We start from the raw sequence: 288,358 nt of genomic DNA, 5'->3' as shown, positions 1-288,358 counted from the left end.
CCCATGTAGGCCCTTTACTGTTATTATTATGTGGTTCTATTTATCAACATTTTCTTCTATGACATTTGCATCTCTTACCTTTTTACAGTGTCATTCTGTACACCCTTAGCTCATTTGCCTCAAAGGGTAGCATCTTGCAAAATTACAGTACAATGTCTCAAACAGAAATTTGACATTGATACAATTTAGCAAGTTCAATCAGATTTCTTCAGCTCTCATGATGTTCTCAGTCTGTGTTGTGTTCTGTGCATTATCAAGTAGAGGTGTGTGTCTTCAGAATAATACAGTGCTATGGTTTGGAGGCCTTCCTCCAGTGGTCTACATGTAAAAACTTGTTCCTCAGGGAGAGACTGTTGGAAGGTGCTGTGGACTTTAAAGAGATGGGGTCTGATAGTGGAAGGTCCTTAGGTCATGGGGGGGTGTGTCTCCAAAGGGAACTGTGAAAACCTGGTCTGTTTCTCTCTCTGTCTCTCTGTTTCCAGGCTTGTGATATGATCACTCAGTCCAACATGTGTTTCTATCATTGCTATCCACCCCCATCATCAGAGGTCAAGCCAGTAGGCTGTTTAATCTTGGATTTAAACCTATAATCTTTTTCTCCTTACAAGTTAATTACCTCAGGTATTTTGTTGTAATAATGTGAAGCTGGCTAATACGTAGAGTAGGTAAAACCTCATGGGATGAGCTCTTTTTATTCAGTGTAATTCCCTTGAGAGTCATCCAATTTGTTGCATACTGATAGCCTGTTCCTTTTTATTGCTGAGCAGTATTTTATGATATGACCGTGATACTACTTAAACATGCATCATTGAGAGGCATTTTCTTTTTCAGACTTTGGAGTTTTATGAGTCAAACTGTCATGAACATTCATGTCCATGGACCTAAGTTCTCATTTCTCTGGGATAAATGTCCAGGACTGCAATGGCTGGGTCATGCAGCAATTGTATATTTACTTCTATAAGAAACTGCCGAGAGGAGCTATCCCATTCAACCTTCCCAGTATCAATGTTGGCATGATCTCATTTCTCTGCATCCTCATCTGCCTCTAGTGTTGTCTCTGTTCTTTATGTTACCTATTCTGTTGTGAGTGTAGTGATGTCTCATTGTCGTTTCCAATTGCATTTCCCTCATAGCTAATGATGTTGAAACAGTTCATGTGCCTATTTGCCTTCTGTATATTCCACCTCACAGAAATGCTTGTTTATGTCTTTTGCTTCCTTTTTAGTCAGATTATTCTTTAGTGTTGGGTTTTGAGTGTTCTTTATATATTTTAGATACTGGTATTTTGTCAGACACATACTTTGTTAATATCTTCTTCCAATCTATAGCTTTTCATTTTATTCTCTTAATAGTTGCTTGCAAAGAGCAAAAGTTAATTTTTATAAAATCCAATGTATGGCAGGCTTTTAGACAAAAGGCAATAAATGTAATATATGTATATATGGATATTACTTAAGTGTGGCAGTTGAAAATGCACACCCTTAACATATTCTATCCATAGCAAAATTGCCTATGGAAAGAGATAATACCAGAACTAGAATTTTCTACCCATTTTACAGATTAAGGATTTTGAAACTTATACTAGGAACATTAAATGGTTTACTTAAATAAGGTGAAGGATCCAGGTAAAAATCTCTTGACTTTTTAGGTCAAGGACCTTTCTACTACTCTGAAATGAATGAATTTCTCTGTGTGCATTTAGATAGCATGTTAAAATCTGGCATAATGCAATTCTTCTGGTTATTTTTATTACTTAGAAGATGCATGGATAGGTTTCCTAACTCCCCAACAAATGGCATCTTTCCCTCCTTGGAATGCACCCATCATTTTCAATCCCCTTTTTACATGTACTGAAAATCTGCCCTTACAGTTTATGTGAGATGATGTGGCAGGCATTGACATGGAAGCCACCCTGGTGACCTAGCTCGGCTTCAGCAGCTATAGATCTTGGAAGGCATCATGTTTTGAGATCCACAAATTGGACACAGAACATTTTAAATTGAGATAAATGGCATTCAATTATACATTGAAAGAAGGGTCATTATTGAAGAGAGAACATTATATGGAATAAGGATGGTCTTAGATCCTTTGTGATGTCTAGATCCCCCACCTAGATCTAGTCTGAGCCTGTCTGCTGCTCTCCAGAAGAACTGGAATCCTGTGATCCAAGTCCAGAAGGGCTCTTTTTGTTTCTAGACTGGCCTGAGCTGGCTCTTGCCTTGGAAAGAAGCTGAGCCTTTGGCGTCCCTCCTTCTCCATGCCTGGGATCTGGAGGCTGTGCAGGAGATTTCCTCTCGGAGTAGAGTTCTCCCCATCGTTATGCCCTGTGATTATCAAGTTAGTTCAGACAGCAGCAGCCTGCCTACTTGGCAGATGCTGAAAGGAAGGCTGGGTGGGGGGATGGCAGCTGCCCCTGGTGAGCCATCTCAGGCTGTTTCCTCTCCATTATCAACAGCAATTGTGCAGGAGCCTTGTTAAGAAGCGGGAGGTGCGCCCTCATGCCTGGTGCCAAGAGAAGATTTTGCAGGGGCTGGCTGTTGGCACAACCACCCTACCAAGCTGGGGTGCTCAGTTCACAGGCCTTGAATTGAATGGTAGAAGGTCCCCAAAATGGAAATGTCCAAAATGCTTGTCCTGGGGAAGGTGCAAGGAGGATGGTACTGTCCGAGACTCAGCCATGGATACCTGTAGCAACTTGTTCCAGGAAGAGGAAGGGTGAGGGAAGTGAGTGATGCCTGGGGACATCCTTGCCCCAGTAGACAGAAAACACCACAAAGGTCAGTGGTCACTCCATCTCTCCTTTGTGATAAAAGGGAGATCCCAAGCACCTGGAAGCATTTGCCCCAAAGACCCACCAGTATGTTTCCTGGTCCTGAGTGATGGGAGGTCCAGCAGTGAGAACCTGAGAACCTTGGCTGACAGGGAGAGGGGCAGGGGTCATCACTGCTGAGAGCTCCCATCCTAACCACCTGTGGGGTTTCCTTCTCTGATTCTGACACCTCACCTGCAGAATGTGAGCACAGGTCCATGACAAGTTAAGATGGAGTGAATCACAGGCCCCTCTAAAAGTGTGATCTAGGATAACCATAGGAGATCAAATCAGACAGAAACTTCCAGGGCTTGAGGGTCAGATCAGTTCCCCTGGAACCCGATAGAGCCATTCCCTCCCACACTGCCCTTCCTCCCTGCCCTCCTGCCCTTCTTCCCGCCCCCCACCTCTCTCTTTCTCTTCAAGGAATAAGACACCCTGCCAAGGCTGGCTCAGAGTATTCCTAAACTAAAAAAGACATTCTTGGGGCCAATATGGTGAGATGGCAGACCTCTCCCTATCACAATTCAGGTTTTTTTCAGAGGAAATAAAGTGTCTTTGTTGTCTAGAGTTTCTCTGTCCTTCCTCCTGTATCTTGAGCATGGCCAAAGGAGTGCCACAACTGTATCTTGTCCAAGCAATTTGAAAATTCAGTCCAACCCATTGGGAGTTTCTGTAGATTTTTCAAAGAGTCTCTTAGAGATTACAGCTGCTGGGTCTTTGAAGTTCCTATCCTTGTCCCCTTGTTCCTCTCCCAGTAGTGTCCTCCTGGATGGGGGCTCAGGAGACCTTCTAGATAAGAGGCTGGGAGCCTCAGCCTCTGGCTGCCTCTGCTCAGGTGTGCATGAAGTGCACCCATGTGGATTAGTGCGCATGATCCTGCCACTGGATGCCCTATAGATATTGATGCTGATACCCATGGTTTTTACTCTTTTTCTTCTTGGCTTGACCACAGCCAGGACCTGTCCCACTATTGGCTTGGCCTCCTCTCCACTCTTGCTGGTGCCCACCTTCTAACAGTGTCTTTGCTATGTTGTCTATCTGGCCCCTGACCCAGGCTGTCCAGCTCTTTGCCTATGCTGCATGATCACAGTACCCTCCTTCCAGAGTGGTCCAAGGGCAGCTCATGGGGGCAGGTCAGAATTGCACGAGGCCCAACCGAAGTCCCCTCTTTCTTAACTCTGAAGGGATACTTAGAGATACTACATTGTTATACTATACCTTGTATATCATGTATAAATTTATACTGTAGCATGTATATACATATGCATGTGGATACATACATCATACACAAATATATATATATATATATATATATATATATATATATATATATATATAGTGTGTGTGTGTGTGTACATAGACAGCATTAATGAAAAATAAACACCAGACCTGAAGATTATCCCAGACATGACCTAAACCTTGCTTGATTTGCAAACATAAGCAAAGCTTATCTTGAACTGCTTCTCATAACTGTTTAAAGAACTTAAGCTCAACCAATCAGAAAAAGCCAGTAAACTTAACAGTGTAAAACTATGGCCTTTCTATTGGCGCTGACCAAGGACAGCAAGTATATAACTATATCCAATCAAATAATGTCTTTATCGTGCCTCCATTTCCCCAAAAATAATTAGCCTGTAATGCTTTTTCATTGCAACATTAAACTTCTGTTGGTCCAGTGTTTTCCATTTCATAAATTGCTTCTTATTCAATTAAGTTCCCCAAAGTTTTATCGAGCCTCAATTTACCCTTTAAGCCATAGTGTTATAGTTAAAGCTCCGTCCTGGGGTTTCATATACTGACTTCTAGAACACTCACATATAATCGAATCAAGCCTTTATTGAAGCACACCGGTGGCGGCTGACCAGAACATAAAGCTGTTCCCCTGATCAGCCCCGAACAATTGCAAGGGCACTCCTTATAAGCCTGAAAAACACAAAAGGGATGTTTGGGGGTCTAGCCAATGCAAGCAAGCCAGGTTACACAAGCAGGACAGTGCAGTCAAGCCAAGAGAAGCCTAAACAATCACAGTTAGCTCAGTCACCCCAGTTACAGAAACAGAGCCCCGTTACCCTAGTTACAGAAACAATGCCCCATTAGGTAGTTCCGTGTTTCTATAGATTTCTAAAACAAAAAGAAAAGAACATCTTGCCCCAGTCATGACCCTTCTACTTGGCATGGTTGTTTTACAGGATGAAGTCATAAAACAAAATGGAGTCACATTTGTTTCTACTATCACAATAGATAGATCAATAGACATTAACATTCTAGAAGGGAAAAAAGTGTTGCTTGTCTAACATTCTCTAATTTCTCCTCCATTTCCTCTTTTCTCTCTGCCTTCCACTACCCCACATTCACTCAGGTCAGAAAGCATGAGATTTTCTCTTTCTGCTCAGACCTCCTGTACTTAAAGCTCTCTGAGCTTGTTGGCTGGCCTTCCCCTGGATATGTGAAGTGGGAGCTAGGGATTTCAACCATTGGTTCTTACCCGGTGATGCCTGGTTCTCTACCCTGTTTACTTTACACAGCACACGATTTTGAAGGTCACAGGTTTCCTTCTCTTTGCTTCTTTTCCAAAACAGTCTTTATGGATTTGCTCCCTATCAAATCAGTCCCCTCCCCTCCTTGGAAGAGGGAGAGTGTAGAAGGGAGAAAGTCATGTACATAAAAGGAAAAATGAGATAAGCACACTCTTGCTTTTTAAAATCTCCCTCTCTTCCAGGAAAAGCAGAGCTACCTCAACTGGCCAAGAGCACACAAACTTGCCGCTTTCTCCTGCCTGCTGAGTCATCTTGATTTTTGAGATCTCCAAAAAAAAAAAAAAAAAAAAAAAATACATGAATAGGGTTGCCAAGAAGAACTTCAAGTCTTTTAAGGATATTTGAGGTAGCTTCTGTGTTGCTGGTGACATGATGCTTCTTGATCTGAGTACTTTTCATGAGAGTTTAACAGAAAATCCATGGCAAGAAGCTGTGGACATAGCAAACCACTCCCTGAGGAGCGGATGCCCTTTTGCCCTTGACCGTGACCTATTCTACTGTGGGTTTGCTGGCCTGGTCTTGCTCTCTGGGGTCCTACATGGGCTGAGAACCATGATCATCCTTGAGCATGTCTCCATCCCTGCTCAGATCTCTTCCTCCAATTTTAAGCTCCCCTCCCCATGGCTTTTCTTGGTGATATTTGCTTCTTTCTTATTTCCCACATTCTGTTCCCTTGACCTGGTCTCTCCTGGATTAATTAATGAGGACTTCTGCATGCCTTCGCCAACCCTGGACTATCTCTCCAGCTCTAATTATTCCATTTCAACAGGAGCCATCTTGGCTCATCCACATTCCGGGCACTGCCTGGAGTTTTATCACCGACTCGGGCTAAGTGACAGGGGAATGAGAATGGAAGGAGAAGGCAGAGACAAGGCAGTGAGTGTCAGCTGTGATGTTTTGCATTACACAGCCCTGAAGTTCAGCATCTACTTTTTAATATACTTTTTTATCTAAGAAGATAGAAAAACCCTCAAAACAACATTTGCCTCAGTCTGTGGAAAGGAGAAGGCATGGATGGATTTGAGGTAGAAAGTCAGGAACAGTGTGACCATTAAAGGGAACTTTGGCTTCACTTGTCATATTTTAAGTTTTTTAAAAAAATTATTTAAAGAAGAATGCAAGCCAGATGTAGTGGTGTAGACCTGCAATCCCATTGGCTCAGGAGGCTGAGGCAGAAGGATTGCAAGTTCAAAGCCAATCTCAGCAACTTAGCAAGACCCTAAGCAACTTAGAAAGATCCTGTCTCAAATAAATAAATAAACAAACAAACAAACAAATAAATAAATAAATAAATAAAAATAAAAAGGGGACTACAGATGTGATTCAGTGGTTAAGCAGCCCTGGGTACCAAAAAGCCTCCATTTATATATTGTTTGTGAAATTAAGAGGTAATAAGTAGGTATACACATCTAGAAGCAAAAGATACATTATTAAAAAATTAAAAAGTGAATAAAAGTCTCAGAGTCTATGTACATAACATAATAGACAAATGCTAGTCTGCACATTGATAATAATGCATAGTTGGATGTTATTTCTGCACTGGATCGAGAAGCCTATCTTTTTTCTTCTCCCCTTCTTTGGGGATTGAGCCCCTGGGCACTCTATCATTGAGCTACATCCCAGACCCTTTTTTTTTTTTAAATTTATTCTTTATTTTGAGACAGGGTCTCACTCAGTGGCTCAGGCTGGCTTCAAACTTGCGATATGCTTGCCTCAGTCTCCGGAGAGACTTGGATTGCAGATGTGCACCACCATGCAAAATGAGAAGGGTATTTTGCCCCTCTTTGTATCTCTGGTGTTAACCACAGATATTGGCAGGCATTTGGCCTTCGGGAAATACTGTTGGAGCCAAATTTAAAGGAAACCATCTGACTTTCCTAGGGGTGGCAGAGCAGTAATAATCCAAAGGAGTGACAAGGGACAACTGAGTTGAAGTAGAACAGAGGGAGGGGGCTCTGTCTTTTGAAGTCTGTTCTGTCTACAAATGAATAGCAGGATATTGGGAGCAGGACATTGTTCTGCTTATTTTTTTTTTTTTTTTATCCCTGTACTACCTGTAATCTCATCCTGTGTGTGATTGCAGGGAACTCATCAGAAAAGAGTCTTCTTCAAAGACTCCCAGCATGATGGCAAATAAAAATCAGCTGCCAGTCACAGAGGAAATATGTTCCTACAGCAATCAAGTTCCAACCTCTGGACTTGCCACAATCCTGAGGCTCTGCATATGACTCCCGAATTCCTCCAGAGGGTACCCAGGTTGGAGGTGGGGTGCTGTTCCTTTCTATTTGCTTTTGCAGATGCCAACACAATGCTGTTGCATTAATGTGTCTGGGAAAGGGAAAAAATGGTGGTGGCATTCATTAAAAATAATATGACACTCCATAATTTGAGCTTCGGTCTTCTCTTAATATCCGCTGTATCCCTTTCTTTGAGTGTCAGTGGAAACAGAAAAGGAAAATATAGAGAAGGGTTCCAAATGGGTTGAAGAGCTTCAATCTTAGATGTGTCTGTCAGGTGGCTCTTGAAGGCCCCAAAGAGATTACTAAAGAATCAGGAGGAAACAATTGGGTTCCTAAGTTTATGGTGACATAAGGGGATAAAGAAAGCAGAAAAAATGGACACTTTAAAAAAAAAAAACAACATGGGGCTGGGGATGTGGCTCAAGCAGTAGTGCGCTCGCCTGGCATGCGTGCGGCGCTGGGTTCCATCCTCAGCACCACATAAAAATAAAATAAAGATGTTGTGTCCACCGAAAACTAAAAAATAAATATTAAAAAATTCTCTCTCTCCCTCTCTCTTAAAAAAAAAACAGAGAAATACTACCATTCTTTGATAAAAAGGAACTTGTATTTCTTGGGAAAATGACAAGAGTCCTCGGCTGAGCAGGAAACTTACAAGATGAGCCTTGGAAATCTTACAGTTCTGGGAAGTACAGATGTGCACAAATGAATAAATAAATAAGTAGTCAAAACAACAACAAACAATTCCTGGGTTATATCAAATGGACAAAAGGACTAGCTGACAGAGCTCCCAATGGACAGAGTCACAAGAATTTGATTGAGAAAATGAATAATGTAATGTTGAACTACAGCCCAAAGAATAAATATCCATGAGTTCATACTGATATAAAAAAATGATTGAATACATTAAAAAGTGAAAGAAGAGAATCATCTGGGATACAAAGGAATTCTAAATATTTTGCATAGATGCATACCCTTCAAGAGGTGGAGAGTAACTCTTGGCTCCTTACATGTGGGCTGCATGTGGTGACTTCCAAACAGCGCAGTTTGAAAGGTAGAGAAAGAATACAGTGCAGATAGCCCTCAAACACTGCTTCACCAGAGCTGCTGCAGTTAATGTCATTATTGACAAGTCATGAATCATGTGTAGCCTTGATCTGAATGGAACGTCACCTTGATGGTCTTCCTCCTCAGACCCCAACAGTCCCTGTTCAAAATGAAAGCAAACATCAGACAAACTCAAACTGAAGGACAGTCTACAAAATACCTGACCAGCAATCCTGAAATCTGTCAAGATCGTTAAAAAACAGGGAAAGTCTGAGACGGTGTCACAGTCTAGAGGAATCTAAGGGGTCATAACAATTAAAAGTAATGAGGTGTTCTGGATGGAATTGTGAAACAGAAAAGGGATATTAGGGGAAAATCTAAGAACTCAGAATAAATTAGGGGCTTTCATTGATAATGATGTGTCAATTTCATTTCTTGCCACCATAAACAATCAGGAATTGGGTCTAGTTTGAACAGGAGAATCTAAACAGCTACCATCAGAGCCCAGAAGTTCACAGCTGCCCCAACAGCTATGCTTAGATTGTAAAAAAATTATAACCAACTTAGTTGAACTTTAAAAATTTAACACTGTTCTAAATGCCTATAATTCCACGTATTCTACTTTAGAAGTGAAAGCAATATTTTTAGCTCTCAAATTTATTTTGTTCTAGCCTTGTTGACAGAGTTAGGATAACTGAGTCAAAGAAGGGAAAAATAATTGGGGAAAAGATCTATGCAGCTGACATACGTATTTTTTGAAATTAAGTGGTCAATTCACAAACCCATGTCTATCATTCATATCCTGAGAAGTGGGGATTTTCTTTCCTTGACATTCCATAAGACTGAAGTTTTCCTCTTAATAATGAACCAGTACAGTTATTTTCATTTAACTAGACATGCTTTTAAGGAGACTTTCTAATAAATTTAGCTCTCATCAGTTCCAAGCCTCCTTCGGTTTCACATGTTCTTTTATCATCTTCCAGTGAGGCACCTTTGTTTCTTAATCAGAATCACAGTTTCCAAATTAAGTGAGAAAAGGATTTTGTTTTCCCCAACCCATTTAATGTGTGAGCAAATCAGAAGCCAGCTCCGGAAGGCTGCCACCTCTTTATTTGTTGTGTTAACGAATTAAAAGGTGTTACTCTCTTGGTAATAAAGTGTGACCTCTTTCCTCTGGCTCACTGTTTAATTTGCTAGCTGGGATCACACAGGACTTAGATTCCAGAGTCATCTGGGGTTCCACTTAGGTCAAAGCCATTTTCTGTTGGAGCAAAAATATTGAACTCTTCCTTCCTTGGAGCTGGCTATCACTGGAGCTGGTAACAAAGTCAATGGCAAAACAGAGCTAATTGCAGAAACCTCTTAGGACAGTTGTTCACAGAAGGACTGTATCCTCAGTCATGTCTGCATGCCAAAAGAGAGTGTAGCATCCAGATAGAAAGAGTGAAACAAGAACTGATCATTGCATTTGTCCAAAATATCCGGATATTTAATTTAATTAAACTGGAGAGGTTTCATGATGCTTCTGTGTTCTTTGCATTTGTACATGAAGCTAATGAGGGACGGGGCAAGATATTAATATTACAGAAGACGTGTACTGTGCTTTTAAAACAGCATGTCTCTTGCTGCCGGAACTGGTTTGGTTTGACTTTTGATCCAGCCCTTCTGTTTTGATGTAATTGAGAGATCTGGCAGAATAAGAAACACTAACACTTCCATTGAACTTTTGCATTCCAATTGCTTTGCCATTCATGATCTCATTTGATCTTCACAAGCCAATGTTGTAGGAAAGGTCAGTATCACCTTCTCTACTTTACAACAAAAGAAACTGAGCCACAGGATGTCATGGCTAAGTTACTAAAACTAGTAAACGGTAACCTTAGGACTGAAATTCAGGTGTTCTCCATTTATTTCTGAGGGTTTTCATTCTCTTGAAAGTTTATATGTCTTTTCTTAAGAGGTTCCATTCATTTGATTGTCTCTTGAAATGCCTGCTAAGCATTTCATGTGTATGTGTGCACGCGTACACACACACACACACACACACACACACAAACATACACGTGTGCATATGTTTGCTCATAACTTCAAAGAGTTCACCCTCAACCCCAAGTTAAGAACCACTGTCCTATCCTAGGAAATTTCTACAGAGGTGGTAGAGCGAGCAAGAAAGACATTCTGAGATGGGACATTGAAAACTAAAGATGAGAATTAAGACCAATTTCTTTTATTCCTTTGCCAAATTTTCTCTCTTCTCCTGGAATATATTCTCTCTCAGAGAGAATGGCAAATCCTGAAATTTAATGTGTTAAAAAATGCCCCAGGGTGATATATGCAAAAATGGAATCATGTAGATGGAAATTAAAAAAAAAGGCCGAGAAGATATCAAACCCAACAAATGGTAGGAAGGGTATGGTGAAAGGCAATGTCAATAATAGTCAACTAGACATTTTTAGTCACTGCCCTTGTGCGATCAGAATATCATTCCATGTAAGAAGTCCATTCAGGGATGGGTGAAGTGTGAAGTGGGGCTTGGGATGGAGATGATGTTGGGATGTATATGGCCAACCCAACAGGCAAGGAGTGACCATATCGTCACAGACTCTCCTTGCACTTGGCTTTGTGGGATTTGGTCTGCACTGCAATTGAATCTTGGGTTCTTTCTACCTGCAAGCCTTGGAGAACCCATGCTTTGCAATAAGTATCTGCTCATGCTGACAGCTTGTAAGCCATTTCTTAGCCAGGGTCCCTGTCACTGTAACTAGACCCAGTGACAAGGCCTTGCCCTGCCTGTCAGTTCTCATGAATGCCCTGATTCCCGACTGCTGGGTGGACATTGAATCATCATCTCTCCTGCTCTGAGGTCTTCCTGTCTGCTGGGTTTAATTTGCTGTCCTGCCTTGACCTCCTTCTCCTGTGTAAACAGTCTGGGCTGACTGCCTGGTTCCCAATGAGTCTTCTGCTTCACACACCACACATACATCTGCTGAGTTTGTGCCTGCTCTAAATGGTTCCGAGCTCGACTCTAGTGTGTTAAGTCTGAGGATAATTTCAGTCCCAATTTCTTTCTTTCATCTATGATTGTCCATAACCCTATAGCTGCCCCTGTTATCACCCCAATATGACCATGACCTTCTCTTTTGGCCTCTCGTATTCACATGTCTCCTGGTTTGGAAACAGAGTTCATCTCCTTTCCCTAAGACTGGGCTGCTTGGTGATAAGTTGAGGCAGGGTTTGGAGAATATAGCAGGGGTATAAAATGAGCAGGTCCCAACAGATGTCGAGTGAGGATTTGCAAAAGAAATTAGAAAGCTAGACCCTCAAAAGTTGAAAAATTGTCCCCAGGTCCTTCAGAAATCCCCTTGCCAAGCACCTGTGGGTTAGTCATCCTCTTTTTAATTGGTACCTACCTGGCTCCCATAAGTCCTACCTCAGCACTGTGATGCTGTGATCCAGTGTCTTGATCAGGGCAGAGGATGTCAGCTCGGATGCCTGCCCGCTGAAGTAATCCTGGGAACTAATTAGCAATTTTGAAATTTGATGATAGGTAACAATAACAAAGTCAGTCTTTTTTCAGCGCAGTTACCTGGGTTATTTTAATGATGGCATTTGTCATTTCAGTGATTCACCCTTATCTGGGCACTCAACCAACTGATGGTCTCAGTTAGACAGCCTCTACTTCCTGACACAGAATCAAGAATTGCTGTTGATTCACTTGACTATATTAATGGCTAATTTGTGCCCAGTCAATTGGATTAGATCCGTAGGTTAGATCCAATTAGTCAACTCAATTATTTTTTTTCTTTAAAGGCCAAATTAAGAAAAAAAAAGATTTTAAAAAATCATTTGTACATTTTCTACCAAAGATACTACTGTCTATGATGTGTTCCATGGAATTCAAAAACAGAGTTCAAGGTGACCTGAAGGACAACAGATGTCAAAGTCACATTCTAGAGGTAGGGCACAAAGAGATTTTTCAGTTTATGATGGAGAATATTGTTTAGAACAACCCCAACCCACAAAAATATATACAATGTGCTCACAGCAGGCCTCCTATTTTTTATAGAGAAGTATATTCTTGTAGGTTAACTCATGATCATTTTGAATGAAATATCAATCAATTACAACCAAAGAGAGAATGTGACGGTGATGTGCAGACTGTGCACGTGCGTATCGGGGAGCGGCTGCACGGTGATCGGCTTTGGCATTCATTTGGCACCGGCCTCATTATCACTTTTCTCAGGAAGAGCTAATCCCAGTGAGTATTTCCTCTAGCTGTCAATCAGTGATGTCTTTCAGTAAAACGCACTTAATAACCGATGATATTAATGCCACTTGCAGACTCACCCCCTTCCTTTCATAAATGTTTTAGTTTGGGGCAATAAAGCTGTATAATTGGAGCAGAATCCTAAAAACCATGTGGACATAAAGTCATAGAAGCATACTTGAACCATTCTGACTGTTCTCTCTCCCTGAGCTGTTAGGCAAATAGGATTTATTCCTTGTGCTAACTCCAACTCTAGTTAATGCCTGCTGACTCTTTGGAGCTTTGTGTGTTGGAGGGCTTTCTGGGGCTGTGACTGATCTCAGCAGGAGAGGATTCCATAACTGATTAGCAAAGTCTGCAATGGGCACAGGAGGAGGGAGTTATAGTATATAATAGGAGTGACTGCAATATTATGGACAGAAATCTCATTACATAGACCCAGCTAAATGGTTCAGTACAAGCTGGCCCAGGAAACACATAACTATAACTAGCTGTTTGTGCCCCAATACACCTGTGGATGCACAACTGCTTTATATGTTAGGAGACTAAAAGCTAGACCCTCAAAAGTTGAAAAATTTGAAATTGAAGGAAGGTATTTCCATAACTTTTAAGATAATCAAATCAATTCTAACTAGTAGGGTTCTCAATTTTTAAGTTCAAAGTATAAAGGTGCACACATCCTCAACAGTCATTGTTATTGATGTTGCATCAAATGTGAGGAAAATCACATCGAATAGTTCTAGAGGATCACAATAGGAAAGCAACCCCTTATGGAGAAAAATTTCTCAACAAACTTCTAAGACATTGAGTTAACATGTGGCCCACACAGTAGACTCTTTGATTGTGTTTCCCACAATGTCTCCTGAGGTGGTTTGAACCTTCAAAGGCCATGTGAGTAGTGTAGCTCATGACCTAAGGGAAAGAATCTGTGTGCTATGGAACAGCTGGACATTTAGCCAGAAAGAAAAAAAAAACCTATTTTTGAAGTGTTATCAAGGAAATATTTCTTCCCAAACTCTGGTATGTGACTAAAGGAAGGTATTTCCATGAAGTCCCAAACAGAATACCAGATTTCAAATTAAATAGCATAATTTATTTAAGTTTGCATTTGGGGGTCTGCATAATAACTAGCACGTAGCAGAGGCTGGTTCAATATCTACTGAATGACTAATTGTCAGTATAAATAATAAAGAATGAATAAATGAATACAGAAACGAGTTAATCCTAAACCAGCATAGCTGTAGAGATAATTTCAAGTCATCTTTACATTGGCATATCTGGCTGACTAGATCTAGGCTTAGATAAAATGAGTCCAGAGGATGTGAATTCTTGTGTGCTCATCCAACTCTGAAATGCCACAGTTCCAGAGTGTTAATTGTGCATGGTGCATACTTCTAGTTACTCTGTCACTAGGTGGGGAATGCCAGGGGAAGCCCTTTTCTGCATTTCCTATTTGGAATCTTGCTTGTTTCCCAACAGTGATTGTGTTGAATTTTGGAAAGAGCATGGGAAAAAAATAACCATTAACGTGATGACCTAAGTTGGCATTCTCTAACATCCCTCCAGTAAGAAATAGTGACAAATGTGACCTCCTTTCTTCTTCAGTGACATATAAATTTGCATAATGCTTTGCATAAGTCATTCTGTCATTCCTACTTTGCAGGTGTCATAAGTTGAATCATGTCCCTAAACCCCAAAATTTAATATGTTGAAGTTTTAACACCTGGTGTCTCAGAAGGTGACCTTATTTATAGATATGATATTCACAGAAATAATCAAGTTGAAATGAAATCAGTAGGGTGGACCCTAATCTAATATGACTGTGTTTTTATAAAAAGAGGGGGAATTTGGGGACAGACACATATACAGAAAGAACACCATGTGATCATAAATTCAGGTATCTTCAAGACTGGTTACAAAGGAGAGAGACCTGAAACACATTTTATCCTACCACCCTCAGAAGGAACCAACCTTGATAGCACCTTGATTTTGGATTTCCAGTACCTAGAACCATGAGACAATAAATTACAGTTGTTGAGGACTCCCAGTCTGTGATATTTTGCTATGCATTCCTAGGAAAATAATATAGCACCTAACCAAAAATGGTCTCAGACATCTTTGTGTCCAGAAGTTACTTTTCATACATTTCTTCTTACGATCTGTTCTCTGCTATGTGATTTGTTTTAACTGCCTATTGTGTTCTAATAAACCAGTAGGATGCTTAGAGGTTGAAAACACTTAAAACAAAAATGATCTTTTGCTTCTAGTGATTCAGGGTTGACTGAGACTCAGTTGGATGGTTGTTCTTCTGGTTTTACTTGGGCCTAATCCTGGGCTGCTGAGTTGGGGATAAAGTGCCCAAGCTGGTGTCTCAAATTCCAGCATTTCTTTTCATGTGGCCTCTGCTCATTCAGTGGTGTAGGTAACCCAAGCTTCTTGCAGGGTGCCTAGTCCCCAAAGAATGCAGAAGTGGATGTCTCTAGGCTTCTACAGGGGTAAACCTGGAGTTGCGACAGTGTCTCTCCTGCCACATTCCATTTGTCAAAGCAAGTCATGAAGATAGCCTATATTCAAAGGGAGAATGGCTAGGCTCTAGCACATGTTGGGAAGAGTGGGACAAAAATGTGTGGCCATCAGTAAGCTACCACAAGGATGCTATGTGTCCCTTTACCCTTCATCTGTGTCTTAGCCCCTCTTAAAGCTTTCTTTATACTTTATGACAGATCCATCTATAGGATCTGCCTAAGACAGAAAGCAGAGGAGCGGCTTGAGCTGGCTTACTCTCAATTGACAATATATAATTAAGAACTAGCACGGTGTCCATCCCCCATGTTGCTGCCCCACTGTCCACTGCTGTCAGTCACAGAAGGGAACAAATATCAACTGATCTAACTATGAGTTGAAGTTCTCCAGGCCCTCCCTGACATTGAGTCAGTTGGCTAAATATTTGACCAGTGCTGCAGTTTAGGTCCCTGATATCAGCTCCATATTATCATACTGTCAAACTCCATGCCACCACCAGAACTGGGGACCTGCTCTGTCATGCTTGTTGGCAGAGGACAACTGTCTGTCCCTAACGAATGCACTGTGCTGGCTCTATTGATAATACCCTAGATGCCCAGATCTTGTCTATTTAGAGTATTATATCTATCAGAATAGATGCCATGTTTCTGACACTTTCAAAACTATCATTGAGACCAGTGCGTTCCTTGAACACTGTTATCTAGTAAGACTGATTATGTCTTTAAAGCAATCTTAAACAGCTGGACATTCTTCCCCGACCTTGTCTTACCCTCATGTGAGTTTTCATGCCATGAAAATATTTACCTATATCTGTTCTTTCTTCCAATTGCTTCAGGAAACTAGAGGTCCTCAGCCTAAATCTCACATTTAGAGGCACCTTGAAGACATCAGTTATGAACGGCCATTTGTCATATCTCCCACATATTGACCTGTACTGCTGCTCTCATCCTCAGCCCCCAGTGCTCTCCTTTTATTAGACAGAGCAGAGGACATATCAGGTCATTCACAGGAAGGATAAGCTGCTTCTTCCGGTCTCAATATTTTTGTTGATCAATTTGTGAGATGGAATTGTCAGCTAGGACCTTTTGGGTGGCAAACAGAAAACTCAGTGAATAGGAACTTCATTTGCTCTGGACACATAAAAGTACAGGCGTACACAGACTTCAGATAAAGTTATGTTCAAGGTTCGACGAATGCTAACAGGACTGTTTCTCTCCATCTCCTGGCTCAGCCTAGGATCATGCTGCCTCCTTTCTTAGACTCCCTGGGAGGACCCAGAGAGCCCTAGGCTCTTCCTTCACAGGATCAGATATATCTGTGCCATTCCAGAGGAAAGAGTGAACATCCTTCTCAGTTCTGCCCACACAGGTCCTCTAGTTTTTCATCTAACTGGATGGATTTCTGCCACTGGCTTACTCTGTCTGAATATATCCGGATTAAGGAGTTATGATGGGTGGTTTGCTTCAGTCTGGGAAATATAGAACCAAATTCTATGGAGTGAAAATGGTAGGAGACACATCTCCAAATAAAGATTAGGAACTGTGGCTAGAGAAAGAGGGTAAAGCATATTAGGAGGCATGGGATAAAATAGAATATTCAATGAAAAATTCTTAAAATGCTTAAAAGGCTGGAATAACGGGTTCAATATTTTTTAAATGAACAAAAATATGTATGAAGTATTTCACATGGCTACAAAAAAAAGTCATCCTGATGTGAAAAACACTCTAGCCAACTATAAGCTCCATATGAGCCAATAAATTGATTTGCCTATCAGCTACATTAGCAAAAGCTAATGTACTCTAATTTTCTAACTATTAGAACTATTTAACATTGAAATTAGTGGCCTTAGGAGATAGTTCCTAACTTATCACCAGATTACTAGGATAAAGCAAAAAACATATAATCATTTATAGGGATACCATTAATGGAAATTGGGACTCATAAACTCATTCATTCATTCGCTTATGAATTCAACACATTTATTGGATGGCGAAGGTGCAGGCTCAGATCTCCTGAAGCAGATGCTGAAACCAAATTTGTCATGTAGGCTACTTTTCAGAGATCAACATGAGTGGAAGCCGGAGGAAATGGGATCTGGCTAATGGGATACAGGTCCAACAAAACCTTGGCTCCAGGGAATTCTGAGATGTTAGAGAAAAATACCAGCTAACCAGAGTTCTTGCATTGGGATGAAATGGCTAGGCTTTGGCACTTCTAACTTTATCAGTCACTAAATGTGGGCCTCTTGGGGAAGACAGGCTCTATTTCCAGAGGAGACAGCTTTCTGCAGCTGAGGTCCACCCCAGGGGAGCTGACAGCTGAATAGGTATCCTTGGGTATCCAGGAGGACAGCCTACTGTGTGCCAAACACAATTGTAGCAGTTGAGAGTCAACAAAGTGCAAACAAGGACAGGCATCCCACTGGAAGGTCAGAAACAAATTTTTCAGAAATACTCGAATATTTTTAAAAGCAAGGAAAGGGTTAGGGTTAGGGTTAGGGTCAGAATATTAGTTAGTGGTAAATGCTGTGCTGGAAAATGTATCATGTTGAAGATAAGCACAATGGAAGGAGCAGCTTTGGGCAGTGGTATGGTGGTTGCACTATTTCTGCTAGTAATGTTTAAGCAGAAACCATAGAGGGTATGAGAAAGGACCCTATACACTTCTAGGGGAGGTAGAGAGAGCATAGCAATTAGAAAGGCTTTGAGAAGAGCAAGGGCACCAGTGTGACTGGAATTAGGGAGCAAGAGAAGAGAGCTTAGAACAATAGCCAGAGACCAAATCATACTGGGACTTGTGGCCAAGTTCATACTTGGAGACTAAGGTGAACACTCCTAATGAGAGGCTACATTCAATAGAGATGGCTTCTTAGAGACACACCCCCCCCCCCGCCCGCCCCATAGGAACGTTATACCTTGATCTCCATTTTCTAATAGAATCATTGCCCTTTGGGGTTGGCCAGGTTGCTGACCACCTCCAACTAGGCATCCCTCAATAATAAGAAAAAACTGAATCTCAAAGTGCTGATAATGATTAGTACAAAGTTGCATGGCTTGGTAGATACCCTAGAGAAAGTCAGAATTGAGACAGAAAATATATTATGCATCCATTAAATATGCAGTTGGCTACATGCAAGAGAAACTCTGGATTCAGACAGACTTCATCACAAGGAAATTTAATTATCTCACATTACTAGGAAATCAGAGTTGGGAGGGCCCTGAGCAGCATAGTTTCATAATTGACTCCATCATTCTGTCTGCTATCCTCAGTATATAAGCCAGTATGAGTTAGGATGTGCTTCTATAACAGACTTTAACTCTAGTGTCTTAAAAAATTTTTATATATATATATATATATATATATATATATATATATATATATATCTCCATCCATCTATGGTGGGGCACTATTTTTACAAGCTCTCAGGAACTCCTTAGTTAAGGTTTTGTCCAGGCTGACAAAACCACTCCCATGCAGAACATTGCTGATCACCATGCCAGAAGGAAATGAGAACTCTAGAGTATCTTATAAAGGCAATTATGTGCTCTGCTTCAGAAATAACACACATACTTCCTACTTACAACTCATTGACTAGTACTAGTCACTTGCCACTTCCACTCACAAGTGAACCAAGAATAGCAATCCAACTGTATGTCTGAAAGGCAAAGCTATTTAGTGAACAGCAGTAATGGTTATCAAACTGAATGTCAACTTTCAATTACAGCCCTCCCCCCAGGTCATATATTCCAGAGAAAATTAAAAAGAATAATAATTGTCACTATTTTTAAAAGCAAGGAAATTTCCCCAGACTCCCCAATCAGACTTCCCTCATTTAGTGTCGGCCAGAACTGAATCACATGACTATTCTTAAAAATCACTGCTGATGATTAAGTAGGATTATTATGCTCTGCTCAATCCAGTTGGGATCTACCTTTTAGAGGCAGGGATTGGAACACTTTTCTCTGAATCTCAGGGCTGTCTGTTGTTGGCATAGGTGTTGAAAAGATAATTCTTCTCTGGCACTTTTTAATGAACAAATCTACAAAGGAAGGATGCTTTGATACTGTCAACAATTCAGATTTAGAAAATAGAAGAGGAAAAGAGAGGAATGCCTGGTTGGGGGTGCTCAGCAATCTGGCCAACCCCAAAGGGCAAACCAGGAGGGCTGAAGGTATTAATTTTTAAAAAATGCACATCAAAATGGGTTGAGACACTATTATCATCGGTAAGTCTATTCATGCCACCAATTGTAAGGATGGGGTTTCAAAACAGATTTGATTCGTTTTGGTGGGGCAGGGGGGGTGGGGGTCTGAGAAACCAAATCAATTTCAAATCTTATTTGACTCCTTTCTTCTGCCTACTCCTAGGAGATCTTAGATATAGAAAAGCAAATTCTGGAATAATTAAGGGGATGTGAAAACTCAGGGAAAAAGACAGGAATGAAAATGGTTAAAAATTACACATAGGCAGGGCATGGTGGTGCATCCCAGGGGCCTGGGAGGTGGAGGAGGCAGGAGTATCACAAGTTCAAAGCCAGCCTCAGCAATTTAGCGAGGCGCTAAGCATCTCAGTGAGACCCTGTCTCTAATAAAGTACAAAATAGGGCTGGGGATGTGCCTCAGTGGTAAAGTGCCTCTGAGTTTCATCCCCAGTGCACCCCGCCTCAAAGAAAAAGAAATTACACACAGTATGGGGCTGTTATTTTTCAAGTATGTTCTTAAGATTACTTATATACCTATATTCTCTCCTGAGATTTCAGTTTTTGCCCTGGACAGTTCCACACATCTCCCAAAGGTACTTGAATAAGAGTTATGTTAACTTTATCCTGAACTTCCACCTTTGACCTTGCTTACCAGCTTCACTATGGTGCCAATTACCAGACAATTATTTCACACTCTTCCTATTTCTTACCTGGATTATTAGGACAGCTGTCCAAATTGCTTCTCCGGTATCCAGTCTAGTGTTTCCTTATTCCCTTGACTTAGAAATCCAGCAAACATGAAATTCTGATAGTGTCTTCCCCTAATTAAGACCCACCAACAGTTTCCCATCAATTGTGGAATAAATTCAAGTTCTTTGTCAGGGACACAATAGCCTCCTGTTGGCCTTATTTGGAAGAGTCCCTCAGGGTTTATGCTAAACTGTATTGGAGCTCATACACCCACTGATTTGCCTATCAGCTACATTAACACTTTATAACTTCTGGACTTTCCTGTTCTTTTTGTTGGTAGTGTCCTTCCCTTCTTGTTTTATTAACTCTGTGTGTGTGTGTGTGTGTGTGTGTGTGTGTGTATAGGCGCGCGCATGCCCAGCAAGTGCACACCAGGGATTGAACTCAGGGGCACCTGACCACTGAGCCATGACACCAGACCTATTTTGTATTTTATTAAGAGACAGCATCTCACTGAGTTGCTTAGTGCCTCACTTGTGCTGAGGCTGGCTTTAAATTCGAGATCCTCCTGCCTCTGCCTCCTGAGCCGCTAGGATTACAGGCGTGTGCCACCCCACCAGGCAACTCTTAAATCTTTCTTCAAGATGCTTGCTGTTCCTTACCTCACTGAGAAAGTTGCCTTTGACGCACCCCTGCATCTCTGCCTTCTAAGGTGGGGCTAGGTGCCTGTCATCTGTTCTCAGAATACTCTGTGCCCCCCTTTGTCTGGAACATTAACCATGCCAAGTGGAATCTTTTGATTTTCAGCCTCCCCAGTGGACAAGTTCACTGTCCCAGAGAAATGGTAGTGTCCTATTTATTCTTCATCTTAGCACTTACCACAGTGCCTGTCAGAGAGTGGGCACTGAACAAACGTTTGTTGATCAGAACATTCAGAAGAAATGGCATTGAGGGAATAAAAGTAAGTGCAGAGGAGAAGGGAGGGAAATGGAGAGGTAGTGCATGCATCCCTTCCTCCTAGGATGAGAATCTCCCCCTTGTCTTGGAATCTGGTTCCCAGCTTCAATGTGTCAATCCCTCAGTTGAGAAGATACCCTCTGTTTTTCCTGAATGGGGATCCCTGGGTCACACATGACTGGGACAGAAAGGAGAATTTCAGGAAAAATTCCCCATTGCCATCACCCTGACAGTCTGTCCACTGCCTTTAAGCAAATCAAGCAGGTCATGCAGGCAGAATTTGGCCTTAGCTACTGTTTTTTTTTTTTTTTTCCCCTTATTTCCCCCCATCTCTTCCAAAGACACTAAACAAAAACTGTCCTTGTGACTCCCTTTTGGAGTGGCCTCATAGTTTTGAAACTTAGATGGGTCTCCACAGACCTGGCCATGCAAAAGAGTGTACCCCTCTGGACACAAATCAGCTTCAATATAGGAATTTCAACACACGGATACAGGAATTTCAAAGATGAGACTTAGAAACTTAGACAGTTTTTCTTACTTGGCCTCAACGCTGGAAAAAATAAAGGTGGGGAAAGAGAGACTAAGAGGTGCCACTCAGCACGGGAGCTATCTTGCACCCATGTGAGAGCTGGAGGAGGATTCTCAAGGGGAAGAGTATGGGTTCCGCGGGCTGATTGGTTGGTGTGTAATAATCTAGGGCAAGTCACTAGACCCCTGGCCTCAGTTTCGAAACCTGTAGCAATGGGTTTGACCTCTTTTCTTGGCTGCAAATATTACCACTAGGGAGAGGCAAAGACTTGCAGAAACCCCAACTCCCTTACTGGTAGCACGCGCTGGGGGCTCCGGTAGAATAGGAACCCTCTGGGAGGGCTGGAGGGGCCATGGCAAGAGCGGGAGTCTAGCCCTGCTGCGGGCCACTCCACAGGGGACACTCTCGCCTTGTTCCTGGTCCTCTCAGCACTCCTGGTTCGCGGTGTTGATTTACCGGTGTCCGGGGGTTTTTGTGACGCGGAGCTTCTCCTGCCGAGAGCCAGGAAAAGCAAACAAGAGTCTTACCCTCCCATCCCCTCCAACCCGGGCGCCCAGGCGTGTAAACGTGGGCGGCGGCGAGCTGCTGTCCTCTCCTCCCTTCCCCTCCCCTCGCGGCGCTCCCGTGTGTGCGGGTGTGTGAGTGCGTGTGTCTCCCTCGCTCCTCTCGCACACGCTCTGGCACTAGTGCAGGCGGCGAGCCGGCGGCTCTCGGCTCGGCTCGCTCTCTCCGTCCGCTGCGCTCCCGCCTCACTGCTGCCGCCGCCGCCGCCTCTGCAGTCGCAGCCGGGCATGGTGAGTGAGGTCCAGCTGCCGCGCGCTCCCCTGGCTGCCGGCCAGAACCCAACCTCAGCGGGCTCCGTCCCGGGAAGCCAGCCTGCCGCGGAAGCACGCTGCGGGGCTGAACGGTTGGGGACCGGGGCGGCTGCGAGGTGCTTGGAAAGACTGCCGGTGCGCCCTCGGTTCCCGGCGCGCAGGGCCACTGAGCCCCGTCTTGGAAACGGGTTCCGCGCCCCTCCCGGCCCTAAGCTAGCTCCTCGAGGGCTACGCGCTGCGCTCCCTCCCTGCCCGCCGTTCCCCTCCTGCCTCCGGGAGCGCCCGTCGCCCCACCCCGTGACTGGTTCCCCGTCTTGTCCCGCAGGACCCGCCCGGAGGAGACCACGCCGCTGCTGCCGCTTGGAGCCGCGCTTCGGGTCCTGCCTGAACCCAGCCGCTCGGGGCCGCCGCCACCGCCGCCGGCGGGGGATGGGGCTGCCCCGGAAGCGCGCCGATCCCGCAGGGGAAGTGCCGAGCCGGCGCGCAGCGTGAGAGCCCAGAGCAACCGGCGCCGAGCCGGTCCGTGCGCAGGTGCGCCGCCGCCGCCGCCAGCCGACGCCGCCGCCGCCGCCGCCGCCGCCAGCCGACGCCGCCGACGCCAGCCGACGCCGCCGACGCCAGCCGCTCGCGCCTAGAAGGCGACATCGCCCCGGCGTCGCTGACCGCCCCGCGCCGCCACCCCAGCCCGCGTGGCCGTCCTCGGAGCCCGGCCGGCCAGGGTAGAGGCCTGCCGCCCTGCCCCTCCATGGAGCTGCGGAGCCGCCTGCTGCTGCTGCTGCTGCTTTCGCTGGAGTCCCTGGAACTGCTGTCCGGCGCTCCCTGGCCCCGGGCGGCTGCGAGCTGAACGGCACCGCCAGGGCGCCTGGAGTCTCAGAGGCAGGGAGCCGGCGGGGACAACCCGCGGCGGCAGTAGCGGCGGCGGCGGCGGCCAGCGCGACCGTCACCTAAGAGACGTGCTGGGGCTACTACGACGTGAGCGGCCAGTATGACAAGGAGTTCCAATGTAACAGCGAGAGCGGTTACCTGTACTGCTGTGGCACCTGCTATTACCGCTTCTGCTGCAGGAAGCGCCAGGAGAAGCTGGGCCAGTGCCAGTGCACCAACTACCAGAGCCTCGTGTGGGTACAGACGCCCAGCACCAAGGTAGTGTCGCCAGGGCCCCAGAACAAGTACGACCCCGAGAAGGACGAGACCAACTTCACCGTCTACATCACTTGCGGGGTGATTGCATTCCTCATTGTGGCTGGCGTCTTCGCTAAGGTCTCCTATGATAAGGCCCACCGCCCTCCGCGGGAGATGAACATCCACAGGTGAGAGCCACTGCCTGGTGCCTTCCCCGACTCTCCTTTGACCTCACTTACTCTTAATATATCTCCCTTGTTCTCTGCACTCACACCTCCCTTGATCCTAAGTCACTCTGACCAAGTGTTTGTTTCACATGCACTAGATTTTGTATCTCTTCTCCATGTCCTAGGAACCAGAATGCATGCTTTGGAGGTAGGGGGGGTTTGCAAGGCAAAGTGAGAATAGCTGAAGTCTGTAAAGTTCAAGTATAAGAATTTTACGAATTCTGTAATCCTGAATGGGGATCCAGGGTTCTATTTTGTTGGCATGTGGGCACTTTGGTGTAGGTTCTTATGGCAGTTAGTTTTTTTCCTCTCAAAACAGAGTGTCAGCTTCAGTCCAGGTAATGAACCAATGTTGGGACTCACTGAAAAGAATACCAAGTGATTTAGTGCAAACTGGGATGCTCTGGGATGCTAGAGACGGGGTGACATGGGAAGGCTGCCTCCCATGGGTGGAAGGAACAAAGGTTTCTCCATTCCATGTTGACCATGCACAGATGGCTGTTTTAGAGCTCCAAAGGACAAGTTTGTAGGCAGAACTCTATAACAGTTCTTGCACGTTCATTCTGGTGGGGTATCTTTCACAGCATTCATGGGGTTGCCTCCTACTAAAACTTATGCCAGGAGTTCAGAACATGATAGTCCATAATTCCACTCTGAACATCTCCCATCCCACCACTCTGGCTTCCAGCCTAATGGAAAGTCAAAACTAAGGGGACAACTAGAACTCATCCCTTCCTTTGGGAACCACAGACACAAAGTTAGCTCTGTTTCCAGTGCCCTCAAGATAAATGACTAGATGTGGTTCAACAGAGACCTTTCAGGGAACCTGAAAATCCTGCCAGGGAAATTCTCCATTTCTGGCACATGGTATGAGCACTGTCTTAGTAAGCATGACCACTCCCCAGACCACTGCTTCTGAGTTGGCTCATCAAACTCCATCCTCACCCATCCACCTTTAGTTTATTTCTGCACTCTGCTCACTATCTTTGTGCACTGAAAACCTCCGCTCAGTATTGTGGACATTAATCACCTTATTTTGCTGAAGACAGGGGGAAGGCAGATAGAAATTTTTATGTCATGCTTAAAGAGCTGATCTATTATTGTTGTTGTTATTTGTTATTATTACTGTGGGTATGAGAAAAGATGATAACTCCCTGGCAGGTTTTATGGAGTCAAATCCACTGAATGTGGGTATGTGAAACTTGAGTGCTGGAATTGGGGGTTGGGGTCTCTGAAGGGTCATACGTTGGTAACTCTCTTTGATCGTCCCCAGATTGCCCCTGCCCTTTCTTCCTCACGCACCTTATCTCTCAGGTAGTGCAAATTTACTCAGCATCCTCTCTGTGCCTGGACTGCATGACACTAAACGGAGATTTGTGCAATGGTCTGTGGTCAGTCCCAACTTTCAAATGCAGAGGATCCTTGGGATAGTGAGCAAAATGAAGGCAAGACACTTCTTCCTTTGCCTTTCATCTGGTAAAGAATTCTCTCTCTTGGCTCTGCTTGGAAAGCCAAGAAGGAATTGCCCACAGGCGGGTGCCTTCCCGAAGCAGATGTTCTGCCTTCCCGAAGCAGATGTTCTTCTCATCCATCCGCCTCTGCCTCAGGACTCAGAAACTTGTCTCTTCTCTCTTCTTCCTGTGCTCATCTCATCAGACCCTCTGCCCTGGCTCTGGCCTCTTCCTGGTTTATTGCCACAAACCTTTCTTTGGTTTTCCCCTCTTCCTTGAGTTATTGTTCTCTGCACTCTTAGAGAAAGCTGGCCCCTTCCCTGACCCTGCCCCTTCATACAGTTTGTTCATCACAGCTTGTGATGATATGCTGTTGGTGTCCCCAGATGCGGGAAGCATCTTTGAATGCCGGCATTGGCATGCAATCCTGGAGAGGTCACTGTCTCACTTAATGTTCCTCCTCTTCTCACCATACAGATATCTCTTATCTCAAACTAGGGTAATTACTGGGACCCCTTGGGGGCGGGTTTTCTCTGGGGTTGAGGAAGAGAGGTAACCATGGGAGGGGCCATAAATTTTAGTTCCCAGACCATTGCATAACTATGGAATGTTTCCATCTCAAGTTCACTCCTGATTTTATTCAGTTCACAACAATTATTCCAGCAGCTGCAGTCCCACCCCATTAGTGCTTTGGAAACCGGTGCTTGCTGGGTGGCGGGGGGCAATGTCTGTCTGTTTATGTGTTGGCAGTGGGCAAGTAGGAGGACAGGACATAAGAGATCTATCTAGGACACTCCATGGGTGACCTTGGGCAGGCCAAAGAAACTTATTTTTCAGTTCTGGGTAGCTCAGGCACAGCAGTATCCCAGCCCCACCACTTCCTTCCAGCCATGCCAGGGTGAGTGCTCCATTACTCTGGGTGAGAGTGTGGGGTTCCTTTTACTCTGCTTGTATCACAGAGGTCACTGCTTGCCATTCAAGGGTGTGTGTGTTTGTATTTGTGTGTGTGTGTGTGTGTGTGTGTGTGTGTGTGAACAGGCATGGGAGTTCAGATTGTCTTGTTGGAGAATGGAGATAGGGAAATGGTTTGAGAGAGGAAAAGGAGATAAATACTGACACCATAATGAGTTTTCCCCAAGGAAAATGAGATGTTGGCGGGGGGGGGGTGAGGGGGATGTACAATGTCAGAGACCCAGGGGAAAAGTGGGATGTACGTTCAATTGCATATTTGAAATAATTCTACAAAGACATTTCCTTACTGCAAGGAAAAGAAGAGTAATTCTGGTGTGTGATCCTCCCTGAAGATGGTACATGGGTAAGCAAATCTAAGTCTAAATGAGGGAGTTTCAATGAGAATAGCCTGATTGAAAGGGATTTTTGTTGGGAGTTTAGAGGGGGTGAGAGAAGAGATCAGCATCTGCCTCAGCCTAGGTGTTCTGGGTGCTCCTTGGCACATGTATTCCTTAGAGCAGGACTTTCTTATATCTCTCTGGCCCCTGCAGGGAAGAACAGATTTTGTCTTTTCCAGAAGTGATTAGACCTTGCAATCATATTTCTGTGTGAGAAGTCAGTGTCTGCAGGGGAAACTACTGAGTACCAAATCAGATCCAGCTAGCTGGACCCTGGGGCAGAGAAAGGGACTGAATGGGAACCAGAGACAGAGCCCAGCTCTGGATGTAGACAGCCTACCTTTCCCAATTGGAGCTCTGTTTTCCTCCAGGATCTCTACTCCTACCTTCCCCCTTTAAAAAACTTCCCAGGCTAGGGCTGGAGCTGATGGACAGCAGGTACCCACTGATTTCGGGGAGGGGTTAGGGTGGGGGTCAGTCTGCTCAGAGGGGGCTGCCAGTATTCTCCAGGGGCACAGGCTCTGCCCAAGACATGGTCTAAGAAGGCTGGCCCCCTTTTGACATTCTGTTCCTTGTTACTTGTCTCTCATCCAAACTTGTTCCTTCCTCCTCACCCCAAGTAGATTCATTAGTGTCTTGGAGATGAGGACCATTCTGAGGGAGGGACTGTGTGGCTTCTTTTTTTTTTAAGATGGCTAATTAACAGATGGGCAAGGAAGCTATTAGGATGCTGTAGATGCAGTTGGTAAAGTCAGAGATGCTCAGGGCCCTCCCACTGCCGCACAGGGATGGAAGAGAGGAAGGGAAGTGGGCAGGGGAGGGATGCTTAGGGCGGTGGGAAGACAAGCTGCAGTGGATATCATCAGGAAACAGTGAAAGTATTAGGAGTCCACTCGTCAACAGAGTCCTTCATCTTTGATTTCCCTGCTTATTTCTAGAGGAAGTCAAGGGAATACTTTGTTTTACTCTTTCTCCCTCCAGAAATTAAATACAAACCCCAAAGAGCTGTTTTCCCTTGTAGGTCACATAACTGCAGAAACAGTATCATAGTGCTGGCTGATTTGTGAGGAAACTCTTCCTGGGTGCTTGGGCGATGAATTGTCAAATCCACGCCAACACTTGATTTTTGGAGGTACTGTGGGCTCCCTATCGTGAATTGATCTAAACAGTCAGTTTTTTTCTTTTTTTTACTTCAAATATAGTAATCGGAAGGAAAGGATAAAAAAAAGTGTATTGCCTTGGACTGAAGGTCTTAGCCTTGTGTGTTTTTCTTGAGTTTTTTTTTTTTTTTTTTAAATGCACGTAGGGAAAGCTGGGAAATTGTGGAAGGATTTGAGAAGGCTTAGAGAGGAGGGATTAGGGGAAGGATTGCAGGAAGACAGAAAGATGCAAAGATAGCAGAGAGAGGAAAGCCATTGAGGGAGCAGTTGATGGCCAACACTGATGGAACCAAGCGGCATTGCCCAGACTTACCCACGGGCTTGATTTTGTACTGATTCTTGCATATACACGGACATGGATGCATTAGTTCAACAAATGAGCTCTGCTCACCTGGCACAGGCAAGATGAGTTTCAAACTGTAACATGTAACACATACCATGCACACACTGTTCAAAAACCTCCAGACTTTGACAATCCTCGCTTGTCACCTTGCCCACTGTCTTCATATTAATTTCTCACCCTGTCCCAAGCCAAGAAGGCCTCCACATCTGTCCCTTTTCACCCTCCTCCAACCCTACCCAAGACTCAGATGCACATTCATTTTGGGGAATCTGCTGCTAAGATACCAAGAGCTTACCCACAGTTCCAGTCTGCAAAGACACAGGTAGCAAAAAAAAAAAAAAAAAAAAAAAAGGAAAAAAAAAGAATATTCGAATTCATTGTTTTCAATCAATTTTAATGAGACATTGCAGTGACTGTGCAGTTGATTCAAATCAATTGTGCAGGAAGCAGTGGTTAAGACGGCTGCAAAAGTGAGCTGACTGAAAGAGGTTAATTCACTAGCCTCAGACAGACATGCCTACGGATTTGGAATAAAAGGAAACTACACCCAAAGAAGCTTCATCCTTCGAGTTCTACTGCATGATTTCTCCATGGCTGGAAGGATTGCATTCAGAACTTAACTTCTTGGTTTCTTTCTAGAGCCAGGGAGAAACCCCTCCCACATGTTCGAACTAGCACCCCATGCTGGGGTTTGGGGGACCACCAACCTCTCTTCTTCCCTGCCATCCTTCACCCAGTCAAAATTCTGCATAATCTATGTTTGAAATGATCATGGACTCCAGTGAATTTTGCTTTACAATTTCAGTTAGATTCCTTTCTATATATATCCTGCAGAACCACAAAATTATGGCTTGAACTTATGAATGTATAGGTGTCTCAGATTGGTGGCGGAGCGGGGGGCTCTGATGGCATCTAGGAGGGCCTAGGTTATGTTCATTTTGTACATACATTCTGTTTTTGATTTTCTTTTCTCTTTTCTCTACCTTAAGGAAATCCAACCCATTAGTTTTTTTTCCTGAGTCATGTTTATGACCTCACATTGCTAGTGTTTTTCTTTGCAGATACTGTAGATAGAGAAAGAGATAAATAGGAGGTTTTACCAGCAAATCTTATCCAGGACAGGTTGTTAACTTTCTCTATTCCTTTTTTTTTTTTTTTTAAGTTCTAGAAGCAAAATCAAAATCTTATGGAAAAGCAGGGTAGGACCTTCTATAATTCTGTCATTCATTACAGAATTGTGGAATAATTATTGCAGGCAATTCATTTAAATTAACTTGCTAATTTTATAAGTTAGGCAAGTGAAAACCAGAGAGTCTAGGTTCCAATGCCAAGTAATGCCTTGGACTGAAGGTCTTAGCCTTCTCGCCATCCTATGGCAGTGTGTGTGTGTGTGTGTGTGTGTGTGTGTGTGTGTATGTCTAAGTGAGACTTCAGGGTCATCCTGCAGAATGGTTCCCTATATGCATAAATAGCTCTGTGAGCCACAGGAGCACAATTCCTGATGCTGATTGCTCCCTTCTGAGCTCTGGACTAAGAAACCTCACACTAAAGAAGGTTCCCCAGCCAGTGAATAAGTGATCTTAGACTCAAAGCCAGAGCTCCTATGTCTGAGGCCCATGCTCAACCTCAGGTTCTCCAGTGAAAATCTATTTTGCTTTACTTTGTACATGATTCTTAGTCATCACCAAATTACTTTAGGATACTTGAAGATGTGGGTGACAACCTTCTCCTTCCTCCCATTTCCCACTCCCATGTCTTTAGCTCTGCCTAGTACAGTGTTCCATCCACTAAAATGATTTCCACTGATCCTCCCTGGTCGTTGGCAGTTTCTTTGCATTCTTTTCCAAAGGGCAATAACCTGATCTAAGCATAAGCCTTTAATAAGATCTGAGTAATGCAAACCATTGAAGAAGGAAAATACAATACCAGCCAAGGGTGGGTAGGGGTGGGTGGACCAGGGCAGGGAGTTACTCAATAACACTGTGGGTACAAATCTATATTTTAAAATGCAAGCTGTGGATGCTTCTGCTATCTCTGAGAGAGAAGTAGAAATGTTGAGACCTACAGATCAATGAGGTTCAACTTTATCAATGGTAAGGGATTTCTCACTGTCCTATGGCAGCTTGTGTGTGTGTGTGTGTGTGTGTGTGTGTGTGTGTGTGTATAAGTGAGACTTCAGGGTCATCCTCCAGAATGGTTCCCTATATGCATAAGTAGCTCTGTGAGCACAATTCCGGTGCTGATTGTTCCCTTCTGAGCCTTGGACTAAGAAACCCACACTAAAGAACCTAGTAGCCATTTGGGCCCCATCATTACATGAAATGAATCTTGGTGGTATTTAGTTTGGGGATTTGGCCTGTGATGTGCCCGAATCTTCCTTTGAAAGAACTAGGATGTCTGAAATATGATATGTCAAGAGTTTTGTAATGTTTTGAATAACCAATAAAAAAAAAGAACTAGGATGCCCATATCCTAATGTGTTGTCTTTCCAAGAAATCACCTTGGGAGACCACACGCTGATTCTTCTCCTGAAAATGGTTCTACAGAACCTCCCTTGGAAGTACTTGGAGAGTCCACAGTGTGTCATTTTGACTTTCTGTAATTGTAGCATATTTTTTATCCTCCTGGGGGTAGATTCGATTCTCGTAAGAAGTAATAAGTCATGGGCTGAGGTTGATGAATGAAAGAGGTGATCAGAAAATCAAGAGTGCCTCTGGTAATGAGACCTGTTCTGTGAGGCACTGTCTCAGCTGGGACTGAAGACAGGAGCCCAGAAGAGGCATTCGGAGCGTAATGAAAGGCAGCCTCCCACACGGGAGGGCCCAGCATCCCAGTGACCACATTGAAGGGGCTGCTCGCTATGCGGAAAGATAATTATTGCCCTGTTAGAAAACTGCTTCATGTTATATCAATGTGTTGGACAAGCAGTGGGGTAGTTGGGAAGAGAGGACAAAAGGAAAGATGTAGATATGCATCAAACATTTCAAATAACTGCCCAGAAAGAGTGAAAAAAAAAAGACTGTCCCACATTTCTGCATAAGATATAGGCAGATGGCTCAATTTAGCTTCTTACTTTGATTCTGAGGGTAAAGGGACCCAGATTCGTTGGGATGCATGCAGAGAGCAGGCATGGAGTCAGAGCCCCTGTTCGCTGTACCCCTCCCTCTCTCCATCCCAGAACCATTGCCTCTGTAATTCTGCATTTAGATGGGGGTCACTGCTTGGACCAGACAACCACAGACAAAGTGGAAAGGATTGTAACCCAGGGAGATGAGGCTGTCAGCGAGCATTGCTGATAGATTCCTAAAGTGCATTGATCATACCTTCCTCTTCCCACAACCTCCAAATGTACATCCATAGAATGGGATTGATCCCAGAAATGGAGCTAGAAGAGGTAGGCTGAGTACAGGGCAGGTGACAAGGGATCACTGGATTTAGCATTTGCAGGTGGGGGGACCATCTTTGCAGCCTTTGCCACCTCTGTGAGTTGCTGGTATCCCCTCATCTCTGGGGTTAGGTCTGGGGTTAGGGGATGGCGAGGGTACTTGCATTACTCCTATGGTCCCACTGCACCCCCCCCCCCCGCACTCCCCAGATGTCTCTTTTGGATGCTCTGGAGAGAGTCAGTCTTGCTGTGAATCTGGAAAGCCCCCCTCAACTATGCTTGAGTGTCTGGAATGTGGGAGTTCAGTCTCCAAGGAGCTTACACAACCCCATCGTCTCTGCCACCCCCCAAAACTGAAGGACTTGAGGTCTCAGTCGGATGAGGTATCTAGGAAGTGGGAACACTTCTGAGAGCCGTTCTTAAGGACTCACTCTGTACCAGGCACCCTGTCCCATACTCAACCTATACAATCTCACTTCATTCTTCCACCACCCCTCTGAGTAGAGAGACCCATTTCATAGGTGAGTAAAGGGACTCAGAGAGGCTTAGTAACTTGCCTAGATCACAGAGTACCTTTCCTATATCTGTCTTCCTTTGTCATCTGACGGGCAGCTGGCTCTCATCTTCCTGGATGGAAAGGGGTTAGTGATGCCCAGATTACTTAAGAAAGTAAAGTCCCATCTGTCTGTGCCCTGGGAGATAGGTTGTCACAGTAAAGGACAAAAGCATCAATGACCTCCCTTCCAGCATACTGCAGACAGGGTTAGTGATATCTACATACTGCTTACAGGGCACCAGGCTGCCCAGGGGAGTGCTCAGGCTCTTCTTTCAAGGATGGATTATATTGACTCAGAATGGTGAAGCCGTACCCAGATACATAAAACCCCCCAAATAAACCTTGATGTTAATTGGGTGGAGGAGTAAAAACCCCTTTATGCTGTTGAAAGAAACCCTGGGCAATTCCGCGTGAGTTCTAGCTCCTGAGAATAGTGAGTGGTGTTCAGGGAAGGGAGAAAAGATGCTATTTGGGGAGAGAGGATGGACCTCAGGCCATTCCCAGTTTTAATTACTAAGGCATACAGCTCACAAACAAGTCCATTTAACACAATCTCTCCCCTTCCCGCCCCATTAATAGCATCTCATGCTGTACATAGAAGATGTAGCATTTAAGCCAGCCTACTTCTAGTGACTCACTCTTGCCCTGTGTCTCTGTGTATTTTGTTCTCAAGTCCTGTGTCCTAATGGACTGGAGACAAAGAAGGAATCTGGACATACTAGAATGGCCCTGTGTTTTCTCTCCAGTAGTCAAAGTCCACTCCAGTTATCATAGGGCAGTGGCCAGAGCTGGGCCCACATTGCATCTCGACCCCAGAGGCACCTGAGCAGAGGGCTCACCTCTGCTGGGACCCGTTTTGCTAGCCTTCCTGTCCCAGGAGCCCAGGGTTCCTGAGCAGCAGGCTCAGGCTCCTCTCCTGCTTCCTGCCTCATGCCTGTTTCTAACCGGAGGAACAGCGCAGCCTTGGATCCTCTTTGCCCTGTGCCCCTGTCCCCAATCTTCAGACCCACAGGAGCTGGAGTTCCAGAGAGGCTCTGGTTGGCCAGAGCCTTGGCTCTGTGCCCTGATATTTGGGAGAGGAGTCGAGTTGTTGCTTTCAGGCTTCACAAATACTCATTATTCCTTGCTTTGTTGGCATTTGGTCTCATATACTGTTCCCATTAGCTTCGGCATTAAAGTCTCATTACTTAGGACACCTGTCCTCTGGACATATTCCTTGTCCCTCGGCCAGCTGTCCTCTTCTGGGAAGTATGTTTGCTACCCAGGCACTTCCTCCCCTCGCTGCTCCAGTGAGGAGGAATTTGAAAGCCGGACTGGGCTGTTAATTTTCAGTGACATCTGACAGCTTGTGCCAGAACCCAGGCATCCTCTTCTTTTTGAGGTCCTGAGAATCTGGCTAGGGGGTCCGACAGGTTAAGGCTAAACCTCAAAGAAGCTGAGAAAGGAATTGTCATGAGAATTGTTTTCTGCCCCAGTCCTACATCAGGCTGGGTGCTGTCAGTCTGGGATTTTTGGGCAGCTTGGTTGGAGCATGCGAGAGGCTCATGTTAACTTGCCTCCCTGAGACCCTGATCCTATTCCAGAACAAGGGGAAGAATGTGGATTCCCGCTTCCTCTCTGGACCAAGAGTTGGCTTTCTCTGACCTTTTTTACGGCATCCCGAGAAAGGTAGCTGAAGTTTTCCAAGAATAAAATCCCACAGGTTTGGAAAAGTGTCTACACATTGGGAAGTAACCCAGCTTTTCTGTGCTCCTTTAAGCCACCACCAGCTTCTGCCCCACATCCATACCAGTACCTCCTTCCCCAACCACAGCATTTGCAAAGAAGAATGTTGGGTCTTTGAGCAAAGGATCTGTCGCCTCTCTCTCTTTTAAGTCACATCATTAAAATGTTTCTCCTTGTTACTCCCAGTGTTGCATCCACTGCTGCTTCTTCTCCATCTGTCCTTCTTTTGATTCCTGTTCACTTCTGACTTCTTTTTCTCCGTCTCCCTTCGGCTCTCCTTCTTAAACTTTTCCAGCTGTAACTTCATTAAACTGCATCCATTCAGATGTTACAAATTCAGAATTTATCCAAATTGAACCTGGACGAAGTGGCTCTTGTCTTTTCTCACTCTGATGAGAAACAGTGATGAACAGATTAATAGCTGAGACAAGACTGGAAAAAAAATGTGCAGGGGACATACACCATGGAGAGGGACAGATTGTTTCCAAGCAGACTAGGTAGACAGTTGGCATGCTGATGACAGTGCATTCCTATCTATTCAATGAAGTAGCCCTCCCTCCAAAGATCTGCTTTTATTTTATTTTGTTTTAGTCTGTGAAATCCTGCAACAGCTCAAAGAACAATGAAAATGCATTTCCTTTCAATGTTTTATAATTTCGATGCCTGTTTCATTGGCTGGGATTAGCCTACCCCCATTTCTATAGAATTGGTGATGCTTGACTATAAGGCTGCTTTAAGTTCCCTTTTGAATTCCCTCTGGGGGCTCCCTCTAATTTTCCCCTCTTCTTGTTTCTTTTCTTGTTTTATATCCCTGTTGTTTGAGAATCCAACAACCCTCTCTTTAGGTTTTGAGAATTAATATTGTGAATCACTGCCACAACCTCAGGGGTCTCTTAATTTGACCGCAAGAATGGTCAGCTGTGCCTGAGAAGACAGAGGTCTAGAGTCAGACTTGGGACAACTTGCCTGGCTTCTGGGTGATAAGAAGATGAGAAGATTTGTTTTCTTTTTTTCCTTTTTTTGGTACTTCCTCAATAGCCTCAGCAGCCTGAATTAAGTCACTGCCCCCAACCCCAGTGTTGGGGCCAGTGGCACTTAGCTAGCTCCCTTACCCCTTTCTCTCCCTTCATCTGCTTCTGTGCCTTTGAGGGTCATCTCCAGAGACATTTAGCAATATCTCACTTTTGGAGGTTGCCATGCATCTTCTCCTGCCATAGTCCACTTCCTGTAAGCTGAGATAGGAAGCCGTCTGATCTCAACTGTGTCACTTTTTCTCCTCATGAGCTTGGTGAATTGCCCAGGACCTTTGGGTCTGACATAGGCCATGAGATGTGGCTGTGTGTTCTTCTCTGGTCCATTCTGATCTTTGCACCCCCTAGAGATCCTGGAAGAGAGTCCACCTCTGCACTTACAGGGGCAACAGCCCAAGTGTGGGAGAAAATACACTTTCCTTGCATGCTCCAGTGGGTTAAGAATGTTATCTGCAAATGGCCTCATGAGGGTGCCTGGTTCTAACATGCTAAACTCTTAGAATCTCTATGGAAAGAGAATTGTGAGGCCTTTCAGTGCATCTTCCTCTGGGCACCCTTCCTCTTGCGTACAGCAACATCCATGCCCCTACCCCGGAGAGAGGGTCTTGTCTATTATTGGAAGCAATTCTAGTTGATTTTTACCAGGTGCCCAAACTGACTCCTTTGGCATAGGATCCACTCAACAGAATCATCCAGAGGGATGTATCTTCTCTTCTGCAAGCCAGCAGACCATCTTGACAATCGCAGTCAACGCCCCTTCAGCATTCCCTTCTTCTAAATCAATGTTCCTATGTTTGTGTCTGTCTTCAGGAGACATGATTTGAAGTCTTCCTATCTATGCAGAGGCCATTCACCTAGAAATTGGGTTGCCCAGAAGATGTGGGCCTCGGAAACTCAAATTCAAGGATCTGGAAATTTCTTCTGGGAAACTGCTTGGTGTCCCCCCCCCCCCCCCCGTGGAAACAACTCTTCTTGGTGGCAGGGATCCCTCTCTCCCACCACTAGGACTAGAGGAGAAGAGCATCGGCCTATTTAGTTCACACCTGTGTTCTAGTGTCCAGATCAGTGCCTGGTGTAATAAATATGAGTGAAGTGACTAAATGAATTAAAGTGGCTAGAATTTGGGGTGGCTATTTTTTTATGCCACACCCTTCTGATGGGGTGGTGTAAACGTGAACTTTGGAGACCATGGAAATGACAGTAATGCTTATACTTACATTAAAGAAGGAAGAAAGAAAAGGAGAGTGGTGGGGGGAGGAAAGAAGGAAAGAAAGAAGAAAAGCTAGAAAAGGGAATGAAGGAAAAAATAAATAACTGAATCCTTTACCAAAGAGGTTTGACGTGGTTGCTCTCCTGCATTGTAGCAGAATCCTGATTTGTTTCACTGACAATATGTTATTTTATTTGCTTTTCAGTAGATCTTCATCTTGATGCTTCCTTGCATACTCTTGGAAGCACCATCCATGATGCCCTGGGTGAAAGACCCACAGAGACACTCTTTTTACTCCTGGCAGTCCAAGTCCAAGTTCAGGGTACGGCGAAAACTGGTGTGTGACCATATGGAGTCACATCCTTCGCCTGAGTGGAACATGTGGGCTGTGGGTGGTCCCTTCCAAGATGACCATGGCCACAGACTTGTGCCACATGGCTCAAGACTTTTGCCAACTTGGCATCATCAAGTTGGTCCCCAAGACTTCTCTCTTCCTCCGCTTTGTTTGTGGTCCCAAAGGCCGAGGCTGTGTAGACGTTGAGAGGTTGTATTGGGATTTATTTATTAGTCAAATATTTATATAGTGCTTCCTCGATGCCAGGCTCTGTTCTAAGTGCTTTACAAATATTAACTCATTTCATCTTCATGATAACCCTATGACATTATTTTTTTCCTTATTATTTTTGCCTTAATTTTTTTTTTCAACGAGAAAACAGAGCCATGGGGCTCCTTCGGTAGCTAATGGTCACTAATGTATTAAGTGGCCCGTGTTCCAACTTTGGCACTGCAGCCTCCAGAATCCCAGTGCTTAGACTTCAGGTTTTTCTGCCTCGTGTTTTACTTCTCTGTAGATTTAAGGTCTGTGCACCTAGCCAAACAAAACAAAACAAAACTAAAGACAGAACCAATAATACAAAAGTAGCAGCAGCGACCCATTTGTACCTCACATGCAGGTGCATTTATTAACTCATCCATCACCTGCCCAGTCATGTGGCTCCACTAACAAATCTTGGTAGCATTTTTTTTTTTTTTTTTATTTGCTCACTTTTAAATGGTAGGCTACCGTCGACACATTCAGAGGTTTGATTCATTCTCAAACAATCCAAATATTTCTAAAAAATTGTGGTTCTGGGTACACTTTCATCTGATTCCTGAAGTCAGGAATGCTACTTGGAAGGAACGGCAGTCACAGGGGATTCATGTGGATTCTCTACTGAGCTCGTGGCTGATCATCTCTCTACAGCCCCAGGATAGACAGTCACCGGGATGGAGCAAGTAGTCCTGCTTGCTTGAAAAAGCAAAATGAGCAGGCCGTGGCTTCCCTCCCTGAGTCCTGTGATGTTTATTGGCTGTGATGAATTCTGATTGTGCTGGGGACAACTCAGACCTGCAGAACAGCTCAGTGCAGATGCATAGACATTGTTAACACAACAAATGAGATCTCCACATCCATTCTGAGCCTCTGTATGAGGAGAGCTGTCTTGTGCACACACAAAGCCAGCAGCTGTGTTTTTCAAGTGGACTGTGAGAGAACTGGGAATAGGGGGAACTAAATTAAGCCATTCTCCTTGGTCCGTGTTTATTAAAAATATATTCATTTCAATTGTCAGGAGTGCATATTTTAGAGAATAAAAGCACTCTGACTGTCCAGTAGATAATCTTGAAGATGAGGTCAAAGAAAACCCCAGCTGTTCCTCAACTTCAATGTCAAGTAAGAACTCAATTATCTAGGACTCAAATAACTAGAATCCTTTTTTTTAAAAAAACTGGAATAAAATGTTCAAGCTCTACTTCTAAGAAAAATACAAAAGAAGCCCCTATCAGAGATTTACTTAAGGAAAAAAAATCCAGAATCAACTTCCATGATCTGTCCTGCAGCTATTAAATTAATAGTTCAATTTCCTAGTCGGTCTACATTTTATTTAGCTGTTCTCTGTAAAGGGTGCAAAAAATTAGACTGATGGTCCTCTCATGAAGAACTCTTTATTCTTAAAAAAAGAATTAATTATATTCAGTATACACTACTTAATTAGACACGAATGTTTTTAGAAAATTCTTCAAAGCCAAGAGAGTTCTCATTAGTCCTTAGGAGTAGGAGCATAAGCCAGAATAACTTATTCATGTAATAGTTCATCTGTTTGGCTTTTTATTGTACCTATCCAGCAACATAAATTTCTTCCTTCTTCCCCTGAAAAAGAGGAAGGGTACGATTAGGGGTCTAAAGTATCCAGTTTGCCTTGCTCTTGGCACAGAACAAGTTACCGAACAATAGCTGAGCTTATTTTTCTCCCTTCTGCAGCATTAATATAGCTCAGAAATCCAGCAACATGGCAGAAGCCAAAGTCTGGTTTCCATGTGCTCCACTTGAGTGAGCAGCAGTATTCATGGGGTCCTCAAGGACAGCATTCTAATTGAAGCAAAAAAAGACTGACCAGGTGAACTCAGGGGCTCCAGGATCCTCATTTGTTCTTTGGAGACCTAAATTTTTCCTAGCTACATGGTGAGTCAAGACTGGGACAAAAAAATTCCAAGTTTTTAATTTGGTGCTCCTTGGTCCCATTTCTTTTCAAATCTGGAAACTCCACGAAGGCCAGGAACTATGGGGTGGAGGGGGAGAGGTGGGAAGATCATGGTTCTAGCTCCTCATTCAGGCCTCATGCAGAGCAAGGGTCTAGTGAACTCTATTGGCGTTCTATTCAGAATATCATTTGACAAAAAGGTTGACTGCTAAAATAGTGTAAAACGTTTCAAATCTGTTGATGTTAGTGACTCACAAAGATGAATAGAACTGAACAGTTGAGCTGTGGCTGAGTTCTTAGATCTGGGTAGGTTTTTCCACTAAAGATTGAACACTCTCTAAAATCTTGTTCAGAGACCGTTACAGGAACACAGGAGTTGAAAAAACAAAGGTGGTTAAGTGGATGGAAGGATGGATGGATGGATGGATGGATGGGTAAATAGGTGGGTGGGAAGATGGGTGGATGGGTGGATGGATGAAAGGATAGAGGATGGATAGGTGGGTGGGCAGATGAGTGGGTGGCTGGCTGGATGTATGAGTAGATAGATGGATGGATAAGTGGGTGGGTGGGTGAGTGGATTGGAGGATGGATGGGTGGATGAATAAATGGATGTATGGATGTGTGGGTGGATGAATTTGTAAATGGATAGATGGATGAATGGTTGGATAGATGAATGGATGGATGGGTGGGTGGGTGGTGGATAAGTAAGAAGATGTATGGGTGGATGTATAGGTAAGTAGGTAGATGGATGGATAGATGAGTGGATGGATAGGTAAGTAGATGGATGGGTGGATGAATAGGTAAGTAGGTGGATGGGTGGATAGATGGATGCATAATCTACTGGTAAATAGTCCCTGGACTTTTAGCTATCTATATTTGAAATCTGGTGACACCTTTTACTAGCTATGTTACCTTGGGCAAGATGTCAAACCTCTCAGAGTCTTAGTTTTTCCATCAGTGAAGTGGGGAAATGGCATCTATCATATAAAAATGTACTGAGGATTACAGGATATAGTGCATGTTAGACTTTGGTCCAGTAGCTGGCACATAGTGATCCATCAGTAAATAATAGTCTTTAATTTCCCAAGCAGGAAAGACTATGAAGGAAAGTGATGAGCGAAGTTTTGTTGATTTTCCTGTTAAAGAAATTCATTTCCCATTTTGAGCAAGATTTCCTGTCTTGAGTGCAGGGCACAGCATGTCAGAATGCCAACAGAGTTTGATCCTTACAGGAGACAACTAGGCACTTAAGGAAATCTAAACACGTTTTCCTTTCTTTGGGACCATGGACAACATTACACAAGGCTTTAAGCAAATAAACAACGGATCTTGCCTTGAACCGCTCATCTGTTAATTGTTTCTCCATGTTCAAATATTAGTTGGCATTTGCTAAATGATCAGGCCCAGCTGGAGAGACAGGGAGAAATCATTAAAGCCGAGGCTTCTTGGGAAAGTGAGATGTATGTAAGAGGCAGTCCCAAATGCACACAAGGGTGTCTGGCTCAAGTCGGAAGCCCTGTATTTAAATTTCTGTTCCATCATGTTTGAGTTCTGAAATTAGTCTGAACCTCAGTTCCTTGTTAAAAATTGAGAATGATATTCGCTCCAAAGGTCGCAGGGTTAGAAGGAATCACATGGGGCAAGGCAGGTGGACACATTTAGAAATTGCTAAGTGCTATTCAAAGGTAAGATGGTCTTTCCATGATCCAGATGATTAATGCACAATACTGCGAATGAAAAAAGGAAGAAAAACGAAAATCCTCAGGCCTGAACGACCAGAATGACTTTATTTTTTTCCCCCTTGGTCAGGTTTGCTGCCCAATTCATTTACTCTCCCCTGCTCACTACACATCAGAGAGAGCCAAGGAAGACATATGCAGGAGGGAACAGCAGACCCAGGCAAGCATTCAGATGATTCAGGCAAAAGAATTCGTTTGTTTGATAAATTAGATATTGCAGTAAAAGTGGCCTACAGGGGAGGGGCTTAGCTCAAATTGCTAAATTGGGCACATCTGTAATCATCATGGGAGGGTAACAGGCGGTTCCTGGGTGGGGTGGGGTGGCTCACTGCTTGCTGCTTTGCTGGAGCACATGGCTGACAGCCTTGTCCCCATTCCCTCCCATGGCCATCTCTGTATATGTCTCTCTCTGAATTTCTTTTCCTCCGAACATCTCTCTCTAGCCTCCTCTTCCAACTCTGAATGTCTCTCTTGAATTGTTTATCCATCTCTGATTTTCCCTTTGACTTTCTGCTTTCTATTTTCTCTTCTGTTATATTTCTACCTGGTCATTTCTCTCTCTCTCTCTCTCTGACTTAACTTTAAGGTTTCTGGTCTCTTTCCTCTTCCTCTCCCTTTTTCTTGCTGCAAGTTTCTGACTGTCTCTTTCTCTCTCCATCTGTTGGGCTCCCCCTCCCATGTCCCTTGTTTCTCCCCGCACCTGTTTCCTTTCCTGTCTTTTTGTCTGTCTCTGTCTGTCTGTCACTGCCTACCCGCCCCCCGCCCCCCACCAGAAAGCTGCTTGCCCACTCACAAAATCTGCTTCATTGTTCCTCCGTGACCAATTTTTCTTTCCTCTGGTGAGGAAAGTAGCTCAGGCCTTAACCCATTTCCTCCAGCGTATCCCAATTAATTAGGTGAGACCCGGGATCGCACATTTCAGAATTAGAAGAATATTTATTGAGTACCCTGGAGAGAATTGGATGGAAGATGGCAAGGAACCAGAGCAAGCAGGGAGGTCACTGAGCTCAGGGGATGGGACCGGGAAGTGCTGTCAGAGGGGCCATGTGATCTGGGCATGAGGACTGCCTTTCTAATTGCCAGAGGGCACTGGGAAAGGTCAGATCTTGGAGGACTATTTAGCAGTAGGTAAGGAACCAGGATCATTTCCTTGGTCACCATGCTAGTCCTTGGAACCACACACGATAGGGTCCCTGGCTTCAGACAGCCTTCCTAGCCGCCTTAAGAAGCACATTTTTTTTTTCCAGAACCTACCCTTGGCTCTGCTGCCCAGCTCAGCCTCAGCCCACGGGGCATCCAAAGTCTTCTCTCAAGTTTTTTGCTTCCGTGGTATGGTCAAGAGACATTTAGAAACAGCCTAACTACAACCCAGAGTTTTGACTCATTGTCTGCTAAACATACCAGATCTAAATCCACTTGGGATGCACCTCGCCTGCTGGTCTTCAGGAAAGTACTGGAGGCCTGAATGGTGCCTATATCCTGCAGATGGTTTCCCAGAATTTCCCCATGTTGGGAAAAGGAACCTCAGGTTGACAAATATCTTCTCTGGTGGTTCCTCTTTGGCCAGTGAGCCCTGGACCCACTCCTATGAAACTGCCATTTAAATTGTCCCTGTGGATGAAAGTATGCTGGGCAGAAAGCCCTTCAAGGCTGGGAATAGGGACCCCCTTCTTCCTTTCTTTACGTTATGGCTGTGTGGGTACCAAGACTTGAGGGATAGTGATGATCCAAACAGACAGGGCTGCCCTTCTTCAGGACACTTAGGTTAGTGTCTCTTGACACTCTGTGTCCCCTGGAGCCCACCCTGGTGTTCATTCTTTTTATGGGCTGCTCAGTAGATGTTTGTGGACCTGAATTGCATTAATGATAAACACCCATTTCACAGAGTACTGAGTGGATGTTAATCAGAGTTTCTCAACTTCACCACTAATGACATTTCAGACTTGATAATTCTTTGTCATGAGGCCCGACCTGTGCATTGTAGGATATTGAACAGCCATCACTGGCCTCCACCCATCAGAAGCCAGTAGCACTTCCCTCCTCAGTCATGACTATCCAAAATGTTTCCAGACATGGCTGAATGTCCCTGCAGGAGGTGGAAAATCACCCTGATTGAGAACCACTGGTGCAGGTTCACCGTGACTGCCCAAAGGGAATGGGTCCAACCCCATGATTCCATTCTCCTTCATCGCACCAGAGAAGTAGGAGTCTTTCTAAGAACTCGGGAGGCCAGAAAAAGAAGAAGACTTTTGCGGGGGAAATGTCTTTATTGAGATATCATTTACCTACCATAAAAGTCATGCTTCAATTTTAAAGTGTAGAGCAAAAAAGCCAGATAATGCCAAGTGTTGACAGGATGGAGAGCAATAGGAATCTTCATACTCGGCTGCTGGAAATGTAAAATTATGCAGACCCTTCAACTGCATTATCTGGGCTTCTTGGTTGAATTTGAATGGGTATCACGGTGCGACTTTGATTTGCATTTCCCTAGTGATCAATGCTGCTGAGTTACTTCTTATATTTACTTTCTTTGAAGAAATGCCTGTTTAAATACTTTGCCCATTTTAAATTTGAGGTATTTGGGTCTTTTTTTTAAATCATTAAGTGTAAGATTTCTTTGTGGATTCTGAACACAAGTCTCTTATCAGATATGTTTTGCAAATGCTTTCTCCTGTTGTATGATTTACCTTTCATCTTCTTGATGGTCTCTTCTGATGCACAAATATTTTAAATTCATCTATTTATTCTTTGGCTGCTTGTACTTTCAGTGTCATATCTAAGAAGTCATTGCCAAGTTTGAGAAGTAGCAAAGATATACTCCTATATTTTTTTCTAAGAATTTATAAGTTTAAGACTAATATTTAGGTGTATGATCTATTTCCAAATGACTTTTGCATATCGTGTGATATAATGGTCAACTTAATTCTTTTGTGGGTGGAAATCTACTTGTCCCAGGACCATATTTTGAAAAAAAAGCTGTTCTTTCTCCACCGAATGATCCTGTCACTCTAACTGAAAATGAATCAACCGTAGATATATAAGTTTACTTTTACCCTTTCAATTTTATTCCATTGGCCTGTATGCCTATCATAACTTAAAGTTCACTGATGTTTTTAATGACCAAAAGGTGGTAGGAATAATTAATTCAATAATTAGAAGAGTGAAGGAACCAAGTCTTCTTGCATAGATGTGTGATTTAAAAAGATAAAGTTGTCAAATTTTAGAATCCAGAGGGAAAAAGTAGTTAAAATTCAGTTTGGTATTTGCCTCAAGGTTCATGACTGATCAGGGGCAGAGCTGGGATTGGAACCCAAACCTCTTGACCATCCAGGGCAATAATTGTTCTCATTCCTGGGCACGGAAGGTCAGCTCTCTAGGTGTGAACCCTGGGTTTGCTTGATTTCCTTTCCCAGAGCAGTGAGATTCTGCGTTCTCCCTGACTACTTGGTCCACAATAGTGAATGGGGGGTGGTGGCATGTGTCTGCTCTTTCCTTGACAGGCTGAGAGAAAAGAAAGCCAGCAAGGGGAAAGCATTTGGAAAATCCCAAATTGCTATATAAATGCCACTAAATGATAAGATTGCCACCTGGATGCTCTTTGAGGAAGGTTCAGCATGTCACAGGCATCATAATAGAAGGAAACAATTCACTCCCAGACGTGTCTTTCAACGGCTGTGGCTGTCACTCCCTGAGAGCGCAGAGTGTGGGAGCTGGACTCAGGTGCAAAGGGAAACTTGGGGTGGTCTGGGCACCCAGTTGGGGGAGCAATTTCCCCTAAATCCTTTCTGTAGAAGGCAATAATGGAGTCCTATCTACTTCTGTCTCTGCAGCGACTGGGGCATGCTGAGTCCTCAATAAATGCATGTTTGGTTGTTGATGTCAGATGCTGTGTAAACAGAACCTGCTTTCTCTGGTTACTGAGACTTCTGCAGAAGGGTGGTCTCTCCCTCTCTGGCAGAGTCTGTGTGTGTGTGTCTCTTTCTCCCTGTATGTTTTTTTCCTATGTTTGTAATTTCTCCCTTCCTTAAACTCCATTCGCCTTTGCTGTCTACACCATCATGTATTCTGATATTTACCTTTTTATCTTTGCATTCTGGCTTTGCTATTAAATTGCACCTTTTTTTTTTTTTTTTTTTGACTCCAGGGGTTGTGTGTTGTACTTATTTGGGTCACCAGTATTTAGTACGGGCTACTCGGTGTGTGTGTGTTTTTTTAGATGGGGAGGTTGGTCCCTCGATAACTAGTAACCTGCTGCTGAATTTGAGGCCAGGGGTGTCAGCCCTTCCCTGTAGGGCTTTCCGCCGACCAACTGCTGTGTGTGATGTAGGTGGGTATCGGGGGAACCAGGATTTTGAAAAGTCTGAGTTCACAGATGTGAAATGAATGAGAGAGAGAGAGAGAGAGAGAGAGAGAGAGAGAGAGAAACAAACTATAATCATAGCCTGTTAGTGTCTGTACCCACAGGCATGGCAACCTCTGCCCTGTGTCCCCACTGAGACCAACACCAGATAAAGCTATGACTATTGAGAACTGAATGCCATATCTCTGTCTGTTCCTCCTACAGGTCCGTGAATCAAAAGGCCTATGGAAGGAAGCCAGCGACCTTTGGGGTTGTGCACACCTGCTCAGAGAATCTCATTGTGTGATCTCTTCCTTGTTTAGGGCTCTGGCTGACATCTTAAGACAACAGGGACCAATCCCCATAGCACACTGTGAAAGAGAAACTATCTCGGCTATCGATACCTCTCCCAAAGAGAACACTCTGGTCAGATCATCCTCCAAAAACCACTACACCCCTGTGCATACTGCCAAGCAGACCCCAGGTATGTGAGAGCTGATTACTTGAATCCTTGCTGAGAATGTGGCGAAATTTTGGTGATGTTCCTGTTCTGGTGCAGCAGGTCATGCGGGATTGCGCAATGAAGGATACCCCAGTGGACAGACAGCCTTGTGAAAGAGATTGGGGACTGTCTTCCTGGGAAAGGTTTGTTATGAGAGAGACCACTGCCAGCCAGTGTCTGGACCCAACAAGGGCTGGTGACTTGGGGCATCTGCAAGTTATTGAGAGGCTGGAATAAATCTCTTAAGTGAAAGGTGGCTTGGAGCAGACATGGTGGAGTGGAGGGAGGACACACATTCGTTTGTATGGCTGGGAGGTTTGTGCTGCCTGGGATCCTGGGTACGTAGCAAGAAAGTCTGCATCCAGAGGCAGAGCTTCCTCAACTGTTAGAATCTCAGAGAGTTCTTCCTGAGAGGAATAATATCGTCTGTATTTTAGGGTGATCCTTTCCTGTGAGCTATAGACTTCTTTGATAAAGAGCTCTCAGAGAAAAATGCAATACAGTTGTCTTTTGGTGTCTGTGGGAAATTGATTCCAGGACCCAATAGGACACCAAATTTTCATACTCAAGTCTCTTAGTATGAATGACATAGTATTATATCTAATTTATACCGTCCTCCTGTGTACCTCAAATCATTCGATTACCAATAACACCTAATATAATGTAAATGCTATAGAAATACCATGTTGTTTAGAGAATGATGACAGTTTTAGTAAAGATACAGTTTTTTAAAAAGAGTTTTGATTAATGGTAGAATCTTGTTGTGTAGAGTGTCGCAGTTGGATGCAGAACCTGTGGATATGGAGGACAGACTGTACTTTCTACTTTTTTACTTGATCATCATTGTAACGCTATGAAGGGAACTGGGTAGGAATTCTTTTCCTTGTCTTGTGGATCAATCAATGAAACTCAAGGAAATTTTAGTGACTTGAGCAAAGTTAAGGTATAAACAATTATAAAAACATTAGTAATATAACCTAAATATGTACTGGGCTCTTGCCCAGTGCCAGGGTCATGCTGAGCATTTTCCGTTTGTTTTCTTATTTATTTGTCACAACAATTTTAGAAGTACTTGTACCATTTTCATTCTGAGAAGTGGCAAAGTTAGGGAACTTTCCTAAGGCCAACATGATCAGTAAGAAAGAAAGCCAGGGTTCAAACCAAAGCAAATAGCTAAGAACAGTCTGGATTGGAAAAACCACCACGTCCTTACCCAGCTGGGGACAGGAATGAAAGATCTCTGAGTGCAAATATCCTTAAAAGTACATCTTGAGAAGTCACATCTCACTGTGAACATTACCAGTGCTAGGTCACTGATCCCAGTCCCAGACACAACTTTTACTTGGGTGCTTGGATCTGGAACTTTTACACCTGCCACCTGTAGAGGTTTTCAAGGGGTCTGAACTAAACCTACAATAAGGATAGACAGCCACTAGGTGGCGATATGAGTGTCCAAGTCCAAAACTTGTCAGAGAGGGACTTATGAGATCAAACTCATTCTTTAACTTCTTAAACTTATTAAGTCATATTTGCCTTTAAGGTAGTATTCTTAAGTCTTTTGAGCATTCTGATAAAAGCTAAGGATATTCTCCCTTGAAAATATACATATGCATATGAATAATACATATTCATCCAGTAGTTGTGTAGGATTTAAGGGGATTCACAGACTCCCTCCAAAGTTAGAAGTCCCAATTTTAAAGGTGAAGATGAGTGATCCGCCTTTGCATAAAGTCTAGGATGCATTTTCAGCCTTAATAGCCTAGATTCTTGAAATGGAAGCAATAGAAAAGGAGTCTTGGCAAAAAAACCCGTCTGGAACAGTGGTCACCTATCTGGTTGTGTGTTAGAAACAGCAAGAGAGTCCTTAAAAATACAAGCTCCTCAAATTAATCAGAATTCCCAGGCAGTGGAGCTGACACCAGTATTTTTGAAAATCTCCTCGAGGTGATTCTAACCTGCAGCCAGGGTGAAAAATCCCTTATCCAGATGGATTCCTTCATAACCTGAGTGAAGACTCTGAATGCCAGTGATCCTCAATTTGGCTCACATTAGAGTCACCTGCAGAGCTTGAAGCGTTAGGGATGACTGCGTCCTTCTCTCCAATATCATGATTTCATAGGTGTGAGGATGTTGTCTGATCATGGGAGTGGGTGAGGTTTCAAGCTTTCCTGAAGGTGAGTCACGTTTAAGAATCAGTGGATTTGGGAAATTGCCTAAAGGTGCCATTCTAACCAATCCTTACTGTCGTTGATGTTGATCACTCTGGATTCTAACCTTGATCATCTCCCCAGCTTTGAGGAAGGTGTTCTTTTTGGTGGTTGTTGTTGTTTTGTTTTTCCAAAGATGCATCATTTGAAGTCAGTCTCCTCTAGGGCCTTGTTTGAGATTCTGCAACTTCAGGTCACTTTGGCATCCATCAACAGCGCCCATGGTTATTTATCCTAACCCTTCCATTCAGTTTTCCTCTGTCTCATTTACAAGCACCAGTTCCCAACCACTGAATCCAGGCTGATTAAGTGGACACTCTTGATTTGCCCTTAAATGCCCTTCTCTGGGCAGGAAGTTTTGTCATTTCTTCTGGTTTTCACATGCACACTCTCTCTTTTAGTGAGCTAAAGAGAATAGCTTACAGTCCAATGATTCACTTCTATGTTTAAAAAAAAAAAATCCCTCCCTGTTTTTCTCAAATTATGACTTTCCACTTTGCTTTTCAGGATGGGAATGGTTTCCCTGGCCCAGAAAGCATTCTCAGTGGTGAAACCGAAATGTAAAAAGCAATTTCACAACAAGTTGCATCTTCCATAGCTTATAACAGACACAATGCTTTCCCAAATAGCTGCTATCCTTTGCCACCCAATATCGCAAATTTGAGCTCAAGTTTTAAATAGAACTTTGGATACATGTTCAAAGTGGAAATTTACTGTGATTTTGCACTCATCAAATCAACCAACCACCAACTGTAGTAAAGTGGCAAGAGTTCTTAGGGGGATATTAAGAAAGATCCAGAAATACCAGGAGGCATCAGAGCACATGACTGGCTTTGCTGCTCAAAATGTGTTGGTGGACTGGCTGCATTAGCATCGCCCAGGAGAGCCTCGGGCCTTTAAGATGGTAGTCTTAAATCTTTTCAGCATCTGAAAAAAATCTAAAGACATTCTTCCTTGAAAATGTACATATACATAATGAGGTGAGATTCTACCTCACCTGCTGAATGAGAGTTTGCATCTTAGTGAACTCATCTGACAGAGTTTGAGAAGCTAGTAAGAGCATGGGCTGGGTTTGGGCTTTGGTACTTTCATTGTGCATACTATCCTGGTCTTCTGGGTTTCCTGCCCTGCCATTGAGACCACTGACTCTTGCTTCCTAGAGTCATTTTATGGGTAGAAAGAGTTAAACCAAGCAGATCTTTTAAAATAGGTCCCTGCCTATAGCAAACACTCACTGTTGGCCATGCTCAGGATGTGGAAGTCTATCCACAGTTTCTGGCAAAGGAGTCAAGTGAATAAGGAAAACAAAGACATCTTGCACTGGTGTTCTGAGGTCACACAAGGTCCACAGAGTTGTGTCTGGGATGATAGCCCGTGGGACTCTGGTTTCTTGTGCTTATCTCCTGCATGAGGCTCATCCTCTGGGAATGAATGTGGTTTGGGAGCCAACTTGGTCAGGGTTTTGAACACTGAAAGCACATGCTTGTTTGGTTTTGAGACGTGGAATGAGAGTCCTGCAGGAATAACAAAAGTAATGATAACCTAAGTAGCACAAGTACTATGCATTGAGTACCTAGGATGTACTGGATGCTCTGCTAGGTACCTAGTACCCAGAATATTTCTTAGCTGTGGAAACTCATTATCTACATTGGCAGAAAGATCCTCTTCCTTGACCTAGGAGTTCAATTCATCCAGGATACCCTTCCCCAACTTTAAAGGGCGCATCATAATGGTCACTTACTTGGACATAGAAAATCGGTGAAGCCTATCTCCATTCTCCACTTCTCAAACGTGGCTGTCTGTAGGCCCTTGCTACTCAAACTTTTGCCCATGAGCCAACAACAACTCTCTCATGGGAGTCGTTTGAAAACTCACAGAGTCTTGAGCTCCACTCCAGACCTACTAAATCGGAGTCTGCATAAACAAATTTTAACAATATGCCCAGGTGATTTGTGCACACAATGTAGTTGAAGAGAACCCTTCTAGTACAGTGACTCTTAGTCTTGGCTGCCCATTGGAATTGTGAGGGGGAATTCTAGAAATTCTAGTTCCTGACTGCCACCCCAAATCTTCTGATCAAATTGGTCTGGAGTAGGACCTGATCATCACCGCTAATAGTGTTTTAAAAACTTTCCACGCTGTTCTCATGTTCAGCAAACTTTGAGAACTAAAAGCTCTGGAGGGAGCCTTCCAAACACGGAAAGCATCCCTTGAAGATTGTGGAATTCGGGTTCACCCAGAAGATGGAGACTGGCTGGTCAGAACCAGTGGGCTCTAGTGAGGCATCCTCTCATGGCAAGTGGGGACAAAGGGAGTGGAGGACTTGGGCTTATATGATAGAGGAGCTCAGATGTGAATGGAGACACCTCAGGAGTCACAGGCACAGGTACAAATATCAGAATGAATTAGAAGATCAAGCGGAACCTTTGGGAGCACCACCAGAGCTGGTATTGCAGGTCTTCTGAGCTCAGGATCCCAGCGGCCTCCTGTAGGGCTTGGTCTTCACAGATGGGGAGGAGGGGACATCTAGCATGTCTGCTTGGCTTGACTACCTCCTGAAGAGCCTGACTTGGGTATCTGGAGAGAATAGGGTGCCCATCCTGAGCAGTAGCCATGAGATCATATGTTGAGTTTCCAGGATGTTGATATGCAACTCCCCAGCACTGAGAGTCACATCAGCTGGAGGCAGTAAATATTTATGTCCCATCTACACACCACGGTGCGTTGTATAAATGAGTAATCGGTCATCCTGCCTACTGTCAGAGCCACAGGCTCGAATGGAGGACTAAGGGAGCCAAGGAGCATGATTCTGTAAGCTTCACCGAGACCAAGAATGATGGCTGAACAGTGACAGGGACGCCTTGCCACCACCCTGTCCCACCCATCACCCTGGCCCTTCTGATCTCTGCTCCCACCACCTTCTGCCTCTCTCCCTGCACTCCAGACACACTGACCTTCTTAACTCTCTCTCTCCTCTTGCCATTCATGTTCTGCCCTCAAGGTATTTTCAGTTCCTGTGCCCCTAAATTTTCTAGCATCAGATACTTGCTCTATGAAATTCAGTTCTGAAATGGCACCAAATTCAGAGAGGCCTCTGGTAACCCTGCCTCTGTCCCCAGCCCCTGCACCGCTCTCTTACCCCATCTGACATCAGAGATTTGTTGGCTCAGGTGGTTTTGGTCTCTGCCTTTATCACAGTGTAGGGAGGGTCCACGTAGGAAGGGGTCTCAACTGTTCATCACCGTGGGATCCTAGAACCAAGAACATCAGCCGGAAGATCCTAGCTTCTCAGTAACAGAGCAGAGAGCGCATGGATGACAACACAGTCCTTTACTTGGAGGGATGCAGGAGCCAAAGCAAAGGGATAGGTTACACAGCTGCATGCTGAAGACCTGTCAAGGTTGCATATCTGTTCAGTAGCCCTTTCTGCAAAGCAGGTGTGGAGTTGGTCACCAGGTGGGTTGCTGAGCTGGGTGGCCCTGGTTTCCAGTGCCCAGGCTTCTTACCAAGCCCCAGGGTCTCTCTTTTCCTTCCTGAGGCAGACCCAGAACTTCCCAGCTCAGTACAGACAGAGGCTGGGAGTTTTACGTTCATGGCTGGGCTCAGAGAGGCCATAACCCCTGCAGCTGAACTCTGGAAAACATCTGGTGGACCTCAGCCTCTTAGGGGAAATGGGATTTTTTTCTCTTCTCAATCATCCCCAAGGAAACAGAACAATTTTGTTCTAGAGATGATAGCCTTGGAAGACTTTGGGGATAGTGACGTAGTCAGCCCAATTGTACGTGGCTTGTGAGCAAACTGAGGCACAGGAGGGTCACCTAAGTGGGAGGCGATACAAATGGAAGTATCAAGTATGTTGGAGAAGTATCTGGCACGAGGAGAACACTATTTGAGGTGTATACTGTCTGATATGTTGATCTCTGTTCACATGTGGCTGTTGAGTGCTAATCACTGAAATTGATTTTACCCCCTTTTTTTTGGTATTTTTAATGCAACCATTAAAAAATGTAAAAGTTTGTATGTGGCTCATGTCTGCGATTCAGATTGTTTTTCCATTGGATGAAGCTGATATCAATGTCAGGAGCATGGAGGGTCCACTTGAATTCAAGTTTCAGTCATGAATAGAGCCATCCCTGTCCCTCACGGGCTTCTGGGGTATCCGAGGAGACGGAACAGGTAGCTGTGTGACGTGTTAGAGGAACACTGGGGAGAAGGAGTGGCCTCTGGTAACTTAAGCTTGTGTCTGACTGGTGATGAGGAGGATGCGGATCTGGAGGGAGATCTTTCCAGGAAGAGGGAACAGATAGAGAGTGCCAAAGTCCTGAGGTGGAAGCAAAGCTGGCTTGTTCAAGAAATAGGAAAAGTGACACCGTTGCGTGGTGAATGAAGGAGTGGGCGGTCATGATGAGATCAGAGGGTCGGCCTGGGCCAGCCATTCATTCAGGGTCTTGGAGATCCCAGTGAGGAGCATGGATTTAATGTGCTGATCTGATTTCTGTTTCCACAAGAGCGTCCTGATTGCTGAGTCGTGGAAAGGGACAGGGCAGCCAGTTCACCTTTCTAATAGCCTGGTGGGCCGGTGGAGAACTTTCTTCTTCCTCCATAGGAAGACCTTGTCCTGTGGAGGGCTCAGGGTGAGCATCGAAAGGTTCAGAAGCAGACCAATCAGGATCCAGCTCCCACCTCAGCTTGCACAACCTGGGCATTATTAAACCAGGGCTCTGACACAGGGGCTGGTCAAATTTTATCTGCAAAGGGCGAGATCCCCAGTGTTTTCAGCTGTGTGAGCCATGAAGTCTCTGCCCATTTCTGCCATATTCGGGCAAAAGCAGCCACAGGTGAGTGAGTGGTGGATCTGTTTTCCCCATAAGATGATGTTTACAAACAACAGGGAGTGGGCTGACTTTGGTCCTTGGGCTCTAGTTTCCCAATCTCTTTTGGAAAGCCACAACCACCTTCCATGTGCCATTTCTTTATTTAGAAAATGAGTGTGCAGACTCATTCTTTGCGGGGCTATGGTGGGGTGTCATGGCAAACATTGAGTTCAGGGGTGCTCTATAAATGTATAGCTCCATTCCCCTCTGGGCTCTCTTAAGCCTATGGCCAGGCTGTCTCTTGGTCTTGATTACAAGCCCCCTGTGCTGTTCAGGACTCACCATCCCCCCTGTACCTTGGATCCTATTCACTTCTAGCCCATAGACACCTTCCTCCCTTGACTGACTTCATTCTCCCTCTGCCAACATCCTTCTCTGCTGCTCTGTGCCTTCAACATGTGAATGGGCTCAGCTCTGCACCTTTACCCAGAAGGATGAGCCCACCCTCCACCTCCCACTCATCTCACTCCTGTTTCTGACAACTGAGTTTGGCAAAAGAGTTGTCTATCCCTGCTGCCTCCAAGCCTCTCTCCTGCCCACGCCTCAGCCCATCCCCGACTGCTCAGCAGCATCCTTCACACAGCTGGTCTCTGATGTCAGCTGAGCTCTCTGTTCCCTGAATGCTGACTCCCTCTTCTGGCCCCAGTGCCCTTGTGGGCTGCAAAGAGACCGTGGAGAGCACTGGCAAAGAGTGTCGGCCCCATTTCAGATCCCAGCTCTGCCCTTCCTCCCGGCAGAGGCCCAAATCCCTCTGTGCAGTCTCTCTGTGCCTCAGTTTCCTGGTCTGCGAACCGGGGATAAGAATGTCCACCATGTGTTCCGAGGCGGAACGGTATTGGTAATGTCTTCCATTTCCCGGGGGGTGTTCAGTTCCCTCCTCCATCCTCCTGCGTGGCTCCGTTCCTGACACACCTTGAGCTGTCTAATAAATATTCATGAAGTGAACACACACTAAAAATCCAATATTTGGGTTAGAAGACCCTGTAAGTCCTGAGGGGGAACAGCAGGTCATGTGTGAGAGTCACAGTGGTGGAGCCGACTCTTTGTTCAGTGTGAACCAACAGAGCAAGTCCGTTCTGGAAACAGCTGCCATCAGGCTACATGGGAAGAACCTCCTTTGTCACCTAAAGAGGTGACAAACCCATATGACTTGGATGGGTAGTGATTCCCAAAGGTGCGTGCATTGAAGTCTTGATTCCCAGCCCAACACCAATGTCCAAGGTGGGGCTTGGGGGAAGCAATTGGATCCTGAGGACTCTGACCTTTGGATTAATTTGATGGTGTTGCGGGAGGTAGTGGGCACTGCAGCAGGTGGGACCTAGTGAAGGAAGAGGGTCACTGGGGGTCTGCCCTGGAAGGGGGTTTCTTGTCCTGGGGTTTCCTCTCTCTCTGTTTCCCAGCTGCCAAGAGCAGCTGATCTCTGTCCTGCCTTCCCACCATGATGTTCTCAGCTCAGTCCCAAAGCAGGAGCCATCTGATGGAGGAAACTGTAAGCGGAAATCAATTTTGCCTCCTCTAAGTTGCTTGTATTGGGTGTTTGGTCCACGGCAATGAACAATTGATGAACACACATGCCTGCTGTTCTCCTGGCTAGTGGGTGACACCTGAGTAGCTGAGTGCTGACCGTAGGCAGGCCCTGTGCTGGAACCAGTCTGGACACAGGTATTTTCACCTGTATAGAAAACGGTAGGCTTCAGGGGCACGGAGGGATGGAGCAGCCACAGGTGAACAAATGGCAGAATATGAGTCTACCCTGGCACAGCCCAACCCAGAATTCATCCTCACTTCTCTTGGGATCCTGTGACCCTAGGCTCAGTGCCCAGGCCGGTCGAAATCACCCTCCATTCTTAGCGCCAGACTTATCCTGAAAGGAAGAGGTATTCCCACTCCGTGCCACCATTCAGAAAGGGAGTCCAAGCTGGGGATGTCGCTCTGGGGGAGAGCACTTGTCTGGCACGCATAAGGCCCTGGGTTGGATTCCTATTATTACAAAACCAGAAAGGGAGTCCCTCCCGAGTCTCTGTCCTCCAATTCTTGGGGGCAAATTGCTTTTCTCAATGCCTTGGAACAGGTGTGCCCAGAAGCAGTGTTCCAGAATCCAGAAGAGGTGCCCTTGCTTTGGCCAGGCTACTGTGCCCCACATGTCCTCCCCACCCCAAAGGCCCTATCCTGCAGGGTTGCAGCATAGACTTGACCAGCTTGGCCAGAGAGTGCCTGTTTCTTGGCCCTCCCACAAAGGTGGCAGTCAAGAGTAGGGGGCCGACAGAGCCTGATGGCACCATATGGCCAGGGAGAAAGGCGCGTCCCCAAGCTGGCCCACTCATGACTCCCTGTGCTTGCCCGGGGAGCGGGAGGATTTAGACTATGTTGTGGCTGTTCCCACAATGAGGTGTGGGTGAGAGGGACAGCCAGAGCATAGGGTTAGAATTCATAATGACCTCCATGAGTTGGCAAAACTGAGGAACCAAGACAGCCTAGTACAGGGACAAGAGCAAGAGGGTGCTGGGCGAGGTCAGCAGGGAGCAGCAGGATGCAGGGAGGACAGCATGGTCCTCGGGGCTGTGGAGGGGCTCTCCATCCATTTTCTATTGCTGTGACAGAATACCCGAGACGGAGTTATTTATGAAGGAAAGAGGTTTATTTAGCTCCTGGTTCTGGAGCCTGGGAAGTTCAAGAGCATGGCACTGGCATCTGCGTGACATCTGGGGTGGAGACTCGGTGCTACTTCAATTCACGGCAGGAAATGGAAGGACAAATGGACATTTTCAGAAGAAAGAAAGGGCGGGAAGAATTCCCATCCTGCAAGAAAGGCATTATTAAATCCATTCATGAGGACTTGTTCCCCGTGAACCGAACACCTCCTGCTAGGCCCCCGCCTCCTGATGTGGCCATACTAGGGAACTAAGGCTTCAACACACGGACTTTGAGGGGACACACTCATACCATGGCAGAGGGTAAGGGCTTTCAGCAGCAGAGAGACCCAGCCTCTAGCTGAGTGGCCTTGAGAGCTCTTTTTTCCTCAGGAGGCTGAATATACATTGTCTGCACAGAAAAGAATATTTGGGAACCAAAGGGAAAGGGGCAAGCGACATTTAGCCGCCCATACCCAGATGTGCAGCACCAACTGTGTACTGAACACCCGTTAACGTCCTGTAGGAGCTTGAAGATGGTCAAGGCACATCCTGGACTCTGTGACCACAGAAAATTAAATTCAAGAGCAAAAAGACAAGACTGGGGCTGGGTTTGTGGCTCAGGGGTGGAGCACTTGCCTGGCACGTGTGTGGCCCTGGGTTCCACCCTCAGCACCACATGAAAATAAATAAATAAAATAAAGGCATTGTGTCCATCTGCAACTTTAAAATAATTTGAAAAAAAGAGAGATGAGACCACCCAAAACCAGAGAGAGAGAGAGAGAGAGAAAGAGAGAGAGATGTGTGTGTATCATTGGCCCTGCAGTAGCCCCACCGGAATTGCAGGCTGTGAATATTCAGAGGGAGGCTGCTCTGCTCAGGATGGGCGTTGCAGTGTGTGAAGGGCAAGTTCGGATTAAATGACCCAGAGGATGGTGGAGGGCATCCCTGGAAGGTGCTCATCTGGGGTCCACAAGAGCTTTGAGGGTACAGATGCTTTAAGGGACCCAAAGTTCACAAGAGGGAGCGGCGATTGATTCCTTGGGAAAGGTTGGTTGTCATTCTTCCATCAACAGACTACAGTGATTAAAGAATTGGGACAAAGGCCAGGAAGGAACTGGAACTCTGTGTACTAGTGGAGCGGCCTGCTCTGAGCAGGGGGATTTGTTTCCTCTTTTAAGCATATGGGCCATGTCCCTGGGGGGGTGGGAGGCCTGTGGGAAGGGGGTGGGTGTCCTACTCTGGAGGCAGCATATGGCTCTCTGGGGCTAAGAGATAGGGTTGGGTAGGATTCGATCTTCCAACGGGGTTTGAAGAAGAGGTTTGTGACAACCTAAGGGGAGAAACTTGCAGAGGAGGGTGACAAGAGGACCTCATCCATGAGAAAGAAAAGCAGGAAACCAGGTTGGGTCTCAAGGTGCACGAATCCCTTCATTCATTCAAAGTAATTTTAGTTCTTTACCTGTGTCAGGGGCTGAGGATATGGGAGTGAAGAAAAGTCCCCCTAGTCTCCTGGCATTTATAGTTAAGCTAAAGGAAACAGAAATAAACCCATAAACATTTAATCTAAAGTCAGGCAATGCGGAGGTGCTTTAAAGGGAATAGAGTAGGGAAAAGAAGTGGAATTCTCCTTGGGAAGTGGTATGAAGGAGCCTTATTTGAGGAAGGATTGATGGAGCCACTTGTGACCACCTGGAGAAAGAGTGTAGGGTTGGGGTGAGATCATGTGTGATACCTGTGGACAGCAAGGGGTCAGGGTGGGCAGCCTGGGAGAGCTGGGGTAGAGATGCTGGTGGGGGTTAAAGTAAGAAAGGTGGGGCATGGTGGGTATGGTGGAGCCAGGGTGGAGTTTGTGGCAGAGGAGTGATCCTCTCCAACTTGCATTTTAAAACAATCCCTCTGGCCACCATATTGGTGGGTAGGAGCAGATGAGAGAGAATGGCTTGGGGTTGAAGCCCTTGTATCATCTAGGTGATGGGAGGGACAGGGAGGCTTGCACTAGAAAGTGCTGGAGAAAGACCCAGCTTTAGGGTAATTTGTTTATTTATTTATTTTTAAAGAGAGAGAGAGAGAGAGAGAGAGAGAGAGAATTTTAATAATTTATTTTTTAGTTTTCAGTGGACACAACATCTTTGTTTATATGTGGTGCTGAGGATCGAACCCGGGCCGCATGCATGCCAGGCGAGCATGCTACCGCTTGAGCCACATCCCCATCCCATAATTTGTTTATTTTTAATTCCTTATTTTGACCCATTCCCAATCAACGGGTCATTTGTAAGAATGATACAATGAACACCCATTGTGTCATTACTGGTGGTTAATATTCTGTTGTATTTGCACCTCTCTCTCTTCCTCCTCCTCCTCTTCTTTCTCATTATCATTATCATCAACATCATCATCACTTCACCACCACCCTCACCACCATCATCACTAACACTATTACCACCATCACCATTATTCCAGAACTCTGTGAGAACCAGTTATCTATGTCATGACTCTCATTCTTCAACTTCCTCAGCAGGTATTTTCTCAGTTCACGGATGTTCTCTTACGTAGCCATGATAGAATCACCAGATGTATGACTCTTGTCATTGTTGTGATCCTACTATCTAACAAAGAACTCAGGATTTCTTTGCAGGCAGAAAAGATAGCATTCGTTGATGGAATATATGGAGGGTATGAGGGGAAGATAGGTGAGACTGGCCAGGTCCGGGTGAGGACTTAGAAAGAGTAACTGAGAGTTCTTACCCAGAAGAAATTCAGGAGAGGTCTGGGTGTTGGCCAGGGAGTTGAGCGAGGGCTCTGGTTCTCCAAGGGGATGTTGCGAGAGCAGTCAAAGCATCTGCTTGCTTGCTTGCTTGGTCTCTTTCTGTCTTGGTCTCTCTTCTTCATACCCACACTGCACCATGTGTTCATATATAGACTTACTTTTTTCCCAGCTATCTAGAGCATGAGTGCAGACCTGGGTATATCTCACCACTCATCTCTCTAAACATTCCAATGAGGACACATTCAGCTGTAAGTGTGTTGATTACAGGGACGTATCTACTTTGTTCACCATATTCACAATGCTCCATGTGTTTTTCATAGATCTTGGCCCTTGACAGCCATTCAAAACTATTTCTTAAATAAGAATTGGACAGAATGGCTTGCTCTTATTTAACACAGTAGACAGGGTACAACAATTATGATCATGTATGCTTGCAAATGACCGAGTTTCTAAACTAATGGCTATTGATACATAAAGAGAAGTTTTTGTCTTTCTCTGCAATGAAAGAAGCCAGTCCAGAGCTGATGTGGCTGTACATTATAAGGGACCAGCTGTCTTCTCTCTGCTGTCTCTGGCTTCCTAAGCATCATGGCCCAAGATGACTGTCCAAGTTCCTGCCACTTTGTCTGTAAGGGAGAAAGGTCTGACGAGACCATGTCCCATTTCTTTATGGGCAATTGCCATACCACTCTCACTTTACATTAGCCAAGATAGTCTTTATTTTAGGTAACCAAGTGAGAAGTTAAAACAGGAGAGCTCTTTGTTGAGAGGAGAAAGGCTCATGGGGGACAGTTAGCAGTCTTTGTCACAGAGTAGCCCAGAAGGGAACTGTGCAATGTTTTCTACCAGAGACCACGGTGCAAAACGTCATCAGGTGAAATGAACCACTGTGTTTCCTACTGTGAACACCCCGTAGTTTTGTCCTTAAATGGACTGTGAATGCACAGGAGGGACAAGGCCACTGGTCGCCTCTGGAGACATGGATGAGAGTATTGAGAGTGTCATGTTGTCTGCTGTTGGATTCTGACACAGAGGCTGTAGAATGTTACCCAACAGCAGCCCAACGCATCTGGGGTTGGAGTGTCCCCACCTGTGTCCTGCATTGAGGTCCTTGACATCGAAGCCCGTGTCCATTTCATCTTTGGGTCTCTGTGCCTTCACTCCATGACCTCAGAGTCTCATACCTATTCCTTTGTGCTCCATGAAGAGAGGGCAACCAGCTTAGATCCTTCAGAAGTTTTGCAAGATGTCACAAAGCCAGTTTTTCCAAAATAGAATATGTATGGAGGTTTTGCCAGAACTACTTAGAAAGTATGCTGATGTGGCCCTTTGCCTTATCCCCACCCGCCTAGCTGCAAGGAAGTGGGAACAGTCTCTCCTGCATCCAGACCACACAGTGGGAGGGAGGCAGCCACAGCCCGGTGAAGAGCCACGTTTATCCCTCCTTGGCTTCTTAAATCTGATCTGTATTCTAGCTTCGTATTTCCCTTTGTGTGTGTTTAGCTTAGGGATTTATCACCGCAGCTTAGATCTGGGATGAAATAGATAAGCCTGCACTTTAATAAATGTGGCATTTCTTTTCTCGTAAGAATTAGATTAAAGGAAATGGGGCCTCCAAGGAGGCCGGCAGGGCAGCAAGGTGGAGCTGGGTGACTAAGGCAGGCAGTAGACACCAGCACCTAGTGGCTTGGGGATGAGTAACACTGGGGCTCAATGTAGGGGCCACTCTACAGGGGTGTGGTTTGGCTTTCCCTTGGTAGAGACACAGCCCTGTGTCTCCCATGCAAAGGATCTTAAATGACAAAGGCTTGCATTTGCTATCCACCCTAACCCCTGGTGAGCAGTTTAGGACAAGATTGGCTAAAAGCAACTTATTTAGCAAAAATCTCTAATACAATGCAATTTGATTAACTATAGTCCCTAAGCTGTACATTCAATCACTAAACTTTGTGATGGCCATCTTGTTAATGTGTCCTCATATGCTCTTTCTTTTATGCATGCCTGTATTCTAATCTCTTTCTATAAGAACATGCATCAGTTTGGGGTGGGGACCACCCTAAGTATGGCCTCATCTAAATTTTTTAAAAACCTAATTGAGTAGTATATATTTGGGTTGTCAACACAATGTTTTAAGATAGGCATATATTGTGGAATGGCTAAATCAAGTTAATTAATAGACATATTACCTCACATACTTATTTTATTGTGGTGAGGACATTTAAAATCTACTCTTGGCAGTATTCAAGTACACGGTACATTATTATTATCTGCAGTCACTACACTGTACAATAGGATCTCTCAAAGTTTTTTTAAATATTTATTTTTTAGTTTTAAGTGGGCACAATATCTTTATTTTACATGTATGTGGTGCTGAGGATCAAACTCAGTGCCTCAAGCGTGCTAGGCAAGCACTCTACCACTGATCCACAATCCCAGCCCAGGATCTCTCAAATTTATTTTTCCCAAAGTTTTGTGTCTGTTTTGACCAATATCTTCCCAACCATCTATCACTCCAGTGACCTTATTTTAACTTACTTGCCTCTTTAAAGAACTTCTGTCCAAGTATAGTCACATTCTGAGTTCCTGAGGGTTGGGGCTTCTTCTATATTTGAATTCTGGGGAGACACAACTCAGCTGATAGCAGCGTGTCTCAGGAGGTAACTTATTTTGAGACCTCCAGATAAGGTCTCAGTAGAAGGAACAGCATGATGCAAAGATACCGGAGAAGGAAGTTCCAGGTGGAGGAATTAGCAGAGAAATTGACCTGAAATGCAAGGGAACAGGCTGAGTCTGAGGTAACCGAGGCCAGTGGAGGTGGGAGTGAGAGGAGGAGATGGAGTTGCGACCTGCAGTGGGACGACTTATCAGCTTGGTTAGGTATGATAAGTCAATGGTGGGCTTTACTCATGAAACATGATTGGGTCGATGTTTTTAAAAGGTTTTTGCAGTTGCAGTATGGACAATTCAATCTAAAGGGGGCAAACAGGGAGCCTTTGCAGCCACTCAGGGGAAAGTGTTTATACCTGATGATGTGGGATCGGAATGAAGTGGGTGAGTTTGGGACCTCTTAGTAGCTCACATGTCAAGGTCCAGTTCTACATGTCTGTGTTAAATGAGAATAATTTTCAGAGTTCTGGTGGTGCCCTTTACTGAGACAGGAAAGAATGAGAAAAGAACAGTTTTGGGGCGAAAACTGAACTGATCCAGAATTTTTCTGGGCTGGGAAATTTGATGGAACCCAGGCATTCTCAGAGATACTGACATTCTTCTCTTGTTGGAGTCTTTTAGCATTGAGACCCCAACTCAGAGCACAGAAACTCCCAAATGGAGGTGACATGATGTTGCAGAAAGAGTGATAGCTTGGTGATGAGGCTGGCAGGGCTTTGCAGATCATCAGCTGTGTGGCCTCAGTGGGGACCTCCTGCCTGTGGCTTCTGTGAGGTCTTGGGTGCAGTGGGGTTAGGGACACCCACCTTGTAGATCTGTCGCCAGGTCTTCAGCAGTCACTCACACCCTGCTTGTACCATGGATACAAGCCGTGGCACACGCTAGGAAATCGGCATGAACCATCTGGGTAGATGGGAGGCCAGCTTGACTGTTGCCATCACAGCCTTCCAGAGGTCCCCCAAGCCCCTTGGTCAGTCTGTAGCCTGTAGTCCACTTAGGCAGCCTCATCATTGATTCTGACTTCAGTCTTGGCTCTTTTTTTTTTTTTTTTTTTTTTTTTTTAATCAGTGCTCTAGGCTTGTACCTGAGACTGTGCATGGTGACATGGCTGTATCTTCAGAGGAAACATCACCCCTTTCACCCCTGGGCCTTTGATCACAAGAGAGGCAGGAAGGAGGTGGCAGGGTCTCTAAGCAGGTTTCTCTTGCTGTCCAAGCCTGCTTCTTTTTGTCAGTTGAACATATGAAATAATGAATTAACCAATTAACAATTGAGAGACTAGAGCTCACTTGTTTTCTCAAGGATGGTTCTCAGGTGGGACAATGTATTTTGCTCAGAGCTGTATTTTTCTATGGTTGACAACAGATGAAACTACGAAAGTCAAACATCATTCTTCTCATGATGCTCCGGAATTATAACCATAAGGCTCAGACTAATGAGCATTTGTTCATTCTGCTAATGTGTGTTGAGCACCTACTTAAGTCTCAGGCATGTGCTGTCTCTGGGGACAGATCATAAACAGCAAACACGCTCGTGTTCCACTATAGAATCCAAAGTCATACAGATTATGATGAATTTCTGTAGAGAAGATAAAGGTGATATAATAAGTGATGAGAAGGTGATATGATTTTTAAAAAAGCAAAGTGATACAATCAATAAATGATGTAATAAATGATTGGGGCCAAGCCTGGCAAGCCACTTTGTGGAGGTGATATTTGAGACTTAAAGGATAAAGAAGAGCCGGGGGAAAAAATGCTCAGGGCACTTGGGGACAAGTGCAAAAGCCCCAAGGAAGCAGAGATGGTGGTGTGCTTTAGGAACTGATAGAGAGCCAGTGTAACTACTGTGTAGTGGAGGAAAGGACAGAAGAGATGAGAGGACTTCTGTGAGGACCAGGGCAAGCAGAATTGTACATGTTGTGGGGAAGGTTCCATAGGAATTCCATAGGAATTCCTCCTAGGGAATTACATGGTCATCTTTACATTTCTGCAGATCTTTCTGACTGCTGTTTGGAGATTGGGTTGGGAAGGGTGACAAGTAATAAGAAAAGGGAGACTAGTTAGGATTATATGAGAACCCTAAGCAAGAGAGACCAGTGTCTCAGAGCAGAGTGGTGGAAAGGGGCATGCAGAGACTGGAAGGGGTGCCAAAGAGATTTGGAGGTAGGGTTGATGGGACTTGGTTTGTTCATGCTTTGGATGAGGGGGTAGGAGAAGGGGAGTGACCAATGAGGAATCCCAGGTATTGGATATGTCGTTGCCATTTAGCAAAATAGAAAAGAGCATTCAGCAACAAGCAATGGATCCTGGAAAGTAAGGCTTCCATTTTGGACCTGTTATATTGGAGACCTTCCCAAGGAGCCACCCCATGTGTCCTGTGGATAAATACCTGTAGAGTTCAGGGGCAGCCTGGGCTGAAGTGTGAAGGCACAAGTTATCAGAATCTCGGGAGTAATGGAGTGAGGGAGTACAGACTTCTAGAAAGTCAGTAGAAAAGAGGGTCCAGGATTGAGTACTGAGGCATTCTAACATAGAAGAGGAAGAACATGAGAAGAATCCTAGGAAGGACCTGACCAGGAAGGAGGCAGAAGGAAATACAGGGGGTCGTTGGTGTCCAAGAAAACAGAGCAGACAATGCCTCAAGAAGGGGAAAGTGACTCATCCTGTCCAAAGCCATGGAGGAGCTGGTGATCTGAGAGCAGAGAGAGGCCCCGTGTCATCAGCAACCTCCAAAGAGCAGTCTCTGTGGGCTTCAGAGACTCAGGCCAATTTGGGTGGGCTGAAGAGGTGGAGGAGGAGAAGCAGAATGGTACTGATGACCTTTTAGAAAGTTTTGCTTGGAAAGGGAGTGCAAAAAGGATGCCAGTGGGAATATGGAATCCAGAATGTGCCTTTTACAGAGAGGGGATAGTAAGACATTAAAGATGGAGAAGGGAGAAGGGTATATAATGCAGGACAGAAAGGAGTACAACCCAAGAAAATTGAATACATTAATTAGTAAGTGGGTTTGGGTGTTATGTAAGGGAGACCTTGAATCACAGTATTTTAGATAATACCCCAAGTTAATCTTTCTAGGGTTGGACGGATGTTTCTACTACCCTAAGTTGTGCAAGGATCCAGTTCCTTTATACAACTTGTTCCACCATCACAAGAGTCCTTTTCCAGCGGGTCCAGATTAATCCAACCACAGTATCCACATTCTAAGCATCAGGATGGAAGAGGAGACAGCCAAAGAGGTTGCAAATGTCACTCCCCTTCAGGCCATGTTAGTCAGATCTTGGTCACATGACCATGCCTGGCTTCAGAGAAGACTAGGTCATGTAGCATTTCTTTTTCTCAGTGTCCATCCATGTGGTCACCTGAAAATTTGGACTTCTCTTACCATAAAAGGTAGGAGGGGCACTCCTTAGCAGTCTACGCCATCAAAATCTAGAAGTCTCTAGCATTTTCTATCACAGTCAAATAAAAAGTGAAATCCCCAGTTAAAATGGGGAGAGATTGTCCTTCAGTAAATCAAGGGACCATTAACTTTTTGCATTAACAGGAAGAACAAAAGAGAAGAAAACAGATATTGATGCTGGAGGGTGGTGAATCCAATGGCCAGCGGACAGGAAATTCCCATCTCACAGCTTCTGGTTTTTTTTCAGTGATACCCAAGGTGAGGTCATTAGATGAATGCCAAAGCATTTGGAAAAAGAGAAGAATAATTACTTGTACTTGGGGAGTGCTTACTCTGCACCAATATTTGCTCTAAAATCTTTTTTTTTTTTTAAGAGAGAGTGAGAGAGGAGAGAGAGAGAGAGAGAGAGAGAGAGAGAGAGAGAGAATTTTTAATATTTATTTTTTAGTTTTTGGCGGATACAACATCTTTGTTTGTATGTGGTGCTAAGGATCGAACCCGGGCCGCACGCATGCCAGGCGAGCGCGCTACCGCTTGAGCCACATCCCCAGCCCATGCTCTAAAATCTTTACATCTATTAATCTGCATAACCTTTTGAAGAACAGGTGAGGCAGCTGAAGACCAGAGAGCTTTTGTTATACTTGATTAAGATCCTACAGCTGGTTGGGTGGGAGAGCGAGGACTTGAATAGGAACATAGCTCACCTATACCCTTAACCCTTGTGTCTCCTGCCTCTTCGAGGTATGGGTTGTCTACTCCAAGAGTGGGAAGAAACACACTAACAGAGACCTAACAAAGGCTGAAAGTCCAGGGGAGATTGGTGATCGTGAGTTTAAAATGATCCCGATAAGCTTCATCTTGCAGTTGTCCCCAGAAAAGTTCAAGTTCAGCTGCTAAGTATAGGCAGGTGAACCCAAGTTAGAGTGCTCCAGGTATAGGTGACAAAGGGAGATACAGAGAGAAACCAGAGAGAGCAAAATACTGATATTGTGATAGACTGTGGCCTCCAAGGAGGGGGCGATGGCTGGTGAAGACACCGTGGGGTTGGTCCCAGGGAGCCTCTGCCATGTTGCAGAGAGGAAACTAAAGCAAGTGGACTTGCAGGGTGGTGAATCAGTGTGGGGTTTGAAATGATGATTTTTAAAGTTTCCAGATTCTGGTAACATAAGAACCAAGGTAGGAGTGAGGGGGTGGAGGATTGGGAGAACCAAGAACAAATGGCTCCCAGTGGGCAAACCATGTGCCAAGTTCACTGTTGGCAGCCGACTCCAGGAGACGGAGCTCATTGCTGGGCTGGAGGGAGGGGCAGGAGTCTCACCTCCTCGTCTGTGGAAGGTGGTCCTCTGGGTGGGTTGACTTCAGAAGTGGATTTGATCAGGGATGGTAGAAAATCACTATTGGCTTCCAACCACACCTCAGTTCTGTGTCCCCTTCCCCCTGTGACCATACCAGAGTCTTCTGTAGCTCCCCTGTCCCTTCCATCAACAAGAGAGCTCCTCTTCAGTAATAACAAATTAGGAATGACCACATTTCCTCCTCGTGTCATTGTGACCTCCAGTACATTATATTCCCTGTCTGGACTTTAATGTTCTTCCCTATTAAAATAAAGCAGTTGGATCAGAATAATCATAGCGAATATTTATTGAGAGTTCCTGGGAGCCAGATGCTATTCCAAGTGATTTACATATATTATATTACATTTAATTGTCCTGACAGTGACATCTGAGGTAGATATCATTATTGCTATTTTTTTTTCCTGATGAAGGAACCAGAGACACAGAGAATAAGTAACACGCCACATTCATTTCCGATTGCTGTTGTGACAGATTACTACAGACTTCACACAGATTTCTTCTCTGTCATTAGAACAGCACAAATTTATTCTCTCACAGCTCTGGAGGCCAGAAGTCCCAAATCAGTTTCACTGGGCTGAAGTCAGGGTGTTTGTTTGTCAGGGACCATTCTTTCCAGGAGCTCGTGGGGAGAATTCACTGCATGGTTTTCTCCGGCTTTGGAGGTTGCTTGTACTCCTTGGCTTATGGCCCCTTCCTCGATCTTCAAAGTGTATCACTTCAGTCTCTGTTACCACCATCCCATCATATTCTCTGTGATGGAATTTTTTTTTTGCTGTGAAAAGTGACATATTAAAAGGTTTAAGGGTTAGGATATGAATATCTTTGGGGACTATTATTTTATCTGCCATTCATACCTGTGTGGATCTCTAAGTTGTATTGACTCAGAAAGGGCATGTGTGTTCCCCTGAGAGCCACCCATGGAATATCAGCAATGGACTGTGGCTCTTTTCCTCTCAAAATCCAAATGCAATTTCAGAATCCTTCTCAATACTGTTTCCAGGCCACCCCATCAATCCATCTGAATGGTCATGCATGATGAAGCCATTGGGTTATTCTCAACTATTTTGTGGGTATGACATACTCAAGACTTCTACAGTTCCAAAGACAATTAATTGTGGCAAACCTGTGTACCCTTCTTGGGGGAGATTCCTTTTTTGCCAGATCAGGATTAGCTTTAAGTTTTTTGTTTTTTTTTTTAATTGGGGATTGGACCTAGGGACACATTATCACCAATATACATCCCCAGTTTTTTTTGTCTTGTCTTATGTTTGCTTTTATTGAGACAGAGTCTCCTTAAGTGACCCAGGCTGGCCTCAAACTTATGATCCTCCTGGTTCAGCCTCCTGAGTTACTGGGAATTATAAGCATGTGCTGCTGCACCTGGCATTAAACACTAACTCTTAAGGAGTTGGTTATAGGAAAAGCAGGTTTTTTTTTTTCTTGGCTCCTTGGTGTGCTGGACAGGAATCATGGCTCTCTCTGACATGTTCATCGATAATTTCAGAGTTTGGGCAGTAGGAAAGGGAGATGGAGCACACAGGGGGAACATAGCTCCATCCTGCCACCCCATCTGCCTGTGCTTCAAGAACATACTGTAATTGCTGAGCCCTGGATGTGGCAGGGGGAAGAGGAAATTCACAGCATGTTCATATAGAAGCAAAAGCAAACAGCCTTCAATATCAGTCAAGGCAAACACTTTTAAAGGGTTTTTGCAAGGGCCTGAAGCCAAAGAAAGTCCCCAACAGAGCTGCCTTGCATCCCATCCTCAGCCTTATCTTAGGCCTTCCCATTCTGTGTGTCAGAACCTCCCTGGGGTTGCTGGGTAATATTCCTTGGACCCCCACATTGGACCCCCTGTGTCGCAACCAGGACCCTCATTAGTGTTCTTTCTCCTCGAAAGCCTGCAGGATGCTAAGGTGGAGAGCTTTGAACTCTCAAGTCAAAGCTGAATTGTTTTTCCCCTGGGTGCTCTGCAACCTGCAGGACCATTAACCATACGTTCTCTCGGGCGTCAAATTCTCCAGGTGGGTAAAAATCCCATTGCAATAAGAGGGGATGGTACATTGACCTTTATTTGTCTTTCTGGTTTCCCACTTCTTTGGGAGCCCCTGGTCTCCGCCAGGGCCTAATGAGATGGTCCAAATGATTGCAGCTCTTTGGGTCAATACCTCCCTTAAGTCAGTCCTTTCCAGAGGTGCTGGCCAGAGAGCTGTGGGGAGGCTTTTCACCCTCTGGCCACACCTTGCATGTATGATCCTTCAGTTGACCTCCTTACTGTTCCCTTCCTTCCTGCCTCCTCCAGCCAGAGGCAGCTTCAAGAAACCTTCCCACATTTGCCACATTTCCCATGAAGATCCCCATAAATTAGGAGTGTCCTTGTGGATTCCCAATTCAATGTCACGTAGGTAGAAAGGATGGGGATGCAGACGCAGCACTTTTCAGCAGCACCTTCAGGGACAAATTCCCCCTAAGGAGAGCTGTAGGGAGTTCCCTCCCTTGACATAATTATGGCTTTAGGGGCCAAGATGGTAACTTTTGGCTTGTGGTTGGAATTTTCTGAAAAGGTTGAAATTTCTGTCAGGCTGTTTCCTAACAACAACATTGCGGAAAGTGAAAAAAAAAAAAAAAAACACAGAATGTTATGCTAGAAAGAACCTCCCAAATCCATCCAATATAAAAGTATTATTTTGCAGATGAATTTGCCCAAGGTCCAGTGGCCCACTGGGAAGTGGCAGACCCAGGTCCAGGGTGGAGCATTCAGTTCTTTGCTGGGCTGTCTTTTCCACATGGCCACCTATGCACCTGGCTTTGGCTCTGTATATTGAAATATCTGGAATTGGCAAGCATTTCCTGGCCAGGTATATGCTTTTGAAAGGGGTGTGTGTGTGTGTGTGTGTGACACAAGTAAGAGAGAAAGAAAGAGAAAGAGAGAAGCAGATGTTGAGGAAGTAGCTGGAGTGCCTTGGCAGCCCTTAGAACATCTGGACCAGTTCAATCCTTATATTGCTTCTAACATGAATGGTGCTGCTCAGGTTCTGGATAGAAGACAGCTCCTAATCTAGCCATTTCATCATAGGGTCATAGCTCTCAGAAGTAGCAGCCAAACCCAGGGACTGGAGGTTGCTATAGAAACGATATGGGGGTGGGGGGGAAAAGCAGAGATTAATCCAGCTACAGTCGGAGGGGGGTGTGCAATTAGATGCTTCTTGATAGATACGAAGTTTCTGCAGTCTCTGCTGGAGTTCAGTTGTAGGCTGGTGATTGTCATTTCCCATCAAGAGGGATTGTAGCACTGGCCTGTTTGTGGGTCTGGGGTCCTCCTGAAAAGGCAGACCTCTGAGGAGTGTGAGAAGTCCTCATCCCAGTGCGGTGCTGTGATCTACATCCTGTGGGATTGTGTGGGAGTTGGTATCAGTGTGTGACTGCATGTGTGATTGTGTGGGATTATAGTTGCCTGTGTGACTTTGTGGTTGTATAGGGGGTTGTGTGATTATATATGTGAGATGCAAAGTGGTTGTGAGTATGGTTGTGTGCCTAAGTATTTGAGGTGTGAGTCTATAATTGTGCGTGTGGTTGTGTTTATGTATGTGACTGTGTCTGTTTGTGAGTGCAGATGTGATTTAATATGCAGTTGTATGTCTGAGTGTGTGTGATTGCATGTGGATGTGAGTGTATGATTGGTTGTGTGTGATGGTGGTGGTCTTGCCAGTTGTGTGGGGGTGTGTGCAGTGGTGCATGTGTGTGATTTGATGGATGCATGCGATTGTGTGGTTATATGTGAATGTGATAGTGTGAGCTCCTCTTCCCCCAACATGAAGGAGTCAGAAAGTACCATCTGTCTGAGAACCACCCAGGAAGGGGCTACTGACTGGGGGAATCCCTGAGCACAGAGAGGATGGGGGATAGTCAGGTCTGGTTCTCCAGAATCCCCGTCTCCGTTGGTCATGTATCTCCTCAAGACTGACCCCCTCTCCCTGCCAGTGCCTATGAGGGGTGGGAACAATCTGTGGGGAACATCTCCTAAGAGGAGCGTGCTGGGTTGGGGCCTTGAGACTGGGGCAGTCTCATGCTCTAGTCATGCTCTAGGGAGTGGAAGGTAGGATGCCCAACAAGAACCATGCCTTGGGGGTATCAGGAGCTTGCATCACAGGCCTCCAGCAGAGCCTAGGAGGTGCTCCCTAGAGATGACCCCATGCATGAATCCTGGAAAGGAGAATGGAGGGTGGCAGGCTGTATCAGAAGGTCCCAGACAGTGGGAGCATTTTCCTGGCAAACCCTGAGTATGTATTCTTTTTTTCCTGGCAAATAATGGGTCCTGATAATGTAACATAAGCCTAACTGGCTGAGAGATCCCTTTGCTCCTAAGGTGTTGCTCTGGTTGAGCAACAGTGGCCCCAAAGGTCCCCGTGGCTGGACCTGGCATTCCCTCTGGGGTCGGGGCCGGGGGGAGGTGGAGGCCAGTGGCAGGAAGTCATGGAATCAAGAAGCCGGAAGTGTGAGGAAGAGAGAGAGAGGGTGAGCTGGTGAGAAAACCACGTGGCATCCTGGGTTCAAGACCTACTTTTCCTTTGCAAATTTGATCTGGACTCAAAAGAAGGCAGATTCCCTCTGCCTTGGGAATTCTGAGAGGTGGGAATGACTAAGGCATGGGGAGCCTTATCGCTGGGATGCTATGGAGGATCCAGAAGAGAGAAGCGGGAGGGCATGTGCCTGCTTGGATGAAGCAGGAAGAGTCATTTTCAGAGGCATTTTGAACTTTTGGGGAGGAAGCGGTTGACCTAGGAGGGTGTCACAAGAGATCACAAGGGACCAAAGTTAAGATCCAGCACAATTTTAGGCTGCATTTCAGTGAGGATACTGAGGATAGGGTAGAGGAGGAATGAGTCCAGAATAGCACTGAAGCCTCCTAGGGACACTTTAGGCCTAAATGCAGAGTAACTGGTGAACAATGCTCTTGCCAGGGACTGGCATGTGGGCACAGTGCCAAGCAGCTCTCACAGCTGTATGGTTATATGTGAGTGTGATAGTGTGAGCTCATCACACTATCAAGGGACTTGATATCAGCAAAGGACTTCTTCCCACTTAGTTGTGGGTTGTGGGTTGATCAAAGATGACCAAAGAGGACCAGGAATAGTTGCTATGGTAGTAGAGTTCCCCAGACCCTGTGCTTCTGTGGACAGCCTTGTTCAGAATGTACCTGCTTCAGAGCCCTTCCACAGTTGCAGGCCTAGAGGTCACACTGACCCGCAGTGCCAGGGCTTTTAAGATGCGTGCACATCCATCACATCTCATCCCTGCTTAAGCAAAGCACTCTCCTGTCGTGTACCTTTTCGGCAAGTTATTTAACATCGATTTTGCCACAGTTTCCTCATGTGAAAGCCAGGGGCTTGCTTGTAAGATCAACCCCATGGGGATGTATTGTTTGCATCTAATAAGCAAGAGCCTTTATAAAGCACGAAGTATATTGTAAGTGTTCAGTTAAATGAGTTCTTTTACAGATCTTTGTACAACCCTATCTACAATATGAGCTCACATTCAACAGGTTAGGAAATCAAGATTCAGTGAATTTAAATGAACTTCCAAGATGAACAAGCAACACACAGAAAGAAGAGGAGCAAAGCTCATGGAAAGAAAAGGCAACTTATGCTAGAGAGCCCAAACAGGGGCAGAAAACCCAAGTCAAGGCTGCAGTGTCTGGGTCCCCTCATACCTTGAAGCACAGTGGGCTGGATTGGCTGGTGAAGCCCCCTCGGGATGGTATGCTAAATTGCTTTAACAGAGATCCAAAAAAATGCATCCAAAGAATGAAAGTCTCTTTCTCTCTTCCTCAGCATCCTGAGTTTGGGATTGGTGGGAGGCTCTGCCATTCCCTAAGCCTAGCATGTTTTCTGTGGAGTCTAAGCTGAACCACATCCAACTGGCCATCTGTGACCCTCAGGGAATAAAAGACAGGAGGAGGCTGTCCCCTACCCCCAGCCTCCTGCTTGATTTTGATGGCATCCATTTTCTGCTTACCTCATAGAGTGGGAGGGGGGGCATCTTCAAGGAAGGCTGGGAAATGATGTGGACTGGCCACTGATGAGCCAGGCTTCTCTTTTATTACTACAAAGAGCAAAGGCATTATTGGTGGTCATCTGGCAGTCTACACCTCCACTATCAGCTCCTCTGAACACCCAATGACTGTCCATACTCCTCTTATGACATCCTCTACCCTGCCCCAAGGAAATCAACCCAAAACCTGTTGGTGATCATATCCAGATCAGAGTTCAGAATCTGGGAATCTTGCTCAGTTCTCCTTTTGTGAGTCTAGCTGAATATGTTCATGGTCCAGAGGTCTAAAAAATAAAATAAGTGGTCTTTACCCTTCCCCATCACCGTCCCTCACCCATTGCTCCAACACGTCCTTGCACAGTGTACAGAGATGGAGCAGAACTCCCAGATTCACAAAACAGCTTCCATTCTGAAAAGTGAAGGAGCGATAGCAGTGTTTCACTGAAATGATAGGGTTCTGCTGGGTGGGAATCATGGAGATCTGTTGTTATGGTTTGGATCTGGAATGTCCCCCCAAAAGCTCATGTGTTGAAAGAGTGATTCCCCAGTGCATCAAGGTTCAGAGTTGGAGATTTGAGGCAATAATTAGGGCTGAGACTTCATCAGTGGATTAATCCATTTGCTGGATTAATCCATTGATAGTTGAATGGACTACTAGGTGGTGACTATAGGCAGGTGGGGCATGGCTGGAGGGAGTAGGTCACTGAGGGTGTGGCCATGAGGACTACCTCTTTCCTCACCCTCTCCGCCCCCCCCCCCCTTCTAGCTTGTTGCCATAAGCAGCTAAGGAGCTTTCATCTACCATGCCCTTTCACCGTGATGTTCTGCCTAACTTCAGAACCAAAGTAATGGACTCAGCACTAAAATAAATCTATCCTCCGGTTGTTCTTGTTAGGTATTTTTTTGATGACAGCAACAAGAATCTGACTAACACAGGAGGTTTCCAGTGGAAACCCTGATCCTAGTTACTGGGAAGAATCCTTGACCCTGGTGCCATACTCTGTGTACTCACTCCCTGGGTCTTCCTTATTGTCCCTTTATTGTCTGCCGACAGCTTTCGCCAAGTGGACATTAGCAAGTGCACCATCATGTGAGACCACCATCCACCCACTGGATCTTCATAGTTGACTTTCTTCTTGATCATGAGATTAGATTTGAAGTCATTTTAAGAACAGAAGAGTCATTGGCTCTTCTAGACCTGGTGTGGTCTTGAACAGTAAATTCCTACATAACAACTTGGCAGGCTTTTGGTTTCTTTACTTCCTATCAGTGGCATGTTCCAATAGCCACATTCCGGATTCCTTCCTAGACATAGGTCTTAAGTCTTCTTTATCCTTTGCTTCTTGATGTCTGGAACTTCACGTTGATTTCTCTGGTGGCTTTCTTTAAGCCATGCAAAATGTTGGTTGGTGGGAAAAGAACATGGCATCCTTCAGTTGATCTTGACCAAAGGTGTGCATGGGTGTTTGACTGAAACGTCTTAATAGGTCTTTGAAGAAAACAGTCTGTCCTTTGATATTAACGATATGGAGGCAGATGGCTTTTCCAACACTGTGCCTTTCTTGCAATGCAAGAATTTTATTCCTCTCTCTACCTATTTATAACATAATGACCTTTAAGACACTGTCATATGTGTACCACTCTGCTTTCTGTTTTAGTTAAAACTAAGATGCTGTAGTAAGGAGACCACAGAATGCATTGACTCCAATAAGATAATTGTCGCACACATTGTCAGGTTTCAGGTTTGCAAATATCTCTGCTCAATGCAATAGGCTGTGATCAAAGCTGGGCTTCTGGGTCAGTTTTTCAGCTCATAGACATAGGAAAATAAGAGATAGGGAGCAGGGATTTAGCCTGCAAAGGGCACATGGGGGTCTTACTTTTAGGATTTAGCCTGCAAAGGGCACATGGGGGTCTTACTTTCTGTAGGTCAGGTCATAGGTACAGGGCAACCTGAAAACCAGGGAGTCTGGGGATGGGGGAATATCTGGCCACCTGAGTTTCAGGCTGCAGCTACCATGGAAGACGAAGAGGTACAGGGATGGGCAGCCTGCAGTCTGTGCATAAAGTCTGAGCCCTAAGGAAGTCTTCCTTGACTTAGGGAAGCAAATGTATATTCAGATTCATAAAATAAGTTTATATAACAGCACATGCTCTGTAGAAACACAGTGTAAGGGGATATTGAATAACCAAAATTATTGCTTAGATAAAAGTTAGAGAGCCTACATAGGTGGGAATTAGTCTTAGAAGGGCTGGTCCAATCCCTCATTTTACAGATGAGAATTCTTAAGATAAAATAGCTATGAAGTTTTTAGCATCCAAGAACAGATGAAAAGAGTGTTCCTGAAAAAGGATGATTTATTCTACCTTCTTCAAATAATACAGTGGATTTTGATGTCTTAGCTGTCATTCTGTTAGTGGGACCTGGAGTAGAATAAGAAAATGGGGTACTAGGAAGGGGTTAGATACCCATATCACCAAAGTTAATCATGGAAGGGTGGGGTTAGAGAGAACCTTAGAAATCCTGGTTCAGCCTCTAATTCTACAGATGAGAAACTGAAAGATCAGAGGGAGGAATCATCTGCTCTGAATTACACCTGTTTTTTTTTTTGTTGGTCGGTTGGTTGGTTCTCTCTCTCTCTCTCTCTCTCTCTCTCTCTCTCTCTCTCTGTGTGTGTGTGTGTGTGTGTGTGTGTGTATGTATGTATTGCTTTCAAAATTCCTCTTTGGGTTGATGGCCATTCAGAGGGCAGATGCTGGGGTCTTGGAGGTCTACCTAGAGGGATAGATCTACCAGAATGCATCGGTGTGATTCCAGCTCCCTAAACACACAGCCACCTGCCTATGCCCAGCATGTGTTCTCAACCTCACATATGTACACGAATGAATGAGTTGACTTTTCCTGCATAGAGCAAGAGGAGCGTGTTCTGCTTTCTACATCAGAGGGGACTGTGGCAGCTCTCATTACCCCCACTGCCTAAGGCAGAACATCTCAGGCTTCCCAGTATTATGTTCAGAGCGCTTCATTAAATAACTCACTAAACACCCCAGATACCATGCTCTGCCATGCACGGCACCACAAACTCTTCTTGCAATCATAGAATGAGAAAGGGCCGACTCTTATGTAGATCAACTAGGAGTTCCTTTGAGTTTGTTGAGATGAAAAGTGCTTAGAACAGTAACTCACCTAGTAAATTCTCAGTACATTTCACCATCATCTGGTTAAGAACAACATTTTTTATTGTGTACTATATATCCTGAGATAGTAGAACTGTGTGCCTTGCCAGTGGTCTGATGGCTTTCCAGTGACCCTGTTCATAGCCCGTGGTCCTCATCCCTGCCATCTGCTCCTTCTCCCACATCCTTGGGCAGTGGTTTGCAGACAGGTGCACACCAGCATCATTTGCAGGTCATCATCTCATCTGACCTCCTCCTTCACCTGAGGCTGCTGGCCTCTCTTTCCTGGTTCCCAGGCACTGCTCATGTGATTTGCTGTCCTGGGCCCTTCTCCACATTAATAGAAGGGAGCTGAGCCATTGTGGTTGGATGGTAAACACCAGAACATATTTACAGTCCTGCAGAACTTCTAGCACCATGAAGAGTGCAGGCTCTTCAGCCAGGTGCCTGGGTGCTGGCTCAGCTCCTGCTCCAGTTGTTCCCTGGACAAGTCCATTGCACTAGCCCTACCTGCCTTCCTCTGTGAAGACTGACTCCTATGTGGAGATATGTTGGCATGTGGTCTTAATGATCTACTAAGGAAGAGGCTTAGAATTACTTGGTATGTAATAAGCAGTCAAAATTAAAAATTTTAACTTATCTTTTCTTAATATTTTTCATTAGGAGCTCTTGATCTTGGGATAATAAAATTAATGGAAGCTAGCTGGGTTCAAATTCTGACTGAAGGACTCATTGGGAGCACAATTTGGAGCACATTATTAAACTAAGATCAGCCTGTTAGGCTACAGGATTAATACTACCTACTTCCTAACACACAGTTGTTACAGAAGTAAATAAAATAAATGGAATTAAGCACTTTGTATAATGCCTAGCATGTAATAAATAGGAATTACTAAACTTCAGTGCAGTGGTTTTTAGACTTTATGATTATTGATACCAGATTTAAGATCAAAGATATCATATAGGACACTATTTTCATATATGAATTGGAATTTAGCTCTACTAGTATCTAGAACTGCAGTAGCAAGAAATAGTTTTTTTAAATCAGTGTGTATGAACTCTTATAACAAAAATATACTAGAAAAAATTGAGTGAAATATAGTTTAAAAAAGTATATTCACATATGTATATTCACTAAAGGCAGACCACAGTCAAAAAAAAGATAGAAAATTCCTTATGAATTTCAAAAGTCTAGTTTGACCCCTGTTGAGCAGTTAGTCAAGAAAGAACTTTCACTGTGTTAACACATCCCTCAGTGGCTTTGTTGCATGGAAGAATTTCCAGTCTGTTATTTTAGTGCTGTGCTATTATGCATTAGATGAACTAGTTTTCCTGGTTGGTTTTCTGTTTGTAACATTCAATTGATAATCAACCCAGATTTGTATACAAGATTTGGGACTTTTAAACTCATTATGATGCTTTTTTTGTATATACACAGCAAAGAGGCTATTTTCCAAATGATGTTATTTTGCCAACATCATGAATGAGATGCTGCCAATTTGACTGGTTTGTTAAGAAGGTCCTTTTTTTTTAGTTTCAGGATTTCCTCTTGTAGGTCACAATTTGCTAAGTGTTTTTTTTTTTTTTAATATGTATGGTGTTTAATTTTATTGAATATTCTTTAATACATTCACAATACCAGTATCTTGATGTGATGCTTCCTCTTTATCAGTGTTGTCCAATAGACCTTTCTGCCATGACAGAAATGTACAGTATCGGCACTGCACTGTCAGGTATAATAGCCACCAGCCCATGAGCCCATGTGGTTACTGAGTTCTTGAAATAAGTGGTGGGACTGAGATAGTGAAATTTGATTTTGTAGAATTTTAATTAATTTAAATAGTCATACAAGGGCTTTGGTTCCTGTATTGAATGACTAATATGTAGGTTAGCAGAAGACCTTTTAATTGGTGTTCATTATAATTTTCTTTTCCTGATCTTTTTCCTTGCCTGCCTTCCTTTCTTTGTTCCTTCCTTCCTTCCATTCCTTTTTCCTCTCTCTCCCCCTCACTTTTCCCTTTCTCTTTCTCCCTTTCTCTCCTTCCCTCCTTCCTTCCTTCCTTCCTTCCTTCCTTCCTTCCTGCCTGCCTGCCTGCCTGCCTGCACTGGAGCTCAATCCCAGGGCCTCAGCATGTAAGGAAAGTGCTTTACCACTTAAACACATCCCAGCCTTCAGGAGAGTTTTCAATTAAAGTCTCCTGAAAGAAAGCTGGGTGCACAAATATAATTATTACAATTTTAGAAATGGGAGGTCCATGCCTTTAATCCCAGTGGCTTGGGAGTGTGAGGCAGGAGGATCATAAACTCAAAGCCAGTCTCAATAAATTAGTGAGATCCTGTCTCAAAAAATAAGATCTCTGAATGTGACTCAGCGGTTAAGCTCCCCAGGGTTCACTCTGCAGTTCCAAGGGGAAGATAAGAATTTTACAAATGGGAAATAATGTTTTTGAAATAGTACAAGTTACATAATTTTAGCTTCAATTTAAAAGTTTACTCCTATTCTCAGATTTTATTTACAGGACATTCTGCTATTTTTTTTTTCTTGAAAACATGGTACTTAAACAAATCTGACTTTTTCAAATGTGAAAATAGAATCCACTGAGAGTTAGCTGCCAATTCCTGATAGTACTTAGTTGTAAGTTCCACAAATACAGAAAGGTTTTTTGTTTGTTTTTAGTACTGGAAATTGAATGCAGAGCCTTGCACATGTTAGGCAAGCACTTAACTGAGCTTTATTCCAGCCCAGAAAGTGTTTTTAAAGATTGTCTTGTCTCTGTTATCTAGCATGGTGATGGTGTATAGTAAATTGTCATTAAATGTTTGTTTAATTATTGTAATTAAATATCAACAACCTAAAGCTTTAAACTACACAACAGTCCTTAAATCCTACAATCCAATAGTGACATCAGTTCATGTTAGTAGCAAGATGGAGATGGGAACCAGGGCCACAGTGCAGTGATCCCTGGCTGGTAGCTGAAACCTCAGGATGCAAGCTGCATCAGCACAGGGCACTGCCATGAATGGACACATATTTGGAAACAGCCCACTAGAATCAAGGTCTATTTACCCTACAGTCTTAGGTTCAGAGTTACAAAGGACGTTCCACATGATTTAAACCAACATTCTTTCCCCAGAAGGATTTCTCTTTACAGTGTATTAAACATGGTTGCTATGGTCTGAATATGTTCTTCCCAAATGTATATGTTGTGATAATCACTATTGTGACAGCAGCAAAAGGGAAAATGAGACTTACTATGCTCTCAAAATCAACTTAAATAAATTATTTCTCAATTCTAATGACATATACGTTTTCACTGGTTGATAGTACAGGTAGAAAAAGTATGTAATGTGATTTATAAGTCAAAACGTGTGATTAGGTCATGGAGCTCTATATTTTTTAACAGAATGAATGCCCTTATATAAGAGGCTTCACACATCATTCACATCCCTTTCCCCTCTTCTGCTTTCTGTCAACTGATGATGCAGCAATACACGCCACCTTGGACAATGTGAATATACTTAGTGTTACTTAACTGTACACTTCAAAATGGTCTAAATGGCAAATTGTAAGTGTATTTTACAATAAAAACATCGAAAGATGCATTTTCTATTGTGCAGTGTTTCCTGCTATTATTTAGTAATCACATTCATTAAGAGCACTAACCAGCCAGGCACAGTGGCTTATGCCTGTAATCCCACTGGGAGGCTGAGGCAGGAGAATTGCAAGTTCAAAGCCAGCCTCAGCAAAAGCAAAAGCAAGGTGCTAAGAAATTCAGTGAGACCCTACTCTAAATAAAAAACAAAATAGGGTTGTGGATGTGGCTCTCTGGTACCCAAAAAAAGAAGCACTAATCAAAATTTCACAAGCCTGTATTTGAGATTCAATTCTGCTTGCTGCATCTCTGAAAACTAAAAGCATGTCACTTAGCTAAGCCTCAGTTTCCTCATCTGTAACACAGGAATTATAAAATGCTTACTTACCCATTAGAGGTTGCTGTGAAATTTCAACTGGGTAAAGTCTAAATACACAAAGCTCAATAAATGTTAACTCTGATTTTATTTTTAAGTTTTCAAACCAATATGATTCTTGTACTTTGTATAAAGAAGGCTAAAAACTGGCTTTAGCATTAAAAAGTCCATTTGTTCATTTCTCCTTAGTCCTTAATGTTATGGAGAACTATAAGATCACATGCCCTAAAACACATTTCACATTATAGTCAAGTGGTGAGCCCATGTGTTGACCACTGAGTCAATAGTTAATAATTTTAAAGTATCATACTCCAAGAGGCAACAATTTCAGAGAAGCCACAATAACTCATTGTACTTGAAATAATTTACATATAATAGTGTGTATAAACCTGTACATATAATTTTTATCAAGTATAATATGATCATACAAAAACATTGTCTCACAATATAGTTCACACATACCAAGAATGCTATTTTATTTTTGTCCCTTTTACATCATATTTTAGGCAAGATGATGAAACTCAGAAAATAACAGGAATGGACTAGTTTATAAAAACTGGGTATTTTATAAGTGAAACACATTCAGTCATCTACATCTCTGAAATTGCAAACAATGTGACTTACTATACTCTCAAAATGAACTTAAATATATTATTGCTCAATTCTAATGACATATACGTTTTCACTAGTTGATAGTCCAGGTAGAAAAAGTATGTAAAGTGATTTATAAGTCAAAACATTTCATACAAAAGGATTTGGGGGGGGGTACTGGAAATTGAACTAAGGGACACTCAATCATTGAGCCGCATCCCCACTCTTTTTATGAATTTTATTTAAAGACAGGGTTGCTAAGAGTTTTGCCATTGCTAAGGCTGACTTTCTACTTGAGATCCCACCTGTCTCAGCCTCCCAAGCTACTGGGATTGTAGGCATAATCCAAAGGAATGGTTTTAATCAAACCCTCATAATGTCAGGAGAAAATGCATTGAAATTAAAAATATCTGAAGCACGCATTAATGAGACCATTATAAAAAATACAAAAAAGGATATAAATGTCATAAAATAAAAATTTATACAGATAAAGTTAAGGGGTTAAAAACTATCAAATGTATTAAAATCATCTAAAGTCAAATAAGACATAATTTATCTATATAATTTAAATTATAATATTATATAAATATATTGCATGTTATGTAATACATATATAATATAAATTAAATACAATATATTTATATAATCTTCAAATTTATATTATATATAATACATTTATTTTTATCATATATACATATAATAAAAATATATAAAATATTATAATATATAAATATATTATATATTCATAATATATATAATTTATATAATATACATACTTATATATTTATATATAAATTATATACATTAATATATAAATATATAAGTATGTATATTATATAAATTATATATTACATATCAAAATGTTTATGATTCATATGTATTTAATATAAATTATATATAATATATGAAATACGTGTATATTATATACACATATAATAAAATAATATATAAATTAAATATATAAATATTATTTTATTATATATAACATATTTATTATATATCATATAATATATTTAGATTTATATTAATTTATATTATATTGCATATCAATGTCAGGTAATTATATAATATAATTTCTATTATTAATAAGATAATAATACAATTATTATATTAGTATAATTAATATTAATATGATATATAAAACATGGATTATATTATAATTATATATAAACAACTTATATCATATAGATATATGTAAATCTATAATATGTAGTATATAATAAATAATACATAATATATAATATATAAATATATTATAATTTAAATCATATAGTTTAGTTATTTGGCTTTAGATGGTTTTAATGCTTCTGATAGTGATTTATCCCTTAGCTTTATCTGTAAAAATTTTTATTTTATGACAGTTCCAAACTTTTAGTATTTTTTTTTAAATAACAAACATTTATTGGTGTCACTTATGTTAGAAAAAAGTTCCTACACCAGATGTGCATGACCCAATCGTTAAATAGAACATTTCTGAGGTGAACACACATCCTGACCCACATTTTTATATCCAGTTTTTTAAGATAGCCAATTCCTCCTCTCTCTGTCTTCCCCAAAACATGTGAGCAACTGTTAATGGAAAGCAGTAAACAGCCACTTGGGCTATAGCATTTTCAACTCCACTCTCAAATTACATTTGAGACTTAAGTTCTCTTGGTTTTCTCCTAAGGAAAGTTCCGAGTCCAGTATTTACAATATTACAGCACTAGCAGATCAGTGTCTTCAACTCGTCTCTTTCTGCTGTATCCTCTTCACCAGTTGGGGGAGGGCCTACACTTCCATAGAATTTGCTGATAATTGGCTGAACAATTTCTTCTAGTTCCTTTTTAGTTTTGAAGTCTTCAATGTCAGCTTCTTAGTGGCTTTCCAGCCATTCAATCTTTTCCTCTACAGCTTTTTCCATGGTCTCCTTATTTTCAGAGGAAAGTTTGCCTCCCAACTTTTCTTTATCTCCAATCTGATACTTTAGAGAGTAGGCGTAGCTTTCCAAGTCATTCCTAGTATCAAGGCACTCCTTGCATCTTTTGTCTTCCTCAGCAAACTTCTCAACATCATTAACCATCTTTTCAATTTCTTCAGGTGTCAGGCAATTTTGGTCATTGGTAATTGTAATCTTATTTTTGTTCTCTTTAACTTTGTCTTCAGCTGTCACCCCAAAAAATAACATTCACATCTATCTCAAAAGTGACTTCAATCTGGGGGACCCCACAGGAGGAATTCCAGTGAGATCAAATGTACCCAGAAGGTGGTTGTCTTTTTTCAGGGGTCCTTTACCTTCATAGACCTTGATTGCAACAGTAGGTTGATTATCAGAAGCTGTAGAAAAGATCTGAGACTTCTTGGTGGGTACCACAGTGTTCCTTGGTATCAGTTTGCTCATGACACCTCCCACAGTTTCAATACCAAGTGTCAGGGGACATACTTCAAGCAGTACTAGGTCACCTGTATCTTGATCATCAGAGAGTACACCAGCCTGGACAGTGTCACCATATGCAACAGCCTCATCTGGGTTTATGCCACAGGATGGATCTTTGCCATTGATGAACTCTTTAACAAGTTGTTGAATCTTTGCAATTTGAGTAGAGCCACCAACAAGAACAATCTCATCAATATCAGACTTCATCAAGGCAGAATCCTCCAGTACTTTCTGAACAGGCTTCATGGTAGACCAGAACAGGTCCATGTTTTCTCTTCAAATTTTTCCTGAGTCGGGGTTTCAGAAAAGTCTTCTTCATAGAAGGACTTGATTTTAATTCTTGCTTAATGTTGAGCAGACAGGGCCCAGTTGGCCTTTTCTACTTCATGCTGGAGTTTCTGCACAGCTCTGTTTTCTTTCCTAACATCTTTGCCAGTCTTCTTTTTGTACAGCCTGACTAAATGTTCCATAACATGCTGGTCAAAGTCTTCTCCACCTGGATGAGTATCTCTATTGGTGGCCATGACTTCGAAGACATCAAAATGTCAATGGGGAGAAGAGACACATAGAAGGTTCCACCACCCAGATCAAACACCAAAATGATGTTCTCTCCCTCCCTCTTATCCAGACCATAAGCAATAGCAGCTGCTCTAGGCTCATTGATGATCCTCATAACATTCATGCCATCAATAGTTCCAGCATCTTTGGTTGCTTGCCAGTGGCATCATTAAAAAAGGCTGATAGAGTAACAACTGCATAGGTAACCTTCTTTCCCAAATAAGCCTCAGCAGTCTCTTTCATTTTAGTGAGAATCATAGCAGAGATTTCTTCTGGAGCAAATGTCTTAGTTTGCCCACCTCCAATGTCAACCTGAATGTATGGTTTATGTTTATGTTTCTCTTCAAACACTTTGAAAGGCAAGAACTTGATGTCTTGCTACACAGAAGGGTCATTCCCTGTGCTGCCAATGAGCCGCTGGGTTTCGAAGACCGTGTTCTCAGGATTGGAGATGAGCTGATTCTTGACTGTATCGAGGATCAGATGTTCTTCTTCAGGGGTGAAGGCCACATAATACGGCCTGATGCACTTTCCCTGATCATTGGAGATGATCTCCACTGGCCATTCTTGAACGCCCTGAAGCAGGAGTAAGTGGTCCCCAGGTCGATGACGACCATGGTACCCATGTCCTTTTCTTGTCATCTTGCTCAGCCATGCTGCGCAGAGCAGCAGCAGAACCGCGGCCACCAGAGAGAGCTTTATCTTGCCCTAGCTGGTGGCCACTTGCTCTCATCAGCAGACAGCCAGAAGTCGCCAGCAATCCAGCAATAGGCTGCAGCTGACAGCAGTGAGGTTACAGGTCTCTTAAACTCAAGATGCCTCAACTCTGTTCGTCTGTGTTGTCTCTGCCAATGTCTCAAACTTTTTAGTATTGAAGTGCATTTTCTTTCTACAATTGTATTAATTACCATATGTAAAAACTGACAAGTAGAATTCTAGTACACACAGATTCGCAAGCTTTTAGGCCACTATGTAAATATTTAAAAAGTTAAGTGAATTGCCAATGATTCCACACATGCTATAACAACACAAGTGGTCAAAGATGTACTAGAACATTATGTGGGAAAAAATATATTCATACCCAATCAAGATTTTTCAGGCACTTGCATTCAGAAGCATTTTATGAGTCAGCACCAGGTTTGCTCCAAAATAAAGCTCATTTTTCCCTACTGCCCCTATTTGTTGAGAACAATATTATACATTAAAGATGCATTTACATGAATCATTTTATAGAGAATATTATTTTAAGTTTTAAATTATAATACTTATTTTATGCAAAACTTCAAAAACACAGAATTTAAAGACAATACCAGTGAGGCACTATCATTCTATATGACTAAAACACTATCATTCTATATGACTAGCAAACACAATACAAGGCCAAAAGGCAAAATATACACTTTGAAAATCCTATACAAAAGTGGTTCTGTTACAACATTCTTTCATAAAATAAACACAATACATAAAAACGAAACAAGAAAAAAAAAAACCTGAATTTTGACCACCTACACAAACTGTGGCATTTCAAATTCAAGGTCTTGTACCTCTTCCATTTGTTTTAGCCTGAGTCCCTGGCACATTGGATTCATGTCAGGCAGGCCAACCTCCTCACAGTTCTCTTTAGGCTCAGCAGCTGGTTTCAAAGCATAAGCTGATGTGCTGTCTGCCTCTGGAACAGATTTCTCCACATGACTCAGGGGAGTAAGAGCTGTGCTAGGAGGCACTGTTGCTAAAGGTGAAGCTGGTCTCTCCTCAGTCCCCCTGACTTTGCTGGTCAGGATAGGTGGTTTGTAAAATGTTGTTCCAAGATGGGGCTGCAGTATTCTGGGTGCTCTTGCAGGAGCAAGACGGTGAGAATGAGAAGACAGTCTCACTGGTGCCTCTCTTGCTGAACTGGCTGGCGTGTTGGGCTGTGTGGCACCATTGGAATGGTCACCACTATCATTGATGCTCATTGTCACTTTTTCCTGGAGTACACTTGGCACAATCACTGCACTCATGCCAGTTAAGTTCTTTAGTTCACATTGTTGTTCCTGAGTTTTTTCTGAAATCTGCTGATCAAAACCATTAATTTGGGAGCCAACAGTAGTAGAGGTATCTTTTATATTAAGTCCTTCAAAGGTAAGATTCTGGCAAAACTTGTCTGAATTGACATTTCCCACATTTCTCCTGTTTTTCTCATTAGGAGAGCTTGCAAGATGGAATCTATCTACAGGCAAACAGCAACATCTGATCTTGGTGCTTGGCATAGGCCTCTGTATATCATTTGTTGTCACATCAGATTTCAGACTAAGTGGTTTCGTGGTTTTACATATATTGTCCATCTTTTGTGATGATGATTCAAGTTCTTTGTGATCTGAAAAAGAAGAGATTTTTTTTTAACTTCATGAAGCTTGGTTAATAAGGAAGTGTGGTTATTATGAATGGGCATTCTCTCAAACAACAGAGACTTACATATTTTTCCAACACTATTTTCTCAGTCATCTATGCAGAGGAATTAAAAATCCATACAATATTAAAGGCACATTTTTAATTAAAGCATTACTTTTTAAAATTTATCTTAATAGTATAAATAGTCACAAAGCACATAAAATAAAAAAAAAACACTTCCTGTAGTTACTTGTTTTAATATACTACCCATGAATGAATATTTTCTGTGTTAAGACTTTCCTGATTTCAACAGGCAGACAATGGTAACTCTAGAACAGTAACACTATTCTGTACACCAACAAACTCCATGTCCTGAATCCCAAGGACTTTGCCTGTCACTTAATCTGCTCTCCAGCTACATTTTGTCCATACTGAGGGCAACACACCAGAGAGGACTTGGATGCTCTCCCAGCTGATCCACTAATACATGGCAACATCCTCTGCACAAAGGAAGGTTGAAGAGCTGTCAGAATTGCCATTGTGCTACTGGTTCTGTAGACTCCAGACTTACCTTCTTCTCTTTCTCCTCTAGTCTGGTCCCAAGGTCCCTGTTTTCTCACCTAAAACCCTAGCATCTCCCACTCTGTCTTTGCTGCATGTGCCTTAGAAGCTCCTGTTACTAGAAAGGTGCAGCCCTCTGGCCATGATCCTCTTCTCCCTGCTGAGAAACATCAGACAATTGTGTGCCTTGCCACTGGTCTGATGGCTTTCCAACAGCCCTGTTCATAGCCCACAGTCCTCATCCCTGCCACCTGGTCCTTCTCCCACATCCTTGGGCAGTGGTTTGAAGACAGGTGCACAGCAGCATCACTTGATGATGATCGCAGGTCATCATCTCATCTGACCTCCTTCCTCACCTGAGGCTGCTGGCCTCTCTTCCCTGGTTCTCAGGCAGTGCTCATGTGATTTGCTGTCCTGGGCCCTTCTCCACATTGATAGAAGGGAGCTGAGCCATTGTGGTTGGATGGCAAGCACCAAAACATATTTACAGTCCTGCAGAACTTCTAGCACCACTTCTAGCTGCCTGGGTGCTGTCTCAGCTCCTGCTCCAGTTCTGCTCTGGGCAAGCCTAGTGCACTAGCCCTACCTGCCTTCTTCTGTCAAGACAAACTCCTATGTGGAGATATGTTGGCATGTGTTGTTAATGATCTTCTAAATAAAAGGTTCTGAATTACCTGGTTATGTAATGAAAATTTCAAATATTTTAAAATTATTTATTGTTATTACTATACCTACCTGGGAATCCAATTTCATTGGACAGCAAAACAAGGTTACATTTAGGAATGAGACAGGATGAGGTTCAAATCCTGAATCAACAATAATTTAAGGACATGACCCTTGGCCTTATGTACCTTCCTGAGACTGTTAACTATGGCTTAAATGAGGCCAATGTTCATAGCACAGAAGTGCTGATAAGATCAAATCAGATAAATGGAATCAGTGAGTCCAGTGTTTTTCTTTGCAGAGAGGAAATGGACTCTTTGTTTTCAGACTTTCTCAGGCTACACTTATTGATATTTCATTAATTTTATATATCAAATTTAACATTTATGACTATATATTGAAAAATTCAGATTAAGCTCTACTAGAGCAGTAGGAATGGAAGGTTTTCAACCCCCTTACCAGAAACGATTCACTGAAATAAAACGATTAAAAACAGTGAAGAAAAAGACTGGAGCCAAGAAAATGGAAGACATGTGTGCTTAATGTGCTAAAGTTAGGCCACAGGTAAAGGGACATCAAAAAACTTTAGGAGCCTATTTTTTTTTTTTTTTTTTTTTTTTTTGAGTTTCAGGAGTCCAGCTTTTTTCTGTTTTGACTTTAATTGATGACAAAGAACTAAAGGTGAAAACAAATCTCAGAAAGAGAACAAAAATAATTTATGAATTTCAAGATATCTTTTTACAAGAGAGAAACAGAGCATAATATTCATTTAAATGACATTCACTAAACTTTCTCAATGGCTAGAAAAGTTAACTAATAAAACCTTGAAGTTTGAACTTACCTCAACTTAATACCCCTTGTTTTTTTTAAAGGATGAGTATTGTAGATGGACACAATATTTTTATCTTTATTTATTTGTTTTATATGGTACTGAGGATCCAACTCATGGCCGCACACATGCCCAGGCAAGCGTTTTACCACTGATCTACAAGCCCAGCCCTCACCTTGGTTTTTAATCACGACTTCTTGGCAAGGTTTGAAATATGCAAGGATATATGTTACATGACCACTCACCAATGAGACATGCATCCCATTTTTCCAATGCATTTTGCTTGCATTCTGATTCCTCAAATGATGTAGCCAATTCATAATTTTTAATTTCAATATCTGCAGTGTGAATATCCTATTGAAACAAGAAAAGTTTTAAACTAAAAGCAAAACACATCTCAAAACAAACAGTTCAAAGACTATTAACTTGTTAACATAAACATCACAAATTTAATGCAATTCTGTAATGGTCAAAACTCACTTGCTTCATAGAAAAATATTGTGACTTTGTGGAATGTTCTGTTGATATTACGGGTTTGCAAGGAGGGCTTTTATCCACCCGAGGTGCAACAACGTCAGTACTAGATGAAACATTTTGTGGCTCTAGGGACCCATCAAAGATCATCTCTGCATTGGTAATGAGGAATTCTACCAACAGGGCCTGATTGGCATATGCAACAAGAGAGGAGGAGATGGTACCAGGAGTGGTTGTAGGCCTGGGCCTCATGACACAGGGTCCAAATACCACCCCCAAGTTTTTTGAGTTCATCAGGTTTTCTTCAGAATGGTCTGCAACCCTGAAAAGAAGAACACATAAAGTGTATGAGATTTGCCTAATAGATGTCTTTAATGTTAGTTTACTATGACTTGAGAAGGTTGGAGAAAACTCGGGCTATAGAAGACTACAAAACGTTTGTCAAGGGTCAAGTTTGGTGGGTCCAGGGAAAGAATCCTTTGTTTCATTATGATACTTACCACACACCAAACTGAGTTTCAGAGCACTATATTAGGATAAAATGCATGTAAGTAGAAGGAACTACTGAACTCAGTAGCAGAAGGAAGAAAAACACCTCTAAAAATTGCTCCATCATTGTATGTGGGGTATACTCCCCGTTCCAGTATACGAACTGGAAACTGAAACAGCACTGTCAATTTCTGTCTCACTGCCCAGTTAGTTTTCTTTTTTAAAAAAATAATTTTTACCTAGAGATGGACACAATACCTTTATTTTATTTATTTATTTTTATGCAGTGCTGAGTATCAAACCCAGTGTCTCACAGGTGCTAGGCAAGTGTTCTATCACTAGCCACACTCCCAGCTGCCCACAGCTAGTTTTCTAGCCTGGATGGTTCTCTCTCCTGAACACCTCTCTGTTCTATTGCCACTATCAATGTTCTGGTTTTACTTCAAACACTCTCAGCTTGATATTTCTATGACTATCCAAAGAAATCTGTCTCTGCCTGGTTTAGCTATCAGGATGATACTAGATTCATCTATGGGTAAAGTAGCTGTGTGTGTGTGTGTGTGTATATATATATATATATATATATATATATATATATATAGTGAATGGGGTAGCTTTGCTATTTGTCTTTCAGAGGATTCACCATTGATGTATAGAAATGCATTTGATTTATGGGTATTAATTTTGTATCCTGCTACTTTGCCAAATTCATTTATTATTTTAGAAGTTTTCTGGTGGAGTTTTTTGGATCCTCCAAGTATAAAATATGTCGTTGGCAAAAATGGTAATTTAAGTACTTCTTTTCCTATTTGTATTCCCTTGAATTTCTTTCACCTAATTGCTCTGGCTAGAGTGGCAAGGATTATGTTGAACAATTTTTAGATGGAATGCTTCCAATTTTTCTTCATTTAGAATGATGTTAGCCTTAGGTTTAAAATAGAGAGCTTTTACTATGTTGAGGTATATTCCTACTACCCCTAGTTTTTCTAATAGTTTGAACATGAAAAGGTACTCTATTTTGTCAAATGCTTTCTCTGCATCAATTGATATAATCATAGGTTTCTTCTCTTTAGGTTTATTGATGTGATGAATTACATTTATTGATTTCTGTATGTTGAACCAACCTTGCATCCCTGGAATACACAACTTGATCATGGTGCATTGTTTTTTTTTCATATGTTTTTGTATGTGATTTGCCAGAATTTTATTGAGAATTTTTGCATCTATGTTCATCGTGTAGATATGGGTCTGAAATTTTCTTTCCTTGATGTGTCTCTGGCTGTTTGGGTATCAGGATGATACTAGCTTCACAGAATGAGTTTGGAAGGGTTTCCTCCTTTTATATTTCATGGAATAATTTGAAGCCCTTCAAGATATGAATAGTTAAAAAAACTGTGGTATATATACACAATGGACTATTACTCAGCATTACAAGGGAATAAAATAATGGCATTTATAGGTAAATGGATGGAGTTGGTGAATATCATGAAGTAAGCCAATCCCCCAAAATCAAAGGCCAAAATTCTCTCTGATAAATAAATGTTGATACATAATTGGGTTCCAGGGGATGGAGGAACATTGATTGGGCTCAGGAGAGGGAAGGAAGAGGAGGGGTATGGGGTAGGAAAGATGGTGGAATGAGACAAACATCATTACCCTAAGTACATGTATGACGGCACATGTGGTATGACTCTACATCATGTACAGAGAAATGAAAATTTGTGCTCCATTTGTGTACAATAGATTGAAAAGCATTCTGCTGCCATGTATAACTGATTTGAACTAATAAATTTTTTTAAATTTTTATTTTATTTATTTATTTGTATGTGGGACTGAGGTTCGAACCCAGGGCCTTGCACAATCTCTACTGCTGAGCCACAATTCCAGCCACAAAAAATAAATTTAAAAAAAATTTAAAAAGGAGATCTTAATTACTGTCAGAAAGGTCTAACAGGCAAATCTGAATATGTGAAATTCCTGATTCCAAGTTCTTTAGTGGGCATAGAAACATCTTGGTCAACTAATCTGCCAGGTAGGTAAGATTTTTTATCAAGTCTCTAGGAAGGGTAGCACAGTTCCTGCTACTGCTTGCTATATTGTAGCCTAATGAAATCAAATTTTCTAAATGCAAAATGCTTTCTTGTGTCTCCATGTCATTTCTCTCTGCCTCATATGCTCTTCTGCACATTCAGTACCAAATCACCACTCAGTTCTTAAAATCAGACACAAGGCCTTTTGCCTCTTCTGCTCTATTCCTACCCCCAAAACTTCCTTTGCATGCCTACAAGCTGTGCACAGCTACTAGAAAAAGAATGATGGTGAACTGTGGTTATATACAGACCTGTACCCCAAGAGGATAAGCTCAGAAATAGCAGAAACCCTATATTTCCACCCTAGTTTCCCCAGCCAGAGCCTGGCACACAGGAAGCATCTGAGGGAACCATGTTTGCTGCATGAACATGTATTCAATGTCTCCCTCTCCCAACACATAATAAAAACATTCTAAAAATCATTTTGAAAATCATAACAATATAAATGTACTGAATACTATTGCCCTGTTGAATTAAAAATGGCTAAGATGGTATAAAAATTCTTACCTCTTAAGATGGATGATAAGGTAATGTAGAGTGTTAAAATTGAACGGTGGCAATTTTCTTACAAGGTCCTTGGTTTTGAGAAAAATTTGGTTGATATCTGTACACATATTTGGAGATGTGTTGTCTTCAGAGTTGTCCCTTTTGGTGTCCTGTTCTTGGTTAATTTGTTGGATGACATTTGCAAGCTGCATAAATTCCTGGTACCATTGGAATAAAACCAATGGTTCTGGTAGCTAAAGAAACAAAATTATATTAAAAATACCTTTGGGCTGAGGTTGTGGCTCAGAGGTAGAGTGTTTGCCTAGCACATGCAGGGGCCTGGGTTTGATCCTCAGCACTACATAAAAAATAATAAATAAAATAAAGGTATTGCATCCCGCTACAACCAAAAAATAAATATTTTGAAAAAATCTTCTGCCTGTTTTCTTTGTTAAAGTCAACTATAAGTGAGAATTACTCAAATAATTTAGCATGTCCCCTTTAGATTAACAAAATTTTCTAAAGTCAATCTGTATTTATTGATATCATTTTCAGTATTGGGGATTGAACCTAGGACCTCAAGCATGCTATGCAAGCACTCTAGTACTGAGCTTCATCCCTGCCCATAAAATATAATATGTATGTTTGGTAGAGAAATGACTTAGAAAGCAAATCAAAATCTTGACTATAAATTATATTTATGTTAATAACAAATTAATGGATAATGAGTGAAATTCTAAACTTTAAATGAAGTTTATGCTTTAAGCTTCATTATGGGATTTTAAAACTCTTCTATTCACATCTGCCCCCCAAATATATAATCTTCAGCTGTTTTACTGGAATAAACATAGAATAGTGAACAGAATCTATAAAATGAATCAGAAACCCATGGATTTTATGAGTAAGGGGTAAAAATATCAAAGTGCTAAAGGGCACAGATTTTACTTAGGCAAGAATGAAGATCAGCACAAGATAATATGACCTACAAAAACATACTGTCAACATCTCATGAAACTTTCAAACAGGCTGATTTGCCATGAATAGGTCAAAAGAAGTTCTTACAACAAATATCCACTGCCAAAATGAATTTCAATGTTTCTACTGACCTACAATAAAAAATTCAGTGAATCGTTGGCTACCTGATGTCCTATAATATCTGTGGGAAGTTAAGGTGTTGCCCTGTGATCAGTTTCTATCTTCAACCACTCTGGGATCTGAAGCAAGTCACATCACCTGTTGGAGCTTTAGGTCAATGAGTCAGATAAAGGCTACTGTCTAACACTATTGCAAGAATTGAGCACACTTTGCCAAATGAAAGTCTTAGACATATAAAATTCCTCAACAGAATGCAAGTTTATTGTATTGGACCCAATTCATCTCCTTTCCCTGACTGACTAAACAAGGTTAAGGATGACACATTATGAGACTTCCAGTCATTCAAAGGTATCAACCTCCATTTCTCAGTTGAGGAATCTGTAGAATGTGATTAAAGGGTTATCAATGCTTTCCTGGGCTAACATTGTAGACCCAGCAATTTATACTTAATTTCTTTCCCTCCTGCAATTCCACTAAAATACAGTAGGCTCATAAGGACTAGGAAAATAGAGAAAACAAAAAGCAACAATTCACAAGTAGAAGAGCAGATGAATAAGTCCTGATGCAGCATTTCCAAGAGAACTGACTCTTTGTCACTCAACATGATTTTCAGAATCCTAAAGGGATGTGGACAATCACTACCAGGTCCTCTGATCTTGGCTTAGGTTGCAGGTGGGCCAGCTGAGAAAGCTTAGCTCTCTATAGAATCCCGTCTCCACTCCATGTACTAGGGGAATCTCCTTTCTAAAACTGGAAAATTTTTCTCTGGGCAATGGGATACAGAGGCTCTCTGAATCGAGGCAATGCCAAACATAAGGACCACAGAGGTAACTGTTTTCAAACGGGGATATGTTGGCTATATGCACACTGAAAGCACAGATCCTACAGTCTTAGTAACCCTGGCTTCCACAGTATTGGTACTGCATCTCTAGGCAAGGAAAAAACCCTTTCCTGGGGGACTGGGGTTGTGCCTCATGGTAGGGCACTCATCTGGCATGTGTGAGGCACTAGGTTTGATCCTCAGCACCACATAAAAATAAATAAATTAATTAAAAGTATTGTGTTCATCTACAATTAGAAAAAATGCCTTCCCAGGAGGATCACACCAGTGCCAGAACAGGGAACTAGAGACATGTAGTTAGGCATATACCAAACAGTCCACCTAGACCACTTTATAGTAAAGTTCAAAGTTTTTAAAAAGCCTTGATGTGTTCAAGTGCTTCCAAAGTGATTTCAAGTCCAAACTCATGTAACTAGCCACCATGAAAGACAAAAATCAAAATGGATGGAAAAAGAACAAAATGAAGTTCTAAAATGATGCTGTCAATATGCTGGCAACTAGTCAGATATGGTGAAAGAGTACTGGAAATGCAACTGATCTAAATTGAGATGTGTTCTAAATGAAAAATAGATACCAGATTTCAAAGAAAAAGAGCTGCAATACAAATACATAAATAAACAAAATACCTCATAATTTGAAAAACTAGATATTCAAAATGTTAAATGAAATGTTAAAAATCACTTCACGTTATTTTTAATTTTTATGTTGCTATAGAAAATTTAATGTTATATATGAGAGTCACATTGTATTTCTACAGAGGTTAGAGGCCAAATAGAGAAAAGAACCCTTAATGAGAAAAATCTATGAACATCCACAATAAAAGAGCATCATATAATCATTTAAAAAATGTGATCAAAAGAATAGAAAATCAGACTTCTTGAATATTAAAACATGATCTCACAAATGGAGTAATTTACTTATTCAAGAAGAAAAAGACAAGGAAATGTCTTAGAAAGTTTTTGAAGAAAAAAAGAACAATAAAGAAAAGGTAAGGGAACTGGAGAACAAGTATGCTTGCCAAGCAAGTGCAAGACCCTGAATTTTTAATCCCCACGAGTACAAATAACAAATTTATAAATATTTATATGTGTGTTTGTGTATGGTACACCCACACATCTCCAAAGAAGAGCTTCAAGTACAAGGGTGGGAGAATGGCAATAAAAATCAAGAAAAGTTCCAAGAACTAAAGTGCTCACAACTGACGGAGCTCATGGAGTGGCCAGAATACTGGATGGAAATATATCCACATCAAAGTACATCATTATAAAATCTTAGAATAATGAGGGGGGTGATGACATAGTCTATACCAATGAAAAATATTCAATATAAAATATTTTTGCTCTTTGCATTTGATGGTTGGTTTAGAATAAAACTTTAACCTTTTGTAGGTAACATTTCAACACTTCACAGATATCGTGTGAAGAAAATTCGGACAGATCTACTAAATGCCTTCCTTTTTCCAGAGCTTGACACAGGATTGCGATTTTTGCCTTGTTGCCACTGACTCTATAGATTCCCTTGAAGAGAAAAGAAAAACAGAATGCAATATTTCACTTTAGTACAAAGGGCTAAATGCAGACATCTAGACAGAGTTGATGTATCTACTTCAATTTTTATTAGTATTTAAAAAATACAAGTTGAAGTCAAATAAATTAACATTTTCCAAATAAATGTGAATAAATTTAGTTATTACAAATGGAGAGTGCTGATTTTCTTAAAATCTCTTTTTCATTAAATCAAATCACAAAGGCATTTATGTTTTTAGAGTTTTAAGAGTAAACAACATACTTGTAAACTCAAGGCAGTGTTTTCGATTTCTGAAGTACACATTTTGATTATGAAAGGAATGCCATCTGGCTCCTTTTTGGCAACACAGGACAATTCTGCTCCAAATAGGTGTATTTTCCCCCGAAGTTTACGATGTCCGCAAACGATGGTTAAGTTTGCCATGCATTTTTTATGGCAGATAAGAAGACACTATAAGAAAATGATATTTGAAAACTGATTGACTCACCTTAAAATTATTCACAACTAAGCAAAATACAGGCCGACTAATAAACGACAAAAATAAGTTAAAAAGTACTATTTGTGGTTTGTGAATTACATTTAACAGGAAAACAAATAAGAAAACTACAAAAATAAACTGTGGGACTTTATATTAAACATGTACTGGCAAGCTAGGTGTGATGGCATATGCCCATGATTCCAGCTACTTGAGGGGTTGAAACAGGAATTTCACAAGTTAAAGGCCAGACCAATCTAGCAAGAGCCCTTTTCAAAGCACAATTTTAAGAAAGAGTGTATGGGCTGGGGATGTGGCTCAAGCGGTAATGCGCTCCCCTGGTGTGCGCAGGGTGCTGGGTTGGATCCTCAGCACTACATAAAAATAAAATTTAAAAAAAGATACTGTGTCCACCGAAAACTGAAAAATAAATATTAAAAATCTCTCTCTCTCTCTCTGTGTGTGTGTGTGTGTGTGTGTGTGTGTGTGTGTGTCTCTCTCTCCCTCTCTCTTTCTCTCTTCTCTCTCTAAAAATATGGCATGTGCAAGACCCTAAATTTAGTTCCCAGGAGTACAAACAACAAATTTATATATATTTAAATGTGTGTTTGTGTGTGGACACACACATCTCTAAATAAGTAAAATCATAACAAAAAAGTATATGGCAAAAGAAAAAATTGTGATTCCAAAAAGATCTTACCTCTTGGCATTTAAGACCTTGAAATATGACAATGTGTTCACAGTATCTACATCTTGCTGGATATCTCCATTTTCTGAACTTATGGGTGGCAGCTGCTTTTGCCATTAATGATTGCTGAAATTTTCCAAGGGAGCTGGGTCCTTACAACAGAAATGTTAGTATGTAAGAAGGGTAAAATGACAAAAACATATACCACATGATATTGTACGTGGAATAATTTTTAGACTTTGAGATTACTTATATATTACAAAAAGCTATTATTTTGAATTTCTAACATAAAAAAGCATCTCATTTATTGATCTCTTATAAAACACACATTTTTTTTCTTTTTTTATTTACTTATGACAGTGGAATGTATTACAATTCATATTACACATGTAGAGCACAATAGTTCACATCTCTGGTCATATACAAAGTATATTCATACCAATTCGTGTCTTCATACATGTATTTGGCATAATGATGACCTTCTCATTCCACCATCATTTCTAACCCCATGTTCTCTCCCTTCCCCTCGCATCCCTCTGTTTCAGAGTCCTCCCTTGTTCCCCCTCCCTACCCCACTATGAGTCAGCCTCCTTATATCAGAGAGAACATTTGGCATTTGTTTCTTTGGGCTTGCCTAGATTCACAGAGCATTATCTTCTCCCACACCATGCATTTATCTGAAAATGCCATGATTTTATTCTCTTTTATTGCTGAGTACATAGGATTTTGGAAGAACCCTGCATGTTTTTATACAGAAATTAACAAGTTGATTCTAAAGTTTATATGAAAATGTTAAAGATATTGGAGAGCCAAAGAAATTTTAGAGAATCTAGACTGCTTGACTTTACAACTCACTGTAGAGCTACAGGATTCAAGCCAGTGTGCTTTTGGCCTAGGAAGAGACATGCAAATCAACAGAATAAAATAGAATCCAAAGTAGACTCTCTTGTATTTAGTGAAGCTATTTCTTTTTTTAAAATTCATTTAATTTTTTTAAATACATGACAACACTGGAATGCATTTCAATTCTTATTACACATACAGAGCACAATTTCTTTTATCTCTGGATATAAAGTATGTTCACTGCAGTTTATGCCAGTATATATGTTCTATTTTTTTGCATTACAATTTTTAATACACATATATACCACAATTTTTCATATCTCTGTTTGTATATAAGGTATGTTGACACCCATTTCAAATCTTCATATATGTACTTTGTAAAATGATGTCCAACACATTCCACCATCCTTGCTAATCCCCTTCCTCCTCTCTTTCCCTCCCACCCCTCCCTAGAATTAATCTCATCCTCCCATGCTGTTCCTCCCAACTCAACTATAAGTCACCCCACTTATAGCAGAGAAAATATTTGGCATTGTTTTTTAGGAATTGGCTGACTTCATTTAGCATTATCTTCTCCAACACCATCCATTTACCTGCAAATGCCATGATTTTGTTCTTTTATCATGCTGAGTAGTATTACATTGTGTATAAATGCCACATTTTTTTCTCCATTCATCCACTGAAGGACATCTAGGTTGGCTCCACAGTTTAGCTCCCATCTTCTCTCTCTACCCCATCTACTGTACTTCATTTCTCTCCCTGATACAAGATTCTTGGTTGGAACCCATTATCTTTCCAGTTTGAAATATGTTGTTCCAGGATCTTCTAGTTCTCAGGGAATATGTTGAAAAATCTGCTGTTAACCTAATTGGTTTATCCCTATGTGTAATCTGATTCACTTCTCTTGTGGCTCTTAAAATTCTCTCCTAGTTCTCTATATTGAGAATTTTCATTATAATGTGTCTTGGTATGGGTCTGCTGTGATTTTGCACATTCAGTGTCCTGCAGGCTTCTTGGATTTGGATTTCCATTTCATCCTTCATGTCTGGAAGTATTTCTGATATTATTTCATTGAATAGCTTGCACATTCCTTTGGTTTCGAACTCTGTGCCTTCCTCTATCCCAATGACTCTTAAATTTGGACTTTTTATGCTATGCCATATTTCTTGGGTTTTCTGCTCATGGTTTCTTATCATTTTTGCTGTGCTGTCTACATTCTTTTCAAGATAATATACTTTGTCTTCGTGATGTCCTATCTTCTAAGTTGTATTCTCTGCTGGTGATGCTCTCATTTGTGTTTTTAATTTGGTTCATATTTCTTTCATTTCAAGTAATTCTGTCATATATATATATATATATATATATATATATCTATATATATATATAGATATATATATATATATATATATATATATCTGCTCAATCCTCAATCTCCCTGTAGAGGTCATCTTTTGTTTCTTGGATTTGTTTATGTAGCTCATTGTCAAACTGATCTTTCACTATCTGTATTTGTTGTCTAATGTCTTTTTTGAGATTCCAAAACATCTGAATAATGTAAATCCTGAAATCTTTCTCTGTCACTTTTTCTGCTGTTTCTAATTATTCTTCTAATGATGCATTGTCTTCAATTTTTTGTGGTATTTTCTTCCCTTGTCTTTTCATGTTGCTGGTATTTTGTTCCTGCTCTGTGGGACTGGTGTGTTATTCTTTTTACCCTATAGATTTGTAGTGCTCTTGTATATTCCAAGATCCCTTCTTTGTGGGGAGAGACAATGTTGACATTCCCAAAATAAACAATACATCACCTATGTGTAAATTACTGCTATTAAGACATTCATAGTTAGTCTCAATGTCTAGTAATTCTAGATTCAATTATAATTTAAAATGTAATCAGTAGTTTCATAGAAGATATACACTTTCTTCTGGTGGTGGACAGAGAACTAGAGGTCAGGTATCTGACTTTATGTGAAGGGCGAAAGATGTGAGGGCAATGGATTAATAAAACTTAGGAACTTTGGAGGAGAACTCTAATCAAGAGAGTTAGTAGCAGGGGAATAGACAGGAGGTAATTTAGGGGAGACAAGTATGTGGGAGGACAGTAGAAAGCATAAAAACAAACAAGTATATGTGTTTAGAAAATTACAAGAAATAAAAATAGTAAAAATTAGGAGGTTGAAAGAGAAAGAGAGGGAGGAAGAAAACTAAAAAGGAAGTAAAAAGAAAAGAGAGAGAGAGAAGTAAAAAAAAAAAGAGGGGTGGCGTATGTAATTTCTTTATATTATATTATTCTGGTGACTCAGTTCTATTTCATGCAAAGTTCTTGGTTATATGTTGGGGTTGTGAGGACCAGAAGAGGAGGGGTAGAGGAGAAAGAAAGAGGATAAAATGGAAGAGAAGAAAACAAAAAACAAAACAAACAGCAAAATACTCTCAGAGTTCCCTTTTCTTCTTTTTTAGTAGGTAGAGTTGTCTATTCCAAGCTTTGTTCTCTACCCTCAGTGTGGTGTAGGTAACCAGTGTGAGAAGACTAAAGCTCTCCCTCTCTTGTCTGGGCTTCCCTAATCTTGGTCTCTCTGAGTTGCTCCTAGGTTTTAGCCCCCTCCCCTCTCTTGCTTATCAGGTCTCATCTGGGGGACCTCACGCCCTCCACCTTAGGATTGCACCAAGTGGGCAGTGTCCTGGTGGCACTGCACTCCTGTTCAACTGAGAGCTGATTTTGTGCTGATAGTTTCTATACCGAGTTATTACAGCTGGGGGAGTGGATTTGGAACCCAGGTACCTGTTCAGTCACAGATCCAGCTGGTAACCACACCCCCCAAAGATGGTGAGAAAGGTCAAGTCAGTCCTTTTCCCATTCGGGGTGTCTGGTGAGGTGGGGGAGCTGGGATGTCCTTGTGCTGTGCCTAGAACGTGGTCTGGGGACCTGCGTGGGAGCAGAGCATCCCCTGGAGTTCTGCCACTCCACCGAGGTGCTTAGTTGGTGTCTCTGCTTCCCCACTTGAGAGTCGCGCCTGTGCTCAAACTGTGGGCTTTGGGACTGAAGCCTGGAGTCTCACCTGAACACAGAGGCTCTGAGTTCTGCTTGGTGTTCGCAGCTCTGGTGGATTCTATGAAAATCCGCTGGATGAGGTCCTGTCACATGAACTGAGATGTTGTGTTCCCTCAAGGCAAGACCCCAAGCAGGAGAAGCCACCTGATAGCTTTCTCTGATTCAGGCACAGAGCAGCTTGAAGCAGGATCTCCTCTACTCTGCCACCTTGGATCCCAGTCAACCGATTTCTGTCAGAGATGCCAAAGTAATTCCGTGGTCTTTCAATAAATGGTGCTGAAATAACAGGCATCCATAATGCGAGGGATGAACATCAAACCTTATTTCAGTCAACTCTAAAATGAACAGAAACCACACACCTAAACATACAACCTAACACTATCCGTCTTTGAATTCAGGGCTATGAAGGGCAGCTGCCTATTTTTATAAATACAGGATATTTTGGGAACACAGTCATGTTGATGTATTGTGTATAATTGCTTTTAAGCATTATTAATTATAATGGTAGTAGAGATAAAAGACCGTTCAGGTGTTGATAATTTTTGAAACTGAGGTTGTATTCACAGAGTATACTGTTTGGCCTACTTTGACGCCTGCTTGAAATTTCCCATTATGAAAACTTGTTTTTGTTTTTTTAGTCTACCTTCAGATCTACTCTGGGCTATCTCAAGATCATCCCCATAAGCTCCATCACTCTCCTTCCCATTTCTCTCCAGCAAGGCTCAACCAATCCTAAAGTCCCCTGAATGTCCTGGGGAAGCCAGCCATTCATTCTAACATGCTAAGCACAAATGTGACACCATGGTGGTACTCAATGAATATTAGAGAAATATATTAAATGTAAAATTAAGGAAGGTTCTGTCTGCATACACCCTGAAGTTGAAACTGAACTTGCCCTTCCCTAACACTTCTATAAACATGTTAATTAGCTCCTACCTCTTCCTTTCACAGGAAGACTATGGGGCTAGAGTGTAGTTCAGTGGTAGAGTGCTTGCCTAGCATGGCTGAAGCCCTGGTTCAATATGTAACACCACAACAAATAAAATAAAAAGGAAGACTGTGACATTTGAAAAATTTTTCAGCAATACACCCCTAAACTCTCTTCAAGAAAAATAAAACTCTTATCAAGGGAGGCATTATTGCCGAAAATCTGCTCTATGAACAAGGTGGCTCAATTCCTTATCATGTAATCATAAAGACAATTAATAAAACACATACCACTTTCCACAGAATAGACCAGAATGTGTTCGTAACCTTTATCAGTCCCCTGTATTCTTTACACATATGAATTATTTTTATGTGTGTGGCTCATCACCATGATGAAAGTGAATGGGAAATTTAAAAGAAAAAGCAAACCAACTACTCTCAAAGCTTCAAAGCAGAGCTATTGTCTGTGACTTGTTGTCTCAGATCAAGTGGTTCTGGCTTGATTTGAGAACCTGCACATTCTGGCCACCTACAGAGCTCTCTTTCAGATTCCTCAGTGGCTCTGAGCAAATGGCTGCACTGTCAAAGCAGTGAGATCCTTTGTGCAGGAACCCCACCCCACACTTCTGTGCTTATTAAAATTACCCTTTACTTTCAAGCTCACACAAAAATATCACTTCACTCCCTCCATTGAAAATAATCATTCCTTTGGCTCTAAGTTTTGGTTATTGTATTCTGCCACTCATTAAATGGAAAGGTTCTACAGGGAGTCTGTCTAGCATAAAGTGAGATCCTGATAAATTTTCAGAATGAATGCTGAATAAATTAAGATAGATAGGAATCAAAATCCTTCCAGAATCCCTTCTGGGAATCATCTTTGTTCACTGGTAGTACTAACCCCCTGGGACAAAGAGCAATTGTAAATGCCCACATTCTTAGGTCAAGGGCTTTTATAGTTGGGAGGTGAAGGCCATGATAATTGAGAGGTTGTTCTATTTTCAGGAGGTGGAGTGGGCTGCTGTTACCCTACATTCACTGAATAGTGATTCTTCAACTCAGCCAAACTTCAGTATCTTGCCAACTTGGGGGCTGAAACTTTTCTACCTGGGCCCATCGGGCTTTCTTCAAATTTAGTCTGAAAGGTTTTATCAAAATCATGAGAACAGAGCTATAGGTATTGTCAACCTAATGAGGCTTAAGTGTCACTGTTCCTCACTTTCACAGTTCTTACAATAGGGTAGCATTTCTAAGTAGGCATTTCTGGCAAACTGCTTAAAGAACTCACTGCAGGGAAGAGGATGTAAATTTCAAAGACTCATGTGTATACATGTATAATATACTGTGATTTATTTACTCATCCTAAATACTCACCTCCACATCTAATTTTGAATTCTTTTTCATGAAGAGGGAGACCCCTACACCCAAACTCAATAAGGAGGTGAAGTGAACCCAAAGAGGAAAAGAACAAAACTGATATAGAACAAAAAGCTGCCTGCTGTTTAGAAATGGCCTTGGAATATTCACAAAACACCTAACACTCCTCCCTTCCCCCAAAAGATCCAAAGAACTCAGTGGATGTCAAAGATCCAAAGGACTCAGTGTGGAACCCTCTCCTTGGTCTCTAAGACAGGGACAGTAGTGAAAAAGTGAAATAAACCAGCACCTGTCTGACTCAAAGAAAAGGACAGTCCTGGTCCACTGGTTTCCTCAGAAGGGGGGCCACCTCTGGAACACCAGATTTTTATCACTGACAGGGTCTTGGAGAATCCTGGACACATACTCACAGGGACATACACTCCTTGTAGCAGTTGGGATCTCCCAGCTTATCAATTCCAATTTAGACCCTAACTTTCTGTGCTGAGGTCATGGTTGAAAAAAGGTGAATGGAAACAGAAGGGACAGTAATAAGGGAAGGACAGAAAAGAGATAGGATAGAGATACAGTCAGAAAGAAAGGCAAAGAGGGTGTCCCTGCACATTTAGGCCCCCTTCCCTGCTCAAAGTAGTCATCAAGGAAGGCCTTGATGAGGTGAAGTGTGTAAAGAAAAAGTAAAAAGGGAACAGCACTTGTTAGTTTCTTTACCTAGGTACTCATCAGAATGAAATTTCAGGAAATGTACCCACACTTACAAAAAGATCCCAGTGGGAAAGACAATTGTGAAGAAAAAGTCAAGTTAACCCGTGAGTATCACGAGTATGGCCCTGGTCCTCAGCTGCTGCAGCGTCGTCATCCTGCTCCAACTGCTCACTGATCACCAAGGACCACAGTGTTCCGGTTCCCATAGTGCCCACTCCTGACGTCTACCTCTCGTGGGCGCCCATCCTCGCGGAAGACCCCGCCCCACCAGCAGCTGTCTCCCCTCCAGGACCACTGCCTGATGCTGTGGCCGCCCTGACCCTGGATGGCAATTGGTCAGCAGCCATCTCTGCAGTCCCCTGCCCAGTGCAGCTCCAGAGTGACCACCTCCATTGCGCACTCATCCCAGTGCTTCCTCCAGTATCCAGTACTCAGACTCCCGCCAAATGCATGGCAAGAGAGGGCTAGAACTCGCTGCCTCCATCCCCCACGCATTGCCCTTTCCATGAAAAGATCCTACTGGGCGGCTCAATCTAATTCGTAGCCTGGAACCACAGAATTTTAAGCTCACAGGCTGTGGCACCCACGCAGCCACACCTCCCCTAAAGCCGGGAGAAATAGGGGTACCCTGCTTGGTCCTGCTGCAGCCCCTTGGGAAGCCGGCTTCCGGCAGCCTGAAACTCCGCTGTGAACACATTCTGAGACTAGGGGTCTGGGCTAGTGGGCCTGGAGGTTCCAGGAAGTGGAAGTGAGGCAGGTCCATTCCCACCTAAGCCAGTGCATGCCTTGCAGGGTGGAATTGGGGCCTCAGGGGGACCCATGCGAGGCGGAGTCTCAGGGACGCTCCTTGCTGGTCTCCCGGTGCTGGTGCCACCTCCCCTCCCTTTGCCACTCCCACCTAAGCCAGTGCAGGCCTTGCTGGGTGGAATCTGGGCCTCTGGGGGACCCGCGCTAGGCGGAGTCTCAGGGATGCTCCCCTCTGGTCTCCGGGTGCTGGCGCCACCTCCCCTCCCTTTGCCCTTCAGGGCGCCCTGCCCTCCCTGGACTGTGGCGTTTGTCCGTGGCTGGGCAGCCGGCCTGTCCCCCGCCCCCCCCTTTTTTTTAAACATTTTTTAGTTTTTGGCGGACACAACACTTGATTGTATGTGGTGCTGAGGATGGAACCCCGGGGCCACATGCATACCATGGGAGCGTGCTACTGCTTGAGCCACATCCCCAGCCCCAGGCCTGTCCCCTTTTGCTAGCCTTCCCGTGTCCTCCCCCCAATAGCGAATAGCGCCAGACCCGGGGTTTCTCAGATGCCGCCTGCATAACTTGCTCACCAAGTGCTAGGAATGCTGCTGGCCTCCCGGAGAAATGCATTCTTTCTATCTATAGCTCTCTCTGTCCATCCTATGTCTATTACAGCTATTCCAGGGGCGACAACTGCTTTCCTCTGTTCACATCTCCCCATTGATGGCTTCTGACCCGAATTTGGGAATGGGGCGATCTCCCACCTGTTATCTTTGAGCAGACTAATCTCCTGTAAGCAGAAGTGCCATTTGGAGACTTGACAGCCATTTGGCCCAAGACAGGGGAATTTTTCCCCTTGGAATTCCAGGCTTTCTTAAATAGTATCGCTTTTCTCTGAGAATGCTTTAGCTTTTTGGTTTTTTTATGTTTTATTCGTGAGAATTGACAATACATTATATTTGCTTCAGTCTTCCTCATTCTGCTTTAAGGGAAGAAAAAACAATTTGCCTTCTCAGATCTTCTTTATAAGATTCCTCCTTTCTCTTTGCTCTGCTAGAGTTAAACCACATTTAGAACATGTAAGTGCAGCTAGCTGTCAGCCCTGCAGAGTTTAAGGTAATAGTTATTTTCTTTTTTGTAATTCCTTTTTTGTGTGTCACAGGGGTAACTCATTTGATTTTGGAGTTCCTTTAATTCTTCTGAAAGATTTCAAAGCCTCCAGAATCCAAAATGGGACATGGTAAACAGATTAGAATTTTACTACTAAACGAAATGGAAAAGCTGGAAAAGACCCTCTTCAGACTTGAACAAGGTCAGTAGCAGGTTGTTTGAATATCTCCTTTGTGTCTTTTAAATTTTAACTCATTATTGGGCAATTAAAAATTTTATTGGTTCTTCTTAGTTATACAATTTAAAATTTTTAAAACTTTATGTTAGGGACTGGGATGATGTCTAAAGTACTAGAACTTGAGCTTGACATGAGTAAGGCCTTAGGTTCAATCCCCAGCGCCCAACAATAAAACTTTGAGTTAGATACAGTTTTCTAGGATCTTCATATTCTGCAGATTAAACTAATTATAGTTGATTTTAGTTAAAAGTGTTTTATATCTGTCATGTAAGAACAAGGATAAAATAGGTCAGTTTTCCTTCTGTGCAAACTCCCACATTAATGACCACATTATTTCTGATAGCATTTCTTATTAAAACTTAGTGAAAATACTTTATATATAATTTTACTGAGTATATCTGTAACTTTGGTTTTTTATAGCTCACTCTTTTCCTTTACTGAGCCTCTGAATTAGTAGAGTATAGCAAAAATATAATAAACTATTTTTTATATTAATCAAAATGCTCTCAAATGTGGGGAAGATAAAAGCTGAAAATAGTTTCTTGCCAAATAAAAAATAGCCAATGAAATTATGCTGATATAGTTAAGCAGTGATTAAAAAATCAAATTGTGTTTCTATAAAACAGATTCATAGATGCTGTATTTTCTTAGATTTTGTAATTTTTCAGCATTGAAAAACTTTCCACAGTGATTTTATGTAATATAATTTGTGAAATAGAAATTGAATATATGAAAAATAAATACAGCTCCCCCTTACTGGTGTACCAAATGGACAATGATAACCATTTTGAAGAAGTTTTGTTATTTCTATAGTATTTGAAGAATTAAATTTATTTTTCTTTGAATTTCAGCCATCTCATGTGTTACCCCCAATGCCAACTCTCCTCTTCTTCCAACTTGGTGTGGCACTTAAGATCATCAAGTACTTACTCCATTTTTGGCTTTCCTGACTCTGCACTTTTCTGATTTTGACTATTTTTTCCTCTTTACCCTCTTAATATTCCTGTCAACTTAATGTGTCTCACTGGACTCCCTTCTACATTTTAATTAATTGCAAGTATCTGCTAGGAATCCTTTTTTTCTGTTCCCCTAGCCTCAAAGAAGTATGCATTCTTACTGCCTCAGCTGTTTCCTCTGTGCCAAGAACTCCTTAAAAGAGGTCCTTGAGCTTTGCTTTCTTCATGGAAGCTTTTGAGTACAGTGTAATGACAAGTGTAAGGAATCAGCATTTTCCTGGCTCTGCTGCTAACAAATTATGTGGCTTTTGTCAAGTTACATTTTTAGCATTAATTTCTCTATTTGTGAAGTAAAGATATTCTGCCCTTCTACAGAAGGGCAGTTAATAAATACTTGCTGATCGATCACTACAACTCTGATTAAATGCACCAAAACTTGGCAAATTCAGCTAACCTGTTTGAAGAGGGAATTGTGAAGGTCTTATGAAATAAGAATGATGTGGTTGACTTTGTAACTCTAGTTAAAAAACAGTAATTTCATCCAAATGCTATGAATGGGAATATGCCACTTTTGTTGTAGTGATCATATTATTTTAGAAGATAATTTGTAATGTGAAGAATGAATTAAAGAGAGGGAACACTGGGACAAGAAATCATCCAGAAGGCTCTTTTAAAAAACCTGTCTGGGGGTTGGGGTTGTAGGTCAATGGTAGAGTGCTTGCCTAGCCCATGTGAGGCACTGGGTTTGATACTCAGTACCACATATAAGTAAATGAAAAATAAAGGTATTGTGTCCATCTACAATTAAAAAAAAGCTTAAAAATGGTATCTGGTTAAAGATAAGGATTTAACAATATCAGAGTTGCAAAGGGGGACAGAATGAGACATTTTAAAATGCATAGGATTTAGTAACCAATTAGAGTGAAGAAACTGGGAATTTTTAGTTTTTTCATAGTTAATTGACAAACAACCAAACTCTTCTTCATTTTTCTTTTCTTTTTTCCCTAAAAGAATTTATCTTCATTTTCAAGACTGACATCTCTGTAGATTCTTTTAATTCAACAATAGAAGACTGAATAATTATTTTCTAGCCAAAGCATGAGTCTTCCCATTTTATTTATCTTACTTAGTAGCAGAATAATGAACATAATAAGTATTCTCCATATTTGGAATTCTTCCATCTTTTATATAGTTTGGTTAAATTTATCATTTTCCTCTTTAAGAAAATATAAACATTTTATATTTTATATACAAACATTTTTTGTTTAGGAGCTTCAGTTTCTATAAATCATGTGGAGGGAAAAATTTCCATTTACAATAATACTTTATCACTCATCTTGCTAGCTGTCTCCAGGAGGGATATGTATTGCCTATGTCTGCAAATCTGTAATACGTATTGCAAATCTGAATAAAGTATTCCTAGTTTTAGCATGAGGAATAAGATAGCCATGCTATGTACTGCTGTGATCTAAGTCAATTTTAATTTTAACATGATGATGATTAATTATGGAATCTGGCATAGGACAGGTATTCTAGTGTTTCATTTACTGTACATAAAAATTTTAGTTTCTATGACTTGGATTAGAGGTCTAGAGTGTCTTGTATACACTGATCTATGTATTGGGACACAGAAAGACAACATAGACTATTACTTTTTCTTCTTTCTTTTTTGCTTGCTTGCTTTTCTTTCTGTTTTAATTCTTTAAAAGTAACCCAAGCTGGGTGCAGTGGCACACACCTATAATCCCAGTGATTTGAGAGGCTGAGGCAGGAGAATTTCAGGTTTGTGGTCAGCATCAGCAACTTATCAAGACCCTCAGCAACTTAGAGAGAACCTGTCTCAAAATAAAAATTAAAATTAAAAGTGCTGGGGATGTGACTTAGTGGTAAAGTACTCCTGGGTCCAATCCCCAGTACCAAACAAAAAAAAGTGTGTAATTTTGCTAATATATGAACTAATATTAACACTCCCAGTTTCTGTCAGATAAGTTATAAAACAAACAAACAAACAAACAAAAAACATTATGAGGAAAGAATTGAGGTCATAGGTCTGGGGGCACTCCCAATCAAACCCTTGTTTTTTTCAGTATATTGCCATGGATTACATACATACTTAAGTTAAGTAGATAAACAAGTTATATTATGTTAAATAATAGGGGTTAGAAATGTAATTCAGTGGTAGGGAGCTTGCCTAGCATGTGTGAAGCTCCAGGTTCAATGCCCAACACAACAAACACAAAACAAAACAATCTTTCCAAAACTCTGAAACAAGAGGAAGAATAACCAGAAATGACTCTTTTACTCTACTGAAGTTGGGAAAGATTAGTTACAAACTGTTTAGGTGTTTGAGACTTGCCCTTTGAGATTCTGTGTTTTCAGGAATGACAAGTAGCCTTTTAATATGAAACTTAGAAAATGTCAGAAAAAAATAAAAAGCATTTATCTTTTTCAGACACACAAACGATAAAGTTAATTGCTTTACTGAAGGAAATTGATACTGTGGAGCAGAGTTTGGCACACTTTTTCCCCATAAACTTTCAAATAGCAAATCTTTTCAGCTTTCTAGGTTACACACCGTTGGAGCTAATGAATTATGCCATTGTAACCCGAAAGCAGACATAGGCAATGAATGGGTATCATTGTGTTCAATGAAACTTGATTTATAGAAACAATTTACAGTATGTCCACTTCAGTATCTAGACATACTTTCCTTTCTGTAGCAAAAGTGTTTGAATATATATTTTAGCAATGTTTCCATCATTGTGTGATTTTTACCCATGTAAACAAACACATGCCCACTTTAAAAAATTGATAACCAATTTTCCTTTGTGTTTAAAATCTTCCACATGAAAGTTTTCAAATCATTAGTTTATTATAGTCATGCTTCAGAATTTTGTGTGATTAGCTTATAAAAACAATTGCTGATGTCAGAGAAAATATAAATTCACTAGCATTTCAGCAAAAGTCTTTATACAGTTGGTGAATGTGATTAAAGATGAATATGATGGGGCCAGGGTTTTGGCTTCTCAGTGCCACATAGATAAATAAAATAATGGTATTGTGTCCATCTACAATTGAGAAAAAAGATTAATATATGGTTTAATGAACACAGCACTAAGATTGTCTTTTATTTGTATTTGGATACCATTGTACAATATTTTTTCCACCTTTGAGGCCATTAAAACCACTTATCAAAATATAGAACTTTGAACTTTGAATCACTTTATTACAGAATATTAAAGACCTTTAAAAATAATGAAATTTATTTAATCACATTGTTTTTACTGACAGTATCAATATTTTTACTGAGAGTTGAAAGACTTCCACTTATTAATAAATAAAATTAGTTATTAAAAAGTGTTTATTTCATTTATATCTTATTCCTTTAATTTTTCTCTGGTGTTTCACAATTTACATAGTTTATTGAATTTACATGTACATTATATAAATACTCATTTTGGGAATGCTTGTCTTTTTTTCTGAAGTTAGACTATTTATTCAAATACTGTTTTAAAGATGTTAGATGAGTTTTAACCTTTGTACTGCAAGTTCTCTGAGTCTTTGTGTAATTAGAAAAACAATATTTGTATAAATATAATGGGTGGCAGTTTGTTTAAATATGTCCAATTGGCTAGTCTCTGATATTTGCACATGCTTAAAATGTCACCATTTTCCCTGATGATAAATGTAATCATTCTTGTAAAGGTATATAGATGATTCTCATAGACACTAAGTATTTTATTTCATGTTTTAATTCTACATGCAACTATTTCTTAATCTATTCTTTTATGTTGTAGCTGTAATGACTTTCACCAATTATAGGAATGTATAAAAAAGACGTTTATTTTCCTGTGCTTTCTGTTTAAAAATATTGAGATCATACTGTTTAAACAATTTTGTAACTGTTTTCTCCCCTACTGCTTATAATGTTATTGAGTGTATATTACCTTCCTTACTACCTTGTTTCAGCCATACTTTTTTCCAGAAAGGATTTCAGATACATAAAATTTAACAAAATATTAAATGCTGTTTAAATACCTTTGGATACCATGATTTATAATAGCTTTGTGATATTCCATCTTATAGATATATCATAAATTATTTCATTATTTCCAATTATTGGATATTTAGGTTTTTGTCAGTTTATTTAATCATAGTAAATGAGATTATGATAAATATGCTAATACATGACCTATGTTTGCATCACTATTTCCTCAAAAAGATATATACCTACATTAAATTATTAGGTCAAAACAATAAAAATTCTTGGGGCTGGGGTTGTGGCCTAGCATGGGTGAGGCACTGGGTTCCATCCTCAGCATCACATAAAAATAAAGGCATTGTGTCCACTTACAACTAAAAAAAAAACAATATATACACACACACACACACACACACACACATATACACACACACACACACACACACATATATACACACATGCACACACATAACACATATATTTGTATACACACACATATATAATATATATAAATTCTTAATATATCAATGCTATATTAATTTGTAGAAAAAATTGTGTATGTAGTTCCGTAGTTCCTTGGGGAAAAAATTCTTGGTTTTATGGTACAATGTGAAAAGTGAGTCTCTGGATGTTTAGTTACTTAATAACACTGTTTGGATAATTTGTTTTTGATTTACTAACACCATTTACTATGAATAAATTTATATCCATATTTTATTTCAATTCAGGAATGTAGTTAACAGTTCTTATCACTAACTTTTTTCAGAAATGGTTAGAACTTCTATTTACTCACATTATTCACACTACAGTATGAAAGCAGGCTATATTTCTCTTGGCAGGCATAGAATTTGATTGGATTAGAGTAAATTCGAAGAGTCTAGTATTCTATCGTGTTTTACTGAAATCTTTACAGAAAATATCTTTCCCATTATTTAGTATTGTAGAAAAATTTACCACCTGTTGAACATCAGTTGGGCAATTTACTGCTACAAAAGAATAATTTTAGACTTGAGAGGAACATACCAACATGTTCTTAGTGTCAGGATTTGCCTTGAACCATACTAATTTTCCTTCTTTCCTTCCTTTCTTCCTTCCTTCCTTCCTTCCTTCCTTCCTTCCTTCCTTCCTTCCTTCCTTCCTTCAGGGCTGGGAATGGAACCCAGAGCTTCCAGCATGGTAGATAAGCCCTCTGCAACTGAGCTACATCACCAACCCTATTATTACTATTAAATATTTTGTGTGTGTGTGTGTGGTGCTAGGGATTGAACCCAGGGCTTTGTGCATGCAAGGCAAGCACTTTACCAACTGAGCTATATCCCCAACCCATCAATTTTAAAATTTTAAGACAGGTTTTTACTAGATTGCTTAGGGCCCTACTAGGTTGCTGAGCCTAGCCTCAAACTTGCAATCCTCCTGTCTTAGCCTCCCAAGTTGCTAATCCTCCCATCACACTTGGCACAAGCTGACTGTAAACGGCAATTTATACTGTTACCTCTGAATCATATCCAATATAATATTCACTATAACTTTCCCCCCTTGTTTATTTGTAACAACCCTCTCTGACAGTGAAAAACCTGATTCTCATAATCTTTGTTTTTGAAAGGTATTTTTTACCAGGTATAGAATTCTAAGCTAACAATAGAGGCATACCTCAGAGATATTCCAGGCTCCATTCCAGACCAAGACAATAAAGCAAGTCACATGGTATTTTTGTTTCCCAGTGTGTATAAAAGTTATGTGTACCTTATACTGTAGTCTACTGAGTGTAAAATAGCATTCTGTCTTAAAAAAAACAATGTACATACCTTCATTAAGAAATAATTTCTTAGAGCTACAGGTATAGCTCAGTGATACAGTCCTTGCCTAGGGTAGGACCCTGGATTTGATCTCTAGCATTGGGAAAAGAAAGGAAGGGAGGGAAAGGAAAAGAAATATTTTATCACTAAAATATGCTTATGATCATCTGAGCCTTAATGACAATTCTCAATGTTGATTCCTATTGACTGATCAGCACAGTGGTTGCTGGAAGTTGGAGTGGCTATAGCTATTTCTTAAAATAAGGTCACATTGAATTTTGCCATCTCAATCGACTTTCACAAAAATTTTCTATAGCATGGGGCACTCCTAGCATTTTACCTACAATAGACCTTCTTTCAAAACTGAAGTGAGTCTTCTCAAACCCTGCCATTGCTTTATCAACCAAATTTGTGAATATTCTAAATCCTTTGTGTCATTTCAACAGTGTACATAGCATCTACCAGTAGTTTCCATTTCAAGAAACTACTGTCTTTGCTCATCATACAAAACAACTATTCATCCATTAAAGTTTTAAATAAATTACAGCAATTCTGCCATATCTTCAGGCTCCACTTATAATTCTAGTTATCTTGCTGTTTTCATCACATCTGCAATCACTTACATCACTGAAGTCTTAAGCCCTCAGAATCATCCATGAGGATTGAACTACACTTTTTTCAAATGCCTTTTAAACTTGATATTTTGACCTCTTTCCATGAATCCTGAATGTTCTTAGAAGCACCTAGAATGGCAAATCCTTTTGAGAAGTTTTCAGTTTACTTTACCCAGATCCATCACTATTGATGCCAACTTTAGTCTTACAAAATGTATTTCTTAAATAATAAAGACTTACCAGGGCACAATGGTACACATCTTTAATTCCAGAAACTCAGCTGGCTGAAGAAAGAGGTAGATCACAAGTTCAAGGCCAGTTTGAGCAACTTGGTGAGATCCTGCCTCAAAACAAAACAGAAATTTAAAAGCAAGGGCTGGGGATATCACTAAGAGAACTTCCCTGGGTTCAATCCCTAGTACCACTCAATACATACATATATTTGTACTTAACAGTCAGAATTATTCCTTGATCCATGGGCTACAGAATGAATGCTTTTTTAAACAGGCATGCAAACATTAATCTCATTGTACTTCTGCGTCAGAGCTCTGATATGACCAGGTGCATTGTCAGTGAGCAGTAATATTTTGAAAAGAAACTTTTTTTTTCTTTTTTTTCTGAGCAGTAGGTCTCAACAGTGGGTTTAAAAATATTCGGTAAACCATGTTGTAAACAGATGTGCTATCATCCAGGCTTTGCTGTTCTACTTATAGAATACAGTCAAAGTAGATATAGTATAATTCCTAGGGTTCCTAGGATTCTCAGAATGGTGAGTACTGACTTTGACATAAATTCACCAGTTGCATAAGCCCTAACAAGTGTCAGCCTGCCTCTGAAGCCATGCATTGACTTCTCTGTAGCTATGAAAAACTCCTAGATGGCACTATAAGACTGTTTCATCTACATGTAAAATCTGTTTAATGTAGCCACCTTCATCTTCATCAATAATCTTAGATCTTCATACTGCAGCTGCCACCTTGGAATCTGCTTTGATTTTTATATTAGGATATCTTCTTTCCTTAAACCTCATGAGCCCACCTGTGCTAACTTCAACCTTTTCTTACTTCCCTTAGCTTTCATAGAATTGAAAAGAGTTAGGGTCTTGCTCTGGACTAGGCTTTTGCTGAAGGGAATATTGTGGCTCATTTAATCTTCTATTCAGACCATTAAATCTTTTTCCATATTCAGCATTAAGGCTATTTTCCTCCTTTATTCACCTATTCATGGGAGCAACTCTAATAATTTCCTTCAAGAACTTTTTCTTTGTGTTCTCATTCTGATAAGAGAAGCCAAAATACTTACAGTGGCCTAGAAGGTCTGTATGATCTAATTACCTGTTTCCTTTCTTTTTCCTTTCCCTCACCTTATTCCAACCCAGCTATACTAAGCTGCTTGTCATTTCTGAAACCAGCACATACTTAAATACTAGTTTTATTGTCCTATTTTCTTTGCATAGTCAGTGCTTTCCCTAGATGGCCATAATAGAGATGTGACCAATTACCTTACTTCTCTCACACCCTTTAGCTTCTCAATTACCATCCTGTTTAAAATTTCTGCCACCACATTAACATCTTTCCTCTCCTCCATTGTCCTTAAAATGCTTATTTCCCCTTTTTTTCTCAATATATGTCCCCTCCTTTACTTATTTATTTGTGAAGTTCATTGTTTAATATGCTCTTTCCTCTCTAGAACTCCAGCACTGCAAGGGTGGAATAATTTTCTATTTTGTTCCCCATAGGTGCTCAGTCTTTAATGTTTTATTATTTTATTGGCTATTTAATAAATCAGTCATTATAGTGATTAGTATTTCCTATCTTCTCAAAAATATTTCTTAAGTATTAAAAATTATAGTTAACTAAATTTCCTGCTGCCTTCAGTTTTTTTTTTGCCTATCATTAATTGAGATACATCATATTTAGAAGCTTTATATTCCTAACAGACTGGAGTGTAGTCAAAACTTTCACATTCTAACACTTGTAACAAAAGTTCAAAGTCTTCCTTAAACCAACCAAAACTCTTCAACAGTAAAGACTTAATTATAATGGGGTTTTGTTATTGTTGCCTCTAATGATAAGTACTTGTAATACAAGTCTCAGGTATAGTTTAATAGAAATAGTATGACTTGGGAAAGAATGGGAATATCTTGGGTGTCAGGATTCCAACAAAGATTTTAATAACTAAATCATGATGAGTAGGGATAGAAGTTCATGTGGAAGTTCATGTACTCACTCAGAAGAACCAATGTGTACTTCCCTTCTGATTCCACATTCAATGATGTGGCTTCAATAGCTTTAGATTACCCATGGTGGAATTGTTCTTATCAAGAAGTCAACAAGTACTACAAGTTAGTTTTTCCCACCACCCCAGCCAGTTGATACATCTTTGTTAGCATACCACTGTATTTCAGCAGATATCAATATGGGGCTCACATGCCTTCAGAATTATGAAAAGTTCAAACTCTGCCTCTTTTGAGTTTGACTTCTTTCACTGAAGACTTGTTTTCTTTGTAGAGTAGGATAGTTGTCCCAGTATACCTCCCAAGTTTTATATACAATCTCATACTCTTGACACCATAGAGAAACTCACTTTCTCTGCTGCAGTTTGAAAAATACTGAACAACATCTTCACTCAGATGCCCACCTCTGCACAAGTCAATTTAGGGGTGAGGGTAGGGTGCTGTGAGGGGTTGAGGAGATCAATATAAATAAGGATGTAAGAATTTTCACATCTTAAAGTAACTATGTGAATAGGAATCAGTTTACAGGGAAAGAAACAGGACATTGTGAAGCAGATGGTTCCACAATGTTTACTATACTTGGTAAAACAAAATGCAGCTAAATCAGAATCTTGGTTTTTATAATTCTTTAAATAAAACAGTATTTTTAACATAATTTTTTAAAATATGGTTTTTATTTAGGGTTTGAACTACAGTTCCGATTAGGCCCAACTTTGCAGGGTAAAGCAGTTACTGTGTATACAAATTACCCATTTCCTGGAGAAACATTTAATAGAGAAAAATTCCGTTCCTTGGATTGGGAAAATCTGACAGAAAGAGAAGATGATTCTGATAAATATTGTAAACTTAATCTGCAACAATCGGGATCATTTCAGTATTACTTCCTTCAAGAGTAAGTGAAGTTAGGTGTTGTGTATATGGGGAAAAAAGTTAATTCATTGTAAAACTTGAAGTTATGTAATTTATAAAAAGTTATCAACCATGGCAGTATAATTTTTACATTGCCTTTTGAGATACAAATAGAATATGGCTCTTCAATTTCTATGAGATTATCTAGTCTTTTCCTACAACCTGATTATAGGATGATATTTATTTAAGTGTTCTGGCTATTTCTGATAAATTCTAGTACATTTGTTTTTCATTAAAACAACATTATTAGATATTATGTATATTGTATGTGGTATAATTATATAGTTATTGTGCAATGTAGTATTAACTGTGTAATAATGCAGAATGGGTAAAAAATTGTTTTCCATTAAGTTTTGTTGCAACTTTGTAAATTATTGTATGTGTTAGAAATAATATAATTTTAAATAGGATAGTTCCTTCCAGTTATTCAGATACTAGAAAAATCTCACTTTTTCCCTCTCATTAAATGGAAAATTTTAATTTTGCTTTTTTTCCTTAGAAATGAGAAAAGTGGTGGAGGTTACATAGTTGTGGACCCTGTTTTACGTGTTGGCAGTGATGATCACGTGTTACCCTTGGACTGTGTTACCCTCCAGACTTTCTTAGCCAAGTGTTTGGGACCTTTGGATTAATTGGAAGACAGACTGAGGGTTGCAAAAGAGTCAGGTGATGTCAGCTTGGTTTCTTTTCCTTTTCTTTTTTAAAATAAATGTAATTATCCTCTGAAATACAGATTTCAGAGGTTTTGCTCCTACTTCTAATTTCACCTCTTAATATATTTAGTAATTATATGAACCATATGAAAATAGAACCATATGAAAATTTTTAAAGTTGACCCTTTTTAATCCATAAAAATGTCAAGTTATGTTGTTCAACTTAAGGACATCTATGATAAAATGTGATCATTGTTATTTCTGAGATTTTTGCTTTGACATATAAAACCAGTAGCAAACTATTAAAATGTAGAGGAAATATATTATTATATAATTTTAATTAATAAATATTGACTTTTCACATGGAAGGCATGAGCTGCCAACAATACTTACAATAAGATAAAACTTATTTTACTCTTACATAAAATAGGAGTAACATTAATTTTCTATTTTCAACTTAAATGTAGGATGAAGAAAGGAATGAAAAGTTCACTGGCATAACTATGTACTATAAGTACTGTAAAACATTAAAATTAGGAGATGAGTATATACTGATATTTTTGTGTATAAATATATCTATTCAACAAATAGAAATTGAATCCCTAATAATAACTAAGCATTGTTTTGTGATTTTTTTCTAGTACACTATTTTATTACCCTGGTCCTGTAGATGAGGACACTGATATTCTGAAAGATATAAGTGGACTTGCTTAAAGTCTCTTTTGGTACAGCTAGAATTTGAACCTAAGTCGTTGACTCCTTTTCCAAAAGCATGGTAGCCTTTTTATTTTACTTAAGAAAGTTTACATTGATATTTTTCTTAATTTTAGGTTGGTTTTGTTTGTTTTTTCTTACAGTGGTCTTTGTTGTCTTGCTTTTCAGGTTACAACATGATTCATTTCACCCCACTGCAGACACTCGGACTATCTAGGTCGTGCTACTCCCTGGCTGATCAGTTAGAATTAAATCCTGATTTCTCAAGACCTAATAAAAAGTATACATGGCATGATGCTGGACAGGTCGTGGAAAAACTGAAAAAAGAATGGAATATTCTTTGTATTACAGATGTTGTCTACAATCATACTGGTATAAACTTCATTAATTTTGATGAGAATATTAAATTCTGATTATTTCATTCCTCAATATTTTATATAACAGTTTGTTTCAGTGATGGGAACTGAACTCAGGGCTTCAAAACTGTTAGGCAAGCATTTAACTATCAAGCCACATTCTCATTCCTTATGTAATGTAAATTTTATAGACATACATGATGATAATATCTTTCAACTTCAAATATCACTGTATATGGTATCACTTTTTTTGTTCCAAGAAAACAGTGCTAGTTGAAAATATAGTCAATATATAATTTGTATGTGATATTTATAAAAAGAATCATGATAGAAAGGACCTAATAATCATATCTCAACATAGAGTATTAATACTTTCCAGACTAACAAACATATTCTGTATTGCAAAATATCTGATACTATAGCATGTATGAAAAGAATTACATGATTTCTACTACTGGGGAGAAAATTATCCGTAAACTCTCAGAAGTTAACTCTTCACGTATTAAAAGAGCTTTAGATCATCTCCAGCACCAAAAAAGATGATTTTTGTTCCCAAGATACCTTAGCTATATAGAGTTCTATAAAATGTACCAAATTTTCTCAACTGATGATCTTCAAGGAGATAGTTATTCCTCTTACCTGTCGTAGCAACTGAGTCTGGACTGATGATGCCTCTGGGCATGTATTCAGTTTAACCCATTATACCTTACAAAATATTCTGTAGGCCACAATGTTGAAGAGTGTGGAGACCACTAATTTGCATATGTATAGAACAGGAATTCTGGGTGGTTCAAAAATTCAAGAAATTTCATGAGGTATTTTCCAAGTAAACATAAGAATTATGAAGATACTTAAAAAATTTATTGATCTATTTCATCAATATAGATGATAATCTCCAACAATAGCAGCAAAATTAGGTTGAAAAAATAGATATATTCTAACATTGGGTGTTTCTTTGTGTTCCTGGAAACCAGGTTTCAAAATCTACAGTAAAACCATTGTAATCTAAACAACTAAGTATTCATTACTTATAAAATTGACAGTGTTGGTAATTACTTAGGCATCTATAATATTATTTATGTCAAATTCATCAAATCATGTGATGGCATTGTATTAGTTACAAATGGTAAAAGTTAGAATATGGCTTAGGTAGCTGTAACACAGAGACAGAAAAAGTGACTTAACATTGAGATTGTATGTAGATTTTACAAAAGATTAGGTAGGCATTTCAGGACTAGAGTACTAGCTCAATGTGCAGGGAAAGGAGGCTGTTTCTCTTGTAGCTCTGCTGTCTCCATTGCTTTGCTTACAGCTCTTAATCAAACATGTCTGCTCCAATTCCTGTGTCATATCCCACCCAGAGAAGATGGTAAAGGGAAGCTATGCCTTCTAAGTGCATGGTCTAGTATATGTGTTACTATTGATCATATTGCGAGACAATTACTGTTCTTACATTAGATAAATGCTCTTCATATGCTAAATGTTCACAGGATAATTTTCAGAGACTTTAGTTGATTGTATTTTATAATTCTCACCAATTGTTTTGCTGGGGATAGTACTTGCTGAGTTCTATACTACTGCACTCCAGAAGTCTATAGAGTGGATTTCTCTTTCATGTAAAATTAGAAAAATACTTACACTACCTAATGTTTAGAATTCTTTCACTTACCACTTGATTTTGTATCAAAATATTGAGAAAATAAATAGAATTTTAAGATTTTACCCTTAAAAACAATTGGGTAGAGTCAGACATGAAGATGGCCAGCCTCTTAGGAATCTGAGGCAGAAAGATTGTTTGAGCCTACTAATTCAAGACCAGTTAGGGCAACATATCAAAAGAAAAAAAATCAGGATATCCTTATCATTTATCCTTAACATACATATCTGTGTGTGTGTGTGTGCGCGCGCGCGCGCACGCACGCGTGCCCACGCACACGTGCACAGTCCTCAGAATCAAACCCAGGGCCTTGCTCATGAGACTACCACTAGGTTACATCACCAGTAAGTGAAAATCCTAATGGGATACAAATATGACTACATTTTGTCTTTTTAACTTGAATTTCAGTGAATGTGATGATAAATCTAGGGGGCAGTATCTTGGTGCCAATTTGGAGAACTATCAGTTTAACTATTTTTTTTTTTTTTTTTGGCAGTACTTGGGCCTTGTGCATTCTAAGTAAGTTATTCTGCCACTGAGCTATATCCCCAGCCCTTTTTATTTTATTTTGAGACAGGGTCTCACTAAGTTGCCCATGCTGCCTTATAACCTCCTGATTCTCCTGTCTCAGCCTCTTACATAGCCTAGATTACAGATGTGCACACCAAGCTGGGCTTTAATTTCACTTTTATTATATGATTTCTGCTCCTTATATATCCTGACTTCACCTAAGTGTTTATTTATTGTGGGTATAAATAAATAATAACTAAATTGCTTACTAAATAAATGACAGAAACTAAAAATGATACTGATTCTAAAATTCTGTAAGAGTGCTCACTGAGTAAATAAGACACAAACATGGTCATCTCATCAGCACAGCAAAGTGGTCACAATCGCAGATTCTGAAGAGAGACTTACATTAATTCCTCTGGCCAAATTACTCAACCCTTGAGCCTTAGTTCCTCCTCTATGAGAGGAACATAACAGTATGTTCTGTATTGTGTGAGAGGAAATGAAGAATAACAAAGTGTATTTAACTGCATAGAACAATTCTGGGTGTGCAGTAGGTATTACTTTCCATTTTTCTAACCACTTGTATTCCTCAGTATGAATTCAGGGGGCATTAGTTCACTGTAAACATAAAACAAATTGGGTCTAACTTTTGTCTATTTAAAAAATTAAATTAGCAATTTCTCAATCTCATAAAAACAACATATTTTACCCTTTAGGATTAGCTATGCAAAGATGTTACTTGTAAAAGAACTAATTTTTCTTCCTTTGTGTTTTCCTAAGCAATATTTAAGTTAAAAAACAAGTGTATAAGAAGATACCAAAACCAAAGTTTTTTTTTCATAAAACAGAATCAGTATAAAATATCGATATCTAAATATAGAAGGAAGTGGGTGGTAGATGTTGATATTTCATCTTTAAACTTAACATAGATACCATTTTCAATTTAATTACAAGATATGAGTTTTCTTTTGTTCAAATTTATTTGTTTTTATTTTTTTTTAAGCTGCTAATAGTAAATGGATCCAGGAACATCCAGAATCTGCATATAATCTTGTGAATTCTCCACACTTAAAACCTACCTGGGTCTTAGAGCACTCTGGCATTTTTCCTGTGATGTTGCAGAAGGGAAATACAAAGAAAAAGGAATACCTGCTTTGATTGAAAATGATCAACACATGAATGTAAGTGTTTATACAGTAATACCACACTAAATCAAAATAACAAAATTTCTTAAGTACAAATTAAATATATAGCTGAAAATTATTTATAATAAGTATTTAATATGTTAAACAATATTTGGTGAAATATTTAAAAATATGTTTTAACTGTTAAAATTTTTCAGTGTATTCGAAAAATAATTTGGGAGGATATTTTTCCAAAGATCCAACTCTGGGAATTTTTCCAAGTAGATGTTCACAAAGCAGTTGAACAATTTAGAAGACTTCTAACACAACGTAAATAGATGCAGTAGATTGTTCCTATCAATTTTAAGAAATTTAATATTACTTTTAAAAGGATAACTCCTTTTTTTTCTTGGTTAATATTCATTAAATCTGTTGTTTTGATACAATAGTTTTGTTATTTTTGGTATTTGAAAACTGATTCTGGAAGCTGAAACATCTAAAGGGCATGCTCTAATAATAAACCCAATTTTCATTTTATTGTTGGCAGAATGCTCAGAATATAGTCAAACTCAGCATATATTTGTTAAAAGCATGAATGGGAATTAGGTAGAGCAGGTTACTTCAGCTGAGAAAGGCTTGAACAAGGCTTTGAAATCGAGAAATGTGAATCTTCTGCTGTCTAAGGTAAGAATCTTAACTATGTAAGAGGGACTTCCAACCCATGGTGTTCACCACAAACACCCTCCTTACAACTAGTGAGACTGAAGCTAGATATTAGCTAATAATAAAAGGTAAAGAAGTAAATATTCAGTTAAGGATGTAACTAATCTAGTTAATCAGTGTCCCCTTAACAAAATAAGAGGAAAAAACATACTCAAAGAGAACTTGAGGTTTTTAGGAGACAAATTAGAAAGGATTATGAAAAAAGTATCTGCAAGTAGGATGGGATAGCCCAGCAGGGAGGATGTTTGGGAACCCTGGAGGGGTTCTTTTAAAATAGGAAATTTTCTTCCTTGTCCAGAGACCAAAACTAGAATAGGACCCAAATATACTGCCTTTGAAGTAGAAATGAGTTTACCTTTACATTTAAGAACTCAGTTAGATTCAGGCATCAACTTTTACAAGTATGTATCATCATAATACAGGAACTTTTAGTCCTGATTTTGCTTCATATTTCATTCACCAAAAATTTCTCTCTCCTTTAATATTTATAAGTAGTATCATTTATATGTAATATGTGTGCTCATTATAAAGGGAAAAAGCCCCAAATAGTTCAAAATATAATAAAATACAATGTGCAACTTCCCCTCCTACAAAACATACTTTGAGGGAACTACCAAGTAATAGTTTCTGTGTTTCCTTTCAGATTATTTTTGAAAGAAATTCAGATTTTACATGTGGTTTTACATAATTCTCTCTGTAAACTATATATATATATATATATATATATATATATATATATATATATATATACTCGTTTTATATTTGTATATATGTTATATACTTTAAACTAAAGCATGGACTATTTAATTTGTTCATTAGTCGACAATATGAATTTATTATAGTTATTTCTCTTAACTCCCAAGTAGCAATACACTGTTTTAACATACTTTAACTGTTGGGATTGTGACTCAGTGGTAGAGTACTTGCCTAGCACGTGTGAGGCACTGGGTTCCATTCTCAGCACCACATAAAAAATAGATAGATAAATAAACAAACAAACAAACAGACAAACAAATGTTTAAAAATAAAAAGAGTACTTTAACTAGCTTTTTTCCCCCAATTTTTTTGTAATTCTTTCATTCAATGCATTTTTATTGATCCACCTACTGTGTGCTGGACACTCAGGCATGAGAATACAGTGGCAAGCATAGCAAGAACCTTCCCCTAGTGGAACTTATATTCTTATAAGCCGTACTATCTAAAATATACCCTGTATATGTATGTTTATTTGCTATATAAGTAGATCTACAGGATAAATTGTTATATGTAAAACAAGTAGATCAAAGGATATGCAAATTTCAAATACAATAGATATCATCAAATTGCTTTTTTAAAATTATTCCTACTCACATGTTTTGAAAAACTCTCACCAACATGTGATACCAATAATCTTTAAAATCTTTTTTCAATCAGGCAAATCATCTTGGTATGTATGGTTAAATATCTTGTCTTAGTTGATATTTCTTTTTATATTAATAAAGTATCTTTTCACATGTTAATTAGCCACTTACATTTCTTGCACTAATTGTGTATTAGTATTTCTTTCCATTTTTTATTGGACTGTTTGTCCTTTTCAAATTGATTCATTATTATTGATGATTCCTTATTATATAGGTGTTAAATATATTCTCTTAGTATGCTGTTGATCTTTTAAATATTGCTTATGGTGCTGTTTATTTTCAATGTAGTCAGTCTTTTCTATTATGGCTTTTCACATTGTGTTTAGAAAAGGCTTTTCATAAACATACTGTTTTTTTCTAATAATATTATTCATATTTTTCAGTAAAATATTTTATGAAGCTACAATTTATGTGTATTACATGAAAAAGGTATTTAGCTTTATTTTTTAAATGTTGTTAAATTGATAATCCATAATTTTACACTGATTTGAAATACAACCATAATACTTCTTTAGTGTATAGCCATATCCTAAATATACTTTAGGCTTTTATCTGTGTTTTCCATTTATCTACCTTCAATTCTATCAATACTAAAAACTATTTATTGATACTACTGGTATAGATTTGTTTTTTTCTTTCTCAAGCATTTTTTAGCAGTTTTACTCTTCCAGATGAACCTTAGAAACTGGGTTTTAAGAATCTGTTTTATTTTATTGCTTGTGTTTTTGTAAGCCATTTCAAGGTCTCTTTAGAATAAAACAAGGACAAATTAATTAATTAATGGAAAATTAAGCCTAGTATATAACAAAGGAAAAAGCCCACAAATGCTTTATTTATAAAGAAACAGGCCAAAGGAATTTATTGTGAGGAAGGGTTCTTCAAAGGAAAACTAGAAGCAGGAGGCTGTGGGGGAAGTTAGCCTAATTGGTGACTTACCACTTGCCCAGTAATTCTTCCTCCTGGAGGCAGCTGGCACCTCAAGACTAGTTGGGGCACTGGTCTCTCTCTCCGTCTCCCGGGAGTTGTGTTTGAACCTGGGGCTGTTTCACCCAATAAATTCCTCAGTATAACAGAATTCTCTCTGAGTCAGACATCCGCAAAAGCAATGGAGTGGTCTCAGATCAGTGAAATTGCACCAAGTGTTCTCCAAAGGGTCTACCTCCGTTTAGAGTTGGCTCAGATATGCCCACCGTTCATTCCCGCCTTCCATCACAAGTACTTCTTTCAGAGAAAGCAAAGAAAGTCAAGTTTTTAATAAGATTTACTTTAGAATTGGAAGCAATCTTTGAGGAAACACAACTCCTGAGGTTAGACTATTTGGTAGCATTTGAGAAGAAAATGCTACTACCAAAGTCCAGATGTCATAAAGTTTAATAAGTAGGGCTGAAGGAGTTGAGTATTTCCTGGCACTCATAAAGCCTTGAATTTGATTCCCAGCAGTGTTAAAAAAGAAGAAGCAATAGTAGTAGTGGACATTGACTGAGAGCAAAAAAGTGGGGCTTAAGTTGAACTGATAACAATCCCTATGTTTGTTTGTTTTTTGTTTTATAATGATATTTTTGTCTCTGTGTGTTACCCCCACCCACTGTGTGTATGTGTATGATATGTGGTATGGAGATGATAAGCAGGAGGATGGAGGAGTAGGAAGATGGTTATGAAATTAATATTTGTTTTATTTTCTATGAAATAATTGTATATTTAAAATTTGAAATCAGGGGCTGGGGTTGCGGCTCAGCGGTAGAGCATTCACCTAGCACATGCGAGGCCCTGGGTTTGATCCTCAGCACCACATAAAAATAGATAAAATAAAGGTATTGTGTACAACTACAACTAAAAAATAAATATTTAAAAAAATTTAAAATCAGTGACAGTTATAATCTCCCTGTGAATATTTGCATTTAAGCACTCATCTTTTCTTCTTTCAGGAAATAGAGTAACCAAGTCTGATCCGAAGTAGTATCTGAAGATTATTCAGGATCCTGAATACAGAAGGCTTGGCTGCACTGTGGATATGAACATTGCACTAGCGACTTTTATACCACATGAGTATGTTGTTTGTTTTCTTTGTGAAATAAATACTGCTACTACTTATAAACCATTATGGCTAGTATAATTTTCAAAGAGCTTATTGAAATCCTTCATATGAAATGAAATAGGCACCATAATTCTACTTCAGCACATGACATATTCATGTTTTTTATTTGTGCCAGGTCATATTCCTGTGCATGTATGTAACAGTCTTTACTGTTGGAAAAGTTTTTCCGTCATAATAAGATTCTTATGATTAAGATTTCTATGCCTCTTGTTAGAAAAATTTCATATGTAAGTTTTGTAAAAAACGTTAAATAGGTTTGTATTGCTTTATCTGCTCTAGCGATGGGCCAGCTGCGATTGAAGAATGCTGTAATTGGTTCCATAATAGAATTGATGAATTGAATTCAGAGAAGCATCAACTCATGAATTATCATCAAGAACAGGTTTTACCTATATTTATTGCTTTTATTTGAGTCTTTAAACTATTTTTTTTTATTGTTGATGGTGATGCAATATAATTTAATGTTTTCCAGGCAGTTAATTGCCTTTAGGGAAATGTGTTTTATGAATGACTGGCTGGCCATGGTCCTAAACTAGGACCTGTCACTAGAAGATATCCTTTAGTTACCAGGTATTCCATTTTCTTTTCTTTTCATGAAAGATTAAAAACTAAAATTTGTTTTTAACTGTGAATTAACCTAAATGTTTCCTTTAAAGCACAACTGCAGTACATTTATTAAACTACGAGGGTTTTGATTTGGAATTAGGCTTAATTGTGTTAGGCAAATCTTTAGTTAGAAAAATGATCATCCATATGAACAAATTTATAGTTGTTATTTACATTAATGTTTCTGGAGGTCTGCATACTTAGTGTCTTAGTCTGTTTTCTGTTGTGGTAACAAAATACTTGACGTTGGGTAATTCATAAGAAACAAGGTTTAGGGGCTGGGGACGTGGCTCAGTAGTAGAGTCTAGCACGTGTGAGGCCCTGGATTCAATCCTTAACACCACATAAAAATAAATAAATAAAATAGTTGTGTCCAACTACAACTAAAAAATAAATATTAAAAAAAGAAGCAAGATTTAGTTTTGTTCAAGGTTTTGGAGACTTGAGAAGTCTAAGAGTGTTACACTAGCATTTACTCAGCTTCTGGTAAGGGCCTCCAGCTGCCTCAACTCATGATAGGAAGGGGAAGGGCAAGTGAACACATACGAAAGAGACAAAGCAGGAGGGGCAGTCTTACTTTCTAACAACCCACTCTCTTGATAACTAATCCAGTCCCTTGTGTGAGTCTCCCACAAGAAAGGCATTAATTCATTCATGGGGGCTCCACTCATATGACCCAAGTACTAAAAATAATGCCCATCTTCTAACACTCTCACATTAAGAAATTAAGATTCCAGCACATGAACTTTTGGGAGACACACTCAAACCATAGCAGTTAGTGATAAATACAGTGTTAATCAAATTGAGCAAGCATTTAGATCCTTATTTTCTCCTCCTCCTCTTTTTTTTTTTTTTTTTTTTTAAACTTTGGACAATGCTGGGCATTGGGCCCAGGGGCTCCACAAGCCATCTACCATTGAGCTATACCCCAACCCCATAGTTCTTTACTTTATAGGTAAAATGTAACATAAATTGGGCAACTAGAAGATAGTAAAAGCCTTTGAGAAGTAGCATCAATATCTCAATTGTTTTCTTGTGATTTTAAGAGGTTTTAAAAATTCCTTAAAATGTTAGCATTATATATGCTACAATGTTAACTCCATTCGTCAGATCCTATTAGATTTACTGCCATTTGGGGAGGTAAATAATGTTTATTGATTTTTCACCTATATTGAAGTTTTTTTCCCAGTAAATGGTGTCACACTAATTTTATTTATTATACTCATAAGGAAAGTTTAATTTTTAATGTTGCTAATTCAGATTCTCTCCAAGCAGTTTCTCTGTGTGGATTTAATATTTAATTTTATCTCTATAGGTATTTTACTTTCCCATTTGAAGAAATGGCCTTATCTGCAGAAGAATCTGATTCACCTTCCAAATAAAGCTTGTTTTTTCATGGCACATAATGGATGGGTGATGGGAGATGATCCTCTTCGAAACTTTGCTGAACCAGGTACATCACTTTTGACTTCTCAATGGACAGGGAAAAAATTTCATAGAAAGTTCAATATGATCTGTTTTTTTGATTTGTTTCCCCACTAGGCTAGAGGTTTTTAAACTGTTTCACCAGTTTGAGAGAGAAGAAAAGGAGGTAGAACTTTGAAACTAATGCTGTTATAATTACATCTACATAAGAGAGATTTTCAACCACTGGCCAGAGAGGTATTAAGGTATTTGAAAGGCAGTTATACCAGAAACTAATTTTTTTTTTAGGTTCCCCTCACTTACTCTAGAATCTTGTTTTCAACAACCATGTTATTGCCGGGAAGCGTTTTATAGGAAACACCTTGATATGTATTTTTTTCAACAGTTTAGAATTAGTAGTTTATTATTGTGACCTTAGAATTGATTCAGAAATCTTATATGCTGTTATTTAAGAATATAACCTTGGGCTTAAGTATTTCTGCCCTTTCTCTTCTAACCATTCTAAACGAAAAAAAGAAATTCTTCTATATGCCATGAATTTAATATAACCTCTTGCCAAAATTGAGTAGCAAGTTGGAGACAGAGCCTTAAAATGTTTTGGTAGAACTATAGTTATAAGAGTCTATGATAATACTATCACTATTTTTCCTCAGGAAATAACTTGGAATTTTGAAATTGAGCTCAAACTTTTAGAAGAGACTATAAGGTGTAATTTTTGCCACATATATCTAAGATAGAAAACTTTGTCCTATATCATTTTAGATATGATTTTAGCCAATAAATCATTTATGGTAGAAATAATGCAGTTTTAAAATGGTATAGTTCCTTGAAGTAAATGTTTTTATTCTATTTCTTAAGCCATTGAAAACAAACTTCTTTTTTAACAAGTTCAGATGTTTATTTAAGAAGAGAACTGTTTTGTTGGGGAGACAGTTTTAAATTACACTATGGAAATAAACCAGAGGACTGCCCTTATCTCTGGGCACATATGAAAAAATATACTGAAATAACTGCAACTTATTTCCAGGGAGTGCGTCTTGATAACTGCCACTCAACACCTCTTCATGTAGCTGAGGTATAGAAAAACAATTCATCCACATTAAGCAAATATATTCAAGATTTCTTCCCAGCTTTCCTCAAGTAGACTATACAGATAGCTAGTTGAACACAAGCATTGATTTGGCATTGAATTATATTTTTGTATAATTTGAATAATTCTAACAATCTTTAAATGCAATTGTCAAGGAATACTGGGTTATAAAATGTTTAGCAAGTTAATTTTTAAATTTTAATTCAGGAAGAATTCAGGAAGAGCGATCATATTTGTCAATAATTCCATTTTTATCAATTATTTATGAAAACAAAAGTGTAAATATAACTATTGTCTATTCCTCTTTTGGACTTTTTAAAGCAAATTTTGAATAATGCCAATATTTATAATATTATCTTCTACCTAATACAACTTTGTAAATAAATACTTATAATTTTAATCTTGCTAATACTATCCTTGATAGCTTCCTAGCAACAATTTTTTGGAAATACATGCTTATCTGAAAAATACCTATTTCAATAATTTTCTGTAATATATATGTCTCAAGTCCTGTGATGAAAAATTGATTTGATTTTTGAGAGATTTAGTAAACATTAATTAAGTAAACATGAAATAAGAACATTGGCTGATAGAACATTATTTACCTCCCCAAATGGCAGCTCTTTGTCTTCATATTGTGCTTTAACAATAGCAAAAAAATATATACATGTATGTACACACAAATATATACTTATAACATTATGGCACAACTAAATGTTAAAGCTAACTTAATTCACTTAATTTTAAGTTATAAAATCCTCTAGGATTGTGCTTGTTAGGATTCCAGGTATTTTGTTATCTTTTATGTAAGGATATGTTAAAACATTTTTGGAACCAATCTAATTTTTTTATTATAAGCTACTATTTTCTGATTCGGTGTAGCATCAATGTAGATCATAAGTCTCAGAGGTAGAAATTGTAATGAGTTTAATCTATTTTGTCCTATAATCCCATATATGGAATGCATATAAAAACTTAATAGAGTATACAACATAGAATACATATTATATAATATGATTAATTATATAATATAAATTTGATTAATATATGTAAGCTCTAGATTATGATTTTTTTACCTGTTTTAATGTACCTATGTCAATTTCATTGGAATATTTACAGAATTGAAAATGGGACTCAGTGGCTTAAGAGTTTGTTATCTGCAGGCTTCAATTTGGTCGTCAGACCTAAATTATACAATTGCTAAATAATTCACCAGGAAGGAATTTATCATTAATTACTTAGGAAACCACCTGGAAATTAACAGTCTGACTAGATATTAAAAACAAACAAACAAGGGCTGGGGTTGTGACTCAGCTTTAGAGCACTCACCTAGCACGTGCAAGGCCCTGGGTTCGATCCTCAGCACCACATAAAAGAAAATAAAATAAAGGTATTGTGTCCAACTACAAACTAATATATATATATACAAGAAGCAGGGAGAAATACTGGCAGAATTGCAGTGATACAGGTTACATTTTTTAAAAGCACTAACGTTTTTCTTCTTCTTTTCTCCCTTGTGTCCCTATCTCTGCAAAATCTAAACTTCTTTTTAACTGCTTTACTCTACATATTCTCATATTCCCTATGTTTGTTGGTTCTGTTTGTTGTTTTGTCACATTTGTACATCAAACTTTATTTGGAATTCTTTCTGAATTTTCATTTTGTCTTACCATATGTATCTTCTTGTGTTAAACCCATGCCTAGTCTTGTCTCCTCCCTTCCTTCCTGTCTCACTTTTCTCTCTTTTACATGTGTAACTGTGCTTTTTTCAGTACATGTTGGATGCTGCTAGGAAATTATAACCCAATTTATATGTAGTAGCTGAACTGTTCATGGGAAAAGAAGAACTGGACAATATCTTTGTTACTAGACTGGGCATTAGTTCCTTAATAAGAGGTAGGCTTGTTGAGGTGTCTTTCCCATTTAAAACTTCAGCTTTTGTTTAAGTGTACTAAAAGACATTTAGTAGTTTTTTAATGTAATTCTTAATAATTTTCAATACAATTAATATTCTTTTGGATAATCTATGTGAGAGTTTCCAATCTAACTCAATCTATTTTTATCAGTAAATATTTGTACTTTGGGGTAAAAGATCTCATTTCAAATCACAAGGTTGGCAGGATGATCTAATGGCTCACAATCGAAACCATTTTTTGTTGTTAAAAATATACAGATCTGTTCTTCATTTTCTACCTGGGTATATGATATAATCTTTAGATTTTTTTCCTATAGATTTTTGTATAGCTAACATCTCAATAAACACCTGAGGTTTACTTTTTTCTATCTGAGCCATCTCTCCCCCTAAGTTATAAAAGACTGCTTTGGTCACTTAAACTAGTAGACATTTAGTAATTATCATTAATTACTTAGGAAATTGCTTAAAGAAGTTTTATTTTTGATTATACTGATGTGTTCTTTATTTTAAAAATCAATTGTGAAATTTAACCTTTTCTTGGACATAAGTAATAGAGATTGTTAAAATGTTCTGTAATGCTCCGCAGAGGCAATGAGTGCATATAATAGTCATGAAGAGGGCAGGTTAGTTTACCGATATGGAGGAGAACCTGTCAGATCTTTTGTTCAGCCCTGCTTGAGACCCTTAATGCCGGCTATTGCACATGCTCTGTTTATGGATATTACTCATGATAACGAGTGTCCTATTGTGGTAAGCATCATTCCATTTCTTGTATCTACTTATTTTGCTTGATATATTGATGTTTACTTATCTGCTATTTTGTGGCATGAATATCCACATACTTCAAAATAGTATCTTAGATTTAAAAGCAATTATAGCTTATGGTTTTAAAGATGTTCTTTTGTTGTAGAACAAATTAATGTATTTTATAGAAAGTGTTTGTGTAATTATTTTTTATTTCATTATGATACAGAATTTTACTTATTTATTTTATTATGATACAGTGCTTTTCCTTTGAAAGAAAGTATATTTTGCTGTTTAATTGTTTCCTAGCATAGGTCAGCCTATGATGCTCTCCCAAGTACCACAATTGTTTCTATGGCATGTTGTGCTAGTGGAAGTACACGAGGCTATGATGAACTAGTACCTCATCAGGTTTGTTTCTGTGTTGTTTTTTAAAATTCATATAATTAGCATTTTTATCAAAAAACTCTCATTGTAATTAAAATGTATACATGGCCAAGTTTTACCGTTCTCCAGATGTCAGTGGTTTCTGAAAAACGGTTTTATACTAAGTGGAATCCTGGAGCATCCCCATCAAATACCGGTGATGTCAGTTTCCAAAGTGGAATTATTACAGCCAGGCATGCTATCAATAAACTTCATCAAGAGCTTGGAGCCAAGGGCTTTATTCAGGCAAGAGACCAAGTTTCCTAAATGTCTTTCTGAAAGTTTACAGGGAAAGACTTATCAGTTTGAGCACTCATTTCCAATTTGAGTGCTAATTAAGTGCTTTTTTTTCACTTCTCAAGTGTATGTGGATCAGGTTGATGAAGATATAGTGGCCATAACCAGACATTCACCCAGTATCCATCAGTCTGTTGTGGCTGTATCTAGAACTGCTTTCAGGAATCCCAAAACTTCATTTTACAGCAAGGAAGTGCCTCAAATGTGTATCCCTGGTCATGTAATCTAAAAATTGTTATTGTAATTATATCATTATATTAAATTATCCTATAATGCCATATACATCATCATTATATGTTCTATATAACAAATGCAAGTATGAATGTAATTAATAAGAGGAATTACAAATTTTGGATAACTTACATTTTTATTGCATGGAACAAAATCTGGACAGAAATACACTCAAATATTAACCTTTTTTTGAATTTTTAAATGGTTTGTTTACATCTTAATACATTCAGTTTTCCCTTAATATGTATATAATGAACATGTATTTGTCTTATACTCTGACATAGATAAATATTTCTTTTTATATGTGTGACATACATTTATATATGTGTGTATAAGTATGTATTGCATTGGCATACATACACATATATAAACAAAAATGGAAAATAGTCTAACATGATACTTAAGATTCCTTGCAATCCATCCTCATCTACTATCCTAGCCCTGCATTACTCTACTGTTTCAGCCAAATAGATGTTTTCACTGTTTCCCAATAAGTCTTATTTCTATCTGTATATGATTTATATCCTTCAAGGACTAAAGTTCCACCTCTTTCAAAAACCTATACATACTCAGTGATTTTTCTTTCTAAAGATATAACAATCATATTCTATGTCTCTCTTTTGATACCTAATTATAATCTATATCCCTGAGATATGTTATTATTTCTAGACTTTTTTCTAGATAATTATATTTTCTTTTCTTGTTATTACAGATAGTATATTATAGCATAGCATGATTCTGTGTAAGCAGCAACAGTACGACTTTGGAGAGTCTCATAAAAATAATCACATTCTATAGGTGTTCATTGCTGGTTGCAATATAATTCCAATCTTTAAATATTATCAACCTGAATAGTTTTAGTTTTAAATATTCCTTACTTTCCTTAACTGTTAAATTTATATTCAGTAATCTCATTGAATCTTTACTAATATTCATAGATTTTTTTTTAAAGAGAGAGTGAGAGAGCAGAGAGAGAGAGAGAGAAAGAGAGAGAGAGAATTTTTAATACTTATTATTTTTAGTTATTGGCGGATACAACATCTTTGTTTGTTTGTGGTGCTGAGGATCGAACCCGGGCCGCACGCATGCCAGGCGAGCGCGCTACCGCTTGAGCCACATCCCCAGCCCAATTCATAGATTTTTGTGTTTATTTTCTATTTTTTTTTAGTTGTCAATGGATACGATTTTATTTTATTTATTTATTTTTATGTGGTGCTGAGGATTGAACCCAGTACCTCACATGTGCTAGGTGAGCACTCTACCTTTGAGCCACAACCTCAGCCCTATTTTCTATTTTTGATGCTGGGGATTGAACCCAGGGCCTCCAGCATGCTTAGCACATGCTCTACTACTGACCCGTGCTCCCAGCCCCATCCCTTCATAGTTACTTTTACAGAACTCCATCACTGTACAGTATTATCTCAGGTTTTGTTTTGATCAGTGATGATTCTTAAAACATTTCCATCTGTTAAGTCTACAAATTGTGATTTTAAGTGTATTTCGTATTTTGTCATTCAGTTTTTAATAAAATTTACTATGGTTGGTAATATTCTTATTTAAATTTTGAATGTACATTAGGAACAATTTTTTGTTAACTTTTTAATATATTTGTAGGCAAAATTGAAGAAGTAGTTCTTGAAGCTAGAACTATTGAGAGAAATACAAAACCTTATAAGAAGGATGAGAATTCAATCAATGGGTTACCAAATATCACAGTAGAAAGTAGAGAACATATTCAGGTATTTGGGATTCACCTCTTTCTTTTATGTTTAATATTTTAAGGTCATGAGAATTATTTGTTGAATGGATTTTCATATTTTTTTCAAGCTTAATGAAAGTAAAATTGTTAAACAAGCTGGAGTTGCCACAAAAGGGCCCAATGAATATATTCAAGAAATAGAATTTGAAAACTTGTCTCCAGGAAGTGTTATAATATTCAGGTATGTTAATTAGAGTTCAAATTATTGACTTTACTTATATTTAAAACAGTTTAACTGTAAACTTTGAATAAATCACTCCTAAAAATCAACCATTTTTTATTAACATCATTCAGAGTTAGTTTTGATCCACATGCACAAGTTGCTGTTGGAATTCTTCGAAATCATCTGACACAGTCAGTCCTCACTTTAAATCTGGGAGCCTTATTGTTGACAACGCAGATCCTATTTTAAAAATCCCCTTTGCTTCATAAGTATGTCTTATTTTATAGAGATTTAACATTTTAATAACTGGTGAGTTGTTGCTGTCTTGATTTAAACATGTTAAGGGTCCTCTCTGTCCATACTACTTAAAGTGTGGTGCAGGGACCAGCAGTGTCAGCATCAGCTGTTGTTATCCTATTATATTATCATTCATGTGGGTATTCACAGGGGTGCTTTCTCATTCTTGTGCAGTCTTTCTTCAGATATAGATACATACATGTCTACATAAACAGAGACCCACACACAATTTTATTGAACTGAGATTAGGTTCTATACATCACACTCTTCACTACATCATTTTTTAAAATTTCAACATATTATTCTATTATATGGCTATACCATGATTTATTCAATCATTTTCCATTTTGGACATCTAGAATGCTTCTTATTATTCCCTATTATTTATGTCTTTGTACATTCTTCTTGGAATAAATCTTTAATTATTCACTTTCTATGTGTTCCACTAATACTGAATAATATGGGTTTTGTAGCTTAGATGTAGGTTCAATTATAGTTTCATCACCATCAATGATTTTAGACAAGTTATTAATAACTTTCTTCAGCTCAATCCTCATCTGGGAAAAAAGAGCTTATAATAAATAGTATCTTCCTCTTAGGTTTTGTAAGGATTAAATAGGGCAAATACAAACCACTTATAATAGAATGACTAGCCCATAGAGGGCTTGATGTGTTTGCTCTCATTCTTACTAGGATAAATTTCCAGAAATTAAATTTTGGTGTTAGATTGTATTATAAGATTGTGTCTTTCAGTCTATACTGCCACATCTTCTCCAGGAAGATTGTACTAATGAGAATATTCAGGTCAGTGTTAGAGTGTCCATCCTTACCAATACTGAATAGATATTATTGTAATGCAGTATGCTAAAGCTGAGTATAGACCCAGACTAGGTAAGAATTATTTTTTTTTGATTCTTATTAGCTATAAGAAATAAGACTGAGTGCCTGTTAATGGAGAGTTGTGAGAATTATTCATATAAAACACATCATGTTTAACACACAGTAAATGATCATAAATGTTAGTTATTACTAATTAAATTGGTAAATATGAAGTATAAAATACTTTAAAATAACATCTCAACATATTAATTAAGTTTTTTGTCCATTTGTATTTATCTGGTGAAATGTCATTTTATATATTAGCCCATTTCTCTTTGGTGTTAAATTTTTTGTTGTTTTATGAGCACATTTATTATTGAAGAAATTAAGAAAGAATTAAGAAATTAAGAATTAAAGAATTAAGAAATTCAAACCATTCTTAGCAAAGTAGCTGCTAAAAAAACAATTTGCAATAGATGTATGTTTCTGTAGAATGCTTATAAAAGCACATTCCCCCTTGAACCTACTCTGATTATTTCAGGGCAAGGGCAAGAAATCTGCCTTCTAAACAGCTTTCAAGGTTATTCTTGTGGAAGGAGTCCACTGGCTACATGTTGGAAAATAATGCCCTAAAGTGAAGTTGATATTAAGTCTGCAAATGGTCAATCTTGATTCATGAAATATAGCTGTGAGGAGAGAGGCTGAGATAGAGACAAAGCACAGCTCTAAGCCAAGACAGAACAAAAAGACAAAGAAGGATGTATGTTCAAGAGGACATATGTTCACATAAAATTGCAATTATGTAAAGTGAAGTCACCTGAGCAACCAGAAATACAGGAAAATACAACTCAGTTATATTCATCTGCAGTCAGTTTTACAGTCTCAGTGCTAATTGAATGAAGGGAAATTAAGGCCACGACACTTAGACTTTCCTCTGACCATTATCAAGAAGCATCTTTTTTTCTGAGAAGATGCTGGTTTCTTGAATGATGGAACTGAGGGGCAGTGCAACCTGATACGAAAGATGGTGCCAGGAGAGAAATACAAAGGCAGAGACTGTTGTTTCTTAGGTGGTTAACGTTGACTTTTGATTATCCCTTTATTGATCCTTTGATAGGTATTCCAAGTTTTTAAGATAAACAGCATAAAAAGTTCTTTATGTCACACTTATCAGGGAAGAAACTAAGTCTAACTGAAAGGATTAAAAAATAGACTTATAATATAAAGTATATAAAAAACCAAAAGATCTTTGTATTCTCCCCACCCCACCCCCAGTACTAAAGATTGAATCCAGGGATGCTTTACCACTGAATCACATCCCCAGGCCTGTTTATTTTTTTATTTTGAGACAGGGTCTCACTAAGTTGCTTAGGGCCTTGCTAAATTTCTGAGTCTGGCCTTGAATTTGAGATCCTCTTGTATTGGCTTCCTCAGCCACTGGGATTGCAGGTGTGTGCCACCACAGCTGGCTCCATCATGCCTTTTTTTTTTTAAATTTATTTATTTTACAGAAGAATATACATTTGACGTTTAGTACACAAATGGAGCACAGCGTCTCATTCTCTGGCTGTACATGGTTCAGAGTCACTCCAGTAGTGTAATCATACATATATATAGGATAATAATGTCTGTCTCTTTTTACTGTCCTTCCCTTCCCCACAACCACACCTTTCCCCTGACTCCTTTGACTTCCCTGTACACAAACCAGTGTCCCTTCATTTTTCCCTATCCCCCACCCCACTATGGATCAGCATTCACTTATCAGAAAAAACATTCAGCTTTTAGTTTTTTGGGATTGGCTTATTTCACTTAGCATGATATTCTCTAGTTCCATCCATTTACGTGCCTATGTCATAATTTCAGTTTTCTTTAAGGCTGAGTAATATTCCATTGTGTGTATGTATCACATTTTCTTCATCTTTCCTCTGTTGAAGGGCATCTAGGTTTGTTTCATAGTTTAGCTATTGTGAATTGAGCTGCTATAAACATTGATATGGTTGCGTCACTGTAGTATGCTGATTTTAAGTCCTCCATCATGCTTTAATCAATAAAATTTGGTACTTTAATCATGTACTTGGTTTTGGAGTAATATTAGTTGTAATTTAATTTCTAGCATTTTGTGCTTCTTGGTTACTATTTATAACATATATATGATGTTTATTTTAATACTGAGTTCCTAAAATGTACATTACCAAGATACTTTATAATGCAGGTTTTATTCTTTTGCTTTTATTAAAAGCAAGTAAAAGTCAGTATATTTAACCTTTTATCTTTGTTTTTCAATTCTTAGTATTGCCTCTAAATTAACTTTGACTGAGCTAAATCAGATACTTTACTGATGTGAATCAGAAGAACAGGAAGATAGTGGAGGTTGCTATGACATACCAAACTGGTCTTCCCTTAAATATGCAGGTCTTCAAGGTAAGCAAGTATAAGAATAGGCAAACTTTTTATTTTTCTTTTACAGACATACGATATCTTCCTTAAAGAAATAGAAGTATGGGCTGAGAGTGCAACTGCCTGGGTTCAAGCTGTGACTCTGCTCCATACTCATTGACCTTTGGCAAGTAACATAATCTCTCTGTACCCCAATTGCTGCCTCAGTAAGATGTGAATAATATTGACTAATTCAGAAGGCTTCATGAGGAGTAAATAAAATCATTCAAGTAAAACACTATAACCAGGGTGTAGCACAAAGTATTCACTCAGTAAATGCTACCTAGAATTACTGGTTCTGTGTCATTTGTTCAAATCATTTAGAATTCTTAAATATACTTTAACCTTAATTAATATTTTTTGACTTGGTTTATTGTGTTCAAAAAGCAGAATATGTTTGTTTAGGCTTCAAAAGAAACTGAGTTATATATACAACACATTCTTCTTTCTTCTTCATATAATTGGACTAATTGGATTTTTGTTCTTGTTGCATATTTGTTTCCTCCTATAAAAGGAACTTATAAGGCTAGGGACATGGCTCAGTGGTGGAGTTCTTGCCTAGCATGCTGAAGGCCCTGGGTTTGATTCCCAGCCTCTAAGGAGAGGGGGTGGGGACCAAACTTATATCAGTATATTATGTAGTTAGAGTATTTATAAGATAGATTATAGAAATAAAATATTTAACTGTGAGTTTATTATTAATCTATCTGGTTGGTAATATTTTCCCAGATTTTTGTATAAGAAATTTGGTTTATCAAGTCCATATTTCTGGTTCATATAGTTTCCCATTTGTCATTCCGCTTTTTTTGACCTTTATTTCTTTGTCACTTAACCCTTCTTTAAGGACCGGATTCATTTTTACACCTTCCATAAAGCCTTTCCTTTTTTATTTTTTTATTTTTATTTTTTAATGTTTTATTTTCATTGCAGTACCAGGGATTAAACCCAGGGGTGCTCTTCCACTGAGCTGCATCCCCTGCCTTTTTTATTGTTTAATCTTGAGACAGAGTTGCATAAATTGCCCAGGCTGACCTTGAACTTGCAATCCTCCAAATGCAGCCTTCCAAGTTGCTGGGATTACAGGTGTCTACCATCATGCCCAGCTGAACCTTTACAAACTACTGCTTTCTGCAGTAATTTCTTTGTTCTACAGATAGAAACCCATTTCCTTTATTTACTATACTTTCTGGAATATATTACCTTATTTTGGTAATTATAATTTTTTTGAATGTTTATCATTGTATTTAAGAAGCAGGCTCTAAAACTAGACCTAGGTTCCACTGAGTAGCTGCATAACCTTGGAGTAGTTAAACTCTCTTTGGTTCAGATTTTTCTTTGCAAATTGTCGCTAATAATAGTGTCTACCACAAGGGATTGTTGATAGAATGAAGGGAGTTAATGCATTTAATACACTTAGACAATAGTGAGTTCATACTAAGCACTTAGGAAGTGTTTACTCTAAAATTCTACAAAGATTATAACATGAGAAAGAAGAATGTAGCTTTTAATCTTTTTTGTGGTTCTTGTCTTCAGCTTTTATACCTCCTACTAAAGCAAGCACATAAGTTCTAGTAAATTTTTCTGAGACCTGTTGTATTTATTGGCAAAACAAAGTATTTTGTTCTATTAGTAGTATGTAAATATATACCTGTTAGTTGTTTTAAGCAGTTACCCTACTCCATTTTCACTCTAGCTGTTGTTCCTTCCTCCACACTTAATTCCATCCCTTTGGTCACTGTCTGATCTGTTTTCTGAAACACTGTTACCATCATATTTCATTGTTCAAGAGTGGTACCAATATTTACTGAGCAACATTCACCTTTCACAAAAGTTTTAGGACATATGTAGAATGTTATTTTATACTGTCTTGCTTTCCATATTTTTTTTGTACTTAAGGTTTATTTCTCAAATTTTCCTTCCCTTGAAGGAAAAACTTTATCTTAAATTTATTTATTTCCCAGAATATACCATATACACAGTTCATGGATTTATTAAATTCTAACTAGATTTAGTTGATATCACTGAAACCAAAATAACATTTTTAATAAGGTGGGAATGATTAATTTTTAATTTTTATTTTTATTGGTTCTTTTTAGTTATACATGACAACAGAGTGTATTTTGATGTAACTATATAAGCAGGGAATGTATTTTATTCTAATTAGGACATCATTCTTATGGATGTACACCTTGGTGGGATTCACAGTGGGGTATTCATACATGTACATAGGAAAATTATGTAAGATTAATTCCACTACCTTTTCTTTTTCTATTCTCCCTCCCTTCCCTCCATTCCCCTTTGTCTAATCTGAACTTCTGTTTTCTCACCACCCCGCCTTATTGTGGGTTAGCTTCCACATATCGGGGAAAACTTTTGTTTCTGAGGATTGGCTTATTTCCCTTATCATGATAGTCTCCAGGTCTATCATTTACTGGCAAATGTCATAAAGGCTGAGTAATACTCCATTGCGTATATATACCACATTATTTTTATCCATTCATCTTTTGATGCGCACTGAGATTTCATTTCACTTCAGTGAGAATGGCAATTATCAAGAATCCAAGTAACAATAATAAATGTTGGGAAGGATATGGGGAAAAAGGTACACTTATACATTGTTGGTGAGACTACAAATTGGTGCAATCACTCTGGAATACAGTATGGAGGGAGATTCCTTAGAAAACTAGGAATGGAACCACCATTTGACCCAGCTGTCCCACTCCTTAGCATATAGCCAAACAATTTAAAATCACATACTACAGTCATACAGGCACATTATAGCAGCATAGTTCACAGTAGCTAAGCTATGATTATCTTGTTGAATGATAAAAGAAATGCAATTGTTCTTTCATTGAATAACAGACTCTGCTATGTACACAGACATTCTAATGCATCTATTTGAGAATTTTGCCTAGTAATTAATAATTTTGCCTAATAATTAATAATTTTGCCTAATTGAGAATTTGCCTAACATCTCACTTTGATAATTTCTTACTTTGGAGTGCCTCCTCAGAGTCCCTCTAAAGCAAGCTTTATTCTTCTTATCACCATAGGTATTCTTGCTTTCTCTGAGACCAGTTCTGTGATTTTCTTAAATCTTGCCTGAATAATAACGAATCTACCACTTTTTAACATGGAAAGATACAGGATTATCAATTTTTTTCTCCTTTATGCCTTAAGGCAAAAATAAAAATGCCAGTTGACTTTGAATATTATAACATTTAAAAAAGTAGGCCAGTGCCATAAGTTATAATTTTGGGGAAGCTTTGTATGAATTGTGGCAGTAGTCTCCCTCAACACGCCTTTGCATCCTGGTTCCAGTTCATACCGCCACACTTTCCTCCTACTATCCTGAGTCCCATTGTGGACTAAGTGGCCATTTTGTCTGCTTCTCTGTTCACGTCAAATCATCAGGGACTAGCCATGACTCGTCTGTGGGACATTTTGACTCTATCAGTAATGCAGCATGGTATATCTGAATTTTCAGGGCTAATGTCCATATTGGCAGAAATAAGACCAAAGAATGACCTGGGGCATCCTTTTTGTGAAAATTTGAGATCTGGAGATTGGATGATCGATTATGTCAGTGGCTGGCTTATTTCACGATCAGGAAATATTGCTGAAGTAAGTATTAAATAAGTAAGCTGTGTTCTAGTCCAAAATAAGCAAAGGCACAGTAAGAATTTTATATATATATATGATATTTACCTGTTTTCCTCCCTTCTTTGTGTTTCTAGTTTTAATAAATGGAAATTTGATTAATGAATTATTGGATAGCACAGTTTCATGTTAATATTTATCTCTTAAAATATGCGTAACCTGTGAACACACCAAATTAACTTTTAAAATTATTTTTATAACAGGTTGGTAAATGGTTGCAGGCTATGTTCTACTTGAAGCAGATCCCACGATACCTTATCCCATGTTACTTTGATGCTATATTAATTGGTGCATACATCACTCTTCTGGATGCAGCATGGAAGCAGTTGTCAAGGTATATCCAACAAAGCTTACGTAAATAGGTGTGTTTGCATAGAAACTATACACAGAGTCACTTTACACATGCTTTTAAAACACCAAAGCATGAATTTTGGAGACTCAGAGCTGGAAAAGTTTTTAAGTGGAGAGTAAATTTATTAACATCCTTTAGTCTGAAACATACAAAAACAAACCCATGTAAAATTTGTTCTATATACAATATGTTTGGGGAAAATTAACTTGTTTTATGTTATTTGTTTCTATTTATTTATTCATTGATTTGTTAAATTTAATTGATATAATGTTTAGAATATGTACATAGAGTTCTTTCTCTAATTTTCATCGATTAAAAGAAATAATATTCTGGTATTATTATGAATGAAATCTGCCTTTTACAATGAAATTTTCTAAAATGAAACTACAAATGGAAATGAACTATGAGAGCCAGCAAGTTGATTTGGGCATGCTTTCAGATTTTTCAGAAAGAAAAAGCACTTCAGTTCTGCCATTTGTGTTACAACAAGGCCTGGACTAAAGCCGGCTAAAATAATGGATGCCATGAAAGCAGTTCTGAAATATAATCAAATTGAACATTTTTTCCTACTATATTACTATCTTTATATATTTGTGTGGAGAAATCATTTGAAGGGGAAAAAAAGAATAAAACTGCTAAAAAGTTTTGTATTTTTACAGATCATATTTTAAACCCTATCACTTTCATTACAGCTTTGTTCAGAATGGTTCAACCTTTGTGAAACATCTTTCATTGGGTTCAGTCCAAATGTGTGGAGTAGGAAAATTCCCTTCTCTGCCACTTCTTTCACCTTCCCTTCTGGATGTACCATATAGGTTGAATGAGATCACAAAGGAAAAGCAGCAGTGTTGTGCTTCTTTAGCTGCAGGTAAGGAATTTTGTAGAAGGTTAAAATGTATAAATCAATAGTATTCAAAAGGAAAACTTACAAGAAAAAGACTTTTTTAAAAAATTAGTGAAGTTATCCAAGACTGCATGTTATTGCTTAGTAAAATTTCATAGACACTCCTAAAATACTAACCATGTTATTATTTAGTTATAACAGTGTATGAGGCATTTATGTGGCATTTATGTGTGTTTTTATTGTGTCTGGTTAATCCTTTTCTTCCAACTCATGGTATTATTTTAAATAATATTTAAAATATATGTTTTAAATCATTATTTTACTACCCATTTTCCTATATCTCTTCCCTGTTTTTAAAATAAACGAATCTAAAGATCATTTAAAGGTGTCCTATAAAGTTACAAAACACAAAACTGATTTTAAATAATTATTATATGGGGATTGGGGTTGTGGTTCAGTGGTGGAATGCTTGCCTAGCATCTGTGAGGCACTGGATTCAATTATCAGCACTGCATATAAATAAATAAATAAAATTAAGGTCCACAAACATCTAATAAATTTTTTTAAAATATTTTTTCAGTTGTTAATAGACCTTTATTTCATTTATTTATAAGTGGTGCTGAGAATCTAACCCAGTGCCTCACACATGCCAGGCAAGTGCACTAACCCTGAGCCAGAGCCCCAGCCACAAGTAATAAAAGTTTTAAGAAATTACTATTATTATGCATCCAGATACTGTCAGTTGGACATAAAATACTTCCAGCCATGCTTATTGGCATCTGTTCCTGAAAGTAGATTTAAAAATTCAATCATATAATAAATATGAATAAGAAAAATAGGATAAAGAACAGGCTTTCCTTTTAAATAAATTTCCATCATATTTCTGGAAAATATTTAATACTTGAGGTCACTGAAGTTGAGAATTCTCAAAACTAATCTGAAATATGTGAAATTGTAGAAAGTATTATATATTCATGGCTCCCTCTGTTAAATTTAAATTTGTTTAATTTTGTATCTGCTCAGATCAAATGAAAAGGCTTCATGGTACCCAACAACTACAATAAAAATTACCTTTTCATTTAGAATGATCATTAAAAAAATCATAAAACTCTTTTTTGGGAGTGGAGAAATAGCTCAGGGGTAGAGTACTTGCCAAGTATGTGTGAGGCCCTAGGATCAATCCCTATCACCACAAAAATAAAAAAAAAACAATTTTATTAAAGAATGAAATTAAAACTCTGGTTTAGTTCTATCATTATTTCATATTTTCACTTGACTGTTTGATCTTCTAGTACCTGTCATTTCCCAATGAATCCATGAAAATACTCATGAAACTGAACTGAGCCATTGTGGGGAAGAAACATGCTGATATGAAGAATTTTAGGTTTTAGTCTATTTCATAGAAGCCTATTACATCAAATAGTAATTTCAGTCTTTTGATTGTATGCTGTTGCTGTTAAATACCCCTAATACATGCATTTATTTATAAATTGTATGCCAATATATGTTAATGGTACCTGATACACCTACATACCAAGTATAGTATAGTAAGTAAATAGAAATTCTGGTATTTTCTTCTTGCATGGAATGTTTTGCCTAGTGCTTACTGGCAAAAATAGAATAAACTCAGATTTGCAGGTAGGTTTTTTAGAGGTTCATTTTAAAATGGCTGGGAATTCATTTCTTTGGTGATGGTATTACAAAACATGTTATAATTATAAACTTTTATAATAATTGACAAAGCAGAAATTATTCCAAAGATATATGATCTATAAGTTATATACTCTCAGAGATGAAAAGGTTAATATGGGTGTGTGGGAAGGGAAGAATAGAAGTTTGTTCCTTGGATTTGACAAAGGGGAGTGAACAGAAGCAGGGATGGGAATAGGAAGCCCGTAGAATGAATTGGGCTGTAACTTTCCTGAGTACATCATGTACAACCCCAAAAATGGGAAGTATATTCCATGTATATATAATATGTCCAAATATACTCTACTCTCATGTATATCTAAAAAGAACAAATTTAAAAAGTTAATAAAAATATTTCCACATTTCAGTGATATAGATTTTATAGCCTTTCCTTTTTAATAAAGACAGACTGTATATATTTTAGGATATACAAATTTAAAGTCACCTTTGAATCTCTCTATCTAGGTTTCATACAAAATGTTGAATGGGTTAAACTATAGGAATGCTGTCTGACACAGACTGCTACATATATGTTAGCTGCTGTCATTGTCGTCATCATCAAAGTTAGTAGCCATCAATCATGTATATCAACCATTATTTAAAAATACACAGTGTGGGCTGGAATTGTGCCTAGTAAGAGTGACTGGGTTCAATTCTCAGTTCTGCATATAAATAAACAAAGTCCATTGACAACTAAAAAGACATATTAAAAAAAAACACACAGTGTGTTTAGGGAAACTCTGTATTATTTTGGAGATAGCATAGAAAAAATGTCTAATGTTGCCCTTTGTTCCAATATTTCTTTTTTTCTTCTTCCTCTTCTTCTTTCTCTCTCTTTTATTTTTTTTGGGGGGGGTCCCCTTTGGCACTGGGGATTGGACCTAGGATGCTTAACCACTGAGCCACATCTCCACCCTTTTTTAATTTTTACTTTGAGACCGGGTCTCATTAAATTGCTTAGGGCCTCGCTAAGTTGCGGAGGCTGTCTTTGAACTTGTGATTCTTCTGCTTCTATCTCCTGAATTTCTGGGATTATAGGACTGTGCCACTGTACCTGGCTGCTTCACCATTTTTTGACTATTATTTTTTTTTTAGTACAAATAACAGATAACAATCATATTTCTTCAAATGTTTTATAAAAAAACAACTGGGCTGGGAATGTAAATCAGTGATAGAGCACTTGCCTAACATGTACAAGGACCTTTCTCCAATCCCCTGAATCACAGGGAAAAAAAAAATAAAGAAACTCAAATCAGTCTAAAAGTAAAATTTTAGAATTTTTCCTATTACATATCCTATTTTTATCTTATACATAAAAGTTGTAATTACCACAAATGTTCATAGTTTAGCATACAAAATCCCATTTTCATCTGCAAAAAAATTTTATGAAAGTATAACACTTTTTAAAAATTCATTTATTTTTACTTTTCCTTTTTTGAGGGGGCAGGTACTGAAGGTTGAAACTAGGGGTGCTTTATAACTGAGCTACATCCTAGCCCTTTTTTATTTTTTTATTTTTTATTTTGAGCCAGGATCTCATTAAGTTGCTTAGGGCTTTGCTAAATTGTTGAGACTGGACTCAAACTCTCGAACTTCATGCTTCAGCATTCCAGATTGTTGGGATTACAGGCTTGTGCCACCACACCCAGACAAAATATATTTATTTTCAGTTGACAAACATTATATATATTTATTGCATACAAAGTGTAACAGTATTAATTTATTTTAAATTAATAGGAAATTTGGTAATATGTTTGACTCCAGAATAATAGAGTAATATACGTATTTAGTTGGTTATCATTCAGGTAATCATTTCATATTTAGATTCATTTATTATCCTTAAAGGCAGGGTAGAATCTTTAAAACATGTACTTAGTATCATATTATATTACTTTATATGTTAAATATTTGATTTCTTGCTTTTAATTTATTAAAATAAAGGTTTTTGTCTTTTTAAAGCTATCTTGAAATCAGTTGTCTAGCAATCTTGAAATCAGTTGTCTAGCACTTGTTCTTGGGGCAGAGGATGTAACTCAGTGTTAAAGTGGTGGCATAGCATACAGGAGTCCCTGGGTGCTATCCCCAGAATCTCAAAAAAAAAAAAAAAAAAAATCTAGCACTGTTTTCTAATCTCCTTTGGGTCTTTTAAAAATCTGGTAAATCAGATGTGGTATTCCCAGCATCGGAAGCTGAAACTGGAGAATGCCTGCGCAACCTAGAAAGAGCCTATCTCCAACAAACAAGCAAAAAATAACCTGATAAGAATATAGAATTGGGGCTGGGGTTGTGGCTCAGCAGTAGAGCATTTGCCTGGCATGTGTGGGACCCTGGGTTTGATCCTCAGCAACACACATAAATCAATAAAATAAAGGTATGTGTCCAACTACAACTAAAAACTAAATATTTTTTAAAAAGAAGAAGAGTTACTCTGGGGGTGTTGGCACATGCCTATAATCCTATTGACTCAGGAGTTGGAGGCAGGAGGATCATGAGTTTAAAGCTAGCCTCAGGAATTAAGGCATGCTGACCCTAAGGAATGTAGTGAGACTCTGTCTCAAAATTAATAAAAAAAGCCTGGAAATTTGGCTCAGTGGTTATGTGTGTGTGTATGTATGTATGTATGTATATATATATATATATATATATAAATAAATTTCATTCCATAAAAGTTGACATACCAGGCATACATTTTGCAGATAATTTTAGTGTTTGCAGACACATTGTAACTTACTCTTCTACCCCATGTTTAGAGTAACAATTATTGTGTGATAATACAGTTTATTATATTTATATTTACATATATTTATCTTTTCTGTTAGGCTTACCTCATTTTTCTTCTGGTCTTTTCCGCTGCTGGGGAAGGGATATTTTTATTGCACTTAAAGGTTTACTGCTAGTTACTGGACGATATTTAGAAGTCAGGTAAGAGATCATCTAAAAAGTTGCAATGTAAGTTTATGTCTTAGTGTTTTCTATATGTTCTTCAAACCTTTCTTCTGATCCATCTAATCTCAACATTTGAGAGGTATGTTTTCCATAAATTTTTCAATGGTATTTTTATAAATGTTCATTGAAAAATATAGGAAAAATTTAAAGGAGGAAAAACTTTTTGAATTTACCAAGATCTATTCATTCATATTATAGGTTAGGTTATTTTCAGAATTTGTAAGTTTATTTTTATAAGATAAAATTTTTGATCATTTTATGTCTTTTATAATGAAGTTACTGCTGGCTTGTTGAGTCTTACAGAAAAAAAAAAAAAGATAGCAGGTTTCCTTCTGTTTGTTGCAAGCTTGTAAGCTCCAGTTTCCAGATTCAAAATGATCTTTTCTTATGTCACACAATAATATAAATAAATTTATTGGAGGTTGAAAAGAAAGTTCTGCAGCTGTGTGATTCAGAATGTTCCACAAACCAGTACTAACACCATCATCTAAGAACTTGTTAGAAATGCCTATTCTTTGTGCCTATGGCAGACCCCCTGAATCTTATCCTGGGGATGAAGAGGGCAAGGTTAGTAGGAGAAACTGTATTCACATCATCTAGGTAGCAGTCACCAACTGGAAGTCTGGATAGGAAATGCGAAATGGAACAACTATTTTGACTAGCTATACCACAGGGGTGGTTTTCCTTCCTCCCTTTGTAGAGGTATTCATGGATCAGAAATCTTTTTTTCAGTTTTCATGTGTGTGATATTTTTCTGGATGGTCAAGATTGCTAGTACTCTCACCTTTTATTAATTGGGGAATGTCATGTGCATACGGACCCTTTTGTATTTTAGAAAACAAAACTTTCCTATTGTACTATTGCTGGACAAACATTAAACTGAAACATAGAATTAATAAAATTTATGAATGTTTTAGTTAGAAAGCATTAGAGTCTAGATGTTTTTAAATAACTTTTTCGAAGATCATACAGGTGGCAAAGCTAGGATTTAGACCTCAGCCATCTTATTTCTTAATTTTATGATCTTTCCAGAACACAACTCCATCTTACAAATGAGATACACCAAGTCTTACATCTCATTTGGTATATGATAGTAGAATACTATTTTTAAATTTTAAAGACCAATTTTTAAAAATGAGTGGTTTTTTAAATATCAGCTTTTAGCCATCGGTTTCTTATATATTTGCTTTGCTTTTGGTATGTTATAAAATAAAAGTTTATGCCTAATAATTACTTGGATTTTGAAATACTGTGGATTTCAAAAGTAGAATCTAGAGCTGTAAGGAGCTTTAAAAATCACCCACCCCAATCCCCGACTGCACAGATGAAAAAACTGTTCCAAAGAGGGAAAGTCACAAATTGTCAGAGAAAAAGCCAGGGCTGCAACCAAAATCTCTTACTTTCAATTCATTGCTTGTTTATCATATCATGACCGCTTTCTAAAAATATATACAAAAAGAAATAAGGACAAGTGAGAAAATATTTCATGACACAGTCACCAAAAGTGAACATGTTTGTCTTCAGTTTTTAACAGTATGTTTTCATTTCAAATGATCCATTCAATTCTGTTGTTTAGGAATATTATTTTAGCATTTGCTGGTACCCTGAGGCATGGTCTCATTCCTAATCTCCTCGGTGAAGGAACTTATGCCAGATACAATTGCCGGGATGCTGTGTGGTGGTGGCTCCAGTGTATTCAAGATTACTGTAAAATGGTTCCAAATGGTATAGACATTCTCAAGTGCCCAGTTTCTAGAATGTATCCAACAGATGATTCTGCTCCTTTGCCTGCTGGCACACTGGTAAAGAGAATTTATCAAAACGTTTTTCTTGAAATATGACTTATTTCCTAATACACAGTAAAAATAAAACTGCTTCTTGCCTAAAGAGCTTGTAACATTTTAGAAGAGATGATGTGTCCACATAAACATGGTCATTGCAAAGATGGACAAGTAGTACTATGCAGTGTCATACAAGGGAGAGAGGAGTAGTAGGTGGGACTCAGGGAGGAGGACTTATAAAGTAGCTAAAATTTCACCTGAATGGACTCTTAAAATGTGAGTAGGATTTTAGGAGAGTTTGTGGAGGGTATGGGAAGACTTGAAAGATGAAAGGAACAGTGAAACATATTGAGTTGAAGCACAGTTTAGGACATACTGCTCAGCCTAGTTTCAATTTCTGTGTAAAACACCTGAGGGTAGTGAGAGAATATGGAAAGGGTGAACCAGGTGTAGAGGGCTTTGTCAACCAATCCAGGTAGTTCAGAGTCTATCTTATGAACAATGTTGAACTGATAAACATTTTTGAGTGTTTTTCCCCAATAGGGAATGTGCAATAATACTACGTTTTTGTCACTTCTGATCTGCTTTTGTTATCATGTATTCAGTATAAGACTTCAGGGGTGGTGAAAACTGCTTCAGGACTAGCATGTTTGTGTCCCCATGATGTTTATATTTACCATGAAGTACTCAAAAAACATTTGTCAAAAAATAATTCTTTATCTATGTTCCATTGTCCTACATGGGTTAATGTTATCAAGTAGGTATTTATTTTAGATCTATTTATTTTCTCACAATTTGGTAAAAGTTGCACAGTATTTTTATGTGCTTCATACATTTTATAACTATATCAAGAATTTTTATATGATAGATTCAGATATATTTACAGGTTTTTAAAAAAATAAAATATAAAGTATAATCAAATATACAAGGACTCTAAATTTCATTTTTAGTTTATATGCTTCACCTTATTTTTTAAAAATACTTATATATCTCCCTATATGTTATCCTAAGTATTACTTTATTATTAATATGGACAAAGAAAATTATCTGTGGACTCTTTACATTCACTGGGATATTTTCTGAAGTCATCATAGATTCCCATGTTTGAGAGTACCACTTTTGCACATAATTTAATTACTATTACCTATATGTGCAGAGGAGTAAGAATATTTAGGTGCTAAATGACAAGCTAAACTCATTATTGTTTATTGTTCTGATAAAAACTATTCAAGCTCATCATTTCACCTATCTGCAAAATTACAAATTATTTTGTCATAGGCCTGAATAGTTAAAACTACTAATGTTAAATATTCATATGACAGATTGTATTATTTTGTGTAGTGAGAGCTGCTGTTGCTTTTCCCTGGGCCTACTCCAATCCTTATTTCTCCCTCCAAAGAAAAGTATGTGTTTTCACATTTTTAAGTTGTGGGATTTAGGAGAAGATCAGTATGTAGTTTCTAATAGAGGTCACATCCATTCTGTCTCAAACAGGATCAACCATTGTTTGAAGTAATACAGGAAGCCATGCAAAGACACATGCAGGGCATACAGTTCCGAGAAAGGAATGCTGGACCACAGATAGATCGAAACATGAAGGACGAAGGTATGGAAATTTAACTCCATAGTGAATATTCACTGATGCAGAGAAATTAAACCTTGTAATCATTCTCTCACTTTGCAGTAATGGGTGCAAAACCTTAGGATGTAACAATGAGAAAGATAACACTGTTTCTGATCTCACCTAGTTTTTAATTTCTAGAGGAAATATGGAATTTCATATCATTTTAGTCGCCAATATTAATTGTAATATTGATGGTTACAATTTATAATGATAATATCAATATTTTTTTAAAGAGAGAGAATTTTTTAATATTTATTTTTTAGTTTTTGGTGGACATAACATTTTTATTTTTATGTGGTGCTGAGGATCAAACCCAGCACCCCGTGCATGCCAGGCGAGCGCGCCTCCGCTTGAGCCACATCCCCAGCCCCAATAATATCAATATTAATTGCAATGAATTGAGTCATTATCTGGTAGGCATTGTGCTAACTACTTAACCTATGTTGTTCCAATTTAATTCTCCCAAGAACATTTGGAACAAGTTATTTTGTTTTTCTTTTTACTAAATGAGAAAACTGAAGAGTAGCCTACCCAAAACCACAGAGCTACTAAGTGGCAAACTATGATTTTTTTCCCTGGTCTCTCTCTTTGGCTTAGGCTCCTATAAAACAGTTTTTACAAAAAGGGTATATGTTTATCAAGTTAAAATTGATGAACTTTTAACTTCTTCCTTATTTTATGGCACACAATCATTACTAGCCAATGCAAGGCTGATTGTTTCATTTTTCCCCTATTTCTCTTAGAGAATCATTCTAATGCATTTATTGTGTATTTATTTTTATAAAACATGTATTATTTTATTTATATGTCATTTTAATATTTTGTTAGTGCATTAAATTTTGGGTTCATTTTGAGATAATCACACAAGCATTTGCTCTACTTCAGTCCCTACTACTTCTTCTTTTCTTCCCCTGTTCCCTCCACCCATATTAACCCAGCCATATTCCCTTTCCTCTACTCTACTGGTTATTTATTTATTTATATAGTTTTAATTGGTGATTTATAGATGCACATAAAGGTGAAAATCATAATTTGGTCAATTGCATTCTACTGTTCCTTTCTTTTCCCATCCTGTCTCCCTCCCCCTCTGCTCCACTGATCTCCCTTCAATTTTCATGGGATCTGTACCCCTTTCTTTTTTCCTTGTTTCTGGCTTCTGCATATGAAAGAAAACAGTATACCCTTGACTTTCTGGATCTGTCTTATTTCACTTAGATGCTGTTCTCCAGTTCTATCCATCTAATAGCAAATGCCATGCGTATCAATTTTTTAACTTTATAGTTTAGAGAGAATTTGAGATTCATAAAAGTTTGCAAAAAAGTGACACATGGAGAACCATGAACCATTCACACAGTTTCCCTCAGCTTCTCCCAATGGGGATGTCCTATATAACTGAAGTATCTTTAGGAAATTGACATTAGTGTGATACTGTTATCTAGGCTATTAACTGTTAACTAAACCTGATTTGGTTTCTAGTTTTTACATTTTCTCATCTGTGTGTCTGTGTGTTTGTGCATATATGCTCACACTTGCATATATGTGTGCATGTAGCTCTGTGAAATGTGACTCCATGTATAACTTCATGTAACCAATACCACAATCAAGATACAGAACTAATCCATCACCACAAAGGTCTTTGTGTCTGCCTTTATAGTTAACACCTACCCACTCTACTGCCATACTTGAACTCTAACAACTGCTAATCAGTTCTCTCTATATATGATTTTATTAGGTTGAGAATGTTATGTAAATTGAATATACTTCTTATAACTTTTTGAGTGGTTTTATTCATTAATCATAATGCCCTCGAGATCCATCCAAGCGGTTGCATGCATTGGTAGTTTATTTCTTTTTGTTGCTGAATAGTATTCCCTCTTAGTGATGTCAGAATTTATTTAACCTTTAATTCACTGAAGGACATTTAGGTACTTCCATTTTTTTACTAATACAACTAATATGAATATTTCATATGTAAATTTTTACATGACACATATGTTTCATTTCTCAGGGAATGCCCAAGGATATGAGTCAGTCATATAATGAGTGCCTGTTTTATTTTATAAGAAATTGCCAAACAATGTTCCAGAATGGTTGTACCATTCTGGTTGATTTTCATCTACACTGAATCACCATTTGTTGTTATGGAGTTTTGTTTTGTTTTGTTTTCAAAGAAGTGCTAATGGTTGTGTAGACTGCTATACAATATTTGCATTTCTCTAATGTTAAACATCTTTTCATGTACTTATTTGCCATTCATCATCCCTAATTGTGTCATTTGCTTATTTTCTAATTGGATTGCTGGTTTTTTGACTGGTAAGCATTTTAAAAATATTGTTTTAAAATTTTTGTTAGGGCTGGGGATGTGGCTCAAGTGGTAGCGTGCTCGCCTGGCATGCGTGCGGCCCAGGTTTGATCCTCAGCACCACATACAAAAACAAAAGATGTTGTGTCCGCCGAAAACTAAAAAATAAATATTAAAATTCTCTCTCTCTCTAAAAAAATAAAATAAAATAAAATTTATATTATAAAATGTCCCAGTTTAGCCATTTGTAAGTGTACAGTTCAGTGGCTTTAACTACATTCACATTGTTGTGTAGCCATCATTACTATCCATCTCCAGAACTTTTTTGTCATCCCAAACAGAAACTATCCAGTAAACAATAAGTACAGTACTCATTCCCCAGCTCCTAAAAATTGCTATTCTACTTTCTGTGTCTATGTATTTAAGTATTTGAATGTATTTTTCCAGTGTCTGTTGCTATAACAAAATACTTGAGGCAGGACACTTTATAAAGAAAAAGATTTGTTTAGCTCAAAGGTTTGGAGGCTGAAAGTATAAGCTGAAGCATCTTTGTTGAGTTTGGCCTCTGGTGAGGACCCTCTTGGTTATATCACATCACGCCAGATAACCTCATAGTGGGAGAGATTATGTGTGGGGAAGATCCCATGACAAGAAAGAAAGGCAGAGATTTACGGGTCGGGATCATTCTTATTCTTTGGAACCTAGCCCCCTCTGAAAGGCATCATTGATTTCCAATGGTAATGTCTCCAGTGACTCAACCACCTTCTTCAGGCCACACCTCTTAAAGCTTCCAGCACACTAAATCATAGCATCTGTGTACCTCATATAATTGAAATAATAATATATTTGCCCTTTGTTTCTGGCTTATTTCATTGAGCATAATTTTTTTACGGTTCAACCATGTTGTATGTGTATCAGAATTCCATTCTTCTTTTTTGTTGTTGTTTTTTGAGGGTTTTTTGTGATAAAAATTTCTAAAATTAAATTTTCCATCTAACATTTTAAAAACTAGAAATTACAACCAAAATAAGCTGGAAGAAAAAAAAATCCTCTTAAAACTTACAGAGATTCTCTTCCAGACTGTTTCCATGATTTTCATTAGAGAATCTCAATGGGATAAAGGGTCTTTATATGCCAAACAGAAATAAAGGACTTCCCCTGGCTGTTCCCCTTGTTGGTAAGTATTCTCCCCACATCCCTGGATTCTTAATGAAGCAAGCCAACATTCTCAAACCTGAAAGGATGCCAGTCGTTCTGTAGGCATTTGTCTTCTGGCACTACACCACTATGTGCAAAGTCTATAGCTGGGTTCCAAGAAGGCCATACATTTTTAAATTGCAAATCTGTGCTAAGTATATAAGACAATGACTGACAGGAAAAAAAAAATGTTTTTTGATTACAAACTCAATCCATGTGGTTTATTTATCAGTGGGAGAAGTTAGAAATTAATTCTCCTCTCCTCTTCCCCCAAAAAACCCCAGCAAATAGCAAACAAATTTCCTTGGAAGTCACAGTCACATGTAGAGTACACCCTAGAAAAGAGAAGGGGCAAAACAGTTGCCACCCACTTTCTTCAAATACTGGATCTATTCAAGGGTGGAGAGAAAAAGCAACTTTCCAAAAGGCTGTGACGGAAAATCTGTTCCAAGCCTCTCTCTTTATTTAGTATGGGATCTTCATGTTCACATGGCATTCTTCCTATAGTTCACATCATCTTCCCTTTGGGTATGTCTGTGCCCAAATCTCCTCTTTTAAAAATACCAGTCAGATTGAATTAGGGTCCACCCTAATGACCATTGTAACTTGATTACCTTTGTGAAGTTCAGTTTCTAAATAAAGTCACATTCGGATACACTGGAGGCCAGGATTACAATGTTTTAAATTTGTGGGGAGGGATCCATTCAAACAAAATCAAAAATGTTTAGTTTTGAGAAGTATTTATATACTAATGATGTCATTCCTTTTTTATTTTATTTTTTATTTTTTTTATTTATATGTGACAGTGGAATGCATTACAATTCTTATTATACATATAGAGCACAATTTTTCATATCTCTGGTTGTATACTAAGTATATTCACACCAATTTGTCATGGCATTCCTTTTTTAAAATAATTTACAGTCAGGCATGGTGTTGCATGTCTGTAATCCCATGACTTGAGAGACTAAAGCAGGAGGATTGCCAGTTGAAAGCCAGCCTCAGCAAATTAGTGAGGCCCTAAGCAACTTAGCAAGAACCTTTCTCAAAAAAAAAAAAAAAATTTACAAATGTATTTATTGTGATATAAAATATTCCTCCCATATTCCCGTTCCCTGTTCCACTCTAGATAGGGCAGAGGGGTTGGAAGGGAAGGGAGGGGGCATAGGTTATTAATGATGGTGGAATGTGATGGTCATTATTATACAAAGTACAATTATGAAGATATGAATTGGTGTGAATATACTGTGTATACAACCAGAGATATGAAAAATTGTGCTGTATATATGTAATAAGAATTGTAATGCATTCCGCTGTCATATATAAATAAAAAAGAGATATAAAATATTTATGTTTTTATTAATTTAATCTGCTCCTAGGTATCTAGCCTATGAAATAATCTAAAACACATATGATGATATTGATCATACCATCATTTATAATTATATAAAAGGAAGAAGCAGCCTTTACAATTAACAGAAAATATTTACATTGACCAGAATGAAAAAATTACAAAATGATACTTATGACACACAAATGTGAAATCTAGTAAATAAAAAATATTTGGATATAAGCCATTTATAAAAATATTACTGTATAAAAATATTAGAATGAAATATATGTCTTTTGATTTTAAAATATGATTATGGTTTTATAATTTATCATTTTAAAATATAATATTACATTTAAAATATATTAATATGTTAATATTAATATAATGGCACCATTTTTAACATAACATAATGAACCTTTTCTAGGTAACTCACTACACTCATTGGCAAATATTGTATGTTCAAAATTATATTTTATATATTAATTTAAAATCATTAATTTATTGTTTCTAGCAGTAACATCCAAATACTAACCCTGCTAACCCAAGTTAGTTGCTGACAATCACTTATAGTTCTTTTATCCTTCAGTAAATCAATAGAAATAGATTTTATATTTAAAGAACATATTTTGTGATATCTTGGAATTAAGTTCATTTTTCATTTCAACTTACAGATAGTGGTATAAATTCTACCTGAAACTTAGTACTCAAATTAAGCAGATATTAACATTTGGTTATATTTTATTCAGATCTTTCTGTTTTTGTTTGAAAAGAAATAAACCATATCAGGTATATTCAAAGCTTCATCTCTCCTTTTCTTCCTTTCCTCTCTAGAATTAATGACTATCTTATAATCAGGGTTCACTATTTCCATGTATATTTTTAATGCTTTAGACTTTTGTGTGTATTGGAGTATATGCAAATTACATGTGATCTATGTTGTGTTGTATATATTCAGTGTACTATAACATATTCACTGTATAAATATTTGATGTATTTTAAAATTATACACAAATACGTGTATAATTTCATGAGTTTCATATAAACCAGATAGACATGCATAGCTGTGTACATTAGTGTTATCTATGTTTTAAGCTTTTACAGAAAAAGTTTTTATTGTACATCTCCTTTTATGACTTGTTTACTCAATCATTTTGTCTTGGGTATTTTTGTTCACATAAATCTACTTTTTAAATTTTATATGATATAGGGTGTTTCCCCATATATAAACAGCATTTAATCATTCCTCTACTGAGTGGTTTATTTTTTTTGCTGATAAAAGCAATGTAATGATGAATATTCTTATAAGTATCTCCATGTACACAGAAGTAAGGACTTCCCTAGAGTATATTTAGAAAGAAATGTAAGTACTGTTCAATTTTATGTCTCTAATTTTTAAGATATTACCAAGTTGATCTTCAGAATAGTTGTCCTGGTTTATTATATTCCTATAAATTGTATAAATATTTTAAATAAAATATTAATTTTCATTTGCTATATATAATATGTACCGGTTATAGAACATTTGTTTTATACATGTTTTGGGTTTTTTACGTTTTAATATAACTGCAGGGGTTGATGACAAAACAGGATTTATTTATGGAGGAAATCGCTTAAATTGTGGCACATGGATGGATAAAATGGGAGAAAGTGACAGAGCTAGAAACAGAGGAATCCCAGCCACTCCAAGGTAGTGTTTATTTTGAAGTGCTTTTGTAATTATGCCCTTTTTTAAAAAAAAAATATTATATATATATATATATATATATATATATATATATATATATATATTAGTTGTAGGTGGACACAATACCTTTTTTTAATTTTTATGTCATGCAGAGGATTGAACCCAGTGCCTCAGGCATGCTAGGTGAGCACTCTACCACTTGAGTCACAACCCCAGCCCCTAATTATGCTCTTTAATTTACCATTTTAGTTTTTAAAAACACATACTTGTAGAATCTTTTACTCTATTAATGATGTATTCTTCATAGTAAATCAATAAAAATCTGCCTCTCTTCCTCTCTTCTATTTTCTGACTCATCCTTTCTTTCTCCTTGTCATGCAGATATGTTCCTTTTGATATATGTTATATAGCAAAGCTGTCTGTTCTTTTTTTTTAGAAATTATCATGGTTTCAGCCTCTGCAAATACTTCAAAATCAAGTCTTATGATCTATTATCCTAATGGTTAATATTTCATTGCGCATATCTTTTGTAAATATGAGCAACCATCAGTTGTTCTGTCTTTTATGAAGTCTTTTCACTTCATAAAAGGGAATCTTTTTTCTTCATAATTCTTTAAACTTTTGTCCCAGAATTTGTCATTTTTCTTTTTTTATTTCAGAAGCTATCAACAAATAGCTTCTTGTACTATATTAAGCTAAGAAGCTCTTTTCTTCAAATTTTATCTTCAATCAGAATTATCTAAAAAATAATTTTAAAATAGTTGCTACTAGACTGAGGGGGTGTAGCTCCCTGGTAGAACACTTTCTCTAACTTGGGTGAGGCCTGGTTTCAGTCCCCAGCAAAATTATATATTCTAATGAAGTTAGGATTTCTTATTAGATAGTTGCTTTTATAATGAAATGGTTATACTATTTATCAGAATTGTTTATTGAATACCTTCTTAAAATAGAGCCTAAATGAATCCTACTTAGAGAATAAAATTTATTTTTAATTTTAGAGATGGGTCTGCTGTGGAAATTGTGGGCTTGTGTAAATCTGCCATTCGTTGGTTGCTGGAATTATCCAAAAAAATATTTTTCCTTATCATGAAGTTAGAGTAAAAAGATATGGTAAGCTGTTCCTTTTATTTACAAAGAAACTTGTAATACTGTCTGTATTTTTAACTATGTACTCATCATTTGATGCAGTTAGCTAATATTAGAAAACCATAAATTTCAAGAAGAAAGGAAAATCATTAATCTACTCTATGGAAATTGTAGCAAATCTAGTTACTAACCATATTTTTGATAGCAGTTTAAACTGAGGTAAGAAAAACAACATAGTTACTGCCTTTTTGTGCTTTTCTTTTATCTTAATGTGACTGTGAACAGGTTCTATTTTCATGAACAATTTTGAAATCTTTACATCTTTTTTGAGAAAATTCTATCCAATTGAAATATTATTTGAGCCGCATAAATAATTTAAAATTTTCTAATTCATTTGTTAAAAGTAAAAAGAAACAGATGAAGTTAATTATGTTTCATTTAAGATAATGTGTGTGAAATATGATTCAATATGTAGTCAATATAAAATTATTCCTGAACTATTTTATATTTTGGGAAGTACTGAGTTTTTGAAATACAGTGAATGTTTTATATCTCATCTCAATTTAGGCTAGCTACATTTTCAAAAAGTGGCTAATTTATTTTTCCCTAGTAGACAAAAAGTAATAAGTGTACTAAATATGACTTTTTGGCTCTTATTAGAGGTTTGAATTGCTTTAAATGTCTGAAACTGCCATGTCTTTTCATCATTTTCCAGGGAAAGTTGTAACAGTCTCAAATGAAGAGATGGAACAGAAAAATACAAGACAACTTTGAGAAACTGTTTCATGTTTCAGAAGATCCTTCTGATTCTAATGAGAAGCATCCAAACGTGGCATATACAAAGACAGTTATGGAGCTTCAAGTCCTTGGTGTGACTACCAGCTCAGGCCTAATTTTACTATAGCAATGGTCGTGGTAAGTGAAGTGTTTGTTACTGTCCAAATTGTAACAGAATTTACTTAATTTTTTTATTTTTTACTGTTTTCATTGAACTGCAGAAAAGGATATTGCTTACTAGCTAGTTTTATATAGTCTTTTATAATTAAAAAGGTCTGCTTATCACCTTTAACATTTACCAATCAGTATCAAAAAATAGAAAACAATGGAAGATGATTAATGAAGTATTTTCCTGATGTATTTTTCACATCCTGAATACACTTAGAAAATGATATTTTTGCAAGACACTGTGCTTGGATTTTGCTGTATATGCCAAATCCAGCTGCTTCAGTGAGCCCCTGACCCACCCAATTGTCCTGAAAGCTAAAGATGTCTGTATTTCCAATCATCTGTGCCACAACCAGTGCCTCAGCATGCTAGATGGGAAGTTCTGGAGTAGTGAATTACCAGGAATAGCTTAAATTCACACACTCTTTTATTGATAATTAATAAAGTATGTATAGCCAAGGATTCTAAAGTCTGTCCTTTTTAAATTCTGCCTAAACTATGAGGGCAATAAAATAGAGGTTTGTGTTTGTCCATGCCTGCCTAGCTGTTTCCATTTTATCAAAAACATAACTAAACATGGTATTATAAATTACAGTAGAATGAAAAACACACAGGCACACAGGACAGCTTTGGTTCAATGTGCATTTGATTTTATTAATCATTAACTGTAGGCCAACCACCAAAATTAATGCAGATCCTCTTCTCCTTCTTCTCTGTATTACAAGTAACTTTACACTGTTCTACATTTTATTATGATCCTAGAAGCAGAAAGTGGGTTCAGATATACCTTAAAGGAAACTTTTGTAAATATTATAAAGAATAAATTACATGAGTTGAAGTGAGTTCTATATTCCTAATAACTATGACAACTTCCTGTTTTTGAAGAATATCCACACATTTTCCTAACTTCTAAGGCCTAGAACAGTGCTTCCAAGTTAGCCTCATGGAATTAAATCTGGTTAGGCATCTACTCTTAAATTCTGCCCACACTGTATTTTTAAATATATTCATTCTTTTTCAAGATGATGATTTGTATATGTAGGTGGAAAGTAATTCTTCTGTGATGTGAAAAAGTTGTATATTTGTTTTTGACATTCATTAGGCCCCTGAGCTGTTTACTACAGAAAAAACATGGAGAGGATTGGAGATCGCAGAAAAAAAATTACTTGGTCCCCTTGGCATGAAAACTTTAGATCCAGAGTAAGTTAGAATCTAAGTATTAAGAATGTTGTTAGGATTATATTTAATCCAAATATATTAACACCAGCTATTAATTTTTCTTATCGATAACATTTCCAAAATTTCATTCAGATTGAGTTTTTAAAAGTGTCATCTGTACTTTCATTAAGCATCAGTACTCAGAATGCCTCTGTCTTATTCTGTATTCAATAATCAATTAGAGTTTTAGTTTATAAAACTAATGTCATGAATATTTTCGGATGTGCATTTTTCTGATCATAAAGGTGGTAAATGATTATTATAAACATTAGAAGTTACAGATATATATATATATATATATATATATATATATATATATATATATATATATATATATAAGAAAAACACAAAATTAATTTAAACCCCTTTATCTAGAAGGAAGCATCATTATCATCTGATCTATCTGTGCCTTTTTGTAGAATTTGGACAATATGGGCATATACCTAAGAGAATTTATGGAAAACATTACATGGGGTCAATCCCCAGCACCACAAAAAGAAAAAAAATTCATTCCCTTGCTTCCTTTCTTCACCTCAATTCTACTCCTCAGAGGTGGTCATTATTTTCTATATTGTTTCTACTAATAGCTGTTTCTACATTTCTAAAAGAAAGTATATGCTGCTGTTTTATGATATTTTAAGTATTAGGTATTATTCACATATACTGATGACAGGTGAGGATTTAATTCTGTTCTCAATATTAGTCTTATCCATCCTTTCTTTGTAATTATACTACTCTTTTTACTTATATCCATAAATGATTTCATTTTTATTTTACACTTGTGGGTTTATGCCATCATGTATTTCTTGTCCTTTCCAACTTTGTTTTTTTCCTTGAGTTTCAAATAACCCTTCTGTTTTTCCTTTATGATTTTTCTTTAAAACTTGATATTTGTTATCAACTTGCTTTCTGTATGAATTGATGACAGAATCTCACCTTTGTAGAATTTTCCTACTTTACTATGTATTCATTTCCATCATGAGATGCAAAATTTTGTATGTTTTAACTACATTCTGAGATACTCATATTTTCAGAGTCATTAAGAAGCACTGATCAAAACTAAAACACAAAGTTTATTTTTGTGGCCACATCTATCTTACTTAAAAAAAAAAAACCTTTGTATTTAAATTAAATCAAGTATACATAGCCCTTGTATTATCTGTTACAATAATTTTTGTAATATTGTTTGCTGCATAAATATGTTATAAATTCTACATACTATCAGAATGTATGTTGAATTGCTATTTGTAGTCTGATGATATGCCACATATAATTTTAGAATAACTTCATGGAGAAGTTTCAAAAACAACCTTTATAATCTATAACCTGTAAAACCTTATCTATAATATTTAGTAATTCAATTTATTATATGACCATTTCAATTATTATTCATATATTAGAGACCTTTTGAAATACTTGACTTTAAACCAATGGTTAGTGTCAAGCTAACTCCTGGAAGGCAAGATATCTGAATATTTAATAATTTTTATATTAGTCAGTATTTGTTAATTATTCCTGAACACATTGCTAAAGTCCTCTGGACTCATTATATTCTTATTTAAGGTTAAATTATGTTTTAATGCTGAGCTTATTCTATGAATTGGAAGATAACATGATTATTTCTCTTAACATTGCTATTGAAATGTTTTTAATGTTTTCTATGATATCTGAGCTTCTTTTATTTAACTTAACTTCCAATCATTTTGCAGTGATATGGTTTACTGTGGAATATATGACAATGCCTTAGACAATGACAACTACAATCTTGCTAGAGGTTTCAATTATCACCAAGAACCTGAAAGTTTTTCATTTTTCTTTGAGTTTTCAGTTATTTTTCAAATAGTTTTAGATATTCACTGTTTTTCTTTCCTTTACTTTTAAATTATCTTTTTTCAGGAATGGCTATGGCCTGTTGGATATTTTCTTCGTGCAAAGTTATATTTTTCTAAATTGATAGGTCCGGAGTGTAGTGCAAAGACAATGTTTTTGGTTAAAAACGTTCTTTCTCAACATTATGTTCATCTTGAGAGGTAAGTTGTCATGGGCATGTAATGTCTATAACTGGTGTGTCCTGAGTTCTTTGATATTAGGTAAGTTGGGTTTCCTTAGGATTCATTTCTCTGTGCTCTAGGTATCCCAATGAAGCTTGAAACCTTTCTTCTTTAACATGGCAGAGTCCATCGTGGAAATTTTACCTTCCCTTCATTAATTTAGGTAGTAAGTTACTTAAAGCTAAGGATTGATATTGTATGATTTGAACATATGGAATAGTCTTTGATTTTCAAAATTTAGCTCGTATTTTTAGAATGTGGTTAGCAAAGAATAAATACAAAAAACAAAAATATTTGTATCAGGCCTTTTGAACTAGTTGATATATATAAAATTGGCATAAATTGTATCACTTCTCTTTCAAGAACATAAGGGACTTCAAACTACGACGGCAAATATTGCATGAAAATTGGTTTTCATTAGCTTAAATATACTCACAGAACACCCAACTCTGTCGTTGCCCTGTACTGTTTCTGGGGGTTTTGCATTTATTTTCTCTTTGTTCCCTTTTATCTGTTAAAAGTAAGACTATCTGGCATGCCTGGGGTCATTCTACTTTTACCTGTCATCTCATCACTTCAGACCTGTTGTGAGACCTTGTTCCAGTAATTAATTATCTTCTCTTGGTATTCTACTTTATCTTTCCTACTTAAGCTACAGAGATATCTGTCAGCCCATTCTAAAACAAAATCCCTTCATATAGTTATTAACTCAAACCTGGTCCTGTCTCTCTTACCAGCCCATGTCCCCTTCAGGAGTAACCTCTTTTTTCTCTCTCCATTTTGACCCACTTAGTCATTACCACCTTCATCTGGCTTTCGCCCTCACCACTCTGGCAAAGCCACTCAACAAGATCTCTCCTAGTTTCCAGACCCCATGACTTCCCTTAAGTTCTCTACTTTGAGCTGGCTATTGCTTTCCTTTTTTCATGAAAAACCTTCTGGTACCATTAGTATTAGGTTTCCCTTGTTTACATGGTAGAACTAATGGTAATAACAAAAAATGATATTCATTGATCACATAACCATGTTCTTGGCATTATTCTAAATGTATGTATGTAAAATGACTCATTTAATCCAAACAACTATATAAATTTGCTACTATTACCATCATCATCATCTCCACCACCACCACCACATATTACTGTTGTTATCCACCAGTCCACTTACTCACTGTGTGACCATGAGGAAGTTGTTTAACTTCTCTAAAGCTTGGTTTTCTCATCTGCATAGAGTGAGTTGGGATCTTTGGAGGTTGGATTGTTTCAAGGAGTGATATATTTTTTTTTCCTTTTTTTTATTGGTTGTTCAAAACATTACATAGCTCTTGACATATCATATTTCATCCTTTAGATTCAAGTGGGTTATGAACTCCCATTTTTACCCCGTATACAGATTGCAGAATCACATCAGTTACACATCCACTTTGTTACATAATGCCATATTAGTAACTGTTATATTCTGCTACCTTTTCTATCCTCTACTATCCCCCTCCCCTCCCCTCCCATCTTCTCTCTCTATCCCATCTGCTATAATTTAATTCTTTCCCTTGTTTTTTCCCCTTTCCTCTTACAACCTCTTATATGTAATTTTGTATAACAGTGAGGGTCTCCTTCCATTTCCATGCAATTTCCCTTTTCTCTCCCTTTCCCTCCCACCTCATGTCTCTGTTCAATGTTAATCTTTTCCTCCTGCTCTTCCTCCCTGCTCTGTTCTTAGTTGCTCTCATTATATCAAAGAAGACATTTGGCATTTGTTCTTTAGGGATTGGTTTAGCATAATCTGCTCTAATGCCATCCATTTCCCTGAAAATTCCATGATTTTGTCATTTTTTAGTGCTGCGTAATACTCCATTGTGTATAAATGCCACATTTTTTTTATCCATTCATCTATTGAAGGGCATCTGGGTTGGTTCCACAGTCTAGCTATTGTGGATTGTGCTGCTATGAACATCCATGTGGCAGTATCCCTGTAGTACGCTCTTTAAGGTCTTCAGGGAATAGTCCGAGAAGGGGAATAGCTGGGTCAAATGGTGGTTCCATTCCCAGCTTTTCCAGGAATCTCCATACTGCTTTCCAAATTGGCTGCACCAATTTACAGTCCCACCAGCAATGTACAAGAGTACCCCTTTCCCCACATCCTCGCCAGCACTTGTTGTTTGACTTCACAATGGCTGCTAATCTTACTGGAGTGAGATGGTATCTTAGGGTGGTTTTGATTTGCATTTCTCTGACTGCTAGAGATGGTGAGCATTTTTTCATGTACTTGTTGATTGTATGTCCTCCTCTGAGAAGTGTCTGTTCAGGTCTTTGGCCCATTTGTTGATTGGGTTATTTATTATCTTATTGTTTAGTTTTTTGAGTTCTTTGTATACTCTGGATATTAGGGCTCTATCTGAAGTGTGAGGAGTAAAAATTTGTTCCTAGGATGTAGGCTCCCTATTTACCTCTCTTATTGTTTCTCTTGCTGAGAAAAAACTTTTTAGTTTGAGTAAGTCCCATTTGTTGATTCTAGTTATTAACTCTTGTGCTATGGGCAAAGGACTGATATATTAACATATGTTACATAGACAAGATAATAAGACAGATATGAGCTATCATTAATTATCTTCATTTTATAAACAAAGAAGGTGAAGTAACTTAGATAAAGTCAAACAGCAAGTAATCTACTTTAGTTTTTACTAAGATCCAGGCTGTCAGGTCCTCCAAGCTGTGCTCTTAACTGCACTATTAACTCTGTTTACTCTTTCTCTGGCTTTTATTTCCAGCACCTAAATATGCTCATTCTCTAAAAATCCAAGGGATTTTGTTTGTTTGCTTATTTCTTATTAATGTTTTTGCTTTGCAATACTGATTTCTGAACTCAGGGCCACACACATGTCTCGCAAACACTCTACCTGTGAACTACGTCCCTTGCCAGGCAGGCTTTGAACTTGTGATTTTCCTACCATAGCATCCTAAGTAGCTTGGGATACAGATGTGTACCCTGGTTGCCTCTTGACCTTTCTAATACCGGTGTTTAGCGCTATACATTTCCCCTTACGTATCAGTTTATCATATTCCACAAATTCTGATAAGTTGTATACTTATTTAGTTGAAGTACTTCCTTTTCTTAAATTTTTTTACTGGTGTTTTTAGTTTTACTTAGCAGTAGAATGTATTTTGACATATTATACATACATGGATTATAACTTCCCATTCTTGTAGTTGTGTATGATGTGGAGTTACACTGGTTGTGTATTCATATATGAACATAGAAAAGGAATGTCTTCTGTCTTTCCTATTTCCACCCTCCTTGCCTTGCCTTGATTCCCCTTTGTCTAATCCAATGACTTTCTATTCCCCCACCCCTTTTTGTGTGTTAGCTTATCAGAGAGAACATTTGGCCTTTGATTTTGGGGGATTCATTTATTTCACTTAGCATGATAAGTCTCTAGCTCAATTTATTTACCTGGCAAATGCCATAATTTCATTCTTCTTTATGGTGAGTAATATTCCATGTGTATATATACCACATTTTCTTTATCTGTTCATCTGTTGAAGGGCATCTGGGTTAGTTCCATAGCTTCACTATTGTGAATTGAGCTGCTATAAACATTGGGGTGGCTATATAACTGTAGTATGCTGTTTTTCAGATCCCTTGGGTATATACAAAGGAGTGGGATAACTGGGTCCAATGGTGGTTCTATTCCAAGTTTAGTTGAAGTACTTTGTTTTCTCCTTTGATTTTATCTTTCACTCATAGGTTATTTAGAAATTCATTATTTAATTTTCAAATGTTCATGAATTTTCCAGAGCTATTTCTATTATTGTTTTTAAAATTGGACCATTGTAGTCAAGGAATATACTCTGTGTGACTCAAACCCTTATAAACTTATTAGTAGTTATGATTCAGAATTTTCTGTCTAGGTAATTCATCTGTTTTCAATTGCAAAAAATATATATTCTGGGGCTGGGGATGTGGCTCAAGCGGTAGCGCACTTGCCTGGCATCATGAGGCCCGGGTTCGATCCTCAGCACCACATACAAACAAAGATGTTATGTCCGCTGAAAACTAAAAAATAAATATTAAAAAAAATTCTCTCTCTCTCTCTCTCTCTTAAAAAAAATAGAATATATATTATGCTCCTTAGGTGGCATGTTCTAGAAATGTCAGTTGGTTCAAGTTGGTTGATGTTCAAATTCCTTAAGGGATTTCCAAACAACAGGATATTGTCTCAATTTCTGCAGTCAGTAATCTGAAATCAAGGCATGGGCAGGGCCATTCTCTCTCTGAAGTCATCAGGGTTGTGACAGCAAACCTTCAGTCTTCACTGGACATTCCTTTTGTGTGCATGTTGGTGTCCAAATTTCTCCTGTATAAGGATGCCAGTCATATTGGATTAGGGCCCACCTTACCCCAGTATAACCTCATCTTAACTAATTATATATGCTAATAAGTAATCATGGATGTGGAGAATATAGTTCAATCACTTACAGATTACCTAACTATCCACTTTCAGAGATTTGGCATTTTGCTCTGAAGTAACTTTAATACTTGGAGACATTTAAATATTTTTTCTGTATTTTTCATTTCTATTTGATAGATTTTTTTTTAAGGAATATAATACCAGGCTACGGTCATAGCTCAGTGGTAGAATGCTTGTCTAGCACATGTGAGGCACTGGGTTCATTCCTAAGCACTACATAAAAATAAATAAAGGTATATGTTCATGTATATATACCTTTATTAAAAAATAAATATAATATTAGCTTCTTTGATAATACCTATCAAAAATAACTCATATTCATCTCATGGAATTATTTTCCTATTTTAATTATGAAATATTTCCTATGTACAGAAGAATATTTGTAACACAGCTGAGTTCCAGTGAAAAATAAGGAAATTAATATATTCTCAGAACCCCACTTAAGAAAAAAACATTATGGGCTGGGGTTGTGGATTAGCTGTAAAGTGCTCACTTAACAAGTGCGAGGCCCTGGGTTCAATTCTCAGCACCACATAAAAAAACAAATAGATGTTGTCTATCTACAGCTAAAAAGAAAAAAAAGAAATATTACAGATTTCTGTATTTTTATTTTTTTGAAATTTGCTTCATATTTAAGAATGTATTTTGAAACTAAGAATAAATTAGATACAATAATAGTTCTGTGTTCTAGAACACATTTTTTAAGCTTTATTAATGCCTCTTAATTCTGTATAAGTAAGGAGTAATTCTAGCTCCTGTATCATAGAGTTACGGTGAGTATTAAATGAGGTAATATATATAAATTACTAAATATTATAACATAAGTTTATACTATATAAATTTGTTATTTAGTAAAATGAAAATGGTCAGTTTTTCCCAGTGTCAATTCCTAGTGTTTATTTATTATTTTATTTAGTTTTACAGTTATATCAAGATCACACATGGGGATGTACCTCAAAAGTAGAGTGCTTGCCAAGCATGTATGAGGCCATGGAGTCAATTCCCAGCACCACACACACAAATCACACATACTATCTACATAATTACAACTTGAGTCTTATAATTTATTCTAAAATAATGAAATTAAGCCTCAAAGAATATTCCTATATTGCCTGGAATGGTGAGTTTTTACTATATTTCTAAAAGATAAAAGGATCCTTTGTGTTTGAAAGTTATAAATCCTAAGGATGGAATAGGAAAAAATAACTTTAATCTAAATTCTTTATATGGACATCTTTAGGATATTCTGGTTTATTTTGTTACAAGTGATTGTTTCTGTACTAAAAGGCAAAAAACATGAAGTATTACCTATATTGTTAAAATGTGTTAGATTATGTCTCATAAAAAATCCTTTCTATTTTTCAGATCCCATTGGAAAGGACTTCTAGAACTGACCAATGAGAATGGCCAGTATTGTCCTTTCAGCTGTAAGACACAAGCCTGTTCAATTGCTGTTATTCTTGAAACACTTTATGATTTATAGTTGGTTCAGATATATTTAATAAATATACAACTTCATTATGCAATGCAAGATCATAATGCAGATGCCTATGTATACAAATTCAAGTTTTTTAAAAAAATATTTCATATAATATTGATGCCCAATTAGGTAAGATTATAAAAGCATTGATTTATCTTTTTCTTTTTTAATGTATGATGGTAGCTTTCAGTTTGAATAAGAGAAAAATTATGATTACCAACAGAATTTTCTTTTGAGTTCATTAAGTATTCCTTGAAATCCAGAGTTAGAAAAAGAAAACTTATATAATCTTAATTTTTTACAAAAGTGAAAATGGAAAAGTATCTTTAAATTGTGGTATATATTCAGGAACAATACATACTGAACAGGCTGTGGATAATTAACGTTCCCACCATGTACTATGACCTTCTTTTTTTTTTTTTTTTTTTTTTGGTACTGGGGATTGAACTCAAGGGGCACTCAACCACTGAGCCAGCCCTATGTTTTGTATTTTATTTAGAGACAGGGTTTCCCGGAGGTGCTTAGCACCTCTCTTTTGCTGAAGCTGGCTTTGAACTTGCATTCCTCCTGCCTCAACATCTTGAGCTACTGGGATTACAGGCGTACACAACTGCACCCAACCTATGACTGCCTTCGTAATACCTTATTCAATATATATTTCAGAAGTGCTTCATAAATGTAGATTTATCAACATTTCTACCATATATGTTCATAAATGAAGCACAGATGTTCAAACTGTGATATTATTTTTTCACTGATGTATCAGTATGTTTTCAAATGTTATGAATGTCAATAGTTTATTAAAGACAACTGACTTGTGCTAATGATGCATAGACTGGGAAGAAATCAGAGCATTAAGAAATTGATTTCATTAAAAACAGTTTTGTAAAATTAGCCTCAAGTTCTAGTTTCCTGTTATATGAGATGACTTACATTTTCAAAATAGAAATTGTTGGACATATTTATGAGAACTTTCAAGAAGAAAAGAATGTTATATTATTTTTTAAAACTTGACAGCTCTCTCTGGTTTCTGTGCAAAAGTCTATTGACAGAGCATAATAAATACTGGTTTCTGTTGATGAAAGCCTACATTGACAAGTTCAGTATTGAGAACAATCTTTTTTTTTGGGGGGGGGGGGTACTGGGAATCAAACTCAGGACCTCATACATACTAGGCAAGCACTCTACCACTGAGCCACATTCCCAAGCTGACAACAGTCTTAATATAATAAAACTATAGATACAAATTCAGTAGTTATCTTGAATCCAATAAAATAATTTGAAACATATTTTGTTTTAAGATACCTTAAACTTGAAAATGACATAAAAGTGAAAAGGTTTTTAACATTTATAAGAATTTTCATTTTTGAATAGTACTTATTTCCTAGATGGAATTTTTTTTACTATTTTTTTTCTCAAGAGTAAATTAATTATATCATTATATTTTGTTTGGGAGAAAGTAGTTGTAAAAATCCTTTCATTACTATTTAATATTATTCAGGGATATGTATGTTTATATATAAAATAATGATACAGTAGAACTTTTCTCAAGAGATCATATACCTAACAACCTAAGAAATGAAAATAAAGATAGGCATTCAAGGCACAACTTCTAGTACCCAAATCTATAAATGCATCAAATGTCAAATGCCCATGTTGAAAGGCTCATGCAGTTTACTGCAGGATTACCTACCCACCCTTCTGCAAAGCTGACCCTGCTTTAGAAATAGTTTTCACTAGCTTAGTTTTCTGGTACCTAACCTAGAGCAGATTAAGTCCTAGAAATTCAAGGAAGCTTGTGATAGTAATCTGACCACTGTTTATAAGTAAGAATTTCCAGATTTTCCTTCATTCCCTCCCTTACTCAATATATAACCTCCTCTAAACTTTGGAGGTAAATGGAAAGACCTTAGCCAGGCCTAGAAACCCTTATCTGTAATCCCAGCAACTCAGGAGTCTGAGGCAGGAGGATCACAAGTTCAAGTCCAGCCTAGACAACTTAGTGAGACCCTGCCTCAAAATAAAAAATGAAAAGGACTAGAGATGTAGCTTAGTGATAGAGCACCACTGGGTTCAATCCCCAGTACTGGGGATGGGGGAGACTGACCTTCCTTGAGGGAACTATTAGTTCATCCAAGGTTTATGTAGCTATGCTGCTCTACCCTAACAATACAGGAAATAAGAAAGGTAATAGAAAACCTGCATATGTAACTAAAGCAAGAACTGACAGTTAAATGTGACTAAATAAACAAATAACAAGTTGATGGTTTTTAAAAAATAGATATGCTAGTTTTTCTACTGTAGGGGAAATACCCATCTTGGTAAATCTTTTGGATATTGCATTCTCATTAGGAGTATTAATGAAAGAACATTGTCATATTATGCATGGTCTGCTTTAAAGTTTAAAAAGGCATGTTGTGAGCTAGGGATGCAGCTCACTAGTAGAGTGCTTGCTTAGAATTTGCAAGACCCCTTGGTTAGATCCCCCACATATCTATCTCTCTCTCTCTCTCTCTCTCTCTCTCTCTCTCTCTCTCTCTCTCTCACACACACACACACACACACACACACACAAACACACATACACACACACATTGGGGAAAAGACAAAGAAGAAGAAGAAGGCATGTTCTACATTATTCCATCGTGGTAGTTAAAGTAACACTTTTAGACTTTAGAAGGATAAATGGCATTTGACTGAAGAACATTTATGTAGAATGCTTCATTCCTGTGCAACACTGGATAATCTATTATTATATTACATTTTGACAATGGTCTGTGCCTTGGTTTTTCATTAATCCAAATCAATCTGAACCCTTCAAAATAAGAATGAAACTTGCCACTTTTAGCAGTGTGCTGTGATATTTTAGTAACTTTTCAAAGGTAATTAAGGAAACATGAGGCTTATCATATGTATCAATATTGTAATATGAATTGTAGTGTATTCTGGTATCAGTATTATGCTGCTGTATCTAGTGGGCAAATGTCATTTATATCTCTGTGTGCCAAGAAAATAAAATGTTTTCTAAAGGACTGTGTTTTGATTTCATTACATCATTTTTCAATTAACTTGACATTTATTAAGTACTTGCTTATTTGGGTGCTTACCTTTTTGATAGGATGTGTGGGGACAGAGAAAGAAGAATTTTAAGATATTTGATAATTTAATTTGTCATGTCAAAATTTGGAGCAAATTAAACTCTTGATGTATAAATAGATCTATTAGCAACTATGCACTCCTCTTGTATGTCTTCAATACCATGAACTTTTTATTTTCCTTTCAACTTATTAAATGCAAATACTACACGCCAAATAGACATACATACATAGTTTCTACTGAAGTAACCAATAAAGATTTTGTCACTTTTATTTTACTGAATAATATATATGTGTGTATATGTATAACCTAAATTGATATATTTAACTTTTGCCTTAAGTAGTATTGCTTCATTTTTTTAATGCAGATATATACCTTTATCTTCAGATAAAAGATCTTAACCTAAAAATCTAAACCTGTAACTATCAAATGGTTTTAGGTTAACTTATCAAACTTGTAAGTTTACTTATTTAAATCCTCAATGTGTTGATATAATAAACTCAAGGAATTTGCTTAGTGGTTTATTGTTTTTGTTTTTTCTATTTGTAAGGGCCTTGAATTATAAAGCAGTATTAAAATCTTGTCATTTTGGCTGCAACTTTTTTTTTTTTTGAGAGAGAGAGAGACAGACAGAAAGGGAATTCCAATATTTATTTTTTAGTTTTTGATGGACACAACATCTTTGTTTGTATGTGGTGCTGAGGATCGAACTCGGGCCACACACATGCCAGGCGAGCACACTATCACTTAAGCCACATCCCCAGCCCCACCTTTTTTCCTAATATTTGTTTTCCTAATATATTTGGTTTTGTTATTTTGGCTAGGAGAATTTTTTGTTTAACTCACAAAGGCTTTTAAGTTTTCTTTAATCAAATCTTTAATTTTTACTTACCTCTTCTCTCCCTTCAAATTTTAATCAGACACACACAATTTAATAAACATTCCTTCTATTTTCCTTTGGGCTTATGGGTTTTTTAACAGTTATCTGATATGAGGTAAAAATCACTTAGGTTTTTTAAAAGTTGTTGCACTCTAAATTCATATGTTTATGGTAATGTCTTTTTATGGTAATGTCTTTTTTCAGTCATTGAATTTTTTTTAATAGTAGGACCTACATTTAGGGATTATTGTTGAAGTTATCTGCCTACACATTCACTTAACTATTGTAGTTTTTGTTTTAATATTTATTAGTTTTTTTTCTTATCACCTTACTTTCTAACCAATTCCCTACTCTTCATTTTTCAGAATTTTCTTATAAATTCCCAACTTGGCATTCTTATGTATTTTTCAAATCCAAAAACTATTAGTCTTTTTTCACTAAGTACATTTAATAAGAATTAACATAATTACAATATTTAATTTTATGTAAGAACATAGACTGGGATTTTTTTGTTTGTTTGATCTAGTTTTTTGTTTCTTTGCTTTTTCTTGCTGCAATTCTTCCTAATTTTTGTTTTGGTTGTTCAAAGCTATTTTAGTTCAACTGATAGCCTATTAGTCAAAATAAGAAATTCAAATACAAGGTTGAAAAGGTACATGTGAAAGTATGTATGAGAATATGTGTATATACACACACACATACACACACATATAAATACATATATATGTGTGTTATGTGTATATATATATATATATATATATATATATATATATATATATATATGTTTTGAACTAGGGAAAGTTTTAATGTGAGTCATATGAATACACTTATTAAATTTGGTGATGAATGTATATATAGGAATACATAATAATATATATGCAAATATACCATTGATAATTGTTATGACAAAATACACATATTATTTATATTACAATATATGCTCTTATGTAAAATGAAGTTTAGGTTTAGGATAAATTGTATCTAGGAATATATAATGATGTATATACCATTGGTTTGGTATATACATTGGTACTTGAACATAGAACTCAAATATACTGAATATTCATATGATTATTAATGCTGACATGTATAATTAGGTTTAGGTATAGTGGTAAGATTTAGTACTAAAGTTTGAGTTGAGTTAAGGTAGAGGGTTGGGGAACAAATCTGTATATTGAGAAACATCAATATTCATAAGAATGTATGCTTGAAAATATGTATCAAATCTTATATAAGCATGTTTTGAAATAGGAGATTGTTTTATGTGATGCTTATGAATACACTGCAAAAATCTGCTGTATAGGAGTCTTCTCATACTCTCTGAGATGTTGTATTCCGTCTAGGTAAGACCTTGTGGAGAAGCTGCCTGTCTGCTTTCTTGGTTTCATGCCACAGAGCAGCCAAAAACAGGACCACCTCTATTCTGCCATCTTGGATCTGTCCAAATAATTTTATTAGGGAGAACTGAGAAGACCCTTCTAAACAGATGGTGATAATAGAAGGATTATGTACCTGTTAAATCTCTAAGGATCTATAAATTGAGAATGTGTAGCACATCTGACCCCTGTAGTTAAAATAAGGGATAGCCCCTTCTACCTTGCTTAGAAGAAGATAACACTCTCCAGATGTCAATAGACTCTATATGTGTAGGTATGGGTGCCCCATGGACAACAGGGAATTCACAGACTTTCAAAATCATGTAAAGTTCCCCTAACATAGAATGTGTTATGCAGTTACTTAACTCCCCATCTCATGGTATCCCCAAACCTGGAGGTTCTATTTATTGATCCCTGTGAATAGACACCATTAACTTTTTTGTTCTTTCCATGTCTGGAGCCTCTAGAGCATGTTGTCTCTAGGGATGTCAACTACACTTAGAACAATATAGAGCTAATATTAATACTTTGCCTCTTCAACCCCTCCCCCAACCCCTGTACTCAAGAGAATGGCTTCAGGAAACATTTTTGTCTCAGCACTTGCCATCTAAGCATCCTAGACAAACACAGGAAAGTTGACATCTCCTTCAGATAGCTGATGTCTGTCTTTGTGCCTGGTCACTAGGTGGTTTCACTGACAGGTGGGGACATCAAAATGGATGTTCTCAAAGTGCTTAGAAGAGGGAGAACTGGGATCAGTACTGGACCCTCTTTCTCTTTCAGTTCCCCCCGCAGGAGGCCTGTCCCCATGGACTCTTGAAGGGAGAGGTGAGCCCCAACATGCCAGAGGTGCAAGCCTCACATGCACACATGGAGTCAAGAGTCCAATGGAAAACTTGTCTTGGAATGCAACTGGATTTACACTTTGATGGTGACAGCAAAGTCAGCCTGAGCCTTTCCTGCACCAACTAGAGCTTTATGATCAATACTAATTCTGCAAAATAATGGATGCTCTTCCAAGGTAGGGAAGGAAAGGGGAAGAGGAAGCCCAAATCCAAGTGTTGGTTGTCAGGGTGTTGAGGCCTCCCCATGTTCTCTTAGGGTCAGACTGAAATCTGAGATTCTCCAATGTGATGAGGTGAGCAGGATTGGGATTAGTATCAGAACTGCTCTCAGGTCCTGGACTGTCCTTGGCCACGTGGATTTTGTAAGTATTTACATCTCAATTACCTTATTTCAGAGACCTGATAAATAATATCTACATTTATACATGTGTGGTATAATTAATTAAATAATTTTCATAGTGATAATTCAGTAAACAAATTGTCCAGTTAAAGCATTCACTATGTAATATCAAGTCGTTAGGTCTTTCTGACAATATAAAACAAAATGATGTCTAGGAATTTTTTTTCATCTGATATAGAACATTTTTTCAGTAACAGTGTATAAATCCTAGGTCCACAACTCTGCATCATGACATATCCAGCTCCTTTTTCTCCTTTCCCACTCTCTTTGAAATAAAGTACAACCTCATAAGTGCACAAATTGGTCTCCCTGATGATTCCACACTCAGTCCATCCACTCCATCTGTCTCCATGGACATGTCCTCAGTGTCCTTCTCAACCAGGGTCCACTTTGCTCAGATGTGAAGAGTGAGCTTTCAGCCCTGCAAGCCCACTTCGTCTGAGTCATGATCATCTTACTCTCTGGTGTTCACTTCAGGTGGCGCCCTCATCTGAGATATGAGACCCTCAGTGCAGGAGGAGGCAAGGGTCATGGCAGATAAGGAGCACCTGCCTTGCACAAGGACAGCTGTCTTAAAGAGCTCAGTAAGCATCAGGGGTGCATTGTTCTGGACACACGTATGATAACATATACTGGTGAACACCTTTTCTTCCCACTGGCCTTCTACTTCTCCATGGGTTCCCACAATCTCTGTCAAGACTCATCCCATGGCTCAGTTTTTGGTCCGCTGCACAACTCCCACAGATACCAGAGCATGAAACCAGCTCCTGTCAAGATTTTGTAAGGATAGTTTGAAACCTCTGTTTAGTCCCACATACCTTCACACTAATTTCTTCTTGTTATCTAATAGGGCATCTGCTTTTCATGACATCTCTCTCTCATTCTTCTCATATTTCTAAAGATTTTCTATTTTCACATGAGTGTAATAATAATTATATATCATCTCTCCTGTATTCCTATATAACATCTTTGTTCAGAAAAATATCAATTCCTACATGATACCTATATGAGGGTTATTATATATAATGGGTATGTATGAAGCATATCATTCTTATGCAAGTTTTGTGAAATTCATAGGATTTCTCTTCTTTTCATTAATAGTGGTCTCCTCCTACTTTGATTTTGCTTGATTATTTATTTTCTCCTTCCTGCCCGTAGTGCAAACTATACCAAGTATGATTTCCTTGTCTTTCCCTTATACACCTGGGAGCTATTGGTTTTTAACAATCCTATTTTACTTGAATATTTTTTTATAAAATGGGAGAAACTTTACCTCCCAGCAAGCTTATCATCACCAGATATGTAAAAAGCAACAATAAAAATAGAAATATCCAACTCTTTCTAGACTTTATTTCTGAACTCCCTTATCCAAGACTGCTCTCTTGATTTGATGAACTTCTTGTGTGGAAGAGTCTATTAAAGTGAGGTCATAGATAATGAATTCTGTTTGTAAAGGAAACAAAAGGAGACAGATTCAAGGGCTGTCTAACAAGATACTTTCTTTATTCCTAGGAGCTGTATGCCTGAGTTCAAGGTCGAGGCTAATAAGACTCTAATACAGAACATCCTAATGCTGGGCATTTGTATAGCAGCCAGGCATTTCCTATCTGCTAGGCATTCTGTGTCTTTGCACAGAAACTTCCTTAGCCACCAAGCATGCCACAGTCATGAAGCTGTCAGAGACCCCAATCCCAAACACAGAATCCTTACACCTGTTGTCTCTGGTTTTCTTTTCAAAACTGCACTTGGACACTTTCATTGGAAAGAAGAACTCTCCCAAGCTGGAATGTGATGCTCTTGAAGGTTCAGCTGCTAACAAACAGGGTCTCAAGTACATGGTCTCATTGATGTCACAACTCTCCTGAGACAGAAGATTATCAGAAGAAAGCTATGGTTTAGCAAATGGAGAATAGCATGCAAATTCCCTGGCCTTCAAGCTTTGGGTACAGTGGTGATCATATATGTGGATCTGGGATGCACTTTCTTTTTTTAACTCTTTAAGATTATAATTCCCTCTCATGCTGTGTCTTCTCTTCACCATTTTTTATAACAGCTGATGGAGCTTCCATCTGGTCTTACCTCTATCTTCCTTGAGTTGCTGCCCTGCCATCCTCTTTAATCTGAATCTCTTGTTTGCATTGGGGTCTCTGTCACCACCAGACAGCAGCTCAGTCAGATTGGGGTCCTATACCTATGAAGAGCATCTTCTAAACACATGCTATCCTCTCTGAAATCACACACTTCCTAGACTTTCTTGGTCTTCTTTCCTTGAGTCCACTGCCTCTTTCTTCTGAGAGTGTGGCCTTCATAAGTCACTGGCACATGGCTCCTTTTCTTGGGCCTGCCTTGAGAAAAAAGACTGAGTCAACCCTGGACTGTTCTCTTGGACATGCAAATGAAAAGTGTTATAACTGATGAGAAAGAGCCCTGACTACAAACACTAAATTGCAAACTGGGCTCCAGGTGGGAGAAGCATACTGGCCTGAGGCACATTTGTCTTCAGCACCACTTGCACAGCGCTGTGCAACTGTACATGGGTTTTTCGGGACTCAGTGTCTGGAGTTCATGGATTCATTTCAGCTGACATTAATTAGAGGACATTAGATGACACCGTAAAAGGATATCAGTCTAATAACAGACCCCAGAGTGGTGCTTCAAACAGCTCAGATCCTGAGCTCCTTAGGCTCTGTGTTCTCCCTTTTTATTCCTGTTTCCACTTCTACCTGTCTAGTTAAGAGTCTAAAATGCAACTTTATTGAAATTAAAGTCTGAGAATATCAGAGAGCATGTTATTGACTAATTTGACAAAAGTTAGTTGGGGGACCAGCTCTATCAAAACTCAATATGAGGCAGGGCATGGTGGTGCATGCCTGTAATCCCAGCAGCTCAGGAGACTGAGGCAGGAGGCTCTCAAGTTCAAAGACAGCCTCAGCTACAGCGAGGCACTAATCAATTCATTGTGACCCTGTCTCTAGATAAAACACAAAGTAGGGCTGGGGATGTGGTTTACTGCATAGAAAAGACTGAGCATCCATTAGCCATTAAGAAAAAGTTGATTTGCCTCTCATGATGACTCGTTTTATGTCATAGAAAAAGATTTCAAAGGAAAACATGCAGATTTATGGCTTAGACCTGCAGCCTCTCTGTTGAACCACCTGTGTGCAAATTTTTTAGAATACAAGATAAAATAATAATAGCTGCATTGAAACTCAGTGCACAGAAAACAATACCTCCTACTATTACAAATAATCAAAATGAGTATTTCCTTTTTAATTTTTAAAACAAAAACTGCAGTTTACATTCAACCACATGAACTCACAGCCTTTTAATAAAATCAACACCACAACTGTGAGTTTTATATGAGGTCCATTCCTTTAATTAGGTAAAATCCCCCAATATATCTCTTTAGTCTCACTCCCTTGAAGGTTACAGAATGGTAAATCACCATGGAAATGCAGAAAATGATGGTTATTTAGACTGTATTCTGTCATTCTTGATACTAGTATGAAATACTGTCAAGAAATCTTTCTCAAAGGAGAACTTGGGGAAGGAAAAAGAGGAAGGGAGGAGAATACAGTGATACAAAATGTCATTCTTTTACCTGAGGTGTCCAGAGAGAATGTCCTCAAAATAGTTCACCTTCTGACAGGGTGCAGAGTCACCTGCAGGGAACTAAATAAAAGGATTTGGGCTGTGATTAATCTCGTTGCTCTCCCTTGGCTCATGACACTGTGAATGACTTCTTTTTCTCTTCACTGCTGATCTGCTTTGGAAGAACTGCTAATGTTTCCATGGATTCTTCTTTCTGTCTAGCCAAGGAGACCCAACAGTCCAGGTGCCTGGGATGCCTCCAGATTGCAGCCTTCCTCTCCCTCCCCCTATATTTATGGAAAGGGCCTGAGGCCTACACTTTGGATCCAGGCTTTGGATACACACACACACACACACACACACACACACACACACACACATATGCCCATATACATATATATATGCGTGTGTATATATATATATATATATATATATATATATATATATATATAAATAAATATAGTTAAAAGAGTGTGGTCTTCTCCTCTTTCTCTTTACATATATAAAATTTATATATATAATTTATAATACATAAATATATAATAATATATTTATAATAAATATATAAATACAATACTAATAAATATATAAATATAATAATATATAAATAATAAATATAATAATAATAAGTATATAAATATAATAATAAAGGAATAATTATATATAAAATATATGTGAGTATATATACATATATGCATATGTAAATATATGTATATGGGTATACACACACACAAACACTTTTGAAATCAAAGACCTCTTCATGTTTTTGCTTTCAGTTTTTGATGATTTTGACTTGTTTATTGACGACAAATCAGTTGTTGGCCTACACTCTGCAGTTCTATGACAGTCTCCTTAGAATGAAATTCAGTCTGAACTTTTAGCTGAGAACACTGTGCAGTTAAAGCTGTTTTCCCACCATATCCAACCCACAGGCAGAGCATCCTGTGTGTCCATCTCTTGAGGCTAGAACTGGTCATTTGGTACCCACTGGGTCAGTCTGTGGAGTGGATACATTGTTTTCTCTGTCATTGTATAGAAATTTGGAGACTGGTACTTAGACAACATACAAATATTCTGTTCGGCAATGATCTTTCTCTAAAAATTTTACCATTGTTCAAGATCTTCACCTGGGTAAATTATATTTCTTTTTGAACACTAAAAATGTTTTAATTCAGTTCTTCCTATGTTATTTTCTTGGATGGTCTTGTGTTGTTAAAAAAAAATGAACTTTTCTCTCTGAACTTCAAATTTCTTCCATAGTTAGTGTTAACCTGAATAATTAAAATGTTTTTGTTTATCACTGTGGACTCATGCATTTCTTAATTTCAATATTATGAACTTTTAGTACTGTGGCCAGTTTTGTGTTAAGGGTATAAACATATTATTTTCCTATTTATATTCTAACCTCTCCTATATCATTTAGAATGTATTTACCATTTGTAGTGGGTTGCATTATTAGATATTTTTCTCCATGTTTGTGTATATGTTATTTGGTATTTAGGAAGGGTCATATAGCTCATGTTTCACATTACCCTAACAACATTTAATATCTTTAGTTTTCTTTATTTTAAAAATATCATAATATCTGTTTTATATGTTTTACATAATATCATTCAATTTCAGCTCTAATGACCAGTATGACATCATGCACTTATTTCATGTCTACCCACAGAACCTGTGCCTTGTATTGTTATTCCAACCTAATCATCTATCTCCCAGTTACATTTATTTCTCCCATCTTGTCTACACATTGGTTTTGCTTTAGATAAAAACTGAATATGTTAATTCTCACCTGATATTTAAAATTGAGTGTCATCAGTCATCACTTTTTCACGGGAATTATCCTTAACATATTCTCATGATGGGATTATGATGTTCTGAGTTTTGCATGATTGCCTTGATACATAAATATCTCAAAGGATATTTATGATTTTCTTTTAGTATTTAGAAAATATTCGCTTAGTTTTGGGGATGGGCATGTTACATGTTTGGATTGAACGTCTACATTTTTCTTATGGGATTTGAAATTTCTATGAGCTACAATGAAGCACTCTATAAAATTCAATATACCCTCATGAGTAAAAAAAGAAAAGAAAAGAAAAGAAAGAAAAAAGAAAAAACCTCAACCAGTTAAGTATTGTAGGAACATACCTCAACAGAATATAGGATATATGTGAAACACACATTGTCAAAATCATGCTACTGAATTGGAAGAAAGTTGAAGCACTTCCTCTAAGAGTTCTAACAAAACAAGGATCTTTACTTTCACCACTTCTGTTCATTGTAGGATGGAAAACAGAACAATGGGCCAAAGAAAGGAATAGTGGACATGCAAATTGAAAAAAAAAGGAAATCAAATGATGTCTCTTTGTGGATCATATAGTATATGGAGAAAACAATCTGAAGACATCAGCAAGTAGCTCTTGAACCTGATAAACACACCTGATAAAGTTGCAGGATGCAAAATTAACATATAAAAATAGCATTGTTTTATATACCAATAACAGGCTATCTGGAAAAGACATTTTAAAAGCAATACCATTCACAGTATCCCCAAAGAGTGCTTGGGAATAAATTTTCCAAAGGAGATGGAAGATCTCTAATAATTAAAATTATAGAACTCTGATGAAACAAAGTATAAAGAGCACACACAGACACACACATTTGCAAGATAGCCCATGCTCATGGATTGAATTATTGATATTGCATACTGCCAATGCAGATTCAATAAAATATATAGCAACAAATAAATAACATTGATCACAGAACTAGAAAACCCAATGAAAAAATTTATATGGAGCCGCAAAAGACCCCAAATTACCATAAGGACCCTGAGGTGGCAGTGGAAGGGACAAAGCAGGAAGCATCAAAATACATGATTTCAAAACACACTACAAAGCTGTAATAATGAAGACAGCATATTAGTACCATAACATCAGACATATATGTCTATTAAAAATTGAGAATTTAATTTAGAATTAAATTGTTATTTTGAATTAAAAATTGAAATATTAATTAGATATTAATTCATGTATCTTTAGCCATTGAATTGTAGTTGACAATTCCAAGAACATACCTTGGAGTATTAATAAATGGTGCTGGGAAATATAGATATACACATGCAAAATAATTAATCTCTACCTATGACCGTATTAAAAAATCAACTGAAGAACTTATGATGTAGCTGAATGGTAGAATTCTAACTCAATATGTGTGCAGTCCTGGGTTTTATTCCCAGCACTGAAAAAGAAATCAACTAAAACTGTACCAAAGTCTGAAAAATAAAAATGCAGAGTTTGAAATTACTGAAAGAAAACAAAATAGAAACAGTTCAGGACACTGAGACACTTTTGGAATACCCTCAAACACACAGGCAACAAAAGCAAAAACAGTCCAATGATATTATATCAAACTAAAAAGCTTTTGACCAGCAGAGTAAACATCAAATTAAACATTATTCAGATACAGAGACAGTATTTTTGAGCTATTCATTTACATATACAGCATATAAAAGAACTCAAAATCTCAACAGAAAATAAAAGAAATACTATGATTTAAAATGGGTAAAAGATATATTACTCAAAAGATGATATACTAATGTTCATCAAATATGTGCCAAAATGCCCAGTATCACTAATTATCAGGGAAATGCAAATCAAAATTACAATGAAGTATAATTCTCACTCCAACTAGAGTGGATTTTATTTTAAAAAATCATAAAATAATGTTGGTGAGGATGTTGCAAAAAAAAACCAATTTTATACAGTGTCAATGGCAATGTAAACAAGTACAGTCATTATGGATAACAGTGTGGAATACCTTTACAACCTGAAAATAGCACTACTATATGATCCAGCAATCCCCCTCCTTTGTATGTGTGAAGACACTATATCCAGGAGATACCAACAGTGTTAGAAAAATAAAAGGAGACACAGACAAGATGCAGAGGCAGGAAAAGAAGTGGCTGCCTCTCCACGCAGCCACATTTATTTACATCAAAAGTTACCTTAGGTTGTTAGCGCCATGACTGGATTATTATTATTATTCCTTTTAATTTAGCAGAACTCAACTGCAAATCCATCTCCCCTGTGTGATTTATCAGGTTTGATCTTAAGCTTTGGGAGGGCTAATCTAGAATAGGTCTTCTTCTAAAACCTGGCCCAAATATCAGAACCAGGATCAATCCTGTGGAAGAGGGTTTGCATGCTTTACAGCTAAACAAACAAACAAACAAACAAAACCCTTGAATTTGAGTCTTTGTATCACTTTAGATCCCAGTTGCCAGATAACTGAGTTCAAAGTTCAGGCTGGTTAAGACACAGAGCCATTTTCTCTAAGGACATTACCATAGTAACTAGCTACTGCACCTGTATAGTTATCTTACTACCTTCAAGAAGAAACTGCTGGTCATTCCAAAAGTAAAGAGCAGAGCAACTGTTACCCCCAGGGAGTTTAATCACCAGAGGAAGACTTCCCTGTACATTTCCAATGTTGGAATACCTACATAGCAGACCCATATTTATTGTGGGAGTAGTCCTGGCTGTCAAAATATGCAATCAACCTATCAATGAGTGGATTCTGAAACTGTGGTGTATGTACACAAGAGAATAATATTCAGCCATAAAAAGAATGAAATACTGTCATTTGTAGCAACAACCATGGGACTCCTGGATTTTATCCAAGGCCTTTTCTGTACCTATTAAGATGATCATGTGATTCTTGTCTTTAATTCTGTTTAAGTAGCGCAATACATTTCTTGCTTTGCTTATGTTGAGCCAATCTTGTTCAATATCCATGTGTTTCTTATTATTTTTCTTGTTGTTAATTTCTAGATTTATTCCATTACAATCTATAGAATACATGAGATGGTACTGATATTTTTGTACTTGGTAAGACTTGCATTGTGGCCTAGAATGTGATATAATTTGGAGGAAGTTCAATGTGCTTCTGATAAAAAAGTAAACTCAACTGGTTTGGAGTGAAATATCCCATAGATCTATTTGATTTAGAGTGTTATTTAGTGTGGAGATATCTTTATTGATCTGCTGTTTTGATGACCTATGTATTGATGATAGGGTGTGTGGAAATCACCTAGTATAATGTTTTGGGGTCTATCTAGGATTTAATGTCTTAGAATTTTTTTTTTTTATGTAATTGGGTGCATCAAAATTTGGGACATAAATGTTTACTATTGTTATACTTCTTATTAGAATTTTCCCTTTACCAAAATGTAGTGGCCTCTTTTTTTCATTCTGATTAACTGTTGCTTGAAAAAGTTTGCCTGTCTGGTATGAGAATAGCTACTCCTGCTTCTTTTCAGGGAAAAGAAATATGCATGGAATAATTTATTTTAATTCTTTTACCTTCAGCTTATGGGTGTCTTCACCTATGAGTTTCTTGTAAGCATCCCATAGCTGTATGGTGTTTTCTGATCCATTTTGCTAATGTTTGCCCTAATGGAGGAATTGAGACCATTAACACAAATACAAAGTACAAAACTATTTCCTAAACTGGATAAAGAGTATTTACTACAAAACATTTAAAAGGCAACAAAACTAAATTTTGAAAAATGGGAAGAATGACTTACAATTCCAAGTACTTACTGTTTTTGTTGAGCTTTAATGAATGCAATAATAAAAACAGAATATAATATAAATATTGTTATCAAATAGAAAAATCCTTGATTTCAGCATTTATTACTTCAATAAAGAAATTTAGAGGGCTAGGGTTGTGGCTCAGCAGTAGAGTGCTTGCCTAGCACATGCAGGGTCCTGGGTTCGATCCTCAGGACCACATTAAAAAAATGAATAAAACAAAGATATTGTGTCCAACTACAACTAAAAAAATATTAAAAAGGAATTTAGAAAACATTATATATTCTGTATTAATGAGAAAACTGATAAAAATGAGATTTTATAAGGGCAAGTATAATAAATGAGCAGCAACCCAGTATATATCAATAATTAGTAACAAGAAATAGAAAATGTTTTCATTAACAAAAGCCATAACATATTAACCAAGAAAAATAAATTCAACAAAAAGCATGCAAGACTTGTAAGAAGAAAGTTTAAGCTATTAATGTGTGATCTTAAATACTATACAAAGACATGTCATCTTCCTTGTAGGAAGATTAATAAATAGATTAATAAATATGGTTATATGTACAAACCACACAAGTCCAAATGGAGTTACTTTGAATTTGAATTACTATTAGATAAACAACTGCAATAAGTATGAAGAAATAATAGTTTATTAAAACACAGGAAAGGAATATTGTGGAAGAGTATGCCATAGAAGATTATTTTAAATACATATTAAATTATGTATTTAATTAAAATGGTGTGTCATTGATAACAGGATATTAAGTAAGTCATTATGAAGGTATAAACAATTCCAGTATATGGGGGACCCAAAATATTATTAATTTGGCATTTTAATTCAGTGGGGAAAAGAATTAAATACATAATAATCATGATAACTAGATATCTTTTTGGAAAAACATTAAATTCTTTCCAATGAGTCAGACTCATTTTCCTCATATTCCAAAACACTGAGCATCAAACATTCTAGAAATTTCTAGATTAAAAAAGAAAATCATTTGCCCAAAAATAGATTAAAAAATGGAAAAAGAACAAAGTTGACTTCACCAGCCACACTGAATTTCAAAAAGAGATAAAGACTTTAAATTCCTTATATATCTGATAAAAAATAATGTTCAGTCCTGAGTTCTCAGTGAAAATATCAAGCCCTAATCTCCTAGGATGCTGTGTTGAACATTTCCATGTACATATGTGAATAGAAATGCTAATAAATCTGTGACCATTATTTCTACCCAGGACATGTCAAACGTACTCCATTTATCATGGCAAGGGTCCTGCATAGTTGTGTGAAAGATGAAGATACAACCCTACATCTCTGGGAATCTGCTGCCTCACCCTTTGCAGCCTTTTTCTCATCATACTGCCCATAGAGATGAACCAGCTTCGTTCAAGTCCTGCATATGTTTTCTGCCCAGGCAAGGCCTAGTGCCTGTTCTCTACGGGAATAAGCCCCAGATCAGTGAGTGCAGTTGCATTGTTTTGTCCTCTATGTGTCCATCCTTAGAAAGCTTCAGTGCTCAGAACTGAACACAAATTTTGCCCTCTGTTTCCCCCATCATGTCACACCTATCTGAGGACAGGGCCATATGCACACAAGGAGTTTTCTGCTTTTAGAGGGAACACTGTGAACAATGTGGGTGTTATGTTCTGGGCATGTCCCTTAATAGAAAATAAATGAATCCCTTTAACCTCTTCCATGTCTTTCTTTTTGTTTGGTTTGTTTTGTTTGTTTGGAGTACTGAAATTTGTGCTATAGGGTGGAGTTACTCCTAAGTTTGGGATAGACTCCAAATCATGCCGTGGGTTAAAAAAAATGATTATTTTCAGATATTTGAGTGTTTTCAAAACCTTTAGAAAGTAGTGGGGCTTCATTTTGTCATCACAAGATAATAATTTATAGATATATTGGTCATGCATATTACTGATTTAGACTTTGTGATAAGAACAATCATAACTCCCTGAAATGCTTTAAATCATGTGTGACATGATCCAAATTACATTTATGAAAGGTATGTCCTTCGCAATTGAAGCAATCCAGACTCAAAAGGTCATGAATTACAGGACTTAGATGAGACGAAAGTGTTGGCATTATAGGTGGAATCACAAGATTACTCAGAGGTAGAGTTCATGAGATATTTTGACTAAAATGAATATGGAGAACAATGGGAAGAAACAGTCAAGAGCATGTCCAAAGTTTCCAACTACAAGGGGGTGGAATGGAAAGACATATTCTAATGCAGCAACACTGGAAGAGGTTTAGAGGAATAGAGAAAAGAGTTTACCTTTGGACTGGTGCAAAGGCCAAATTTGGGGGCCAACAGAGGTGAGGCAAAGAACTTCACCCCCCCCCCCCCGCCACTGGTGCATAGGCCTATCCACAAGTATGGCTGTATGCTGGACCAATAGTCAGTGACGGGTAAGATCCAATTGCAACGGTACCAACCTAAGACAGGAGGCTGACGCCTTGAGGTCAGCTCATCCGATGACGGGTAAGGACCATATGTAGTATTGGACAACCTAATACAGGCACAGTCCCTAAGCCACATTGCTTGTTGTTTAATTAAACAGAAGGGGGAGATGTTGAGGGCCACAGCCAAGTTGGGATGACGCATGGCATTTTTGGCAGAAGTAGTGGTTGAGAGGTTACGCCAGCGAGCCATTAAGATGATGGCTTTTGAGTTCTCGTGGAGTTCCTATTGAGTTCTGGTTGAGCTCTCATGGGGATTCCTGAAGAGTTCGCTTTGGTTGGTGAAGTTCGGGTGGTGGGGAGTTCCAGTTGGTGTGTGGTGTGTCCTGAAGGAGTCACATGGGTGGCGTTTGGGAGAGTTCCCGGGGAGTGTGCTGGTGGAGTTTGGAAATAAAGTTTGTTCCTGCTTGAGTGGCTCGTGATTTGTGCCCCGCCAGACTGCGCCAGACATGGTCACAGTATTGGGACTAGCCTGGAGTGCATTTGGAGGACATTATGGACATGGACCTGGAATTCCATGAACCAGAATCACAGACCTTCCCTCCCAGGGAGTCTAGAACACTATAAGGATAAGATTCATTTGTGACATAATCCATTTCAAAGTACAAAAGAGACTTCAGGGAATGAGGATGAGAGATAAAACATCTGGATCCTTTGAATATATTACACATAGTTACATTGAAAATGTTTTCTGTTTATTGGACATTTAAATTTAATTGTGTGTCTTCTATTTTATTTGCTAAAGCTGACAATCCAGAGAATATACATATGTTCCTGACTCCCTGATCTAATCTAATTTTCTGGCCTCTATACATCTCTTCCTTGGAGGAGATGTCTACTTGAGGGCTCAGGGTTGGAACATGAGCTTGTCTAGAGCGGCTAGTTGCTTTGCTGATGCTACAGTGTGTCCTGCAATAGGACCAGGTGAAGGAGATGTTGCCTATAAATCTTTATGTTCTATTCTGAGGATCCCCTCATAAGGCTTCCCCTCTTTGGTCAAAGAGAAAGTTTTTCTCCAAGTGAGAGATGTTTTCTCTCTCTACACTTGCCCCACTCTGGACAGGTCTCTTATCTGGATGATGCCTGCATTAGCAGTCCTAGCCACAAGGGGGCGATGTGTGACACCATGTCATCTTAGGAATTGATGTCTTTAACAAGACTCGTATAATGCACAAGTAAAATCAAGATCAATAATTGGGATGGACTCAAATTAAAAAGTTCTTTACAGCAAAGACACAATTAATGACATGAAAACAGAAGGCACAGAATGGGGGGAAAGTCTTCATCACACACACCTCTGATAGAGCATTGATCTCCAGGATATATTAAAAATTAGAAAAAAAACCACCAAAAAATCCAATAACTCAATCAATAGATGGTCAAAGGAACTGAACAGACACTTCAACGAAGAAGAAATGCAATCAATGAACAAATATATGAAAAAAAAATGTTCAACACCTCTAGCTGAAGCCAGAATTAAAGACAGACTTTCAGTGTAGATAGGCAAGAATCAGATCTAGAGAAGGGAGTCCAGTTTAGGTCCAGGAAGTTGGAGACCACCTCTGAGGAAGTGAAATCGTAATGCCTTCAGGGCCCTTCCTCCGCCCTTATCAAGATAACCTGCCAAAGCGCCAATCTACTGCTAAGGTGACTTGTCTCAGGGATTGTCTCTCCCTTCAGGGAGTTGTAAAAATTGTTAATTGATGCACCCTGGAACCACTTCCTGCCCACGTCACTCTACCTTGGCCTCTCCAGCCCATCTGGAAGAATGAAAACAAAATGCTTCTCACCTTTTGACCATCCCACCTGGACAATCTCCTGGGCCTAGTCACACATGCAGGAAGGAAAGAGATAAGGAGAAAAGAGCAGGAAAGCAAAGGAAGACAGAAAGCTCTCACTCTTTGGGGTACCAGGATACTAGCTATGGCCCCCTTCTCTTTCACAGGAGAAGTTTGTATTACCCCTTTGTAAATAAGTCCTGTTTTATATTCTTGCCTCCGCACCCTTTTTAAAGTTACACTTAATGGAAGCAGGAAGCAGATCTCATCACTGATAACTGGTGGCATCATAGCCATGAGAGAAATGCAAATCGAAACTACACTGAGATTTCACCTCACTCCAGTCAGAATGGCAATCATCAAGAATACAAGCAACAATAAATGTTGGCGAGAATGTGGCGAAAATGTACACTCATACATTGCTGGTGAGACTGGAAATTGGTTCAACCACTGTGGAAAGCAATATAGAGATTTCTAAGAAAAGGTGGAATGGAACTACTATTTGACCCAGTCATCCCACCCCTCAGTTTAAATCCAAAGGACTTGCAATCAGCATACAACAGTGAAGCAGCCACCACTGTCTGTCCCTGGAGTCCAGTGCTGTTCCCTGACCCTAGTTGAAGGCTGCTTGTTAGGAGGAGGTCCTGCTGCTCCTTCTGGGCAGGATTTGGAGCTCTTTTCTCTAAGAGCAAGCACATTCTATAGGTTTCACTGGCCTCTGTTGTATGCATTAGAGGCACAATTATGGATACAACAGTGATTAAAAGAGAAGTAATATGTCCCAAATCAAAGGAAAATGTATTAGTGGAAGATTAACCAGTGTGTGCCTTTGCTACAAGACAAACTGCCAAAATCAAGGGAGATTTATTGAGATATCATCTGGGACTTAAGGACAATGGTCTATGTAGGGGACAGAGGTAGGGGACATGGTTAGCTGCCCTCATTTTATGATGCTATTTCCAAATCCAATTCTTCAAACTTGTCTTCATCCAGAGCCTCACACATGCCAAGTTTAAAGACACTTTTTTCTTTTTCTTTTTTTTACTTTAATATAAATCTAATACACATAGCAGACACATGCTGATGGTAAAGAAATTTGAATTTTGAGAAACTACTAATATAAATACTTAGATTAATCTACATTAATCTAAATATACAAATGAAGGAATACATTTCAACTTACAGTGAGAGGAAGCAATTGCTAAGCCACAAAACCTAACTACTTAGGAGTATATCTATCAACATGTCATCATATTCTTCTCAAGACAGTTTTTTCTGACTTGCCTGAGCATAAGAAACACATCCCATGCCTTTGGAGCTGAGAAGACCTGCCCCTCTCCACTTTTAGATAAGTCCCTCAAAGGGATAAATAGATCTTTATCTATTTATAAATAGGTTCACAGGCTGGGTCTTGCTCCAGGCTGGGCCCCTGAGAAGAGAATAGCTGTATGAAAAGAAATTTGAGAGATTTACCTGCATCTTCTTGCTGCCTTTAGAATGGAGGTGCTGCTATGGGCCTTGCTGTCATTCTAGTTTTAACAGACATGCTGGGAACCTGGGTGGGAGGTAGGTTAAGGAGGCTTTGTTTCCTGTGGGATTACATCATTATGCCAGGAGGCATCAGGTGTGTTTTCTGGGGAGGAGAAAGAGGGCTTGGTGTAAGTAGATACCACTGAGGGGCAACAGGTAGATATGAGTGGTCTGCAGCAGGCAGCTTGGAGAGGGACCCAAGGAAGGTCTCAGGGCCCTGCCAAATTCATTCCTGCAGCTGTTAGAAGAAATTAAATAAAGAAGTGCCAGCAACATAAAGAAATATTTGTAGAATTATAGGTGATTTAGATAGTCCCTATCAATTCAAAATATACAAATTTAAATTATTCCAAACTTGACAAAGCTAACCTCCTAATTAGCACGTCCTCTTTAGTTAAGCACTGAAGCTCAAGTCTTTAGTAGAAATTGTTTCAAAGCCCAGTCCTGGAAGAAGAACATACTAATTTCAATTTCATAGACTCCTTGTGCTTTTGGAGGGTAAAATATCACAGTAGTCTCAAGAAAAGAATTTCTCAAAACCTAATGTTTGAATCACCTGCAAATTCTGAAATGTATATATTGGGCCACATCCATCACATTCTATATGATAGGGTCTAGGCATCTCATTTAAACCAAGAACTTTAAGTGGCTAATTTGCACATTAAAGTCTAAGAAACACTGAGAGATAATGAATTGTTTTCTTAGTTTTCAGAGTTCCATAAAATTATGCAGAGAGATTATTTCCTGAGGTAGAATATATATTAATGAAACTCTAAGAACGAAAACAAAATGCTTTTATTTTTAATAAATTTAATCATTAAACTAAGTTAATATTCCATCGAATAAGTTTCCTAGTGAATTTCAATGACCATAGGTAGATCTAAAAGAGGTTGACTAACTGAAAAGTGAACTAGTGGTAAGCCAGCAGAAAGCATGTTCCAAGGTTTCTGGAAGTATACTAGCAGCAGCAGCAGCAGCAGGATAAGCCATCTTTGCTGACATCTGAGGTTCTGAAGCCAGAAGTAAACAGGCAGTCAGTATAGACAGGCAAATCCTCAGATCAGATCAAGGAGGCCAATTTTGAGTGAGTCCAGGAAGTTGGAGATGTCTCCTGGGGGATTGAAATGTTAATTTATCAGAAACCTTCCTCCACTCTTATCAAGAACCTGCCCCTGCTCCTGTCTGTTGCCAGGGTTAACTGTCCCAGGAATTGTCCCTTCCTACAGGGAGCCAAAAGTTTGTTAATTAATGTGTCCTGGCCTGCTCCATCCTGCCCTTCCCCCTTCAACCCACCTGTTTTCCACCTTTTGGCCAGCCCACCAAGCAGCATTTCCTAGGCCTAGTCAGGAACACACTTAAAAGGTTTTGTCTCAGGTGAATTCTCTGATGTCTAATGAGAGTGTGTTTGTGGCCAAAGGATCTCCCACACTCACTGCAATCATAAAGATGTTCTACACTATAGATCCTTTTATAATGAACAAATGTGAATTTGAGTATGAAGACTTTCCCACAATCATTGCATTTGTGAGGCCTTACTCTCCTGTGTACTCTCTGGGTGTACAATTAGGTTAGAATGATGGCTAAATTCTTTTCCAATTTCACCACACTTATAAGGCAATTGTCCTGTGTGGATTCTCTTGGGCTGAATAAGGTTGCCTTTTTGACTGAAGGCTTTTCCACCTTCATTGCACTCCTAAGGCCTTTCTCCGGTGTGGATCCTCTGGAGCTGGACAATGTAGCTTTAGGACTAAAGGCTTTCCCACATTCCCTACACTTGTGATGCATTTGTCCAACATGCAGGATCCCCCTGGTTGCAGTTCTCTGGTCTGTTTTCCTCTTCTTTGGGGTGATCTTTTGCAGCAAGGGCCCAAGCTCCTCCAAGCTCTGCAGCCCCCAGAGCTCCTGGAGCAGCAGGGAGCCCGCAACACCGGACCTCTGCCCCTCCACCCAGCCCTCCCAAGCTGTGCTGGCCCAGCGCCTGCTCACCCCGAGGTTGGTGCCCACTGCTTGGGGGCCCTGCGACATCGTGGCTGGCTCCTCACCCCAGGTGGGGAGCGCTGCCCGCCTTTGGGCTGCCCTCTAGGTTGGCGCTCCTTCTGCAGCGACTTGGCCTCCCACCCGCTGACCGCTGACTGGCTCCTCATGGGGTGCTCCCCAGTGGGTGCAAAGGGGTGCACAGCACCCAACTGCCAACAGCCTCCGCTCGCGACCTCCCCTTGACCATCAGCGCAGAATGGCCAGACGCTGCGGGTCCCCTGCTCCCTCATAATTATACCAGCTTTTAAAGGACCTTCTATTTTCTGCATTAAACATAAAAGCTGCTCTAACCTTGGAGATGGAACTAAGAAGAAAAAGTTTTCGTCTTCTTTTATTTATATATATATATACAATGCTTTCTTATATTTGACACACAAAAAAGACAAACTATTAAGGTTAAAAAAATGATAAACACCATTGGAATCGTAAACTTCTACGGTTTCAAAGATTCCATCAAGAAAATTAAAAGACAAGTCACATATAATATTAATAATGATGATAATAATAATATACTTTATAGATTAACAGTGTTCAGATATCTTATTTTAGGCTTATATCTATTATTAAATTATTAAAATTCATATACTTATGGCCACATAATAGTTTCTAACTTGGCAGTAGTAAGACAAGCAACTTAAAGAGGGATCAAATATTTCAACCCATACTACACAAAGAAGAACATGTAAACATCAAAGAGCACCTGAAAAGATGCTCAAATACAGATTGCAGAATCACATCGGTTACACATCCACATTTTTACATAATGCCCTATTAGTAACTGTTGTATTCTGCTACCTTTCCTATCCTCTACTATTTGGGGTAAAAATGGGAGTTCATAATCCACTTGAATCTAATATATGTAATATGAGATGTCAAGAGCTTTGTAATATTTTGAACAACCAATAAAAAAAAGAAAAGAAAAGATGCTCAAAAGCATGAGTCATAGGAAAACAAAAATGAAGTCCAACTCACATCCATCACAATGTCTAAAATTCAAATGACCATGCCAAGTGTTGGAAGGATTTAGAACAAACAACTGTAGCTCCATTCACTGTTGGTGAAAGGGAGAAATGTTATAATCACTTTGAAAAACAGTTTGGTGACTGCTCTAGGTGAGCATACATTTATCATGTGACCCGTCAATGCTGTCACTAGACATAGAAGCACAAAGCTACAAAAGGACATGTAACATGAACTTCAGAAGTGCAGTACTCAAGAGCAATTCCAAATGGAAGCAATCAACATGTCCATTAGAAAGTGCATGGCTAAAACAAGTTATAGTCCTTGCAATGGAATACTACTCAGCAATAAAAAAACACAACTGATACTAGTAATAACAGGAAAGAATCTCAGAAATGATATGCTGAGCAAAAGAAGCCTCAGATATCAAAGAATGTATGACAAATCATTCCATTTATATTTAGTTGCACAGGCACTTTCCTTCCTACAAGTTGTTCTTGTTGAGTATTTTGTTCACAGTGAGAAAAACCTAACACAATTCTATTTCATGAACTTGAAAAAGATGATAATATTGGCATATAAACAAATATGCTAATGATACATCAAATCAGTGGAAGAAAGGATAGCTTTTAAAAGAAAATCATCTATTCTGGCACAATTAGGTTTCCCTCTAGAAGGAAATGATGCTGGGTCACTGTCTCATCAGACTCAAAAATAATTTATGAATAGATATAAGCTAAAATGTAAAGGAAAATTAACTTACATATTAATTTCAAGATAGTAGATGTATAACATTGGCATTGGGGAGAAGTTTTTCAACTAACACTGGAAACTCAGCACATGTAAAGAAAAAAATAACTTATTTGATAACACTAAAGTCTTCCAATTCTTCTCCATGGTACATTTATTCCTTTGTTGATACTTTTGGGGGTTTGTTCATTAACCTTGAATCCTATGACCCTGTCAAAATCACAAATTAATACCAACAATTTTAAGAAGATTTCTTAGGATTTTCTACCTACTTTTTTTTTTTGTAAATAAAAGTAGTTTAACATCTTCATTTCCACATTTTATTTCTCTCGGCTTGTCTTTATTTTTCCTTATTTTGTGGAGTAAGATATGCAGCATGAGAGTAAGTGAACATGATTCCAGAAGCTATTCCCATCTTGTCCTAGGTTACATGGGAAACATTCAGCATGTTTCTAGTACCTGTATAAGTTGTTTGTTCTTCATAGATGTATTTTGTCATTACGAATAATTTCTTTCTATTCCTAATTCACAAACAAAGAAATCAGGAATGAGTTTTAATTTTGTCAAATATGTTTTTTGAATTTATTGAAATTATTACATATTCTCCTTTTTCTGTGATTGAAGTCAAATACATTCATTTTCAATTGTTGAAAAAACTTTACATTCCTAAACAAACTACACTTGGTAGGGATATATTATTCCTGTTACATGTGTCTGGATTTGGCTTGCTCATATTTGGCTTGTTTTTGTAGAGGCTTTTTTGCACATGTATTTATGAGAAATAATTATGCATAATTTTTTGCTGTTATCAGATCTTTTGGTATTATGTATGTTCCATTTGGTTTTGGTATCAGGGTTATGACTCCCTAAGAAATAAGTTGGGAGGTTTTTTTCTCCTTTTATTTTTTGAAATAATTTGTGAATATTTGTATCATTTTTTTGCTTAAATAAAGGAAAGAATTCAACCTGAAATCATTGAGAGTTAGGATTTTCTTTGTATAAAACTTTCAAATTATAAATGTGAATTTTTTCATAGAGGGATAATCTTGCAATCTATTTTTTCTTGTCAGTTTTGGAGAATTGTATTTTTCAAGAGATTTGTTCAGTTCATCGAAGTTAGGTATTCCCAACATAATGTTATTCATTATAGTCTTTGATTACCTTACTTATAATGTCTGTAGAATCTATGGCTATCATCTGAAGATAATTTGTATTTTCTGTCATTTTTTATCAATTAGTCTTGCTTGGAATTTATCAGTTTTATTAATCTTTTCCAAAATTTGATGTTTTTTCTGTAGTTTGTCTGTTTTCTATTTTATTGATTCATGCTGTTAATTATTTCTTTGTCCTATTTACTTTGAATTTAATTTGCTTGTCTTTTCTTAGATTCTTAAGATTGAAATTAAGATCATGGGCTTTAAACTGTCTTCTCTGATATAGACATAAATTTATATATTTTCCTGTAAGTACCACTTTAGCTGCAAATTTTAGTATATATTTCTATATATTGTCATTAAGTTTGAAGTATTTTCCAATTTCTTTTGGGATTTTTTTCTTTGACATCCATTATTTAAGAGGGTATTAAATAATCAGACTCAAAAATAATTTATGAATAGATATAAGTCTATCTAATATATGGGAATTTCATAATTATCTATTATTAATTATAACAATGATATGATCAACAAATGTAATTAGTATTTTAAAAAGTTGTTGAGTTTATTGGGGTATGAAAATAGTAAGATCCTGATTTTGATCATTACACATTGTATAAATGTACTATATTATCATTACATGCCCCATGAATAACTATAAAATATTATCTTTTTACTTAAAAATGCAAAGGTGATGAGTCTTTTTCACTTGTTTGATTGGTTTCTCCCTGATTATACACCAAGGGGAGAAAATCGGTTCAAGTGTTATAACAATCTGAAACTTTCAAAGAGAAAGTCTATAAAACAGTGCGTGCCAGTTGTACCATGTTCCATGAACAAAATGTGCATGTGTGTATGCAGATTCAGAACTATTTCTCAAAGCACCAGATGGTGGGTTGTCTGGGCGTACACTTCTTTGTCCATCCTGGTAGTATTTCATGGCCGTTTGTTTGTTTTTCTCACTGCACAGATTATAAGAAATGAAGATTTTATAAGAAATGAAGATTCAGGAAAAGAAGATGCCAGCTAATGTAAAGAAGAGGAAGATGAGATTTTTGCTGTTTGAATCAAAGATAAAGTTGGTCACATTAAAATTTTAAACAGCTATTTGAAGAAGCATGGAGTCAGTTAATAACTCAGTTGGCAAGAGATTCAGGGCTCCACTCAATATGCGCCAGGGAAATAATTTTAAACTGCTAACGAAAGAAATGAACAAAATATTTGATTGGGTAAAGTGAGAAGCTCCTAGTTGCTAGTTAACTGTTGGTGTCTAATGATTAATCTTGGATTTCCTTTTTTTATTTTCATGGAGTTGTGATTTATTTTGCTTCAATAGGAAGCCACAGTACTGGAGCTGTCTCAGTCTAATAATCTCCCAATTGATTTTTAAAACAGTTTGAAGAGTGAGCTTTTTTTTTCCTCTAAATTCAGAACTGGACTAGAAGATTTGTTGGTGAAGGAGCCAGTAATGGAGGAAAATGCAGAATTGTAATCGCAGGGCAGCCAGTATGGGATGATTGGACTTAGTTCTGGAAATGCTGCCTTTGTATTGAGGAGAAACAGGAGTATATTCATTAGAATCATGGAAGAATCTGGAAGGGAATGGAGATCCTGGTAGATTTCCAAGGATAAGGCGCTGTCTTCCTTCCTTTGTTCCTCATCTTTTTTCTCTCTTCCTCTTTTTCTTCTTTCTTTCTTCTTCCCTCTCCTCCATTTTCCTCTTTCTCCTTCTTCTCCGCTTCATTCTACTTTTTTTCTCTCACAATTAGAAATGGAGTATGGGTCTTCAAATGGAAGATGAGGCAGAGAAAGAAGTCATGGTGATGAATCAGGCACTCTACCAGCTGCTGCTGGTTTGGGAGGTGAAGGAAGAAGCCACCAGCCAAGAAGTGGGTGGCTTCTTGAGCCAGAAAAATCAAGGAAGCAGGTTGTGCCTGAGATCCTCCACTGGGTGACAGACCTGTTACCCATTGATTTTAAGCCAGTGGGATCTTCTGTGGACTCCTAACCTACCACTCTGACATAATGGATTTGTGTTCTCCTCAGCCATGACGTTTGTGGAAATTTGTTACAGCAGCCATGGAAAATCATCCCTAGTGCCTCTGTCACTCACCTCAGCAGTGAGGAGATCTGAGGGACATGATGAATTCTCTGTAAATTCTGAAGGTCTTAGGTCAGCAGGTCAGGAGATACTTTTACATATTTGAAGTGATACAATAGGCACTTGCCCTCTGTTTTCTTTTTGTCCTCTTTTCTGGGACTTTTCATCCCCTTTTATGGGACTTTCACTGTATTTTCTAAAGTAAGCTGACTTACTAAGTATGACTATTTGAGTTGTCCTGTAATCATTGATTATTTTATTAAGGCGACCAGCCCTTGAGGCACAGAGATAAAAGAGAGAACTTTGCAGGCTGCTGCAATAACTCAGGGCCAGAGGTCCTTATCATTGGCTACTTTATCTTTAAATTCAATAATGGGTCTGAGGACTTTCCAACCATTCAGCTAATTTTGCCAGTAAATTCCTCTGTATTATAAAGGCAAAAGTACTCATACAAATCCTTAAAACACCTGGTGAAGCACAGGTTGACTTCACACTCCCAATAGGAGTGGTTATGTCTCTACCCAAGGAGGTCTCTTGAAGGGTCTTTTGTTGTTGCTGCTGGTAATGGTCCTGGTTTCATTGATAATGATTACAGTTTTTGTTCTAGCTGCCATTGTTTGTGTTCATTCTTAACTATTTGTAGGACATCATTGTAGAGTAATAGCTTTATTTTAATTCTGGAAGATAAAAGGACACAAGATTTTCTGAAGGATTATTTTAAATTTTTATTTCAAAATTTATGGAATGATAAGATTTTCAATTAAGGTTCATAAATAAATTCATTGTTGTGACTCAGTGACATGCACAATGTGTGGTAAACTGTGGTCTGCAGCCCACCTGTATCACAATCATCACCAGTGTGTTAAATTGTGCCTGCATCAGAATCACCTGGGATACTTAGAAAGATGCAGATCCTAGATGAGAGTTCAACTCCCACTAAAGCACTTGGCATTGCAGCCAGGGAAGTTGCACCCACAATCCCACAGCTGATGTTGAAACAGTCTTTGAAATGAAAATCTTCAAATTCTTTTAACCTTTGATCTTCTTTATACTGAGGATGGAGGCCAACAAACTGCCTGGCCCTGATGGGCACTGCAAAGGGGACCATGCACTGAGACAGGTTTCTGGCTAACACAGCCTAGTTACATATACACTTGGGTATTTCCTGTCTTTATTCCCACTGTTCCCTCTGTTCTTATGAAAGCTTTCAATGACACTGAGTCACCAACAATGGAGACTCATGAAAGAAAATATTCTCCTCTATTTTACTCAACCCACGATGGAAAGAGACCTATATTTCATTGCCATCCTGACTCCTGAGTTTTAATGCTGCAGAACAAACAGCAAAATATGTCCTTCCCTGTGAAAACTGAAAAGGCACATCAAGTTTAAGAATCACTCCATCATATCTTAGATTGGAGATTTTTGCAAAATGGCAAAGAGAGAAAATTGTAATTTTTAAACTTAGACTTCAGAATTACTGAATATGTTTCTTCATGATGTTTTTATTTTCTATTCTTTGTTTAAATGTTTATATTCTTTTTAAATTTTTTCTAAGTAATTATTCATGACAGTAGAATTAGTTTTGACACACTGTACACAAATGGAGCGCAACTTCTCCTTCTTCTGGCTGAACATGGTACAGTCACACCAATAATGTAATCATACATGTATATAAGGTGCTGATGTCCTTTTCATTCCACTGTCCTTCCCACATCCTCTCTGCTTCCCTCACTCCCCTCTGCCCAATCCAAAGTTTCTTCATACTTCTCTACCTGCCTTCCCCCTCCCATTATGAATCACCATTCTCTTATCAGAGAAAACATTCAACCTTTGGTTTTTTGAGTTTGGCTTATTTTATTTTCTATTCTTAACACTTGTTCTAGGGACTGGTCTAGAAATGGGAAACAACGCCAAAAAAAAAAAAAATAGAAAGAAAGAAAGAAAGAAAACTATTTGTATATATAATTTTGCTTTAAAAGAAATAATGTCACTGAAAGACTGTTATTCTGTTTCACCCTCCATGTCCATGAGTGATGTTGGCCTTCAACATATGGCTACAGCAACATAAAAAGAAATCTCTATCATACATGTATACACACCTACTCACATTCTAGGAAAACTCTGGAGACACAAAACAGACTTCAGTACAATTGGTGTGTTGCCCACACCACTAAAAAACAAGTAGAGGGCTGCCATATGCAAGACTTTGCATAGGCTTAGTGTGGACATGAGTCTCCTTCCTGAGGGAAGTCAGGTTAATAAAATGGGACAGCATACTTAATGGTATGGAGGAGGGCAGTAAATTTTGGAGAACATGTTACTAAAGAAAGCAGATTGTGATAGGCTATGAATGAGAGGTCTTCTTTGAAGTCACCAATATCCTTCCCCACATGGACTCAAAGAGGTCAGACCTGATGGTGCAGTGCAAAGTCCAGCTGGCTTGGCTCAGAGGAGCTACCTAGTGAGGTGTGGATCTGTGAAAGGTGCTTGCTGAACACCACTAACACTGTCCAGCAGTGCCCTGCTGCTCACTAGGGTGCTTCTAGGACTGCCAAGGAATGCCATGTTGGGACCATATGACTCATGTGTAGAGGGCAACTGTTGTCCCCAAGCTGATCATCTGAGGAGAGCTGCTGAGGTGAGAACCTTGCTGTGGCAGGTGTTGTGCCACAGATTCTGTTCAGAAGCAGTGTCACAAAGTTTACCACACAATCTTAGGTGCTCTTTCCTTAATGTTGAACCTGGTGGTATTTGGCTACTGGTATTCCATCACTGCCAGGAAGTCATTTTGTCTTTCTGCCTACCCTAGTAGGACACATCTCTGATCACCTCTTCAGATCTGCACCAGCTTTGAAGGAACATGGCCCAGATGCTCCTTAGCAGATAGGGTTATTCAGATGAGGGGCGGAGGTAGGCCAAGGCTTCCTTATGCTTTAGGGACCTGTGGTGGCTTTTTTTCTTGTGTGGCTCCTGGAAGGCAAGGCTCTCAAAACAGGAGCACACAGCAGGGCCCTTAAGGATTTCATGGGAAATCAAACAAAACAACACTGTTCAGATGGAACTGTCAGACCTGATGATAGTGCCCAGAGGCCAGAAAGAGGGCAAATAAAAAATAATTTTAAAAAAATAAAAAAATAATAATAAAAATAAAAAATAAATAAATAAATATTTTAAAAATTTTTTTAAAAAAAGAAAGAGGGCAAATAATGCAGGAAGGTAGGAATATGGTGGGAGATGGTTAAGAGGATGAGCCAAGGGGATGCACTGGGTCTGGAGGAGATTCCAGGTTCCAGCTTAGAGGAGAAGTCTCCCTGTGCCCCCAAATCTTGCTGGCCCAGCCACCATCCCACTGCATGCTGTGTGGTCATATCCTACCACTTCCTTTTCATGAGCCAGTTCATGCTACAAGTCATGTGGTCTGAAGGGAAATAAAGGCCTTTGTCATATTCTAGGAAAAGGAGGATGGAGCATGAAAAACACACATGTAGAAACACCCTGTGGTGATTGGAGAGGACATGTTGGGGGCAAGTTCTCTGTTAAATGTGTGCATCAGTTTTCTTAAGGAGAAGTCAAATTGACAGGGACCTCGGACATCATCTAAGTCTAGGTGCATCTTTTACAGATAAGGGGCATCAGCTCACAGAGACAAAGAGGACAGATAAAGGCATACCACCAGGTAGTGACAAGCCTGAAGTTACAGACCAGACATCAGGAAGAAGAGAGGGTGATCTGCACACAGGAGGGAGCCAGTGGGAACTGGAGGCTTCTGGGTTAACTTGGCAGGGACAGGATGAGGCTGTACAGAGGCAATCTTGTAAGTGTTGTGCTAAATTGGCTCAGGAAAGAAAGCAATCCTCAGAGAAGAACCAAAGGGAAGTAGAAAACAAGAGCTAGTTAAATCATGGCCCTTGATCCTTGATCATGCTGTAGGGGTCAAAGCTCTCAGGGTACAATTTAGGAACATTCCTAGGAGAATGCTCAGCTCCTCTGATATTTATCATCTAAGTGTAAAGGTTTTATTTCTGATTTTTAAAACAATCAGTTACATAGCAATTTTTTCTTCAAAGTATTTCTAGGGAATTATAAGCACAGCATTTAATTAAATGTAGACAATATCTGATACACATATTTTAAAAACTTTTCCCTTAAAGTTCAGTGTTTTTTATTATCAATTTTTCTTTTATGACAATGAGACCACATGGATCTTCCTTCATTTAAAAAAAAACTGATATGTCAAAATCAAATTGCTGTTCTTAACCTAATATTGTGCACTCAAGTCAATTTATAAGATTAAGCCTTATTTGATTTTTCATAAAGTAGTTGAAGAAAGTCCAGAATGTAAAGATGACCTCAAGATCTCCTTGTAGACAACTAATTTACAGACTTTAAAAGTTTCTTCATTCAAGGACCACCTTAACTGCATTTCTCCCACCTCCTTGCTTGACTGACATCAAGGAGGCAAAATTGGGGTAAAGAAGAGAGCAAGGGCAGGGCAGGGAGCTGAGGGGGCACGAGGGCAAAAGGATGGAACCCTAGCAAGAGGCTATCTAGGAGCTAAGATCTGTCTAATGGACCATATCGTATGCTTCTGGAAGGTCAAAGGAGGTCAGAGTCACTTACAGATCTGTTGATAGATGGTGATGTGTTTGAAGCAGGCTCTGTGACTGTGAAAGGTGCAACCAATACTTTAGCTCGAAGTTAGTCCTTGCCTTCTTCAAAACATCATGTGTCCTGGTCACTGAACAATAAAAGAGCCCCACAAAGCAGGAATTACCAGCTGGGCCATACTTGCTGGGTGTGTATTTTCTAAAGCATTTTCCTCTCACCCCTCAATCATGGGTCTCTTGCTCATCCTTCTTCCCCTCCCTCTGCACCCACAATTATTTTTAGCACAGCAGGGTTAGGCCCAGAGCATTAGGCACTCCCCTCCCAACATTTCTGTGCCTCTCTGGTGACTGTTCCTCTGCAGCACAAGTGGGGCATGTGAAAGGCCACCCCTTTCCTTTGTAGCACCAGAGCTCAGTGACACCTATGCTGGCTGATGATGAACTGCTCCATGTTCTCCTTCTGCTTGTTTGCAGTCTTCAGACATTCAGCTGTGCTCTGTTTGGATACTTGGGCTTGCAGATCCAGGAGCTCCCTTTTCATTGACTCATCCTGGGGAAGAGGGACAGGCTCTCAAACAACAGTTTGGAGATTGGATGCATCCAGTGCTTTGTGGTTCCTACCAATCAGAAGCACAAGTCCACAATCTTCTCAACACTACCAAGACTGAATTCTCTCCATTGCAGCCTCTCAATCCTCCAGCTCAGAACAGCTGAGGAAGAGACCACAGGTAGGAATGTTGAGAACCTTAAAGCCCCCAATCAGACTAGCACAGACCTACATTTCTGTGGTCAAGGAGACCCTGACTCCACACCTGCAGGAAACTACCAACTGCAAACAAGACCTCCATATCAGTCCCTGTAAAAGTTTTCTCTCACCCTTCCCCCATACATGCAGGACTTGGAATTTTAAAGATATTATTTCTGGGACACAGGAATGCCCTGATGACAGTGTTCAGGTTTCAAAATGTCTGTACCAATCTGAAGAAGGTAAAGTACATCCCTGGGATCAACATAGTTTCATCCTAAAACATACCAGCAACATTAATGTAGAACTGGAAACTGGAGAGGGGATCAAGAATCTAGCCCACCTCGGGACTGGCAATAAGAAACAGCCTGATATATGAAGAATTCTTTGGTAGTGGGGGAGGGATGGTGGTGGTGGTTGACTACCTTTCCCTAAGACTGGCACAGAGAGAAAAATTTTAAAAGTATATTGGAATTCTAGGAGCATGACCAAAAGAAGTTGCAGGATCATGGTGACATCCTCTGATCTTTTGACCAAGAAGACCCAAGGAGTGAAGAATTTTAAAAGGCCCCCGAATTTCTGCTCAAACTTCAGAATTATTGGAAGTGAACATTTATGGATTACCAGGGTCTGTGCTCCTCCATTTCCTTTTCTTCTCTTTGAATTATTATCTTGGGGCTGGGTGTGAGGAGAAGTTAAGGTAATCAGAACTTCAATGAAAGCAGCCACGATAGACCAGGGGTCTTCCTCCAGAATCCTCCACTAAGGTCTAGCACATTCTAACAGCCCATGTAGCTCCTGACCCTCAGAAAGCCCTGAAACTGAGAATACAGAATCTTATAAGGCAGAAGAGCTAGGCTTTTACCAGAAAATGACAAACTGAATGTTATAACGTAATTTGAGAAGAATGCAGATATACCTATTAGCCATGGTGGCAAAACACTAAGGATTTGTTCAAGAAATGCTGAAGAACTATAGGATTTTAGTGAACTATTGTGAATATGGAGTTGAGGACAGTGAAGCTAGACTTGGACAAGATTAAAAAAAAAAGGCCATAATCTGGAAACCAGTGTAAAACTACAATGCAAAGAAAAGACCACCAAAAAAGAAAGAAAGAAAGAAAGAAAGGAAGGAAGGAAGGAAGGAAGGAAGGAAGGAAGGAAGGAAGGAAGGAAGGAAGGAAGAAAGAAAGGAAGGAAGGAAGAAAGGAAGGAAGGAAGGAAGGAAGAAAGAAAGAAAGTTTAAACCAAGTACCTTGGTTTTCCAGGAATAAATAGCAGAATTTCCCTATAAATAAAGTCTGACAATCGATGTAAATTTTAAATTAAAGCTAAAATTGTGCAACTTATATAACTTCAAAATTGTTTTTTACCTTTTCTAAAATTATTTTCCTCTCCTTGATATCGGGGAGTGAACCCTGGGGAGCTTTACCACTGAGCCACATTCAGAGCCCTTATTTTTTGAGACAGGATCTCACTAATTTGTTGAGACTGGCTTTGAGCTTGTGATCCTCCTGTCTCAGTCTCCTGAGCCACTGGGATTAAAGACATGGACCTCCCATTTCTAAAATTGTAATTATCATATTTGTACACCCAGCTTTCTTTCAGGAGACTTTAATTGAAAACTCCCCTGAAGGCTGGGATGTTTCAGTGGTAGAGCACTTTCCTTGCATGCTGAGGCCCTGCGTTTGAGCTCCAGTGCTAGAGAGAAGGAAGGAAGTTAGGAAGCAATGGGGGAAGGAGAGAAAGGGAGAAAGAGAAAGGGAAAGAGGGAGGGAGAGAGGGACTATATCCCAGCCCCTAGATGCTATTTTTAAGTACTTTGGGTATATACCAAGGAGTGGGATAATTGGGTCAAATGGTGGTTCCATTCCAAGTTTTCTGAGCAATCTCCATACTGCTTCCAGAGTGGTTGCAACAATTTGCAGTCCCACCAGCAATATATGAGTGTACCTTTTCTCCCACATCCCTGACAATATTTATTGTTACTTGTATTCTTGATAATTGCCATTCTGACTGAATTGAAAAGAAATCTCAATCTAGTTTTAATTTGCATTTCTCTAATTGCTAAAATGTTGAACATTTTTCATACATTTGTTGACCTACTATATTTCTTCTTCTGTGAAGTGCCTGTCCAGTTTCTTTGCCCACTTTTTGATTGGGTAATTTTTTTGTGTGTGTATTAGGTTTTTTGAATTATTTATATATCCTGGAGATTAATGCTCTATCTGAGGGGCAGGGGGCCATTTTGTAGACTCTCTCTTCACATTCTTGATTGTTTCTTTTGCTATGAAGAGGCTTTTTAGTTTGATACCATACCATTTATTTATTCCTAATTTTACATCTTGGGTTTTAGGAGTCTTGTTGAACAAGTTGGCTTCTAAGCTGACATGATGGAGATTTGGGCCTACGTTTTTTTTTTTTTTTTCTAGTAAGCATAGGGTCTCTGGCCTAATGCCTGGTTCTTAATCCACTTTGAGTTGAGTTTTGTGTAGGGTGAGAGATTGGGGTTTTGTTTTATTCTGCTACATATAAATTTACAGTTTCTGAAGACACCATTAAAAGCCTACCAACAAAGAAAAACCCAGGATCAGACGGATTTTCAGCTGAGTCCTACCATCTTCCAAGAACTAATACAAATTCTCCTCAAATTATTCTATGAAATAGAAAAGGAGGGAACTCTTCCAAATTCATTCTGTAATATTAGCCTCACCCTTATACCCAAACCAAACAGACACATCAAGGAAAGAAAACTTCAGACTAATATCCTGATGAACATAAATGCAAAAATTCCCAATAAAATTCTAACATATCACATACAAAAACATATTAAAAAGACAGTGCACTATGATTGAGTGGGGTTCATCCCAGGGATGCAAGTTTGCTTCAATATATGGAAATCAATAAATGTAATTAAACACATTAATAGACTTAAAGACAGGAGTCACATGTTTATCTCAATAGATACAGAAAAAGCACTTGACAAAATACAGCATTCATTCATGTTAAAAAAAAGTAGAAAAACTTGGATAGTAGGATATATCTCAATATTGTAAAAGCTATACCTGTTAAAACCAAGGCCATCATTATTCTAAACTGAGAAAAATTGAAAGCATTCCCTCTGAAAACTGGAACAAGACTGAGATGACCTCTTATATCACTTCTATTCAACAGAGTCCTTGAAATTCTAGGCAAAGCAATTATACAGAAGAAAGAAGTTAAAGGGGTATGATTAGGAAAAGAAAAGCTCAAACTGTCTCTATTTACTGATGACATGATTCTATATGTAGAACCCCTCCACACACCCAAAAAACAATCTTCACCAGAAAATGTCTAGAACTCATAAATGAATTCAGCAAAGTAGTAGGATATAAAATTAACACCCACAAAGCAATTTCATTCCTATACTAATGATGAATCAGTTTAAAAAGAAATTAGAAATGTTATTTCATTCACAATAACCCAAAATCAAACCAAACCAAAATAAAAAAAAAAAAAACCCTTGGGTATCACTCTAACCAAAGAAGTGAAAGATCTGTACAATGAAATCCACAAAAGACCAAAGAAAGAAATTGAAGAAGAATTTAGAAGATGAATTTAGAAGATGTTCTTGGATAGGCAGAATTGATATTATCAAAATGGCATATTATCAATAGTGCTATACAGATTCAATGCAATTCTTTTTAAGGTTCTGATGACATGCATCCAGAAATAGAAAAAGCAGTCATGATATTCATTTGGAAAAATAAGTGGACTATCTCCTTATAAAAGTTCTGTAGTACTGAGTTAGTAGCCATGAATTCTTTTAGCTTCTTCTTATCTTGGAAAGTGTTTATTTTTCTTTAGTTTTTGAAGAATTGCTTTGTTTTATATAACAGTCTAGGTTGACAGTTATTTTCTTTCAGGACTTAGAACACATCCTTCCAAATCTACCTGTTGAGTTTGCTGAGGAATCAGATGGCTTGATTCTAAAAGTGACCTGATGTTTTTATTTTGAGGTTGAAAAATTCTATTCTTGTTCAGTATATTTTATCATAATATATTGTGGAAAAGTTATTTTCTTTCTTTCTTTCCTTCCTTCCTATCTTCCTTCCTTCCTTCCTTCCTTCCTTCCTTTTCTTTCTTTCTTTCTTTCTTTCTTTCTTTCTTTCTTTCTTTCTTTCTTTCTTTCTTTCTTTCTTTCTTTCTTTCTTTCTTTCCATATCATGGAATTTTACCCATGGATGCTTAACTTCTGAGTCCATCTCCAGCTCTTTATGTTTATTTTTTAAATTTTTTGACAGGGTCTTGCTAAGTTACATAGGGACTTACTAAGTTGCTGAGGCTGTCTTTGAACTTGTGATTCTCTTTCCTCAGCCTCCGGAGCCACTGGGATTATACGTGTGTGCCACAAGTGAGAGCTTCTTTTTATGATCTTATATATTTGTGGTTCTCAAGTATCTGGCTGTTCATCTCATTTCCAAGATTTGGAACATTTTCTGTTAGTATCTTCCTGAAGAGGTTGACCTTTTTATTCACCTATATCTCACACCCCAATTCAATTCCAAATATTCTTAAATCTGATCTCATAATGTACTTAAGAGTTCTTTTAAATTATTATCATGGTGACTTATTTTCCTTTCTTTAATACTGTCTGAATGTTCAATGCTGTCCACTTTACCTTCCAGCTTTGAGATGTTGTCTTCAGCATGATCTACTCTCACTCAGTTGTTTTTTGTTTTCTTAGAATTTATTGATCATTTTAATAATTATTCTTTTGAATTCTTTATCAGGTACTTCATCCACTTCAATACCTTTGTAGTCAGTTGCTGGTGAATTGTGACCTTTAGAAGTTATCATTTTACCTTTTTTTTTTTTTCATGTTTCTTGTATACCTGTATTGTGTTTTATGCATCTTTTGTGATGAATTTCTTCTCTATTATTCTATGTGGACCTTTTTAGGTCACAGACTTTTCCTACTAAAATGTTCAAGAGTGATCTAGTTTGAGACCCTCTCATAGGTATGGTATCTACAACTTTTGTGTTACTTCTTTTCTGTTTTTGTTGTAAGAGTGGATGTCCATGTATGGGTCCTGAAGGTCCACTTTTAGGTATTCATACCTGAGGCCTAGTCATTAATTTGTATTTTTGTTTTTTCTATCCTTTTAAATAAGATATAGCTGAATCTTGAGTGCTTTTAATTTGTGTGTAGAGCAAGATCCAATTTTTTTTTTGGCTGAATTTAATTCAGAAGCAGAGTCTGTACCCTATGAACTTGTAGTGTTCCTTTAGATTCCTAGGACCTTACAGAAAAGGGGAAAAACAACAGTATGAACATCCAAAGCAAACAATAAACAGCATTAAAATAAATACCCAACATGTATGGTGACTTCTACAACACTAGCTACCACCAGAACAGGAATGATGAAGCCAGCAGTTGTCGACCGCAAAATAAATAAGAAACTGAAATAAATCTGGTATTAAAGTGAACAGCAGGCTTCAATTCTGTCATCTACAGCAATAATAATTGCAACAACTTGAATGCTGGGGGCAGGAGTTATGTAATACTAATCATTCTGAAAAATGGTGAAAACACACTTCAAAACAAAATTGCACGTGGCTGGACACATTTCCAGGAGAGGATGAAAGCGTTTAATACTACTAGCAATAGCATAAGTCAGATCAACAGGAAAAGTCTGCTCACGAGAATAGGAAACTAGAAAACATGAGACTTGCACCCCAATACCTACACATTAGTGGAAAATTTCTGCCTGTTATCTCTGAGGGACTGGACACTCATGTGCTTTGTATTCTTCAAGCTTCCCACTCACAGTAACTACCCAGGAATGACATCACTATCTTTAGTTCTTAGCAAAACTATGAGGTTTACCATACAAAATACATGCCATAATCATGCAAACCTCACTTCTACCAGAGTTCTTCTCTTAGTCCAGGCTAGTTCGGAAATACAGCTTTTCCATTTTTTATTATTATTATACCTAGAGCTACGAAGTTGGGTTCCTCCTGACAAACTCATGCATGCATGGAAATCTGTTTCAGTTCTTTCCCTCCTCTTTCCCTTCCTGTCCTCACTTCCCTCTCCCATTCTCTTTTCTCTACTAGGCTTTCCTTTGCTCATCTATTAATTTGTATTTGTGTTATCTTTCTCTTCCCCTTTCCTTTATTTTACTCTGGCTTCCACATATGAGAGAAAAATTAAGACTTTCGAATTTCTGAGCTTGGCAAATTTCACTTAGCATAAAATTCTCCATTCCTTTCCATTTACCAGCAAATGCTATAATTTCATTCATTTTCTTTTGGCTGAGTAGAACTCCGTTGCCCATGCATATATATATATACTGGAATTTATATATATATATATATATATATATATATATATATATATATATATATATATATATATACCAGTATTTCTTAATCCATTCATCTATCAAGAGGCATCTGGATGGATTCCATAATTTAGCTATCATGAATTGTGCTGCTATAAACAGTGATGTGGCTGTGTTGCTGTAGTATGCAGATAAACCATACATTTTATATGAGGATCAAATTCTCACTGAGAAGGTTAGCCACAGTGTAAGAGGGATCTGCATGTTGTCCATAAAACCACAAGACAACAACATTGTGAACTCTCCTTATTTCCTCCTTCCACTGAGGTCCTAAAAGCATGCCTCTGCTTTCCTCAGGATTTTAAAGTAATGTTTAGTTGCCTTCTAGTTTTCCCATCCCAAAAGCACTGGCAAGGACTGCAGTGTTGCTACATTGAAAGAGAGCATGACTGGCATATGCGTGTTCTGTTTCCAGCATCACAAAAGGGAAAATCAAACAAACAACACTCTCTCTCTCTCTCTCTCTCTCTCTCTCTCTCTCTCTCTCTTCGCTGGCAACAGAAAGCCTGTGGATAGCCAGTCGCCAAGGACCTGCTTCTGTCAATCAGAAGAATGCCCTGAATACTGCACATCTGGATGCTCTGTTAAGGGCAAGGAGCACCAAGAGTGCCCTATCACCTCTCCCCAACATACGTGACCATCAGTGGAATATGAAACCATCAATAAGGAAAAGTTGGTATGAAATTGTGGCTATTTCATGATACAATAATGAAGGACTCAGGAGTGAGGTAAATAACAATAAAAGCAAAGTAATTTTTCTCCCCTCAGTTAAGTTAGGGCATAAGTTATCATCTGGTTTGTGTGTGTGTGTGTGTGTTTGTATGTGTGTGTGTGTGTGTGTGTGTGTGTGTGTGTGTGTATGAATACTTACATGTGTTTGTATGTATGTATCTATCTCAAATAGTTTTCCAAGCAAAATGATCTCCCCTGCATTTGAAGATTAATAAATAGTTGTTGAATTTTTGAAGGTACAACAGATCTATTTCAAATACCTTCTCAACAATTTTGTAGAAAGAAAAATGCACACCCAATTCTCTATATGGTATTTAGCCATTTCTAAAACCCCTTGTGCATGTTCTCAGACTATATCCACAGCTAAACTTGCTAGTGCCACCTTCTCATGTGTTGGGCTGAGTTTGAACAATCCAGAATAAACCAGTCCTTTGGGAAACTCTCCTGTTGTGGAGTAGAAGTTAGGGCTGGGAAATCATTAAAAATATAAAGCAATGTAGCCGACCTCTGTCCCAGAGAACTGGAAATAATGTGAGGAAACAGGTTAGTTGAGGAGACAGTTGCATGGTTGCTAAGAGCCATAGCCAAGTAGTATGATGCTTGGCATTTTTGGTTGATAGGTGAAACCAGCAAGCCATTGAGATGATATGATTATGTTAAGATCTGCATTCTTATGGATATTAGACCCCTGCTGTCTACCTCGGCCTTCCCCATTGGTTGGGGAAGTGCAGTAGGAGGAAATTCCGGAGGAGGGACTTCCTGTTGGGGTCGGGAGAACGCTGCGTGTGTCGGTTGGCAATTTTCCCAGGAGTGTAAGGGGCATTGGTGGCAGTTTCAAAAATAAAGTTTGTTCCTGCTTGAGTGGGTCGTGATTTTGTGCCCAGCCAGACTGCGGCACACGGTCTCCTTCTGGACTCCTCAGTCTCAGATTACATTCTGTCACAGAAGTATACATCCTTCAGAGGGAGGAACTAAACATATAACCAAGCTGCCTAATCCCAGTGAGAGCCCTCTGTGAAGCAAAGCCTCACTCAAGGGGGATTTAGGAAGGTTCTAAGGCAAGTTCTCTGCCTCAAAGTGAGATCAAGAGCTGCCTCCTTTCTGGAGAGAGGAAGTGGGCAGCAGCTCTAAACCCTGGAACATGGCACAACTACACAGGCTTGTAAGTCATGGTCATGAAAGTGAACAGGCACATGCTTGCTTCTCATAAACAACCATGTCCTTTCAAGCTGATTGGTGTCATTGCTTCTATCATATCCTTTGCACATTCTTCAAGCCTTTCTCGTTTTTTACAGAGAGCAATGATTCCTGTGCTAAATCATCTGCTATTAAGGTGATCACTTCAGATCAGGTCAATTCATCTGCTCATTGACCACCTCATCCCTGTAGTTTGAATCAGTTTTTATAGCACAGCACTTATTCTGTGCAATGGACTGACTGTTTACTGTTTACTGTTTACGTTGCCCCAAATGCACATGTTGAAACCTGATCCCCAGTGTGCTGGTACTAGGAAGGGAGGCCATGGGAAGTGTTCAAACCATGAGTGTGGAGCAATCAAGAATGAGATTTAGTGCCCTCCTGAAGGCACTAATTCTGTACCCAAGACAACAGAGTTTTTTCCTTCCACCATATGAGGATGTAGCTAGGAGCCACCATCTGTGGACCTGAAGGTGGGCCTCATCAGACACTGCATCTGCCAATGAGTTGATCTTGAACTCCCTGGATTCTAGAACTATGAGAAAGAATTACCTATTGCACAAACAAACCCAGACACTCTATGGTATTTTGTTCTAGCCACCAGAAAGGAAGGACTAAGGTCCCTTGAAATAATTTAAAGTATATTTTCACATGGACAAAATAAGAATTTAGGCTTATCTTATTTGCTCACCAGGAAGACAAAACCCAAAAACATCTTTATTGTCTCCCACAACTATACCAAATGAGTCTAGATTCTTTCTATATGGAGGGAATGAATATAATTTATCTTTCCAGAGTACACTTTCCTATGGGATCCGAGACACTCTGTGTGTATAGAAGTTTATTTATGAATATTATTGTTGCAAGCAGTCTCTTCCAATTGGAAGATTCTAGTTCAGAAATTGTGTCAAATCTTCCTCTCAGTGATTGCTTTTATGATTGTTGAGCAAATGCTTCGAATTCAGTACTTTCAGTTTCCTCTTCCTAGATTTTTGCATAGTTTGCTTTATTATTTAAACATTTTCTCATTGGGCCACTAGAAGAATTGGAATTCAGTACTTTCAGTTTCCTATTCCTAGTTTTTTTGCATAGTTTGCTTTATTATTTAAATGTTTCCTCATTGGGTCACTGGAAGAAGTCTATAAAGTCCCAGGAAGTCAGCGCAGTAGGTTATAAAGCAAAGTAACAGGTGAAACAGAAGGGAAGGAGCTCATCAGCACTCATCACCTCCTGAAAGTAGCCTTCTTCCCAAAGTAGCCTTCTCTAAAGGATCCTTGCTCCAGGTGAGACTGGGACACAGTTTACGAGGTGAATTCCTTCTTTCTGAAATGAGCATCTCCCAAGAGAGGCTGCTCCTGAGCCAGATGTGGGATAGGAGCTCACTTATAATCCTGGGGATATCAGGAGGCAGCTGTCCATTAAGTGCCCACTGCTCTTCCTGTGTTGAATCTGGCTCCAGCAAAGGTGGAGCCCACAGAGGGAACTGGGAAGGTTTTAAGATTGTTATTTCTTTCTTGACACTTAAATTATCTAATAAAATTAAAATGAAATCTTGCTTTATTGATTATTTTCATAGCTCTAGGTAGATAAAATTTAACAACTTGGAATTTGCCTAAAAAGGCCATTGTCCCAAATTTGGGAACTTTTAAAATCTTGTGCAGACATTTTTTCTGGACCAGTCACTGACTGGTTCTCATTTTGTGGTGTAATGCCTTATGCTATATAATTGAATAGACTATCAGCTTGGTGGTAATCTCGGTGGGGAATTGTAAGAGGAAATGGGTTCTGATCAGAGAAAAATTAATGGCTTTTTTGTGGTGGGGCTGGGGGGAAGACTTGGGAAGCTAGACTGAGGCAGAACTGGCATCATATTGATTAAAATGGAACAAGTCATTTTAATTTTTTTCAAGTTAAAGAATGAAAACTTGGGTGCTTATGCTAAATATTTGTATGTCAAAGAATTTACTCATTTCATTGTGAACTCTTTGAGTAACAGGGATTGTGATGCTGACAAAAAAATAAGTAAGTTAATTCATTAATAATGAAAAAAAATTTAATTTCTCATATATTCTAGATGTATTAAAATTTATAAATACATTCTAGATGTATGTAATTTTTAATACATTCTCAATGTATTCCCATGAATGGGAATACAGTGGTAAGATGAAGTGACATTTTTTCCAAATAAATCTTTTTGAAAACTCTGATTTCCCCTCTCCTTTTTTGGTACTGGGGATTGAATCTGGGAAGTTTTACCAGTGAGCTACATCCCCAGTCCTTTTTGACTTTTATTTTGAGACAGCGTCTCACTATGCTTAAAGCTCTGACTTATAGAACCGTGGTGTTTCACGTAGTCCAAAAATAAACACATACTGAAAATTAATGAATACACCAACATATGAAGAAGGCCCAAATGAAACAGAAACAGTAATGAGTGAATCTGAGTGTGCTACAAATGAATTGAGCACACCTCAGAAAGTGAAAAAGTGGAAGAAATTGTCTAAGCAACTTTGGAATATAGTGTTTTGACCATCTGCATAAGTCTAAAGACAAAAAAAGAACTGTCTGCTAAAAAATGCATTCTAGTTAGTAAATGTATTTTCTTTTGTAGAGTTCTGAATCATCAACTTTAAAATTACTTTCCGTGTGTGCTAGATTGGAGCAAATAGGTAAATTTATTGTGTATAAAGATAAGCAGCCCTCTCATAGTCAGAAAAATGAGTTGAAAATGAAGAAGGGGAAAGGTTGAATGAATTCAGTTCTCTTTCTCTTGGAGAAGAAATCTAAATAAAAACACATTATCCCCACATGAGCTTAAGAACTTAGGCTTCTTTCACCATTCTGAGACAGGAATTTGGGAATAAAGGGTGAGATACCAAGTCTCAAATGAACTACTGAGATGCAAAAAGTGCTCAGGAAAAATCATAAGTCCTGAACACATGCCCTTGGCTCATGCCCTTGAGCCATGCCCTTGTACCATGAGGGCAGAGAAAACTGGCACAAATGTATATAGATCACTCTGGTTTCAGCTCTAATCCAGTCTCTAGAACTGGGCCTCTAAAAATATTAGCACCCCACACCCACTAAAAATATTTGCACTCCCCTCTGGAGAGAGCCTTCACTCTCCCTTGAATGTGCATTCCTTCCTTTACCCCAAAGGCCTCTCTCTTGAGATTGTCCCCATTCTCCCTTGAATATGGATCTACACTGGCAGGGACTGAAATAAATAGATAAATTGTTTTCCCATTTAAAAATGTTTTAAATCCAACAAGATAGTAATTAAAATAATAAATGATAAATTAATAATAGATGTTAAAATATAATAAATACTAGCAAAATAACAATAATAAAAATTTAAAGGCAAAAGAATTAACTAGTCTTATATTTTATTTCTCTAGAATTAAATCTTTTTAAGCTTGTGAAAAAAATATAAAAGTAAAATAAGAGCAGAGTGAGGGGGAAAGAGAGAAAGAGAGTTAGAGAGAGAGAGAGAGAGAGAGAGAGAGAGAGAGAGAGAGAGAGAGAGAGAGAGACTTTGATCCATTTGTTGGGTGCCCATATCTCACTTTACATCACCAATCTTTGCATCTGAGGAAGTTAAGGCCACTTTATTAGGTCAGCAGTTTCAATTCCTTTCAGGATTTTAAAAATATCTTTTTCTGATACTGTTGTGCATACTTGACAGTTATGACAGAATATTCAGCATTAAATATTGTATGGTTCTATTTTATAAGATGAGCCCAGGCAGAAATTGGATTTTTTCTAGCTGCTCTTACAACTGAGTTGTCCTGGTGATTATATTTATACATGAGATTTCATCAGAATTACTTTTATGTTACTCTGTAGGTCTTATCTAGAGAACTCTGAGCCATTATTCAAGCAGTATCTCTTTTCTGTTCCTGTTTACTCAGGATACCAGATGTTGGTAGAAGTCAATCTTTGATCTTGCAGATGAATGCAGTGCTTTAGTATGTAGGAAACAAGGGGGAGGCAGGAATCTGAATCTCTGAATGACCATGTGAAGCAAAGCTTCCACTCATGTCTAAGGTGGAAGGGTTAAACATATCTTTCAAGTTGTATCAATAGCTCTTTAAGCAATCTGTGTCACCAATGCCATAACCTTATTCTCTGTTTCTTCCTCCTATCAGAAAGAAGGAACTCCAACACAGCTGAGTACCTAGTAGTCTTGAAAGTCTCTTCCTGTGTGTGCAACAAAGCCCAAGACTGGGGTCCCCAATGATTTTTCTACTTCATCCTCAGTAAGACTGTTCCACTGGCTGCATTGGACCCAGGCTGTTTCCCAGCCTTTAGCTCCTACCATGGTGTATCTCCTGTTCTAAAATACATTTTCTCCAAAATTGTTTTGCAGAACTCCAATTTTTAGATCCAATAGAAATGTCTCTTCTGTGAAGCCAGCTATAATGCTTACAACTAAAACTATTACTTGGGTAGAGACCACACCTTATTTGAATCAACATTTTTACATCCATTGCTTCTTGCTATATTTTACAATATTTTTTTCCTATCAAGACAGAATGGCTGAAGGAAGAAATGTGTTTTGTTCATCTTTAAGTATTAAATAGCAATAGACCCCACATTGCTATTGACTGAATGATTATATGTCCTCTAAGTATTGAAGAAAAATAGCATTGCTCATTTAAAAATAAAAAAAAAACAAGTAAAGACAATTGATGAAAATTGACCAACTAATTTCACAAACAATAGTAAATTTTAACTGGGAAGTTAGGAAGTGCTAGAAATGAGCCATAAAACCACAAGTATTCCAATAAAAACACTATCTATAGCGTTGCATAACATAGTGAAGAAAATGAGGGGTTTTGAAAAATTCACTTTGAAATTTATTCTTGTACTGTATCCAAGCAATAGTTGTGAATAATTGTTATTTTAGCAATTTATTTTGATGATGCTATACAAATGGACATCTAGCTGTTGGTACTTAGTTTCTGTCATGTTATTGTCAAAGATTCCATTCTATTCAAATATGAAAATGGGGTGGATACTCTTGATGACTTTTCTAGCAACATACAACTTTCTAGGCAAAGAAAAATAACCAATGAAACTAAGTTGACCGCAATTCTAATAACCCAGGGCCTAGTTATATGCATTCAGAAGGCAGCATGTATAGCAAAAGATGTAATGTAATGTAATATATAATCTTATATAATTTGATTACATATGATTTTTTTCCTATAGTTTAACATAATGAAATGATTTAAATTACTACATTGTTTTCTGAATGATTGCTCATACTGAAACTTAAATACGAGAGGAAGTGCCTTAATTAAAGATCAAAAACAATAAGTAGAGATGATATTTGTAGCATTTGTCAGCATTTTTTTTCTGTACTGGAGATTGAGCTCAGGAGCACTTAATCACTGAGCCACATTCCCAACCCTTTTTATTTTTTGAGATAGGGTCTCACTAAGTTGCTTAGGGACTTGCTTAATTGCTGAGACTGACTTCAAACTTGTGATCTTTCTGTGTCAGTCTCCCAAGCCACTGGGATTACCGATGTGTACCACCACATCTGGTGCGTTTGTTAGCTTTTAATTGTTCATGGTTCTGACTCTGTTAATTTTCAATAGATAATCACTTTTTTTGTGTGTGTGCTAAGAATTGAACACAGAGCCTAACACTCTAGTCCTCTAACAATGAACCAACACCCACAGCCCCAGTAATCACTTTTGAATTAATATTTTGTCATGTTTACTTAAATAAAACACCCCAAATATAATGTAAATTCCAGGTTCCTGTTGTCTAGATTTACTCTAGTGAAAAAATTGGTAGAATAAGCTTGGAAATAATAGGAATGAATTTGGAATGTAAAGTTGGAGACAACATACACATGTATGATTTTAGTCTTAATGAAAAGTGCTGATAACACTAGATAATAATAACAAGGAGAGAGAGAGCATGAGAGAGAGAGAGAGAGAGAGAGAGAGAGAGAGAGAGAGAGAGCGCAGGTGAGCAAGAGATGAGCAAGTAAAAATTTAAAATAAACATCAATCTTTACCCTACTAAAAAAGTACCACTGAGGTAGGGTGTTGAAATGCTCTAGTCTTTGGTCACTGTGGTGACATTTCTGCCTGCTGTTCTATATCTATTGTGGAGGTGAAGGACTCCCAGGGGAGGAGGGACACACCCAGGGTGTTGAAATCAAAGTCCAGGTGTGCAGCAACAGAGGATGGTTCACTTGGCTTCAGCCATTCACTCCAATTTCCATTTTGGTTAAAATGCAATGAAAAGCCCCCCAAACAGTTATATCCTTGAAAAAAATCACATACTTTTGATTTTGATTCTCTTCACCCTGACCTTAACTAGAGACCAAAATCCAGCACTCTGGTAGACAGGTGGCTGTGGAGTAGCTTCCTCCTGTCCACTCCCATTCTCTAATGTTTCCTGACTGTACTCTGTTGACCACTGGGAAAACAGTGAGAAAGATGATCTTTAAGAGAAAATACTGATCTGAAGAGATTGTAATTATCTGTCAGTCTTTTAATCAACAGTTAAACTAATTATTATTAAGGTTTGGATTATATGTGTCCCCTAAAAGCTCACATGTGAGATAATACAAGAAAGGTTAGAGGTAAATGATTAGGTCATGAGAGCTCTAACCTAATTGGGGCATTAATACAATTGAATGGATTAACTGAGTGGTATCTGTACACAGGTAGGGTGTGGCTGAAGAAGTCAAGTCACTTGGGATGTGCCTGTGGGTTTGTTGCTGGTGAGCAGAGGTTGCTCTTTGCTACCTGGTATCATGACCTGAGCTGCTTTCCTCCTCACACCTTTCTGCTATGATGTTCTGTTCCAGGTGTCTATGGACTGAGACCTTTTGAAAGTGTGAATGTCAAACAAACTTTTCCTCCTCTAAAGTTGTTTTTGTCAGGTCTTTTGGTCACAGTGGTGGAAAAGCTGATGAAAACAATTACTAAATGGTTTAAACCTGTGTTTCTCTCAATGTGTCATCCAAGCAACCAAACAGACACAAAAATTACTTTCACTTTCAAGTTCAGTTTTTCACTCTGTTTTCCTTTGTGAGAATGAAAAAAAAATCCTCAGTATGTTTTCATCTTCTATAAAATAACATCAGAAAATAGGGTGGAGGAAAGAGAACAAGATGAGTGGATAACAATTGGCAGCCTTTTTGGATCACACTGCCCTGCACAGAGATAGAGCAGAAATGCTTATTCAAGGACTTTCTTTTACATATAATTTAGTCTTGAGCTTAAGTTCCTTAATTTCTGACTTAAAGTGGCATATGAGAAATGGGGAGGTGAGGGAGAAGATAGTCTGATGGCCTGGATTGCAGGGTGCAGTTGCTAGCTTTAGTTGTTGTTACTCTAAAAGCTAGTCTCACTGTTAGTTTGGAAGTAACAGTGAGATGGGAGGCTCCTCCCCTAAGATCAGGAACAAAACAAGGATGCTCTCTTTTTTCACTTCTTTCCAACATAGTACTGGAAAGAACTAGCTAGAGAAAATAAGCAAGAAAAAGAAAGAAAAGACATCCAAATTGGAAAGGAAAAATTAAACTTTTCTGTTCCTAAGTAATGAGATGTAGAAAACTCTGGTAATTTCATAAAAATTTCTGCAAAGTGGCAGGCTCTAAAATCAACACTCAAATATTAGATGCACTCCTATATATTAACAATGAATATTCTGCACAAGGAAATTTTAGAAATACAATTTCATTTACAACAGCTTAAAAAATTGAAATATAAAACAGAACAAAATATTGCTGAAAGAAATAAAAGAAGACATAAGATAATAGGCAGCCTAGAGAATGGGAAACAATATTTGTAAATCGTATATCTAATTAAGGATTAATATTCAAACTATACAGTGAACTTCTAAATCCAGCAGTGCAAAACTAACCTGAAGCAAAAATGGCAGTGGATTTGAATTAACATTTCTCCAAAGACAATATACAAATATACAATGAGAACATGAAAAGATACCCAGGATAACAAATTATTATGAAAACATAAATCAATACTACCATGAAAAACCACCTTATACTCAGTAGGAAGGTTATTCACATAGAATATAAGGATTAGGGATGTAGCTCAATGATAGAGCACTTGCCTATCATGAGTGAGGTCCTGGGTACAATCCCCACCCCCCACCCCTCACCCCATTAATGAAATAAGTAAGTTAATAATAAAAGTTAATAAAGGGAGACAAACACACATATACACAATAACCAGTGTTGAGAGGAATATGGAGAAACTGAAATGCTTCTGAGCTCTTGGTGGGAATGTGAAAGGATATAACTGCTGTGAATAATGATAATGATGGTTCCTTAGAAAATTAAAAAATGTAATTATCATATAATTCATCAATTCCACTTGTGACTATATTCCCACAAGTATTGAAAGCAGGGTCTCAAAGAGACATTTGTTCACCAATGTTCGGAGCAGAATTATTTGTAATGTGTAAAACACAGAAGCCACTAGTTATTCATAATTATGCATGAATTAATAAGCAAATCGTGGTATATTTATTTGATAGAATATTATTTAGTCTTTTAAATGAAGAATATTCTGACATATATTACAAATATGAATAAGGTCATTGTGCCAAGTGGCTTATTTGCCAGTCACAAAAAGATAGTTGGTGATTCCTTATTTGAACTATTTTGAAACTTCAAGTATTATAAAATCATAGAAACAGAAAATAGAATGTAGTAGCCTAGGGATGGGTAACAGAGATGTGGGATTATATTGTTTAATGGATACAGAGTATTAGTTGTGCAAAATGAAAACCATCTTGTAGATGGATAGTGGTTTTTGGTGCAAAAACGGCATAAAGATATTTGAAACCACCCAGCTGTACATTTAACAAGGTTTTATGTTGTTAATTCTACCACAATTGAGAAAATGGAAAAATGAAAATTTTAGTTTTCCTCAAGGACCTTCCTGATCAAATAGCGTCCCTCACAAAGATGGTGGTTTGCAAATACAGAGAAAAAAGAGTTTGTCCCTAGTATTTTATCACTATTATCATTGGAAAAGATTGTTTCTTATTTATACTGGTGGAAAAATTAAGTACCTACATCTATTCCCTTTAGGTCAAAGTAGTCAAAACTGAGGTTTTTCTTTTTCTTTTCCATAGATTTATTTTCTTTAGGGATATCAGGATTAATCTAAGGTAATCCAATGTGTATCAATGTGTATGTACCCTATGTGTGGTGACTTTTTTACACACATTGATTCTTATTTGGGGGTGGGAATGGAGAATCAAATTCAGGGCACTCACTCAACCACTGAGCCACATCCCCTCCCTTTCTTATATTTTATTTAGAGGCAGGGTCTCACGGAATTGCTTAGTGCCTTGGTGTTGCTGAAGTTGGCTTTGAACTCATGATCCTCCTGCCTCAGCCTACCAAGCTACTGGGATTACAGGTGTGTGCCACCATGCCTGACCACACATTGATTCTTAAGTTTGGGAATCTGAGTTTTACAACCACTCTGAGTGAGACTCTTCTGTCTTACATTTTGAAAAAGACTTTCTGAGCAAGAGTGAAAAACATTATTCTGATAATGTGAAGCTACAATTTGTGGTTCTTTAATAATAGAGGCATGACAGGCCTGGTTTTTATTAAAAAATTCTGCTATCAAATTCATATCATTTTGCAGTCCCCTTAATCTGCTCCTTGAAAAAAGGAAAGCAAATCCAGAATTCTAATGTGGCCAAAAGGAGTTCTTATTTTCCATATGCACAGAGCCTAAAGGTTCTAACAAAATAAACATAAACAAAAACAATGTTTTCAGCCTACTAATGTCTCATTCTAATGAAAAATTTTTTTACACTGTATGTCTCTTTAACTTGCATTTACAGAATATTTTGAAATACATTATCTGGTAGATCAATCTTCATGGTAGATTTTACAGATTCATCTTTTTAAAAATTAATTAATTAATTAAATTTACAATAGAATGCATTTTGACATATTGTGCACAAATGGAGATTAATTTTATCAAAACCAACAATCTGTTGATTAAATAATGTTACAATAAAGGTTACATCATTCCGTTTAAATCTCAAAACAAACTTGAGGTAGGAAGAATTTTTTTTTTAACCTGTAACCCTCATAAAATGACGAATGTGTTTTGTTTTCATTCCTTGACACCCAGCTAGCTTAAGCTCTTTGCTCAAGTTATATGGGTAGATGTGTTAGTCAGTTTTCCAGTACTATAACACAAATCTGCGATGATCAGCACACAAGAGAAAAGGTTTCTTTTGGCTCACAGTTTTGGAGTTTCCAGTCAATGTCAATTGGTTTCATTTATTTGGGTCTATGATGACACTAGCATAACACATCATAGCAAGAGTGTGTGGCAGAGCAATACTATCCTCCTTGTGGCCAAGAAGCAGTAGAGAAAAAAGAGGAAGTGGCTGAAATCTGCAGTTATTTTCAAAAGCACTCCCCCAGTGACTTGAAGACCTACCATGAGGCATCACATGTTCAAGGTTCTACCGTCTACCCACAGTGCTACCTTGGGGACCAAGCTTTAACACATGGGCCTTTGAGGCACATTCAACATACAAACTGTAGCAGTAGTAAACTGTAGAGCTGAAAAATTTTGAAAGTCATAGATACATGCTGAATATTTAGCATTTAAAATATAAATATATTTGAGTGACTTCAACAGAATGTTCTTACATATTATTACAATAAAAAATTGGATATATCATAGAAAGCCACTGATATACAAAGCTAAATAAATGCTTGCCAAGAGATTCATGCAATAATAGAACTTTTAATGCTTAATAAGCTCTAATTAAATCTTTGTTTTAAAAAAATAATTCTGAATTATAGAGAAAGTTTAAGACTACTGAAAGTTCAGATATTCCTTCTCCTAGATTCATTCCTGGTGATATTTTGGACATCATTTATATACTTTTGTTTTACAAATGGAAGCATAGTTTTTCTATTTTCATTCCTATTCCAATTTTTAGTTGACAAAGAACAGAAAATAAGACCTCCCATGTGTGCAGGCCTGTTTCTGGTATGCAGGCCTGACTCTACAGGAATAAGTGGAGTTCATTCCATTACACAAATGGATCAGAGCATCATGCTGTTGGTAAATGAGTGTCAATGGAAAGCCCCTGTATGTTACTGATTAAGGAGCACAGGATGGAATGTTGTTGAGAAAGATCATTCTGCCAGATGAGTGGTCACAAAGCATGGTGTAGGGAAGTGACATTCCTGGCTTCAAACGTTGGAACTCCCATTATTCACTAGATATGACGAAGCAAACTCCTCAGTCTTTTTGAACTTCATCTTGTACATATGCAAACTGAGTATAAATAGCATTAACTTTCAAAATTCCTGTAAACATCAATGAGCTCAGGTATGTAAAACATACGTGACAGCTTTGTATAGACTGTCAATGCATGATAAACATTGCTTGAATTTTATTTTTATTATGGAAGTAAAACCTTGGACTGGTATCTAACTACTTCATTACTTCAAATTTTTTCATTCATTACTTTTAACTTCAGATTTCTAGTATAGAAGCCCTATGCAAATGATATCCTACATTATGTGCCATAGAAAAATATGGAAATCCTCTGAGCTCCCTCCTGTCATAACATGTTTGATTAAACTTCAGGGGTTGGGGGAACTAATTTACGATCTTATTTCTACAGTGAGGCCCTTTTATTTTTGTAGATCACCATGACATCTGGACCAATTATGTTGGTCCCAGTGTGTCTGGTAGAAAACAACAATGAGCAGCTAAGGGTGAACCAGAAAGCCTTGAAGATTCTTCGCAAGATTTCTCAGCCTGTGGTGGTTGTGGCTATTGTAGGGCCTTATCGCACAGGAAAGTCCTACTTGATGAACCGTCTTGCTGGAGAAAACCTTGGTGAGTGAGGTCCCTCGGCAGGGCTGTTTGCTTCAATCCAGCTCTATCTCAGTTTGTCACTGCATCTTCAGGATAACAAGGAGGGAGATTCTGAATCTCCTCTCCAACAAATCTAATTCTTTCCAGCAAAATTGCAGCCTTGTCAATGTGTCCAATGCTTTGATTTACATCTGTCATTTCAGCTTCCTGTAAAAGGGATATCCTTCATTTCTAGCAGCTTAGGACCTGAGCTCTTACAATGACCTTCACCCATCCGTGGTTTTCCTTTTTCCACTATCTTATTCTTATTAACTTGATGCTCTCTCTGAATTATGTATCTCATTATGGCTGCCATATCACTGTTTTTTTTAAAACTCTATTTCAAGCAAAATTATATTGACTCAATTTCCTTTTTATACTTTCTTCCCACTTTTCAATCAACTCCTCTCTTTTCTTAAAACCCAACATTCCACTGAATTGCTCTTTCTCTTTCAATATATACCAATGACCCTGTCTTTTCTGATTCAAATTATGTTTCTTTTTATCCATCCCAGACCCTTGCTTAGCATCACTTCTCCTGTTTCACCAGCTTGCTCCTAAAAACTCTTTCCTTTCTTATTATCTCTATACCACACACTCTTGGTTTCTTTCTATCTCTGAGTCTCCATCTCTATCTTTTCAAGGTACTCACAGGCTTTAGCCTCCAAAGGGCAGGTATTTCAGCCTCATTCAGTCCTATTGTATCTCCTGGAGCTTTAACTTATCTATAGTACCTGGAAAATAATAGTTACTTAATAAGTAATTGTTGACTAAATTTCTTTGTTTATTCCTCAGATGATTAAAAGGACTTGATCTAATTACAATACCATCACTAGCTTAACTTCCTTTTGAAGTCAGGGTGGTTGGACAGCTAAGAATCAAAGCATCTTTGTGTGTAGTGTAACTTCTTTCATCCAGTGCACTGGTGGGCCACACCAACAGGAAGGCACATTTTTTTACAATGGGAAGAGGAATTAGAAATTATGAACAAACCAAACTTTAAAATGTGGGAGAAGCTTACAGAGAAAAATATGAGGTGTTTATGTGACACTAAGTTGGATATCCTCAAAGAACAGAGAAGCATCATCTTTTTTTTTCATTGCAATAAGTATTATCATTGTAAAATAAAACATAAATATACTATATGCAACAACATATCCACACCCACTAAAAACAAATATTCACACACACATATACATATGGATATACATGCTTATACTTTATAAATATATGAAACGTACATGTAAATATATAAAATCAGAGAAGTAGTATCTCGTATCACCGGCTCTTATGATCCTACAAGTGCGATTCTGTAGTTCAGGAGGTTCCTGAATATCTGCTCTTCTCTTGCAGGCTTTCCTCTGGGATCCACAGTACAATCTGAAACCAAGGGCATCTGGATGTGGTGTATGCCCCACCCCAACAAGCCAAACCACAGTCTGGTTCTTTTGGACACTGAGGGCCTGGGAGATGTGCAAAAGGTGAGGCAGAAGCTCAGACAGATCTTTTTTATTCTGGTATTTTTTCTTAGCTTTCCATGGTACTTTTTACTTCAACTTCTGTATTTCATTCCTGAAATCCCCAAATGCTACTCTATGGAATGAGACTTACTTCGATCTCTTTGAATTTATACCATATAATGTGATACGTTAGGTAAAATTGTATTCCTGAGAAGTGAATTGAAGAGTTTCATCTATTTTAGTAAGCCTTTATGGAGAAGCTGAGATATAGGGTCTTGGGCAAGTACTGTTGATGAGGTAAAGGTCCTGCTCTCTCAGAGCCTTCAACTCTGTTGAGGAGATGGTGTGTATAAGTCAACTAGAATACCATGTGATCACTGCTTGGGTGTGAGTGAAACAGGTGAATTTCCTAGAAAGCACTCTAAGAGACACCAACAGGCAGGAGGTCTTTTAATTCAGGTTTTAGTTTGCCGAATCTTACATTAGAGTGCAATTAAGACACCATGTCTATTTCTGTATCTGTCTCTCCCTCTTTTCCTCCTTCCCTATTTAGAGATTAAATTGGAAACAAGATCTATATTTCTGTAGGGTTCATTTGCTCCCAAGTTTAAGCAGATATTCTGTTCTTACTTATAAAACAACATACCAAAGATACGGTCTTGGTGCCAAAACCTATTGTTGTTTCTCTAAGTCCAACTTGTTCTGATCTCAGTCAATTTACTTCTTAAATAATTAGAATTTGGGAAATGCAGTATATTCATAATATTTTTTTTCCAAATTCCCATATTCTGGATTTGAGTTTCAGGATTTTCATTTCCTCCAGCAGGTAATAAAACATATCAGAGTTTTACTACAACTGACTGCTGGCTTCAGTGATTCAGTCAACACAAAAGCAGCTTTGCCTCTTCAAGGCTCTCACCATCTTGCCACAGAGCTAGCTTTGAAGTCACATCTTCTGTATCTTCCCTTGGCTCTGAGACAGTCAGACCTAAGAACTCTATGCTTATTTAATTCTAATGTTGATTTGGCTTCTGCAAGTATTTCTATTTTGCATACCCTTTTGTTATGTCCACATTTTACAAAAACTTCAGCACTCAGATGTAATTTCCAGTTATATTCTATGTCACATACAGTCATTTCCTACTTTCAGTAGCTTTTGTTCTCATTGACACTTTCATTATTTTTATTCAATATAATAACTGTTCTTTTTACTTTAGATTCATTACTAATATGTAAACACTTTAATTATGTTATTATCCTTGTTTGTCATTGTTTTTAAATTAATGTATTATTAGATAATCACGTAGATTGTAAAAATTGCTGTGCTTAAGTATGTTTTTCACCAAATAAACAAGGCGAGCAACATTTTTTAGTAGCTCACACATATGTAGGCTTTGTGGATTTGACTTAAGTGCTCAGTGGTGATTAGCACAGCATGTATTATGTGGTCCTCTTATTGTTAAGTGAGACTTGGTCTCTTACTACTAAGCAACTAGTTGCATATTGGACTCTGTTTTTTCAACCTGTATTTTCTTATTTCATCTCATTCAGAAAAAGAAGGATCATTTGAAGAAAGTATTGTTAGAATACTTCCATAGATGAGGAAAGCTGAGATTTAATTTTGTTTTCATGTTTTATTTTCTTTGTGTCAACACTGTGCTGTCTGTAATAACAAATGAAAAATAACTGAACAACAACAACAACAACAACAAGAACAAAACCTGAATGAACATTGAAGGAAAAGATCATTCAGTGCTTGTTTTAACATGTTTTCCAGGGTGACCCTAAGAATGACACGTGGATCTTTGCCCTGGCTGTGCTTCTGAGCAGCATGTTGGTGTACAACAGCATGGGCACCATCAACAATGATGCCTTGGAGAAGATGCAGTATCCTTTCTAGTTTATTGAGAAATTGTGGAGGGAATGGAGACCAAGCTGAATCCTTCCCCCAGTGGCTGAGTTGCCTTTGGTAGGGCAGAGAGGACCCAGGGGAAGGGACAGCATTTGTAATAATTTTTTAAGGGGAACAAGGAAATTGTGCTTGGCAGCTCCTTTTCCTTAGCCAAGTCCTAGTTATGTGACAGAACTCACAGAACTAATCAGGGTGAAGTTTTCCCCGAGACTTGATGGAGTAGAAGATTCCACAGAATTTGTGAGTTTCTTTCCAGACTTTGTTTGGACTGTACGGGATTTCACTCCGGAGCTGAACCTACGTGGTCACCCCATCACGGAAGACGAGTACCTGGAGAATGCCTTGAGGATGATTCCAGGTATATGAGCATGATCTGGGTGGGGTGCTGACTAGTAAGGGCTGATATTTGATGAACATTGTCCATCATCTCTGGGGTTGCCTTGTACCTCACACTAGCTCAGGTCTATAGAAATGACTGGGTTCTGGGTTATTACTCTTTGATAAGTTCTAATGACTAGAGTTAACTCACCCAGTGAGAGTAGGGCATGAATGTGTACAAAGTGATTCCAAACCAATTTTCACTTAAAATAATTTGTACTTTAGCATTTAGCTTATGTCAGGCACTAAACCTTTCCAGATACCTGACATTGCTCTTTCTTATGCTTCTCCTTTTTTTTGTGGAAAAACAATGAGAAAAACAATGTACTAGTTAATTGTTAGTCATAGAATTACAAGGCAGAACCTACTTTGTTCAGTTTTATTCATTCTCCTTTCAGACATTGTTTTAGTCAGCTTTTTCACTGCAGTGACTAAAGGTCCTGACCAGAACAACTATAAATGAGGAAAAGTTTATTTGAGGACTCACGGTTTCAGAGGTCTAAGTCTATAGAAGGTCAGCTTCATTCCTCGGGGCTTGCGGTGAAGCAGAACATCATGGCAGAAGAGTGTGGAAGAGGGACGCAGCTTACATGATGATCAGAAAGCAGAGAGAGAGACTCCACTTTCCAGATACAAATATATATATATATACCCCAAAGTCACACCCACAATGCCTACTTCCTCCAGCCACACACCACCTGCCTTCAGCCACATAACGCCTGCCTCAACTCCATTAGGTGATTAAGTCACTGACAGATTAAGGCTCTTATAAACCAATCTTTTCTCCTCTGAACCTTATTGCATTGTCTCACTCATGAATTTTTGGGGGACACCTCACATCCAAACCATAACAGACATGTATTAACTTTTCAGGGAGTGGCTAGTTATGTCTTCCATAAAAGCAACTTTACACTCCAAATAGACCTAAACAGTCCCTTCCAAACTTTCTCAATACTTCTGCTGCCTGCCAGAGCCTTCATTTGTGTTTCCCTACCATATCATTCTCTTCATATTAGCACCTATGATGATACTGTTCTCAGTTAATAAATTATTCTAATGTATTGCATTTAGGTGGGTGAGTGTCTGATAAAACCCATAAGTTTATTATGTAGAGACAAATTATATAGCTTCCATTTTGAGAGTTTATATTCTTTAGAGTTTATATCCAAACTACATAATCCTATTTGTTGTGTGAATAACAGTGATTACAGTTTTCCTTAACAATGTGTCATCTGTCTTATTTTAGTTATTGCTCCACTATCTTTATTTGTGGCTCCTCTTCATTCAGTCTTACAGTTGGACTTCCACTATCAGTACTATCAGACCAGAAATTGATATGTAACCATCTACCAATCAAATCACTCCTGAAAATCTTATAAGACAGGTGCTGATCTTGGTTCAGTGGATACCAACCCCAATTTTTTTTTTCCTGGGCACATGCCTCCCACAATTCATTTACAGAGATGCATCACTGATATGAGTTTGATTTGCACTAAGCCATTGAATGAATATATAAAATTGGATCTTTAAGAAGATTCCAATGAATAATAATTCCAAGTCATGATATGCTTGAGATGCCTTGTCCCTAGTTTGTGCTCAGGGTGACTCTGTTTTTCCTCTTCCTCAGGTGATAATGATAAAGCGAAAAATACTAACACATCAAGGGATTGTATTAGACGTTTCTTTCCCAACTGGAAGTGTTTTGTTTTTGACCGACCAAAATATGAAAAGGAGCTCCTAGCTCATATTGAGGATGTGTTGGAAAATCAACTAAATCCTGAATTCCAGGAACAATCAAAAAATTTCCGTTCTCACATCTTAACCCACGCAAAGATCAAGACCCTCAGGGAAGGAGTCAAAGTCACTGGGAATCGTGAGTTTACTTTTCTTAAATGATACTTCTGTGTGGTCTAATATTTGTTGAATCATAGTACATGCTATTCAGTTTTTTATTTCTTTTTATACAGAAGAGTATAGACTATTTATCAGTATTCATATACCACAAGAAAATGTGTAAGTGTTCATGTCATAGGATTTACAAAATCTTATTATTTATTTTATTTTCCAAAACTTCAAACATCACTGGTATGGACAGTTCCTACATATATGAAGGGACCCATCTTGGATGAAATAGAAGTGATAGGGTTAAAAACAGACTGCATTGTCTTTTCACAGGAGGTCCTGTGAAAAGGGAGACTATCTGGCAGTTTAAACCAGTCCAAAATAAATGTTAGCTTATGAGGCCCTGAAAATCTCTTGAATGCTTAATAATTAGAAATAAATGATTTTTGGATTCCCCTACCTCCTTAGTCTATCTGTTTATCCTACTTTTCTCTTCAGTTAACAAAAAATAGTTTCTTTTTTTCCTGAACAACCATGATTATTTTATTTTATTTTTATCTTTCAAAAGAGAAAGAAGAATCACAATATTATGATATTTGTAAATGACCACAATTCCTTACTAATGGGATGTGGGCTTGAGGAACCTGCCTAGATCCTACCTCCTTTAGTCCCTTGCCCACATTGATTTTCATGGTTCAATTGCTTTCATCACCGTAACCATTTAAAACTCAGCTTTGTAAAGATCTCAGACCATATCTTTAAAACTTTTTAGAACATTATAGTTAGTATAGTAGTTGGGTTCCTCCCAACAAAATCACACATGCATGGAGTTCAATTTCAGTTCATGTCTGCCCTTCTTCTCTTCCCTCCTCTTTCCCCCCATTCTTCCTTTTCTCCACTGATCTTCCTATCACTCACCTATTTATTTATATTTGATTAATTCTTTCTATTTATATATAAAAGTGAGATTCCTTGTGGTATATTTATGAATGTACTTAACATGATTTAAAAAAATTCATTCCACATTTCTCTGTTTCCCATCTCTTTCCTCTCCCTCTCAATTTCCTTCTTCTATTCCATGATCTTCTCTATATTTTTATGTATTTAATACTCCCTCTTTTATTTCTTTATTTTTCCCTAGCTTCCCCATATAAAAGAAAACATTTGACTCTTGATTTTATGAGACTGACTTATTTCAGTTAGCATGATGTTTTCCATTTCCATGAATTTACCAACAAATGATATAATTTTATTTATTTTTTTGTGGCTAAATACAACTCCATTGTATATATGGAGTTGTATTTAGCCACAATAGGTATATATATATATATATATATATATATATATATATATATATATATATATATATACTATAATTTCTTAACCCATTTATTAATTGAAGGATACCTGGTTTGATTCCATAATTTGGGTGTTGTGGATTTTGCTACTATAAATATTGAGGTGGCTGTATTTCTATAATATGCTGATTTTAGTACTCTTGGATTAACACCAAGAAGTGGGATAGCTGGATCATAATCATCTAAATCAGATTTTAGATGAAGGTTGGTATTCAATATTTTAAACTGTTAAGTCCCAGTGAGTAATAGAATGAAGAAAAGGTGTGAAATTGTATGTGCTGATAGAAAAAGTATGCAAGGCATGTGTTAGTTTATCTTTGTCCTTTGGACTATTATTTAAAAATACCTTAAACTGGGAGTATGAAACAACATACATTTTTTTCTCCAGGTTTTGTAGGCTGGGAACTCCAAGATCAGGGTGCCAACATGGTAGAGTTTTTGAGAACTCTTCCAGGTTGCAGACTGCTGTGTTCTTGCTGTTACCTCACATGGTAGAAGGGGCAATTTAGCTCTCTGGGGTCTCCTGTAACATACTAATTCTGTTCATGAGAACTGTTCCCCCATTGTCTCTAATCACTTCACAGAAGGCACCACCTCCTACTTCCATCACCTTCATGGTGAGAATTAATAATCAGTCCATGGTGTTATGTGTGATTTTAAAAACACAGTCTCAGACTCTTGTATCCTATTGAGTGAGAACTTGACATGCATACCTATTCTCAGCCTTATTCAGGGCTGGGGAGTTTGGTGGAGACCTATGTGAATGCCATCAACAGCGGAATGGTGCCTTGTTTGGAGAATGCAGTGACCACTCTGGCCCAGCGTGAGAACTCAGCAGCTGTGCAGAAGGCAGCCGACCACTACAGTGAGCAGATGGCCCAGTGGGTGCAGTTCCCCACAGACACACTCCAGGAGCTGCTGGAGGTGCACACAGCCTGTGAGAGGGAAGCCATCGAAGTCTTCATGGAGCTCTCCTTCAAGGATGACAAGCTGGAGTTCCAGAAGAAGCTGATGGTAATTAACCTTAGCTTATACCTTTCCTGATCTTGTCCTGGAATAAGGTTGATAGTTTTTTTTTTTGTTTTTTTTTTTTTTTGTGGTGCCAAGGATGAAATCCAGGGCCTTAAACATGCTAGGCAATCACTCCACCACTGAGCCACATCCCAAACCCCTAAGCCTAACATTTTTATTCCAGGGTTTGTATCCTTCTTATCTCAGAAATAACCTAGATTTTTGTGGGTAACAAGACTCTGCAGGCTACAAGTGCTCTCTTTATCTAAAAGATGACACTTTGTTTTCTATTACTGCAAAACAAATGATCATGTACTCAACAGCCTAAAAGAGCAAGCATTCATTAGCTCACAGTAAGGTTAGATCCCAGCATAGGTTATGTGGGGGTTCTGCTCAGTGCCTCACAAGCTGAAAATAAGATATAAAATGGGCTTAGTTCTCATCTGGGCACCTGGGAACCCTTTTCATCTTCAACATACCAGTGATGCATCCCATCTTTCCTTCCTTTCTAGTCTCTCTGTTTTCCCTTCTGCCACAGCTGGAAAAAACTGTTCTAATGTGCAGATGTGGTTAGGTTCAATAGGGTACTGTTCATTTATTATATTTATCCTGTGTAATGCCACATATTGTAACCATAGGATTACTAACCATCATATTCACAGACCTGGGGACAAGGCAGGAAGTGGACACGGAGGAGAGAACTCTCAGGTGACAACTTAGTTCGGCTGATCAGATGCACCTTCACTGAAAGTTTTTTTTTCCAGACTATTTAGGACAGATCTTAATTTGACAAAATTCTCTTATTTCATATTGAGGAAAATCCAACTGGATTGTAATTTCCAAATAGAAACAAACAAATGCACCTATTCTTATATCCTCACACACTGAAACTGTCACGGAAAGAACTTGCAAAGCAGTCAAAACTCTGCTCAGAATATACTTAACTTGTTTCTGGTGGGTAGATGTGCCATGCATATATTTTCATCTGTAGCAACCCGCATTCTCTGAGGGGAATTTTACTTCAACCAGAATTAAACATTAAACATTTTATTAGTGATTGTTAGGGTTTCGGTTGCTGTTAATCATACTATTACTAAATAAACTATAAAGTTTATGTCTTCCAACTCCATCATTTCACATATATTGAGACTGACATTGAGGTAAGAGACTTTTCAGAGTCACACAATGAATTGGCCAGACCTGGGACTGAAGCATGTCTCCTGACTCCTTCTATGTTCCAGTCCTTTCTGAGGCGGTCAGACTGCTTTTTCTGAGAGGATACCAGTTGGGCCTTCCTTCTAACAACTTCTTTGTATTTTACTTCCCTACATTTCCCTTACAGGACACCACAGAGAGAGAGAAAAAAGCTCTCCTGCTGCAGAATGAAGAGGTATCTGTCAACTGCTGCGAGGCTTGGCTGAAGCAGCTTTCAGGGCCCCTGATGCGAAGCATCTCAAGAGGAGCGTTCTCTGTTCCTGGAGGCCATAGGCTCTACTTAGAAGCAAAGAAGAAGGTAGAACTTCAGTACAATCTAGGGTCCAGGAAAGGAGTGAAGGTGAGGAGTAAGGGGAGGGGAGAGGGCCAGTATGTGGTCAGAGAGTCTGTGCTGCTCCTTCTAAAACTAAGCTCCCACCATTATTTGTGAAACAAAAGCAGAGAATGGCTATGTGTTGACATTTATATGCTTTTATATCCCCTGTTAGTAAGATCCTCTTAAGTAAACCAGAAACAGTTCTTCCCAGAGAGGGTTCAGAACCAGGAATTCAGGTGAAACCAACCATTTCTTTTACTTATCAAAAAAGCTGTTTTAATTTTTTTCTGCTAAAACACAGAAGGTACAATATGAAAGAAATGACTTTGTTCTTGTGAGGCTTAACATATTTCAGTTGGACAAATAACAGTCAATGGTATATGAAGTGATAGGGTTATCATAAGTTAACGGTAACTGGTGTGTACTCATAGTAGCAGAGAATGATGATGCACGTGGTTGTAGGAAATATTGAACATTCTCTTCCTACATCAGGTACAGGTTCTGGTGATTTCCTTACATTACCTATTTAATTCTCAGAATACACAAAGTACATATTACTATCTTCCATATTAATACCCTTAAGAAAGGTAGTGCACAGAAGGCCTAATACGTGACCTAAGATCATAACAGTCTGTCAGTGACAGAGCTCATGGGCAGCCATTTTAAACTCAGAATTTATTTTTAAGGTGGGGGGATAGGGGGATCCTCCTACTGCACCACTTCAGATTCTTCCAGCTATTCTACAAGGTTCCCTTTTTCCCACATCCTCAACAACATCTCTTGTCCTTTGACTAATTGATAATAGGCATCCTCACAGATGTGCTAAGATCTCATTGTGGTTTTCATTTGTGTTTCACTGGTATTAGTGATGTTGAGCACTTTTACAAATATCTGATTAACATTTGAATTTCTTCTTTGAAAAATGTTTATTCAGGTCCTTTGCCCATTTTGTAATCAGGTTATTTAATTTTTTTTTACTGTTGAGTTATGATTTTCTAATATGCTTTGTATATTACCTCTTATCAGATATATGGCTTACAAATATTTTCTCCCATTCTATACATTGTCTTTTTCATTTGGTTGCTGGTTTCCAGGCTGTGCTGAAACTTTAGTTTGTTGCAGTCACATTTATTTTACTTTTTGCTTTTGTTGCCTGTCTTTTGGTTTTAAATACAAGAAATCTTTGTAAAGGCAAATATCAAGGTTTCCCCCCTAAGATTTCTTCTAGGAGTTTTATAGTTTCAGGTCTTATGTTTAAATATTTAATAAACTTTTAGTCCATTTCATAGAAGGCATAAGATAATGGTTCAATTTCATTCTTTCCTGGCTCTCTATTCTGATCCACTGGTGTATGTGTCTGTTTTTATGGTAGTACCATGCAGTTATGAATACTAAGTAATACAACTATACATATCATATAGATATCATTCAGTCTTAAAAAAGTACTGTCAATGATGACAACATGGATTAACCTAGGGACATTGCACTAAATGAAATAAGTCAGCCACAGAAAGATAAATGCTGCATGGTTCATGTTCAGTGGTGCCAATCAACAAAAGGAGCAAAAAGCCATTAAGCTCATATTAACATAGTGTTCAGTTAGAGTAGAATAGTGATTAGAAGGGCCTGAGAGAGGGGAAGGGAGATACTGGTAAAATATATAAACATGCAGGTATAGATGAGTAAGTGCTGCCCACCTGATGTACAAATGTGACTGTAGTTAAAATACTCTATTGTGTACCTTAATGTTACTAAGATAGTAGGCCTTATGCATTCTCACGACAATGGAAAATGTAACTGTGTGATGTGATCAACATGAAAACTGGCTTGATTGTAGGAACCATTCAACAATGCAGTCATATATCAAACATCATGTTATATAATTTCAAAGTATACAATTTTTATTTGTTAATCTCAACAAAGCTGAAAAGAAACTCAGGAGGCAGCCTAGAAAAGCTTTCTAGTATAGGAGGTGGAAGATACAAGTCAAACAAACTGTAGATATGATGCTAGTTAAGGAAGGCTAGAACAGATCCAGAAAAAGGATGTGCACATACCACAAACAATGGAGAGGGTACGTGTTTGTAGAACTGCTCTTACATATGACTGGGGTGGCTGGTGGGCAGCACTCAGGGGAGAGGAGTCTGCTGTAGAGGGTTTTCATGTCTCACCAGAGCACGGACTTTTGTTGTGTCCTTAGAAGGACAGGAATCCCTATGGGATCCTAACTAAGAATGATGCAAAATAAAGTCAGTCTATTGAATAATAACTTCCTTATCAGAAGACTAGATCTTTGATGCCTAAAATGTTTTTTTTCCTTCTTGGTTCCCCAGGCAAAGGAGGTCCTTCAGAGCTTCCTGCAGTCACAATTTGCCATAGAAAAATCCATCCTGCAGTCAGATAAAGCCCTCACTGCTCAAAAGAAGGCCATAGCAGGTACAGGGGAGGTCACAGCTCTCAGAGAGTGGGGAGGTTCCTGCATAGACTGACTGACTGGACAGGAAAACCTTCCTGAAACCAGAAGATTCTTCCTGCTGTGGAGCACATGCTCTGCTAAATCTGAGAGCAACAGGGAAGGCCAGCAAATCAGTTTTTCATCACATTTGGAAACATACTGTGGCTATCATGGCTAAAGGAAGGATTCACATATCCCTCTTGCCTTTTCTGAAATAAGTTTGGTTTGTGAAGCTAGGATAGTAGAGCTCAGACCTGACTGTTTTTTTTTTTTCCCTCCCTAAAACTTTTGTGGAACAGTTGAGCGGCTCAAGAGGGAGGCAGCTGAGAAGGAACAGGAGCTGCTAAGACAGAAACAGCAAGAGCAGCAGGAAATGATGGAAGCACAAAAGGGAAGCTTAAAAGAACACATTGCTCAGCTGGAGAAGAAGTTGGACAGGAAAATGGAGAACCTTCTGAGAAGGTTGGAAAGTAATCTGGACCATAAGCTAAAGGTGAGCCTGGACAGGGCCTGGCAGTGCCTGACAGACAGTGCCCTGGTTCCTCAGGAAGGGAAGTACCAACATGTTAAGCATGGACATGATTTCAAAGGGAAACTCAAAAGGTGCATGTTTCACTAACTCCTCATGTATACCTGCATCCTCCTGAAGTCTGTAAACCTCTGAGACTCCAGCACCTTGGATATTGATAGAATTCAGAGTATACAGTGTTCCCCAGGGTGATGGATTAAGGTTTGTTGAGATTATAGGGTGGTCTTACTGTGTCCCAGTTGAACAGTGTTTTAGTCCATTGGTCTTTTTAGGACTCTTGGCACAACCATCAAAGAGATCAAAATTAGATCCATCTGAACGTATCACCTTTATTTCCATAGCCTGATTCTTTCTACAACAAAAATAAATTAAAGTCTTTGTCCCAACCAGGAGCTTGATAACTAGTTTTCTCTACTAGGTATTTCCTATTATTTGTTAGAAGATCATAGCCATGCTACTTCAGTGGAACTGATAATTCATTAGATCTCAATCTGTGTGCCAAGAGGAATTATTTTTGGAGGGGATTTTAAAATCATGAACAATGGCATATATTAATTGTACAAGTTAATGGAATTTACCATGATATTTCCATACATGCATATACTGTGCATTGATCAGGTCCATAGATCCTTCTTCTACCCTTTTCCTCTCTCCCTTCCTCTCTCCCAGCCCCAATCCTGGTCCCTAATATTCCCTCTTCTACTTTCTGGTCACTTTTATTATTGTTGTTGTTTCCACATATGAGATATTTACCCAGTAGTGGGATAGCTGGATCACATGGTAAGTTCTAAGTTTACTTTTGGGAAACCTCCAAACCATTTTCCATAGTAGCTGTACTAATTCACATTCCTGCCAACCACATGTAAGTGCTCCTATTTCTCCAAATCCAGAACTTCCCATTATTATTATTATTATTTATCATTATTATTTATCATTATTATTTATTTGGACAATTGGCATTCTAATCAGAAGGAGATATAGTCTGAGGGTAGTTTTGATTTGAATTTCCCTGATAACTAAAGATATTAGTACTTTGTAACATATTTATTTGCCATTTGTATTTCTCCTGTTGAGAAATATCTGTTTAGGATATTTGCCCATTTCTAATTGTATTATTTAGGGTTTTTGTTGTTGTTGTTAAGATTTTTAAAGTTATTAATCCTATGTCAGAAGAATAGGTGGCAAAGATTTTCACGTAAGGTGCCTCTTTAGTGTTCTTACTTTGTTGTGCAGAAACTTTTTAATTTGATGTAATCTCATTTGTTAATTCTTGCTTTTGTTTCCTCTGTTTTTGTGATCCTATCTAAAACACCATTGCCTGTGCCAATATCTTAAAGTGCTTCTGCTGATTTCCTCTCATAGTTCCTGAATTTCAGGTTTTGTACTTTAGTCTTTGATCCATTTTGGGTTCTTTAGTGTACAGGGTGAGAGATAGGGATCAATTTCAGTCTCCTACGTGTGGATATTCAGTTTCCCAGTGCCATTTGTTGAAGAGTCTGTCCTTTCTCCGTTGTCTCAGTTTTGGGTACCCTCATTGAGAATCAGTGAGGGGAAGCTGTGTGGATTCATTTCTGGTCCTCTGTTCTATTAACTGGTCTACATGTTTGTTTACATGCCAATATGGTGTGGTCTTTGTTGCTACGGCTCTGAAGTACCTCTTGAAATCAGGTATTGTGATGCCTCCAGCTTTGCTCTTTTTGCCCAATATTGCTTTGCCTATTCAGGGTCTTTGTGCTATCATATAAATTTAATTTTTTTTATCTGAAGAATGTCATTCATATTTTGATGACCACTGAATCTGTAGATCACTTTGCTTGTCAAAGCATATTAAGTCCTATTACACAAATGCTAAGGTTGCATCACCAGAATGAGGATAAAACTACAAACACCTCTCTGATTTGGTCAGTGGAGGTGATATGGCTAAATTAGTGAAAATAGCTAGTAACCTTTTGGCTGCTATAGAAGGAAGAAATGTTTATAATCCTCAAGTTAATAATACAGTTTGTTTATAGTTTGAGTCAGCAAGGCAGGATAGTATTGATGGTGTGAAGCTATAGGCAATGATTAAGGCTGTGGTTCCTGTAGAACTTCATGATGTTTGAATAAGAATAACTACAATTGTTATTAATACGATACGATTTATAGGTTATTAAGTAATTAATGACTTTTGATCTGATGTAAGAAATAAATTTTGTTATAATTTTACCTCATAAAGATGATATAAAATATGGATAGGCTAGATGATCTGTTAGTGGATTTAGAACTGTAGTGATTCATATTATACCATAATCTCCTAGTATCCACAATACACCCAAAAGGACCACAGATCTGGTGATTAGAATCTCTGTTATGCTTTTGATAGTCATAGGTGGAGGCCACAGTGTGTTTTTATGTAAAAGCTTTTATACATGTTAATCACAAAATGTTATTAGATCAGTTGTGTGGATGTGGTTTAGCTTTGCAAATTTAGTCAGCTTTTTGCTGCTATGACTAAAGAACCTGACCAAAACAATTGTAGAGAAGGAAAGGTTTATTTGAGAGCTCACAGTTTCAGAGGTCTTAGTCCAAAGAAGGCCAATTCCATCCCTCAGGGCTTGAGGTGAGGCAGAATATCAGGGCAGAAGAGTGTGGCAGAGGGAAACATCTCATATGCTGATCAGGAAGCAGAGAGAGGTTTCCACTTTCCAGATACAAATATGTACCCCAAAGCCACACCCCAATTCCCACCTCCTCCAGCCACACCCTACCACTTCAATTACTACTCAGTTAATCCCTATCAGGGGATTAATTCACTGATTGGGTTAAGACTCTTACAACCCAGTAATTTCTCCTCTGAACCTTCTTGCATTGTCTCACCTGTGAGCTTTTTGGGGACACCTCACATTCAAATCATAACACTCTGTGATGGTCAGCTAAAAACGTTAGTGATTCTACTGTATTCTGAGTGTAGATTAATGCTATAGGAAGTTGTGGAGAGCAACAGATATGTACAATAGAAAATAAAGTCTTGCATTTAATTGTTCTGTTTGATTTCTTCACTGGATAATATGATTAAAGTTGGAATTAATGTTGCTTTGAAGAGCATACAAAATATAGTGGCTGTGAATGTTACAATTGAAAATATTTCTAAGGAGATTAATATTGCAACAAAGTTTTTGTAGAATTGAATATTTAGTTGATATTGACATGCTAGAATTATTAGGGATAGAATTCAGGTTGCTACTATTAATAGGGTGAGTGATAATGAGTAAGAAAAATACTTGGGTGAAAAAATTAAAACTTTCTGCAGAATTAATTGAGAAGAAATAAACTCCTGGATATCTTTTGGGGGGTGAGTACTGCAGATTGAATTCAGGGGTATTCAACCACTGAGCCACATCCCCAACCCTTTTTTGTATTTTATTTAGTGACAGTGTCTCATTGAGTTGCTTAGCACCTCACCATTGCTGATATACATTTATCCAAAAATTAATAAATAAAACAAATGGGGTGGGGGAATGAGAAGAGAAGGTAGACAAACAACTATGAGATATCAAGGAGAGAGAAAAGTATAACCAAAGTACAAGAAGAACCATAGCTCAAATACCTCCAATGAACATGACTATAGATTTAATTCAATTTCCTGGACTGGGGGCGGGGGGGTTGTCAATATGCATTGTATACTACTCCTCTATTTTCCTTCAGTATTTTCTTTGCTATTTTGAATGGGATTGTTTTCCTGATTTCTTTCTCATCAAATTCATTATTGATGTATAGAAGAGTTACTGATTTTTTGCATATTGATTTTGTATCTTACTACTTTTCTGAATTAGTTTATTGGTTACAAAAGTTTTTTGGTAGAGTCTTTAGGTTTTTGTATGTATAGAATCATATTATTTGTACATAGAGATGCCTTTTTCCTTTCCTGTTTGTATCTTTTATTTCTTTCTCTTGTCTAATTGCAATGGCTAAATTTTCTAGCACTGTATTGAGTGAGAGCACTGAGAGTGTATACCCATATCTTGTTCCTGATCTTAGAGGAAATACTTTCAGTTTTCTTCCATTCAGCATGATGTTGGCTATGGATTTGTTATATACAACCTTTATTATGTTGAGGTATGATCCCTCTATACCTCATTTATTCAGAACCGTTATCATGTAGGTGTATTGAATTTTATCAAAGACACTTTCTGCATCTGTTGAGATGATCATGTGATTTTAAAATTTTATTTATGTGATTCATTATATGTATTGATTAGATATGTTGAACCATTCTTGAATCCCTGAAATGAAAGTCAACTTAATCATCATGTATGAACATTTTATTGTGTTGTTGAATTCAGTTTGCAAGTATTTTATTGAAGATTTTGCATGTGTGTTTATCAGGGATAATGATGTATACTTTCTTCTCTTCTTGGTGTGTCCTTGTAGGGTTTGGTGGCAGTGTAATGGTATTCTCAAAGGATGAGTCTGGAAGGCTCCCTCTCTTCACTACAGTGGAATAATTTTGTGAATCATTGTTGTTAGGTCTTTAAAAGTTTGGTAAAATTTAACAGTGAAACCATGAAGTCCTGAGTTGTTATTTTTGGAGGATTCTTCTAAACTGAATCAGTTTTGTTACTTGTTATTTCTCTATTTAGGTTTTTGTATCTTCTTGTTTTTTGTTTGTTTGTTTTGTTTTGTTTTCACCAGAGATTGAACCCCTGGGGACTTAGCCACTGAGCCACATTATCAGCCCTTGTTTTTATTTTAAAATTTGAGACAGGTTCTAACTTGCTTAGAACCTTGCTAAGTTGCTGAGGCTGAACTTGAACTTGGAATTCTCCTGCCTCAGCCTCCCAAGCCACTGAAATTATAGGCATGTGCCACACACCCACCTTTGGTTCAATTGTGGCAGATTGCATGTAACCAGAAAGTTCTTCTTTTCTTCTAGATTTTCCAATTTATTATCTTATATCTATAGGTCTCACAAGAGTGAGGCCATTTTGGTAATTCAGCCAGGAGTTGTGTGGACATAGTGTATGCATTTTTATGTTTACTATTACAGTGGGATTGATTATTTCTATCAAGTGATGGGGGTTTATATTGGCTCTGTTTTTTTTTTAATATGATTCTGATACAGATGCTCCAGTCATGGTACAGGGCAGGAAGCTCTTGTCCTCTGATTAAATACTGGTACATGTCTAGGTGGTTCATGGGGAGAAGTGGGGGCCAGAATCACAGTTCTCCTCTAGTGGCATTCACATCTAGTCTTATCAACAATGCATGTTCTGACAAGTTGCAGGTGCAGCCAATGTAGAAATAATGCATAAGAATGATGTCAGCAAAAGTTCTGTAACTCTTCTCTTCACTATTGTGGAGTGTCTTCCCAGGAGTGGGAACTCAGAGCCTCCCTACCCATACCCACCTGAAGTGTCTGTCAGGTTTCAAGTCTGTCAAAGCTGGAGCTGGATACAATTCCTCTCAATTGGCCTGGGAATGCAGCTCATCAACTGAGCAGCCGTGCAATTTGTGTAAGGCCCTGAGCTCCATCCAAAAATAAGCAAAATAATAAAAATCACAAAAATAAAGACAAGGAGAACAACAAGGAGAAAAGAGAGATATTACTTAAATAAAAAAATAAATTTTAATAAAAATAAAACTAACAAGAAAAGTTAAATAAAAGATAAAAATAAATAATAGCAAATAAAAAAAAAACAAAAGAAAAGATTTTTTTTTTTTTTTTTGAAAAGAAGAAAACAAATCCTTCCACTTGAGATGCTTGGAAAAGTAAGAAAGGTGTGTTATTGCAGCCTATTTTAAGTCAGCTTCTCTGCTAATCTTAGAGTGTGCTTCCCAGGGGTGGGTTTTTTCATTCCTCCCCACCATTCTTTCACTTGTGGTAGCCACCAAGGAGCCACAGGCAGTGAGACCCATGAAGCTAACTGAAAATCCTTTTAGCTAGATGCAGGCCAGAGCTAGATCCTGTGTAAGATGGGTTTTGCCAGGCCTAGATTCCCTTTGGCATGTCTTAGGCTGTGTGTCCTGAGGCAGGGCATATTTCCGAGCAAAGTATCTCAGGCAGGTAATTGGGAATGAAGGTGTCAGGGGCAGACTGGACACTAGAACAATACAGTTTTGTGATGGGAAGGGAACAGTGGGATCCACATAATCTGCCGTCGTAATCCTGGCATCTTCAGGCCTGGTAGCCATGAGAGACCACTTGCAACTACTCAGTCCCTTTTTTCAGAGGACAGGTTCCCTGGTGAGATGATTGTAGAGGGTGACAGCCTCTGCTCCCCTTAGCTTCACAGCCTGCATTCCCACAGAATGGGACTCTTAGTGAGTTTGTGTCAGAGCCAGTCCCCTGAGCCAAGGCCCTCTCAAAAAACAGTCACCCACTGAAGCAATGCAGTGGAAAGTCCATGCAGTCCTAGAGATGGGAATATGCCCCTCCTGAGCAGGGAAAACTCAATGGGACCCTTCTCAAGTTGACTCTTGGCTTCAGCACCCTGAGGGTTTGTTGGGAGATGGAACAAACCTAAAGTGTAGACCTCAGGTCTCTCACTTATTTAAATTGTATGTCTGCAACATATTGACCTGTGCACCAGTGGAGCTGGCTGGGACTCTTTCCCCTTTATTCCCATTGAGAGAAGATCCCAATACCTGACCTCAGTGATGGGCAGTAGGTACTGGGGCATTCTGTTTCTCTTGCTATGCTGTTATCCCAAGATTCTGTGTTTTCACCAGGTCCCCATCTCTCTGCTGCTGAACTCTAGCGCTCTCCCAGGGCCACTCACCTCCACATGCAGTTCCACAACTATTGCTTTGTTTCTAGTCCACAGAGGAGAAGGCAAGCACTGGGTGCATCTATTCTGACATCATATGGCTCAGGACAGTCTCTGGGCTTGAACAAAACATCTCTCCAACATAGCCCGGTGGTGCTGAGGAAATCTCACAAATGTATGAACCATGGATTGTCCCGTTATCCAAGTCCAAATGTCTAGAGACATCAAAAACATTCTAAGGTGGTAGAGAAATGAACACATGATTAACTTCTGAAGTTGTTCAACACAAAACTCTGTCTGTTAGCAATGGGATTTTCAAAAGTGGATTTCTTCTCTTTCACAGGTCCAAGAAAAACTTCTGACTGAAGGATTTCAAAAGGAAGCTGAGAAGCTAAGAAAAGAGATAGATCGACTACGAGATGAACTAGATGACATCAACACCAAAAAATCCTCAATTGTCTCACAGATCCTTGATTTTGTTTTCTCTGTGATAAGGGTAGGAACTTCTGATACACTCTTGGATATAGTGAGGAATATATGTGATCTATTACTAAGGCACTTCTCCTAAGAAAATGATAAAATGAAATTTTAAATTTTAATTACACAACACTGTTGTTCAATATTTAAGTAAACAATATAAAGAAATGGGAAACAAATAAGGAGATAATGAAATTGTTAGTAGAAAAGTTTTGAGTAAAGCAAAGACAAATGCCAAGATGAAGAAAACATTTGCAGTTTGATTTTAGACATGATGATATTATAACTAATGATGAGCTCTTGTGAGAAGAGACCAACAACTACATTTCTAAATCAGCAGAGATATGATAAAAATTTTTACTTTACTGATAATAAAATTTGTGCAAAATGAAATTAGGAAGTTTGTGTTTCACTTCATTTATGGGTAAGAAAGGGTAATTTTTCCAGGACCCTGAGCTAACAAGGGTTTGGTGTAATCAGTGGCCTACATTAAAAATTAGAATACAGATATCTTATATACTTATTTACCCAAGATGAAATGGGCATTGTTAATGATATGCTGTAATGACAAAAGACTGAAAAACAAAACTTTGAAGTCCCTCAGTAAGTGATATTGTTTTGATCTTAAATGTCTCCCAAAAGCTCATGTTTGAAATCATGATACCCAAACCAGTACAGTTTGAAGGTGGAGTTTTAGGCAATGATGAGAGAATTAATCCATTTGATGGGTTAATAATTTAAATGAACTCCTATTAACCGTAGGTAGGTTGTGCATGCCTGGAGGAAATAGGTCATTGAGGTTGTGTCCTTAGGGATTATATCTTATCCCTGGCTCCTTGAGTGTCCTCTGACATTCTCTCTCTTTGTTTCCTGGCTACCATGAGCTGAGCAGCTTTCCTCTGCTATTTCCTTTCCACCATTTCCATCTCAGTAATAGAGTTGACTGACCACAGACCGGACCTCTAAAACTCTGACCAAAATAAACTTTCTCTCTCTCTCTAAGTTGTTCTTGTTAGATGTAGCCATAGTGCCATAGAGCTGACTGACACAATCAGGTATTGATAATGTAAACCTTGGGACATACTTTCAGAAGAATACTCTGCATTTTCACTGATATGAAAGGCAAAGCTTTATTGGTATTGATATGAGATCTTCTCCAAGATATATAATAAGTGAAAAACAAGATGCAGAAAGTGTATATACACATTATCACTGAATTAAGAACAAAGTGTATGTGCACACATGTTATTGTCTACCTCTGAAAAATCACAAAAGAAACTAGTATCCATGGTCACAATAGATTGGGACTTAGATAGCTGAAGTAAGAAATAAGAAAACAACCAACTTTATATTGTATATTCTTCCACAACTTTAACACTTTAGGTGAATTTGTCACCTATTCAAACAAATAAATACAAATTAAAAGGCTCCCAGGACAGGATGAAAGCTTTTAATACTACTAGAAATAGTATAAGTAGGCCCAACAGGAATAATTTACTCACAAGAACAGGGAACTAGAAAGCCCAAGACCTGCATCTTGATTTTGTTTTCATTATGGCCTTTCAATTGTCCTTAAAAGTTTATTCACCAGTATATGTTCAGATACAACTCCCCTAAGATATTAAACTGGAATGGTCTTTAAATTTCCTCCCAGATTTATAAAGATGGTGAATTAGAAGGGAAAATTTTCTTCAGGTTAACTCAGTATTTCAGGAATTCTTTTCAGCCTTGTAATGCTTAAGACTTCCAGCCAGAATGAATTGTGTGTTAGTCTACAATTTTGCTAAATACCAGGTATTGGCTGATTAATCACATTCGTTTTAATCACATTAATCACATATCCAATAGGGCACCAACTGATGAGGTCCTCACCCTGTTCCTCAGTCTCTAGTGCTCTCAAAATGAAGGACACAATTGTAGGAACTAGTGCTGAAAAAACTCATTGAAGCAAAGGGACCTGTACCCTAGTGTGAAACTGCTGCCTATTTCTCTGATGAACTGGACACCCCATGAGCCCTGAGTTCTTAAAATTTCTCACTCGTAGTAACTACTCAAGAATGGCATAAAAGTAGGATGTTTAAAATAGTAAACAAAGTATTCATGCAAACCTCATTCCTGCCATAGTCCTTCTATCATGCTGAAATAAAACCACACATTTTATATGAGGATCAAATTCTGACAGAGGAATCTGCTTAGCATCCACAGAGCCACAAGACTGCAACATTGCAAATACTCTTTATTTGTTCCTTCCCTCTAATGTCTTAAGAACACATCTGTGCTTTCTTTAGGATCTTAAAGTAATGGTCAGTCACCTTTCAGTTTCCCCAATAAAAACCACTGATAACAGAAGTTCTATCACTGAACCAGTGCCCAGGAACCTGCTGCTGTCAGTGAAGGGAATACGCTGAATAGTGCACACTGGGATAGTCTGGTGAGGGCAATGAGGGGGTAGGCTAGAGTTCTGGTGTTCCATCACGACTTCTCAATACACATGACCAGCAAAGGAAAGTGTAACCTCAATAAGGAAATGTTGGCATGAAATTATATCTATTTATATATCATGAAGAAGTCAAAAGGGAGGTGATAAAACAATGAAAGCAGAGAAAAGTGATTCTCTGCCCAGTGTAAATTTAGTCATAAGTCATCACCTGTTGGGTTAATATTTATATACACCACGAATAAGTTTCCAGGGAAAAGATCTCTCACATTCTTGAAAATCAACACATATTTGTTGAAATTTTGAATGTATAATGGATTTATCTCAAGGACCTTCTCGACAACTTTTTTAGGAAGACCAGTGCACAGCCACTCCTCCTCCACATGGTATTTGGGCCACTTCTAAAACTCCTTGTTCCTGTTCTCAGATAGTGTCCACAGCCTGCCTTGCTAGGGCCACCTTCTCACCTATTGGTGCCAAGTCTGAACAACCCAGATTAAATCCGTGTCTTCAGGAAACTCCTCTTGTGGACTAGAAGTTAGGGCTGGGAACTTGGAAATACAAAGAAATGGAGAAGACCTGTGTCCTAGAGAACTGGAAATAACACAAAGAAGCAGGAAAGCTGAGGAGAGAGTTGCAGGATAAGATCTCCTGTAGTGAGGGAAATAAGATCTCCTGTAGTGAGGGAAGCAGGCAGCATTTCCAGTCCCAGAAACATGGCCTGACTTTTGTGGGTTTCTAGGACTGCCATAGCTTACTATGTCATGTTCATGAAGGAGAACAGGAGCCTATTTACTTCTCTTAAACAATCACATCCTTTAAGAACAAATCAACACCAAAAGCAGTAGAACACAGGAAATAATTAAAATCAGAGCTGAAATCAATGAAATCAAAACAAAAGAAACAATTCTAAAAAATTGTCAAAACAAAAAAATTGGTTCTTTGAAAAAATAAATGAAATAGATAAATCCATGGCCATGCTAACAAAGAGAAGGAGAAAGAAAACTCAAATTACTAACATACAAGATGAAGAAGGAAATATCAAAATGGACGTGTCTAAAATACAGAAGACAATTAGAAGGTATCTTGAATATTTATATTCCAATAAAATAGAAAGTATCGAAGATGTCAACAAATTTCTAGGGACATGACTTACCCAAACTGAATGAGGAGGTCATACATGATTTAAACAGATCAATTTCAAGTAATGAAATAGAAAACACCCTCAACAGCTTACCAACCAAGAAAAGCCCAGGACCAGATGGATTCTCAGCAGAGTTCTACAAGACATTCAAAGAAGATTTAACACCAATACTCCTCAAAATATTCTACGAAATAGAAAAGGATAGAACCCTTCTAAACTTATTCTATGAGGCTAATATCACCCTGATACCCAAACCAGACAAAGACACATAAAGGAAAAAATCTTCAGACCAACATCCCTGATGAACATAGGTAAAAAATTCTCAATAAAATTCTGGGAAATTGCATACAGAAACATATTAAAAAGATAGTGCCCTACAATCAAGTGGGGTTTATCCCAGGGATGCAAGATTGGTTCAACATACGGAAATCAATAAAAATAATTCATCAAATTAATAGACTTAAAAACAAGAATCATATGGTCATCTCAATAGGTGCAGAAAAAACATTTGACAAAATACAGCACACCTTCATGTTCAAAACTTGAAAAAATAGGGATAGTAGGAACATACCTCAACATTGTAAAAGCTATCTGTGCTAAACCCAATGCCAGCATCATTCTAAATGGAGAAATATTGAAAGCATTCCCTCTGCACAAAAATCAACTCAAAGTGGATCAAAGACTTAGCCACTAGAACAGAGACCCTGCACCTAATAGAAGAAAAACTAGGCCCAAATCGTCACCATGTCAGCCTAGGATCTGACTTCCTTAACAGATTCCTAAAGCACAAGAAGTAAAATCAAGAACCAATTAATGGGATGGCTTCAAATTAAAAAGCTTCTCATCAAAGGAAATAATCAATAATGTGAGGATATAGTCTACAGATTGTGAGAAAATCTTTAACACATATACTTCCAATAAAACTTTAATCTCTAGGATATAAAAAGAACTCAAAAAACTTAACACCAAAACACACACACACACACACACACACACACACACACACACAAATAATCCAATCAACAAAATCGCTAAGGAACTGAAAAGACACTTTACAATAGAAGAAATACAATCAATCAACAAACATATGAGCAGATTATGCTAAGCGAAGCTAGCCAATCCTTAAAAAACAAATGCCAAATGTCTTCTTTGATATAAAGAGAGCAACTAAGAACAGAACAGGAAGGATGAGCATGAGGAAAAGACTAACATTAAACAAAGACGAGAGGGGGGAGAGAAAGGGAGAGAGAAGGGAAAGCATATGGAAAAAGTAGGAGACCTTCAATGTTACACAATATTATAAGAGGTTGTGAGGGGAAAGGAGGAGGGGAAAAGGGAGAGAATTAAACAACAGCAGAGGAGGTAGAGAGGGAAGATGGGAGGGGAGGGGAGGGGAGGGGGGATAATAGGGGATAGGAATGGTAGCAGAACACAACAGTCACTAATATGCCATTATGTAAAAATGTGAGTGTGTAACCAATGTGATTCTGCAATTTGTATTTGGGGAAAAAATGGGAATTCATAAATTGAGTCAAATGTATGAAAGATGATATATCATGAGCTCTGTAATGTTTTGAACAATCAATAAAAAAATATGAAAAAGTGTTCAACTTCTCTAGCAATTAGAGAAATGCAAATCAAAATTACACTAAAATTTCATCTCATTCCTGTCAGAATAGCCATCATCAAGAATACAGGCGACACTAAATGTTGGTGAGGATGTGGGGAAAAAGTACACTCATACATTGCTGGTGGGACTGCAAATTGGTGCAACCACTATGGAAAGCAGTATAGAGATTCTCAGAAAACTTGGAATGGAACCACTCTTTGGCCCAACTATACCACTCCTTGGTTTATACACAAAGGCCTTAAAATCAGCATACTACAGTAATGTAGCCATATCAATGTTTATAGAAGCTCAATTAATATATAGCTAAACTATGGAACCAACCTAGGTGTCTTTCAATAGATGAATGGATAAAGAAAATGTGATGTGATATATATATTATATTTTTTTCCAATGGAATTTTATTCAGCTTTAAAGAAGAATGAAATTATTGCATTTATCAGTTAATGCATGGAGTTGAAGAATATCATGCTAGGTAAAATAAGCCAATTCCAAAAAAAAACAAAGGCTGAATGTTTTGTCTAATATGTAGATGCTAATTCACAATAAGGTCGGGGGTACTAGTGTTAGATTAGATATAGAAAAGTGAAAGGAGGGGAGAGTAGGAGATGTGGGGATAGGAAAGATTGTAAAATGTCACAGACATTATTACTGTATGTATATATGTGACTGCATGACCAATATGATTCTACAACATGTACACACAGAAAAATGAGAAATTATATCTCATCTATGTATGCTATATTGAAATGCATAAATACATTCTACTGTCATGTATAACTAATTAAAACTAAAAAAAATCAATATTATAGCAAGATTATTGTTAGACATAAAACTGCAATGGAGAACTAGGTTTGCTCAGCTGTATCTACAATAGCATAGGCACCAAGGAAATGTGTAACCTTTTAGCTAATGGATAGCTATAACCTCTTCAAAAATAATCACACATTCTAAATAGATCTAGGGTGACTTTCAGTTTATAGTTTTTCAATGTATCTGATATCTGCTGGATTGTCCATTTTTCATTCCCCAGCACATATTTCTCTTTATTCTAACAGATTTATTTATGTGGATGCTATTTAAGTTTACAAATCATCTTAATATGTTGAATTTAGGTGGGTGAATACCTGGAAAAAAAAAAACATGAGTTTATTAAGTAGAAGGAAATTCTTTAAATAGTTTTTGGTCTTTGGAATTCATAGCAAAAAAATATACACAATTTTATCAAAAGTTTTCTTTAATGAATAAAGTATCATCCGATCCTTGTTAATTGTTGTTCTTATTATCCTTTTTTGTTGCTCCTCTTCATGCAGTGCTATATCAGCAGGCATAAACCAGAGATTGATATATGACCATTAACTAATTAAGTCATTTAGTAAACATCTGTTCTAGCAGTGTGTAACTGTGACCAAAAGACCTTCAATGTAGAGGGGGGGGGAAGTAGCTCTGAGCCTGAGATGAGGCAGAACATCATGGTGGAAGGACTCGGTGAAGGAAAACAGGATATGGCAAAGAGGAAGGAAAGAGAGAGAGAGAGAGAGAGAGAGAGAGAGAGAGAGAGAGAGAGAGAGAGAGAACAAAATTCAAACCCCAAGTACATACCCCAGTGACCTACAACCTCCATCCATACCCTACATGCCTACAGTTACCACTTAGTTATCATACCATTGGTTTGGATTAATCCATTGATTAGGTTATACCTCTCATAATCTAATCATGTCACCTCTGAACATTCTCATGTTGTCTCACACGTGAGCTTTTGTGGGACACCTCATTCTAAACCATAACATCACTTAATAATTCATGAGCGATTCTTGTTTCTATGGATATCAGCTATAAATTTCTTTGCCTTGGAAAATGCTTCCTACTATTTTATTTCCAGAGATACATCATTGCTATGAGTTTGATTTGCACTGAGGCATTGAATGAATTTGTAAAAATAGATCTGTAAGAACAAATAACTCCAAAGAACAAGAATCACCAGTCAAAATTCTAGAGCTGCCTTATCCCAAGACTGTGCTCACTGCAACTCCATTTTCTCTCTTTCTCAGGTGAAAGTCCCAAAGCTAAAAATTCCAACATATCTATGGAGAATACCAGGCATATATTTTTTTTCTTTTTTTTTAAGAGAGAGAGAGAGAGAGAGAGAGAGAGAGAGAGAGAGAGAGAGAGAGAGAATTTTAATATTTTTTTTTTTTTTTTAGTATCGGCGGACACAACATCTTTGTTTGTATGTGGTGCTGAGGATTGAACCTGGGCTGCACGCATGCCAGGCGAGCGCACTACCACTTGAGCCACATCCCCAGCCCCAGGCATATATTTTCAAATTGGATGTTTTATCTTTGACCAGACAAAATATGAAAAGGAGTTCCTATCCCATACTGAGGACATGTTGGAAAAGTAACTAAAATTCCTTAATTCTAGGAACAATAAAAAAATATTTCTGTTCTTAGATCTTCACCAACCCAAGGACCAAGACCCTCAGGGAAGGAGTCAAGGTCACTGGGAATGGTGAGTCTCCACTTCTCATCCTAACCAGTGGGTGGACAGAGACATTAGGGGGCACACAGGTGGCTCTGAGGTGTTCCACCTGCTGGGTGCTGTGCTCCCAATTGCCAGCATCTCTGTTTGGTCCAGAGGTGTCTGTGAGGCCAAATTCTTGCCAAAGCTTAATAAGTGCATAAGTTTAATGCCTTATTTACATAATTAAGAGGACCCATCCAACCATGTGGTTGACACATCTGTTGGGGAGAGGAAGCACTTTACATAAGGGTAGATTTGGTGGTCAGCTATTGTTAACGGTAGGAGTAGGGTAGCTAAGAAAGAGCAATTGTGGTTAAAGCTGTCAGAGGCAGTGACAGGATGTTCTACAGGTCTGACGTTTCCTTCTGACAAATCATGATATTCTCCTCCCTCTTCTCCTTCTCTGAGGCCCTTATGCTGTCTATCTATGGGTGTTCCTGCCTCATGGAGGCAGAGGCACTGCTGTGGGGTTGCCTCTTCCACCTTTCTCCTTCTGTCCTCAGACACCAATTTTGTGATTGTGCCCTGACAGGAATTGAAAAAATAAAAAAGATGTTTCTTAAGGTGCAATTTCCATCTTAAAAAATATTTATTACCTGTTGATTAAAAATAATAGGCTGATTAATTTAAAAAGAATAGAAGAAAGTGGGTGGTGGCTACAATAAAATGAGCAAATGTTGAAAGAAAGTGATTGTTCCTTGTATTAACAACATTCAATACTACATACATTTGATAAAGCTGGTTGTATATGGAATAATTAACTTTCATCTTTCTGATCAACTCTCAAGTATCACTACTAAATGGTCAAAGTTTATTTATCCTGAACTGTTTCTAAATAAATGATCCAAACAATTGAACAAAAAACTGCTACATAAATTACTTTTGAGTTCAGTTTTTAGCTCCATTTTCTTTGTGAGAATGAAACAATATGCCCTCAGTTTGTTTTAAATTTCTTCCCTGAAGTAGCAACAGAAAAGTGGAAAGAGGAAATGGAGCAGACTGGCAGCTTTATCTTGACCACACTGACCTGCACAGGAGCCGGGCAGGAAATGCTCACTTACACTTAATCCCTAGTTTCTGAGCAGAAAACCCTTAGTTTCTGATTCATTGAATCTGAGGGATGGGGAGGCAAGGGAGAAAGTAGGCTGATAGCCTGATCTGCAGAGTTCAGCTGCTGGCTTTAGTTGTTATTACTTTAAAGCTATCATCATTGTAACTGTGGCTTTTAACTCTGTATTTTATTGTCCACATTATTTAAGAGACAGTGTTGTTTCAAAAAATGATTAGTTCATGTTTTTAGGCACATAAGTTATGAAGGTATAATTTTGTGATATCAATAACTAAAAGGGGTGAGGAAGAACCTCTTGAAGATAAAATCTTTTGTATATTATTAAAATGAAGCTGGTATAAGTTTCTATTAGAGTTTTATGGATTTAAGATATTAAATATAAGCTGAGGGTGGCAGCACATGCCTATAATCCCAGCGGTTCAGGAGGCTGAGGCAGGAGGATCATGAGTTCAAAGCCAGCCTTGACAAAATTGAAGAGCTAAGTAACTCAGGTGAAACCTTGTCTCTAAATAAAATACAAAATAGGGTTAGGGATGTGGCATGGTGGTTGTATGCCCCTGAGTTCCATCCTTGGTACCAAGAAAAAAAAGATATTAAACATAATCCCTATGGTAAATATTACATGTGAATACTGGTCCTACTATTAGGATTAGTATAGTCACCCTAATATCAACAAAATTCACTTTGAATCAAAAGAAGTAGAAGAGATACAAGAATAATACATACCAATAAATATTCTAATACAGAAAAAAGATATAAAATTATAAACATTTGTATCACTAATAATGGGTGTTCTCAGGTGTTGAAGTCAAAATGGACAAAACTAAAGTGAACATAGGCAGTTCTACAGTAACTGGAGAATTCAGTACCAAGGGATAAATAGACATATTCTCCATGGACTCGATCATGAATTTCTGATCCACTGACAACATCCTATGTTTCTGCTGAAGTATAAGAATGGTTCTTAGGGTAAAGTTAGGCAGCATTTCTCCGAAAGGTCTTAGTAATGTTCCAATACATCTAAATCTACAGCTGTCATCCAATAGATCTCTTGTAAACTTACTATTGAATCATACTGCAAACAATGAGTGAGATTTTTTTTTATTGGCAGACTTAACCAACCATGATTTATGTGAGCAGATAGTACATGATAGGAGGAAGGAAGAGTATGCCTGGTTCTCAAGGATTTATTGGGAGTCTGTTGTTATTTCTGTGGTTGGTTTAAATGTATTGGAAACAAGCACAGACTAACTGAAACAGAAACAGATTTTTTAGGATCCCTTGTAAGTGCAAAGGAAGAACTGATGGCTAAGTATGAATAATCTAGAATGGGTAGAAGAGGGGAAGATCTTGAATATCAATTTTGATCATAAAATCCATGGCAATAATGAGGGCTATAGGTTAGACTTTCCTGTTGTGGGTACCTAAAAAAAAAATTATGAGAAGCCATCCATTTGAAGAAGTCTTGAAGAAAAGAGTGGATTTTCTGTGAGATATGAGGGGATCTTGGAAAATAGGAAATGGTTTTCACAGATGCTGTGGGTGCCCCACCCAGCTTCCCTTACCACTTACCCTTTCAGCACATTCCACTGGTGTCTTACAACAAATATTTCAGATCCCAGCAATGCCAGGAAGTCAAGCTGCCAGGATCATGCTGCAGATATTGAAGGAAGCAGGAGGAAAAAGCTCCCATCCTAAGGGCCAGATTCCCAGGCAGATTTTACCTGGTTTCCTGGAGTTAGCTAATGGGACTAACCTCGTGGTTCACACAAAAGGAACCACTGGCTCTTGCCCCATTCCTTGGCTTCATTCCCTTCCAGTTTTTATTCCTTATCTCCTACTCTGCTTTGTAGCATTACCTTCCAAGCAAATCCCTCAGTCTCAAATCCTTGACTCTGGAAGGAAACCTCAGGCAACACAGCCCAAGAACCCCTGTGTTTATTCTAAATTACAGATAAAACCAATGGTCCTATATGACTGTTGTCAGAATAAAAAGAGATCTAATTATGAAAAAGAAGTAATGATGCTGATGGCAATTATGACACAGCACAAACCAGAAGGACTCCAGGAAGTGCTCTGGTTTGAACCTTAAGGTCTGTTTATCAGTAGCTCTGTGGTTTTGAACGGGTTACTGAACTTCTGAGGGCTCTAGCTGTTTTAAAATGGAGGGAATTTTTACTGGGAGAGTTGACATAGGGTACTCCATCTAAACTAGTGAGCCCTGTGCATGGAGTATAGCAAATGTTTAGAAAATAACTTCCTTCTCTGCATTCATTGTGTACTAATGCCAGGACCTTTGTCTTTTCCTATCAATTGAAGTCTCAGTTTCAATTGAACCTACCATAAAAGCAATAAACTAACTACTAAATGGGTGCACTTCACATTTCAGTTTACCAGACCTACCAAAGTATGTTCTTCCCAGTTGGAGATAAATATCATCTTATCTCAAGCTACTTCAAATAACACACCCTTGGAAAACTCACAAAAGAGCTCAAATTTCTCCTTCAGTTACACTATCTATCCAAACCTTCCACCAGAGGATGCTCAGAATATCCCTTTTGCTACTACTTAGTCACTAAATGTGTTCTGTGGTTTCAGTTATCTGTAGAGAAGTTTGGTAAACCCCTTCTGACTTTTGGCATGCTTACATTTTATATTCAAGTTATCTTCAGGGAGGTGGGAGCTGGGAAAGAATGGAAATCCCCAGGATTGGGGGAAGAGCTCATCAGAATTCATCACAGCTAAACTAAAGTTCAGCTGTTGGGACTAATCTTACCAAGTGCTCCTGGAAGCAGCTTTTCTACTGGCTCCAAAAGATCTTTGCTCCAGATTTTACAGGTAAGGTAAGGACATGGACAAGGGTGGGAAGAGATTTGCAAGGTTCTGGTAGATCTTAAAACATTTTATCCAGTATAGCGTGGCATTCTGCCTGACATGCTACATAATGGATCTAGTAAAGACTAAATTGTGGTGTAGCCACATAGACAGCAGAATTCATTAAGTGTCTGCTAAGTTTGTTTCCTGCTGAATCAGACACAATAGCAGTGGGGAGTAACTGAGGGTTCAAAATGTCTTAGTACTGTTTTTCTTCTTCTGCCACCTTATGTCCTATCATATAATTGTCACTAAGTGACATTTGTCTTTACTAACACCTGGTTTTGCTGTTTAAACTGTAGCCTGAATATTTTAAGAAGTTTTCATTATTTTCATGAGGGAGCAATAAATGAAAACGTCAACCAACATAAATATTTGCTGGCATTGTTAAGGACAAAAAAAGAAAAAAGAAAATAAAAAGAAAAAATTGAAACCCAGAGTGAACAATGAAGCAGTTTCTTGAAAAGAGCAATATATTGTTATCATATTGGCTTGCCCCCTAAACCCCAATGCCATCCATTCCTGCAATCTCCTTAGTCCCTTTTGTGTTGGTTCCTATTTTTTCTACTCCAGTGTCTCTGCTGTTAGGATCACTTAATTCAACAGCTCCATATTGCTGTCCTCTGGGATGCATTCTTTCCAACTGTGGTAGAGGCCCGTGACTTTTATAAATGTACAAGATGCGAGAGTGGATCAAAACACATAGAAAACAAATGCACATTTGGGCTTATGGTGGATTAGATTTAATTTCCAAACTCAATATTGGTCTAGCAATTTTGTCACTCCTTGGAACTCCTTCCTCCTCTCAACTTCTTTCCATAGCACTGCTAATGAGTCTCATGTTTGTTTGATTTCCACATATCTCTTTGATCAGTGCCTTTTCCTTTCCCTCTAAACTTTGAACAAAACTACACAAAATAAATCAAAAGCAAACATAATAAAAACAGCAACAATAAAACATAAAACCCAAGCTAGACTAACATGGATTTAAAAAAGAATTGTTTTCTTCCAGAAAAATCTATCAACAACATTTCTTAGCATGTTCTTTTATTTCTTGGCATTTTTCTTCTTTGAACTTTTTCTCTCTCTCCTGCAAACCTCTTTTTTAAAAATAATAGCTGTACTGATATAAATACAGAGTCATTTACTTCCACTTTAGGAAATATTACTTCCACTTTAGGCTTAAAGAATTGAGTGAAATGCCAATGTGATAGCCAGTTACAGGGCTGAGAGATTGAAAATTAAATTTAACTCACTACAAATCCAAATGTGCATTTGTTTTCTATGTGCTTTTTAAAAATATTTTTTAGTTGTCAATGGACCTTTATTTTTTACTTATTTATGTGTGGTGCTGAGAATCAAACCCAGTGCCTCACACATGCTAGGCAAGTGCTCTACCACTGAGCCACACCCTAAGCCCTGATTTCTATGTGTTTTGGTCCACTCTTACATTGTTTTCATTTATAAAATTCTTGGGCTCTACTAGAGTGGGAGAGAATGCATCCCAGAGGCACACGCAGGCTGAGATGTAAATTGCAGAGCAGCAGTTATGAGTGTGGCTTGAACACTATAAATACTCAAAGATGTGCTAGAGATTTGGTCTTCTAAAAGCACTAAAGATGTTACGCAGAGAACACCTGGGAACAATATATAAAGCACTATTATTAATACACATGCTAATGCTATTCACAAGAAAGTCCAAAACCTTAAAGCTGTTAGCTCCCACATTAGTAAATTCACTCGAAAGCATGAGAGTTTGTAAGCTCAGAATATCTGTATACAGATTTAGTTATATAACTTCTGTTTTTATAGCTAATTAGTGTAGATTATAATTGGGAGTTGCCACATTTTTCTAATCTAAATATTATTCTCGCATCTGCTACATGTAAATCAGGCAGCCAGAATTCTACTAATCTAAGGTGCCAATATTGCAATAGCAGTACATTAAAATGGAAAGACACCTGGCATCTGAGCTTCTAAATTCATCATAAAATTGCCCCTTTCTGCAGTACAAGCATTCCCTGACTTCCATGCCCTGGAGCTGTGCCATGTGTGAAGGCAATTTGTGACTTCCTACTATTGTTTCCAAGCAGCAGTTTCTGTTTTGTCTTTCATCTAGAGGATTGACAGGGCTTTGGCTATGAGAAAGGGAGAGAATGGATCTTTATGGTTGTCAACAACAACAACAAAGAAATTCACAGCTTATATAGTCTGCTACAACAAGAGTCCAGAAGTATTCATTTAAGATGTCCATGAAAATAAAGTCAAACAGATAGTGAATTTTTAGTTTTGTAAAATGGCAGAAAACTCAAGAAGAATTTTAACAGCATGACAAGTCAGAAAAGCAAGAATTTGCTTAAAAATATTTTACCAGAGACTCCTCAGATTACAGGAGCTAAAGAACAGAAGTAGAAATTGGTTAAAATTAATAAAAGAAGTTTTGTCTTCCACTCATATAGCCAGTCATAAAATCATCATGCTTTGAACATTTGTTTCAATAAAGGGATTCATTAACTAAGTTAAAAGCACTTCAAAAGTACAGCTTTAAGAAATAAGCACCTGCAATTTATTTTTAATGCTAGATAATGGCTTAGAATTAATGCAATTCACTTTGGACCTGGACTTAATAAGAGAAATACAAAAATTTATATTTGGCAAATAATCAAGCTAGGGACATTAAAAAAAGGAATATAAGTAAACCAAAATCCAGGGGAAGGAGTTAGATACAAAGAGCCAGTAGGTAAGATTCAGGAAATAAATTTTTCTATGTCCACCAAATATTTAAGAATAAGCAAGGTAACTGATAGCAGGCCTAGGACTGACTGACTTTACCATGGTGCTCTTGATTATCTTTTTTTATATTTTGTTTTTTAATGTCTTCAGAAAGAGGCCATGCTGGGGAACAGTTATGTTTTCAGGTTCCGTAAGCAAAATGGCTTTCTCTGCTTAAAGACTAGAAATTGCTGCTCATCCCACCTCTTCCCTTGAAGACTAAGTAATATCCCAGACATGGCCTCAGAGACCTACATGCCCGGCCCTGTGTGCCTCATCGAGGACATGGAGGGGCAGCTAGTGGTCAAGCAGGAAGCCCTGCAGATCCTGTCGGCCATCACTCAGCCCATGGTGGTGGTGGCCATCGTGGGCGTCTGCAGCACAGGCAAATCCTACCTGATGAACCAGCTGGCTGGGAAGAAAAAGGGTGAGTGCCACCAACAGAGCTCTGCTGAGCCTTCTGTCCACCACACTATGGGCGTCCAGCATGGGGATGGACGGGGAAAAGATAGTGCCAAGGAGGGACAGTGAAAACCAGTGTTTGGGCCACATATGGGTCTTTTAATTGGAGAGATAAAAGGCAGGTTTCTGTCCCTGACATACAACTTTTTAAAAATGTCGATCTTAATGTCTTTCAGGGAGAAACACAATATATTCCCATCATACAGAATGAGATCAATGAAATAATTTCCATATTTATTTATATATGACAGCGGAATGCATTACAATTCTTATTACACATACAGAGCACAATTTTTCATAGCTCTGGTTGTAGACAATGTACATTCACACCAATTCCTGTCTTCATACGTGTACTTTGGATAATAAGATGGTCCATATGCATAATTATAAACTTTAAAAAATTCACTTGCATATTATTATAAAAACCATAAAAATTTTCCACTTACAGAATTTGACTTTATTTCCCCATTTCTCTATTGTAATGAAGATCGTATTTTCTGCTGTTTCCTTATTATGCTTTCCTTAAACCCTAACTCAATCATCAAGAAAATACACAAATTCTCGATCCCCTTCTCTGTGACAACCCCTGCACTCCCCTCTGCAGGCTTCTCTGTGGGCTCCACGGTGCAGTCTCACACCAAGGGAATCTGGATGTGGTGTCTGCCTCATCCTGAGAAGCCAGGCCACACCTTAGTTCTGCTGGACACCGAAGGCCTGTGTGATGTAGAGAAGGTAAGGACAGAAGATTCTTTTATGATTAAACTCCTTATCACTGAACATGCTTTGTACAAGGAGTTTTTCATTTTGTTTTTATAAATTTGTACTTTTACTTGACTGGACTATATTGCCCCTCATTTTTTTGTTTCTATTTTCAATAGTGTTTGGAAGTCTGAAGTGAGAAAATATATTTATAATGCAGAATGAGTATTAGAACTACATTGATGTTTTTGCTTAGTAGTTCCCAGGTATATAAAAATGGTGCAAATAAACTCACTTTACAAGCTTATATGGTTAGTAGTGGGCACAGGATGAGATGAACTTCTGTTCAAATCAGGGCTCTGGCACTTTTCGCTTTCTGACCTTGACAAGAAGAGTGAGTCTCCCTAAATTTTTAATATTCTTTTTGGTCTTATCCAACTCATCATAGGAGAAGTAGACACATGGATCTTTTTTACTGCATAGGTCTTTTCTAGTTATATTCTAATAAGTATTTAGGAACAAGTTCACAGAAGAAAATGAATTAGATTTGTACAACTTGACCATTCCATAAAGATACCTATCATAACTAATTACAAGCTACTCAAGCAAAGTCACTAAACTCAGACTTGAGAAGAGATGTACATAGTTGACTCTCATGAGCTGGTTTTTGCAACTAACCAAACTTTCTCTTGAACGTCCACTGTTTGCTTTTTATGTTTTGATTTTGATTTTTACATTTGATTTACCTACCAAGATGCAAAGATAGTAATCAAAAATTTCAGCTTCAGTTTCCTTACAAAATGGAGATATTAATAATGAGTTCATCCCACAGCATTAAAATTAGAAAAGATCAGTAATGTGAACTCCCTTGTGGATAATAATTATTTAATAAAATAGATATATGTATTGTTCACATAGGCTGATTTTGTTTTAGTACCAGGAAAACCTTGATTTTAACTATTCTGGTTACCCCATTGACTATTAATTTTGCATTTTTCTATCAGTGACTATAAGTGGGACTCTGGAGTTAGAAATTTATGCTTTAGGGTAAAATTATCAATGAGAAAACTATGGAAGTTCATGTGTTTGATCACTTGTGTTTTCCCTGCTTAACACTTGTATATCAGAATCTTATTTTCAATGATAGTTCATTTGGAAATGCCATTTGACATGACATCTTCAACAAGTCCAAGATCAAGACACTTCCAGGAGGCATCAAGGTCAATGGACCTTGTGAGTATCTCTTTAAGGATTTCCCTTCTATTCAACATAATGTGTAACATGTAACAAGGTCCTTGGGTCAACATTGCATAAACAATTACCACTGTGCAAATCATATGCACCATGTTTACAAAAGCTATAATGAATCCAAAAAGTATTTCTAATATTTGTTTTAGTAATGCCTATAAGGTTACATGAAATAGGAACATGATGAAGTTAGATATTTTATCTTTCAGTCTTCCCCTGTTCATTTAGATTACTCCCCGTAGATTGACAGCATTTGTTCAACAAATAAATTCAATGCATGTGGTGTGTCACAATTTTGGTAGATATAGTGACACATACCTGTTCCCTGTGAAAATGGAACTTGGTTGCTACAAGTATTGAACTAAGGTCCAGTATTGAACTAGACCCTCTAAAGATATCCAATCAGACTTCTTGCTCTACCTTTACCTAACAACTTCAGGTTTCATAACTTTGTAAATGATTGTTGTATTATTGAGGGAAGTAGAACAAATGACAAAGAAGGAAAACCAGGAAGTTCCAACACAGAATAAGGGACAATTGATCTAAATTGTATAATTTGCTTCTTTTCAGAGAATGGTATGATAACTTAAATACTTTTTAAAAAATGAGAGAAGAGGAAATTTTGAAGAAAATGGAAACCCAAGGCAGAGGGAAATAAAAGGAGGATTAAAGAGGCAAAAAAAATCCAATCACATGAATGTGCATGATTTTATAAGATCATCTGCTTATTTCTCTATGGAGAAGGATTAAAATCATACAATCATATATCTTGGGGCTGGGGTTGTGGCTCAGCGGTAGAGACCTTGCCTAGCATGTGTGTCGCCCTAGGTTCGATTCTCAGCACCACATACAAATAAGTAAAAAAAAAAAAAAAATTAACAACTAATAAAGATATTTTTTTAAAATCATACGATCATATATCATATATCTAGACATTTTCCCTATTTTCTTCTTTAGCCCCTATTTCTTTTCCCAAAGAAGGAAAAACCTGTCTTCTTAATCTCATGATTTCCTAAAGAAAGTTATCTACTGGTCAGAAAGTTGTTGAATGAATGTTATCAGAATTAATTGACATTAATTAATCAATTAGTCAATTGTTTCATTTACTTTCAAAGCAAATAACACCAGTATCTCTTCCTCTGGGCAGGTTTAGAGAACCTGGTGCTGACCTATGTCAACGCTATCAACAGTGGAGATCTGCCCTGCATGGAGAACCCATTCCTGACCCTGGCCCAGAGAGAGAATGCAGCTGCAATAAAAAGGGCACTTGCCCACTATGACCAGCTGATGGGCCAGAAAGTGCAGCTGCCCACAGAGACCCTCCAGGAGCTGCTGGACCTGCACAGAGCCAGTGAGAGAGAGGCCATAGAAATCTTCAAAAAGAACTGTTTCAAGGATGAGGACCAAAGTTTCCAGAAGGAATTACAGGTAATTGTGTGTGTTTTATTCTAATTCATGTGCTTTATGGTGAACAGAAGGAAAAATATTACTGTGAATAACACAATAAGACTTTTTTAAGAAAAAAATTCCTATTAGACTAGAAAACAATGATATTTGCCTATGTGTACATATTGTCACTTTTCATTTGTAAACAAAATGTAAATACCTGGGCCCTTTAGAGTCTGAAGTTTTCCTCTATGCACACAGCTCAACTTTACCTTGTTACACCCAAGAGCTAAATTTGAATTGATTTTATTCCTTTAAAACATTGTATTTATAGGGGATAATATTGGCCAAAATATGTTATATTCTTTGCATGTTTAAATACATAAAAACAAATCCCATCATTATATACAACTACAATGCACCAATAAAAATGTGGAAAGAAAAAAATAATTGTATTTACAAAGTCATGTTTTATCTTTTTATTAAGCAGAGAGAATTATCATTTGGATCTGCTAAAGTATGAGCTATCTACGATTAATAGAGCAATTTGACATCATTCCAGCTAATTATTCACTTCTACTTCTTAAAGGTAGAAAAATACTGAAACCAGAAATGCTAAAAAAAAGTAGGCTGCATTTAAAATGAGGATTTGAGTTTAGAGGTCTGTGGACATAAGATCACATCTAAAGCAGAAATGCAAGAGAGGGGTTTCAGGAAATTTCACACCCAAAAGTAAATGCCATATTTTATAGACTATCATTCTTGTAACTATTTCAGGTTTGCTGGGAAGGGTATAGTCTTGCTTATATTCATTGAAGTTTCTTAAATAAATAATCTCTTTAAAAATAAATTTCAGAAAGACTGAGGTGTTGCTAATATCTCCATGGGTTCTTTCCCTTTGAAGACCCTACTAGATGCGAAGCAGAATGACATTTGTAAGCAGTGAGAAAGCCTCTTCGGATTGTTGCTCAGCTTTACTTCAGGATATTTTTGGTCCTCTGGAAGAAGCAGTGAAGCAGGGGCTTTATTCTAAGCCAGGAGGCCATAATCTCTACCTTCAGAAGACAAAGGAGCTAATGACAAAGTATCATCAATAGCCCAGGAAAGGAATACAGGTATTTCCCAGGATTCTATCTATTAATTATGTGAAATACTGAGGTGCCTGTTTAAAAAAGCCATTGAGGGCAGGACATGCACACAGGAACAGAGGTGCAGTTTATGTCTCTGCCTCAGAGTTACTCTGTAACTGAATGAGCATGCCTGGGAATTATGTACCTGGTGTTGGTATTTTAGCACAGGATGTGGGTGTGCTAATGATAGCTTCGGAATTAACCTGAACCATCACCATAATCACCAGAAGTCTATTGCAAACATGAGTACTGACTGCAACAAAGGGACCATTTTTGGCTCTACAGAACAGAATTCCAATTATTATTACTTATTTAAGAAAAACTATAATTGGTTTATATATCTAAAATCAGAAGTTTTTAATATGAATACTTTCCAGAGTTCAAACAGTGTCCTCAGTGGTCCTCCTTTCTTTTTCCTTTCCAACCTCTGCTTCATTATTCCGCTTCATTTTCCTGATTATTGGCTTCATTTTCAACTAGACTTGCCCCACATGACTACCAGGAAGATACAACTGATACAATTCCTCTTAGTGCCTCAATCCTCTGGGAACAGAATATGTGTTTCCCAGCCTCCTTACCAGTATTTAAAACACTCAAGTTGCAGTATTTTTCCTTCTGTGAATGAGTTCTTTTCATCAAGTGGCCTTGAGTGCTCTGATTGGCCCAGCCAGGTTCTTTTTTTTCTTTTCTTTTCTTTTCTTTTTTTTTTTTTTTTTTTTGAGAGAGAGAGAGAGAGAGAGAGAGAGAGAGAGAGAGAAGTTTAATATTTATTTTTTTTTTAGTTATCGGCGGACACAACATCTTTGTATGTGGTGCTGAGGATCGAACCCGGGCCACACGCATGCCAGGCAAGCGCGCTACCGCTTGAGCCACATCCCCAGCCCCCCAGCCAGGTTCTGAACCCCACCTATGGAGAGGCTTGATGCACCTCTCCATCAGGTGCAGGCAGAGCGCCTTCTAAGAGGAAAAGATGATTGATAGAACAAGAAATATAATTGTATCACCTCGCTAAACACAATTTCTAGATCTTACTGTGTGTTTTTGGGGTTCCTAGGCTGAGGAAGCTCTACAAAAGTATTTAAAGTCCAAAGAGTCTGTGTGTAACGCTGTTCTACAGACAGACCATGCTCTCACAGCCAAGGAAAAGGAGATGGAAGGTGAGAAGAGAACAGAAGTAATGCAAGAAAGACAAGAAATGTTCAGAAATTTGAAATTCATGTGTCCTGGCCTAGCTGTGATCATTCACCTAGAGCAAGACAAAGAGGCTTCTTGTCCCCACAGGTGGTATCTGAATATGGCAGGATCAGTTGCAGTATGGTTATCTGGAAGGAAAAACAATGGCAGGAATTTTCTGTGTGGGTTGGAACAATAAGGATTGAGAACTGAGAACCGGAGGCCCAAAGGAGGGACAGAGCTGTCCTAGAAGGTTTATCCTTTTCCTTGTTCTCCTCAGAGGCACGTGTGAAAGGAGAGGCTGCCAAGGCTGAAGCAGAAAGTGTGGAGGTGATTCGTAGGCAGATGCAACAAATGATGGAGGAGAAGGAGAGACTCCATCAGCAGCAAATAAGTCAAATGGAAATAGAAATAGCAAACATTTTGGCACAGCAACACAGGAATGTGGCACGTCAGCTCCAGGTATTGAATCAGTTGTTTCAGCCTAGGGTTGTGTTTCTGTCCTTTCTCTATAAGAATGAGAGCATGAAACAGTGAGGGGAGATGAAGAGTACTAGGGTGGTTCAGGGCAGGAACTGTGGAATCAGACTGCTGGATGTGCATCCAAGCTCCACTGTTACCAAATACATGGTGTAAGCAAGTTATCTATGTCGTCTGTGCCTGTTTTCCTGTTGCATAGAATAGAAATGGGGGTTAGACATATTTGTGAGGTTATTGTGATAAGCAAGTGCTTTAATATTTGGATTTAGAATGGTGAGTGGAATAGAATAAGAATATAAATTATTAAATCTATAGCAATGCATTTCCGTCCCACATTGATTAGCCTTTTCTGTTAATTTGTTAATGGCTCTGGAAAATCCTTTGCCCTGATTATACCTGTTACATCAATTTCATCTTGCATTTTGTCTTTGCTGTTGTCCTTGCCTCGGTCATCTCTGGTTCTTATGGCCTTGAACTTGCAGTGCTTGTTTCACCAAGTCCTGTAGTTTATCATCACTCAATAAGCAGGAGTTCTCCTCTCCCAAGCACTGTACAAAGCCCTCTGTATGCATTCTCTCATCTATTTACTGTGAAGCAGAACTGTTGTGTCCCCAGTTTTATATGAGGTTAGCGATGCCCCAAGTAGATAACTAAATGTGAGTATCTCACACCCTTGTGAGGCTTTGAAGCTGCCTTTCCCATTAGTGGTATCCTCAGTGTTGATGCTCCCTAGATTCTTTGGCAAATTCCTGTGGGAACACCTCATAAGATAGACAACATCCCAACATTTTCTCTGGCTTACCATGGAACCTGTGGGTACCAGTTTTTCAGTAACTACCCCAGGGTATTTTGGGGATTGTAGCTCTTTTCTGAAAGGCATTATGGGCAAACTCTGGTGTTTGATCCCCTCATTCTTTTCTTGTACTTCTCCCTCCAAAGTTTGGTGACCTGGACCATTTCCCTCATCTAAGGCTCAGACACCTTGCCTGACTGCACATCACCTAGATATTCTGTTTTTGTGTCAGTTTTTTCTCTTACAAACACCGTTAATTTTTCCTAAAAATGGAAAAGAGGATTCGGAAAGAGGATTGAAGTCAAGTTGTGACTAAGATTAATCAAGGAAACTGGGTAGCATAGGTGAAAGGGGAGCCTTGGGATGGAATTCTACAGACCCCAACATTTCAGGGACTGGATGTTTCTGGAACTAGAGAAAGAGGAATGTGACTAACTATAGAAGTAGAATGGACCTACCTAAATGGAAAAGAAAAACATGGAAATGCCTATTGTTTCTGTGCATTAAAGGTAGTAAGGACAAGTCAGTGGTGTAGCAATCAGAATGAAGCTGACCTTGCTTTTTGCTGTTTTATTGTTTTTATTTATTACTTCTCAGGCAAGTGGTGACATGATCCCTCAAGCTCAAATTACCAGGTTTCATGATCAGATCCAGCATCTCCACCGTGCTAGTGATTCATGTATCATTCTCTAACATACTGAAAACATTAGAGCTTCCTCTTCCTATTTCTTTTCACTGAAGATGAGAAACTAGAAAATGTGGGACAATGAACATTTAAACAATCCCAAAGCCTTTTGCCTAATCTTTCAGTTTATCTCTAGGTATGACAAGTTACCTAGGTGTTGTTAAACACAGTCAAATGGACATCTCTAGAGGATGAAAGGAAATACTACTGTAAAATTGTGTCATGTGCTTTAGGGCTAAAGAGAAAGCCTTTTCCTTCGCATTCATCCTCACCTGAGTTAGTTCATACTCAGAGAATTATATAATAGAAAACATTGGTCTTAATATTTGTGTATTATTTGAAATCCTTTAGACCTCATAAATAATAGGCATAAGTAATGTGTAATGTGCCAAAATTCTGATGATGCTCATTTAGTTTTATACTTTCTATATGTGAAAGTTAAATCATCATAACCTTTGCAGTCTTTTGTGAGAGCCTGTTGATTATTTAAAAATATTGATTAAATGAATGTATCTGTTAGTATGTAGTTTTAACTATAAAATATTTTTAAGCCATAAATCTATTATGGTTTTAACTCTTTTTAAAAATGTTTCACAGTATTTAAAATTCTATGGGGAAATCTTCTAAATTTTCATCAGGAGATTAGGAATTTCTTTAAAAACTAGAATTAAAATATACTTTGCTATGCCTTTCTATTTGTTTTGTTTAACTCCAATAAAAGTTTTAAAAATTGTCGGAATACTCCACAAAGTTACATTTCTTTATCCCTTATTACCACTTAATTATATAAAGAATTTCCAGTGGGGAGATATTAGAAGTGCATCATTTATTTTTTAGTTGCTCAAAATGTGTTTTACTTATATACAGAAGAAAAACACATTAGTGTTAATATCTGTACTTTTTCTTCTGTTCTTTGAGAATTTTATTTCTCTAAACTTCTTGTATCAGCAAAAGTCTGTTCAGCTATATTTCTGGACTTGACCTCAACTCCACAAGGTACCAGCACACTGGCTGAGCATTTATTTAGCAATACTCTATAGATACCTTTGTGAGCTATGCAGACCACAAAACAGAAAACAACATATATTTTACACCTGAGGAAATGGCATAGTCGGAAAGAACAACTTTCTATATCATTACTATTTATCTTCAACACACTTTTAAACCTGGGTCATGGCATAATTAATCTACTTATCCAAAGTTCCTACCATTTATATTGTTAGTCTAGACCACACTACAAATAATCTGACATCTAGCTCACTAACTCTTCTCTAGTATCTCCCCACCAAATAAGGGGTCTTCCCCTTACAAAATTCTAGAGGTGCAAGTTGCTTCCACCAGTGGTCCACAAACTTTCCTTCCCACCAGCTTCCTTGGCTCCCATGTGTCCCCACATACTCTGTCATCTAGAACAGAACTGTGTTATTGGATACAAAATGACAAGAAAAGGCACTGAAAGATGAACAGGGACAGTTTTTTAGAACTACTAAGAACTAGACTATGTTTTCTGACCCCACTGATCTTATTATTATGAAATTAAATGACTAAATTATTTAGGTATAATGAGAAGTGAGGAAATAGATTCTCTCCTGGAGTCTCCATATGAATCACAAACCTGCTAATGCCTGAGATTAGCCTCGCAGACTTCTGATTTCCAGAATTGTAGAGTATAACCTTATATTTTTTAAAATATTATTTTAGTTGTAGATGGATATGATACCTTTATTTATTTATTTTTATGTGGTACTAAGGATCTAACCCAGTGCATCACCCATGCGAGGTGAGGGCCCGACCATTAAGCCACAACCCCGGCCCTTGCTCTTATTGTTTCTTTCTTTCTTTTTGTTGTAACATATTTATTTTTATTTTTTGTAGTTTTAGATGGATACAGTACTTTTATTTTATTTATGTATATTAATGTGATGCTAAGGATCGAACTCAAGGTCTCACAAGTGCTAGGCAAGTGCTCTACCACTGAGCTACAACACCAGCCCTTTCTAGCATATTTTAAGAGATAATTTTACTGAGCATCCTTAGTAAATGTTTATTTCAAACATTTCTCAAGTTCTATGTTGTCATATAATAGAAGCTTCTATACCACATGTGTCATTTTCTCTGAGCATTTTAATTTATTATTACTGAAATGTTTTTTAGAAACTCAGATCTTACTCTTATTGTTTTGAGTCACTTAGTTGGTGGTCATTTGTTACAACAGCAATAGTAAACATGTACAACTTCTTTATTCCTTAGCATGGTAAGTAGTTAGTAATAGCAGCTAATATTTTTTCAGGATTCACCATGTGCCAGTTGTGGTCCTTGTAATAACACATCTATTGCTCACAAAATCTTATGAACATGAAGTATTGCTTTATTGTAATTATCATTACTTAAAACATTTTTATGTTTATTAGTGGGACTATTATTAAAAAGTTATTAAATTTAAGGCACTGAAGATAATTAAGTCATCTCAAGGCAATACCACAGGAGCCTTTTGAGTCTGGACCCCACATTAATAACCATTTTGATATTGTCTTTCTTGTCCTGCTTAATAAAACAATAGTAAGTAATATGTTAAAATTTAGAGAGAATTACTGAAAGAATGAAAACCAAAAGCACAGTGTGAAAACAACATAAAAGTACTCAACACAAAAAAGAAGATACATTGTTAAAAATAAAGGTTAAAAATGTGGTAATGACTCTTGAATGTATAGATCACCAATGGAACAGAATAGAAAGTCCAAAATAAACTCTATAGAAAGCATGGAGAGTAAAGGTGGACTTTTAAATAGAAAGAGACAACTGCATGGCAAACTTAGAAAGAGACCAAATCAGAACCAGATCTCACATTCTACACTGAAACAACAACAACAAAAAAGTTTAAAGTGTAACCATATAAACTGTATTTAAGAAAACCAAGGTTGTATTCTTTATGAACCTATAGAAGAGGGCCTTTCTATGAGTCAAAAGTATCTTGAACCTTCTCTTGATCCTATATCTTAATCAGTTATAACACAATGACTTCATCCTTTTCAAAGCAAGATTCTGATGAACTATATTCCCTTCTCTGTTTTTCAAAATTATGAAATATGACACATTTAGAGGAGTACATTAAATATAAAGCATATAAATTATAAAAAATCACACCCCAGAAACATAAATTGAGCATTGCTAAAACCCCAAAGGAGTGTATTTCAATCTCTGACTACCCTACTAGAGACAACCAGTATCACAACTTTTGAATTCCTCATGGATTATATCATATACAAATGATGTCTGAAATAACATAACTTAGTTTGACCTTCTTTCTAGATAAATCAGATTTTATTGCATGTCTTCTTTTGTACTTTGCTTTATTTGCAAAAAGATATCAATAAGATTCTTCTATTTCATTGTGTGGTTGAAAATGTATATATTGTATATAATAAAATCACTTTGTTTATTATACTATTGATAAATATATAAATTCTCAGGTTTATCTTTTCTGAAATATTATTCAGTTGATTTTGAAATATGTATGTGTGTGTGTGTGTGTGTGTGTGTGTGTGTGTATACATGCACAATTCCCTTGTGTAACACCCCTAGGAATGGACTTCCTAGGTTAGAGGAAGTGAATCTTGTCCTTCTACATCAGGTTTGCCATGACTTCAGAGTCTTTGTTGCATAGTATGATGGTTTCCACACCAAAATTGCTCACATTTTGAAGTACAGGGGCTGTACTGTATATGGTAATGTGTTGTATCTTATTGAGACATTAATTTGCATTTCTCTCAAATGAATTAGGTGCAACACTTCTTCATGTTTTTCCACTAGTTCTTTTTCATGTTTTGTGATGTCTTTTTCTATCATAGTCTGTCTTTTTCTTGATTTTTAGGCGTTCCTTAAATACAAAGGATATGAGTTTCCTGTGTGTTATATGATGTGTCAATGTCATTTCTCATTCTGTGATTAGCTTTAACACCTTTTATGGAATTTTTGTGAAAAGAATTTTTGACTGTAGTCAACAACATTTTACTTTATGGTAGGAGGGATATATGTGTGATTGCCTGTGTGTATCTTCACATCTATCGGCATGGTGCTCCTTATCTATTTATTTTTCTAAATGTGTGTCATTTGACCTTTCATATGTATCTGTATAAATTTCTGCAAAAACTTAAGATCTATGTAGTGTGAATTATGGGTTCAAAGTATTTTTCTGAAAAAGGATGATCTATTTTCCCAAAACAATTTAAACAGAAGATAGTCTTTGTCTCCAAACTCATGAAAGAATTGTAAGTTTGATAACAATATATGACTGTTTATTTTGCAACTCTCCCAATTCTTTGGGCCTGTTGACCCACTCAAGCACAAATATAATTATGTATTACAAACTAAAGAATTATAAGAATTATGTCTTATTTCTACTGTGCTCAGTCTTTCTACAATGTTCATCAAAAATTTCTTGGCTGTACTTAAACATTTGCATTTATATATAAATTTTTGGATCATTCTGTACCTCCCTGAAAAAAAATCATATTTTTTTCTTGGATTACATTGAATCCATTAATATTTGTTTTCATTGTTTTTATAATTTGTAAAACTCTGTATTTACAATTAATAGACAAGTAAAACAAAGGCTAGTAGAATAGAGAAAGAGAGGGGAGGGAAAGTGTGAGGGGAGATGGAGATCATGAACTGAAAGGGATTTTCATTCATGTTTGAGTTTATCAGGATGAACCCAGAAACTATGTGTAACCATTAAGCTCTAATAAAAAATAAAATAAACTCTGTATTTACATTTATTTACAAACATTTTCACTAGGTAAAGAATTTGGAATTGCCATTTTCTATTCAATATCTTAGAGATGATTTTCTATTTTATCTCACTTATAGAGTTTCCATAAATAACTGCTCCTATTTTTATTTTTAATTCCTCATATGTAACATTTTCTCTAGTTGCCTCCAAAATGCTTACTTTATATTAGATTTTATTATGTTGTCTATGATGTGCATGAGTGTGTTTTCCTTGCAGTTATTCTGGTCCGGTTCTCTGAACTTGTGGACCTGTGGTTTGTTGTCTTTGAGTAGTTTCAGAAAGCTCTCAGCCATGTTCTCTTCCCTTTCCATTTTGTCTTTTGGAATCTCAATCATATTTACAGTAAACTCTTTGACATTGCTTTTGGGGATGCCCCAAGCTACTGGGAACTCAGCTGTCATTGATTGTACTCCTGAATCTCTTTGTGCTGCTGTTTAGTTAATTTCTATTGACCTTTTTCAAGGGCTCTGATTCTTCTCTCTGTTATGTTCATGTGTAGTATTTTGTTGAGCCCACTGAAGAATTCTTCATCACTAATATTGTGATTTGTGGTTTACAGAGTTTCCACCTGACTGTTAACAATTTCCACTTTCCTGCTGCAAATCCACATCTGTTCATGTATATTGATCACCTTTCTGCTAGAATCCTTAAACATCATACATATATAATTCATCATAATATATAATTCTATATATGTTGCTTGCTTCAGCTCTTTAAAATCAATAGTTTTAACTTCATTTTCCCATGCGTCTCACAATTTTTTAAATCGTTCATTGCTGAAGAAATAGTTGAGAATTGTATGATAATATTTGTAATGGAAATAGAAATACCTCTTTTGTATTAAGATGTTTGGGGCAAGCATGGGTTCAGTGTCATCATACTTCAGTTGGATTTGAGTTTGGTTTTTATGGATAGCTACCTTGAAAGTACCACAAGCCTGAACTTTCATCAGTGACGTTCTGCAAGGACACTGATCTTTATGTAAGGTCTAGTGTGCTAGAAAGTATGTCTCAATATTGCTGTGACATTTCAGTTTTAGCAGACTCTGCATAGCTATCTCACATGGATATCAAAAAAGTGATACTATTCCTGTCTGAGCATATTCTCCAGACACCAAATTGAGTACATGTAAAAACAACAACAAACAAACAAAGAAAACTACAAATTAAAGCAAAACTGTTTCTAAAGAAGATACTACATTTATTTCGGGGGTTCAACTAATGGAACAGAGAAGAACTTTATTTCAGTTAAATAAAGTCTCATTAAACTATCAGTTTAGGAAACTATTTCAACAAGCTTTCCTTAATCAATATTTTAACTTTTATGAGACTTATTGAATATCATTTTAAGAGATGTTCTTTCTTGCAACAGCTTGAAATCATGGAGCGAGAAGAATGATGCCAAATTTGCTTTTTTCTTCCGTTATCAAATAATGATCATAAATCTTCCTTAAGGTCAGAAAGAACAAATAAACCTGAGTATCTTCTTTTCTAGAGTCATGTTTTCATACCTGCATGAACAAAATGAAAACAAACAAAATATATAAGAGAGAGAGAAAGAGAGACAGACAAAAAGACACTGACATTTTAGATCCCATTAATAGAGAAAGGACTGTTGCTATTTAGGCTTGCAACAATGTGCATGTCTACTAGGTATGTCCCTCTCTGTCTCAGTAACTATAAGGCCACTGTACTTAGCCCAGCTTTGATTCATCTCCAGAAATTGCCAAGTTTAATTTCAGGATTAAAAAATTCTCTATCAGATAAGGATGCAAATATCTCAGAGTTATACTAAACGTTTGCCTTTAAATATTCTGTGACTATATTTTACATGAGGAGTTCATGGCAACCTAGATAGAGGTTATATTTTTTTCTAACTACACTGCAAGCTGGTATGGCCAAAGAGAGTAAATATAGATTATTTGTACATCTGTGTCACAGAATTTGAGTCTGCACTCCACAAATTCCTCTTTCCCCTCTTTCTGTCTGAATCTTGCAGATGAGTAAAATGGCTTCTTGGGAACAGAATCAAGGGATGTCAGGAGCCAGCCTCCCTGGAAGGTCCTGTGGTGCAGGGCTTACCCTCAAGCCAAAGGGGAAGGGACATAACATATTTTCCAAGCTGTAGCAACAGCCTCTTGATGAGCTCTCTCTTTCTCCATTATCTCCTCTTTATGCTTTCTTTGCTCCTGCTATCAGAGTGACAGTAGTGAAAAATAAAGGCTGAAGCATGCCTCTGAAAGACAGTCCATAGTCCAGGTGGCCACTGATCTTTCAGCCTCATCTTCAGTAAGCCCACCACCTGCAGTGACACAGGTTAACCTGAACCATTTACTTTTTGTCATTATATACTCTCTCTCATTCCATTTCTTTGCTCTAAAATAAATGTTCTACAATATCTTATATATTATATCTTATATAATATATTATAATATAATCCATGTTTTATATATCATATTAATATTAATTATACTAATATAATAATTGTATTATTATCTTATTAATAATAGAAATTATATTATTATATAATTACATTACAATGATATGCAATATAATATAAATTAATATAAATCTAAATATATTATATGATATATAATAAATATGTTATATATAATAAAATAATATTTATACATTTAATTTATATATTATTTTATTATATGTGTATATAATATATATGTATTTCATATATTATATATAATTTATATTAAATTCATATGAATCATAAACATTTTGATATGTAATATATAATTTATATAATATATATACTTATATATTTATATATTAATATATATAATTTATATATAAATATATAAGTACGTTATGTAAATATATTATATAAATTATATATAATATATTATGAATATATAATATATTTATATATTAATATACATAAAATTTATATATATTATATATTTTTATTATATGTATATATGATAAAATAAATGTATTATATATAATATAATATAAATTAGAATGTTATATAAATATATTGTATTTAATTTATATTATATATGTATTATATAATATGCAATATATTTATATAATATTATAATTTAAATTATATAGTTAAATTATGTCTTATTTGACTTTAGATGATTTTAATACATTTGATAGTTTTTAACCCCTTAACTTTTTCTGTGTAAATTTTTATTTTATGACATTTTTAACCTTTTTTATATTTTTTATAATGGTCTTAAAAAATGCGTGCTTCAGATATTTTTAATTTCAATGCATTTTCTCTTGACATTATGAGGGTTTGATTAAAACCATTCCTTTGGATGTATGCCTGTAATCCCAGTAACTTGGGAGGCTGAGACAGGTGGGATCTCAAGTAGAAAGTCAGCCTTAGCAATGGCAAAACTCTTAGCAACGCTGTCTTTAAATAAAATTCATAATAAGACTGGGGATGCGGCTCAATGGTTGAGTGTCCCTTAGTTCAATTTCCAGTACCCCCAAAAAATATCCTTTTGTATGAAATGTTTTGACTTATAAATCACTTTACATACTTTTTCTACCTGGAATATCAACCAGTGAAAACGTATATGTCATTAGAATTGAGCAATAATTTATTTAAGTTCATTTTGAGAGTATAGTAAGTCACATTGTTTGCAATTTCAGAGATGTAGATGACTGAATGTTTCACTTATAAAATACCCAGTTTTTATAAACTAGTCCATTCCTGTTATTTTCTGGGTTTCATCATCTTGCCTAAAATATGATGTAAAAGGGACAAAAATAAAATAGCATTCTTGGTATGTGTGAACTATATTGTGAGTCAATGTTGTTGTATGATCATATATACTTGATAAAAATTATATGTACAGATTTACACACATTATTATATGTAAATTATTTCAAGTACAATAAGTTATTGTGGCTTCTCTGAAATTGTTGCCTCTTGGAGTATGATACTTTAAGATTATTAACTATTGACTCAGTGGTCAACACATGGGCTCACCACTTGACTATAATATGAAATGGGTTTTAGGGCATGTTGTCTTATAGTTCTTCATAACATTAAGGACTAAGGAGAAATGAACAAATGGCCTTTTTAATGCTAAAGCCATTTTTTAGCCTTCTTTATACAAAGTACAAGAATCATATTGGTTTGAAAACTTAAAAATAAAATCAGAGCTAACATTTATTGAGCTTTGTGTATTTAGACTTTACCAAGTTGAAATTTCACAGCAACCTCTAGTGGGTAAGTAAGCATTTTATAATTCCTGTGTTACAGATGAGGAAACTGAGGCTTAGCTAAGTGACATGCTTTTAGTTTTCAGAGATGCAGCAAGCAGAATTGAATCTCAAATACAGGGTTGTGAAATTTTGATTAGTGCTTCTTTTTTGGGGTACCAGAGAGCCACATCCACAACCCTATTTTGTTTTTTATTTAGAGTAGGGTCTCACTGAATTTCTTAGCACCTTGCTTTTGCTTTTGCTGAGGCTGGCTTTGAACTTGCAATTCTCCTGCCTCAGCCTCCCAGTGGGATTACAGGCATGAGCCACTGTGCCTGGCTGGTAAGTGCTCTTAATGAATGTGATTACTAAATAATAGCAGGAAACACTGAACAGAATAGAAAATGCATCTTTCGATGTTTTTATTGTAAAATACACTTACAATTTGCCATTTAGACCATTTTGAAGTGTACAGTTAAGTAACACTAAGTATATTCACATTGTCCAAGGTGGCGTGTATTGCTGCATCATCAGTTGACAGAAAGCAGAAGGGGGGAAAGGGATGTGAATGATGTGTGAAGCCTCTTATATAAGGGCATTCATTCTGTTAAAAAATATAGAGCTCAATGACCTATTCACACGTTTTGACATATAAATCACATTACATACTTTTTCTACCTGTACTATCAACAAGTGAAAACATATATGTCATTAGAATTGAGAAATAATTTATTTAAGTTGATTTTGAGAGTATAGTAAGTCTCATTTTCCTTTTGCTGCTGTCACAATAGTGATTGTCACAACATATACATTTGGGAAGAACATATTCAGACCATAGCAACCATGTTTAATACACTGTAAAGACAAATCCTTCTGGGGAAAGAATGTTGGTTTAAATCATGTGGAAAGTCCTTTCTAACTCTGAACCTAAGACTGTAGGGTAAATAGACCTTGATTCTAGTGGGCTGTTTCCAAATATGTGTCCATACATGGCAGTGCCCTGTGCTGATGCAGTTTGCATCCTGAGGTTTCAGCTACCAGCCAGGGATCACTGCACTGTGGCCCTGGTTCCCATCTCCATCTTGCTACTAACATGAACTGATGTCACTATTGGATTGTAGGATTTAAGGACTGTTGTGTAGTTTAAAGCTTTAGGTTGTTGATATTTAATTACAATAATTAAACAAACATTGAATGACAATTTACTATACACCATCACCATGCTAGATAACAGAGACAAGACAATCTTTAAAAACACTTTCTGGGCTGGAATAAAGCTCAGTTAAGTGCTTGCCTAACATGTGCAAGGCTCTGCATTCAATTTCCAGTACTAACAACAACAAAAAACCTTTCTGTATTTGTGGAACTTACAACTAAATACTATCAGGAATTGGCAGCTAACTCTCAGTGGATTCTATTTTCACATTTGAAAAAGTCAGATTTGTTTAAGTACCATGTTTTCAAGAAAAAAATAGCAGAATGTCCTGTAAATAAAGTCTGATAATAGGACTAAACTTTTAAATTGAAGCTAAAATTATGTAACTTGTACTATTTCTAAAACATTATTTCCCATTTGTAAAATTCTTATCTTCCCCTTGGAACTGCAGATTGAACCCTGGGGAGCTTAACCGCTGAGTCACAATCAGAGATCTTATTTTTTTGAGACAGGATCTCACCAATTTATTGAGACTGGCTTTGAGCTTATGATCCTCCTGCCTCACACTCCCAAGCCACTGGGATTAAAGGCATGGACCTCCCATTTCTAAAATTGTAATAATTATATTTGTGCACCCAGCTTTCTTTCAGGAGACTTTAATTGAAAACTCTCCTGAAGGCTGGGATGTATTTCAGTGGTAAAGCACTTTTCTTGCATGCTGAGGCCCTGGGATTGAGCCCCAGTGCTAGAGAGAAGGAAGAAAAGAAGGAAGGAAGGAAGGAAGAAAGGAAGGAAGGAAGGAAGGAAGGAAAAAAGGAAGGAATGAATGGGGGAAGGAGAGAAAGGGAGAAAGAGAAAGGGAAAAGTGAGGGAGGGAGGGAGGAAAAAGGAATGGAAGGAAGGAAGGAAGGAACAAAGAATGAAGGCAGGCAAGAAAAAAGATCAGGAAAAGAAAATTATAATGAACACCAATTAAAAGGTCTTCTGCTAACCTACATATTAGTCATTCAATAGAGGAACCAAAGCCCTTGTATGACTATTTAAATTAATTAAATTCTACAAAATCAAATTTCAGTATCTCAGTCCCACTACTTATTTCAAGAACTCAGTAACCACATGGGCTCATGGGCTGGTGGCTATTATATGTGACAGTGCAGTGCAGATACTGTACATTTCTGTCATGGCAGAAGGTCTATTGGACAACACTGATAAAGAGGAAGCATCACATCAAGATACTGGTATTGTGGATGTGTTAAAGAATATTCAATAAAATTAAACACCATACATGTTAAAAAAAAAAAAAAACACTTAGCAAATTGTGACCTACAAGAGGAAATCCTGAAACTAAAAAAAAAAAAAAAAAAAAAAAAAAAAAGGACCTTTTTAACAATCCAGTCAAATTGGCAGCATCTCATTCATGATGTTGGCAAAATAACATCATTTGGAAAATAGCCTCTTTGCTGTGTATATACAAAAAAGCATCATAATGAGTTTAAAAGTCCCAAATCTTGTATACAAATCTGGGTTGATTATCAATTGAATGTTACAAATAGAAAACCAACCAGGAAAACTAGTTCATCTAATGCATAATAGCACAGCACTAAAATAACAGACTGGAAATTCTTCCATGAAACAAAACCACTGAGGGGTGTGTTAACACAGTGAAAGTTCTTTCTTGACTAACTGCTCAACAGGAGTGAAACTAGACTTTTGAAATTAATAAGGAATTTTCTAACTTTTTTTGACTGTTGTCTGCCTTTAGTGAATATACATATGTAAATATGCTTTTTTAAACTATATTTCACTCAATTTTTTCTACTATAATTTTGTTGTAAGAGTTCATACACACTGATTTAAAAAACTACTTCTTGCTACTGCAGCTCTAGATACTAGTAGAGCTTTATTCCAATTGATACATGAAAATAGGGTCCTATATGATATCTTTGACCTTCATTCTGGTATCAGTAATCATAAAGTCTAAAAACCCCTGCACTGAAGTTTAGTAATTCCTATTTATTACATGCTAGGCATTATACAAAGTGCTTAATTCCATTTATTTTATTTACTTCTGAAATAACTGTGTGTTAGGAAGTAGGTAGCATTAATCCTATAGCCTAACAGGCTGATCTTAGTTTAATAATGTGCTCCAAATTGTGCTCCCAATGAGTCCTTCAGTCAGAATTTGAACCCAGCTAGCTTCCATTAATTTTACTATCCCAAGATCTAGAGCTCCTAATGAGGAATATTAAGAAAAGATAAGTTAAAATTTTTAATTTTGACTGCTTATTACATACCAAGTAATTCTAAGCCTCTTCCTTAGTAGATGATTAAGACCACATGCCAACATATCTCCACATAGGAGTCAGTCTTCACAGAGGAAGGCAGGTAGGGCTAGTGCAATGGACTTGTCCAGGGAAGAACTGGAGCAGGAGCTGAGCCAGCACCCAGGCACCTGGCTGCAGAGCCTGCACTCTTCATGGTGCTAGAAGTTCTGCAGGACTGTAAATATGTTCTGGTGTTTACCATCCAACCACAATGGCTCAGCTCCCTTCTATCAATGTGGAGAAGGGCCCAGGACAGCAAATCACATGAGCAGTGCCTGGGAACCAGGAAAGAGAGGCCAGCAGCCTCAGGTGAAGAAGGAGGTCAGATGAGATGATGACCTGCAAATGATCCTGGTGTGCACCTGTCTGCAAACCACTGCCCAAGGATGTGGGAGAAGGAGCAGGTGGCAGGGATGAGGACCATGGGCTATGAACAGGGCCATTGGAAAGCCATCAGACCACTGGCAAGGCACACAGTTCCACTATCTAAGGATATATAGTACACAATAAGAAATGTTGATCTTAACCAGGTGATGGTGAAGTGTACTGAGAATTTATTAGGTGAGTTACTGTTCTAAGCACTTTTCATCTCAACAAACTCAAAGGAACTCCTAGTTGATCTACATAAGAGTCGGCCCTTTCTCATTCTATGATTGCAAGAAGAGTTTGTGGTGCTATTTAGTCCAGGGCCAGTGCAGATGGTGTGAACAGTTTGGTCACGTGGGAAAATCCTCAGGGAGTTTAAATTAAAGACACAGACACCATTTTACCTTTAAACCAGCTCTGGGATGGCTTCTTGAACCCTCAGCCTCAAGCCCCCCAGGGAGGCAGTGAGGTTTAACTGAAGAGGAGAGACAGAGTGAGAGAGAGAGAGAGAGAGAGAGAGAGAGAGAGAGAGAGAGAGAGAGAGAGAACACTAGGGATAGGGCTTTTATTGGGGAACAAAAAATTCTGGGGAAAATTTTATCCAATGAAGGTCAAGCGGGGGGCAATGTGGCAAGGTCAGGTGCGATGATTGGGTCTTTGAGGCAGTGGTGAGACATGCCTCCACATCACACGGAAAAGCTCTCAAACCCAAAAAGGGTGGGGAGAGCTCTGCCACATTAAAAGTGTCTGAGCACCTCACACCTAGCCAGGGAGTAAACTCAGTCAGTTCAAGGATGGACTCCCACAGTGCTGCACTTTGAAGGGAAGGGAAACAAAAATATATAATGACTCCTCTCTAGGGAGCAGAGTGGCTCAGCAGCTCAGCAGCTTGGGGGTCACCCAGTTCCAGGAATGGGGGTGGGTCCAGAAAACTCACCCAGTTCCAGAACTGCAGGGTTCTGGGAGATCACTCCATTGTAGGGTCTAGGATTCCTATCCAGTTCCAGGACTGCAGAATCTTGGCAGGCCTGCCGCCCCCAGCAGCACAGGCATCCAAACTAAAGGTTACTCCAGTGAATTTCCTAGGATACCAAATAAAACACCCAGGACAGCTCCTCTGCCTCAAGCTCTCCAAATGGGAGAGCAAGGAATCTCACGAGGGGCTGGTGAGAGTGAGCATGTCCAAGGGTGGACTTTTACCAGGGAGACCCTCATTCTTTAGAAAATTTCATCCAAATAAGGTCAAGAGGGGCAGGGTTACAAGGACAAGTAAGGTAATTTGACCCCTGGGTTATAGGAAGGCATGCCTAAGCATGAAGACACATTCTGCTACTTCCAGGATCAGGGCAGCCATGTAGGGCCACTTTGAATGTGGCCAGATCACTGCAAGTGACTGACAGAGCTGCAACCAATCAGGGAAGGAAAATGCAACAGCCCCCCACAGAGGCCTATCCAGTTCTAGGAGTGGAAGGTCTAGGAAGATCACACAGTTCCAGCATTGCAGGGTCCTCGGTCTTACCCAGGGTTGTAGGGTTTTCTGACCTGTAGGTGAGGATGCAGCTCAGCCAATGCTGTTTTCTGAACCCACGACACTACATTCATCTCAGTCCTTGCAAGTCTGGCTGCTCTGCTAGGTCCCAAGAAGTGATGTGAAACTTCAGTCAGACGTAGGTTATGACTGCTGTGGGCACTCAGATGCCTCTTCCAGGAGGCAGCCTACAGTCCCAGTCCAGGCCCTGAGGGGCAGGATGCACCAGGGTCTGGGAGCACTGATGTGTGGCTTCACTGCAGGCTGGCCCCATGGGGTAGGCTATGACAGGGGCTGAGCTCAGGAGTGGCAGGCCACCAAGTGTGGGTGGTTTAGCAGTGCTAAGTCTCAGGGAAGGTGGGGTGCCATGGCTGTTTGTCACTTGAGCAAGACACAATCCAGCAGTATTTCCAGTCCCCAGGTGTCATGGTCTAATAGCTGTGCTGGCCACAGGAGTGGGGTACACCGTCACCTCCTTCTCTTCTGGGAGCTCAGATGTGTGGACTCCAGGCAGTCCCCTCAGGAGAGCTGAGTGGCATGAGAATACAAGAGTCCTAGTAGTGAGTATGGAAGGTGTCCAAGGTTTGGGTGGGAGCTGCTGGGGTCCTCTTGCTTGATTAGTCCACACAGGGAGGAAGCTCCCTTGTTCTGAGCTGCTCCTGGCTGTTGATGGTGTGTCAGAAACTAAGTGTGTCCTATACTCTGTGTGAACCTCCCAGGATCCCATGCTCTATCTGGCTTCTGGTGATCCTTAGATGTGCTCTGGGGCTCTCTTCACTTACCCTCACCAAAATGCATTGCTTATTTTGGGAGTTGTCTTTATGGGAGGAAGGATGGTAGGACTTCTAGTCAGACTTCTTGCTAGCATCTCTCCTCCCTAGAAATGTTTATTTAAAATCAGAATAATCATACCCAGTATCACCATGTTTAATCAAATTTGTATTGGAGATCCTCATGAGTAAAATATAATGAGAATAAAAGAAAGTAGAAGAATGGAATACTAAAATATAGAAAGCTTAAACTTGCATTATTTTCAAATGATGACGATTTTTTTAATATATTGTTTATTTTTTAAATAGAAATTGTCAAGGTTCCTGAATAAAAGCTTGAGATATAAAAGCAAAATTAAAGTTTTATATTCCAGTGGCAAATGATTAGAAATCGTGATTGAACAGGATATACTATTTACAATAGTATCAGAGACTGAAAATTCCTAAATAATCAAATAATAGACTTAAGACTTCTGTAGACAAATTATAAAATTTTATTAGGGGATATGCAAAAGAACATAAATACATAAAGGCATATACTACATTTGTCAACATAAGACTTTGTCTAGGTCATTTTTAAAAGTATTTTTAAGGTATCCAGGTGCAGTGGCACACACATGTAATGACAGCAGCTCAGGAGGCAGAGACAGGAGGATCATGAGTTCAAAGCTAGCCTCAGCAAAAACAGGCACTAAGCAATTCAGTGAGACCGTGTCTCTGAAATAAAATACAAAATAGGGCTGGGGATGTGTGGCTCCATGGTAGAGTGCCCCTAAATTCAATCCCCAGTACATCCTCCCTGCCAAAAAAAAAAAGTATTTTGAAGGCTAAAACACCATGAAATCTAAAGAGGAACCTGGAGTGGTTCTGGCCTATCAATTAACTATTAAGCTATTATTATTATAAATTAAGCTATTGTCATTATAAAGTTGTTCTGATTAAAATAGTAAAATGCTGGTGCAGATGTAGAAATTACATTAAGTGCAAAACTTTACTTTGATGTAACAGCAACCTCCTATCAATTAGACATTCCATTTTGCATGAAAACACAGAGGCTCACAAAACAACACAGCATTCTAGAATCACAGAGTCTTTGAAGAATTTAAAAATGTTCAGTAAAATGAAAGGAAATTCATTGCAAAATTACACACTAGGGTAGTGAGCAAGAAGAATGCAGAGTGGAAGCAATATACAATCTAAATGTTGGAATGTTCTATTCCTCATGACATACCCACTCCCATGCACACATTAGGCTTTCTTGGTAACAGTGTAAGAGGGTAGTTGTGAGGACCAGACTGAAGGGAAGCAAGGCTTCTCAGCAGAGGGAGTTTTCTGAGAGCCATGCACTCTTGCTCTTTTGGGAGATGCAGGGGCAACGCTATTGGTCAAAGCCACAATTCTCTCTTTTTTAATTTTTAATTTGTTTTAATTAGTTATACATGACAGTAGAATGCACTTTTATACTTTGATATATCATACGTAGATGGGATACAATTTCTCTTTTTCTGAGTGTACATATTGTAGATTCACATTGGTCAAACAGTCACATATATATAAAGTAATAATGTCTGTTTCATTCTACTATCTTTCTTATCCCCATATCCCCTGCCTTCCCCTCCTTTCACTTCCCTCTACCTAAGGTAATGCTATATTTTTTTTTTGTAGAATTACAATTCTTAATACACATATATACCACAATTTTTGTATTTCTTTTTGTATATAAAGTATGTTGACACCCAATTCAAGTCTTCATACATCACATTTCACCATCCTTGCTAATCCCCTGCCCCCTCCCTTTCTCTCCCACCCCTTTACCCTGTTTCCCCCATGCTCTCCCTCCCAACCCCACCATGAGTCAACCTTATTTTATCAGAGGAAACATTCAGTATTTGTTTCTGGGGGATTGACTAACTTCACTTAGTATTATCTTCTCCAGTGCCATCCATTTACATGCAAATGCCATGGTTTGTTCTTTTTTAATACTGAGTAAAATTCCATTGTGTATATATGCCACGTTTTTTTATCCATTCATCCACTGAAGGACATCTAGGTTGGCTCACATCTATTTCATTCTACTATATTTCTTAAACCCACTTCCCTGCATTTCCCTCCTTTAGCTATTGTGAATTGTGCTGCTATAAACATTGATGTAGTTGTGTCCCTGTAGTATGCTGTTTTTAAGTCCTTTGGATATAGTCTGAGGACAGGAATAGCTGGGTCAAATGGTGGTTCCATACCTCCATACTGTTTTCTATATTGGCTGCACCAATTTCCAGTCCCACCAGCAAGGTATGAGTGTACCTTTCCCCCCACATCCTCACAAACACTTATTGTTGTTTGTCTTCATAATAGCTGCCATTCTGACTGGAGTGAGATGATAACTTAGAGTGGTTTTGATTTGCATTTCTCTGATTGCTAGAGATGATGAGCATTTTTCTTATATTTATTGAATGATTGCAAATCCTCTTCTGAGAAGTGTCTGTTCAGGTCCTTAGCCCTTTTGTTGATTGGGTTATTTGTTTTTTTGGTGTTTAGCTTTTTGAGTTCTTTATGTACCCTAGAGATTTGTGCACTATCTGATATGTGAGGTGTAAAGATTTGCTCCCAGGATGTAGGCTCTCTGTTCACCTCACAGATTGTTTCTTTTACTGAAAAGAAACTTTTTAGTTTGATTCCATCCCTTTTACTGATTCTTGGTTTTAATTCCTGTACAGTAAGAGTCTTATTAAGGAAATTGGGGCCTAATCCCACATAATAAGATTAAGGCCTATTTTTTCTTCTATTAGACACAGAGTCTCTCACAACTCTCTCTACAATACTGAGTAAGTGGCAATTATTTTACATGGAAGACTTTTCATATGGTAAGAATAGATGTCATGAAAGAAAGAGAGCTGTCCATTGGTAGGGGACAGGTCTCTGCTTTGTGGCTACTTAGTGTTGAGTGGGTTCTATAAGCAGTGTTCTGATACTCCTACATTAAAAAAAATTATGTCCAAAATATATTCTTCCCAAGGAAAGCTATATCACACAGATTACTATTATTACCCTTCTATACAAGTGGATGTCTTATGATTATATTTTTTCTTTTTACTCTGTAGTGGAAGGAAACATTCTCAACCGATGTAGCAAGAATCATGTATCAATACAATAAAAACACAAGTTTATCAACACATTCTTAAGAATCCCAGAAACAGAACTGTCCACATGGACAACTTGGATTCATGATGGAGATGGCATCATAGAGAAGTAGGAAAAAAGAGAATTACTTAACAAAAGGGACTGGAGAACTGACATTCCACAAATAAAATACACACTTGCATTCCTACATCATTCCATATGTATTGTCAACTCTAGATATATTAACCATGTTAATATTTTAAAAGGAAATTTTAAAGTGATTAGTGGAAAATATTGTGGGTAGCTTTTAAAACTTGATCTTATAAAATATTTCCTAAGATTGCACACATAAAAACATATGATCACATGAGAAAAGATTAATAATTTGAGCACATAAAATTAAAAACATCTGGGACTGGGGCTGGAGCTCAGTGGTGGAGTGCTTGCCTACCATGTGCAAGGTGCTGGGTTTGATTCTCAGTACCATATAAAAATAAATAAATAAAATAAAAGTATCGTGTCCAACTATAACTAAAAATATTTTTTTAAAAAATTAAAGACATCTGTATGTCCAAAGATGTCTTAAACAGGAAGACCAGGGTGCTGCTGGGTGGAAAAGGGTGCCCAGCGAAGATGCTGCTGGACTTGTCAGAAGAGCATAAGGAGCACCTGGCCTTCCTGCCAAAGTGGTGGTGGAGTTTGGGTGGATCAGGGTGGAGTTCCTGAGGCAAGGGACCATCCCCAAGGTCTATGAGGGTGCCGCCAGGAAGCTCAACATGAGCAGTAACACTGTCCAGCATGGTGTGGAAGGGTTGACCTACCTGCTCACTGAGAGCTCCAAGCTCATGATTTCTGAAGTGGGTTTCCAAGACTCTGTTTTTGTTCTGGGATTCTCTGAAGAACTGAACAAATTATTGCTTCAGCTTTACCTGGACAACAGAAAAGAGATCAGGACTATTCTGGGTGAATTGGCACCCAGCCTTCCCAGTTATCACAGCCTTGAGTGGCGACTAGATGTACAGCCTGCAAGCAGAAGTCTCAGGCAACAGATAAAGCCAGCAGTGACTATAAAACTACACCTAAATCAGAATGGAGACCACAACAACAAAGTTCTGCAGACAGCCTCAGCCACCCTACTTCATCTAGTTCAGCAACTGTAACAATCCTTGGACGAGATGAAAACCAACCACTGTAGGAGAGTAGTTCACAACTTCAAGTGGTACCAAGTGTTAAGGTCCTAATGCCTTTGACTCATTTGTGAATGGATGACATTCAGGAATTACTTTTCAGAATTAACTTTTATTAATTGGTGTTGATAAATGCATCTAGATTCCATGAAATTCCTTTTCCTATTCCAGGATATTGAGGTCATGATCAGAAGCTAAAGTCAAGTTCCTTTTCTGATGCTAAATGTGGTCAGCTTCTTGACAGATTGAAATGTAATTTTGTATTTTAAATGTGTAAATAGGATTGAATCAACTAGAAATAAATCTATACTGTTCATATCTTCTGTATATATGAGCAATACCCTGTTTTTGGTACATTTTTGTCTGCTTAACTAGTATTTTCCTCTTTATTGATCAATTTTGAGAATAAAATTTACAGCTAATTTCTTTCCTATTCAGAGTATTTCTAAATAGTACACTATTTCTGACTTTTAAAAGCATCTCATGATGTTACTAGCTACAGAATAATGTAAAGTGAGTATGAGTTTTTTTTAAATTATATGCCCATATTGTTATAGGAAGTTCATGAATTTTTCTGTGAATGTAAAGGTCAGTAGTTTTTTACCATATTGCTGAAGTTTGACTTATGATTCATTGACTTAAGTAGTACTCAATTTTGTGTGATTGTTAATAATATTTTCACAAGGATTAATTTTTCCTATATACCAAAAGCAACTAAGAGACACACTGTCATTTACATTTATAAATAATGGATACAAGAATAATGTAATCAATGCTTGATTATCTGGGGTAGAAAGATGTCTTAAACTAAAAATGTTTTGAAATTTAAGAATATATTTTCAATATAACTGATAGAGGTTTCAATATAACTAACACACTTGAAAATTGAAAATATGTAAAGATAACCTACAAATTGGTAAGAAAAATATAATTAATCTAGTTAAAAATGACCAAAATATATGACCAGAAATTTTACAAAGGAAGACAAATGACTATCAAACACAGAAAAGGAATATAACATTATCAATGACAATAAATATAGACCTCATAATGAAATAGCTTCTGAAGGTTTTGTTGCCAACAGCTAAGAGACCATGAGAAAGTGCCTGGACACCTCCAAGGAGACTAGACCAAGGGCATCTCACATGTGACCGACACTTGTGGCAACTGATGCTGCTTCTAGGAAGAGAGCTGGGTGTGATCCCTGGGCTCACCTCTCATATGCCCTGTGACCAGCAGCCACATTCCCTGCACATATACCAGGTACAGTCCCACACAAGGGAGGCCTGTGCCTAAAGCTCGTAGCAATGAGGTTCAGAGCAGCAAAAACCTGGAGATCTCTCAAAAGTGCATAAGCAGGAGAGTGATCAATGCAACCAGGTACATCCACAGGCTGACTCCAGTCAAAACCAGTGAGCACAGTGGGTGAGTTTAAGGACCACCACTCTTTGATGCCTATTTTTATGTGTCCAGCTGGCAAGGTTATGGTCCCCAGTTGTTTGGTTAAGCATCAGTCTAGATGTGGAAAAATACTTCTTAGCTGTGATTGACATTGACTTTGAGTAACATAGGCCACCCTTTATAGTGTAGGTGGGCCTCATCTAATCAGTTGACGGCCTTAAGTGCAAGAACTGAGGTTCCTGAAGCAGAAAGGATTCTTCTCAAGGTAGCAAAATAGAAGACTCATCTGAGTTGTCAACCTGCTAACTTATGGAATTGACTCGAGATTGCAACATCTACTTTTTCCTAAATTTCCGGCCTGCTGACAAGTGCCATGGATTTCTGATTGTCTGTTCCCATAATATGAAACAACACATCAAAACTAATCTCTCTCCCATTCTCTCTCTCCTTATCTCTTCCCAGACTACACAGAATGTAGATACATTCAACAGAATATTTTTGTTAAATTAAAGGATCACTTATATGCTATACATTTATATGCATTTGTACACACAAACAAACACATACACATACACATATAATGTTAGGAATACTAGCAGCTTCCATAAAACTTCAAAGAATGTGAGAGAATAAGGACTCCTAAAGGTGGAAGGAGGCAGGGGAAAGTGTATACTTTCATGAAAGTTGTTACACTTGAATTTTCAAGGTAGGTTTATGGGAAATAACTAAAAACTTAATAAAAGCAGGCCAGTATGGACAATGTAAGTGTGTTATCAATGTGAGTTATGGGCAATTGAATCTTTGCCATCTGAGATCTTTTGAAACATGAGAAAATTAGTAATCAATGTTTCAATGATGTGCATGGATTTCTGGTGGCAGTGGATGGGGGTGGAAGAGGAAAACAAAGGCCACATGCTGAGGAGAGGCACATTCCCACACCTGTGCTCATTTTTCAGTCATCTGACCAGCAAACAGAACTGTGGAATCTTGGCTGTCCCTGGAGTCACCTGGGAAGTTCTTAGTGCCTGGATCTCACCCCCAGACATCCACATTTATTGGCCTTAGAATGAGTTTAGGAAAGGACATATCTGAAGGCTCACCAAGGGGTTCTCAGTGCAGGTCTGAGACTCCCTGCGGGACAGGATGCTCTCAGGCTGCAGGTGTCTGAGCTCTGATTTAAAGTTAGTTTCAAGCAGGTGAAGAGCACAACCAGATCTGCTTTGTACAAAGAGTACAGGGCAGAGGGTAGAGGACAGATGAGCAAGAGGACAGACTGGCAGTCGCAAGGCAGTTTGATGCCCTTCTTGGTGGCTTTGGAGAAAGGTGAGGCATTTGGAAGCAAATGTGCTGACTGTGATGTGTGGAGACCAAGAGGGGAAGCTGCTCAGTGGTGTCTGGTGGGACCCAGGATTTCAAGCTGGTGATTAGGTAGGTTGTGATAAGTAGTGATGGTGAGCAGACTGGAACCCCTGGTCCTTTGATGTGCCAGCTTTGCAGAGCCTGGGAACCCTTTGCTGCAGAAAAATCTTTGTTAATCATTGGATGGCTTGAGAGAAGGTTAAAATCAATGAGTGATTATGGGCATGGTGACATATTCCTGTAATCCCATCAGCTCAGGAGGTTGAGGCAGAAGGATCCTGAGTTCAAAGCCAACCTCAGCAAAAGTGAGATGCTAAGCAACTCAGTGAGACCCTGTCTCTAAATAAAATACAAAAAAGGACAGGAATGTGGCTCAGTGGTTGAGTGACCCTGATTTCAATCCCTGGTACCCTTACTCCAATTTTTTTTTTTTTTTACAATAAAAGCAATGGGTGATCTGTGCCTTTCCTCCCAGAGGACTGTTCAGGAAACTTTGCTTCTCATTCTCTGGTTCCTTGTGCCATGTCTGTTGGTGGCACAGCTTTTCTAGAGAGCAGGATTGATGGTTACTATGGAACCCACAGACTTCTCATGAGTTGTTCCATGGGGCCAGTTGCACTCACCTCTGTCTTCAAGTTTCCAAAATGCTGGTATAGTCCCATGAACATCTTCTTGGTTTTATTTCATCTGTTTTTAAACAAAAAGTGAGGATCTATTGAATTTCACCTAAAGTAATTAGCAAATAACATTTTTCCCCTTAGTTCACAGTGTCACAGCAAACCATCTAAAAGGTATTCATGAGCAGAGTAATGTTAATATTAATAAACCTAATGATGATTTAAAAGCAAATTGAAAATTTAATCTTTCATTAATTCATGACATAGTTATAGAAAGCCTAGTTATTATGACTTCAATAAAAGTTCTTTTGGAGATTATCACACTTTATTTGGAAAGAAACAGAAGGGCAAAAGTTTCTAAATCTAACTTGCAGTTCAAATCTTCCAATTCCTCCTCCTTTTCTGGAGGCAGGGTGAGGTTAAAGACTTCCTTTCACTCTTTTCTGCTTTCTTGTTATGGACTTCCCATCTCCTCCTGGCTGATGATTTATTTGAGTTTCTTAGGATGGAGGAGGCATAATCCAGGGGGTGGGAAACAACCTTCAAGAGCTGCAGCTTGACTAGACAGCACTGGACAGGTACCCAGGTGAAGAGCTGCAAGTGCTGGGTCAGGGGGCCCCCCGTAGCCCCAGACACAAATGTTTGCAAATTAAGCTCAGAAATACACCAGGAGTTTTTAAGGGAGTAAAAGCATCTCTGGTTTGTGAGATCACATGAGGAGAAGATGGTTGCCTGGGCCACTGCTCTGTCAGGTCACTGGCTCTGGAATAGAGCTCAGAACAGAAAAGGTCAGAGCCCAGTCAGAGGTTGCCCTGCCTCTCGCCTCCCTGTAACTGTGCTTTGGCAGCCTGCACCTTCTGATGGACTCAGCGCCAGTATCTGCAGCTGCTCAGTCTGCCAGAAGAGCTGTGTGAAGACAGGCCTGTCGGGAGGTGTCAGGAGTAGTAGGGATGAGAGCCTGGGCCTGGCTCCAGCACAGGAGTGAGTCTGAGCCGCACCAGGTTGTAGAGACGGCTGCATGGCAGCCTGGCAAAACTCCTCTGTCCTGACCTCTGAAGGTAAGGAGGAGCCCACATTGCTTTTGGGACCATGCTACATACCACTTTTAAATATGTTTATAAGGAACTGGCTTCAGAGTTATCACCAGGCACTGCTCACGGAGTTCGGTGAGAGGCCAGCACATGTTTCCAGAAGGTAAGACAGAGATACCCAATGAGGTCCGACCCCTCACACAGCATCCTCCTCACCCTCTCTCCTGTATAATAAAAGGTGTGAAGGTCATTACACCTCTCAGCACTGGGCTGGGGACACATGGGTGACTGGGTACCCTGCTTCAATTCTGGCTGATGGCGTGACTTTAACAGTGCATGTCTGGAATGTTAGAGCGGCATTTATGATCATTAGAAATAATCAAGTCCAGACCAAGGAAAAAGGTCTAAGAGAATGTTCAATAATTTATAGCTAAATGACTTTGGGACCTCAAGGTAGAATATCCAGGTGGTTCTTAAAGGACTCATAAATACTCAATTTAAAGGGGAAATATTAACATGGAGGTTTATGATCAGAGCATTGAAATTACATTGATCATCTCTACTCTGGCTCTAAAAATAAAAACGGAAGAATATTCCAGCTACCTAAGCAAGAAGGCTGCAAGCCATGTCTTGCAATGTAAAGTAACATCTGCCATTGGCACAGCTCAGGGACCTTGCTCCAGGAGACCTTCCTGGAAACGCCCCCAAGGACTCTCAATCGACCCAGCCTCTAGCCCCAACTCTGCCTGTCAGTGGTGAGTGTGTGCATCATTTGCTGTTATATTCTGTTTCTTTGAGGCAGAGAGGACACATATCAGAGTGAGAGAGGTTGATGGAGACAACTTCTCAGGAAGAGATCTGCCCATGAGCTGGAATGGGACCTTCCAAAGTTCTGGTTGTCCTGGGGCTGGCATGGAGAATGCAAAACAAGAGGTGATCTGAGGATCTTTGGTGAGGGTTTATAGTACAGAGGGGTGGACCACAATGAGAAGCGGAGAAGTGTGAGGCCTTCCTAGGGAAGCAGAGTGCCCAGGCCTCTCCTTAGATACCTGCAGCTCCTGATAGGGTTAAGGAATACCAAGCTGGTTCTGACACCTCCTAGAATGGAAATGACAGAAAAACTCACAATTCCTGCCCTACCTACCTTAGGATCTGTTGGAAAAATGCAGTAAGATCAGTTTTTACTGGAAAGAGATGAATTCTAGATAGGGCAGAGGGGTGGGAGGGAAAGGGAAGGGGCAAGGGATTAACAAGGATGGGGAATGTGATGGACATCATTACCCAAAGTACATGTATGAAGACATGAATTGGTGTCAACATGCTTTATATACAACCAGAGATATGAAAAATTATGCTGTATATGTATAATAAGAATTGTAATGCATTCCACTGTCATTTATTTTTTAAAAAGTCAATAAAAATAAATTTTAAAAAATGAGAAGCTAAAAAGGAGATTAATAATAATAAAATAAAATAAAATAAAATAAAATAAAATAATATAAAATAAATAATTATAATAATTTCCCTGAAAAAAAAAAAAAGATCATCCTGGAAACTAAAATGTGCAGTCCAAATGCAAGCTCCACAAAACACACATGAACGTTGATTAATTACTTCCTGAATGGACAAAGCCAACAAATGGGTGGTGGTGCAGAGGGGAGAAAAATCACTTCCCAGTAACTAAAAAGAATGAATCACTGCCTCTCCTAAGACATTCACTGGCCATATTGGGTGGATTGGTACATTAGTTAAGAATACAGCCTGGGGCTCTCACTTGACTTCACACTCAGCTTTCTTACTCTCTGTGCCTCAGTTTCCTCATCTACAAAATAAGGCGATTGTGATATTTCCTATTGAAGATTTTCTGTCATGATCCTAGGATGTAAAATGCTCCATAAAAGAAACACTGAAAGGAAAAACAGGGCTAGAAAAAGAACCTAGAGGTGGAGTTATTGTTTTAGACAGGGCTTCCAAGGTCAGGAGACTGAACAATGCCTCAGGGAAAGATCTACACAGGGAGCTCAAGAATTGAGCCCCAAGGCAAACTGACTTAGGAGGTTAGGAAAATAGCAAAGAAGTTGCCTTTTAC

At 38.2% G+C, this 288,358-nt stretch overlaps 2 protein-coding genes and 4 pseudogenes across 3 annotated transcripts; 4 read left to right on the top strand and 2 right to left on the bottom strand.

Moving 5' to 3' along the window:
• Positions 1 to 80,671: 80,671 nt before the first annotated feature.
• Positions 80,672 to 83,166, bottom strand: LOC143404400 (endoplasmic reticulum chaperone BiP pseudogene; annotated as a pseudogene).
• Positions 83,167 to 83,445: 279 nt separating this feature from the next.
• On the bottom strand, positions 83,446 to 101,629 carry LOC143404399 (rho GTPase-activating protein 29-like). The gene is made up of 8 exons (XM_076862560.1): positions 101,539 to 101,629; positions 94,541 to 94,680; positions 93,627 to 93,815; positions 93,218 to 93,355; positions 89,924 to 90,156; positions 86,844 to 87,159; positions 86,609 to 86,717; positions 83,446 to 84,296 (listed from the first exon to the last, which is right to left on the bottom strand). The coding sequence occupies exons 1-8, from the start codon at positions 101,627 to 101,629 to the stop codon at positions 83,446 to 83,448; spliced, it is 2,067 nt and encodes a 688-aa protein (XP_076718675.1).
• Positions 101,630 to 103,226: 1,597 nt separating this feature from the next.
• On the top strand, positions 103,227 to 176,666 carry LOC143405196 (glycogen debranching enzyme-like; annotated as a pseudogene). The gene is made up of 34 exons (XR_013091997.1): positions 103,227 to 103,467; positions 113,769 to 113,979; positions 114,496 to 114,662; positions 115,532 to 115,735; positions 118,893 to 119,070; positions 119,232 to 119,343; positions 123,062 to 123,182; positions 123,511 to 123,613; positions 123,704 to 123,801; positions 125,153 to 125,290; positions 126,150 to 126,337; positions 128,125 to 128,248; positions 128,854 to 129,017; positions 129,321 to 129,422; positions 129,528 to 129,679; positions 129,795 to 129,949; positions 131,580 to 131,704; positions 131,793 to 131,905; positions 132,019 to 132,149; positions 135,291 to 135,424; positions 138,927 to 139,063; positions 139,303 to 139,433; positions 140,144 to 140,319; positions 144,804 to 144,906; positions 146,507 to 146,732; positions 148,206 to 148,317; positions 154,737 to 154,854; positions 155,850 to 155,961; positions 156,653 to 156,852; positions 157,985 to 158,082; positions 159,997 to 160,130; positions 172,232 to 172,469; positions 172,550 to 172,655; positions 174,206 to 176,666. The product of XR_013091997.1 is annotated as a glycogen debranching enzyme-like (transcript).
• A 32,901-nt stretch (positions 176,667 to 209,567) lies between these two features.
• LOC143403828 (guanylate-binding protein 7-like) lies at positions 209,568 to 240,337 on the top strand. The gene is made up of 11 exons (XM_076862079.1): positions 209,568 to 209,616; positions 220,032 to 220,227; positions 221,599 to 221,726; positions 223,483 to 223,592; positions 223,779 to 223,975; positions 225,623 to 225,868; positions 227,929 to 228,209; positions 229,549 to 229,761; positions 232,071 to 232,173; positions 232,492 to 232,685; positions 239,811 to 240,337. Exons 2-11 carry the CDS (start codon positions 220,038 to 220,040, stop codon positions 240,033 to 240,035), a joined length of 1,887 nt encoding a protein of 628 aa, XP_076718194.1. The 5' UTR covers positions 209,568 to 209,616; positions 220,032 to 220,037; the 3' UTR covers positions 240,036 to 240,337.
• Positions 240,338 to 254,627: 14,290 nt separating this feature from the next.
• LOC143404398 (guanylate-binding protein 5-like) lies at positions 254,628 to 261,407 on the top strand (annotated as a pseudogene).
• Positions 261,408 to 281,307: 19,900 nt separating this feature from the next.
• Positions 281,308 to 281,915, top strand: LOC143404396 (COMM domain-containing protein 2 pseudogene; annotated as a pseudogene).
• Positions 281,916 to 288,358: the final 6,443 nt, after the last annotated feature.

Source organism: Callospermophilus lateralis, chromosome 7 (genome assembly GCF_048772815.1).
Source record: "Callospermophilus lateralis isolate mCalLat2 chromosome 7, mCalLat2.hap1, whole genome shotgun sequence".
Lineage (NCBI taxonomy): Eukaryota > Metazoa > Chordata > Mammalia > Rodentia > Sciuridae > Callospermophilus > Callospermophilus lateralis.
Note: the sequence above shows the minus strand (reverse complement) of the source record. Positions and strands in the feature narration are given on the sequence as shown.

Bases quoted from the DNA above. Each gene is read 5' to 3' on its own strand.
- LOC143404399 (XM_076862560.1), bottom strand. From the start codon at position 101,629: ATGGGAACCGGAACACTGTGGTCCTTGGTGATCAGTGAGCAGTTGGAG. The intron at 94,681-101,538 runs GTGATACTCACG...TTCTGTTGTAAG, and splicing joins TGAGGACCAGGGCCATACTC to GACCCAGCTCCCTTGGAAAA. The intron at 84,297-86,608 runs GTGAGTGGTCAT...CTTCTTTTTCAG, and splicing joins ATGGGATGCATGTCTCATTG to ATCACAAAGAACTTGAATCA.
- LOC143403828 (XM_076862079.1), top strand. From the start codon at position 220,038: ATGACATCTGGACCAATTATGTTGGTCCCAGTGTGTCTGGTAGAAAAC. The intron at 228,210-229,548 runs GTAATTAACCTT...TTTCCCTTACAG, and splicing joins AGTTCCAGAAGAAGCTGATG to GACACCACAGAGAGAGAGAA. The intron at 229,762-232,070 runs GTGAGGAGTAAG...TTGGTTCCCCAG, and splicing joins GGTCCAGGAAAGGAGTGAAG to GCAAAGGAGGTCCTTCAGAG.